A 288358-nucleotide genomic window follows, 5' to 3' on the forward strand; every position below is an offset into this window, starting at 1 on the left:
ATGTTCCTGATATCATCTCTCACTTCCACGGTTAAGGGTATGCTCTAAAAATTTGGTTGTATACAAAATAATCAGTAGGAATTCATTCTTATGAATATTCTTCGCCACATGCCTTATATCGCAAGTTACATTGCTGAGCCATGCGCTTGACTTAAAAGCAGCCGGTTATACATTGTTGAATATCCAGAAAGCCCTTCATTAATTCATTGTGTCTGATCAAAACTGCCTATCAGAAGTACCCTCTCAGCCCTTCTTTCAGTCTACAGCTAGCAATGACTTGTACTTTTCGTAATTTTCCGACTGAATGTGAACTCTGGGTTGTCTGGATGTGGTTGAGCACAGTTGACATAGACCCGAGCGGTTGTAACTTCTATGTTAAATCTTGCTGACGTGTACCGTCTCTAAAACTGTTGCCTGATTTGGCGCCGGCCGGTGTGGCCGAGTGGTTCTAGGGGAACCGCGCGATCGCTACGGTCGCAGGTTCGAATCCTACCTCGGGCATGGATGTCCTTAGGTTAGTTAGGTTTAAGTAGTTCTAAGTTCTAGGGGACTGATGACCTCAGATGTTAAGTCCCATAGTGCTCAGAGCCATTTGAACCTGATTTGGGGAGTCTGACCACAGTAAACTGATTTGAACCATTCATAAACTTAGTGAAGTTAACTGCAGTGCTGACTGTTCCAATTCAGCTTGCGCTATTGCCAGTTTAAATCTGACCAATTTCCTCCCAAGCAAGTTACTTTAGAGGATCCTACGGGAATAATAAATACTCAAACTTAACACAACCGATCATTTTTTACTTTCACAAGAATGTACTGTGGGTAGAAAGAATTTAAAAATTAACTATTTAATAAAAAACACAATTAAACAGGCTTTAAGGTGTTTTATTACAAGCCAAATCAGACTGATTTCTACAGTCGTATCACAGCGCGGTCTCAAGTAGCTTCGGTGTTAATGGAATAATCGGCGAGTAATTAGGATCAGGGTGTTCACAATGAAGAAAGTAATCACGCAGAGTTGAATCTATGCCCGTGGGCAGCTGCCTCTTGTCCGCATTCTTCTTCAGATGCAGAAATCTTCTCACGGTCTCGCAAACAGGTGCGAGTCTTAGCTTCATTCGAATGATGAACCCTGGTCTGTCTGCCAAACCGTGGTTCCGCCGGTAATCTCTCTTGTTTCGATACAGGTCGACTAGAGTCTCCACTAGATGCCCAATGCATGTTGAACGTGGCGGGTTCTCCTGCGAACGACAAGAAGAATTATTTTTATTAATCTGCTTGCCTGAGCAGTACTATATCTAGCGCTTAAGGTATTACAGCCTACAAACGACGTCTGACAATGAGGTGACAATGTTTTGCAAGTAATGAAAAAAATAGAGATATAACATGGACACAGATTTAGTTGAATTTTCATTGTGACGATATCACCTGTATTGCGTTTGCTTCACGATTATCGTCTCATCCCACATCATAATATTATAGTGTTTTATTGAGTTTGGATGTGGGTGTAGATTTAAATTAATCTTACATTTACATTCATTACAAGTGTCTGATGTAGAAAAATTAGTAAAATAAATCTACATTTCTATTTCTAATCTCATGCTGAGCATTTAACATACCATTGCTTGGATGTGAGCTCTTAGATGTGCCATCGCAGTCTGCACTTCCTGCGACGGTGGCTCTCGGATAATCTTCCGTCTGCGCGGTCTGTTGGCAAACATCTGCAGCCGACTGGGTGGAACTGGAACTCCAGGAGGATAGTAAGAGCCAGAGACTTCCTCCTCTTCATCTTCAACGTCAGACAAGTCAAAATGGACAATTCTTGCTCTCGGACCAAACTGTGAAAAGAAAAAGTCATGTCAATAAATATGTCTGCATAACATTGTTGGAATTAATTTCTTTATTCTTAGAACACTCTGACAGTAATTTTTGTCTAATGGTTTACAAACAGGCTCCTGCTGCTTACATGTGTTGGTCGAAGCTGTGGTTTATCAGCGGCGGCCTCTTCGCAGTCGGTGGTGGTGGACTCCACCTTCTTCTCATCCGGCTTTGGTCGAGGTGGCCGAAGGCGGCGAAGAGGCGCAGGTGTTGGCGGCTCGTCGGCCAGCCTGGGGTTCCCCTGGTTGGTAGCTGGGGAGCTGAGCAGCGGCTTCACTCGCGAAAACATCTGGAAACGTGAAACAAACAGTCTTTAGTTAGCTAGAGTGTTTCGTGAGACGAAAACAGTCATGTGAAATCTGCTTTACTGGCAAGCAGATTTGGCCTAAAGAAATAATTCGGTCTCATACGCCACATTGCACCACGTGTAACAAACGCCAGCCCTTATCTCAAACATAAAAAAATTAATATTGCGTGGTACTGTATTTCACATTGATACACCAATTAATCAGAACAAAAAACTGATTGTTCATGGAAAACAAATATTTGTAGGATGCAAACAATTATTGAGGATAATGGAGTTACTAAATAGCTTAACGATACACTACAATGTTAATGATACACATTGGACACTGTACATTTAATTATTTTTCGTAAAAGCTTGCTATAAAGTGAAATTAAATTAGTCTGCAAAATTTTTGAAGAAATTTGTAGAAATGAGAAGTGTAGTAATGGTGATAATTGATCACATTTGAGGTTAACTGAAATTCTTCAGCCACGTTATTTCGTTTTCTATCTGCAAAATATTTATGAAACCTTCTAACTTAATGAGAACAAATCGTTTTCCACGTGTTCAGTGGATCCTTCTCCTAATTCAACTATAATTTTCTGGACTATGAGCATTGCAATGCAGCCGCTCAGCAAATAGAGAAGTTAACCAAAATATGTAGAATGTAGGGCAGAATATGCCAGTTGAGGAGTAATCTCACCTAGTGAGATAGTGAAACAGAGATATAGTGATCGCTTTTGTTGCTCAGTAACATCTTTCACCCAACATTCAAATCATCAGAACATTAGATTTAGTTATTTAATGGTTAAACTGGTGCATGAACGTTAAAAGTAATAGTAATCCAGTGTACTACTCCCGAAAGTGACCAGTCTTTGTATCTATTTCCCTAATCTCATCTACTCATACAGCGCATCAAACAAACCCATTCCAGTGCTGACATCCACGTATCAGAACATTAAATTGCTAAATATGCGAAACACAGATCGAAAAAAAATATCGAAGATGGAAATCCTCTTACCGAAATTACCGACCTGCCTATACATCATAACGTGCTATGACGCATTTTGCTCCCTACACGGTAACGCACCTTTCTGGTGCATCAGTATTTGCTCTGTTTTGTTGTGGTTGTACGAAATTCCAGATGCACTGGTACCTGCAGTTTACAGATAGCAAAAATGTATAGTGTCATGCCAGTATAGCCTGTGTTATTAGCACAAACACGAGCAACGTACATACATTTAATCTGGAACTCTATTTACTGATCGACCTTTTAAGACTTTCATGATAAAATTAATGATTTTGTTTTCCAGTTTTGCATTATTCACCGAGTTACCTTACTACCTTACAAGTTTATAGATTGTTCTATTCTCTTTTGAGCTTTATACCGTTCTGAAAGAATTGACACACTATCTGAAAAAGAAATAGTCTTTTATAGCTAGATACAGAGAGACAACGATTGATAAACGACGTGGAAGAACTGTTTGAACTGAGTTTTCTTTGTTGTTTTTAAAAGGGTAAGTTAAACGTAATTATGTAAAACGTTGCTGAATTTTCTGAAACCAGGTAGTTAACAGCAGTGATTGCTACTAGATGTCTTCACTCAAACGCTGAGCTCTGAAAAGTATTTGACTTGAGATGACGAGTTTTCGATATTTGTAGTAAGATACGCCACTTCGGCGACTTGCGCGTCGATGGGGATGAAATGATGATGATTAGGACAACACACCACCCAGTCCCTGAGCGGAGAAAATTTCCGACCCAGCAGGGAATCGGGCCCCTTAGGATTGACATGCTATAGAATGTATTTTTTGGAGGAAAATTCAGTAGGAGAACCGCATATTTCTCTCTAGATCTTCCAAAGAATGGTTAGAATGAGTTTTTCGTGGCCCCATGAGATGCACGAAAAGAAAGCGTATGTTTGTCTATATAAAACCAAACTTTGATTGGGACAAATTTGCCATTAGCCAGAAGACGACAAATTGAAACTACAGTTACGCAGCAAGCGCTTCGGAAAAAGCAAATGATTTTCTCCTCCTCGCGGCTTGCACGATTATAGTACTTCTGGAAAGTAAACGAAAAACAAAATATTTGTCTTCCAGTCTCTGATTCGCTGTCTGTAGTTGCAGAATAATTTAAAAAACGGTGATCACGTACCATCTCACTTCTTCTCAACTTCTTCTCACAGCCCGAAGGATGCGAAACAGACTTCCTAGAAAGCGCACTTCGAAATTGACTCTTTCTTCGGAAGGTTTGTCAATGAGACTGATGCTACGCAACGGTTCGGTTGGTTTTTTGCCCGAACTCATTGTTGACACTGACGTCGTGAAGACACGTATCTGTTATATTCATTGACAATAGGAGTCTATGTAAAGTGAAAAGCAGAGAGGAAAGAAGGTCAAGACGCAGTCTATGAGGGAATAACTCGGTCGCGAACTAAAGGGAGGGTCTGCCAGGGGTTCGTTATGTCTCGTTACATTCGCATATACCCGAATCGTTTCGCATGTTTGTGAGTAAATCATTTTGGATATGTAGAATAACAATTGAATCCAGCCATGTGTCACCTTTTTTCAAAAGTCTATTTTCTTGAATTCCTTTTCCGATAGGTTGATCATCTAGGAAGACATCCTTACTACGAATTTATTGAAGGAAAAAGGAATATAAGTAACAAATCCCAATAGAATGGAACAGTTCGGCACTGGAGTGAAATTTATGAATAACGTACACCAGCCAAACATCTCCATCGACATGTATATCGACACTCTGCAAACCAGTGTAAAGTGCGTGGATGGGGATACTTCCCGTGGTACCACGTGCTAGGGCTCTTCCTCGTCCCATTTACATATGGGGAGCAAGAATGACTGATTAACCGCCTCCCTGCGCAGTGTGTCCTCGCGATCCCTACGTGAACGATGCGTGTGTGTTATACTGAGCCAAATGGCTATCGGAAATCAAGAAACAGTTCATCTAGCTGAATGCGTGGTTCCTTGGCTTTCAGCGCGTCGTTTGCAGACTACTTGAGTTACACGTGATCGCTGTTTGCCCAGTCAATGAAGGTTTTCATGAGGGACGTCAATCTGTGTAAAGTATCCTATTAAATTTCAGTTGAGAACATTTAATAAGACATTATAACAACAAGACTCTGTCAGTGATATTCGACAATGGTTTTGCGGTTCACTTGTGCTGCCCTACTTGTGGAGGTGTTTGATCTGTAACTGTGTCGTATTATTTGGCACAGTTACTTGCCCGTGAGATTTTCTGTATATTATGGATAAAATAAGTGTTAACTCTGGTGGATATTCGGTATAGAATCTGATATGGATTCGATCAGGAGCTGGAGCTTTGCTTGACTTTAACGATCTCAGCTGTTTCTCAACGCCATTGACTCATCTCTGTAGTTGTACGAGTGTTAAACATTGCTCAGCCTTCCGTTGTAAACGGCTGTTTGGCAATGGAGATAAGCATTTCTGCTTTTAGTCTGATAAACTTCATAACATTTGCTGCCTCGTCCATCAGTACCAGTAACTGAATTTCTATTAGACCGATTTTTATCAGGTTTTGTGAGAGATATTTCTATAATGTTCTTCTACAGTACTCGCTGAAGACTTCCCGATTCATTCAACATCTGTCTGTTGTGTGTTTTACATGTATTACTGAGTAGTATCCTTTCATTTATTAGTTTCTATACACTAACCCTATACCATGGAGTGTCCATCCTGTTGTGAAGTCTTGTAATAGGTACCTATGTAACGAATGTATGGTCAACTATTTTTTTAAACATGAGTCATAATATGCCTACATCTACAAGCTCCCATCTTGGACTGAAAGTTTCGGGTCCTTCATACTGACAGTTTATCTAGTTTACTGAACACATAAAAATTTCTATTTGCTCTAGTTGCCCTTTGTGCTTTTGTGATCATTGTTGCTGCAACTGCCTCAGAGTCACTGACACCATTTTCAATATGGACATCCTCAAAGAGTCTTTTTTAACCATTGCCGCTAACTCCAGAAAATTCCCATCACGAGTGGGGTATCGAACTAGATGTTCTAGTTAGTTGGGACAAAGATATTCAGTAACGTTTCGCAGGATGTTTTGTTACGAGCACCACTAAGAGAATTGTAATTAGCACAATTTATTGTTGGATGATACAAGTCTTCTCCAATGATTACAGTATAATCTTGTAACTTCGTAAAGTGAAATTTATTTTCTCTAAAGTTATTGGTTACATTAGATGGTGAGTCTTGTGTAAGACGAGGAATCCGTGTTAGGCTAGTGCCCATCGGGTGTACTCTGTCTTGCCGAAACGGTGCCACATGCAGCTACAAATTGCTGTCTCGGTGGAGGTGACTTTCTTGTCTACTGCTACAATTACACTCTCTACATGTCTCATCACCCTTTCCTTTTCATTTATTCTCCAGAAAAAGTCTTAGTGCTGTCAGTTTAGTGGTTTAATCATCTTTCTGTAACTTTTATTATGCGAGATGTACTGTTATTTAGGAGCTCTTCGAACTCGGCCATAGTGTTGCGAATGACATTTGGTGTTTCTGAAATATGTAAGAACTTGTCAGTCAGGTTCACAACTAGGGCGTTGAGGCGTCGCAGCTAGGGCGCGATCGCTAATCTGTCTATTAAAGCTTGCTTATATGAATGTATGTGGTCTCCAGTGTAAGCATGCAGAATCTCATACGATCTGCAACGGGCGAGCTGTGTCCTGCAGACGTGCGTCATGACCATATCGAGTGACTGCAGCGTGTGCAAAGTAGCGGAGAGGCGCTTACAGAGTACTTACATTCTCTGGAACTATAAAAATTAATAACTGATCTAGAAATAGCCTGAGGAACTTCATATTATGTACATAACCTTCTGTTCTGCAAAGGAACAATCTGTCAAAACCTAAAGTCAATGACTGTCATAATTTGGAAGATACAAAAAAAAGAAAGAAAGAAAAGTCAGTAAAAAACGTAATTATATATATATATGTTAATAGTTCACCAACTGTGACTACTTGAAAAAATATTTGTGTTTAGATTCAAATTAAGAAAGTTCTCATTTTAGGAAACCTTTCGTGATTTTGCTGTAGTAATAACTTTAAGAATTTCAAGTAGATATTTGTGTTTTGTGTTAGGGTGAGTGTGAAAGAGATTACTTGTGTGAGTGTATGTGGGACATTCGCCAATATTAAATTTTCAGTTTGTAATTCTCTGTAGGAACTTCCAAGTGTTCCAGCTTTGTATCGTGGGAACGAATTTACCAGTGGTTTCCCTACTAGTGGATGACGGATGTCCAAGCATGTTTGAATATGTAAGAGACAGCCTGAATGTTCGCGACGATATAGTTAAATTCCAGACGTAAAGTACAGCTTAAAGTTTATTTCATTTTATTTGTTTAACACGAGAGTTTTGAGTTGTTTATTTTAATGACGTCAATGAGCTGACAGCAGTGGTTGGTTCTTGCTAGATTTTGATGCGAGCCGCGCCCTGAAAGTCACTTCTGATTGGCCGTAATTCTGTACAGCCAATAAGAAGTGAGACGTTTAGCCATTAACGCATGAGATAGAGGTGCTTGTAGAGGCAGAGAGAAGAAGGAAGTGGTGGACTAGCTTTCGAAGGAGCCGGTCATGCTGAAAGTATCCGAAAGCATTATGTGTAAAATGAAGTGATATTGTGACTTTCACGTTTCGGTACAGTGATAAAGGTAGCTGGTGTTTACCATTACCTATTTGTGAAATTTTAAGAGTCGAGAGATGTTTTGTTGTGGAGAAAATCGCGTGTGTTAACTTTGAACTAAAAGCGTGGCGGTACTAAGTAAATTTTTTTTACTGAGTATATATGGCGAGCAAAAACTTTATTTAAAGACAACCACTGAATGCCGAGTGCAAAAGTAAATAGCAGTTTACTGACGTGTTACTGTCGTACATGATTTCGGAATTGGATAGGAAAAGTTCTGGCTGTTTGAGTGTGACGAGGACTGTGAACAGGAACTTTAATGATTTGAACACATGTGAGCCGATGATCTTGCTTAATAGCAATAAAAAAAATCCTAATGCAAGTTTAAAAGGACCTTTGAACTTAGAAATTTGAACAGCAACCCATTTCCGGTTTATCCCCTAGAGTTCACAAGACTATTTTCAGCTTTTTGTACTTTAGCGGCCTCCGACGTGTGGTTATGAAATCTCAGTTTCTTCAACACTGCTTTTCTGAGATCTCTTAAGTAGCTGCAGTCAGGAGTTACGTGTGCAGATCTGGAGCAGTATCGAGGTAGGTGGACATTTTGTGTTGCAGAACCGCCGCCGATGTGCGAAAAATCGCGTTAAGTCGCAGCGACAATGACCATTCGGTCGTGCGTCCGTTATCATACTGACAATATTTCTGTACTATTAGTGTAAGTAAATGATGTAGTGGGAACATTAGTTTCAAGTTCATATTTTTGTTATCATTTTTTGCCAGCAGAATGTACTAAATGGTGGTAATGCCGAATTACATTATTTCCAAGTATCAAACAGACGACGTGTACGCCACAGTGATTTTACGGGCATTACTATTTTATACGCTTTTTCGAGACATACACACAGGACGGATCACACTATGCGTGTAATTTACTCAACTAGCCAGCGATTTCGCAGTTCTACTAAACGACAAGGCGTTACGTAGGCGACTATACTTCACACACGACGTCCCAAATGACCTAGTTAGCTGTTATGGAGTTCTGTCTGTAACAAGATTCACAAATATTCAGTTGTACGTTCATTAAGAATCGATGTGGTGCGAAGATTTGCATCTTGCATGTTCAGAAGTTAAAATTTTATACTTGACTGAAAGCAGAATTATACACTGAAGACCCAAATAAACTTGTACACCTGCCTCATATCGTGTAGGGCCCCCGCGAGAACGCAGTACACCGTGGCATGGACTCGACTGGTGTCTGAAGTAGTGTTGGAGGGAACTGACACTATGAATCCTGCTGGGCTGTCCATAAATCTGTTCGAGTACGAGGCTGTGGAAATCTCTTCTAAACATCACGTTGCAAGGCATCCCAGAAATGCTCAATAATGTTCATGTCTGCGCAGTTTGCTGGCAAACGTGTAAAGGGACATACTTCTGTAGTATTACTTTTGCTCAACAGTAGTTGTCGATACCAGTATTATTTTTCGAATTTTGGACAGGTCAGTTCTATCATAGCTACCTTTTGAAACCTTTCAAATAATTTTATACACATTGTGTTATATTTCAGTCTAAAATTTATGAAAAAGGAAGTACTTTTTTTCGATTTTACAGTCGATAAGTTCTAGTTCTAAATGTACTGTTAAAATTATTTTTTTTAGAAACATTTGAAATTACGAATTAGTTGGGACACTTGAAATTTCTGTTATTAATTATGCAGTCTAGTTCTGTTTACTGTGTTTATTCCTGGATTCATTTATGAAATAAAAATCGAAATTAATAGAAATCCATTTGTCAAGAAAAATTGTAAACCCTTTGGAATATGCTTATTACCGCAGAGTGAAGTAGTAGTAAGCATGCCTCTGATGTGATCGGACGTATATTTGTATTTTGGGAGAACAACGCAATTTCGGCTTTGTTAATGTCAAAATTCTGAAGACTGTATGATATAGTAAAATGTGACAAAATATTTTAACGTAACAACAAAACCTCTGCAACAACAATCTTCATATTTATTTAGATCAATTCATCAATGAGGATCTAAATTGTGATAATTTTATCTTCAAGAATCAGACCCCTAGACAAGAAGAACCGCAGCTAACTCTACACGAAGAGCCAAGTAAACTAGAAAGTTTATTCTAATCTTTGCTCCTTTCAAATGTTTCATAGAAGACTTTGCTTATCGTCCACAATAACTAGAACTGAAAAGGAGAAGGGAGATTACAAGCGGATGTCTTTAGACTCAGAAGAGAGTTCTGGAGCCACTCTGTAGCAATTCCGGACGTGTGGGGTGTCGCATTGTCCTGCCGGAATTGCCCAAGTGCGTCGGAAGGCACAATGGACATAAAGGGATGCAGGTGATCAGAGAGGATGCTTACGTACGTGTCAGCTGTAGAGTCGTATGTAGACGTCTCAGGGGTCTCATAGCACTCCAACTACGCACGCCTCACACCATTGAACAAACGTGCTGCTGACATGCAGGGTCCATGGATTCATGGGGTTGTCTCCATCCGCTAGATAAAATTTAAAATGAGACTAGCCCGACCAGGTAACATGTTTCCAGCCATCAACAGTGCAAAGTCGGTGTTGACGTGCCCGGGAGAGTCATAAAGCTGTGTGTCGCGCAGTCATCAAGGGTACACGAGTGGGCCTTCGGCTACGATAGGCCATATGAAAGATGTATCGTTGAATGGTTCGCACGCTGACACTTGTTGATGGCCCAGCATTGAAATCTGCAGCAATTTTCTGAAGGGTTGCACCTCCGTCGCATTGAAAGATTATCTTCCGACGTCGATGGCCCTGTTCTTTTCCGGCCGCAACGACGTCGGAGATTTGATTTTTTTCTGCATCTCTGATATTCACGGTACACTCGAGGAATGTTCGTACGGGAAAATCCGCACTTCATCGCTGTCTCGGAGATGCTGTGTCCCATCGCTCGTTCGCCGACTATTTACATCATGTTCGGACTCACTTAAATCTTGATAAACTGTCGTTGTAGCAGCAGTAACCGATCTAACAAACTCCGCCGGACAGTTGTTTTCTTATTTAGGCGTAGGTGACAGCAGCACCGTACTCTGTTTTCATACCTCTGTTTTTGAATATGCATGCTATCCAGTTTCACTGTAGTATCCTATCACTAGAATATCAGATAGGCAATACTTTAGCGATACAAAAAATAGAGATGTCTAGCTGTAGCAATTTGCTGGGATATGAAATGAAACGGTCACACACTTCCAAAAGCGTCTTCAGCCGTTCGTGAACTGCAAGAGCCCCGTGCGATGCGCCAGTTCTCTGCCGCAGCCACATTCCCGAGCAGCCGACTGCAGAGGATGACCTGGCCAAAAGCTGTGAAGAGAACACTACTGGCTGATATTACATTTTCACCTCTTGTTTTATTTTCTATTAATTCCTTCCTTCTTTATCGTCATCATACATTGTAAAGGTTACTTCAGAGTGAGTTTTGTAAATTTATTTCTTGAGATATTTTTTGTTTCTGTTTACGTAATGTAGCTATGATTGCCATTTTCAATTATTCTGATGTTGTATACTTTCTTCTTCGTTAACATGTTACTTGAATTCATTTTCTATAGAGAGAGTAATGTGAAACTGTGATTTTGTACAAAAGTTGCGGGTTTTCAAATAATAATAAAATGAAATGATTTGGTGTAGTGTAACCCTCAGCTACGTACCCTCAGACTTAAAGTTGAAATATTGAAAGTTTTGGCTGGTTTCGTTGTTTGCTGGGGTACGTAGTTGCCGCATTACAAGCCAAATACTGCAGAGTCTACAGTATACAATATGAATATACGCATGAATCGAATAGTCAAAGGTTCCTATCACTAGGGAAATGCGAATTTTTAATGCATCAAAGATTGCAATTAAATAAAACCTTCAGGTACTATCTTAACAACTTTAAATGATGAGTACGATAATAGAAGTACTTTTGAGAATGTGGAAAATTTCTGCAAAACACTTATTGGTGTCGATGGTCAAGCGATTAAATAAAATATAAGTTGAATAATAGGGAAACAATAGATTCCTACTTCACGTAATTAGTTATGAACAACATAGCTCGCGAAATATTCACTTCCAAACGCGTACTACGTCTTCACTGCAGAAGCCATGGAAATCTTCCAAGCGCACAAGTCGACACTACGAAATATTTCTATCCCCGAGACCACGCGCAAGACTGCTTCACTCTCCAAGTCTTTCCTGCGACCGTACGTCCGGCACTCCCCGTGTCCTCTCCTATACTGTCCCCCACGCTGCACTCTTCGGAACTCCCCCTCCATTCACTTCGGTAGTCGCCTCCCTTAGTAACGAGAGCTGTGATTGGCGATAGCGCGTCCATCATGTGTCGAAGCCAACGCACACTCACAAACATAATGCAACACATTCGAAATACTGGATTTACATTTAAATAACTTAGAATTAAATGAATATTCCTACGTCAGGACCATACACACGCTCTAACACACATTATTAAATAGATAAACAAAACAAATAAACATATATCAAAGGAATAGAACAAAAGGTAGGCCTAATGTCTCAGTAAATATTTAACCAATTTCTCCATGAATAATATGTATCGGATACAAACAAAGACATAGATGAATAAATATATTTATAAGCATGCTGCTACCGTTTTTTCGTGTAACTGTAGAGTACTTATTGCCTGACACGTTCGATAGCAACCGCCCACTTTGATCTCCAATAACTCATGTGCTACTCAAGTTACATGCCTGTAATTTATACCAATTTAGGTTTACACTAATAGCTTTCTAAAGACGTGTTGATCGGAGAGAAATCTGATGAACTGTTTAGAATTTACAAATTCGTTGCTGGGCATTATTTGTATAATTTACAGTCAGATACTACAAGTTAAACTAATAATGATATTGAAAATCGTTGTGCAAATAATGGTAATGTACATGTTTCTGTTTGAGGTATCATGATTCATCTGGCTACTATTAATTTCTATACGAACTGTGAGATGTCTGCCATGATGGTTTCACAAAGTCCGCCATCTTCGGCACTCTCGGCATACAAGTATCTTTGATTGACACAGCGTCACTAAGGAATTCCCAGCCATGTGCTCGGCCTGGACCATGCGCTGGGGCCACCCCTCTTGTCCGGCTAACGTTCGGCACCATGTGTATTCTGTTGGTCCCCGGCTTGCCGAGCAACCCGTGCGGCCCCGCCAACTCCAAATATAGAATATTTCCAGGACCTCACACACTGCAAATAGATGTTATCACTATCGTCGAAACTGTTACGTGAAGCGATATGTGTGAGTATTGTACAATCATATTGATAGGTCGAAAGAGAAGGTATCGACAGAGAGTCGGGAGCGAGAAAATGAGAGTGAGGTGATTGTCGTGCCGAGTATGTACTGGTACACATTGTGTTCGAGGCCGGTGTAAGGTATCAGTGTTTGGACAGTGCTACGTTAATGGTCTTAAGAACTAATTACTTAATGTGTGGCGTTGCTCATTTGCTGGAACTGCGTTTTGACTCATTAAGCATAATGACTTTGATTTGGAGACAGATGAGCTATGTGCACGCCGTACAGTTACTGTTTTCGATTGTAGACAGCAGAGATTGTTTAATGCATACCACGGACTCCGAATGGATCAGAAAATATGTTAACACATTCGCGAGTCGTTTATGGATACGAAGAACTTTAGCTGAGAATCTACGGTGTGCCGATCGCCACGAAATTTAAGTGATTGCGTAGGAAATTGCGCACGGAATTCACTGTTCCGTTAAAAATCACAAACGAATGCTTTACAGTAGAACCGACTTTATTTACTTTCGTAGTGCCAACAGATGTGCTGCGAAAAGTGGCGCTCCGTGATTGTACACGATAAATCTGGAAAGTGTGGCTAAAGGAAGGAACAACCATTATGACGTCAGGATACGTCACGAGTTTATGGAAAGAAGCGTGTTTTATTCTCACCGTTGTATGCAGATACGCAGAGTGGTATTAATTCTGCAAAAAGCGACCGTACCTGTTACGTTCAAAATTGGTGCTCATGATCAAGGAGATCAGCAAGACGACAGCAATTACTGAATTACGCTGTCAAGGATCATAAACTAACGACGCGAATGTCGAACGTATCGCCAGCAGCATCAGCTAAGTTGAACTGTTTTGAAGGAACGCTACCCAAGAGACACCGCGAACTACATCGTACCGATCAGTGATTTAAAAACTCTTTACATAGAAACAATAATTACGTTTCTTGCTCATTTAGTTTACGTAACTGTAAACTGTCATAGTGCTACACAGCTTTATTTGTCATAAACGGGATGTTGAACTAACCAGTTAAAAACAATGGGATTAACAGCGGCTAGTACTCTATGGAAACCTCAAAATTAACATCGCATCACCAGCAATTTCTCTGTGCTCATGAGGGAACAATTATTTGTTCTAATGTTCGAACTTTAAGCGACAAGTCGAACTTCTTTCTTCTGTATCTGTATTCATGCCAAACACCTATAGGCGCTGTAACTAATGAAAGCTTTCGTGTCTGATCGAGACGCGATAATAACATCATTCGTCATTGGTGACAGGGCATGAAGAGTCGAAGATATTGAAGTTTTCACCAGTATCAGTTAGGAAATATCGACAAGAAAATTTTTGTCTCTGCCTGAGAACCTGCCAAGAATCTACGTACTTGTTAACTAACCACGAAAAAGATTTTAAGTGACAAAGTTTGCGCATGTTTAAAGTAAAGTGCTATGATGAAAAGTTTTGTGGCGGGGACTCGAACCCAACACGTCACCACTCTGTTAACAAAAATCGAATTTTTTCACCAGCAGTGAGATGTGTAAATCTGATATGAGGATAAAATAATTTTGTCTGACGAGGAATCGAACCCGGCACCTACTGCCGTTGTTTTCTATCTACGAATGTTTTGTCCACCCAGTAGTGACATGTATGCATGTTTGACTAGAAATAACGACACAATCTTTGTGGTTATCCGGCTCTACCACATTAGGCACCCTACGGATATGTGGCTCATACCGCGGATTAAAACTGGAAATTTTTAATCACTAATAGTTCGATGTTCAAATTTCGGGGCTTGAAGAGAAGCCATGCACATTTTGGTACTGGACTTGGATTTGTACCCAAGTATGTGCCTTTCGTAAAAACCCAGAGGAGTTAGTCATTTGGGGAAAATAACGTAATTCTCGAACTGTCTTTCCGTGTGGGTTAGACACCACAAAAGACGACATCTAGATTCGAATCTCAGTCCAGCACCAAATTTTAAGCGTCTAATAGTCAAATAAAACAACACCCCTGTGACCTTAAATGACAATTGGGTCATTAAATAAAATAACGTCTGTTCGTGTGTGTTTAAAATAGATACTGGAAGCGGGAATCGAAACTATACCTTGTAACACCTGTTTTGTATGTGTATCGAAATTTCAACATCAGTTTATAATGTAGCTCATGTAGAGTGTTGTATCTGTTACGGAAATTATTTGAGTACGTATACACACTAGAGTTATGTGAACAGTTATTACCACTGTCTGACTTCTATCCTCTGTAATAGTTAAATGAAGTATAAAACATTTCCCTGTTGGAGCCTATACACTGACAGAACCATTATGTTCCGTGTTCCCAGCTCTATCACTGAAGCACAGCACTGAAAGAGCTGTTTGATACTGTACTCCTTTACGGCAATCTTGGTACCTTATTCCACATTTTATCTATTTTTCCTCTTGTGATGTCTTCAGCAACATGAAATTAACCTGTATACACATAGGTATCTCTGCAATTTCTGTCACTATCAAAAGGAATTGTATTATGTCAGGCAATCACATCTGCAAAAATATCTTTTTATTTTTCAGTTTCCTTGTATGATACCATTAGTTCATCTTTAATAGTATTGTTATATGTAGCTGTAAATTTCCTACCGTTATATTTTTTTCCATTGTCTAAACGACCTACTGTAGATCTCCGCTCAATGATGCTGATTTGTCTGTCACGCAGCCCGCATGTGGGAATTAGTAAGACAAGCAATCTCTTAAAGAAAACATTCAGTTGTAGACTGTGTTGTATGTTGGGCGATTATGTGAGGATCGATGCATCAGTCATGTATATACATGATTGGCAGAGTTGGTGGAACGAATCCCGAGGCTCTAAAGACTATAGTATTTTTTAAAGAATGACACAGTATTCGTTTTAGTGTAAGAATCATTCTCAGTGATGTTCCTGATATCATCCCTCGCTTCCAGGGTTAATGTTATGCTCTAAAAATTTGCTTGTACACAGAATAATCAGTAGGTATTCGTCCTTATTCTTCGTCACATGCCTTATATCGCAAGTTACATTTCTGAGCAATACGCTTGACTTAAAATAAGCCAGTTATAAATTGTTGAATACCCAGAAAGCCCGTCATTAATTCAGTCATTGTGTCTAATCAAAACTGCCTATCAGAAGTACGCTCTCAGATTTTCTTCCACTGTACAACTAACAATGACTTCCACTTTTCCTTATTTCTCCGACTGAATGTGAACTCTGGGTTGTCTGGACGCGGTTGTCCACAGTTTACAAGGATCTGAGCGGTTGAAACTTGTATGTTAAATCTGGCTGACCTGTAGCGTCTCTAAAACTGTTGCCTGATTTGGCGAGTTTGTCCACAGTAAACGGATTTGAGCCTTCAGAACCTCAGTGAAGTTAACTGCAGTGCCGACTGCTCCAATTCAGCTTACGTTATTGCCAGTTCAAATCTGACGAATTTCCTTCCAAGGAAGTTACTTCAGAGATTCCTACGGGAATAATACATACTCAAACTTCACACTACCCATGATTTTTCACTTTCACAAGAGTGTACTGTGCGTAGAAAGAATTTAAAAATTATGTATGCAATAAAAAACACAATTAAACATGCTTTAAGGGTTTTATTACAAGCCAAACCAGACTGGCTACATACAGTAGCGTCACAGCGCGGTCTCAAGTAGCTGTGGTGTTAATGGAATAACCGGCGGGTAATTAGGGTCAGGGTGCTCACAACGAAGAAAGTAATCACGCAGAGTTGAATCTACGCCTGTGGGCAGCTGCCTCTTGTCCGCATTCTTCTTCAGATGCAGAAATCTTCTCACTGTCTCGCGAACAGGTGCGAGTCTTCCCTTCATTCGAGTGACGAACCCTGGTCTCTCTGCCAAACCATGGTTCCGCCGGTAATCTCTCTTGATTCGGTACAGGTCGACTAGACTCTCCAGTAGATGCCCAAACCATGTTGAAGGTGGCGGGTTCTCCTGCGAACGACAAAAAGAATTATTTTTATTAAGCTGCTTGCTTAAGCATCATTATATCTAGCACTTGAGGTATTGCAGCCTACAAACGTCTGACAATGGGGTGACTATGTTTTGCAAGTAACGAAAAAAAGCAAAAAAAAAAAGAAACAGAGATATTACATGGACACTGATTTAGCTGATTTTTCGTATTGGCGATATGACCTGTCCAAAACCATTCCATTCAATGAATTAGCACAAGTGTTACAACGTAAAGACCTGTTCTAATTCAAATACAGGCTCATTCTTTTTTAGATCAATCGAAGACGATCTTTTCTCGTTTCCACCTATCCTCAAACGATGTATTTACATTCATTACAAGCGTCTGACGCAGAAAAATTAAAAAAGGAATCTATGTTTGTATTTATAATGTCATGCTGAGCATTCAACATACCATTGCTTGGATGTCAGCTCTTAGATGTGCCATCGCAGTCTGCACTTCCTGCGACGGTGGCTCTCGGATAATCTTCCGTCTGCGCGGTCTGTTGGCAAAGATCTGCAGGCGACTGGGTGGAACTGGGACTCCAGGAGGATAGTAAGAGCCAGAGACTTCCTCCTCTTCATCTTCAACGTCAGACAAGTCAAAATGGACAATTCTTGCTCTCGGACCAAACTGTGAAAGAAAAAGTCATGTCAATAAATATGTCTGCATAACATTGTTGGAATTAATTTCTTTGTTCTTAGAACACTCTGACAGTAATTATTGTGTAATGGTTTACAAACAGGCTCCTGCTGCTTACATGTATTGGTCGAAGCTGTGGTTTATCAGCGGCGGCCTCTTCGCAGTCGGTGGTGGTGGACTCCACCTTCTTCTCATCCGGCTTTGGTCGAGGTGGCCGAAGGCGGCGAAGAGGCGCAGGTGTTGGCGGCTCATCGGCCAGCCTGGGGTTCCCCTGGTTGGTAGCTGGGGAGCTGAGCAGCGACTTCACTCGCGAAAACATCTGGAAACGTAAAACAAGCAGGCTTTAGTAACCACAGTGTTCACTGAGACTAAAATACTCATGTGATATCTGCCTTACTGACAAGGAGATTTGGCCTGAAGAAACAATTCAGTCTCATATGGTACACTGCACCATATGTAACATACGCCAGCCCTTATCACAATCATAAGAATGTTAATATTGAGATTGAAACACCAATTAATGTGAACAAAATCTGATTGTTAAAAGAAAACTAAATATTGGTAGGAAGCAAATAATTATTGAGAATAATGGAGTTACTAAAAAGATACACTACAAAGTTAACGATGCACTGTGGACACTGTAAATTTAATTATTTTTCGTGAAAGGTTGCTACCAAGTCAAATCAATTTAATCTGCAAAGTTTTTGAAGAATGTTGGAGAATTGCTAAGTGTCTTAATGGTGATGATTGATCAGGTTTAAGGTCAAATTAAATTTTTGAGCCACGTTTTTTTGTTTTCTATCTTCAAAATATTTATGAAACCTATTCCCTTGTTCAGTAAATTGTACTCCTCATTCGGCAGTAATATTCTGGACTATGAGCAGTGCAATGCTGCCGCTCAGCAAATAGAGGATTTCATCAAAATATGTAGAATTTAGGGCAGAATATGCCAATTGATGTTGATGATGATGATGTTCGGCTTATTTTTCACTCAACTGCGCGGTCATCGGCTCCCGTACAAAGTCCCAATTTTTACACAGTCCAACTTTTTTTACACAAACAATTCTAGCTACTGTCACAAATGATGATGATGATAATGATGAAATTATGAGGACAACACAAGCACCCAGTCTCCGGGCAGAGAAAATCCTCAACCTGGCAGGGAATCGAACCTGGGATCCTGGGATCCAGAGGATATACCAGTTGAGGAATAATCCCACCTACTGACAGTGAAACAAAGATACTGGCAGAAGTGAAGCTGTGAAGAAGGGGCGTGAGTCGAGCTTGGCTAGCTCAGATGGTAGAACTCTTGCCCGTGAAAGGCAAAGGTCCCGAGTTCGAGTCTCAGTCCGGCACACAATTTTAATCTGCCAGGTAGTTTCATATCAGCGCACACTCCGCAGCAGAATGAAAATCTCATTCAGGAGTCTTTGTATCTATTTCCCTAATCTCATCTATTCATACAGCACATCAAACAAAACCATTCCAGTGCTGACATCCACATATAAGAACATTACATTACTAATTATCGGAATCAAAAATCGAAAAAAAAATAAAGAATGAAAAGTACCACATCCAAGTAACGCTTTAGAGACATGTATCTGGGAACGCTTTCATAAAAATGGTGTCGCATTTAGTGTCCAGTTATATCGTGCATGAAAAAATCTATAGGAAAATTAACAGTAATGTTAGAGTCATAAGATCAAGTGTTCATGTACAATCTTAAGTAAAACAAGAGCTAGACTTTTTGTTCATGAATGGCATCACTGCAGCCCAAATTAACAAAGCCTAGATATCCAGAATGAGAGTTTCACTCTGCAGCGGAGTGAGCGCTGATATGAAACTTCCTGGCAGATTAAAACTGTGTGCCCGACCGAGACTCGAACTCGGGACCTTTGCCTTTCGCGGGCAATTGCTCTACCAACCGAGTTCGAGTCTCGGTCGGGCACACAGTTTTAATCTGCCAGGAAGTTTCAAAGCCTAGATATGTTTGTTGTACATCTGATGTTTCTTCTGTATTGTCAATGAAACTTAGAAGAATTGCACCAAATCTGCTCATCCAATATGTTCCACACTCTGCAAAACCATCCATACTTCCAAACTGAAGATACACAAAACATTATTTCGGAACAACAGCTCGAGTTACTAAGCGAGTGGTACTTGTACAGATGCAAATCCTCTATCGAAATTACCGACATGCCTACACATCATAACATGCTTTGTCGCATTTTGCTCCCAACACGGTAACGCATGTTTGTAGTGCATCAGTATCTGCTCTGTTTTGTTCTGTTCATACGAAATGTCACATGCACTGGTAACTATAGTTGCCAGATGCCAAAAATTTATAGTGTGGTGCCAGTACGCCTGCGTTATTAGCACAAACACGGCAATGTACATACATTTAATCTGGAATTCTATTTGCTGATAGACCATAGAAGACTTTCACAACAAAATTAATAATTTATTTTCCCGTTTTGTATTATTCACCGAGCTACGTACTATCTTAGAATTTATAGATTCCTCTGTTATGTTTTGAGGTTTACACCGTTCTGGAAGAATTTACACAATATCTGAAAAAGTAATAGTCTTTTATAGCTAGATTCAGAGAGACAACGATTGATAAACGACATGGAAGAAAAGTTAATGACCTGAAATTTGTTTTTTGTTTTTAAAAGGACAAGTTAATTTAACGTAATTACGTAAAACGTTGCTGAATTTGCGGAAACCAGTTACTTAACGGTAGTGATTGCTACTAGATGTCTTCACTCACATGTTGAACACTGAAAAGTATTTGACTTGAGACCCGTTTCCGAAATTTGTAGTAAGTAAGAAATGGCTACGGATTTGTATTGTACGTCAAGGGCAAAATTCAGATTTTTCTGTGAAGCATAGTTTTGGCAATCGCAGGCTAAGTTATGAAATGTCGAGACAAATAGTCTTCATTTGCTGTAGAATGTATTTTTTGGAGGAAAATTCAATAGCAGAACCACATATTTCTCTCTAGATCTTCCAAAGAATGGTTAGAATGATTTTTTCCCGGCCTCGTGAGATGCACGAAAAGCAAACGTATGTTTGTCTAAATAAAACCTAACTTCTGTCACGAGCCAGAAGACGACAAATTGAAACTACAGTTACGTAGAAAGTGCTTCGGAAAAAGAAAATGAATTTCTGCTCCTCTCGGCTTCCACGATTATAGTGCTTCGCGAAAGTAGACAAAAGACAAAATATTTGTCGTCCAGTCTCTGATCCACTGTCTGCAGCTGCAGAATAATTTAAAAGACGGTGATCACCTACCTCCTCACTTCTTCTCACAGCCCGAAGGATGCGAAACAGACTTCCTAGAAAGCGCACTTCGAAATCGACTCTTTCTTCGGAAGGTTTGTCAATGAGACTGATGCTACGCAACGGTTCGGTTGGTTTTGTGCCCGAACTCATTGTTGACACTGACGTCATGAAGACACGTATCTGTTATATTCATTGACAATCGGAGTCTACGTAAAGTGAAAAGCAGAGAGGAACGAAGGTCAAGACGCAGTGTATGAGGGAATAACTCGGTTGCGAACTAAAGGGAGGGTCTGACAGGGGTTCGTTATGTCTCGTTACATTCGCATATACCCGAATCGTTTCGCATGCTTATGAGTAAATCATTTTGGATTTGTGGATTAACAATTGAATCCAACCATGTGTCTCCTTTTTTCGAAAGTCTATTTTCTTCAATCCCTTTTCCGATAGGTTGACCATCTAGGAATACATCCTTACTACGAGTTTATTGAACGAAAGAGGAATATAAGTAACAAATCCCAATAGAATGGAACCGATCGACATTAGAGTGAAATTAATGAGTAACGGAGTCAGCTATACATCTCCATCGACATGTATATCTACACTCTGCAAACCACTGGAAAGTGTATGGAAGGGGATGCTTCCTGTCGTACCACATACTGGCGCTCTTCCTCGTCCCATTTACATATGGGGAGCAAGAATGATTGATTAACCGCCTCCCTGCGCGGTGTGTCCTCGCGATCCCTACGAGAACGATGCGTGTGTGTTGGACTGAGTCAAATGGCTATCGGAAATCAAGAAACACTTCGTCTAGCTGAATGCGTGGTTCCATGGCTTTCAGCTCGTCGTTTGCAGGCTATTTGTGTAGCACGTGACCGCTGTTTACTCAGTCAATGAAGGTTTTCGTGAAGGACGTCAATCTGTTCAGAGTACCCTACTAAATTTAAGTTGAGACTATTTAATAAGACTTTATAACAACGAGATTCTCTCAGTGATGTTGGACAGTGGTTTTGCGGTTCGATTGTGCTGCCCTTCTTGTGGAGGTGTCTGATCTGTACTTGCGTCCTATCATTTGGCACAGTTACTTGTCCGTGAGAGCTTCTGTATATTATGGATGAAAGAGGTGTTAACTCTGCCGGATATTCGGTATAGAATCTGATACGAATTCCATCAGGCACTGGAGCTTTGCTTGACTTTAGTCTGCTTGCGTTTAGCCTCATAAACTCAATAACATCTCCTGTCTCGTCCATCAGCGACAGTTACAGCCTTTCTATAAGACCGATATTTTATCAGGTTTTGTGAGAGATATTTCGATAATGTTCTTCTACAGTACTCGCTGAAGGCCTCCAGTGTCTTTTCACAGCCTAACCCGATTCATTCAACATCTGTCTAGAACTCTGTTCTGTGTTGTACATGTATTATTGAGTAGTGTATTTTGCTTTATTAGTTTCTGTACAGTAGCCGTATACTGTGAAGTGTCCATCCTGTCGTAAAGTCCTTCAATAAGGACCTATCAAACGAATGCATGGTCAGCTATTCTTTTAAACATGAATAGTAGTATGCCTACAGCTACATGCTACATGAACTGAAAGTTTCGAGTCCTTCGTTGAAATAGGAGGATACTGACTGTTTATCAAGTTTACTGAACATATAAAAATGTCTTTTTGCTGTAGTTGCCCTTTTGTGCTTTTGTGATCATTGTTGCTGCAACTACCTCAGTCACTGATACGATTTTCAATGTGGACTTCCCCAAAGAGTCTTTCTAATCGTTGAAGTTAAATCCAGAATATTTCCATCATGGGTGGAGCATCAAACTATCTGTTCTAGGTAGGTGCCACATAGGTATTCAGTAACGTTTCGCAGGATGTTTTGTTACTTGGAGCACTGAGAGAATTGTAATTATAACGATTTATTGTCGGATGATACAAGTCTCCTCCGATGATTACAGTATAACCTTGGAAACCCGAGGCCGCTGTTGGATCACCTGCTGCACTAGCTGCGCGTTGCCCTCTGTGGTTGCCGTACGCGGTCGCCCTACCTTTCCAGCACGTTCATCCGTCACGTTCCCAGTCCGTTGAAATGTTTCAAACAGATCCTTTATTGTATCGCTTTCCGGTCCTTTGGTTACATTAAACCTCCGTTGAAAACTTCGTCTTGTTGCAGCAACACTGTGTTCTAGGCGGTGGAATTCCAACACCAGAAAAATCCTCTGTTCTAAGGAATAAACCATGTTGTCCACAGCACACTTGCACGTTGTGAACAGTACACGCTTACAGCAGAAAGACGACGTACAGAATGGCGCACCCACAGACTGCGTTGTCTTCTATATCTTTCACATCACTTGCAGCGCCATCTGTTGTTGAAAATTGTAACTACTGTAATTTCGAAAGTTTGTCCGCCTGAAAATGTACTGTTGTCCAAAGCATATTGCAACAAACGGTGTATTTCTATCGCTGCTCGTTTAGTTTTTATTGCCGTTTCAAATATACCGGTCATATTTGAAACACCCTGTACATCCCGGAGCAACCGATTGCAGAAGCTGAGCTGGCCAAAAGGTGTGAAGAGAACACTACTGGCTGATGTACGATTTTTCCCCTCTTGCTTTATTTTCTATTACTTCCTTCCTTTTTAATCTTCTTCATACATTGAAAAGGTTACTTCAGAGTGAGTTCTGAAAATTTTATTTCTTGATATATTTTTTGTTTCTGTTTACGTAATATACGAATGTGATTGCCACTTTTAATTATTCTGATGTTGTATACTTTTTTCTTTGTTAACATGTTATTTGTGATTTTATACAAAACTGTAAATCAGTGTAATCAGAATCACCGAAATTGTTACGTGAAGCGAGGTGTATGATCGATGTAGAATAATATTGATAGGCGGAAAGAGAAGGTATCAACAGAGAGTCGGGAGCGAGAAGACGAGGGTGAGGTGATTGTCGTGCCGCGTATGTACTGCCGCACATTGTGTTCGTGGCCGGTGTAAGACAGTGCTACATTAATGATCTTAAGAACTAGTGACTTTACGTGTCGCGTTGTCCATTTTCCGGAACTGCGTTTTGACTCATAGCGCGTAGGACTCTGATGTTGAGACCGGTAAGCTAAGCGCGTACAGGTACTGTTTTCGATCGTAGACAACACAGACTGTTTAGTGCATAGCACACGGACTCTGAATGGATCAGAAAATATGTTAACACTATGACGTGTCATAAATGGATACGAAGAACTTTAACTGTGAATCTACGGTGTGCTGATCGTCACGAAAATGAAGTGATTGTGTAGAAAATTGCAGACGGCATTTACTGTTCTGTTAAAATCACGGCGGATGGTCCCGGCGGAGGTTCGAGTCTTCCCTCAGGCATGGGTGTGTGTGTTTGTCCTTAGGATAATTTAGGTTAAGTAGTGTGTAAGCTTAGAGACTGATGACCTTACCAGTTAAGCCCAGTACGTTTTCACACATATTTGAACATTTCTTAAAATCACGGACTAATGATTTACAGTGCAATAGACTTGATTTACTTTCGTAGTGCGAACGGATGTACTGTGAAAAGTGCTGCGCTTCGATTGTACATCATATATCTGGAAACTGTGGCTAAAGGGTGCAATAAACATCATGACGTCACGATACGTCACGAGTTTATGAAAAGAAACGTGTTTTACTTTCATCGATTGTATGCAGATACACAGAGTGGAATTAATCGTGCAAACACCAAGCATACCTGTTACAGTCACAATTGGCGCTCATGATCAAGATCAGCAAGACGACAGCAATTACTGAATTACGCGGTCAAGGATCGTAGACTAACGACGCGAATGTGGAACGACTCGCCAGCAGCATCAGCTAAGTTTGAACTGTTTTGAAGGAACGTTGGCTAAGAGACACGGCGAACTACATCGTTCTAAACAGTGGTGTAAAACCTCTTTACATAGAAACAACTATAACTTTTGTTGGTCATTCACTTTACATAACTGTAAACTGTTATACTATAATACTACTCAGCTTTATTTGCCATACACTGGATATTGAACTAACCAGTTAAAAACAGTGGATTAACAGCGGCTAGTGCTCTATGGAAACCTCAAAATTAACATGGTATCACCAGTAATTTCTCTGTGCTTATGATGGAACAATTATTTGTGCTCGTGTTCTAACTTTAAACGACAAGTCGAACTTTTTTGTTGTGTATCTGTATTCAAGCCAAACACCTATAGGCACTATAACTAATGAAAGCTTTCGTGTCTGACCGAGACTCGATAATAACAACATTCGTCATTTGAGACGAGGGATGAGGAGTCGAAGATATCGAAGTTTTTACCAGTGTTAGTTAGGATATATGGACTTGAAAATTTTTGTTTCTGCTTGGAAACCTGTCAAGAACCTATGTCCCTTTTAACTAACCACGAAAATGGTTTCAAGTGACAAAGTATGTACGTGTTTAAAGTGAAGTGATATGATGAAACGTTTTGTGGCGGTAACTCGAACCCAAGACGTAACCATACTGTTGACAAATATCGAACTTTTTCACCAGCAGCGAGACATATGAATTTGAAATGAGGATAAAATTTTTTTGCCCGAACGGGAATCGAACCCGGCGTTGTTTTCTATCTACGTATTTTTTGTTCACTCAGTATTGACATGAGTGCATGTTGGACTAGAAACAACGGCACTATCGTTATGGTTAACCGACTCTACCACATTAGCATCTTACGGATATAATGCTTATAACGCGGATTAAAACTGGAAATTTTTTATCACTAATATTTTCATGTGCAAATGGTAGGGCTTCAAGAGAAACCGTGGATCTCTTTCTGTTGGATTAGTTCGAAGCCACGTATGTGCCTTTTGTAGAGACCCAGTGGAGCTAGCTATTTGGGGAAAATAAAAAACATTGATCGAACTATGTCGTTCCGTGTTTGTCAGACACCTCGAAAGAGGACATGTGTTTTCGAATCTCACTCCAGCACCAAATTTTAAGCGTCTTATAATCAAATAAAATAAGAGCCCTGGGACCTTAAATGGCCATTTGCTCTTTAAATAATATAACGTCTGTTTGCGTGTCTTTAAAATAGATACTAGAAGTGGGAATCGAACATATACCTTGTAACACCTATTTTCGAGCTATTTTGTACCTGTATGGATATTTCTACGTCAATTTATGCTGTTGCTTATGTAGAGTGTTGTATCTGTCATGGAAATTCTTTGATTATGTATACATATTTAAGTTAAGTGAACCTTTTGAACGATGTTGTTTAACTGGGCTTGTGGATTCCAATAACTATTGGAATGATTGTTGTATATTTAGTGCAGGATCATAAGGGCGTAAGGGACTTTTGGGTCATTTTTGGTTTGTTAAATGACATTGATAAGGAAAACACAAGCTTTAGTGTGGTATGAAAGGCTTATGTCAGGGTGCAATAAAAGGCATAGTGAAGATATCGATTTCTTTCAAAGGCGATTGGACATGAGGCGTTTACAAATTAATTCTTAACGTGTTTACATAACAAGGAGAAAAAATATTAAAGAGTAATCAGATAGTCCGTATTCTAATCCAATTCATGCTATAATTATGACAGGTCTATCACATCACGTAGTAAATGATACAGGGCCGTAAGCCACGTTCTTCTACCTTAGAGAGACCAATCGAAAATCTTGAAAGCTTACTACTACACTTTAAATACGTCAAGTTCGTAGTAACTCTTGACAGAAATAGCAGCGAAGGATATTAGAAGTCAATGAAGACAACACGAAGGCTACTAAATTGCTATACAGTGAACAATTAAACCAGTTCAATAGAATGTCTTTTGAGTCTCACGAGTTACCGGTAGAATTGCTGCTAGTACTGGACAGAGTTCTGCAGAATCCAGAATGTTGAATACAACTTTCGTAATGAGGTGGACGATAAACTGAACAACTGACCACTACAGGAACATGAGAGAAACATCATGCGTCATATTATGGATGCATTTGTTTTAAAACCCAATAGTTAGAATATTAATATGCATCATCAGCGAGAGTATGGCGCGTTTCTCTGAACGCATTCGTGCATGTCGTAAGTCGATTAATTATGCGTTTGACAGCCGTGACACATTTAATTATACTGTGTCGGAAGCCACAGTGAAATTTCAGTTGTGGTTCAAAACTATTGATCTGTTATTCATCCTATGATTTGTTTTATACATTTCGGCAACTACCTGGGCAGTCAAATCTCCGCTGCACTCATTGTTGTGCTGTTTATTAGCATGTACTGCAGCTGGAAACTATGTGTATGTGTTACCATTGTCATCACCAAGCAACACTGCCGTATTTTGGCGTGTGTGAGTAAGGGGGTGCAAGCGACAGACTGCACACACCAAGATCGCGGTCAACGTCTCAGCACGACGTCACTTCTCTTTGCGGATTGGTTGGTACGCCGACTGACGGGGGTCACGAGGTCGATTCCTGACAACCATGGGCTACTGACCTCGCTGAAACTGCGGACTTGTCAGCAGCCATTTTGCCACGTCCCCATCCTTGGTGAAATGAAAGTTCTCCAATATGCTTCCTCTTACGAAATATAATGTAATCATTACATTTGTAATAATTGCATGTCATTAAGAGTTCCTCAGTTGTGAAGTTATTAAATGAAGGGCAAATATATTTTTCAAATTCCAAAGTCATCTGAGGTTTCCTGTATCTGCTCATCTACCACCTTCCGTATGTCTGTCTCATCGTTTTGTCTGTTTACTATGAACCTGGAAGAACTTTGAAAATTTATTCACTCAAGTAATTTACACATTTGAAAGCCTGTACTTGTTACGTACTCCTGAGGTCTTGTTCCGCTATACACTATGTGATCAAAAGTATCCGGACACCTGACTGAGAATGACTTACATGTTCTTGGCGCCCTACATCTGTAATGCTGGAATTCAATGAGGCTTGATGACAGCTTCCAGTCTCGCACGCATACGTACAATCAGATGCTGGAGGGTTTCTTGCGGAGGGACAGCCCATTCTTCACGGAGTGCCGCACTGAGGAAGGTACCGATGACGGTCGGTGAGGCTTGGCACGAAGTCGGCGTTCCAAAACGTCCCAAAGGTGTTGTATGCGATTTAGGTCAGGGCTCTGTGCAGGCCAGTCCATGACGGAGGTATTATTGTCGTGTAGCCACTCCGCCACAGGCCGTGCATTATGAACAGGTGCTCGATCGTGGTGAAAGATGCAATCGCCATTCCCGAATCGCTCTTCAACAGTGGGAAGCAAGAAGGTGCTTAAAACATAAATGTCGGCCTGTGCTGTGATAGTGCCACTCAAAGCAACAAGGGGTGCTAGCCCGCTCCATGAAAAATACGACCACACCATTACACGACCGCCTCCAAATTTTACTGTTGGCACTATACACGATGGCAGATGACGTTCACCGGGCATTCACCATATCCACACACTGCCATCGGATCGCCAGAATGTGTAACGTGATTCGTCACATCACACAACGTTTTTCCACAGTTCAAACGTCCAATGTTTACGCTCCTTACATCAAGCGAGGCGTTGTTTGGCATTTACCGGTGTGATGTGTGGCTTATCAGCAGCCGCTCGTCCACGAAATCCAAGTTTTCTTACCTCTCGCCCAACTGTAATAGTACTTGCACTGGATCCTGATGCAGTGTGGAATTCCTGTGTGATGTCTGGATAAATGTCTGCCTATTACACATTACGACCCTCTTCAACTGTCGCCGGTCTCTGTCAGTCATCAGACGAGGTCGGCCTGTGTGCTTTTGTGGTGTACGTGTCCCTTCACGTTTCGACTTCACTATCACATCGGAAACATTGGGCCTAGGGATGTTTAGTACTGTGGAAATCTCACGTACAGACGTATGACACAAATGACACCCAATCACCTGACCACGTTCGAAGTCCGTGACTTCAGCCGAGAGCCCCATTCTTTACTCTCACGATGTCTGATGACTACTGAGGACGCTGATATGGAGTACCTGGCAATAGGTGGTAGTTAAATGCACCTAATGTGAAAAACGTGTGTTTTTTGGGGGTGCCTGGATACTTTTCATCACGTAGTGTATGTGTTGTTTAAAAATGTTTACTTGTCATATGATATTTTCATGTTTCATATACTGTAATTAGAGCTTTATATAGACTAATCAAGTAGTGTAAATCAATTGGGATCTTGACTGTTTATCGACCCACCTGGGTGGGTGAGAATGTTAACGCGCCGCATCTAGGATTCAGGGAGCCAACCTGCCACATACCGAATACGCCTGACAATTTAAAGATTAGAGTGGTGAGCCGGCCAGTCTCATAAAGTAACGCCGAACCCGTAGAGAAACTGGAAAAGGCAAAAGAAGGAGGAGAAGAAGATCGTAGGTGTTTATTAACTGCCTTCCTGAAAGTTATGATTAGCTGTCCAAAAACGAATTTCTCGGCTCGATTTCAACAGACAATAATTTTATGCTACATAGATAAAGCTCACTCTGAACGTATGAAATCGTTAGGCGACGTTTTAATGGTTTAGACTTTTGGAAGTGTGTTATGCATTCAACAACATGATCTGAAATCCTCAATTTAAAGGTTTCACGTAGGACATATTTCGTATGTACTCTGTCATTACTTAATAGATTTCTTGTAGACATCATTGTTCCTGTACCTCCTAGTGACTTGGTTTAAGAATCATGAAAGAAGGTTGTATACATGGAAGAACCCTGGAAATACTTTAAGGTATCAGATAGATTATATAATGGTAATACAGTGATTTAGGAACCAGGTTTTAAATTGTAAGACATTTCCAGGGGCAGATGTGGACTCTGACCACGATCTATTGGTTATGACCTGTAGATTAAAACTGAAAAAACTGCAAAAAGGTGGGAATTTAAGGAGATGGGACCTGGATAAACTGAAAGAACCAGAGGTTGTACAGAGTTTCAGGGAGAGCATAAGGGAACAATTGACAGGAATGGGGGAAAGAAATACGGTAGAAGAAGAATGGGTAGCTTTGAGGGATGAAGTAGTGAAGGCAGCAGAGGATCAAGTAGGTAAAAAGACGAGGGCTAGTAGAAATCCTTGGGTAACAGAAGAAATATTGAATTTAATTGATGAAAGGAGAAAATATTAAAATGCAGTAAATGAATCAGGCAAAAAGGAATACAAACGTCTCAAAAATGAGATCGACAGGAAGTGCAAAATGGCTAAGCAGGGATGGCTAGAGGACAAATGTGAGGATATAGAGGCTTATCTCACTAGGGGTAAGATAGATACTGCCTACTGGAAAATTAAAGAGACCTTTGGAGAAAAGAGAACCACTTGTATCAGAACAATCAGTTTAATAAGCCACAGGTGCAAAATACTAACACGAATTCTTTACAGACGAATGGAAAACTGGTAGAAGCCGACCTCGGGGAAGATCAGTTTGGATTCCGTCGAAATACTGGAACACGTGAGGCAATACTGACCTTACGACTTATCTTAGAAGAAAGATTAAGGAAAGGCAAACCTACGTTTCTAGCATTTGTAGACTTAGAGAAAGCTTATAACAATGTTGACTGGAACACTCTCTTTCAAATTCTGAAGGTGGCAGGAGTAAAATACAGGGAGCGACAGGCTATTTACAATTTGTACAGAAACCAGATGGCAGATATAAGAATCGAGGGACATGAAAGGGAAGCAGTGGTTAGGAAGGGAGTGAGACAGGGTTGTAGCCTCTCCCCGATGTTATTCAATCTGTATATTGAGCAAGCAGTAAACGAAACAAAAGAAAAATTCGGAGTAGGTATTAAAATCCATGGTGAAGAAATAAAAACTTTGAGGTTCGCCGATGACATTATAATTCTGTCAGAGACAGCAAAGGACCTGGAAGAGCAGTTGAATGGAATGGACAGTGTCTTGAAAGGAGGATATAAGGTGAACATCAACAAAGGCAAAACTAGGATAATGGAATGTAGTCGAATTAAGTCGGGTGATGCTGAGGGAATTAGATTAGGAAATGAGACACTTAAAGTAGTAAAGGAGTCTTGCTATTTGGGGAGCAAAATAACTGATGAAGATCGAAGTAGAGAGGATATAAAATGTAGACTTGCAATGGCAAGGAAAGCGTTTCTGAAGAAGAAAAAAATGGTTCAAATGGCTCTGAGCACTATGGGACTTAACTATTGTGGTCATCAGTCCCCTAGAACTTAGAACTACTTAAACCTAACTAACCTAAGGACATCACACACGTCCATTCCCGAGGCAGGATTCGAACCTGCGACCGTAGCGGTCACGCGGTTCCGGACTGCTCGCCTAGAACCGCTAGACCACCGCGGCCGGCTTCTGAAGAAGAGAAATTTGTTTACATCGAGTATAGATTTAAGTGTCAGGAAGTCGTTTCTGAAAGTATTTGTATGGAGTGTAGCGATGTATGGAAGTGAAACATGGACGATAAATAGTTTGGACAAGAAGAGAATAGAAGCTTTTGAAAAGTGGTGCTACAGAAGAATGCTGAAGATTAGATGGGTAGATCACATAACTAATGAGGAAGTATTGAATAGGATTGGGGAGAAGAGAAGTTTGTGGCACAACTTGACCAGAAGAAGGGATCGGTTGGCAGGACATGTCCTGAGGCATCAAGGGATCACAAATTTAGCATTGGAGGGCAGCGTAGAGAATAAAACTCGTAGAGGGAGGCCGAGAGATGAATACACTAAGCAGATTCAGAAGGATTTAGGTTGCAGTAGGTACTGGGAGATGAAGAAACTTGGACAGGATAGAGTAGCATGGCGAGCTGCAGCAAACCAGTCTCAGGACTGAAGACCACAACAACAACAACAACTAGTGACTGACCATGGGTTCATGTTGTATCAAAGTGTGATACCAATTACAATAGCGTCACAAAAACCGTGAAACAACGAGATGCACGTAGACAGTTGGCGATGGTATGTACACAAGGTATAAGAGGCATTGCACTGTAGGTGCTGTCACTAATTTTGTACTCAGCTGAGTCACGTCAATAGGCTATCGACGAGATTGTAGTCTCACCACGGGAATTAACAGACTTTTAACGCAGAATGTTAGTTGGAACTAGATCATTTCGGAAACCGTTAAGGAATTCAGTATTTCGACATCGACAGTACCAAGAGTCTGCCGAGAACACCAAATTTGAGACATTACCTCTCACCACGGACAACATAGTGGCAGACGGCAATCATTGTGGGACGTACGACGAACGTATCCGTTAGGACAGAGCAGGGAAGTGTGGTGTTGATGGGCTGTGGCTGCATACGAGAGACGTGGGTGCCTTTTCTAACAGTAGGACATCGCCTGAACTGTCTCTCCTAGGCTCAGTACCATTATTGGTTGGACTTTAGAGAACTGGAAAACCGTGGCCTCGTCAGATCAGTCCCGATTTCAGTTGGTAAGAGCTGGTTGTAGGGGTCGTGTGTGCCGCAGACCCCACGTAGACGTCGACACAAGTTGTCAACAAGGCAATATCCGAGCTGGTGGTGGCTGGGTAATGGTGTGGACTGCGTTTGCATGGAAAGGACTGGATTCTCTGGTCCAGTTGAACCAATTATTGACTGTAAATGGTTATGTTCGGGTACTTGGTGACTTTTGCAGCCATTCATGGACTTCGTCTTCCCAAACAACGAAGTAGTTTTTATAGACGACGAAGGGCCGTGGCATCTGGTCTGAATTGTTCACGATTATTTTGAACAACATTCTGGACAACGTGAGCAAACGATTTAGCCGGTGAGATCTCCGGGCGTCAGTCATATTGAACATTTATAGGCCACAGTAGAGAGGTCAGTTCAGGCACAAAATCCTGCACAGGACAGAGTTTCGCTATTGTAGTTAGCTATAGCGGCAGCATAGCTCCATGTTTCCGCAGCGGACTTCCAGCGAACTGTGAGTCAACTCCACGTGTAGTTGCTGCACTACGTCGGGAAACGCAGTCCGACACGATGTTCGGAGGTATCGCATGACTTTTGTCGCCGTACAGTATAGCCGAGGTTCCTTTTTCTATGATCACTATTCTTACACACTCGTGACAGCCGTAACATATTGCGCCTTCAGCTGATGTAAGCTAATAGTCTGATTATCAAGAATTTGTATTTTTGTGTTTGGAAGTAACTGTTCATAATATGCTCTTCCGGCTGTGTTTTGAGAAGGTCTTACATCTCGTTTTGTCAAGCTTGCAATCACTGTTTTAAGTCTTTGTTGGTATCCCTGGCTACAAATTTTTCATTCCGGCTGGTGGAACAACAGTTAGAACAGAAACGCATTTGCTTTCTTTGAGAACGCCTCTAGATAACCGAGTGTCTCGCGTTTCATCATGTTGCGTGTCGCACACTTGTAACACTGAAACATCTGCCACCATTCGCTGCCTTTGCGTTAACTTTATATGTACATTAAAATTAACTGCTTTCTTACTGTCACTCAGAATTATGTTACGGTTGTTGTATTGGTTCTGAAAGGCTTATAAACCGTCGTTGTTAGCACCTGAGTCTGCACCCTTAAGAAAACCCGTTCTGCTATATGTCAATAAGCAAAGGAGAATATGGTTTTACTAATTGTGGTACGCTTACAATACCTTGAAACTATAAACTTGAAGTTCCGTGTAGTGAGCGTCCATTGACTACCACTTCTTGTATCTCTAAGCAATTTTGGAATAACGAAATGTAAGTGTTTGAAACATATGGTGTTAATGCTTCACTGTGAACTAATTGCAAGCCGGTTACGTTTGCTTTTGGACACTCAGCGCTACACTTGCGTCATCAGAACGCATCACAGGTTTTTGGAAAGGCATTAATTTTCGTGAAAAATGTTTTATGGTCAAGGTCAGGAGAAGCTAAGCAATGCATCTTGTGTGATACCACATTTAATGATTCCCCTCTCTGAATTTCGTTTGACAGATGTCGTATCATTTGCCACTCTGGCACCATTTTTTAATGCAGTTATGGTATGACACTGTCTGGACAAGTAGATTGTGTTCAACTCCAAACCATTATAGTTTGGCTAGTAGGATATCTTGATCCACACAATCGAAGACGTTAGCAGGATCAAAGAAAGAGCCAAAAGGATAACTCCTCGTTTGCTTGGCAGTACTAGGTGTGCATTTCTTATAAGAGAAAGTGATTCCTTTATTAAGAGGGCCAACTGACCTGTTGTTAAAAGATGACATTCAGAGTGGATGTCACGGTTTCTAACAAGAAGTCACAGTCTTTTCTGCACTATTTCAAATTAGCATTACAGCTACATGTATCAGTCTTCCAGGGAGTATACATCATTGACTCATTTCAAATTTTATCAAGGGTGGCATATAGAGGTAAGTACCTAACTGTAGTCATTTATTCGAAATATCATTATAATTAGGTGAGTTACAGATTGAGTAACCTAGGGTTCAAATGGTTCAAATGGCTCTGAGCACTATGCGATTTAACATCTGAGGTCATCAGTCCCCTAAAACGTAGACCAACTTAAACCTAACTAACCTAAGGACATCACACACATTCATGCACGAGGCAGGATTCGAACCTGCGACCGTAGCTGTCACGCGGTTCCGGACTGAAGCGCCTAGAACCGCTCGGTCACAGCGGTCGGCGTAACCTAGGGATTTTGTTTGTTAGTATAGTCTGTTATTTCTAAATAAATCTAATGGATTTGCGTTCGTAAATCATTTGTTCTCGTATGGTTTTTAGGCGATATTAGAAAATCTTTGGATTTATTGGTAAATAATTTGAATTTAATATAACCTGTTCAAACTTAGTGTCTTTTTAGCGCTGAATATCATCTACCTAAACAAGTTTAGTCACTCAATACCAACCGAGCGAGGTGGCGCAGTGGTTAGACACTGGACTCGCATTCGGGAGAACGACGGTTCAATCCCACGTCCGGCCATTCTGATTTAGGTTTACCATGATTTCCCTAAATCACTCCAGGCAAATGCCGGGATGGTTCCTCTGAAAGGGCACGGCCGACTTCCTTCCCCATCCTTCCCTAATCCGATGAGACCGATGACCACCCTGTCTGGTCTCCTTCCCCAAACCAACAAACCTCACTCAATGCCAAATGAGTCTCGTAAAGGCCTTTGCTTTCTTTCTGGAAGTTTGCAGTTCTTGTATACGGCGAATGGTTTTTGACTGTATGAAGATGTTGAGAATAGATGTGAAGTATTATTTGCAGCTTAGGTCCAGTCTCGGCTGTGCTAGCTGTGTGTAGTACGTATTTGCGGCAGTTTGTAACACGAGATCCCTGTGGCAGTTTCTGAGCTCTAGTAAAGCAAAACTATATTGAAACTGGTCTTACTTAAATAAATCTGACTAATGTGAAATATTTATTGCTGTCGTTTGTCATTAATGGTTAGGTCAATCAGTTATTAGAGAGCTCACTTTTTTTCGTAAAGGACAGAGAAATTTAGAAACCATTTATTAGTAACAGTATCCTTCTACGAGTCCTAGGAACGCCACAGTGGGAACATTCCAAAACTTGTCGTCATTGTCTCCAGTTGCCATCAGTCTTCTCTGCCCTACGTTAAATAAATATCGAAATCCTCGGATATTTGCGTGACTTAGTACTTATTACCACTGTCTGAGTTGTATCCTGTGTAATAGATAACTGAAGTGTAAAACATTTCCCTGTTGAGGCCTATACACTGACAAAACCATTACGTTCTGTGTTCCCAGCTCTATCACTGAAGCACAGCACTGAATGAACCGTTTAATACTCTACTCTTTTACATCAATCTTGGCATCTACTTCCACATTTTATCTGTCTTTCCTCTTTCCTCAGCAACATGAAATTAACCTATATCCACACAGGTGTGTCTACAGTTTCTGTCACCACCAAAAGGTATTGTATTATCTTAGCCAAACACACCTGCAGGAACGTCTTTCGATTTTTCAGTTTCCTTGTGTGATACGAGTAGTTCATCTTTAATAGTACTGTTATGTGTAGGTGTAAATTCCCTAACGTTCTATTTTCTCTAGTATGCAAACACCCTATTTTTCGGAAGTATTTATCATTTACTGAAATTATTGGAAATCACTGAGATTAGCTGACATAATTCTGTCACGCAGACTATATCTGGGAATTAGTAACGCAAGTAATCTCTTAGTGAAAACATTCAGTTCTTGCCCAATTCGTATGTTGGGCGAGTATGTGAGGTGCGACGCATCAATCACGCATATACGTGATTGGCACAGTTGGCTGAACGAATCCCGAGGCTGTAAGGGCTCTTGTATTATTAAAGAATGATACAGTATTAGCCCTAGTGATGTTGCTGATATCATCCGTCAATTCCAGGGTTAAGGTTATGCTCCAAAAATATGTTTGTAAACAAAATAATCAGTATGTATTCGTCTGTACGGATATTCTTCGCCACATGCCATACATTACAAGTTACATTCCTAAGCAATACGCTTGACTTAAAAGCAGTCGGTTATAAATTGTTGAATAGCCAGAAAGTCCGTCATTAATTCAGACATTGTGTTAAATCAAAACTGCCTATTAGAAGTACCCTCTCAGCCTTTCTCTCACTCCACAACTAAGAATGACTTGCACTTTTCCTTATTTCATCGACTGAATGTGAACTCTGGGTTGTCTGGATGCGGTTGTCCACAGTTTACAAACATCTGAGCTGTTGAAACTTCTATGTTCAATCTGGCTGACCTGTAGCGTATCCAAATCTGTTGCCTGATTTAGCGAGTTTGACCAATGCAAACTGATTTGACCTATTCACAAACTTAGTTAAGTTAACTGAAGTGCCAAGTGTTTCAATTCAGCTTACGCTATTGCCAGTTTAAATCTGATGAATTTTCTTCCAAGCAAGTGACTTCAGTGTTTCTACGCGAAAAATACATACTCAGTCTTCACACCACCGATTTTTCAATTTCACAAGAGTATTCTGTGTGTAGAAAGAATTTAAAAATTAACTATGTAATAAAAGCAGAATTAAACAGGCTCTGAGGTGTTTTATTTCAAGCCAAACCAGTCGTGTCACAGCGCGGTTTCAAGTAGCTGTGGTTTTAATGGAATAATCGGCGGGTAATTAGGTTCAGGGTGTTCACAATGAAGAACGTAATCACGCAGACTTGAATCTATGCCTGTGGGCAGCTGCCTCTTGTCCGCATTCTTCTTCAGATGCAGAAATCTTCTCATAGTCTCGCGAACAGGTGCAAGTCTTCCCTTGATTCGAATGATGAACCCTGGTCTCTCTGCCAATCCATGGTTCCGCCGGAAATCTCTCTTCTTTCGATACAGGTCGCCTAGACTCTCCACTAGAAGCCCAATCCATGTTGAATGTGGCGGTTTCTCCTGCGAACGACAAAAAGAATTATTTTTATTAAACTGCTTGCCTGAGCAATACTATATCTAGCACTTAAGGTATTACAGCCTGCAAACGTCTGGCAATGGGGTGACTATGTTTTGAAAGTAACGAAAAACAAAACAAAAAAAGTAAACAGAGATATAACATGGACACTGATTTAGCTGAATTTTCGTATTGGCGAATTGGTGATATGACGTGTCCAAAACCATTCAATGAATTAGCACAAGTGTTACAACGTAATGTTCTAATTCAAATACAGCCTAATTCTTTTTTAGATCAATCCGAAGTCGATCTTTTTTCGTTTCCACCTATCCTCAAACGATCTATTAACATTCATTACCAGTGTCTGACGTAGAAATAGTAAAAAAGGAATCTACGTTTGTATTTATGTCATGCTGAGCATTTAACATACCATTGCTTGGATGTGAGCTCTTAGATGTGCCATCGCAGTCTGCACTTCCTGTGACGGGGGCTCTCGGATAATCTTCCGTCTGCGCGGTCTGTTGGCAAAGATCTGCAGCCGACTGGTTGGAACTGGAACTCCAGGAGGATAGTAAGAGCCAGAGACTTCCTCCTCTTCATCTTCAACGTCAGACAAGTCAAAATGGACAATTCTTGCTCTCGGACCAAACTGTCAAAAGAAAAAGTCATGTCAATAAATATGTCTGCATAACATTGTTGGAATTAATTTCTTTATTCTTAGAACACTCTGACAGTAATTACTGTCTAATAGTCTACAAACAGGCTCCTGCTGCTTACATGTATTGGTCGAAGCTCTGGTTTATCAGCAGCGGCCTCTTCGCAGTCGGTGGTGGTGGACCCCACCTTCCTCTCATCCGGCTTTGGTCGAGGTGGCCGAAGGCGGCGAAGAGGCGCAGGTGTTGGCGGCTCACCGGCCAGCCTGGGGTTCCCCTGGCTGGTAGCTGGGGAGCTGAGCAGCGACTTCACTCGCGAAGGCATCTGGAAACGTAAAACAAGAAGTGTTTAGTTGCTAGAGTGTTTCCTCAGACGAAAATAGTCATGTGATATCTGCCTTACTGACAAGGAGATTTAGCCTGAAGTAACAATTCAGTCTCATACGGTACAGTGCACCGTATGTAACATACGACAGCCCTTCTCACAATCATAAGAATGTTAATATTGAGATTGAAACACCAACTAATGTGAACAAAAAAGTGATTGATTGTTGAAAGAAAACAAATATTTGTAGGAAGCAAACAATTATTGAGAATAATGGAGTTAATAAATAGCTTAACGATACACTACAGCGTTAATGATACACTGAGGACACTGTATATTTAATTATTTTTCGGGAAAGCTTTCTACCAAGTCAAATCAATTTAATCTGCAAAGGTTTTGAAGAATGTTGGAGAATTACTAAGTGTAGTAATGGCGATGATTAATCATATTTAATTTTAACTGAAATTCTTCAGCCACGTTATTCGTTTTCTATCTGCAAATTATGTATGAAACCTTGTAATGTAATAACAGCAAATCGTTTTCCCTTGTTCAGTGAGTTGTACTCGTAATTCGACACTAATTTTCTGGACTACGAGCGGTAAAATGCAGTCGCTCAGCAAATAGAGAAGTTCATCAAAATATGTAGAATGTAGGCCAGAATACGACAGTCCATCAGTGACAGTAACAGCCTTTCTATAAGACCGATATTTTATCGGGTTTTGTGACAGACATTTCGATAATGTTCTCCTACAGTACTCGCTGAAGGCTTACAGTGCCTTTGCACAGCCTGACCCGATTCATTCAATATCTGTCTAGTACTCTGTTCTGTGTTTTACATGTATTTTTGAGTAGTGTCCTTTCCTTTATTAGTTTCTGTACAGTAGCCGTATACTATGAAGTGTCCATCCTGTCGTGAAGTCCTTCAATAGGTACCTATCAAACGAATGCATGGTTAGCTATTCTTTTATACATGAACCATAGTATGCCTACAGCTACATGCTACATGAACTGAAAGTTTCGAGTCCTTCGTTGAAATAGGACGATACTGACTGTTAACTGAACATATAAAAATTTCTTTTTGCTGTAGTTGCCCTTTTGTGCTTTTGTGATCATTGTTGCTGCAACTGCCTCATTCAGTGATACGATTTTCAATGTGGACTTCCTCAAAGAGTCTTTCTAATCATTGCCGTGAAATCCAGAATATTTCCATCATGGGTGGAGTATCAAACTATCTGTTCTAGGTAGGTACCACAGAGGTATTCAGTAACGTTTATCAGGATGTTTTGTTACGTGCAGCACTAAGATAATTGTAATTATAACGATTTATTGTTGGATGATACAAGTCTCCTCTGATGAATACAGTATAACCTTGGAACTCCGTAAAGTGAAATTTATAGGTGTTGTATTATATTATCCACTTCGCGTGTGAAAAAACGTATTTTGATTTTTCCGTTTCCTTTCTTGATACGAATAGGTCATCTTTAAGAGTATTGTTACGTGCAGCCGAAAATACCGTAAGTTCTAATTGTTTGTGGTATCTAATCACCATATTTTAGCTTTTTGCTTAACTGCTACTGCTATGTCCATAGTCAGTTGGTACTTATGTTTCTCGCAAATACTTGCCATTTACTGAAATCATTGGAAAGCACTCGGATTAACTGTCCGAGTTCGGCGTCTCGACATTACCAATGCAAGTAATCTCTTAAAACATTCAGATATAAGCTATGTCGCATGTTGTGCAACTGTGTTAGATGTGATAAATCAGTCACGCCCAAACATGACTGGCACGATTGGTTGAACGAATCCTGAGGCTCTAAGAACTACTGAGTTATTCAAAGAATAGCCAATCTTAACCTTAGTGAAAGAAGCATTGTCAATGATGTTCCTGATATCATCCACAGTTGCAGAAGTAAGGTAACGGTCTAAAAAGCTACCTGTACCCACATTAATCAGTATACATCATTCCTTATGAACACACTTCGCTGCATACGTTATACGGCAGGCTACATTACTGAGTCGTTTTTACTTAAAAGCCGTTGGCTATAGGGTGTAGACTATCCATGAAGTTCCGCGTTAATTCAGACATTATGTATTACGAAAATTGCTATCAAAAGTATCCTCTCAAACTTTCTTTCACTCTACAGTTAACCACGACTTGCACTGTTCCTTACTTTGTAACCTCCCCCTCACTTATCGACCTTAATGACAGTGAAAAATTAAACTGCGTGTACCTAATGGAAATTTGGGAAAAGCAATCGTCACCGAAGTTAATCTGTCGGTAAAGAGGGAGGAAAGGATTACATCTAAATGAAAAGAAAAATGCAAATGAAACTGGTGGAAATTAATTTTGAAAAGGGGTAAAGTTAATGAAGAAAGTAAATGTGCGGCCGTTACGTTAACAATTAACTAGCGGTAATTAGATATTTGAGATTTGGGGGAAATTACGGTCGCCAGTCCTAAGGACAATTACTATAGTAACTGAAAAAGAAAGGTAATTACACATATAATTAGCACTAGAAGCGTGGCAACTGAAGGTTGGCACGTGTAGTGTGAAAACTGAAAGTTTGTCAGAAGTAATAACTTTCGCTGCACTCTGACTTAATTTAGCAAAAGAATTAATAAAACCGGAAAACTGAAAGTTAATTTAGTGACTGAAATTAATAAGAAGCTTTCTTTGTTAAGCACATCGAAATTCAGTAAAATACGGTTAGTCTTGGACTACCTCAATAATCATTTCAAAAGCTACTTGAATCTAAGCTATTTAGAAATAAGAGATTTAGCTTTGACTTGAATTAAATGATTCTGAACAATTAACAATAGTAAGATTTAGTACGTACCAAGCTGAGCTGCAGTCACAGGTAAGCTAAAATACGGTAACAAAACTCGCACTCTTAATTTGTGCTTGCGTAATCTAAATATTGTAGCCAGCTATGAATACTTAAACTGAACTTTGAAATTAAAGCAGTGAAATGGAATGATTGTACTTTAATGCTGGCATCTGAATTTCAACGACACTCGGGTTGATTTCGGAAAAGGAAGGGACCCTGCTTGGTAATGCAATTGGGACAATGAGCAACAAAAGTTCATGCTAAGTTGCTGTAATTTTGCGAGGCAAATGGAACAGTTTGAAAAGCTGAGGTCTGCCATACAATTCTGAAACTTTACGTGCTTCCAGTCTTCCTTGTTGGTTGATTGAAGGTTTGAAGGCGTCGATCGAGGAGGTGGCGACAGTCACTTATTGTCGGCCGTCGCTGTTGCAGAAGCTGGATGTTGGTGCGCCTTCTTCTCGACACGGTCACCAGACGAAACGGGCTCTTGATGTGCGCCAAAATCATTAAAATTCGTAACACTATGAGAAATGGAATACTATTTGCAAAATTAATTAGAGTGCATGGTCATAAAAACAGGTAGATCAAAATACGCAAATAAATAATTAAATAGACTACACGTTTTATATAACCTTTTCATAATTAATATTCTCGTCACGAGAATCTATTTAACGCTAAACAAGAAAATAATGTACAGCAGATCGACAAAAACATAAATATTAACAGCAGAATTCTTTCAGCTGTCCGGGAAGAAAAACAACTCCGCCTTCCGTACGCGCAAGTACTTAGAATGCCGACCGGCACAAGAGCCGACAGCGGCTCCGCCTCGCCAGTATTGTTGCGCCCGCCTGTGCGGCACGCTTGATCTCACTCGCCCTTGTGACGGCGTTTCCAGAACGTCCGTTTCACTGAATTCTTTCGGAAAAACTCACTCCCGAGTAATCTCAAGGAGTCCATAAACACTATCACAGTGGATAACTCAACACTGTCCATCATCACACGCATGTACTAGCCTGAAACTTAAAACAGCGTCTAAGTACATCGGCAATGACTAATAAAACACACATTCATTAAATCTTACAGCAAGTTACAAAATCATATTTACATTCCTTAATCTACTGTGACTCAGCTGAAAACTTAAACTAGCAGCTTGGTTTTAAAATTGATTAATATTCAGTAACTCTTAAATCATTTAATCAACATTAATTACTTATTAATTACAACGTCTTTAATGACCTCTAGGTCAGGCAAAAGCATCGCAACATGGCACATCCTTAAATCTTACACTCTATATTTACATACTGTACAAATTACCCTTTCTGTGGTATTAATCAATCCTTGGTTGGTACAATTTCAGGTCTACAATGTTCCGTATACCTAATAGCTTTCCAGAGCTTGGATACTCTAAGCAATAAGCATTTGTGTGAGGTATACCAATGACTTTATATGGTCCATTATAAACAAACTTAAATTTAGAGATTTCATGGTCTAACTCGCTCGATTTCTCATGAGCTTTTACAAGTACTAAGTCTCCGATTGCAAACTTAGCAAAACGCGCTTTAGCGTCATGACGACGTATGCGAGCATCGGCTTTTAGCTTCATTACTTCTCGCAAACGATCCTTTTTCGCACCAATACTAATGTCAATCCGTGGAGGGAATTTGATTATCTCTTCCACTAAACTTTTACTTCTGTCATCCAACAGGATTTCCTCTGGAGAAAATCCCGTAGATTCATGTCTCAAGGTGTTCATAATTCTCTCAAATACTGCTACATATTTGCCCCATGCCCTATGGTTGTGATGGCAATAGGTACGGCAAAGTCGGCCTAGCTCGCGCATATACCTCTCAGCGGGATTCCCAGCCGGACAATAAGCTGAAATATGGATCACCTCGACCCCATTACTTTCCATGCCTTCATTCCACAACTTAGAAGTAAATTGTGCCCCATTGTCTGATAGAATCGCCTTGGGCTTACCAATATGAACAAAATAATCGTTCACAAGCTTGCTATAGACCGTTTTGGCTGTAGCTTTCCTAATCGGGTATAGTTTGATGAACTTGGAAAAAGCTTCTAGCACTACTAAAATGTAGGCAAAGGTCCGTACAAGTCCACGCACAGTAACTCAAAGGTGTCGTTGGGCCTTATACTTTGCATAGGACCACGACTCGTACAGTTGGTAACCTTCACCTTCTGACATAAATCGCAAGTTTTCACTCTGTAAGTAACTCAAATATTTTCCCAGATACAGCACTCAATTCTGCACCGGTGTCAATCAACACGTTTAGTTGTAGGTCGTGCATATTAACAGACACTACTATCTGACTACACTTGTCCTCGACTGTTTCATTATTTTCCCACAGTAAATCCTCGTCTATATCCGGGTCATTCCAGAAAAAAACCATCCGGCTTTGATCCTAAATCCGGTTTATCTGGCGGCTTTTTCAGCCTCTGTTCACTTACAGTTTTAATTTCAACACGTCTGTCCCGAGGCTTAGTCTGTAGCTTCGCCTCCAATACCGAAACCTTTTCCTGTAACTCGTCAACTAGTGAGTGTTGCTTTGCTATCAATTCACTAATTGTCACCTTCGTTGATTCCTCTTCAGTCAGATTGATCTCATCTGCCAATCTACCTGAAGAAATATGCCCAGTAGTATCTGCAATTACTTCCTCTAGATCTGCGCAACCCACACTGCTATCGTCTGACCGTATAATGTCAGCTCTAACCTCATACACGCTGTAATCTATGTGCTTTTCTACCAATTGTGTCCGGTTATCACTAAAATTTTCGTTATCTTTCTCCTTAATACTCTCGCAATGTTTAAACTGGAGGTTTGCGTCGGATGGGTCGGCTACTTCTACCACTATAACTTTCGGTAAAGTCTGCCGGTTAGGGCCAGAGCTTTCCGCTACTACTTCAACATCTAACTCCTGCGGGACGAAACACGACGAATCTTGCTCGTACTCCCCATCAACATCAACTATTTCTGGTAAAGTCTGCCGGTTAGGGCCAGAACTTTCCATCACTTCACAAATACTATCTTCCTGTGGGACGAGACGCTGAAAATCCTGCACGTACTCCCCATAAACACTTCTCCCATACAGGCCCCTATAATCTCTTAGTTCGTCGTATAAGCGACCGAACTGCCTTAACCAGACCTCATCCCTCTCTGCATCCCCTCGCTCGATGGCGGACGTTTTATCCGACATCTGATCTTCTCTCAACACTTGCGAATCATTCTTAAACTCAATCTCCAGTTCCGCTGTGGGTATTACAGCTGCCACTTTATAATCGATTTCCGGAACACTACTTAAATTGTTCTCATTGACAGTGAATGTATTTTCTACTGCCGTGTCTACAGCTGATCTACTACTTGTGGGCGCACTCCTTTCTCTTAACACTGGCACACTCTCCCGCCGTTGATTATTCCATACGGAATTTTCATAACGACGACACCTGAGTTTTCTCCTGTTATTGGGCCACCAAAATTTCTCCACGCCCGGTCGGCCCCTCACCGGCGCGGCTAATGGTTTCCCTGTCTCGTCCCAGCAGATACGCTCCTCGGATGCTGCTGAGGCGGCTGATCACACCCTCTGGCGTTATTACTATTCTGTGAAGCCCGTATCACGTTAGTATGATACTGGTTTCCGTCATTCCTGTTATTATTTGCATTGTACCGATTGTTATTACGGTCCTAACCATTATTGTTATTGCTGCCATGGTTGCGGTATGCATTATTCCCATGGTTATCGTTGTTGTGGTTGCTGTGGTACCCGTTGTTGTTACCACGGCCTCTACCACTGTCGTAATTATTGCGCCAATTGTCCTCGTCCTCCACTCTTTCCACGAAATCATTTATTGTCCTGTAATTGCTTCGTACGTAGCGTTTTGTATCATCTGGAAGCTTTTTGTAGAGTTCCCAGACTATTTCGGATTCCGTGCGGCGATCACGCAAGTATTCCAACTTGCGGATCCAGCTCTCACAAAACTCCTTCATCGAGCCGCGCGAATTCGCATCGAAAGGCCTCGATACGACAAATTCGCGCCAGACACCTTGCTGTTTTTGCTCTGACCAGTATTCAGCCAGAAACAAATTTTTAAATTCGTCAAAAGTCAGGTTCGTAATGTTGAGGTTTAAGCCCCAACGCTTGGCATCACCAGCCAACACATCAATAATCGCATTAATTTTTCTCTCATCAGTCCATGATCTGGGTAAAACTCTTTCACAATTCTTAATGAAATCCGTCGCGTGTATACCGCCTTTTTTCAAGGGGTCGAACCGCTCCTCTTTCGTCAACAATTCCGAACTATGTGCATAGATTGGCAGATAGCTCTGTTTTTCGTCAAGTTTCTTTTCTAATTCCGACACTCTCGTAATTACTTGGCAAGTGGTTGTCGCAAGCGTTTCCACTTCCCTCTTTTTCTCTTCGCAGGTATTAGCCTGCTTCGTCACTTTGGTATCTACTTCGGATACTAAAGCCTTTAAAGTTTCCACCTTCTTTTGATCCTCTTTTTTCACTAATTGAATTTGTTCCGTCACCTTATTCTCGATGATCGGAGCAACTGATTCTCCTAAACTTTTCTCGATTCTGCTAATTTCGGAATTAAAACGAGTATTTATGCTCGCAATTTCCGCCTGAACGCCTATCATTTCCTGTTTAAGATTACCGATTTCGGTATTAATTACAACAATATCTTCTTTGATTTTATCAACTTTTGTGTTAACAACTCCAACATTGTTGATAACAACGTTAATAGATTTGTTCTGATTGTCTAGCATCCGTTCAAATTTTTCAGACTGAGCTTCTTGCTTGGCAGCCCGAGCTTCTTGCTTGGCAGCCTGAGCTTCTTGTTTGGCAGCCTGATCTTCTTGCTTGGCCGATTGACTCTTGATTTCGTTAATCAAAACATTCAATAAATCAGTTAAATTCCCGGAAACTACCGGTTTTACTTCCGTAGCGGCTTCCTCTTTAATTGTCCCCCCGTATTCGTCATCAAGGGCTTCAGATTTGATTTTCACATCCGATTGCGAAACATTTTCTAAAGTTTGGAATTCCATTTCTGCTCTTTGTTGCGTCTCGGCGGTCGCATCTTTCATGCTAGCCGCCTGCCCCTGAACAATGGGTACCGCGGTGTGCGTTTCCCACTGTTCGACCGATTGTTCCGTATCCAAGTCTACCAAATTTTGGCAATTGTTGCCTTCACTCATTTTAATAATTTTCAATATAAATGCCAAATCTCAAATATAATTAGGATTACTCCCACCACCTATTCTCGCTGACGTAACGGCCTGTACGTAACCAGTACTTCGTTACGAGATTTGCACCATACAAAATTCGTGTCCAGAACAACCTCAGAACTGAAGATTGTCCTGTCACCAGGTCGCCACGTGCAACCTCCCCCTCACTTACCGACCTTAATGACAGTGAAAAATTAAACCGCGTGTACCTAATGGAAATTTGGGAAAAGCAATCGTCACCGAAGTTAATCTGTCGGTAAAGAGGGAGGAAAGGGTTACATCTAAATGAAAGGAAAAATGCAAATGAAACTGGTGGAAATTAATTTTGAAAAGGGGTAAAGTTAATGAAGAAAGTAAATGTGCGGCCGTTACGTTAACAATTAACTAGCGGTAATTAGATATTTGAGATTTGGGGGAAATTACGGTCGCCAGTCCTAAGGACAATTACTATAGTAACTGAAAAAGAAAGGTAATTACACATATAATTAGCACTAGAAGCGTGGCAACTGAAGGTTGGCACGTGTAGTGTGAAAACTGAAAGTTTGTCAGAAGTAATAACTTTCGCTGCACTCTGACTTAATTTAGCAAAAGAATTAATAAAACCGGAAAACTGAAAGTTAATTTAGTGACTGAAATTAATAAGAAGCTTTCTTTGTTAAGCACATCGAAATTCAGTAAAATACGGTTAGTCTTGGACTACCTCAATAATCATTTCAAAAGCTACTTGAATCTAAGCTATTTAGAAATAAGAGATTTAGCTTTGACTTGAATTAAATGATTCTGAACAATTAACAATAGTAAGATTTAGTGCGTACCAAGCTGAGCTGCAGTCACAGGTAAGCTAAAATACGGTAACAAAACTCGCACTCTTAATTTGTGCTTGCGTAATCTAAATATTGTAGCCAGCTATGAATACTTAAACTGAACTTTGAAATTAAAGCAGTGAAATGGAATGATTGTACTTTAATGCTGGCATCTGAATTTCAACGACACTCGGGTTGATTTCGGAAAAGGAAGGGACCCTGCTTGGTAATGCAATTGGGACAATGAGCAACAAAAGTTCATGCTAAGTTGCTGTAATTTTGCGAGGCAAATGGAACAGTTTGAAAAGCTGAGGTCTGCCATACAATTCTGAAACTTTACGTGCTTCCAGTCTTCCTTGTTGGTTGATTGAAGGTTTGAAGGCGTCGATCGAGGAGGTGGCGACAGTCACTTATTGTCGGCCGTCGCTGTTGCAGAAGCTGGATGTTGGTGCGCCTTCTTCTCGACACGGTCACCAGACGAAACGGGCTCTTGATGTGCGCCAGCTAATGCTTCCTGTCCGCTACACCATGTCAGAAACTATCATTGCAAGTCGAGCGCAATTACATGCTGCCAAACCCCGAAAGCGCGGGAACTCGCGGGAGCTTCACACAACACACCTGCTCCACTCGCTACTCCCGCCAGACTCTCTCTTCCCGCGCTCCACGCGGCAGAGTTAACACTACCAAAGATCCTACACACTTTGATTCTTCACACGACCCATCGATGTAATCGTTCGATAGCAGTTTTCCCTAGGCAAGACCCAGCGTAAAAATACAAATAATGTTTACGAAACAAACCAATTATACATCGACATAAATGCATAAATATATATATACAAATAGTAAAACAATTACAATATGTAAAGACACAGAAATATCATATATTCAGGTAGCAAAAATAAGGAAAACAAATTATAGTACAATAGATGGAAATAGGAGGATATGCATTTCCGACGTTACAACTTGTCCGACTGTATCTGAACTCTGGGCTGTTTGGACGCGTTCGTCTACAGTTGACGAAGCTCTGAGGCGGTTGGAAACTCCTAAATTAAATCTGCCCGACCTGTATCCTCTCTGAACGCAGTTGCCTGATTTGGCAAGTTTGACCTCAGTAAATTGATTTAACTCCTTCATAAACTTTGTGAAGTTAACTGCAGCGCCAGCTGCTCCAATTCAGCTTACGCTATTGCCAGTTTAAATCTGATGTATTTTCTTCCAAGCAAGTTACTTCAGAGATTCCTACGGGAAAATACATACTCAGTCGTCACACTACCGATCATGTTTCAATTTCACAAAAGTTTACTGTGTGTAGAAGGAATTTAAAAATTAACTGTGCAATAAAAAGACAATTTAACTAGTTTTAAGGTGTTTTGTTTCAAGTTCAACCAGACTGGCTTCCGACTGTCACTTCACAGTGCAGTTTCAAGTAGGTGTAGTGTTAACGGAATAACCGGAGGTAATTAGGACCAGGGTGTTTACAATGAAGAAAGTTACCACACAGAGTTGAATCTATTCCCGTCGGCAGCCGCCTCTTGCCCTGATTCTTTTTCAGATACAGAAATCTTCTCAATGCCTCGCGAACACGTGCGAGTCTTCCCTTCATTCGAATGACGAACCATGATCTCTCTGTCAATCCAGGGTTCCATCGACTGAATTCTCCATTAGAAGCCCTATCCATGTTGTAGGTGCCGTGTTCTCCTGAGGATGACAAAAATAATTATTTTAATAAGATGCTACTCTGAGCAACACTATAGCTAGCACTACAGCCTACAAACGTTCTGTAAAAATGGGGTGCCTATAACTTTTGCAAGTGATGAAAAAAGTAGAGGGGGTGACATGTGAACTGATTTAACTGAATATTTGTATTGAGAGTATCATCACTCCATAAACAATCCATCCAAATGAATTAACACAAGTGTTGCAAAGTATCGTGATAATCTTATTCACGTATATGCACATTCTCTTTTTAGATCACTGTCATGATAATCTCTTTTAGTTTAAACCTGTTCTCAAACAATGTTAATTTTTCCCGGGGGCATGCAGCTTTACTGTATGGTTAAATCATGATGGGGTTCTCTTGGGAAAAATATTCCGGAGGTAAAATAGTCCCCCATTCGGATCTCCGGGCGGGGACTACTTAAGAGGACGTCGTTATCAAGAGAAAGAAAACTGGCGTTCTACGGATCGGAACGTGGAATGTCAGATCCCTTAATCGGGCAGGTAGGTTAGAAAATTTAAAAAGGGAAATTAATAGGTTAAAGTTAGATATAGTGGGAATTAGTGAAGTTCGGTGGCAGGAGGAACAAGACTTTTGGTCAGGTGAATACAGGATTAGAAATACAAAATCAAATAGGGATAATGCAGGAGTAGGTTTAACAATGAATAAAAAATTAGGAGTGCGGGTAAGCTACTACCAACAGCATAGTGAACGCCTTATTGTGGCCAAGATAGACACAAAGCCCATGCCTAGTACAGTAGTCAAAGTTTATATGCCACTAACTCTGCAGATGATGAAGAAATTAAAGAAATTAATGATTAGATAAAAGAAATTATGCAGGAAGTGAAGGGAGACGAAAATTTAATAGTCACAGGTGACTGGAATTCGAGAGTAGGAAAAGGGAGAGAAGGAAACATAGTAGGTGAATATGCATTGGGGCTAAGATATGAAAGAGGAAGCCGGCTGGTAGAATTTTGTGCAGAGCATAACTTAATCATAGCTTAATCATAGCTAACACTTGGTTCAAGAATCGTGAAAGAAGGTTGTATACATGGAAGAACCCTGGAGATACTAAAAGGTATCAGATAGATTTCGGAACCAGGTTTTAAATTGTAAGACGTTTCCAGGGGCAGAAGTGGACTCTGACCACAATCTATTGGTTATGAACTGTAGATTAAAACTGAAGAAACTGCAAAAAGGTGGGAATTTAAAGAGATGGGACCTGGATAAACTGACTAAACCAGAGGTTGTACAGAGTTTCAGGGACAGCATAAGCGAACAATTGACAGGAATGGGGGAAAGAAATACAGTAGAAGAAGAATGGGTAGCTCTGAGGGATGAAGTAGTGAAGGCAACAGAGGATGAAGTAGGTAAAAAGACGAGGGCTAGTAGAACTCCTTGGGTAACAGAAGAAATATTGAATTTAATTGATGAAAGGAGAAAATATAAAAACGCAGTAAATGAAGCAGGCAAAAAGGAATACAAACGTCTCAAAAATGAGATCGACAGGTAGTGCAAAATGGCTAAACAGGGATGGCTAGAGGACAAATGTAAGGATGTAGCGGCTTATCTCCCTAGGGGTAAGATAGATACTGGCTACAGGAAAATTAAAGAGACCTTTGGAGAAAAGAGAGCCGCTTGTATTAATATCAAGAGCTCAGATGGAAACCCAGTTCTAAGCAAAGAAGGGAAAACAGAAAGGAGGAAGGAGTATACAGAAGGTCTATACAAGGGCGATGTACTTGAGGGCAATGTTATAGAAATGGAAGAGGATGTAGATGAAGATGAAATGGGAGATACGATACTGCGTGAAGAGTCTGACAGAGCACTGAAAGTCCTGAGTCGAAACAAGAACCCGGGAGTAGACAATATTCCATTAGAACTACTGACGGCCTTGGGAGAGCCAGTCCTGACAAAACTCTACCATCTGGTGAGCAAGATGTATGAGACAGGCGAAATACCCGCAGACTTCACGACAAATATAATAATTCCAATCCCAAAGAAAGCAGGTGTTGACAGATGTGAAAATTACCGAACTATCAGTTTAATAACTCACAGCTAAAATACTAACATGAATTCTTCACAGATGAATGGAAAAACTGGTATAGAAGCCGACCTCGGGGAAGACCAGTTTGGATTCCGTAGAAATGTTGGAACACGTGAAGCAATACTGACCTTGCGACATATGTTAGAAGAAAGATTAAGGAAAGGCAAACCTGCGTTTCTAGCATTTGTAGACTTAGAGAAAGCTTTTGACAATGTTGACTGGAATACTCTCTTTCAAATTCTAAAGCTGGCAGGAGTAAAATACAGGGAGCGACAGGCTATTTACAATTTGTACAGAAACCAGATGGCAGATATAAGAATCGAGGGGCACGAAAGGGAAGCAGTGGTTGGGAAGGGAGTGAGACAGGGTTGTAGCCTCTCCTCGATGTTATTCAATCTGTATATTGAGCAAGCAGTAAAGGAAACAAAAGAAAAATTCGGAGTAGGTACTAAAATCCATGGAAAAGAAATAAAATGTTTGAGGTTCGCCGATGATATTGTAATTCTGTCAGAGACAGCAAAGGACTTGGAAGAGCAGTTGAACAGAATGGAGTGTCCTGAAAGGAGGATATAAGATGAACATCAACAAATGCAAAACGAGGATAATGGAATGTAGTCGAATTAAGTCGGGTGATGCTGCGGGAATTTTAGTAGTAAAGGAGTTTTGCTATTTAGGGAGTAAAATAACTGATGATGGTCGAAGTAGAGAGGATATAAAATGTAGACTGGCAATGGCAAGGAAATCGTTTCTGAAGAAGAGAAATTTGTTAACATCGAGTATAGATTTAAGTGTCAGGAAGTCGTTTCTGAAAGTATTTGTATGGAGTGTAGCCATGTATGGAAGTGAAACGTGGACGATAACCAGTTTGGACAAGAAGAGAATAGAAGCTTTCGAAATGTGGTGCTACAGAAGAATGCTAAAGATAAGGTGGGTAGATCACGTAACTAATGAGGAGGTATTGAATAGGATTGGGGAGAAGAGAAGTTTGTGGCACAACTTGACTAGAAGAAGGGATTGGTTGGTAGGACATGTTTTGAGGCATCAAGGGATCACAATTTTAGCATTGGAGGGCAGCGTGGAGGGTAAAAATCGTAGAGGGAGACCAAGAGATGAATACACTAAGCAGATTCAGAAGGATGTAGGTTGCAGTAGGTACTGGGAGATGAAGAAGCTTGCACAGGATAGAGTAGCATGGAGAGCTGCATCAAACCAGTCTCAGGACTGAAGACCACAACAACAACAACATTAAGTTCCAAGAATTTAACTATAATTTTCGAAAAACGACTCTCATTATTTCTCTCCTTGTAAAGTCCAATGAAAATACACAATTACCAAACGAACTGAACAGTGATTAGCAGTAGTTATCATTCACATAAATTAGCAGTCACATCCTGTTAATAATGATCATCATCTCAACCATTAATCAATTCAGCACCAAAAAGTTATCAAAGACATCACGAGACTTAGTGAAGCATGACATGAGTCCTGGTTTAACTAACACACAAACAACACAAATGCAATAAAATAACACTGCACAAACACTTTTTTATACTCTTTCTTTTATGGAAATACTTCGGATTCCTTTAGCAAAAACATTCTTATTATAGAGAACAATATAGTGGGGCCCATAAACTGTCGTTTAATCTAAGGCAAATTCTGTAACTATTTCAGAGACAAGTTGTATTACACTAATGTGAATTTGTAACCCTACTTGAATTTGTTTATACTTCAATACTATATAGCAATTTACTCAAATGTTATACTCAAATAAAACTTCATGGTAATAGTCAAGGCAAAATCAAATTTCCTGTAAGTCAAATTTGTGCCTTTTTTATTATCTGTGATGCAGGTGGTGTAACAGGCAACATTTATACACTTTAACACTGAAACTTTGGCACATTCAAATTAGAAACAATTCTATGGTAATTCAGAAACAGGATACTCGGTCTTTTGCGCGTTTAAGATAGGACCCTAAAATGGTTTCATGATCAGGACAATTTCAAAGTTCACACACATGTTTTATCACTTGAATTTTAATTGAAAAAGCACACACACAAAGATACTGGTCCATACTAAGATATGTATCTGATTTCCTGACGCTGGCAGAGCAGTGGCGCAATACTGGTGGCAAGCACGTGGCGGCTACCTGGTCTCACTTCTTGCACTTCAAGGCTCTTTTCAAATTTCTTCTTGACGACGTATTAATCATTTCAGAGCCATTCCATACTACATCCGAGGCAATTTCAACATAAATCGGCTTCCGAATGCCTCACTTGTCACCCACGGAATTGACTGTACAACTGGTGGCCACTGACTGCGCAATGTACTCTCTCTCTCACCGCCCAGATTGACCACCAAATCCACCTTTTCCCGCGTGCCATGCCCCTTCCGCAGAGGAGGGGGTTCGCTACACCTTTTCCTTTATACGATACTACTTCAAAGTATAATGTCTCTTTTACGTGCATACATATTTTATAAAGTTTCATATTTTTAAACATTATTAAACCTTCACAATATATACATCATTAACTTCCACTTTCCTTTTGACAATTCAAAGATCTTAACTAGTACAGAGCTTCACTCCATAGTTACATACATATAATAACACTGTATAAACTACTTACAATCGATGATGGTGTTACACACTGGCCGTCCATATCTTATCTTTCTCTGTCCACTCTATTGTGAACTGACTTCTCAGATTATGTATAAAATACATGGGACGTACATTCCCTTTAGGATCAAACACTATCTTATTAAAACTACCACTGTCTCTCATATGTACTGCCAGAACTGAAGCTGCGCCATTTCTATCATGTAGTGATCTCTCTATAGTCCCTGCCCCATTCTCAATCAGAGAGGTGGTCCTTTTAACTTCTTCCACTTCTATCTTAGTCTTTTGACTATGTTCCTGGAAAACTCGATCGCAATATTCCTTCACTTCTATTTTTCTTCGTTCACACTTTTCAGCTTTGGCTTCGACGTTTTTATCCAACCATTCTACTTTTCCTTTATAGCGCTCCCGAATTTCTTTCGTTTTCCATTTAATTCAAATTCTGTTTCCTTAAATGTCTCTTTAACATCATCTTTGAATCTCTCTTTAACATCATCTTTAAATTTATCAAAATGTTGATTTACCTCCACCTTGAACTCAGACAGCCTCTTTTCTAACCCATTTTCCAGCTCCCATTTAAATTCCTTCAAGTTTTGTCTGAATTTCTGATCTAGCTGTTTTCTTGACTCATCTACCTCTTGGCTAACGGTTTCTATCTGCCCACTCAGTTATTCCTTCAGTTCTTTCAGCCGTTCTTCCATGCCATCTTTCATTTCCTCCAGCCCTTCTTTCATTCCTTTCACGTCCACCAGCAGCAAGGCCAACATACTTCCTATTCCACCCTTCGCATCTACTTCTTTTTTGATTGCTAGTTCCAATGTAACGGCTGATCATTTCTCTATATTTCTATAACAGAGCCTGTATCTTTATCTAGCGCCTTTCACTTTCCATTGTCTGGAAACTAGATACACGTTTATCTTCTTTAATCGTCATTTTGTAAACCCAATGAATACAAACACATTGAGACAAATTACCCTTTCCCCTAAATTTCGAGGACCGACCGCGTTCAACTACTCGGACTGAAAATATTCCCATCCATCTCTCTTAAATTTACCGCACTTACAAAATAAAATACCGTGCTCAAGAATGTAGATTAACCGAAAAGATGATCGTCACCATTACTATACTTATCAATTCTCCAATATTCTTCAAACATTTTGCAGATTAATTTGATTTGACTTGGTTGCACGCTTTTACGAAAAACAACTGAAGATACAGAGCCAACTGCGTATCATTGACTTTGTAGTGTATCTTTAACCTGTTTAGAACCTCCGTTATCTCAGTAATTGTTAGCTTGTTCAGTTTAATTCGTGTTTTAATCTAAAATGCAGCATCTCTTAATGTTAATTTTTTTATGATTGTGATAAGGGGTAGAGTATGTTATACACTCATGCTCATAAGTTAAGGATAATTGCAGAATGTGGTGCCACACAACGTGGCACTACACAAAACTGGCGCTAATAGCATAGGCACATAGGGAACACACACGGCACAGATCTGTAACTCCACGGTATTGATGATAAGTTGAGAAAACCGTCCCGAAACACATGTGCTACAAAACGCCACTGTTTCCTGCGGAATATTTTACCCAAGAGGACGCCATCATCATTTAATCATACATTAAAGCTGCATGTCCTCGGGAAAAATTACGGCTGTAGTTTCCCCTTGCTTTCAGCCGTTCGCAGTACCAGCACAGCAAGGCCGTTTTGGTTAATGTTACAAGGCCAGATCAGTCAATCATCCAGACTGTTGCCCCTGCAACTACTGAAAAGGCTGCTGCCCCTCTTCAGGAACCACATGTTTGTCTGGCCTCTCAACAGATACCCCTCCGTTGTGGTTGCACCTACGGTACGGCCATCTGTATCGCTGAGGCACGCAAGCCTCACCACCAACGGCAAGGTCCATGGTTCATGGGGGGGAACTTAATGTTCACACATTATTATGTGCTAATTAGGCTGGCGACCGTTTATTATTTCATTCATGAAAACATTCACTACTTCCCTTATTTCCAAAATTAAAGTCTGTCTACTAATTGCCATTTATACGAAATTCATGTTGGATACACTCTGTCTATTAGGTAAACACAAGGTCAAACCTCAAAATTCCTCCCAGACGGTACTGTTATTGTATGTTAAAGTCATATTTGGCACAACATAAGCATAGGTGTTACTCGTATAAGTACCTGTTAAAAGAGAAAGTTTGAATTGGGGAGCGGATGCGCCTGATAAGTATGAAACTTTTGAAGAATTTATCTCAGTTTTTTTTGGGGAGTATTGGTCCAGAGAGAAAGAAAGCGATGTAGAAGCTTTTAAGAAACCTCCGTAGTTAGATAGAAGAAATAGGAAGAGTATGGGAGAATACTGTGAGATGTGGGTTAATGACATGAAACATTTGGATAGTGCTTGGTGTGACAGGGATACTATAGAGATACTGACGGGGATGTTACCTCCTAACAAAAGATGTGGACTGGTAGGGCATAATAGTAATATTAAAGACTTTTTGAATGGAATGAGAGATGTAGATATGAAAACCAAATTGTTCATTTCGTGAAAACAGAGACTCTGAGTTGTACCAGGAGAACAGAGAGTAGACTAACAGAGTGAAGCAAGTAAATGTGAGAGACAGAGGAGGAAGAGGTCGAGTGAGTTGTAGGGGTAATAGTAGAAGCCATGATAGAACTGGAGAATTTAAGATGGGAAACGGTACTTCACGACAGTGAAGGCCCATGCTGGGGTGCGTCAAATGTTCGGGCCTACCAATGTTACAAGTTGCTCTGGTGATACAAGAAATTTATTGTGTCAAGGTGACGTTACGTTCTGAGTGGAGACCCGATATGAATATTATTAATTACAACACCGGTAAAGTTTATGGAGCCACATCAAGAGTCTCTACGGGGAGGAGATGTTTGAACTTATAAGGAAGTTTGATAAACGTCGTAAGAAGAAGGGAAGTTGCTGAGCGCTGCCGCTTTTCTGCTGAGATGCAGTAGGCAATCTTCGAAGTTTTTGACGGATTTCTTCTCACTCTACTCACAGATGATGACACCCGCCTACATGTTGTGGTTACTCTCACAACCAAACAACTGGACAACGATACGCTGGCAGTAGTGGAAAAGAGATTAAATTTTGCTCCTACACCCAGGAATGTTTCCATTACTAAATTCATTTCCGCAGCTGAACAAGGTTTGTCCACCTTGCCCTAGGATCTAGCTGATCAAGTTATGCAAGAGGTCTCGCATACGTTGCGTCGGGTGCCCCATCTCCTCGTTTGAAAGAGTCGCGATTCGGCCCATCAGAGAAGACCGGGATTTAATAATTCTACCAGCGGACAAGGGCAAAGCAACGGTTTTTCTTTCACGACACAGACTCGGCATACCGGAGATTACAGAACAATCCAGCTGAACGTATAAAACGGAAGACAATTTCACTTTTGAGGAAGAGTTTACTATCTGACGATGTTCTTAAGAAACTTCGACCTGGTGCTGCAGTCTTGCCGAGATTATACGGTTTGCCTAACGTACAAAAGCAAAGATTTTCCTCCTCGGCCTTTCAGCAAGTTGGGTGCTCCTACATACAAATGGTTTTCTTAAAACCAACTTGATTTTGGAGATACGTCGGCGATACGTTTACGGTATGGCCCCGTGTGGGGGATGCTAGGTATCGTTTCCTAGATCATTTTAATGATTATGGATCTCAACATTAAGTTCACGACGGAAGTTGAAGAGGATGGTAAGCGAACCACTGGGATCTGTTCTTTTATCTCGCTTCCTGTACTTGGCTTCCCACTGAACTGTGTGGCACTTGTTATTGTTTTATTGTCGTATCCACTTGCGGAGAAGGTGGTGCGCAGCTCTTTCAGTTCTTGTTTGATGTAGTTTTTATCTCTGATGCGTTCGCTCGAGCTGTCGGCGTAAGTGCATGGAATACGTCTGAGTTGGATGATGATGATGATGATAATGGGATTCGGCGTGTAGGTTCCGGATGGTGTGGGTAGGTTTCCGGTAAACGTTGTGTCCCAGTTCGCCGTTAGGAGGTCTGTAGACTTTAATGTCCAGGAACGGATGTCCTTAAGCAGGCTGATAATATCCTAATAGAACTTAATATAGCTGTGCTATTCCATGAGGCCAAAAAACTAATGTATGTAGCACGTATCGCAGCCAACAGCGCGTTCGGAATTGCGAGGAGCTTGAGACAGCTTGCTCGAAGGCTAACTTAAAGATGCTTTCGGAGAGAGGGTGAATTCCATTGCCACTCCGTGCGTTTGTTCATTACTACGTCAAGTGAAACAGGTTGACGATAACGCACTACCAACTGGACCAGCGATTGTGTATGCAGACGACAGTATAGTCGAGGACACCACCAACACAATCGAACGTTGCAACGAGGTACTGAAATGTATAAATCAACGGCCGCATGGCATTGAAGACTGTAGGAAGTTGAAACATACGTTAATAGTCCTGGCAAGTGTTGAAGCTCAACACGAATTATTCGCAATCAATACTGAGCAATGTACATGTCATGATACATGTCATGGTTTCGGATGTGTAGACATTTTCAAGCATGTAGTTTAATTCGTCAAACAACCCATGAAACGGACATATTTCAGCTACTCTGTTGAGTAGTGATGGATACGGGACAGCGGCCGGTCACATACTTACGGAAGAAAAGTCACTAAACATTTTTAGAACTTCGTAGCCATCTTCAGTTCCCTGTACACTTCATGTATACATAATAGTTTATACATGGAGTGCATAGGGGCCTGAAGATGGCATTAATGAGATGCTGGAACTGGTCGTATAAATAAAGTAACAACTTCTGAAAATATGCGGCTGTTTGCTGATTTTTGTTCGGTAAATATTTTAATTACAGTCTGAACTTGGATTGATTACACATTGTTGCAACATGCTCTTACTATTGCAAACGCTATGTTACGGCACAATTATCCAAGAAACAATTTGACTTATGCACTGTCCCTATATGTCATGGAAAGCGCAGCGTAACCTCTTTGTCCGTAGCTCAGCAAATGCCCGCTTCGCTTGTCTCCAGGGGGCATGCACACGCTCTGCCGCACCGACATAACGGAGGTGCCCATCGGATTGCTCTCCGCTGTTGACCACCGATAACTGGAGGATGGCCATCCAACGCAACTGCTGGCAGTTATGTGGAACATGGAAACTATAAACAACTTCCAGAATTACGTATCAGAGCGAAAATGGGAACTGCTAATCTGTCAGTTTACGTAACTGAGAAACACATCGCTCGGATTCCGTGGAAGACGGCCTTGGCATTGCTTCTACTGTTTGGCGTGTACAGAAATCGTTGGCAAAGTGCAGTGGTTTAGCCGTATGGGCATGTCTGGTGAGCACCTAAACATGTGGGCTGTCCAAGTTGCTATTCGAAGCTATCCTCTGTACTGAAGGGTTCTCTATAGTGTGTGTTTTAGGGCTGAGTTAACCCCAGTGTTATATAACAGCAGTTCGCCAGCTGACTTAGGAAATTTGGAAATTTGTGGTAAGTTCCTACGGGACCAAACTGCTGAGGTCATCGGTCCCTAGGCTTATACACTACTTAATCTAAGTTAAACTAACTAACGCGAAGGACAACACACACACCCATGCCCGAGGTAGGACACGAACCTCCGACGGGGGCAGCCGCGCGAACTGTGGCAAGGTGCCCTAGACCACGCGGCTACAACGCATCCGGCGCAGCTGACTTTGATTCGTAATTATTTTATGTGTTTTTTATGTGTTGTGGGTGCTAAGGGTGATTCACTGTCTAAAAGGACAGTTCGTACTAATCGAGTGAAACAGAGGTAGTGCCTGGGTCTACACCAGGAGCTATTATAAGCCATCTGCTGATTAGATTAGATTAGTACTTGTTCCATAGATCATGAATACGACACTTCGTAATCATGTGTAACGTGTCAGGTTAATAAAAGGTGTCTATACAAGATATTACATTACACAAAATATTACATGACATTTAATATTTCTAAGCGGTTTTTTTTTTTTTTTTTTTGCTCGATGTTGGGGAAATTACCCACTAACTATATTCAAAAATTCATTTAATGAGTAGAAGGAGTTACCATTAAGAAATTCTTTTAATTTACTTTTAAAAGCTATATGGCTACCTGTCAGACTTGTGATGCTATTAGGTAAGTGAACAAAGACTTTTGTGGCAGCATAATTTACCCCCTTCTGAGCCAAAGTTAGATTTAACCTTGAGTAGTGAAGATCATCCTTTCTCCTAGTGTTGTAACCATGTACACTGCTTTCACTTTTGAATTCGTTCGTATTGTTAATAACAAATTTCATAAGTAAATACATATATTGTGAGGCTACAGTGAAGATCTCTAGCTCTATAAATAAGTGTCTGCAGGATGATCTCGGATGAGCTCCAGCAATTATTCTGATTACACTCTTTTGAGCAATGAACACTCTTTTACTCAATGATGAGTTACCCCAGAATATGATACCATACGAAAGCAGAGAATGAAAACAGGCGTGGTAAGCTAATTTACTGAAATGTATATCGCCAAAATTTGCAATGACCCTAATATCATAAGTAGCGGAACTCAAACGTTTCAGCAGATCCTCAGTGTGTTTTTTTCCAGTTCAACCCCTCATCAGTGCATATACCTAGAAATTTTGAATATTCTACCTTAGCTACCGATTTCTGATCGTAGTGTATATTTATTAATGGTGTCATTCCATTTACTGTGTGGAACTGTAAGTATATACACTGTTTTGTCAAAGTTTAATGAGAACCCATTTGCAGAGAATTTCTGATCGTAGTGTATATTTATTAATGGTGTCATTCCATTTACTGTGTGGAACTGTAAGTATATACACTGTTTTGTCAAAGTTTAATGAGAACCCATTTGCAGAGAACCACTTAATGATTTGCTGAAAAACATCGTTTACAATTTCATCAGTTAATTCTTGTCTGTTGGGTGTGATAGCTATACGTGTATCATCGGCAAAAAGTACCAGCTTTGCATCTTCGTGAATAAACAATGGCAAGTCATTAACATATATTAAGAACAGCAGAGGACCCAAGACCGAACCTTGTGGCACGCCATTCTCGATTGTTCCCCAGTTTGAGAAATCACCAGTTCTTTGTATATTATGTGAACTTCTTATTTCAACTTTCTGCACTCTTCCAGTTAGGTATGATTTAAACCATTTGAGCACTGTCCCATTCATACCACAGTACTTGAGCTTATCTAGAAGTATTCCATGATTTACACATTCAAAAGCCTTTGATAGATCACAAAAAGCCCCAACAGGTGACTTCCGGTTACTCAGAGCATTTAATATTTCATTAGTGAAAGTATATATGGCATTTTCTGTTGAAAAACCTTTCTGGAAACCAAACTGGCATTTTGTTAAAACTTTATTTTTGCAAAGGTGTGAAGCTACTCCACAATATATTACTTTTTCAAGAATTTTGGATAAGGCAGTCAGAAGAGAGATTGGGCGGTAGTTGTTGACATCATACGTATCCCCTTTTTTATGCAGTGGTATAACAATGGCATACTTCAGTCTATCTGGGAAAATACCCTGCTTCAGAGAGCTATTACATATGTGGCTAAGAATCACATTGATCTCTTGGGAACAAGCTTTTATTATCCTGCTGGAAATGCCATCAATTCGAAGTGAGCTTTTATTCTTGACAGAGTTTATTATCTTCCTAATTTGAGAAGGAGAGGTGGGTGGAATTTCAATTGTATCAAATGGTAAATGTGAATTGCAGAGTAATCATGTAGATGTAGATGTAGGTGGTGTAGGTAAGGCCTCTTCCATTAACTGCCTTGCTTCTTCTAATGAACATTTAGATCCTATTTTTTCTACAGCATTTAAAAAATGATTGTTCAAAATGTTTTCGACTTCTGGCTTGTTGTTTGTCAAGTTTGTAATCCATATAAACGATTTGTGAGACAACGCGAACAGGCCTCTTACAGTATTTGCAGGTGAAGTTGTCTTTTGCCGTCTGGTGAAGTCATCAAAAGATCAACACGAATTATAAAAATATGTAGACGAGACATCTGTAGGGCGCGAAAAGTGGCAATTAACCCTGAAAAATAAAAAAGTATGAGGTCCTCGATGTAACTACTGAAAATTAGCCATAAAATTCAGGTTACGCGGTAAATAATAGAAATTCAAGGGTTGTCGATCCAACTAAATACCTAGAGACTGGTATTGTGTACAACTTAAATTGGAACCATCATATAGAAATTGTATTAGGGAAGCCGAATCAGACACTGACTTTTACCGGCAGAGCACTTAGAAGATGTAACAAATCCGCTGGAGAGACTACCTATAGTACGCTTGTCCGTCCTGTGCTAGAGTGCTGCTGCATCGTATAAGACCCTTACCAGACAGGGTTGACGGAGGAGATCGAAAAAGTTCAAAGAAGGGCAGCTTGTTTTGTATTATCACGAAATAGTAGAGAGAGTGTCACGAATACGATATGCGATTTGTAGTAGCAGTCATTAAATCAAAGATGTATTTCGTTGCAGCGAGATCTTTACACAAAATTTCAATCACTACCTTTCTATTTATATTATGAAAGTTTTATGCTGACTCCAAATTACATAGGGAGAAATGATCACCTTAATGAAATAAGAGCTCCCACAGAAAAATTTGGGTGTTCATTTTTTCCATACACTTTTCCAGAGTCAACGGTCGAAAAGTAGTCTGAAACAGCTTCTGTGAACACTCTAATTTCCTAAATATTCCGAACACTTTTTGAGCCGTGTTGGCATTGAGGTAGTCAGTCGGCTGTTCTGTGTGGCGCCGCTGGCTCAGGTGGTAACACGCCCGCGTACCTTATACTGTTCGTCCTTTCGACCGTGGGCCCTGTCCACACCACGTACCTGGTAATCTTACGGCGGTCGTATTGTCCTGCTCCACACTGCTGACCGACCTGCATCAAATTATCAATTGAAATATGCAAGCGGGTTTAGGGGAGCCACTCAACGTTAAAATACAACACTGTCCTTTGTTTGGTATGATCAACTATATTCTGAGACGATTAAAGGAAACTGCAGGTTGCACTGTTTACATTCTAATTCCTAAGTGTTTATCCCAATTAATGTATCATTACCACTCCACAGGGAGTCACACCTAGTGATACGTGGCTGGCGACCACGGGGCCCCGAGCTGAGTCCTGGCATTGCTTCCACTTACTTATGCCAGGCTCCTCACTCTTATCTTTCCTATCTGGCCACCCTCGGCCAGCTCTTGTTCTTTTCCGACCCTGACGCTATTAGGTTTCGAGGGCTAGGGGTCTATCATTTTCCAACCTATACTTCTCATGCAGTTCTTCAATTTCATCACATTCCTCTTTTAGCCATTTTTTCCTAGCCTGCTCTGTTTCTCTTCGCAGTTCGTTATTTAACCTTCGGTATATCTTTCTTGCATCTTCAGTGTTCTTGTTTTTCAATTTTCTTCTCTCCTCCATCTCGGAAATCATTTCTTGTGTGACCCATGGTTTTTTTGACCTTTTCCCTTTTACATACCCTATATTTTGCTGTTCTGCTTTAATAATTCCTTCTTTCAGCATATTCCAGTACTCGTTGGCATTATCAGGTGCTTCTTTGTCTCGTAATGTGTTTAGAAAGTCCCGAGACAGCATTTCTGTAATTTGTTCTTTGTTGGACCTTAACTTCTCTAAATCCCACTTCTTCACCATTGTCGCCTTTTTCAGTTTTTTCATTGTTATTTCTATTTCTGCCATAAGTAAGTTGTGGTCACTATTAATATCTGCACCTGGTAATGTGTGCACCTTCTTGATTCCATTCCTGTATCTTTATTCTACCAGTATAAAATCGATTTGTTTTCTGTATTTATCCCCTGGTGATTTCCAAGTGTAGAGCCTCCTCTTATGGTTCTTGAACCATGTGTTTGCCGCTATCAGCTGCCTTTCCCTGCAGAAGTCAATTAACCATTAACCTCTGTCATTTCTCTTCCCAAGACCATGACTGCCCACTATGTTTCCCTCTTTCCCTTCTCCCACAATGGCGTTCCAGTCTCCCATTACTATTTTGCAGCATTTTTTATTTTCGTCCATTATTCTCTCTATTACATTGTACGTTTCTTCTACAATTTGGTCATCATGTTCTGAAGTTGGCATATACACCTGGACAATCAGTAAATCTTTTTGTGCTCCTTTCAGCCTTACACCAATAACCCGGTCATTTGCATAGTCTACGTACTCCACACATTTAGCCAATTCCTTTGTCATAATCATTCCTACTCCATTAATTCCTTTTACTTCTCCTCCTGAGTAGTAGAATACATATTCATCTGACTGCAACTCTCCATGTCCATTCCATCTTACCTCAGCAACTCCTACGAGGTCCATATGATTCTTTTCCATCTCTCTTTTAAGGTTTTCTAGTTTTCCTGATTGTAGCAGAGTTCTGACATTCCAGGTACCAATTCTCGTTTTGATTTTTTGCCTCCTTTCAAGTTGTCCCCCCCGGAGATCCGAATGGGGGACTATTTTACCTCGGGACACTGATTTAACATGAGAGGAAGCCATTTTTTGTGCATAAAATGGAGACTGCATTATGCAGGGAAGATAATCTGCGGTGGTATTCCGTTGCCTTCCGCAGTTCTGGGGGCCGCCCCTAACATGGGATACAGACGCCTTTTGCAGCCGCCCGCTCCGGGTCAGACGCTGCATGTTGTTCTATATGGCGCTGAAACATGGACTATGAGGAAAAAAGACAGAGAAAGGCTGGAGGCTTTTGAGATCTGGACATGGCGGAAGATGGAAAGAATAAGTTGGATGGACAGAGTAAAAAATGAAGAGGTACTGAGAGGAGTGGGAGAGAAAAGACAGTTACTAGATGTAATAAAGAGAAGAAAAAGAAATTGGATTGGGCATATATTAAGAAAGAATGACGGACCGATAAAAACAGTTTTTGTAGGTTATGTAGAAGGGAAAAGGAAGCGAGGAAGGAAGAGATTCCAAATACTGGATGACATGATGGACAGTACAACATACAGCAGCCTTAAGAAGAAAGCAATGGATCGCAGAAAATGGAGAGGTAAAGGACCTGCTAATATAACAGATAACTGGTGATGATGACCACTCCACAACATCACTCAGACGAGCGTTCGCGTAACCGAAACGACGCGGGAGATTGTTGATGATGCGGAAGCCGAATGATCGCACGAAAGTTCTTACGCTCGTCACACATACACAGATATTTGGTACCACTCCTCCTTGTCACTAGTAATGATATAACACTGTTCGTAAAGTTAATTTTTCAGTTCTCAGTTCTCACTTGTACGAGCGTGCGCGTAACCGTCGCGGCGCGGCTGATTGTTGATGATACGGAACGCGATGATCGAACGCACGTTCTCACCGTCGCTACAAGACACTGGCACTTGACTGAACTCTTTTATGGTAACTAATTTCTACTGATTCACATCAGTTCATTCTGGGAGACCGAACACGGCGCGGATGATTGATACTGTACCATATGACACGCAATGAGAGGGTACACAAAAATGTCATTGGTGGTACTGCTCACTTTTAATTACATCATTACGCACTTTCCTCTGAATCACTTCCATATTCCATCACTTTACTGTAATAGCAGTTGCAGCAACACTGTAACTTCCATAATAACAATGCTTCTTACATGCAGAGTTACCCACAACACAACACAACAGTTCCGTGTTCTGCGCTCGACTCTACAGACGCGGCTGCCCGCAAAGTTACTGCACAACTAAGCCAGCGATATGACAATACGCTTACAAGGTGTAGTATCCACTATCCCTCTAGCGGCCTCATTGCCAATATCTGTGAGGAAGTGTTGGTATCTGTGGGTTGTGTCCCTAGAAGGTCTTTGCTTGCCTTCCTCTCGGGTCAGCGAATCCCGTATATATATATATATATATATATATATATATATATATATATATATATACACGGGACCCGAGAGAGAGGTACGAAGTTTGGCGATTGGCGGTAGCGTCGCAGCAGGAGTTGGTCACGAGGTCCGAGAGGCCGAAGCCACGAGCTGCGCAAGGAGGGTCTGCGCAGAGCGAAGACACCGGAGTGCTTCACCGGGGTCAGCGTCGACTACAAGCAGCAGGCCGGCACCCCGTCGGTTGGTTGGTTGGCAACATTCGTGTCGGGCGATCGCTCGTGGCCTGGCTGCCCCCTTCTACGTGGCTTTCATCGGCACCACTCGGTAACCGCTGCGACGCACCGTGGATCCATGGAACTGCTTGCTGATAAAGGGGAGAAACATTCTGGAATCCTCGTGCTGATTTATGTAATTGCCTACCTGCCCTCCTTATTATTTTCTGGTTTGTACCCGACCCTCAGAGGTTTACTCGGTCGGCTCTTTGGTCGTAAAATATGGACCGTAGTATTGTGCTAAGACACTTGTTGTCGTTTGAAAATTTGTCCCGCTATTATATTGCCTTTCCTTTCTGGTTTATACCCACTCATTAATGTTCTAATTAATCACCTCTTGGTCATAAATACAGTCGGAACAATTGTACTAAAGCAAAGATTCCCGTTAAACAAAGAGGGACCTTGTGGTTAGATTCAACTGTTAACTGGTTCAGTTCTTTGATTGCAATTGCATTTCTCAGTCATCAGTTATAATCTGAACAACCTCTGGTATTAAGCTGTTCGTTTCTTTGTTTGAAAGACTGGGTCATTATTTGTGTATTTTAGCTGGATCATGTGGTCCCGTCGAGTGAGTTCTCTTGTAGTAAGTATTCACAAGTGATGTTTTAAGACGTTCCTTCTGAGCGGTCTTAATAACTGACAATTAGTTTACCCTTGAAAATATTAACAGCCAACTGTCACCAGGGCCTTAGTAAATTGTCAGAAAGGACGGGTTGGGATCCAGTCGCACCTTGGTTGCCGATTGAAGTAAAGAGGTTAGTCGCTTTCAAGTAAGCGTTATCATTGTCATATTTCCATAATGAGAATTTTCACTCTGCAGCAGAGTGTGCGCTGATATGAAACTTGCTGGCAGATTAAAACTGTGTGAAGGACCGAGACTCCAACTCGGGACCTTTGCCTTTCGCGGGCAAGTGCTCTACCATCTGAGCTACCCGAGCACGACTCACGCCCCGTCCTCACAGCTGTGAGGACGGGACGTGAGTCGTGCTTCGATCTGTGAGGAAGGGGCGTGAGTCGTGCTCGGGTAGCTCAGATGGTAGACCTCTTGCCGTCGAAAGGCAAAGGTCCCGAGTTCGAGTCACGGTCCGGCACACAGTTTTAATCTGCCAGCAACTTTCATTGTCATATTGTTTGCTAATCTGTTTAACCTTTAAGCACAGGTGCGCATCCTAACCTCAAATCTTTCGACATACAGCTTTCAGATTAAAAGTTGAGTCGTTTGTTTTGAGTAACTTAATTACTCTTGTCATCAATGGTGCTTACATAGTTTTCATGTGTTGCAGAAGGGCATTTAATGAGACAGACTGTGACCAGCGCCGTAGTAAACACTGCTGATTCACCCGACAGCGGGCGGGCTGCAGGTCCGCCCATCTTGTATCCTTGTCATATTGTTTGCTGTTTTGCAATACAGCACTTCTGATTTCTTTTGCAAAGATTTAAAGCTTACTCTACTTAAGATTTAAGGTCAAAAGAATTTTGCAGATTTATTAAAGAAAATTTTATGGTTAAATGATTCGATTATCTGTAAAACGGAGTTTATATATTGTTAAATAAACAGGTTGTGTGAAAAGAAAGTTATATTGGTGGGTCCTCCCATCCACGTTTTCCTTAATTCCAGTAACTGTCACTTATCACTTTTTGCGTCGCACAACACAAAATCATAAACACTAAGTTTAGTGTATCAAAATGATAAGCATCAGCCTTAGACTACGTACTTACAGATATCGACCGTGAGAATTGTAAAGTATATATAAAAGATCTTGGCTGTTCTAGTAGTTACTAACCGATAATAAATTTAAAGACAGGCTCGCTACAATCCACAAACCTGCAGGCCTAGGAAAGGATATTCTTGGACGAGAAGTAGATACCTTTCTTTAGGCTATTTGCAAATCAAATCAGGGATGAAGTGTACGTGGAAAACGGTGCGCAGGCTATGTTCTCTAAATTCTCCACACGGCGTATATTAATTTTGAGGAGACGCTTTCAGAAGTAGCCACTTCAACAGCAACAGCTAAGCAAAATAATGGATAATTGCGGGTATTAGGTAGTCCTTCCAGACACTACAATTTCCCATTCCTTTTCAAATGCATTACACTAATCAACAGTTCTTAGATTAAGATAACTCCTACAAGAAGATGTACAGGGGGCACCGCTTAGTGCGAAAAAACTATTCGATGACAAAATAATATACACACATCAAAAAAAATTTTGCATCACCTCTGTTCCTAAAGTTCCGGAACATGTACAGAAAATTGGAATAGAGATCAACATAAACATCACTTCCGCCCTTTTTATTGCATGTTGTACCACCATACAGCGAGAACTTCAGAGGTGGTGGTCCAGATTGCTGTACACACCAGTACCTCCAGTACCCAGTAGCACTTCCTCTTGCACTGATGCATGCCTGTATTCGTCGTGGCGTACTATCCACAAGTTCATCAAGGTACTGTTGGTCCAGATGGTCCCACTCCTCACCGGCGATTCGGCGTAGATCCCTCAGAGTGGTTGGTGGGTCACGTCGTCCATAAACAGCCCTTTTCAATATATCCCAGGCTTGTTCGATAGGGTTCATGTCAGGAGAACATGTTGACCACCCTAGTCGAGCGATGTCGTTATCCTGAAGGAAATCATTCACAAGATGTGCACGATAGGTGTGCGAACTGTCGCCCATGAAGACAAATGCCTCGCCAATATGCTGCCGATATGGTTGCACTATCGGTCGGAGGATGGGATTCACGTATCGTACAGCTGTTACGGCGCCTTCCATGACCACCAGCGGCGTACGTCGGCCCCACATAATGCCACCCCAAAACAGCAGGGAACCTCCACTTTGCTGCACTCGCCGCACAGTGTGTCTAAGGCGTTCAGCCTGATCAGATTGCCTTCAAACGTGTCTCCGACGATTGTCTGGTTGAAGGCATATGCGACACTCATCGGTGAAGAGAATGTGATGCCAATCCTGAGGGCTCCGGGTCTATTCGTCATGTTGTTGGTCCAGTCTGTACCGCGTTGCAAGGTGTGGTGGTTGAGAAGATGGGCTTCTCCACGGACGTCAGGAGCGAAGTTGCGCATCATGCAGCCTATTGCTCACAGTTTGAGTCGTAACACGACGTCCTGTGGCTGCACGAAAAGCATTATTCAACATGGTGGCATTGCTGTCAAGGTTCCTCTGAGCCATAATCCGTAGGTAGCGGTCATCCACTGCAGTAGTAGCTGTTGGGCGGCCTGAGAGAGGCATGTAATCGACAGTTCCTGTCTCTCTGTATCTCCTCCATGTCCGAACAACATCGCTTTGGTTCACTCCGAGACGTCTGGACACTTCCCTTGTTGAGAGCCCTTCCTGGCACAAAGTAACAATGCGGATGCGATCGAACCACGGTATTGACCGTCTAGGCATGGTTGAACACGACCCGTGTACCTCCTTCCTGATGGAATGACTGGAACTAATCGGCTGACGGACCCCCTCCGTCTAGTAGGCGCTGCTCATGCATGGTTGCTTACGTCTTGGGGGGGGGGGGGGGTTAGTGACATCTCTTAACAGTCAAAGGGAATGTGTCTGTGATACAGTACCCACAGTCAACGTCTATCTTCAAGAGTTCTGGGAACCGGGGTGAAGCAAAACTTTTTTTATGTGTGTATAAGGTGTCTCTTCTAAGAGTCGTCAGGCGCGTAATCTCTGGTGTTTTAGCAGATATTTGCAGTTTCGCTGTCGCTGGAGTCAGCCCAAACGAATGGTGCTCATCACGTGCTTCATGCGACACCCATTGTCGCCGGAACTAGTTGGTTTGTTTCCCGTTACAGACGAAATTATTTTTAAAATGGAATTTTAGTGTGGTCCCATATAATTCTAGTCCAATATTCGCTTTACCGATATGTACTAACAGGGACAGTGAAACACGTAGAACAACCAGAACAGCAGCAGCGATTGCACCGTCCCGGTCCGCTCTGACTGCTACTGCCAAGTGTCCAGCGCTACTGAATGCAAAAATCGATAAAACGAGTATCGGACTAGACTAATTTGGAAGTGCTCTATCGAATGGGCACGTAAAATTTCGATTTAAAAATAATTTTGTTTGTAATGGGAGTTACAAACCGACGCTTTCTGTTGTCGCTGGGCGTCGCATGAAAGACATAACGAGCACTGTCTGACTACAGCTAAGCAATGGAAAAACTAAATCGCAAATATCTGCTGAAACGTGGGATCAAATGCACGTGACGATTCTTAGAAGAGACACCCGGTATAATACTGAAAATAAAAGCAAAGGTGTAGGAGATGTCATTAAACATGAAACTGGGAAATATAGTCGCAGGTATAACAAACAGCTCAAAGATGTGGATGGAGTAGTAGAAAACTTCCAGGATTTCTCAGATATTGCTGAGATGTTGCAGCGAAGTTTTCGTTAGAAGTTCGTAGCGCACACAACGAATTACACAGCAGTCACAATGACGTTGTTTCCCACGAAAAAACTTGGTCAGAAAGACAGTTCATAAATTAAGAAAGAAGCGAGTAGGCATAGGCGAGGTTCCAGCCGCTGTTACGAAGGCGCGCGTCGATAGCAAACAGATCCCAATGACAGACATAATAAATGAGTGCTTTAGATCAGGTATTATTGCAGAGTGTTTAAAGTACACAGTGACGCTACTAAAGGACGGTAATGCGGAGAGGTCGCTTTCACGGCAGTCAGCGTTCACAAAAGCAATTGAATCAAGCATGACAGATATGCTAGTGAGTCACATGAATACATGCTACCTTTTTAACGAAGCACAGTTTCATTTCTGAAATGGAAAAAGTACAATAGCGGCCATTACTGAGTACGCAGCGGTGGTACTTGACAATCTTGACTAGGATGACTGTGTTACAGACATATTCTTAGACTTGTCAAAAGCTTTTGACACTGTTTGCCCTGAAATACTACTGAAAGAGATATAAGAGAAAGACGAAACAAATGATTCAAGTCTTACTTTAAAAACAGGGTGCGAAAGGTAGAGATAGTTACGCATCTGCTGATGACAAACTGTTAGTAAAACAATGGTAAGACACACACAACCATAGGTGTGCCTCAGGGTGGTGAATTAGGTCCAGTTCTCTCCTTAATATATATCAATGACTTTCCAGGTGGTAGCAGAGACGTAGAAAAATTTGCCTTTGCCGTTGACAGCAATGATAAAACACCAGAGCTCCTGTTAGAGAAAGCAAATGAAACTCTCAGGGATGTTTACAGTTAGACAGTAATAACAGTGAACACAGAGAAAACAAATAGCATGAACTTCAGCATAAAGACAGAAAACAACTTCGTCACATTAAGCATAGGTGGTAAGTCTGTAGGATGTGTAACAAACAGAAAGATTTTCAGGATGAATATTGATTGCCATCCAACATGGAGTGAAAACACAAAGTTAATATCGAAAAGAATATCATCACCATGTTATGTTCTCACTGTTCGATCATCAGTATGTGACAGTCAGTGTCTAGTGTCAACATACTGTTCCCATGCACGTTTGTTTCTTAGCTATAAGATTCTTCTGTGAGGTTCATAGGGACGAAAGATGCACACAGTTTTCAGACAACATAAGAATAATAACTAAAAGTATTAACTGAACTCATTGTAAAGAGCTACTCGAAAGATTCGGTATTTCGTGCACCGAGTGAGTCTGTGCACACCACGCGGAACATTACTATTTCACTAATAGGAGCAAGACCCTTTTGGGACTTATTTACCGAGGAAAACAAACATAAAACGCAAAACCGCGTTTTCTATCAGAGAATAAAAACTACATAATAAATTGTCCAAGGAATGCAATTTAACCCTAAAATACGTCTGTTTGAAAAGACAGTTCAGTGATGCCTACTACACAAATAAAGAAGGCTAAGTGGACTCAGAGTAGTGTTTAAGAATGTTCTGGGACAACTTCAATATCCAGTCACATTTGCACTAAATGATCAAACTGTAATGCTTTTACGAGATTATCATGTGCCAGGATGTATAGCACACGACAGTAATGTCTTGTCATTCTGCTGAGCTCTCTGCCTTACAGTGCCGGATGCTGATTCATTATTCGTATGGAGGGAGGACATAAAGACGTGCACGGGACATAGTTACATGTTTATGGTCGTGACGTGTTTTCCAAGCAGACTGGAGGGAGTGTTTGTGACCCAAAAGTCACCGGCGGATGTCCACAGTCCGTGCAGTGGTAAACTATTTTACATGTAGTAAATTATATGGTGCAGGTTGTGTATCAATAAAAGAATATTGTACATTAAGGACCAACTGAATGAGGCAGTGCTGCTGTTAAGATACTGACCTCATCTCCTGGGGGATGGCGTTTGCTCTGTCTGGCTATCCTGATTTAGGTTATCCATGGTTTCCTTAAATCAGTCCAGGCAAAGGTGGGACGGTGCCTATACCAAGGCTACCGTCGATCACCTGTCCTATTCTCATAGAAACATACTCACATATTTTACACTGACGGAAAAATGTCACAACACCCAAAAATAATTACAGTAGAGTAACGAAATTTGGGTAGTATATTTGTCTAAGTAACACATGTAAGTGATTAAGGTTGCAAGATCACAGTTTAATGTAAGCCCGAGACATATCATTGGAAATGTGAAATCGTGGTACATTAACAACCAGTGTAACTGCCAGAATGTTGAAATCAAGAATACAAACGTGCATGCATTGCGTCGTATAGGTGCCGGATGTCTACATCTACATCTACGTTTATACTCCGCAAGTCACCCAACGGTGTGTGGCGGAGGGCACTTTACGTGCCACTGTCATTACCTCCCTTTCCTGTTCCAGTCGCGTATGGTTCGCGGGAAGAAAGACTGTCTGAAAGCCTCCGTGCGCGCTCTAATCTCTCTAATTTTACATTCGTGATCTCCTCGGGAGGTATAAGTAGGGGGAAGCAATATATTCGATACCTCATCCAGAAACGCACCCTCTCGAAACCTGGCGAGCAAGCTACACCGCGATGCAGAGCGCCTCTCTTGCAGAGTCTGCCACTTGAGTTCGTTAAACATCTCCGTAACGCTATCACGGTTACCAAATAACCCTGTGACGAAACGCGCCGCTCTTCTTTGGATCTTGTCTATCTCCTCCGTCAACCCGATCTGGTACGGATCCCACACTGATGAGCAATACTCAAGTATAGGTCGAACGAGTGTTTTGTAAGCCACCTCCTTTGTTGATGGTCTACATTTTCTAAGGACTCTCCCAATGAATCTCAACGTGGTACCCGCCTTACCAACAATTAATTTTATATGATCATTCCACTTCAAATCGTTCCGCACGCATACTCCCAGATATTTTACAGAAGTAACTGCTACCAGTGTTTGTTCCGCTATCATATAATCATACAATAAAGGATCCTTCTTTCTATGTATTCGCAATACATTACATTTGTCTATGTTAAGGGTCAGTTGCCACTCCCTGCACCAAGTGCCTATCCGCTGCAGATCTTCCTGCATTTCGCTACAAGTTTCTAATGTCAGTTTGTGGGATGGAGTTACACGCCTGTCACACATGCCCGGCTGTTCGTGGCTGACACTGCAGTTGTCATCCGATGACGTCCCACATGTACTCGATTGGAGACAGATCTATTGATAGAGCATGCCAAGGCAACATATCGACACTTTGTAGAGCATAATGGGTTACAACATTGGTATGTGGGCCCGCGTTATCCTGTTGGAAAACACCCCTTGGAGTGCTATTCATAAATGGCAGCACAACAGGTTGAATCACCAGACGGACGTACAGATTTGCAGTCAAGGTGCGTGGGATGACCATGATATTTCTCCTGCTGTCACACAAAATCGCACCCCAGAACATAACTCCAGGTGCAGATCGAGTGTGTCTAGCTTGCAGAAGGTTAGTTGCACGCCCTCAACTGCCCTCCTCTTAACCAACACACGGCCATCACTGGCACCGAGGCGGAACCAGCTTTCGTCATAAAACACAACAGACCTCCACCCTGTCCTCCAATGAGCTCTCGCTTCACACCACTGAAGACGCAAATACATGGCCATCACTGGCACCGAGGCGGAACCAGCTTTCTACGGAAAACACTACAGATGTCCACTCTGTCCCCGAATGAGCTTTCACCTGATACCATTGAAGTCACACACGGCGGTGGTTTGGGATCAGTGGAATGCACGCTACAGAGCGTCTGGGTCGGAGCTGTCGTTGAAGTAACCGATTTGCAGCAGTTCGTTATATCCCTATAGTCCCAGTTGTTGCTCAGATTGCAGTAGGATGCGCCAGAGCCGTACGCCGAACATGATGGTCTTCCCTCTCGGTAGTGCAAAGTGGCCGTCCGGAACCTGGTCTTCTAGCGATCGTACATTCTCGTGATCACAGCCTCCAGCAGTCAGGTACAGTGGCTACATTCCTGTCAAGTCTTTCTGCAGTATCGCCGAAGGAACATCCAGCTTCTCGTACTCCTGTTACACGACCTCGTTCAAACTCAGTGATGTGTTGATAATGGTGTCATTGTCACCTTAGACTAAAATCACATCACCGATTCCAGTCTCAAAGGTAACGAACGCTCACGACCGTTATCACGTGTATTTAAAGCAAACCTGATTTGAATCCTCCTAGTCGACTGACGCGAAATTTGAATAGACATAATTTTTCAGACGTGGAAACACGCCTACCAACTTTCATTTATGTCACAGAGCTCCTTGGTGATGCGATTTTTTTCCGTCACTGTCTCTAAATGTGTATTTTAACTCACGTGTTTTTGCTGTTTTATGACGACAAATCCTATTTCGTTGTTAGACGACCCCTGGATGAATAAGCAGATAAATGAGTAAACTAATAACATCACTGGCACCCGACATAAAATCTTCCCGTCTCTTCGTATGCACTCATAATTAATAATTGATATTCGAGGGCTGTCCAAAAAGTAAGTTACGATTGATCGCGAAATGAAAATCACAGTGAAAATCAGAAATGTTTCATTTGTAACAGTTAGCTACACCTTTCAGCTACTTCTCTACGTAGTCGCCGTTCTGACTCAGACATTCGTCGTAGCTTTGTACCAACTTTCCAATACCCTCATCATAGAAGGCAGCCACCAGTTCTCTACGGTGGCCTAAAGCTCGTTGTCTGTGCCAAAATGTTGTCTTCATAGCCAGCGGTTCGTTTGAGCACAGATGAAACTCAGTGGGAGACAATTACGGGCTGTATTGTGGGTAACCAAACATTTCCAATTGAAACGATACAGGAACATCTTCATTGCCCCTGCAGAATGAGGCTGAGAATTGCCTTGAAGAAGAAACCACACGACAGTTATGTAATGTTGGTTGCATAGCTTCAGGGGAAAATTCTCACCAGGCCCTCGTACTTGGCGGGAGACACTATTTTCTATAACATCTTTACGCGCTCACTAAGAGCTCAGGAATGAAAAGAGCGACATAATTCTACCTAGAGTCATACTAGAGACACTGCCCAACACATCTTTGCAAAGTTTTATCGGATTTTCATAGTCGTTTCCATTTCGCGACCGATCGTAACTTACTTTCTGGACAGCCCTCGTAGTAGTATATTTAGTAGTTTTAGGTGTGCTGCCGAAACGTGTCGTGCCAATAAATACTGGAATATAATCGTGACTGAAGCTGAGCAACTTTTTTATGCAGTTCATGTTACTGTCATCGATCACAGCGAACTCCATGTAACAGGCAAATTTAAGGAAAATACTGTTTCGAATGGCATGTGAGGAGCAGATACTTTTAGAAGCAAAACGCCCATTACTGCTTATTAGCGCAGAGCAGCTGAGCCGCCCTCCGTTAATAGCCAGACAGCCGGGCCTGGGACGCTGCAACCCCCGTCTGTTAGCGCCGCAGATTTCCGGCGCAGTGCGCATGCGCGCCACCCTGCACTAGAACGGTGCAGTCTGCGAGAGCCGGCGCCCCTGGCATATAGGCAGCAGGCGCGCCCGCCACGCGCCAGTGTCGTTTGGGACGTCGCACCTGTAGGGGCGGCGCGACTGGACACGGCGTCGCATTGTGGTGTGGATCCCACACCGGAGAGACCGACCGGTGCTGATGCGAGTGTACGCTACGAGTACTTGTGCTCGCTAAAGCCGGCTTCTGCCGCGATGTCAAGCTCTGAATCACCGGTCCTGTCTCCACAGGGGCTGCATTAAGTGAGGTCGGGATCCGCTAACATTGAAGGGGATATACTGTGTCGCGCATGCTGTCGGCAGCGAGGAAACGCGCCATAAGCATGTCCGATCACGTTCGCTGGCGGGAGAGCCGGGGCTGAACGGCTCTTCTTGACGAGGGTACGTAGTCAGAGCTCCAAAAACTATCTTTTTTTGTTCCTTAGATGAATCTCGATTATGGAGTGTTCAGCTGTAAATTACTCGTATTTTGTTTTGGAGCAAACAAGCAGTTTCCATAATAATGTCCCACTCACTTTTGTTTGTTGTTTAGTTTATTTGCAACCAATTTTAAAACCCTTTATGTCTTCATAGTCAGCCAAATAGCCACACTTGCCGAAGCGAAATACACTCGCTACTTTATTTTTGCTGCACCGCAACACTCTCTTCTGTAGTAAATAGAAGACTGTAATATTTACTACATTGGAGGATGCTGTGGTATAGTAACACTGTACACGTTCTAATGCATTTCATTTCGATTGCTGACCTAAGTGTCATAAAACACTTCGAAACTGATTGCAGATAAACTAAAGAACAAACGCAAGTGAGTGGAAAATTAGTATCGAAACTGCCTGTGTGCTCCAAGACAAAATGTGTTTACTTTATAGGAGTTATCCTGATCTGCTACTATTCTGCAATCTGTCTGAGCAAACGATTGTATAAGGGGCAGTGCAATAAAAAAGAAACAGATGGAAAGAAGCAAGTAAACCGTTTATTATTTCGAAAGTAATGGCCATAACTGTTAATAAAGTTATCCAACAATGAAACAAGAGGGTCAGTGCTTGATGAAAAAATGTTTGCGGTATCATGATTGTACCCAAGCACCTTTTCATTCTAAGCAAACCAACGGCCAAGAATGTCTTTCTTCAGGGCTCCAAAAAATGGAAATCGCATGGGATGTGTACGGAGAATGAGGAAGAGCTGCCAGCTACGATAAACTCACGGTGACTTTTTCTATGACTGCAAGGGAGAGCTGGTCATTCACTTTTTGGAATAAGGGGCCACAATTAACGAACAACAGTACGTGCACGTTTTGAAAAAACTAAAGCGCGGCATCAAATGCAGGTACCCAGGAATGTTAACGACGGCGTCATTCTGTTACAGAATAATAACCGCTCGCATGTTGCCTACGTTATTTCGACTGCTCTGCAGACGTTTCACTGGGATGCCGTTACACATGCTGCATACATTCCCGATCTTACTCCATGCGAATTTCATTAGACGTTAGTGGCCGTTGGTTGCTTCGGAAGGTTTGCTTGCCTCAGTACAATCTTGGTTTCGTGGGCAACCGCAAACATTGTTCCAGAAAGATGCCAATCGTCTTGTGTCACAGCAGGATAAAAGTATTGGCGGTTATGGCGATTACTTTTGAAATAATGAATAGTTTCATTTTTTTCCATCTGTCTCATCTTGATTTCACTATCCCTTATAGCTTTCATGTCGTTGCAATCGTATGGTTCCATCATCCACAGTTTCCTTGCCACTACAAATCATCTGCAATCTGATTTGCATGTAATAGTGTTTGTCTTCCTCTACTATTTTCCCTCTCTACTGGTCCTTCCAGCGCCGAGTTTTCTATTGCTGGATACAGTAGCAGACGTCCCACTAAACTCTCTGGTATGGATGTTCCACAGACTTCTCTCTTCATCTATTCCTTTTTGTATTTCTTCAGTTTTGTATTTTATCCATTCATTTATTTTTTTCAATATTCTTCGACAGCAGCACATTTAAAATGCTTCCCATATCTTCCGGGAGTTCCGACTGTATACATTTCATTTATATTTGCTGATTTGTTTCAGACGTACACTCCCAGAAATTTCTTCCTCATTTCCGTACCTACGAGTATATCTAATACCAGTAGAGATATTTCCTTGAAGAAAAGTCCTTCGTCCGTGGCAGTCGATTTTTGCTTCGACCACCCTGTGAAATCATGTTTCCTACACAGGAGAACCACTTTACTTCTTCCATTGCTGTATCATTCCCAATGCTGGAATTAAACTAGTTGTTGTCCTCTTTTCTGCTACTGTTTGTTACCTTTATCTTTACTGTTTATCCTTAAGCCAAATTCTGTGCTGACTATGCTGTCCATCTCTCTCAGCAGCTCCTCTGAGTCTTCTTTACATTCGGACAGAAAGACCAAGTCGTCTGCCAGCCGTAGTGCGGACACTTTCGTTCACGTTGCGAAATTTTCTTTGACGTACAACTAGAGAAACAGTGACGGCAAGCTGCGATCGAGCATTACTCTCTTCTTGAGGCTAACTTGTCTCTCTTGAGCTTCTACTCTCATTTCAGTTTTCTAGATGTCATAGATTATTCGTCAGACTATATACTTTAGCCCATGTCTGCTAAGAACTGCGAACATACGAGGGATGTCTAGAAAGTATGTTCCGATCGATCGCGAAATGGAAACGACTATGAAAATCCGATAAAGCTTTGCACAGATGTATTAGGCAGTGTCTCTAGTATGACCCTAGATAGCATCACGTCGCTCTTCTCATTTTTGAGCTCACAGTGAGCGTTTAAAGATGTCTAGAAAATAATGCCTCCCGCCAAGTACGAGGGCCTGCTGACAAATTTCGCCTCATGTGATGCAGCCAGCATTACATAACTGTCGTGCGGTTTCTTCTTCAAGACAATTCTCAGCCGCATTCTGCAGGATCAATGAAAATGCTCCTGCATCGTTTTCAATTGGAAGTGTTTGATTACCCACAATACAGCCCGTGATTGTCTCCCTCTGAGTTTCACCTCAGCTCACATGAACCGCTGGCTATGAAGACAACATTCTGACACAGGCACGAGCTATAGGCCAGCGCGGAGAATTGGCGGAAAGCACTGGCGGCTGTCTTCTATGATGAGGGTATTGGGAAGTTGATACAACGTCACGTCAAATGTCTAAGTCAGAACGGCGACTACGTAGAGAAGTATCTGGAATGTGTAGCTAACTGTTACAAACAAAACATTTCTGATTTTCACTGTTTTCCATTTCGCGATCAATCGGAACTTACTTTCTGGGCAGCCCTCGTATTATTCCACCTTACATTTTGCAAGGTATTCTCCAGGGCCATAAAATGCTTCGTCAGTACCCTGATTTTTCTTCAGCTTACCTGCTGTTAAGAAATCACTGCTTCTGTAGTAGCTTTCACCTTTTTGAAACTAACTTTACCTTGCTACCGTACGTCCTCAATTTTGTTTCTGTTCCCCTGTATATCACTTGACCTAGCAACCATCTTGCAGTTGGTTTTCTTACTTTTAACATTTCAAAGTTATAAAATATTTTAACCGACGATTAGCAACAAAGTTAGATAAATGTGCCTAGTTACAAATTTTCACATGAAATGTTCATCTTAAAGAGTGAATGAGTTGAAGAATACGACGAAGCACACAATGGGGCATAAATCGATAAAATACTTTCACGCGCTGTGTGTATTGCCATATGGACTATAATGTTTCTTGTTGTTCCTTCTTTATTCTTTTTATTATTTACGAATAAGCGAATGAGGACGAAGCGAGATGTGGGCATTTGCTTTCCTTTGCGCCCACGTTTCTTTAATCCCTTCCCGCTAACTTCCTTCTGCCCTTGCGACAACATTGTTCCACTGTTCTTTTATTTTTCCTCCTGCTCAACTCGTAATTTGTGAATTTTTTACATGGAGATTTCGTGGTTTCGGACATCTATTGGAGTGATTCCAGACGATTTCAGATCACTTTTGATCTCGCCAACCCACTTTATCTCGTCAGTTTTGCTTTATTCTTGTTGACAAAGAATTCGATACTCCAAATAATTTACGTGAATGCAGCCGGGTGACTTCTTCACCAACGCCCGGTATTTACACAGGTGCACACCCAGCCATTTTCAAGGAACAAATGCCGTTAGAAAGGACTATGCAACGAAATTTAAAACCTCGCGGTATGAAAAGCATACCCGAAAAGATGCACAAATACTCTGTATTCGCTAGCGACCAGACACAACTAAAAATGACCTTCATCAGAAGTTATCGATAGTAGGTATTAACAACCAATGTGTGAGGCAGCATTAATTCTGTCCCTCTGTTTTTTTTGAGAAGGAAGAGAGGATAGGATTCCAGGCAGAATTTAAGCAACAACACCTATCTATATTTGCAAGGTTACCTGCAGATTTAATTTTAACTGTTTCCGTAATAGCCCTATCCGAAAAGCTGTATGTGCATGCCAGAATCTCCGAGTTGTTATGTTGCATAAGATGACCGGTGCCAAGACAATGTTCTGCAATAGTGATTTCCTCGGTTGTTGGTGACACCTACGCATTATCATCAATCACCTCGTGTACAGTTGGTCGGTAGCACAAAGTACGAGGGTTATTCCAAAAGCAAGGTCCGATTGATTGCCAAATTGAAACCACAGTGAACATCAGAAATGTTTTACTTGTAACAATTAGCTAAACCTTTCAGCTACTTCTCTACGTAGTCGCCGTTCTGACTTAGACTTTTGTCATAGCGTTGTACCAACTTTTCAGTAGCCTCATCATAGAAGGCAGCCGCCAGTGCTTTCCGCCAATTCTCCACGCTGGCCTACACCTCATTGTCTGTGTCAAAATGTTGTCTTCAAAGACAGCGGTTCATGTGACCAGAGATGAAACTCAGGGGGAGACAATTGCGGACTGTATTGTGGGTAATCTAACATTTCCATTTGGAAACGATGCAGGAGCATCTTCATTGCCCCTGCAGAATGCGGCTGAGAATTGTCGTGAAGACGAAACAGCACGACAGTTATGTAATGTTGGCTGCATAGCTTCAGGCGAAATTTCTCACCAGGCCCTCGTACTTGGCGGCAGACACTATTTTCTAGACATCTTTACGCACTCACTGCGAGCTCAGAAATGAGAAGAGCGACGTGATGCTAACTGGGGTTATACTAGAGACACTACCCAACACATCTGTGCAAAGCTTTATCGGATTTTCATAGTCGTTTCCATTTCGCGACCGATCGGACCTTACTTTTGGAATAACCCTCGTACGTCTGATCTGTCTTTCACTATAACCATTTTTACGAAAGTTCACCTCGAGATGGGCTAATTGTGCTGACAAACTTCCAGGATCAAAGATGACGTGGACCCTGTGAACCAAGGTAGGAAGTACCCCTACACCATGAGCCGGAAAGTAACAACTGTCAGCCTGCAGACAAAGGTCTGTGTAAGTTGGCTTCCTATAAATGGCTCGTCCTCTGCGTACCATCAACCACTCTCTGAGCAACGCGCGATGCAACAGACAGCAGCTGTCCTTTTCCACCTCCGTCGTGAAGCAAATATTCGGGTGGCTTGAATTCAAACGTTCCCAGACGCCGTTCAGATCCTCACTATCATGAAGCCAAACACCACAGTCTGGTCTTCATGTCAGGAAAAAAACAAAAAAAACACGCAGCTTTCAAAATCGCCGACTCCAAGGCACAAACCTCGAAGTCTTCTGTAAACAAATTGGCAGCAATAGGTGATAATGGGCTTCCCGTCGTAACTCCATCCGTCTGTTCATAATACTGGTCACTGAATAAAAAGTAAGTAGAAGTCAACACATGTCGAAAATACTTCGTTAATTCAACGCCTAACCTAATCGTAACGAATCAGACAGAGGAACGCGAGTGAAGAGAGAGACTACATCAAAACTTACTCAGACATCAATAGTTCCAAAGTAACCTTCTGATCGATGGAAGATATCAACCGCGTTCTGTAGGGCTCAACAGAGCATCAAGATGTTCTGCTACACGATATGTCGGAGTACCAATGTGACTCATTATCGGACGAAGGGGAACCTCGTGCTTGTGGACCTTAGCGAGACCAAACTACTAGCGGGAACAGCACAGTCAGAATTGAGACCTTTGATAGGAGGAGGCTGTCAGTCTTTCTCTCAACACTTTTTGTGGGGTCAGCACTGATCCTGAGATATGGTGAAGCCGGCCGCTGTGGCCGAGCGGTTATAGGTGCTTCAGTCCGGAACCGTGCTGCTGCTACGGTCACAGGTTCGAATCCTACCTCGGGCATGGATGTGTGTGAAGTCCTTAGGTTAGTTAGGTTTACGTAGTTCTATGTCTAGGGGACTGATGACCTTAGATGTTCAGTCCCTTGGTGCTTAGAGCCATCTGAACCATCTGATATGCTGAATCAGGCAGTAAAGACTAAATCTGTTGAACGTAATCCTGGTTGTGCAAAACAACTGTCGCATTGCCTTTGTCCGCAGATAAAATAACAATATCCGGATCAACTGTAAGTCCGGAGTGGGCGAGCGGTTCTAGGCGCTTCAGTCTGGAACCGCGCGACCGCTACGGTCGCAGGTTCGACTCCTACCTCGGGCATGGATGTGTGTGATGTCCTTAGGTTAGTTAGGTTTAAGTCGTTCTAAGTTCTAGGGGACTGATCACCTCAGGTGTTAAGTCCCATAGTGCTCAGAGCCATTTGAACCATTCAACTGTAATTGAGCGTCAAGTGGCCCGCTCAGCTGCTGTGGTACTAGTCTTGGATAGACGTGCCCCTCAAAATTCTGCCATCTCTCTCCACATCCACCACTGCTGGCGGCTCACCTCCAACTGGCCAACTGATTACATGCGACCTGTTTTACTTGCTAGTAGATGTCGGATGTTAATTGGCTCTTAATCATATCTGTAGGTTCCCAAAGCTTAAATCTGGGGTGAATTGTTAAACGTCACATTACTGATCTTACTAATATCTGTGTTAAGGCTTATTTGCGAAATTTTTTCTTAACATTTGTTTGTTAAAATTTTTTTCTTAAATGTTATTTTGGAGGTTTCGTAAATTCTACTACCAGTCCTTGCTTCCAAAACAAGAAGTTACTTGTAACTTAAATTCTGCTGGTTGACTAGTTCCCGACATTTTTTATGTGTATTTAATGTGATTTAATTATTGAATGAAAGAATAAATGTGGTAAGCTTCTATGAGACCAAACTGCTGAGGTCATCAGTCCCTAGGCTTACACATTACTTAATCTAACTTAGGCTAAGGACGATACACACACCCATGACTCATGCTCGAGGGAGGACTCGAACCTCCGACGGAGGGAGCAGCGCGAACCGTGGCAATGCGCCTTTAACCGCGTGGCTTTAATTACTAATAAATTTATTAATAAAATCATGGCTCGCTATCCTGTCACTCAACACCGTCTCCCTGCTGCTTTTCCAAAACCATCTATTAAATCTCTGTCCCCGTTTAAGGCTGTAGAACTTGTGCTTTTGGCTTGAATCAGCGTGGTTGATAACAGAAGGGTTAATTTCTCGAGGGATGACAGGATACCCTTCCTGTCGCCACCCCGTCAAATAAGGCCAATGTTTGATCCTAGTAGACTTCTCTTGGTCAGTAATGCCTTTTTTGGCTATGCTAGTTTGCTTCTGGTATCCTTCTTGTTCCGTCCGTCATAGGCTATTTGGATGCCTAGGTAGCAGAATTCCTTAACTGCATCTACTTCATGATCACAAAACCTGATGTTAAGTTTCTCGCTGTTGTCATTTCTGCTACTTTTCATTATTTTCGTCTTTCTTCAATTTACTCTCAGTCCATATTGTGTAATCACTGGACTGTTCGTTCCATTCAGGAGATCCTGCAACTCTTGTTCACTTTCATTGAGGATATCAATGTCAACAGCGAATATTATCATTGGTATACTTTCACCTTGAACTTTAATTTCACTCTTGAACCTCTCTTTTATTTCCGTCATTGCTTCTTTGGTGTGAAGATTGAACATTAGGAATGAAAGACTACATCCCTGCCATGCACCCTTTTTAATCCGAGAACTTCATTCTTGTTCTTCCACTCTTATTATTCCCTCTTCGCTCTTGTACTCGTACATATCGCATATTATTCGTCTCCCTCTATGACTTACCCAAATTTTTCTCGGGCTTTAAGACATCTTGCATCATTTGACATTATCGAACGCTTTTCTCAGGTCGACATATCCTATGAACATGTCTTGATTTTTCTCTAGTCTTGCTTTGATTATCAACCACAACGTCAGAACTATCTCTCTGGTGCACTGCTTTTTCTAACGCCAAAATGATCGTCATGTAACACATCCTCAAACTTCTTTCCCTTTCTTCTCTATATTATTGTTGAGTGCACGTTGGATTCATGAGCTGTTAATCTGATTGGGCGATAATTCTCCCACTTGTCGGCTTTTGCAATCGTCGGCATCGTGTGGATGATGCTTTTCCGAAAGTCAGATGGTCTACCACCAGACTCACATACGTACTCTACACGGCAACGTGAATTGTAGTTGTGGTGCCACTTCTCCCAATGATTTTAGAAATTCTGATGAACATCTGATGTTATCTGTCCCATCTGCCTTTTTTTGTGAGTCACCTGTCTTTTGACTGGTTTGATGCGGCCCACCACGAATTCCTCTCTTGTGCCAACCTCTTCATCTCAGAGTGGCACTTGCTCCCTATGTCTTCAGTTATTGTCTGGATGTATTCCAATCTGTCTTCCTCTGCACCTTTTACCCTCTACAGCTCCCTCTAGTACCATGGAAGTCATTCTCTGATGTCCTAACAAATGTCCTGTCGTCCTCTCGCTTATTCTTGTCAGTGTTTTCCGTATATTCTTTTCCTCGCCGATTGTCCGGAGAACCTTAGAATTTCTTACGTTATTACTCCACCTAATTTTCAACATTCTTCTGTAGCACCGCGTAAAAATTGTTCGTTTTTCTTCTGTTCCGGTTTTCCCACAGTCTATATTTCACTACCACGCAGTTCTGTGCTCCAAACGTACGCTGTCAGTAATTCCTTTCTCAAGTTAAGACTAACATTTGATACTAGTAGACTTCTTTTGGCCAAGAATACCCTTTTTGCCAGTGCTAGTCTGCTTTTTATTTCCTCCTAGCTCCGTCCGTCATGGATTATTTTGCCGCGTAGATAGCAGAATTCCTTAACTTCATCTGCTTCGTGATCAATCCTGATGTAAGTCCCTTGCTGTTCTCATTTCTTCTACTTCTCATTACTTTCGTCTTTTTTCGATGTACTCTCGTCTGTTTGGCCGTAAACGTCTCTGCAGTCGTCGTTCACCCCTGTCATGTGTTTTCAGTAGCACACCACTGTTGCCTCAACACTGGTTTCGGACGGCGCCATTTTCCCGCACACAATATACTTTACCCACCACGGCACGTGATCAGTTTATAACCTTAGCCGTTTCGAAAATGCTTCTAGCCTTGGCCCAAAGGCCAATGGTCATGTAAGTCAGATAAATCTCTCCGTTTTCACATTACGACAGCGACTCTGCTGTTGTCCGCGTCCCTACGACAGGCTTTATATACCCTCCGCTTCCAGTGCTGCCAACTGTCATCTGCGAGTGGTTATTGCACGTCGACGTCGAACATAGGCGGCGGTCGGATTACTGTGACTGGGCCGGGTACAATCAGAAATACACACATCAAGAAAAGTTTTGCATGACCTCGGTTCTAGGCGCTACAGTCTGGAACCGCACGACCGCTACGGTCGAAGGTTCGAATCCTGCCTCGGGCATGGATGTGTGTGATGTCCTTAGGTTAGTTAGGTTTAAGTAGTTCTACGTTCTGGAGGACTGATGACCTCAGAAGTTAAATCCCATAGTGCTCAGAGCCAGTTGAACAAGTTGACCTCGGTTCCGAGAGATCCGGAACCTGTACAGAAAATTGGAGTAGAGATCAACATAAACATCACTTTATTGCTCATGAAAACCACACGTTGCACGTTGTACCACCATACAGCGAGACCTTCAGAGGTGGTGGTCCAGATTGGTGTGCACACAGGTACCTCTAGTACCAAGTAGCACGTCCTCTGCATTGATGCATGCCTATATTCGTCGTGGAATACTATCCACAAGTTCATCAAAGCACTGTTGGTCCAGATTGTCCCACTTCTCAACGGCGATTCGGCGTAGATCCTTCAGAGTGGCTGGTGGGTCACGTCTTCCGGAAACAGCCCTTTTCAATCTACCCCAGGCATGTTCGATAGGGTTCATGTGTGGAGAATATGCTGGCCACTCTAGTCAAGCTATGTTGTTATCCTGAAGGAAGTCATTCACAAGATATGGGGACGTGAAATGTTGTCCATGAAGACGAATGCCTCGCCAATATGCTGCCGATATGGTTGCAATATCGGTCGGAGGATGGCATTCACGTATCGTACAGCCGTTACGGCGCCTCCCATGACCACCAGCGGCGTACGTCGGCCCCACATTATGGCACCCCAAAACAGCAGGGAACCTCCACTTTCTTGCACTCGCTGGACAGTGTGTCTAACGCGTTCAGCCTGACCGCGTTGCCTTCAAACACGTGCCCCGCAATTGTCTGGTTGAAGGCATATGCGACATTCTTCGGTGAAGAGATTTTGATGCCAATCCTGAGCGGTCCATTCTGCATGCTGTTGGGCCCATCTGTACCGCTCTGCATGGTGTCATGGTTGCAAAGATGGACCTCGCCGGGGACGTCGGGAATGAAGTTGCGCATCGTGCAGCCTATTGCAGACAGTTCGAGTCGTAACGCGACCTCCTGTGGCTGCACGAAAAGCATTATTCAACTTGGCGGCATTGCTGTCAGGGTTCCTCCGAGCCATAATCCTTATGTAGCGGTCATACACTGCAGTAGCAGCCCTAGGGCGGCCTCAGCGAGGCATGTCATCGACAGGTCCTGTCTCTCTGTATCTCCTCCATGTTTCAACAATATCGCTTTGGTTCACTCCGAGACGCCTAAACACTTCTCTTGTTCAAATGGTTCAAATGGCTCTGAGCACTATGGGACTTAACATCTGAGGTCATCAGTCCCCTAAAACTTAGAACTACTTAAACCTAACTAACCTAAGGACATCACACACATGCATGCCCGAGGCAGGGTTCGAACCTACGACCGTAGCAGTCGCACGGTTCCGGACTGAAGCGCCTAGAACCGCTCAGCCACAGCTGCCGGCTACTTCTCTTGTTGAGAGCCTTTCCTGACACAAAGTAACAATGCGGACGCGATCGAACCGCGGTATTGCCCGCCTAGGCATGGTTAAGTAGAATCAACACGAGCCTTCCTGGTGGAATGACTGCAACGGATCGGCTGTCGGACCACCTCCGTCTAACAGATGCTGCTCATCCGTGGTTGTTTACATCTTTGGACTGACATCTCTGAGCAGTCAAAAAGACTGTGTCTGCGATGCAATATCCACAGTCAACGTCTATCTTCAGGAGTTCTGGGAACCGGCGTGATACAAAACTTTTTTTGATGTGTGTATATTAAAACCAGAAGATTAAATAGAGGTAAGGTTATTGAATAGACAAACGTCAAACGTCAACAAATTTGACGTTTCTCTCTGTATTAGCCATAACTATTTTTAATCTTACCGTTTTAATGGATTTTAGTCATATTATCTGTATGTGACTTCAGTGCCTCAATCCCTGATTGTTTTACGTAATGCACTCCAAGTAACTGCTTGTTCTTCTGAAGAAGATACCCTTAAAGGATTCTAAACCTGGTTGAAGTCTAAAAATAAAAAAAAGTCGGCAACTGATTGGCTGTGTACTGTTTTAACTGGTTACTTCAGTTTCCTATAGCTAGATGTTACGTTGATTACAGACTCGTACAATAATCTACATGTTCTTACAGGTTCATTAGGTAATCAGCATTGAACGCTGTTTGGAAACTGGTGGTAGAGTTGTAACTATTTTAACGTGGTCCACATTCCTAATACGTAAAGGTGTGGCACTAAGATTGATTCTGTGGTTTGTGTGTGTGTGTGTGTGTGTGTGTGTGTGTGTGTGTGTGTGTGTGTGTGTTCGGTCTTCTGACTAGTTTGATGTGTGCTGACCTCTACATCCCAGAGTAGCACTTACACCGAACGCCCTCGACTGTTTGTCGGATGTATTCCAATCTTTGTCTTTCCCTACAGGTTTCACCTTCCCCAGCTCCCTCTACGAACGTTAAAGTAAGTCCTTGATCTCTTAACGCATCCTGTCATCCTACCCTTCGTTAGGGTCAGTGGTTTATCCGTATGTTCCTCTCATCGCCAGTTCTGCGGAGAACGTTTTTATTTCTTATCTCACGCACTTCATTTTCAGGATCCTTCTATAGCATTACATCTCAAGCGCTTGAAGCCTTTCGTTTTTGGGTTTTGCACAGTCCATAATTCTCTACGATACAATGCTGCACTCCAGATGTACATTATAAGAAATTGCTTTCTCTAATGAAGGTCTTCGTTTGAAATATCAAACTTCGTCGAGAAATGATCTCGTTGCCTTTTATTCGTAAATATTGGTCGTTACTTGTAACTTCCACTTGGCAACGGTTTCTTATCCGAACAAATTGTGAAAAGTAAACTAAAATTACAATAGACGTCGGAAATGATGACAGTTCAGAAATAAAATTTTATTAGATTTGTCGTGATGTTAGACAATTTAAAAATTTAATTAACAGTCAGATCAAAAAGAAAATTACTTGGTGATGGCTTAAGTGTCTTTTCTCGCCAGAGAACATGACAAGCAGCACAGCTAACAGGATATTTGGAAACGATAACAACAGTTTAAACTGAAGGCCACTTGTCATTTAGGCAAGCAGCCGGCTCAGAAGACTAGAGAAGGCGTCACGACACTGAGAGGACAAGGTCAAATAAGACGGAGGAGATATTCCACTGACACACGTAATGTATGACAGCAGAACCGATCTAACATTAAGGGAGTCACATGTGGATGGACATCTCGCAAAGAGATAGTCCGATAGGGCAACACAGCATCGGTGCACGTGATGGAAAACGTGTTGGTGAATTAAACAAGACAGGATTGAGGTCACACGAGAAGGCCGCATTCAATCACATCAATTATGACAGATATAAAAGAGGCCGTTATCAGATTCCCCAAACAGTTACAGAATGGAGCAGTGACCATACGGAGTGGCAAATCCGCCATAGTAGCAGATGAAGACTTAGTTTCTTCAGTCGGCGGAAAGCCAGTGGAAAGACTCTGGGGACACATAACAACTTCGACATAAGTAATTAGTAATTTCTTGGAATTATTGAAGTATTATTCTGAACGAGTAATACTTCAGCATTTCAGTAAATGACAGTGTGATGACCTTAAACCACAGGAAAAATAATTATCAAAATCTGAACTGTGAAGTCATCCAAAATTCTAGTTGGAATACCACACTCCTTGTTACACTTCTCAATTGGTCACGATTCCATTTTGTTTATGAACTGAAAACTCTAATATTCACAAGAAACTGCTCTGAAATTAACCTGAATCGACAAAATTGTGTGTATATTCTCTGAAACTTCAAAGGCATCTGAGACAATATCTGAAAGGAATTAGAAAAAGTGAAAAAATTTCGTGAATCACACACGATACTGTTAATAATTGCATGAACGCTGGGGGGTTCACCATAAATCTACCCACTTTTGAGTATAACCAGTGTCTCTTAATACTACGACTCGTAACAATACAATATCAAAAACTTTTATTAATGGGTAAACAGTCCCTACGTGATTTGACAGCTGACATTTATAATTCACGCTCACGTCAGGAAATGCACCAATACGGGAATAGCAGCTTTTACGTTATTGGTCAGAACGCAAGCAATTATGGCGGTCGCCGTAATTTTCGCACGACGCCATATTTCGCGACAAAACGTTCTTATTAGTCACTGTCAAAGGTCTAGTCTCTTAACAATACATAAAACTACATAAAATAACTACAATAATTTTGACATGCAAGCAGAATTAGTTCTAATGAGAGGAAGTAGTTTATATTTATTGGTGTTTCAACAATGACTACCAGGCAACTTTTAATTCACTGATTACAATTTTATTTTCGTTAGCAGAAAGCAAATATAAACTAAACAAAGAATTTATTTGAATAGAGTCTGTAATTCTTATACTTTTGATAGAGAAAGAAAGTTTCTAGGTCAGGGGATAGCGTTCGGCGAAATCTCTTAACTTTTTGTTGCATACGAAGCGTTGAGTTGGGCAGCACGATGTCGGCGGGTTACGACGATGAGAGCAGGATACAGGCAGTTCCGCTGGTTAATCTTCTCCGGCGAAACGCAAATAAAGTCCCGGCACAGCTGTACCATTAACCCCGTGGTGATTAACAAACCACAAGACGCCAGTATACGAACGTTGTTGACATGTCCTCTCTTTCAAAGTACATTACGTAGACATCGCTCGTTTTTACACTTTATGCACTGTCCGTGACGCTATTGTCCATAATTACACGGTTCGTCACATTCATATAGTCTTAGCCACAAATACACAGTTCAAAGAATTGTTCTTGTGTGTGAAGCACACCGTAAACAATGTCCACTCTGTTCTCGCATTTCAAACTTCGACAACGTCACTGAAAGCCATTTATATTGCACAGTTAATTAGTCTTCACTTTCATGGCTTGATAGAATGTGATAGACAACAGTTCCACCACCCAAAACCAATACCAGCAAAGTTCATTCGCATAAAAGCACTGTTCGTGTCGGCCACAACACAGTATTGTTAGCGGCACTTTCACAGTCCGGTTTATTTGTTCTTAAAATTCGCTGGCGATGGCATTACATACCGCAGTGCTAAGAGAATTAACAATCTGATAGTTCGGTATCACTGTCCATACAATTACATATGCTTTTCATAAAACACAGTACTATTTTTCCGCGCACGCTTCACAGACACACCATCCACCATCCCCTCTACTACACAACAACCTTTCGACTATCGATATCACTATCGCTGTCCTCTGTCTATAGATGTTATATCGTTATCGTAAATTACATAAATCTTTATAAATGTTATTGACTGCAGTTTTCACACTTAATAATATTCCAAAAGAGAACTTTACAAACTTTTTCACAGGTACAGAGCAAGAAACATATTTATCCATTGGCAAACGAAATAGTCGCAATTACATCTTTACATTTAAAAACCACCGTAGAATGTTACGTAATCACAATTAGAAATGCCCATATGAACAAAATAAAAAGAATAGAAATCTAAAGCAAATCACGAAAAAAATTTTATATGCATAATTAGCAATGCCTTCACAACAGGACCAAGTTATAGCTGACGACTTGTCTCCTGTACCGCAAAGCTAAGTGTCCATATAGTAATAGTGAAACAGGCCCAGGGGACCAGCAGTTAGCAGAACGTGTGTGGCTAAGAGCACTCGTCTCTATTTAAATTAGATAGCTGACTGACTGTATAATAAAGGGTAGTAGATCTGATACCTCACCTACTCTAATTCTTTATAATCTCACCTGTATCTAACAGCTAAATTAAAGTGTTACATCAAAGTAATAACGTACAACTCCTGTAGAATCTATGCGCAACATTACTCCTTTGTAGTCGACAATACTGATATTACCAAACTCCCAATCTTCCTCTCATCTCCGCTACAAAGGTTATGAAGGTTGAATCCTGTTTCAGGAAAACATCCCGATGTCGCCTACGTGCTGATAGCGCCACGCAGATCTCACCAACTCTATATTGGTGAAAGGCACCACGTGTGCCGGGACAGACGTTATCGTCACATATTACACGGAAGTAAAAGAGCATGTCTCTAAAATACACTACTGGCCATTAAAATGATGACGTGTTACAGACGCGTAATTTAACCAACAGGAAGAAGATGCTGTGATATGCAAATGATTAGCTTTTCAGAGTATTCACACAAGGTTGGCGCCGGTGGCGACACCTACAACGCGCTGACGTGAGAAAAGTTTCCAACCCATTTCTCATACAGAAACAGCAGTTGACCGGCGTTGCCTGGTGAAACGTTGTTGTGATGCCTCGTGTAAGGAGGAGAAATGCGTACCATCACGTTTCCGACTTTGATAAAGGTCAGATTATAGCCTATCGCGATTGCGGTTTATCGTATCGCTACATTGCTGCTCGCGTTGGTCGAGATGCAATGACTGTTAGCAGAATATGGAATCGGTGGGTTCAGGAGGGTAATACGGAACGCCGTGCTGGATCGCAACGGCCTCATATCACTACCAGTCGAGATGACAGGCATCTTATCCGCATGGCTGTAAAGGATCGTGCAGCCACGTCTCGATCCCAGAGTCAACAGATGGGGGCGTTTGCAAGACAACAACCATCTGCACGAACAGTTCGACGACGTTAGCAGCAGCATGGACTATCAGCTCGGAGACCACGGCTGAGGTTACCCTTGACGCTGCATCAGAGACAGGAGCGCCTGCGCTGGTTTACTCAACGACGAACCTGGGTGCACGAATGGCAAAACGTCATTTTTTCGGATGAATCCAGGTACTGTTTACACCATCATGATGCTCGCATCCGTGTTTGGCGACATCGCGGTGAACGCACATTGGACGCGTGTATTTGTCATCGCCATACTGGCTTATCACCCGGCGTGATGGTATGGGGTGCCAATGGTTACACGTCTCGGTCACCTCTTGTTCGCATTAACGGCACTTTTAACAGTGGACGTTACATTTCAGATGTGTTGCGACCCGTGGCTCTACCATTTATTCGATCCCTGCAAATCCCGACATTGCAGCAGCATAATGCCCGGCCGCATGTTGCAGGTCCTGTAAGGGCCTTTCAGGATACAGAAAATGATCGACTGCTGCCCTGGTCAGCACATTCTCCATATCTCTCACCAATTGAAAACGTCTGGTCACTGGTGGCCGAGCAACTGGCTCGTCACAATACGCCGGTCTCTACTCTTGATGAACTGTGGTATCGCGGTGAAGCTGCATGGGCAGCTGTACCTGTACACGTCATCCGAGCTCTGTTTGACTCAATGCCCAGGCGTATCAAGGCCGTTATTACGGTCAGAGGTGGTTGTTGCGGGTGCTGATTTCTCAGGATCTATGCACCCAAATTGCGTGAAAATGTAATCACATGTCAGTTCTAGTATAATATACTCGTGCAATGAATACCCGTTTATCATCTGCATTTCTTCTTGGTGTAGCAATTTTAACGGCCAGTAGTCGAAGTACACATTTCTGATTGGGCCCTGAGCGACCTTAAAGCGGCTTTGATGCAGATCTGTACCAACAAACAAAGATGTAATTACCTAACTTGCTTTTATCGTGGTGGTAATTAATTACGACTGCCGCTTGTTACTCTAGCTTTGGGTCGGAGGACTTCTCCACAGCTGTTGAGGAAGTCCCCAAGATTCACACGGTCCGCACGCGTGAGTGGTGTCCTTTACGGAGCGAGGCCGTCGTCGCAGTAGGATCAGGGGAGCACTAAGTGCGGAGTGCAGGGCACGAGTCCACAACACGCGGCCCCACAGCTGCCTGCTTGGGGGAGAGTGTGAGAGGGAGAGAGGGAGAGGCCACAGAACCGAGCTAATGGGCGCCTCTATCGATTCCCAGCGCTTTCGCTGCTCTCCCCCTGTGGACAAACCGAGAGCCGAGCTGTGGCCAGAGGCAGGGCTGAGCCAGCACCACCTGTTCCGCAGTGGTGGGCGCGGGGAAGGAGTGGGGGGTGGGGGTGAGGAGACGCTGCCACAACCAGGGGGGGGGGAGGGGCTGACTGCTGGCGCCCAGTCAGCTGCAGTGTGCAGGCGTAGTGCGGTTGTCGTGGCGATACGTCCCGCATCGGACGACATGTCTTTAATAATAATCAGCTCACAGTACAAAATGTCAGTCACTCCCTTACCAGAGTAGGCTGTTCGTTTGGAGAGCTGTACATGATGTGCAGTTGGTATCAGGCGGTCATGTGACCCTCAGGTGTTGAAGTTAAGTCATGGCAGTGAAGTGCCAGCCGGCTGTACAGAATCAGCACGGTAAAACTGGTCGACATGGTGACGTCACATATCGGCAGAACAGAGCTACCGTGTTCGGACCCACTCATGACCACTCTGTGAATGAAGTGGGCAGATTTCTTAATTTGTATTAAGGCGGGGTTCGTCGTCGTGTCTACAAGAAACCCTGTACCACTCGCAGGCATTTTAATCTTATTACTTTTATTACACACGTGTTGTTTCGGAGTGTGGGAAGTCCCACCGCCACACCTTCACCCGCCTACGTTAGGCAAAATTTTTGCGCGTGAGTCATGCAGCACCATCACCGTCAGAGGGTGGTACGGGACCACAAGTCCCACCGCCACACCTCCAAAGTGAATTGCAGTGACGCAGTCACTGCCCTGTGGAAATCCACCGCCTCACCAACACAGGCAGACCGCAATAGAGCGGTGATGCAGTATTGTAACATATCACCCGTAGGAAGATGGAAGGAGTATATGGAGAATTTATACAAGGGCGATGTTCTTGAGGACAATATTATACAAATGGAAGAGAATGTAGATGAAGATGAAATAGGAGATATAATACTGCGTGAAGAGTTTGACAGAGCACTGAAAGACCTAAGTCGAAACAAGGCCCCGGGAGTAGACAACATTCCATTACAACCACTGATAGCCTTGGTGAGCCAGGCCTAACAAAACTCTACCATCTGGTGAGCAAGATGTATGAGACAATCGAAATACCCTCAGACTTCAAGAAGAATACAATAATTCAAATCCCAAAGAAAGCAGGTTTTGACAGATGTGAAAATTACCGAACTACCAGTTTAATAAGCCACTGCTGCAAAATACTAACACAAATTCTTTACAGACAAATGGAAAAACTGATAGAAGCCGACCTCGGGGAAGATCAGTTTGGATTCCGTAGAAATGTTGGAACACGTGAGGCAATACTGACCCTACGACTTATCTTAGAAAATACATTAAGGAAAGGAAACCTATGTTTCTAGCATTTGTAGAGTTAGAGAAAGGTTTTGGCAATGTTGACAGGAATACTCTCTTTCAAATTCTGAAGGTGGCAGGCGTAAAATACAGGGAACGAAAGGCTATTTACAATTTGTACAGAAACCAGATGGCAGTTATAAGATTTGAGGGGCATGAAAGGGAAGCAGTGGTTGGGAAGGGAATGAGACAGGGTTGTAGCCTCTCCCCGATGTTATTCAATCTGTATATTGAACAAGCAGTAAAGAAAAGAAAAGAAAAATTTGGAGAAGGAATAAAAATTCATGGAGAAGAAATAAAAGCTTTGAGGTTCGCCGATGACATTGTAATTCTGTCAGAGACAGCAAAGGACTTGGAAGAGCAGCTGAACCGAATGGACAGGGTCTTGAAAGGAGGATATATTATGAACATAAACAAAAGCAAAACGAGAATAATGGAAAGTAATCGAATTAAATCGGGTGATGCTGCAGGAATTAGATTAGGAAATGAGACGCTAAAAGTAATAAATGAGGATTGCTATTTGGGGAGCAAAATAACTGATGATGAACGAAGTAGAGAGGATATAAAATGTAGACTGTCAATGGCAAGGAAAGAATTTCTGAAGAAGAGAAATTTGTTAACATCGAGTATTGATTTAAGTGTCAGGAAGTCGTTTCTGAACGTATTTGTGTGGGGTTTAGCCACGTATGGAAGTGAAACCCGGACGATAAATAGTTTGGACAAGAAGAGAATGGAAGCTTTCAAAATGTGGTGCTACAGAAGAATGCTGAAAATTAGATGGGTAGATCACGTAACTAATGATTAGGTATTCAATAGAATTGGAGAGAAGAGAAATTTGTGGCACAACGTGACTAGAAGAAGGGATCGGTTGGTAGGGCATATTCTGAGGCATCAAGGGATCACCAATTTAGTATTGGAGGGTACATATCGTAGAGGGAGACCAAGAGATGAATACACTAAGCAGATTCAGAAGGATGTAGGTTGCAGTAGGTACTGGGAGATGAAGAAGCTTGCACAGGATAGAGTAGCATGGAGAGGAGAGCTGCATCAAACGAGTCTCTGGACTATAGACCACATCAACAACATTCAACAATAGATCACACTAATCTGATTAATTTTTTGTAGGAGCATCCAGACAGAGTAGAAGGAGTAAGAGCTTCCAAAAAGAAGTAGAAGGACTGGGCCGCAAGAAAATTCCTAATTTTAGAGTTGAAAGTGCGTGTATTATCGCTGAGATTCTTTAATTTTTGTGATAGCTTATTGAAAATGGATGCAGCGGAGTACTGCACAAGAGTCAAGATGGTGCGATCCAAATGCAGACTGATTTCTACAAAGCATTAAATTACCGAAAGCTGCCACTTTTTGGAAATAAGCTCATATTGTCAACAACAAACGACGCTAAGCAAAATATGTGTTGAGAGGCCAATGCCATAATTCCCAGGCTCCTGAACAGGCATTCGTGAACTTAACAACATACATTGTTCGAACTGCCCTCTTCTAAGAGAAAAATACCCTATGTGAATGGAAAGAGTTATTCCGGAATGTAATGCTGTATGCCGCAAACGAATGAAAATAAGCAAAGTAACCCTATTTCCTCGCTGGGCTAACACATATTGTAGGTAATGTTATAATGCCAAATGCAGTAGCATTCAGTTTTTGAAAAAGTTCCTGGAGATGTGCTTTCTATGACAGGCTAATATCTGCCTGAGTTCCTAGGAATATGTATTGTTCAGTTCACTAATCATGTACCAGTTCTTTGTAATGAAAATGTCAGTTTTGGTTGAAATATATTTTAAAAACTGTAAAAACGGAGTCTTAATGTGATTTAGCATAAAATTATTTCCTACTTGCGCCTTGAACTGCAGAATTTGATACACTGCCTATGTTCCACTCAATGTCCTTCAGCACCACGCTAGTGTCATCAGCAAAGAGAGCTAATTTAGAAACATCTGTCATATTAGGAGCTATGTCACTTTTATACAGGGTGTTAGTTTTAACTTGAGACAACTAAATATCTTGAAAACGACTCATCATACGAAAGAAATTCCTAGGTTAAAAGTTGGTATTAGTAAACGGGACATCTATCTGTGGGAAAATTGGCACTTCGTAACCACCCCTCCTGCGTGGAAGAGGTGAACTTTGTATTTTCGAATGGGAACTCTTCTCCCCCCACTTGTATTGCATATTGGAATTGTACGCCAAAAAATACGTACTGTTCACTAGAATCGTTGTTTTCAAATCGTGTAGCTGACACTATAATTGACAAATATCAAGTGTGCCTGTTTTTGCAATGAAGAACCGATGCATTTGATTCTACACTTCATTTACCAGGTAAATGTAAACCATTGTATTGTAACGGTTGATATTTATGTTCGAAATTTACTTCATCATCATCATCATCATCAGTGCCAAAAGGCAGGTTTCACATGGTAGTGCGCTAGGCTGTCCGGTCTTGTGCCATCACGTCTGCACAATTTCCTCTTCCCTTTATGTCGTCTATCATCTTGTATCTCTTTCATCCTCTTAGTCTTCTCCCACAAACTAATCCTTCCAAAGCGTCTGCTAGCAAGCACTCCCTTCTCAATGAATGTCCCAACCAGTTCTTTTTCCTTTCTATTATAACCTTCTGCAGACATCTTCTCTTACCAGCCCTTTCCAATACTCTTTCATTACTCGCTCTTTCCAGCCAGCTTATTCTCTCCATTCTCCTCCACATCCACATCTCAAATGCTTCTAACCTTTTTTCATCCTCTCGTCTCAGCGTCCATGTTTCTGCCCCATATAGTGCCACACTCCAGACAAAACATTTGCCAGGCGTTTTCCTTAGACCTTTATCTAATTTGCCACATAAGAGTCTCCTTTTTCTGTTGAATGCCCCCTTCGCTATGGCAATTCGAGTTTTCACCTCTTGGTGACATCTCAAGTCTTCAGTTATTGTGCTTCCGAGATATTTAAAGGCACTTACTTGGCTAATGGTAGGTTGTCCTATTTCAATATTAGACAGTCTGCGTCCTATACTGTTGACCATACTCCTTGTTTTTGCTGTGTTTATTTGCATCCCATTGTGTGGAATATGGGATGAAATTTACTTGAGTGTAGCAAATTTTATTGTACAATGTAATGTGGTTAGTCGTTTCGATGTTCGGTTCGAATCTGCGTGTTGCGTGATCGAGGAACAACAACGTCCATGTAATAGCATTCTGATGGTTTGCACTCACAGCTGTCAATCCCATAGGGAACAGAAAAGCACGTTACCATATAAGCAGCTTATTTGCCAGAAATGTCAATTTCTAGCCATATTGTCTGTACTTCACAATCACGTTTGCTACTCTCAAGTAACGTTTGAACATCAGTATCAACCGTTAGATCAAAAAGGTTTACATTCACAATGTAAATGAAATGTAGAATCAAATGTGTCTGTTCTTAATTACAAAAACAGCCACATTAGGTATTCGTCGATTACACCGCAGACTACTACGATTGGCAAACAATGGTTTGTTATAACTGTACGTATATTTTGGCACAGAATCCAAATATTCAGTAAAAATGAGGGGTTCCCATTTGAAAATCAAGCATTCCAATAATGAGGGGCAAGGGGACTTACCTTTATCAAGCATCCTGATGGGAAGATCTATACATATAAAAACGAAAAAGCAAGACTGTAAACGAACAGCGACATTATGAAAGGGAAATGTTGAAATACTTGCACCCAGTGCTTCATCATAAGATGTGTCGGAACGCAGAGTCCCTAGTGTTGTCATACAATCCAAGGTAATGTGTAAAAAACTAATCTACGGGAGTATAAGGGAACAGAGCAAGACAAAGGACGCTTTCTAGAGTAAAAGCTGTAAGATCATTTCGTATTCTTTGTGTCTTTTCATATGCACAATAAATTATGTAAAACGGGGTAAAAAGTGAGAGATAAATACATTCCAACTGCAGCTTCCGACAAAATGGGCAGAGAAATGTGAGGGAACAAAAGGGGCAGTCGGTGTTATTCTGAAATTACTGAAGATAAAGCGGCTATTTGGCCCGGCAAAGGCGCAGCGGATTTTCAAACTGTCGTAGGATGGTTTATTACGAGAGCACATTCAGCAGACGCGCCAGGGCTTGGCAAGCATAAACTTTAAATTAATGTCTCTCCTTACTACTGTTAGAAATAAATTGTGTACTAGTGGCTGAGAAATAAGTGACAAATCATTGTATGATACTTTAGTACTTTACAACCTAATTAGAGGATGCGGCATTTAGACACTTCCCATACCATTATCAGTTTATCTGGAACATTCAATGTCTAAAGATGAAAGGTCTGCACTTGCCAACGTCGAAATTTTTGCCATCAGTCCAAGAAATTGTGCCAATGGAGGGAATTACAGCCAGTGTGGAAGCAGGCATTCGTAGTGTCGGCAGGATAACAGCTGAAAAAATCCATACAGATGCAGCAAGAGTATTAGAGAGCGTGAAACCTTCAAACCGTAAAGTAACTATGGGTGATAGGAATACTATAAAACACTGAAAGCCTGCTGACAAGGGCAGTGCAACAGCAGTCAGAATGGGGCTGACATCCACAGACATCCTAAGTAAGCATGCGACTATCATGGTTGATAAAAAAAAAAGACTCCTCAGTCGATCAGAATTGTCTGTTCACTTCAACTTTGCCACCATAGGAACTTCATGGGTTGCTGAAAATTCACAATGAAAACATTCTGCTGAAACATACAGCAAGTGCCGTTGGTTCACTCACCTATTCATCACCAAGATCTTGATAAAACTATTTCAACTGCATTCGTTACGTGGATGACACATTCTTTGCGCTATGGAGACTTGGCAGGGAGGGAATAAGTCGTTTTCATGAACATCCCGAAGAGATTAATCCGAAGATTCAGCCTACTACGGAGGAGGAGGTGGATGACATTTTCCTGATGTGCTAGTTTTGAAGAAAGAAGAAATGGGCTACACGGTATAACGAAAACCCACAAACACGAACCATTATCTAAAGCATTCTTAATAACACCCACAACAAAAGCGAACTTTTGTAAAAAACTTAGCGGATCGACCGAGCGACATCGGCAAACCGGATCTGCTCGATGTGGTATTAGAATATCTCACATGTGCTTTGCTGAAGAATGAATATTTGTCCATTGAGATAAAAAGAGCGCTAAGACAGATCATAGCAATGTACAGATATCTGTGAAATTTAAAGTCTTTCCTGCCCTTCATTCAAGACGTTACTGATCACATAGGAAATATCTTGGCGAAATGGAATATTGCTGTAATTTGCAAAAGCATCTGGAAGATATAGGAAGATCTAAAGCTGCCAAAGATGTTCACAAACCGCTGGAAAAAGCAGGAATTTGCGGGACAGCGGGTAGCTGTGAAGGCGTGTACGTGGGTATTACTAAAATAACGGCCGAAAATCGACTAGGGGAACAGAATGGAGCTGTAAAACGCGAGAAACTCACAGATCGATCTCATGGAACATAATTTGTTGTCAGGAGACCGCCGGATTCTATTTGATATGACTCAGGAACTGGAAGTCACAAGCGGATGCTATGAAAGGCTAGAGAGAGAGACCTTAGGAGGAGTGTGTGAAAATGAATGGTATCCGGATTCCTGCGCTGAAGAAGACGTGCGCCAGACTTTTTCTACTATGGAGAGAGAGCAATAATGGACAACAACAACTGAAAATGGCCAAATGCGTTCGAGCTTTCGAAACGCGTGACGTCACGCCTCATCGTGGGAGCACGCGGAAATGGAATTTCACTTCACTAAGTGGCGAGCCAGCGTGTGCATTAGACCTTCGAAAAAGCTACTACACTCATGAAGATGTCCTTCGCAGATGGAGACGAAATGTTGGGTTTTATAAGAAATTCATCCGACCACGGCATAATAGCAGCGAATATTTCAGTAAGTGTGTTCTACACATAAGACATGTCTATGTTACGTCTCTGTAAGCTGGGTTTCCACGAGAAATGACTGAACATCACATAGTGAATGCAAATGTGCAGAATAAACTAGTTTGTTACTCTTAATCGACAGCAGAAGTAATCGTGCCGTCTTCAGATATCTTGAGGAACTTCGTAAGTTATGAGGTGTGGGTTTTCCACACACGTTCGTAAACTGTCTTTAACTCCATTATTTCACTGACTGGACTATTTTAGTACCTTGTGTAATTGTATGAGAAGCTCGTAAACTGTATGTACTGATTCTCATCAAAATGCGACGATGATCCGTATGTTGATGTTACTTGTAACATACAGCAAGAACAGTTTGACCCGCCACTAGAAGTCAGCATACGATACCTGGATTAGTCGATATTCCCCATGATGAAACTATTCCACTTGTTCTGTAAGATGTATGAGACAGGCGAAATATCCTCAGACTTCACGAAGAAAGTAATAATTTCAATTCCGAAGCAGGCAGATACTGATAGGTGTGAAAGAGTACTTGTACGTCCTTGTGTTCCTTTTCTTGTGTTGTTGCTGTTGTGATGGTGGTGGTGGTTTGAAGCAGCTCTCCAAGCAAGCCTATCTTTGGCAAGCCTCTTCATCTTTGCATAAGTACTGCCACTTACATACGTATGAATTTGATAACTGTAGCCAACTCTTGAGCTCCCTCTACAAATTTTACCCCTTCACTTCTCGCCATTACTAAAGTGCCGATGTCTCAGATGCAATCTTTTAAGTGATCTCTTCTTTTAGTCAATTTCTGTCATAAATTTATTTGCTCCTCTATCCGATCTAATATCTCTTCATTAGTTGTTTGATTCATCAATCCTACCTTCAGCATTCTTCTGGAGCACCAAATAAAAAAAAAGTTCTACTCTCTTCCTGTTTGAACTGTTTATTGTAAACGTTACAGTTCCATACAAGGCTACGCTCCAGACAAATACATTCAGATACTAAGTCTTCCTAACAGATTTCTTTTCGATTTTACTTTCCTTCAGAAACGCTTTTATTGTTGTCCCCAGAATGCATAATAAATGCATTTTACTTCTGCCATCATCAGTTTTTTATTACGCAAATAGCAAAACTCATCTATTAGTGTCTCATTTCATTATGCAATCCACTTAGTACTGGCGGATTTGATTACTCTGCATTCAAATACACTGGTTTTACTTTCACTGATTTTCATCTTATAATCTGTTTTCAAGACAGTATCCATTCTGTTCAGCTTATCTTTTAAGTTGTTTTCCATGTATGACAGAGTTAAAATGTCATCAACAAGCCCCAAAATTTTTATTTCTTATCCTTGACTATTAATTCTCTTTTAAAACTTATGCCCGATTTTCTTCCTGAGTCTACATGTTGGATAAAATGAGGGTTAGGCTACACTCTCTCCTCAGTAGTTACGTCTCTTTAATGATATTTGACTCAACCGCAGTCTGGTTCCTGTACAAGTTGTATACAGAATCTCAGTACGTGTATTACAGTCAAAATTTTCAAATGTGTGATCAACATTTTCAAATGCTTTAGCTTTAGCTAGATTTGCCTTTCTTCAATCTGACTTAAATGGCGGTATCTGGTGGCTGCTCCCTTCTGCTGCAGGGCTGTGTGTGGGAGCAGTTCACGTCAAAAGGTCAGTATTGCAATGCACGTTCCTACATTTATTCAGAACCCAACCTGAACTTCCCTCAGATCGCTTCCACTAGCGTTTCCATTCTTCTGTAAATAATGCGTGTCAATATTTTGCATCCACGATTTATTAAACTGATGATAATAATGATAATGAGCGTATGGCATTGGTGACCGGGAGAACCCTCGCGGGGCGGTTCGGCCGCCGCTCCACAAGTTCTTTAACGCCACTACGGCGACTTGCGAGGGAATGAGGATGAACTGATGATGAAAGACACACAACACCCAGTCATCTGGAGGCAGAGAAAAATCCCTGACCCCCCGGGACCCCGTGCGCGCTAAGCAAGAAAGCTACCGCAAGACCACGAGCCGCGGACGTTAAAGTGATGGTGCACTAATATTCACACCAGATACTGGAATTGGAATTATTACATTCTTCGTGAAGTCTGAGGATATTTCGCCTGTCTCATACGTCTTACAGAACAAGTGGAATAGTTTTGTCATGAGGAATATCGACTAATCCAGATACCTTATGCTGACTTCTTGTACTGAGGTCAAGCTATTCTAGCTGTGTCATGTATTCTGTACTTCTGTACAACTGCAAAACCGGATATATTTTCATCTTGTTGCAATGCAAGTTGCAGATCATTTATGTAAATCCTAAACAACAGAGGACCTAAAATAGAACCCTGTGGTATAATATTTCTGACTTCAGATTGTGTCTGAAAGATATGCCAAGTATCTTTCAAACATAATCTTGGCGCTAATTTTTTTATTATTTTCGTTGATGCTAGTTGTTGCATAGCTGATGTGCTTCATGACACCGTTTGTCAATATTTTCTGACTTCTGGTAGATTTTTTTGAAGCCACAGGGATATTAGGAACCAGTGTCTTCCGTGACCTACAAAGATTTGTGTGGAGGCAGTCACCATGACAGGGAAGTGCAAGGGGACCTTGACACGTGCATCATCTAATACACTGTCTCTCTATTCCATCAGTCTAGCAAGTTCTGAGGCAGCTGACATGGGAAACAGAATTGGTAAATTGTCGCTTGTGGAGCAGTCAACGGCGCTGCTTGCTGACTTTGAGCTGCATGACCAAGATTAATTTGTATTTGACATAACTGCTGCAGCAAACAGGTTAACGGGGCCAGCGTTCTACGCACGGCTTTTGTGTTTTAGGGGCTGGACCGCAGAGGCTGGAATGGCGGTATCTGGAGGCCGGCACCCAGCAGAGGGCTGCCTCCTGCTGTAGGGCCTTCTGTGGGAGCAGTACACGGTAAGGCACTCACTTGTAGATCCAACGTAATAAATTTATAAAAAGCTGTATATTCTCTCCATTAAGCAGCTATTTTCTTCGAGAATTACGATATATGTATCTCATTCAATAAACATTTTATGTGGCTACTCACAGGATCTTCTTGTTTCATCAGTTTCCATGATTGTGGCGTAGTGATCAAACAGAGAATGCATGTTAGGAAGTATCTGCGTTCAGTTAACTGCGCCGGCCGTGGTGGCCAAGCGGTTAAAGGCGCTACAGTCTGGAACCGCGCGGCCGCTACGGTCGCAGGTTCGAATCCTGCCTCGGGCATGGATGTGTGTGATGTCCTTAGGTTAGTTAGGTTTAAGTAGTTCTAAGTTCTAGGGGACTGATGACCTTAGAAGTTAAGTCCCATAGTGCTCAGAGCCATTTTTGAGTTAACTGCGTGGGCTCTTCTCATTTTAATTTTCGATGAGGAGTGCCACGCATTCAATCGAAGAGTTGACACACTGTAACGTATGTGCTTCTGAATTTAGGCCCATTCAGCCGCTTGTTACTCGCTGGTTGACGTACTCTTCACAGAAGAGCGCCAGTGAAGCTGCGGGCAGGGCTAGGTACAGAGAGCTACAGTCTGTGAGATTTTGGGAAGAGGTGGCGAGCTTATGCAGGTGTATTCACACAGGGCCTCGGGACGTCCAGCCGGTTGTAGAGTGGTGGTTGCTGCCTAGCTGGGACCTCCTGCCAACTGCCGCATACGAGTTGCTGAATGTTGACTACAAAACTGATTTACATGTTCCCGACGACCCACGTCAAAGCTCGCAAACTCTTTGTGGGGGCGAGGTATCTTCAGACGCCAGTACGAGGTGCATTCAAGTTCTAAGGCCTCCGATTTTTTTTCTAATTAACTACTCACCCGAAATCGATGAAACTGGCGTTACTTCTCGACGTAATCGCCCTGCCGACGTACACATTTTTCACAACGCAGACGCCATGATTCCATGGCAGCGTCGAAGCCTTCTTTAGGAGTCTGTTTTGACCACTGGAGAATCGCTGAGGCAATAGCAGCACGGCTGGTGAATGTGCGGCCACGGAGAGTGTCTTTCATTGTTGGAAAAAGCCAAAAGTCACTAGGAGCCAGGTCAGGTGAGTAGGGAGCATGAGGAATCACTTCAAAGTTGTTATCACGAAGAAACTGTAGCGTAACGTTAGCTCGATGTCCGGGTGCGTTGTCTTGGTGAAACAGCACACGCCCAGCCCTTCCCAGACGTTTTTGTTGTAGTGCAGGAAGGAATTTGTTCTTCAAAACATTTTCGTAGGATGCACCAATTACCGTAGTGCCCTTTGGAACGCAATGGGTAAGGATTACGCCCTCGCTGTCCCAGAACATGGACACCATCATTTTTTCAGCACTGGCGGTTACCCGAAATTTTTTTGGTGGCGGTGAATCTGTGTGCTTTCATTGAGCTGACTGGCGCTTTGTTTCTGGATTGAAAAATGGCATCCACGTCTCATCCATTGTCACAACCGACGAAAAGAAAGTCCCATTCGTGCTGTCGTTGCGCATCAACATTGCTTGGCAACATGCCACACGGGCAGCCATGTGGTCGTCCGTCAGCATTCGTGGCATCAACCTGGATGACACTTTTCGCATTTTCCTGTCGTCATGCAGAATTGTGTGCACAGAACCCACAGAAATGCCAACTCTGGAGGCGATCTGTTCAAGAGTCATTCGGCGATCCCCCAAAACAATTCTCTCCAGTTTCTCAATCATGTCGTCAGACCGGCTTGTGCGAGCCCAAGGTTGTTTTCCTTCAGCAGTCGATGAATTTCAATCGGTTTCACACCACGCAAATTCAGAAAACGAATGATTGCATGCTGTTCAAGTAAGGAAAACGTCGCCATTTTAAGTATTTAAAACAGTTCTCATTCTCGCCACTGGCGGTAAAATTCCATCTGCCGTACAGTGCTGCCATCTCTGGGACGTATTGACAATGAACGCGGCCTCATTTTAAAACAATGCGCATGTTTCTATCTCTTTCCAGTCCGGAGAAAAAAAATCGGAGGCCTTAGAACTTGAATGCACCTCGTATTGTGATACTGGACTGTATATGTGATTCCCAAAATTACGCAAAAAGACAAACTATTACTGTGCTCAAACCAAGTGTGGCTATATGTTCTCTTCATAATTACATAGTTTTGTTCCTACTTTGTGGTTATGCTATATAGTAAATAAAATAAGTTGGTGATGGGGTACAGCAGCAAGCAGATAATTATTCACCGGACACCTCTGATGATTTCATCATTATACAGTTTCGTTTGAGCACAAAACAAATTTCCAATGTGCGCCATGGGTTTTGACTCACTTAGCTGTACTACAATAAAGACAAGACGTTGTTTAACGTTGTTACAAAGAATCTCGACAAGTTATCTACCGATTTGCTTCAAATTTTTACATGATGCTGTAATAAAGACTCGGATGGAGGTGTTTTTTTAAAAATATATATAATATATACAAACATATGTATAATATGCATAAATATATAAACATATGTAATATATAAAGCGGAAATGTTGTTAGCAAAATTCTCGGAAGCTTTTTGACTGATTTACTTCAAATTTTTGCATGTTACTCTAATAAACATTGTCACAGATATAGGATATGTATTTTAAACATTCTTGACCGATTTGATTCATATTTTTACACGATACTCTAATAAATATTCAGGTGGACTAGAGCATATTTTTTTAAAACAACCGTTACTTGTTTTCTGTTAAAACGGACAGCCAGAAAGAAAACGCTGTGCTGTGCTCTGGTGTGCTGTGAAAATATGGTTTAATTTTCTTTCTCACAGTCAGATTTACGAAAGCGGGGCTTTTAATCTATTTGACTTTGTTTCAGCTTGTGATATATTCAAATCAGTTTCCTTCTCCCAGTCGGTTTTGAGGGAAATAACATTTGTGATTTATATGTGTTTCATTAGAATACTATTAAGAAGTTCAAGCTCTCTAAATCTATGTAATGCTGCCAGATACGTCCCTCTCACACCAATGATACCAGCCGATTTACCCACTCATTTTAAGGGACTTCAGTTCCCACTCTATGAATTGTTTACAGTTAAATTATACAGGCCTGAAGGTCACAGAGAGGGAGGATGGGAGAAGCGGATAGAGTGATGGGAAGGAGGGGATGGACAGATAGAGAAAGGAGTCAGATAGAGAGTCTGGAGGGACAGAGGGGGGAGAAAGAGATGGACAGAGTGAGGGGGAAGGAGGAGTGATGGATATAGAGATGCAGATTAGAGCGTATATCCAATTAAAACACCTATTTAGGAATTGCAAAGCTTTGCCGAGTATTCTAGTAAAGAATACAGAAAGGTTACAAAGAATATAAGTGTCAATTAAATTCAATATTTCTTCTGTTACCCAAGGATTTCTGCTAGCCCTCGTATTTTTATTTACTTGATCCTCTGCTGCCTTCACTATTTCATCCCTCAGAGCTACACATTCTTCTTCTACTGTACTTCTTTCCCCCATTCCTGTCAAGTGTTCCCTTGTGTTCTCCCTGAAACTCTCTACAACCTCTGGTTTTGTCAGTTTATCCAGGTACCATCTCCTTAAAATCCCACATTTTTGCAGTTTCTTCAGTTTTAATCTTCAGTTCATAACCAATAGATTGTGGTCAGAGTCCACATGTGCCCCTGGAAATGTCTTACAATTTAAAACCTGGTTCCTAAATCTCTGTCTTACCATTATATGATCTATCTGATACCTTCTAGTATCTCCAGGATTCTTTCATGTATATAACCCCCTTTCATGATTCTTGAACCAAGTGTTCTTATAGAAAAATTTAATACATATTCTCTGATATTAAATTTTTCGTGAGACATTTGAGTCTCATCCTGATCTAAGATAATTATAGAAGTTGAAGGAATGAGGTTACATTTATGCCACTGTCAGGGCTTGAATCCGGTCTCCTTGGTTACTATGCACCGCCGCGGCAGTATACCTACCACACCTGTCGATCTAAAAATTGGAAAATAAGCTAAAGACGTGAATTGAAGTATCTGTAATGGAGGACATTGCACTAGGGTAGTCCATGCAGCTATGTTGGCTATACAACTGCAGTGGTTTAATGGCTAACATACCTGACTAGTTAGCAAGGAGACCGGGGCTTAAGTCCTGGTTTAGCACAAATTTCAATTCATTTATTCAGTTTCGATCTTTATCGAACAAAATCTCTGATCCATTTGTGAACAAAATATATAATCTGTGATATTATCAAAACAACCACAGCCTTTCTGACACCTGCCAACAAACTAAATATCCAGTGGAACTAACACTGTTCATATACTTTTCAGATATGTTCACCAACGCAACAACGAAAAAAATCGCGCTAATGGAGCTAATGAAATACACGAGACTACAATATTCTCTGCACCTGTGGTGTTGGGATAGCGTCTTTGACTAGTAATCAAAACGTCATGGGATTAAACCTACCCACTACTTAAGGTTTGAATAAAAATCATCAGTAATGGTGGCCGAAGACTTCCGTCATAAGTAGTCGTCCTCCTTCTGCCAATGGCCTTGTCAAAGAGGGCAGAGGAGCAGACAGGGGTTCAAGACCATCTGTACCCTTTAGGGTGGGATACTGTCCCCAATAGGCAGAAGTATCAGCAATGACGAAAGGGCAAAGGAAGCCACTGCATCAAAGACACATAATCTGTATCCACAGAACATGTGACTTAATTTAAAAAGTGTCATGACGATCTCTACACTTACAAAACATTCTTTACTAGTCCCCATTCTGATGTGATGGAGGGTATTCCCAAGGAGGAGGTGACTACGAGAAAAAGATTGAATAACTAACGAAAGGATAACGTTCTACGAGTCGAGGAGTAAAATGTCAGAAGTTTGATCCTCGTACGAAAGTTAGAAAATCGGAAATGAGAAATGTTAAACCTCAGTCTAGATATAGTGGGGGTAAATGAAGTGAAATGAAAAGAAGACAAGGGTTTCTTGTCAGACAAACATATTGCAATATCAACAGCAGTGGTCAATGTTGTAATGGCAGTAGGATTCGTTACGAATAGGAAGGTCGGGCCGAGAGTGAGTTATTGTGAATAGTTCAGTGATTGAATTGTTCTCATTAGAATCGACAGCAAACCATCACCAGCAACAATAGTTCACGTATACATACCGACGTCACAAGCAGAAAATGAAGAGACAAAGTATATCAGGATACTGAATGAGTATTTCAGTATGAAAAAAGAGATCAAAATCTAATAGTCATGGGAATGGAATGTGGTTGTAGAGGAGGGAGTAGAAGAAAGGATTATGAGAGACTACGGGCTTGGTAGCAGGAACGGGAGAGAAGAAAGGCTCCCTGAGTTCAGTAATAAATATCAATTAGTAACAGCGATTACCTTGTTCAAGAATTGGAACAGGAAGAGGTATACCTGGAAAAGGCTAGGATATACGTGAAGATTCCAGTTAGATGACATCATTGTCAGGCACAGATTTCGAAATCATATGTTGATTTAATGCGTACCCAGGAGCAGATACAGACTCAGATCACAGTTCAGTAGTGATGACGAGTGGGCTGAAGTTTAAGAGAGTTGTCAGGAAGAATCAGTGCCCAGAGAAGTGGGACACAGAAGTAATAAGGAATAAACAGACACGCTTGAAAGTCTCTGAGGCTACAGATACTGCGATAATGAATAGATCAGTAGACAGTTCAGCTGAAGAGAAATGGGCACCTTTAAAAAGTCGATAACAGTAATTGGAAAGGAAAATGTAGGTATACGGAAAGTTACTTCGAAGAAACCGGGGATAGGAGAAGAAATACATCACTTGATCGACGAAAGAAGTATGTACAAAAATGTGCAGGAAAATGCAGGAATACAGAAATGCAAGTCACTTAGGAACGAAGTAAATAGGAGTTGCAAGGAAGTGAAGGTTAAATGGCTGCATGAAAAATATGAAGACGTCGGAAAAGAAATGATTGTCGGAAGGACTGCTGCGGCATACAGAAAATTGAAAACAGTTTACGATGAAATTAAAAACAAGAGTGGTGTCATTAAGACTCCAAAGGGAATTCCACTCTTGAACGTAGATGAGAGAGCGGATGGTTGGAAAGAGTACAATGAAGACCTCTTTATGAGGGCGAAGATTTATCTGATGTGATAGAAGAAAAAACAGGAGTCAATAGAGAAGTGCTTTGGAAGACTTAAAATCAAATAAGGAAGAAGGGATAGATAACATTCCATTGGAATTTCTGAAACCATTGGGGAAAGTGGCAACAAAGCGACTATTCACGTTGGTGTCAAGAATGTATGAGACTGGCGGTATACCATCAGACTTTCGGACAAAACGTTATCAACACAATTCCGAAGATAAGAGCACCCCACAAGTGCGAGAATTACAGTACAATCTGCTCAACAGCTCGTGCATCCAAGTTGCTGACAAGAATAATATACAGAACAATGCAAAAGGAAGTAGAGGATCTGTTAGATGACAATCAGTTTGTTCAAAAATGGTTCAAATGGCTCTGAGCACTATGGGACTTAACATCTGAGGTCATCAGTTCCCTAGAACTTAAAACTACTTAAACCTAACTAACCTAAGGACATCACACACATCCATGCCTGGAGCAGGATTCAAACCTGCGACCGTAGCGGTAGCGCTGTTCCAGACTGGAGCGCCTAGAGCCGCTCGGTCACAACGATCGGCCAATCAGTTTGTCTTCAGGAAATGGTAATGGCACCAGAGAGGCAGTTGTGAAGTTGCGGTTGATAGTGGAAGCAAGACTGAAGAAAAATCAAGACACGTTTATATGATTTGTCGACACAGAAGAAGCATTCGACAAAATAAAATAGTGCTAGATATTGGAACTTCTGTGAAAAATAGGGGTAAACTTTAGAGGCTAATGTACAAGAATCAAGAGGGAACAGTAAGACTGGAAGGCCACGAACAAAGTGTTCGGATTAAAAAGGCTGCAATGCAGGGATGTAGTCTTTCGCCACAACTGTTTAATTTATGCATCGAAGAAGTAATCATGGAAATAAAAGGAAGGTTCAAGAGTATTATTAGAATTCAGGGGGAAAGGTCACCAGTGATAAGATTCGCTGATGACATTGCTAGCCTCAGTGAAAGTGAGAAAGAACTGCAGGATCTTTTGGATGGAATGAACAGCGTAATGAGTAAAGAATGTGGACTGAGAAAGGCCAAATTAATAAGAAGTAGCAGAAATAAGAACAGAGAAAAAAGTCACCAACTTAGGCGAAATTAAGTAATTCTGCTACCTCGGCAACAAGGGCATTCCTGGCCAAGAGAAGTCTACTAATATCAAACGTAAGTCTTGATTTGAGGAAGAAAGTTCTCAGAATGTATCTTTGGAGGACAGCATTGTATGGGAGTGAAACAAGGATTGTTTAAAACCGGAACAGAAGAGAATCCAAGCATTTGAGATGTGGTGTTACAGAATAAGGTTGAAAATTAAGTGGACTAATGAGGTAAGGATTGAGAAAGTTCACCAGAGAATCGGCGAGGATAGGAATATACGTAAAACACTGATAACAATAAGCGAGAGGATGATAGTACATCTGTTAAGTTATCAGAAGAATAATTTCCATTCTAATGGAGAGGGCTGTAGAGGATAAAATTCCAAGAACAAAGTGTTCGGATTAAAAAGACTGCAATGCAGGAATGTGGGCTTTCTGCAGGTCAACTAACAAATCTCATAATTTTGTAAGTTCCTACCACAGTTAATAATTTTCATGGCACAAAATATTAATAAATTTTAATGGCGTGCCATCAGCACTGTCCAATAGCACATGAGTATTTTACATTCCTTTTATTTCTCTTTATTTAATGCCCTGTGTTATTTAAAATAAGTTTTCAATTTAGTAAAAAAGTAATACTCGCCTCCTTTTCCAAAAAGGCCGTATCTTCGTGAAGTATCGCTGAATTAGAGAGCTTTACTGGCAGAAGTAAAGCTGTGAGGACCGGGCGTGAGTCGTGCTTCGGTAGCTCAGATGGTAGAGCACTTGCCTGCGGTAGGCAAAGGTCCCGAGTTCGAGTCTCGGTCGGGAACACAGTTTTAATCTGCCAGGAAGTTTCCTGTTCCAAGATGGCCGCCGAGTAAGTGACGCCAGAAACTATTCCCAGAAAGTTAAGTGATTTAGACAGGAATATAATTTAGTTTAACACCGACAACAAATTAAATACGTGCATTAGTGTATCGTTTAGCCTTGCCGTTAAGGGTTTCATTTATCTTTGCGTATTTTTTCAGAAAACAGGAAAAGATCGTAACTTCGCGAAGTCGCGTTTAGGCTTAAATTTTATAGACGTGTTTGTTTCTTGTTTCACGGAAATTTGACTAGTTTCTCGATAACAAATAAGTAAACTACCGTAAATAGCGTATAACTTCATTGTTTTAATATAGATTTCAGAAAAACAGCGTAACTTTATATCAGAAACTTGCTTATATACATTTGTTTATAGGCCTAATTCTCGTAACGTTTTTGGAGGATAAAACTTAAAGTATCTCGTTTAATTGTCCTTTTTTCATTCCATCGAGTGAAATATATAATAAATAGCGTATACCTTCATTGTTTTAATACAGATCTCAGAAAAACAGCGGAATTTTAAATCAGAAACTTGCTTATATACATTTGTGAATAGGCTTAATTCTTGTAACGTCTTTTTTGATTTTCGGTAATTTAATTGATTTAGTCTAGCTAAAGTATTATTTTTGCCATGAGAGAGAAGTGGCTGACTTGCCGTAGAATTGTTAGTTCCGGGGTTTGGTGTGATGGATGCAGTAGTTTTTTTCATTGGGGGCCTGCAGTGGCGTGGGTGTCGGGAAAGTGGATCAGGCTCCTCAGTGGTTATGTAGGATTTGCAACAGAGATAGGAAGATAGTGGAACAGGAGGGGAAAATTGCTGCCCTTCAGGCTGAGCTAGATCAGGCTAGGGAAGATCTGGACAGGTTAAGGAGGGAGAAGGGCAAAGAGAGGTGGGAAGTGGCAACAGGTAGCAGAAGGAACAGGCCTAGAACTAAGTTTGACAGTTTTGTGGTGAATGTCAAAAATAAGTTTGACCTGTTGCTTCAGTTAGAAACTGATGAGCCTCAAGCAGAGGTAGGTGTAGACAGGACACGGCAAACTTTCAATAGTAAATTCAGAAAGAATGTAGGAAAGTCATTGAAAAGGAAGAAAGTTTTGTTGTTAGGCAGTTCTCATGCCAGAGGTGTAGGCCAACTTCTGCAGGAGGAATTAGGACCAGAATACCAGGTCACAATTTTTTCAAACCAAGTGCTAGTCTGGATCAGGTGACAGAGGATTTAGGTTCACTCTGTAAAGGATTTACCAGGGAAGACACCGTGGTTATTGTGGGAGGGCCAGGGAACAGTATCGACAGAGATCCTGGGTACAGTATAGACTGTGACCTGGTAAAGATTGCGTCGGCATCGAGACACACCAATGTTGAATTTGTATCTGTCCTGAGACGCCATGACCGGCCTCATTTTAACTCTTCTGTTGGGAGAGTTAATTTGGAGTTGGAACGGCTGCTTGGGTCGGGTATGGGGGCTCATATTGGTGTGGTTCCTGTTGATTCTCTCAGTAGGTGGGACTATACCAGGCACGTCCTACATCTCAACAGGAAAGGGAAGGGGAAACTGGCTGGGGTAATAGCAGGAAATTTATGGGGGGGAGGCACTGCCATGAATGGTAAAATACCAGTGGTTACAGGTGTTGGAGCAGCACCTTTTTTAGGATAGGTAAGACAGAAAGATGTCAAGTTCTACGAGAGGTCAGGATTGAAACAAATCTTCAGTTTAGGAAAGAAATTAAACAGCACAATTCTAGCACATTGGATCACCAATCACAGTTATCAGTTATAAATTTTCACCAATCACGAGAAATTTTATCTCCACCAAGTTGTATCTCAGTCCTAGGTAATTGCATTGATGAATTAAAGTCACCCAACCCAGTTGACATAATCTGCCTCTCTGAACACCATGTGACCACTGGCATAAGAATTAGGCCTAAGCACAATGAGAAACTCAGACAGGAGAGTACTGCAAATGTTAGAGTAAGGAAAGGCTCTCATAAAAGTGTAATTAAAAATAATGTAAGTATATTTCATCAAAATATTGGGAGATTAAAGAATAAAATAGATGAGCTTCTGGTTTGTTTAGAAGATTTAGAAGCTGAGGATGAAATAGATATACTATGCCTGTCTGAGCACCACATTGTTACTGATATGAATAAGGTAAATGTAAGTGGATATAAGCTCTCTGCACATATAATGAGAGAAAATATGGAGAAAGGAGGAGTTGCCATATATGTCAAAAGTTATCATTGTGCAAAAAGTATAGAAACGAAAAAGTTTTGTGTAGAGAAACCATGGACCTGTGAGCTTAAATTAAATAAAGGCACATTTATAATTGTAACTGTATATAGGTCCCCATCAGGAAATTTTCATCTATTTCTGAAAAATTTGGAATCCTTGTTGTGCTATCTGTCAGACAGGGGGAAGCAAATTATTATTTGTGGGGACTTCAATGTAGATTCTCTGAAAGAGGGTAATAGGAAAAATGACCTTGAAGTATTACTCGGTTCTTTCAATTTTACACCCGTTATTGATTTTCCTACTCGGGTGGTGAAGGATAGCAGCTCACTGATAGATAACTTCTTTATAGACCAAGATAAGTTTAACCAGATAAATGCTCAGCCAGTTGAGAATGGACTTTCTGATCATGGTGCATAGCTAGTTACAATATATGACATAGCTCCATTCAGCAATAGTAAACAGTCCTCCAAAGTAGTACGTTCAGTCAACGATTTAACAATTGCAAATTTCAGGGAAAGCCTACAGCAGTTAGACTGGGATGAGGTGTAAAGTGAACCTGGTGCCAATTTAAAATATAATTTATTTCATGACATTTTTGTAAATGCATTTGAAAACGGTTTCCCCAAGAAAATAGTTAAATATACTCGTAAGAAACCTTTTAACAAACCATGGCTTACTAAGGGTGTAAAAATATCTTGTAACCGGAAAAGGGAGATGTATCTGACAGCAAGAAAGAGTAGTGACCCAGAAACTATCAAACATTATAAAAACTACTGTGTTATATTAAGAAAAGTTATTAAAAAATCCAGAAGTATGTGTATCATGTCTGAAATCAGCAACTCTGATAATAAAATTAAAACAGTTTGGAATATTATTAAAAGAGAAACAGGTCAAACAAGAGCACAGGAAGACAGTATTACCATCAAATTGAATGAAAACTTTACGAACAAAAAGTCAGAAGTTGAAAATATTTTTAATAATCATTTTTTAAATGTTGTGGATATAGTAGGATCCAGGTGTTCATTAGAAGATGCTAGGCTGTTAATGGAAGAGGCCATACCTATGCAATTTGATAGAATTGAAATCTCACCCACTTCTGAAATTAGGAAAATAATAAGCTTGCTTAAAAGCAAAAAGTCACATGGAATTGATGGAATTTCAAGGCAAAATACTAAAAGCTTGTTCTCAACAGATAAGTAAGATTCTCAGCCACCTGTGTAATAGCTCTCTGGAACAGGGCATTTTCCCTGATAGACTGAAATATGCTATTGTTATACCTTTGCATAAAAAAGGGGATAGATCTGATGTCAACAATTACCGTCCAATCTCCCTTCTAACAGCTTTATCCAAAACTTTTGAGAAAGTAATGTATTCAAGAGTAGCTTCACATATCTGTAAAAATGAAGTACTAACAAAATGTCAGTTTGGTTTCCAGAAAGGTTTTTCAACAGAAAATGCCATATATGCTTTCACCAATCAAATTTTGAATGATCTGAATAACCGAACACCACCCACTGGGATTTTTTGTGATCTCTCAAAGGCTTTTGATTGTGTAAATCATGAAATTCTGCTAGACAAGCTCAAGTATTGTGGCATGAGTGGGACAGTGCACAAATGGTTTAAATCGTACCTAACTGGAAGAGTGCAGAAAGTTGAAACAAGCAGTTCTCATAATATGCAAAGATCAGCACATTCCTCAAACTGGGGAACTATCAAGAATGGGGTTCCACAAGGGTCAGTCTTGGGCTGTTTGTTGTTCTTAATATATATTAATGACTTACCATTCTATATTCATGAAGAGGCATAGTTAGTTCTCTTTGCTGATGATACAAGTATAGTAATCACACCTGACAAACAAGAATTAACTGATGAAATTGTCAATAATGTCTTTCAGAAAATTACTAAGTGGTTCCTTGTAAACGGACTCTCACTGAATTTTGATAAGACACAGTACATACAGTTCCGTACAGTAAATGGTATGATGGCATTAATAAATATAGACCTTAATCAGAAGCATATAGCAAAAGTAGAATATTCAAAAATTTTAGATGTGGCCACTGATGAGAGATTAAATTGGAAGAAACACAGTGATGATCTGCTGAAACGTTTGAGTTCAGCTACTTATGCAATAAGGGTCATTGCAAATTTTGGTGATAAACATCTTAGTAAATTAGCTTACTACGCCTATTTTCACTCATTGTTTGCATATGGCATCATATTTTGGGGTAATTCATCACTGAGGAATAAAGTATTTATTGCACAAAAGCGTGTAATCAGAATAAAAGCTGGAGTACACCAAAGATAATCCTGCAGACATATATACTCTCTTATGAAATTTGTTATTAACAATCAAACTCAATTAAAATGTAATAGCAGTTTGCATAACTACAATACTAGGAGAAAGGATGATCTTCACTATTCAAGATTAAATCTAACTCTGGCACAGAAAGGGGTGAATTATACTGCCACTAAAGTCTTTGGTCACTTACCAAATAGTATCAAAAATCTGACAGATAACCAACAAGTATCGAAGCATAAATTAAAAGAATTTCTGAATGACAACTCCTTCTACTTCATAGAGGAATTTTTAGATATAAATTAAGAAAAAAAGAAAAACCCACCAAAAAATTAAAAAAAATAAAAAAAAACAAAAAATAAAAAAGTTGTTATATTAACTTAATTATGTTGTTAAATTAACTTAATTTTGTCATGTATTGCAAAATTTGACTCGTTCCACATCTAATGTAATCTAATCTAAAAGCAAGGCCCCGGGTGTAGACAACATTCCATTAGAACTACTGACGGCCTTGGGAGAGCCAGTCCTGACAAAACTTTACCATCTGGTGAGTAAGATGTATGAGACAGGCGAAAATCCCTCAGACTTCAAGAAGGATATAATAATTCCAATCCCAAAGAAAGCAGGTGTTGACAGACTTGAAACTTACCGAACTATCAGTTTAATACGTCACAGCTACTAACACGAATTCTTTACAGATGAATGGAAAACGTGGTAGAAGCCGACCTCGGGGAAGATCAGTTTAGATTCCGTAGAAATATTGGAACACGTGAGGCAATGCTGACCCTACGACTTATCTTAGAAAATAGATTAAGAAAAGGCAAACCTACGTTTCTAGCATTTGTAGACTTAGAGAAAGCTTTTGAAAATGTTGACTGGAATACTCTCTTTAAAATTCTAAAGGTGGCAGGGGTAAAATACAGGGAGCGAAAGGCAATTTACAATTTGTACAGAAACCAAATGGCAGTTATGAGAGTCGAGGGGCATAAAAGGGAAGCAGTGGTTGGGAAGGGGGTGAGACAGGGTTGTAGCCTCTCCCCGATGTTATTCAATCTGTATATTGAGCAAGCAGTGAAGGAAACAAAAGAAAAATTCGGAGTAGGTATTAAAATCCGTGGAGAAGAAATAAAAACTTTGAGGTTCGCCGCTGACATTTTAGTTCTATCAGAGACAGCAAAGGACTTGGAAGAGCAGTTGAACGGAATGGACAGTTTCTTGAAAGGAGGATATAAGATGAACATCAACAAAAGCTAAACGAGGATAATGGAATGTAGTCGAATTAAGTTGGGTGATGCTGAGGGAATTAGATTAGGAAATGGGACACTTAAAGTAGTAAAGGAGTTTTGCTATTCGGGGAGCAAAATAACTGATGATAGTCGAAGTAGAGAATATATAAAATGTAGCCTGGCAATGGCAAGGAAAGCGTTTCTGAAGAATAGTAATTTGTTAACATCGAGTATAAATTTAAGTGTCAGGAAGTCGTTTCTGAAAGTATTTGTATGGAGTGTAGCCATGTATGGAAGTGAAACATGGACGATTAATAGTTTGGACAAGAAGAGAATAGAAGCTTTCGAAATGTGGTGCTACAGAAGAATGCTGGAGATCAGATGGGTAGATCACATATCTAATGATGAAGTATTGAATAGAATTGGAGAGAAGAGGAGTTTGTGGCACAACGTGACAAGAAGAAAGGACCGGTTAGTGGGACATGTTCTGAGGCATTAAGGGATCACAAATTTAGCATTGGAGGGCAGCGTAGAGGGTAAAAATCATAGAGGGAGACAAAGAGATGAATACACTAAGCAGATTCAGAAGGATGTAGGTTGCAGTAAGTACTAGGAGATGAAGAAGCTAGCACAGGATAGGGTAGCATGGAGATCTGCATCAAACCAGTCTCAGGACTGTAGAGCACAACAACAACATAAGAACAAAATGTCTCCTGTTCATTTTAATGACTCCAGTGTAGAAAAAATAATTTTATTGAAATATGTTTTAATAAGCTGCCCTCTGAAATTCTTAGCAGTGGAGCAATGTACACGGCTATTACAAATGATTGAAGCGATTTCATAAATTCACTGTAACTCCATTCATTGACATATGGTCACGACACACTATAGATACGTAGAAAAACTCATAAAGTTTTGTGCGGCTGAAGCCGCACTTCAGGTTTCTGCCGCCAGAGCGCTCGAGAGCGCAGTGAGACAATATGGCGACAGGAGCCGAGAAAGCGTATGTCGTGCTTGAAATGCACTCACATCAGTCAGTCATAACAGTGCAACGACACTTCAGGACGAAGTTCAACAAAGATCCACCAACTGCTAACTCCATTAGGCGATGGTATGCGCAGTTTAAAGCTTCTGGATGTCTCTGTAAGGAAAAATCAACGGGTCGGCCTGCAGTGAGCGAAGAAACGGTTGAACGCGTGCGGGCAAGTTTCACGCATAGTGATGTGAAAGAATCAGTGTTTAAACCTCCTCTACCAACAAGCGTGCCAGAACTGCGAGCTCGCATCAACAGTGCTTTCGAACTCATTGATGGGGACATGCTGCGCCGAGTGTGGGAGGAACTTGATTATCGGCTTGATGTCTGCCGAATCACTAAAGGGGCACATATCGAACATTTGTGAATGCCTAAAAAAACTTTTTGAGTTTTTGTATGTGTGTGCAAAGCATTGTGAAAATATCTCAAATAATAAAGTTATTGTAGAGCTGTGAAATCGCTTCAATCATTTGTAATAACCCTGTACATATTTTCAATCTCTGTTCGAGAAATTTCCTTCCTCTCTGTGGAGGTTCGGACGTTATTAGAGACTAGTTTTGGTTACTTATTCGTAGTAGATTGACGCTTCGTATAATAAGCTCAGCTGCAGTTTTGCGGAAGCATAATATTATTTGTTATTACCGCGGTTTCTAACGTATTTAGCACATAAATGTAGCGTATATCAGTGCATGTTGGCAATCGACAATCTACAGTGCTCCAAAGAAAAATATAGCAAAGATATATAAAGATTTCTCTTTATCATTGATAGTACTTACTGACCCTTCAGAATGCAATGTTCCCAGAATAAACTGCTGCACAGTGACAACGTTGTGGAGAAAGCAAATTTCTCTCGTACATCGTAATTTCGACAGTCACAGCAATAATAATAAGCCAAAGGAACTTTCATTTGAACATAATATTCATTATTAAATTTCAAATGTTATATTTAACGATGGTAGAGAAACGATATGGATACATCATCAACTGAAGCAACTGTAAAAAGAGTGAAATAAATGATTATGAACGATCGCTGTGCCACAAACGGAGAAACTGGTGATAATATTGGCATATAGACCGACTCAAGACATATTCTCTCGGATGACTTTGGATTGAAACATGTGGCAGCAAGGCTAGTGCCAAAACTGCAGAATTTCGAATAAAAAAGCGCCAAAAGCACGTTGCGTAGGAGTCATCAACGATGCAGAACTACTGGAACACATCGTAACAAGTGATGAAGTGATCACAAGTGATGAAAGCTCAGTGGTTCCACTGAAAGCATTATGGATCGCCAGGACCAAAACACGTTCGCCAAGTGCAGTCAAATGAGAAGGTTATGCCCCCTCTGTTCTTTGATTTTAACGGGATAGTGCACCGTAAGTTCTCGCTGCTACGTCAAGCCATCAGTAAAGCATACTTTGAAGCTAAAGTTTTGATATAAATTGAGGAGTAGAAGTTAAAGTAGCACTCGTCAATCACATACATTGAACCTACAATTTCAGCACCATTTGAGTGAAGCAACTGAAACAAACCGATACGTTTGTGGCGAAAAAATTCAAGACTTTGCATCACGATAATGCAGTTACTTAGAAATTGTTGTATATTAGTGAAGTTTCGGCCAAAAAGAATACTGTAATTGTGCTGCAGCCTCCAAATACACCAGACATGACTCCATGTAGCTTTCTGTTCCCAACAACAATGAAAACAATAGAATGTCGTCATTTTACTAAAGCAGACGAGAGCTAAAAGCCAACTCAAGGATGAAGTTCGAGAAGTGTTTCGGATATAGAAAAAAAGCTGGGATATGGAATGAAGACTTATTTATTTTTAATTTTTGCTGCTACACACTTTTTTATTTTTTGTTTTATGTTCAATCTAACAAAATACAATGCGTTTCGAACATGTCCTGTTTATCTTCAGGTCTTTAGACATACATACATACAGAGAAATGTTAGCTGAAAATAAACTGTCTTAAACTAGATTCAGATAGAACTTTTTGTCCATTGAATGGAGGCAATTTGAAGGAAATAACATTGATGTAGATGAATAAGTAAAATCTTTTAAAAAAGCAATAGATGCCTATACTTTTGAATACTCATCATACGTTGTTTATCAGCTGTCGGTGGAGGAGCAGCTTCTACATGTGTTTTGACCGCTGACCCTGCTGACGTCAAGAGTGAGTGCTGATGGCTGCAGGGATGGAGACCGTCTGGTGGCCGAGCAGCTGCTGGTGCGGGTGCGACTCTTGCACATGTTTTGATTGCTGATCCTGCTGACTGCTGCAGAGACGGAGCACGCATGGTGCCGACGCGGCTGGTGGTGGGGATGCGCCTGCTGCACGTGTTTTGACTGCTGACTCTGCTGACTGCTGCAGAGACAGAGCCCGCATGGTGCCGACGCGGCTGCTGGTGGGGGTACGACTCCTGCACGTGTTTTGACTGCTGACTCTGTTGACTGCTGCAGAGACGGAGCCCGCATGGTGCCGACGCGGCTGCTGGTGGGGGTGCGCCTGCTGCACGTGTTTTGACTGCTGACTCTGCTGACTGCTGCAGAGAGGGAGCCCGCATGGTGCCGACGCGGCTGCTGGTGGGGGTACGACTCCTGCACATGTTTTGACTGCTGACTCTGTTGACTGCTGCAGAGACGGAGCCCGCATGGTGCCGACGCGGCTGCTGGTGGGGGTGCGCCTGCTGGACGTGGTTTGACTGCTGACTCTGCTGACTGCTGCAGAGACGGAGCCTGCATGGTGCCGACGCGGCTGCTGGAGGGCGTACGACTCCTGCACGTGTTTTGACTGCTGACCCTGCTGACTGCTGCAGAGACGGAGCCCGCATGGTGCCGGCGCGGCTGCTGGTGGGGGTGCGCCTGCTGCACGTGTTTTGACTGCTGACTCTGCTGACTGCTGCAGAGAGGGAGCCCGCATGGTGCTGACGCGGCTGCTGGTGGGGGTACGACTCCTGCACGTGTTTTGACTGCTGACTCTGTTGACTGCTGCAGAGACGGAGCCCACATGGTGCCGACGCTGCTACTGGTGGGGGTACGACTCCTGCACGTGTTTTGACTGCTGACCCTGCTGACTGCTGCAGAGACGGAGCCGCATGGTGCCGACGCGGCTGCTGGTGGGGGGTGCACCTGCTGCACGTGTTTTGACTGCTGACTCTGCTGACTGCTGCAGAGACGGAGCCTGCATGGTGCCGACACGGCTGCTGGTGGGGGTACGACTCCTGCACGTGTTTTGACTGCTGACTCTGTTGACTGCTGCAGAGACGGAGCCCGCATGGTGCCGACGCGGCTGCTGGTGGGGATGCGCCTGCTGCACGTGTTTTGACTGCTGACTCTGCTGACTGCTGCAGAGACAGAGCCCGCATGGTGCCGACGCGGCTGCTGGTGGGGTACGACTCCTGCACGTGTTTTGACTGCTGACTCTGTTGACTGCTGCAGAGACGGAGCCCGCATGGTGCCGACGCGGCTGCTGGTGGGGGTGCGCCTGCTGCACGTGTTTTGACTGCTGACTCTGCTGACTGCTGCAGAGAGGGAGCCCGCATGGTGCCGACGCGGCTGCTGGTGGGGGTACGACTCCTGCACGTGTTTTGACTGCTGACTCTGTTGACTGCTGCAGAGACGGAACCCGCATGGTGCCGACGCGGCTGCTGGTGGGGGTGCGCCTGCTGCACGTGTTTTGACTGCTGACTCTGCTGACTGCTGCAGAGAGGGAGCCCGCATGGTGCCGACGCGGCTGCTGGTGGGGGTACGACTCCTACACGTGTTTTGACTGCTGACTCTGTTGACTGCTGCAGAGACGGAGCCCGCATGGTGCCGACGCGGCTGCTGGTGGGGGTGCGCCTGCTGCACGTGTTTTGACTGCTGACTCTGCTGACTGCTGCAGAGACGGAGCCTGCATGGTGCCGACGCGGCTGCTGGTGGGGGTACGACTCGTGCACGTGTTTTGACTGCTGACCCTGCTGACTGCTGCAGAGACGGAGCCCGCATGGTGCCGGCGTGGCTGCTGGTGGGGGTGCGCCTGCTGCACGTGTTTTGACTGCTGACTCTGCTGACTGCTGCAGAGAGGGAGCCCGCATGGTGCTGACGCGGCTGCTGGTGGGGGTACGACTCCTGCACGTGTTTTGACTGCTGACTCTGTTGACTGCTGCAGAGACGGAGCCCGCATGGTGCCAACGCTGCTGCTGGTGGGGGTACAACTCCTGCACGTGTTTTGACTGCTGACCCTGCTGACTGCTGCAGAGACGGAACCCGCATGGTGCCGACGCGGCTGCTGGTGGGGGGTGCGCTTGCTGCACGTGTTTTGACTGCTGACTCTGCTGACTGCTGCAGAGACGGAGCCTGCATGGTGCCAACGCGGCTGCTGGTGGGGGTACGACTCTGTTGACTGCTGCAGAGACAGAGCCCGCATGGTGCCGACGCGGCTGCTGGTGGGGGTATGACTCCTGCACATGTTTTGACTGCTGAGCCTGCTGACTGCTGCAGTGACGGAGCCCGCATGGTGCCGACGCGGCTGCTGGTGGGGGTTGACTCCTGCACATGTTTTGACTGCTGACTCTGTTGACTGCTGCAGAGACGGAGCCCGCATGGTGCTAACGCGGCTGCTGGTGGGGGTGCGCCTGCTGCACGTGTTTTGACTGCTGACTCTGCTGACTGCTGCAGACGGAGCCCGCATGGTGCCGATGCGGCTGCTGGTGGGGGTATGACTCCTGCACGTGTTTTGACTGCTGACTCTGCTGACTGCTGCAGAGACGGAGCCCGCATGGTGCCGACGCGGCTGCTGGTGGGGGCACGACTCCTGCACGCGTTTTGACTGCTGACTCTGCTGACTGCTGCAGAGACCGAGCCCGCATGGTGCCGACGCGGCTGCTGGTGGGGGTATGACTCCTGCACGTGTTTTGACTGCTGACTCTGTTGACTGCTGCAGAGACGGAGCCCGCATGGTGCCAACGCGGCTGCTGGTGGGGGTGCGCCTGCTGCTGGTGGTGTGCTCCATCTCCCTGCTGACGCTGCTGCTGCTGCTGGGCCGCTGCAGCGTGGAGTCACAGTCCGAGGCCGCACTCACAGATGTCTCCACAGGTGAGCTGCCAGTCTAGCTGAGATTGTTGCCGTGCTGAGCACCTGCCTGCATCTTTGGGTATGGGGATGACGACTATTGGCTTAGCCTATACTGCACAAAGTGTCCGAAACATTTAGCTTCAAAACTGCACACATATTAGAGGATTGAGAATTAATTTGATGTGGACATGACTGCTTTTTCCAGTATCCCCTTTTCTCAATATATTTGTAAGTACAAGGGCATGTTGAATAGTAATGCCTCCGAATTTTGTATGTGAAATCCCTTAAAACTTTCAAATAAGAAATATGTATTTGACATTGTACATATTTACTCTTCATGTCTACATATTTGTTTCTCAAGGTTGTTGAACTGCCCCTGCCCTCTCTCCTCACTGAATAATTTTAAGACTTCCTTGAGACTAAGGTCCGTATCTCTATCAATGCAGCATTAAACTTCAGTCAACTAAAACACTGCATAAGGGCACTCATACAGGTGACAATTATTGAACTACATGAAATAAAATCGTTATAATTTCTTCGTTAGGACATTCAAACTGCACGATTGGATTAGAATCCGCTGTTCTACATCTATATCTTTATGGATACTCTGCAAATCGCATTTAAATGCGTGGCAGAGGGTTCGTTGGACCACCTTCACTATTCTCTATTATTCCAATCTCGTATAGCGCGCAGAAAAGAATGAGCACGTATATCTTTCCGTACGAGCTCTGATTTCCCTTACTTTATCGTGGTGATCGTTCCTCGCAATGTAGGTCTGTGTCAACAAAATATTTTCGCAATAGGAGGAGAAAGTTGGTGATTGGAATTTCGTGAAAAGATTCCGTCGCAACGAAAAACGCCTTTCTTTTAATGATTTCCAGCCCAAATCCTGCATCATTTCTGTGACACTCTCTCCCATATTTCGCCATAATACAAAACGTTCTGCCTTTCTTTGAACTTTTTCGATGTACTCCGTCAGTCGTACCTGGTAAGGATCCCACACCGCTCAGCAGTATTCTAAAAGAGGACGGATCAACTCCTTAGTAGGTCTATTACATTTTCTAAGTGTCCTGCCAATAAAACGCAGCCTTTGGTTAGCCTTCCCCACAACATTTTCTATGTGTTTTTTTTCCAATTTAAGTTGTTTCTAATTGTAATACCTAGGTATTACGTTGAACTTACGGCTTTTAGATTATACTGATTTATCGTGTAACCGAAGTTGGTTTGGTTTAGGGACAAAGGCAAGTATCATTTGGGTGGGTTCATCAATAAGCAAAACTGGCGCATTTGGGGGACTGAAAATCCGCATTTCGCTATCGAGAAGTGTCTTCACCCTGAATGGGTGACAGTGTGGTGTGGAATGTCCAGTCACGTAATAATCGGTGCGATATTCCCTGATGTAACTGTGACTACCGAACGGAATGTGAAGGTTTTGGAAGATGATTTCACCCTCATTATCCAAAGTGACTCTGATTTTCGAGCCGGCCGGGGTGGCTGAGCGGTTCTAGGCGCTACAGTCTGGAACCGCGCGACCGCTACTGTCGCAGGTTCGAATCCTGCTTCGGGCATGGATGTGTGTGATGTAGTTGTAAGTTCTAGCGGACTGATGACCTCAGACGTTAAGTCCCATAGCGCTCAGAGCCATTTGAACCAACCTGATTTCGACAAGATACGGTTCAAGCAAGATGGAGCTCTACCTCATGGAAGCAGGAGAGTGTTTGATGTCCTGGAGGATCCCTTTGGGGACCACATTCTGGCTCTGGAGTACCCATTATCATCGGTTGGTCGCCCTGTGATCCGGATCTGGACACATGCCACTCCTTTTTGTGGGGCTATATTAAGGACAAGGTGTTCAGAAACAACCCCAAAACCATTGATAAGCTGAGAACAGCCACTCAGGAGGTCATCGACAGCATCAATGATCCGACACTTCATCGGGTCATGCCGAACTTCGCTATTTGTCTGCGCCACATCATCGCCAATGATGGTTACCACATCGAACATGTCATAACCTAAATCCGCAAATCTGTAGTGACGTTTACATGTTGAGTAAAGTGTGTGCACGCAGTAGTTTGTTACAAATTTACATTTTTTTCATATAGTTCAAGAATAGTCTCCCTGTAAGCACAAGAGAAAGGATAAACTATGTTCAATCTCGGAAGTACTAGGACAGTAACTTAAGGGCTACAAACTTTTAAATTTCGCAGCACTTCATTACAAAGTTTTTACATTAAATAAACAAGTTGCAAAATGGTTCAAATGGCTCTGAGCACTATGAGACTTAAGTTCTGAGGTCATCAGTCCCCTAGAACTTAGAACTACTTAAACCTAACTAACCTAAGGACATCACACAAATCCATGCCCGAGGCACGATTCGAACCTGCGACCGTAGCGGTCGCGCGGTTCCAGACTGTAGCGCCTGGAACCGTTCGGCCACTCTGGCCGGCCAACTGTTGCAAATTGGAAATTTGTGGTATGATCGTACGGGACCAAACTGCTAAGGTCATTGGTCCCTAAGCTTACACACTACTGAATCTAACTGAAACTAACTTACACTAAGGACAACACACACACACACGTGCCCGAGGGAGGACTCGAACCTCCGACGGGGGGAGCCGCGCTGGCCGTGGAAAGGCGCCTGAGACCGCGCGACTACCCAGCGCTGCACAACTGTTGCTAAAAACATCATCAACTACAACGCAGTTCAACCATCTGTTACAAGAGACGGGCGCAACACCCCAGCATGATCCATGTTATGCCGACAGTGGCCATCTGCAATAACATCAAGTCTGCTTACAGGGAGGTGCAGGTGGCTTCTAAAACAAGAAAAGCGCATGTCTACACTGATCAGCCAGAACATTATGACCACCCATCCAATAGCCGGTATGTCCACCTTTGGCGTGGGTAACGCTGGTGACGGGTCACGGCACGGAAGCAATGAGGCCTTGGTAGGTCGCTGGAGGAAGTTAGCACCTCATCTGCACACTAAATACCGTAATTTTCGGAGAAGAGCACAACGAGCTCTGATGCCACGTGCAGTCACATCCCAGATGTGTTCGGTCGGATTCAGATCTGGCGAGCTGCGGGTCCAGCACATCAATTGGAACACTCGTGGTCTTGTGACATGGCGCGCTATCTTTTCGAAAAATGCCACTGCTGTCGTGAAACATGATCGTCATGAAGGTCTGTACGTGGTCTGCAACCTGTGCAAGACACGCGTTGGCCGTCATGGTGCCTTCCACGAGCTCCCATAGATCCATGCTTTCTAGAGCATAATGAAGCCGCCGCCAACTTGTCTCTGTCCCCCGGAAGACGGTGGATTCGCGCCCTCCCATCGTCATGATGAAGAAGGTATCGGGATTCATGAGACAGTGCAACGCTCTGTCACTGCGCCCTACGTCTATACGAATTTAACATGAAATTAAATTTTGAATAACGAAATTCCAATAAAATATCTTCCCGTACAGTTTGTGGTAACTCCAACTGATAAACATCCAAGGCATTTTGAAGACTTCCACAAAAGGCAATTTGTACAAAGTTTCCATTACACAGAAATGTACTTACTATTTCCGGCAGCTCGTCAGAGACAATAGACGTTCTCGCAGTGGATTCAGAGGACATACTGTGAAGACAACAATTTCATGCCGCCTTATATACTGGATTGGTTGCTAAGCAATTTCAGTTATCAATACTCACGTGTCTGTCACTCCAAAAAGACAACTTTTACACGCGCCAACCTTTTGCTGGCGTGGGTGCTTCCCCAGATAATTGTCCTAAAAGGACAAATTATCTCAGCGGGACATGGACAGCCGCCATCTCGACCTTGGGACCCCGCGGGGCCCCTTTTTTTTATCAGTTACTGACCCTCATGAATCGAAACATGGCTGCGTCGCGTCGTTTCATGATTAGAGGGTCAACAACTGAGGCGAGGTGCCTATTTCAGTCATAGTTGTCGATGCCGTGTTGCTAACACGGGCACATGCATGGGTCGTCGCTGCGGAGGCCCATCGTTAGGAGTGTTCGCTGCACTGCATGTTCAGACACGCTTGTACTTCGCCCAGCATTAAAGTCTGATGTTAGTTCCGCCACAAAATGGTTCAAATGGCTTTGATCGCTATGGGACTTAACTACTGATGTCATCAATCCCCTAGAACTTAGAGCTACTTAAACCTAACTAACATAAGGATATCACACACATCTATGACCGAGGCAGGATTCGAACCTGCGACCGTAGCGGTCGCGCGGTTCGAGACTGTAGCCCCTAGAAGCGCTCCGCCACACCGGCCGGCAGTTCCGCCAAAGTTCACCCCCTGTCTGCCCAGCCTACCACGTCCGACATCTTGAATGAGAGGTCACCGCCAATTCCCACAACGTCTGGACGTGGTTTCCCTTTGGCTTCGCCACATGTTGAAGACACTCAACACAGCACACCTCGAACACCCGGCAGGTCGTACAGTTTCCGAATTGCTCGTGCCGAGCCACCGGGCAGTCACAATCTGCCCTCGGTCAGACTCAGGTAAATCGCGCGCCTTCCCCATTCTCCGCACGGACAGCACGCTCACTCATACTACACGCACCGTGGAGTGTGTCTGACTAGCAGTCGTTCCTCTCCAGGTGACGCTGCTATCGCCTGTACCGGTTTATATCAATAGCAGATCGGTGGCCATAATGTTCTGTCTGCTCTGCGTATAGCGACTAATACACAAATATTTTAAACCCCACATTATCAAGCATTAAAAAGCGCCCCGAGCTCGGGACTCAGAATGAACAAATAGTGGACATAAATTCTTACTAAAACGTTGTGTTCTGCCTTTCGGCAGGTCTTGTCGTGGGGGAAGCCTGGTCAGAGAGGTCCACCGCGTGAGCGTCTAGGGAAGTGATTGAAGTGGTGGTTTCCCGTTGCCATCCACTGTTGATGATGAAATGACAATGAGGACAACACAACACCCAGTTCCTGAGCGGAGAAAATCTCCAACCCAGTCGGGAATCGAAACCGTGCCCCTTGCCGTGACAGATCACCGTGCTGACCACTCAGCTATCGGGGCGGACGGACATAAATTATAGCAGCTGTTATTTAAAGAATATCTTGTGCACAACAAGAAGCTTTACATTTCTTCAAAACAAAGCTTTAAATTAAAATGTACGGCATCTACTAATTGTATTGCAATAACGACTCAGCTGTGAATTTACGTCTACCGATAACCGTCCAGTAACGAAACAGTTTACAAACGACCACTGGCATAAATTAGGAAGCTGATTACTCCAACTTTAATTGACCACGGTACCGCTTAAAACACTGTAAAATCTAAACCACTAAAAGCCAATTTAAAAGCATTTTAAAAACAACACGCAACAGCAAAGCCCTGTTTTTAAATGCTGTCAGAACATCGGCTAATAAACAGAACATACGAGAAAAGATATTAACGTAAACCTAATGAATTTCCGGGCGGGAAGGAGCGCCTGGTCCCCGGCACGAATCCGGTCGGCGGATTTGTGTCGAGGTTCGGTGAGGCGGCCAGTCTGTGGATGGTTTTTAGGCGGTTTTCCATCTGCCTCGGCGAATGCGGGCTGGTTGCCCTTATTCCGCCTCAGTTACACTATGTCGGCGATTGCTGCGCAAACAAGTTCTCCACGTACGCGTACACCACCATTACTCTACCACGCAAACACAGGGGTTACACTCGTCTGGTGTGAGACGTTCCCTGGAGGGTCCACTGGGGGCCGAACCGCACAATAACCCAGGGTTTGGTGTGGGGCGGCGGAGGGGTGAAGTGGACTGCGGTAGTCGGGGTGGGGTTGTGGACCACTGCGGCTGCGGCGGGGACGGAGCCTCTCCGCCGTTTCTAGGTTCGCGGTTAATATACAATACAGTACAATACAAAACCTAATGAAGATCATTTCAGTAGGGCACAGGACGAGAACTCGCTCAAACTCCTGGCAGGGAACACAGTTTATTTTACAGACTTGCAGATGCTCACCCTTACAGTTACGTAGTGAAGTTTGCCTTTGTCTAATCTCATATAATAACTTTCAACCAGACAAAACACCTTTCATCATGAAGCCAATTAAAAGCGCATAGCATTCACGGTACACCATATTTTGCGACTCACACAATGATACCAGCCAGTGCGGTTACAACGGCCAACTAAAATCGATGCAAAGCGGAGCTCACTTCCACACGGGGCGGCGTATCCCAAAATAAGCCCGTACAAGACGGGTAAGTAACACTTCACTCTGAAATAAGAACGTTTCCGCTGATATATATTCCGGACATCACACGGCCAACACAGCCGTCGCTACATATGCATCCGTGCACACTGTTCTACCTCGACTGCTGTCTCCCACGATCATCAGGGATCAATTCCGCGCCACGTCATCTAGTGCCCGCCAATAAACTCATAACCGAGCCGAGCACAGCAAGCCATTCGGTCTCCTAACCGGGATATTCGCTTGCCCTTCCAGAACTGCGCTCTTCCCGCACGGTCTGTGTTTTCTGCATTCTTGCTTGCGGCCCTCAATGCCCATCAGACAGTGGCGAGCAGTACATCGCGCGAGGGAAGCAAGACAGTCTGTGGAATCGATTACAGACCGTCTCACACCTCCACGCTAAAATGCCTCACAAGGAGCTCAATCTGACTGACGTGCATCCGCGTTCGTTTCCTTGTTTAGGCGTGCTATATCCACAAAGAGACAGGGGAAATCTTTTGTACTATTTTGCGTGGATCTGCAAATAGAGGGAGCGTCTTCTGGACAATACCCTGACCGGTTTCATTTTGAGCCCAGAAACTACGCGCATAAACCAAATTCCCAACACAGGTATTACGTTCTTGATTATACAACGTGGCCTGCTTCTGATGCGCACAAGCAATATTTCGATGGCCATATTGCACTTGGACTTAATATCCGAAGGATCAATTCTCTCCGGAAGCAGGTCTACAAGTTTGAATGGGGTGAGTTCATCGAATGGCCCAGCATCAACCGGGAAGGTGTGGTTCTATGTACTTGATGAATTGCAGCGTTAGAGTCTAACCACAACAACCGTACCGAGCTCTCCCAGCGCGAATGACACTTAGCGAGATATATAATCAACGCTATCTTTAAATTCCTGTTAATCTGCTCGGCGAAGGATGGCTGCAGATAGCAGGGGATGGTCGTCACGTGCTCGATGGCATAGTCCATGCAACACATCTTAAATGGCGCTGCAAGAATAGCAGCCATATTATCTGAATGGTTCAAATGGCTCTAAGCACTCTGGGACTTAACAGCTGAGGTCATCAGTCCCCTAGAACTACTTAAACTTAACTAACCTAAGGACATCACACACATCCATCCCCGAGGCAGGATTCGAACATGCGACCCTAGCGGTCTCACGGTTCCTGACTGAAGCGCCTAGAACCGCTCGGCCACCACGGCCAGCCATATTATCTGAGACAATTATCTTAGGAGGGACAAAACTGGTAAAGATACTAGTGAAATGGTGAATCTTGGCCACCATCATAACCGATTTGCTCGAAATAAGCGACAGAAACCATATGCCCGGGTTCCCGGGTTCGATTCCCGGCGGGTTCAAGGATTTTCTCTGCCTCGTGATGGCTGGGTGTTGTGTGCTGTCCTTAGGTTAGTTAGGTTTAAGTAGTTCTAAGTTCTAGGGGACTGATGACCATAGCTGTTAAGCCCCATAGTGCTCAGAGCCTTCGAGAAACCATATGAATCCGTAAACGGACGCAAAACTCTAATAATAACGCTCCTCTGTGCATGGAGACATAGCACATGAAACTCTTTTCAACTCATGGTGTGGATGGTACAGCAACCAGTAACAAACATTCTTGATTGCAGGATTATAATTATTATTTATTTACCAATGACGAATTTCACCTGATTCACGCATCTTGAGATTCTACTATTAGCGTTGCTCGAAGGTGGGCAACTACACTTCCAACACGCCGACATTCTGACAGATCTATGTAGGTCTGATCCTGTTTTGTATTCATTAGACAACGTCACATGCCACAACAAAGACACCAAGCAGTGTTTTCGAATATTTCACGAGAGCAGTTATTTGCTGTGATGTGTTATATGCTCTATATCCCATGTGCCTAACACCATCTAATATCTACCTACCTGCAGATGCCCGAATGGGGCGAAACTCGTCATTAAATAAATAATAATCACAGCCCTGCAACCAAGAATGATTTTTGATAGTCGATAGAGATTTTGTCCTCTGGGCTGTCCTCATGGAAGGAACAAAACAGATCCTGCGAGTATTCAAGTCAGGTTTCGCCATCTTTCACAACTCACATTGTGCCACTAACCTTTTAACAGCTCTCACTGTAAATTAAAAGCAGAAATTCGCACCGCCCTGCACGCAATACTTCCAATACGCCTGGTTTTGCGTAGTCTAGAAAGCACCCAGCTGAGTGCTTGGTTGTCCCTCTCCAGACAGAAAGGCTTGTGTTCCAGATGGAAGAGGAACTTTTCTAACACTTCCAACTCATAAACTGAGTACTAGTTTTCAGCCTCGGACAAACACATTCCTTGCCCTGAAGAAGGACCGCAGCTACACCCAAATGAGAGGCAACGGTGTGGACAATAATGTCCTGATTAAAATCAGGGATTACCAGAACCAGCAAGTTATCGAGAACCTTCTTCAACGTATTGAAGGCCGCTTGCTGGGCCAGCGTCCAACAAAACCACTTGTTCTTTTCATGGAGCAGATTGAGGGGGTCAATTAGTTAGGCAAAATTTGGAATAGCTTCGAAAAAAATTGATCATCCCTATAAAACGCCCAATCCCTTTCTTGTCGCTTGGTGGCTACAAATCATAAAGGGACTGAGTCCAACACTGCTCAATGGCCATGTCAGCACTCGACGCAACGAGTCCCAAAAAGAAAATCTGGCTGCGAACAAGATTCACTTTCGATGGCTTGACAGTAGCTCCCGCGTTCTTAACCCTGTCAAAACCTGGAACAAAACATCCAGCTGCTCCTCAAAGGTTTGACTATGTATCACTCTGTCATCTAAGTAATTGTACACGCAGCTGAACTTGAGTTCCCCCTGCATCGAATCTAGCAACCTTGATAACAATGCCGCTCCTGCAGCCAGATGAAAGGGAACTCGACTGAACTCATACAAGTCGTAATCGGTGCAAAAGGTGTTAACACTTGGATTCCTCGGCTAACGGGATGACGTAGTCTGGTCTAAGTCAAGATGCTAACGGACTCGATGGCAGAGAAGCAAGAAAATCAATGATGTAAGTTGGGCATGGGGACCAAATCAGGTACAACTTTCTAATTTTGAGCCCCATAATCGACAAATCGACAACTGGTCGATATCCTGCTCCCTGGCAGTTAGGTAAAAAAAAAAAAAAAATAAGCCGAGACGTAAGTTGACACCGAAGGTCTAATAAACTCATCCTGCAACAGATGAATTACAATACAACGTAGCTCCCTTATTTCCCTTCATCTTAGGAGGTGACAATTTATAGAGAGCCTGCCTCACAAGCACCAAATCAGTCAACTGCATGTGACACTGAATGCAATTAGTAAACCCCAATCTGTCTCTGAGCACTTCAGGGAACTGCTGCAAAACTTTAAGCTCATGGCCCCTCCCAGATCAAAGAGACCATCCCGCTACTAACTGCATAAGCTCCACAATGAGATCCATGAAGGCAGAAAGGGAATTTAATACACTCTTTAAACTTAAAGAAACATTGTCTATCCATATAATTAATAATACAGGGAGGTCTTAGCCAGAGAAAGAATCGCATCCCAAAATCACAGGGGTAGTAAGCCCCTTAAAAATCAGAAAATGAAATGGGCAAGAGAAACTGTTTATTTTAAGTTTGAAGTGACATGAAACAAGTATAGAAAAAGCATTGCCATTAGTGGCCATATGTTTATTATTGGCATGTGTCATCGTGCTAAACCCTTCAATGCCCTGCTAGCGATGATAGTATTTTCCAATCTAGCAAGGATGCCTAGTACCTTGAATGCAGTAGAGCACACAAAGGTTCAGTACTTGAACTAACAAAAATAAAAGGCAATGAATTAGGCTTCATACCTTGCTTGCTATGAATACGATGTGGTGGTCCACGGCTAAGTCTATTACATTCCACTGCACTGTTGCGCAATTGTTTTCCTCGCGTCTGCCTACTTTTTCAGACCAGATGACCTGGCTGATGACACCGGAAACACACTATCTCCTGGCGGTTCCTCTGACATATCTGAGAGGGCCCCTGAACTTCACTCGAGGCCAGTTGGTTGGGTTGGGTTGTTTGGGGGAAGAGACTAAACAGCGAGGTCATCGGTCTCATCGGATTAGGGAAGGAAGTCGGCCGTGCCCTTTCAAAGCAACCATCTCGGCATTTGCTTAGAGCGATTTAGGGAAATCACGGAAAACCTAAATCATGATGGCCGGACCCGGGATTGAACCGTCGTCCTCCCGAATGCGAATCCAGTTGCCTAGCTGCCATAGAAACTTCACGTTCACTATCCACAAATTTAATACCTTTTTTCTGTGGAAATAACAGCAAAAAACTTTGCAATGGAATTCAGCCTACCGCAAAGCACTAAACAACTGCGATTTGTGGTAGCATTTCATCTAAAATGGCACATACCACCTCGCCCTCCAGCAAATTCAGAGCAATCCAGGAAATGCGAATCTGTAAGGTAGAACTTATCAGTCTACGTAGTTCATGAGTGGGGCCAAAGATGCAGCATTACTCATTACAAAAATCTATACAGAAGTATCTAGTGTGTAATGCTGCAAGATGTAGGTGCAGAAAAAATATTTTTGTTTGGAATCATCAGTGGTTGGACACGTTTCATGCTGTTCGACTCAATATCCTCTCCTGGCCAAAATCTTCGTCCCAGTGTAGCACTTGCTCCCTATTGTAACAACTATAACGGCTTCTGACACAAATGTAACAGTTGTGTTACTAAATGTGACAGTTCTGTCACTCAATGTAACTGGGTTTTCTCTTTTGATGCTGTCAATTGTCAGGATGAGCATTCTAAAGCATTCTGTCAGGGTGAAAATATTAAATAAATTAACTTTTATCTCTTACAACATGTGGGCAGGGTGGGTTCTCCCTTGGCTCGGGTATGAGGTCGAATGAAACATCATTTTTACATAAGATAACTTTTATTGAAGATTTGTACAACTGTATCTTACTGGGACGTTCTGGTTCGGAGAGCGGCAGCCGTGTCGTTTGCGTTGCCCTCTGCTGCGACAGCGGCGGCGGCGGCGGCGGCGGCGGCGGCGTCTGATTACGCGTAGCGGTGTGTATCTCGTGTCGCCGTCTCGCCCAGCTGACCTGGAGACGCGCAGCGCGAGGTGGCCCGTTTAATTATTGCGAGCGACGTCGTGCATCGGATGATACCTTGGGTGTGGCGTCCCAGTGTTTCTCTTCTCTAAGCGGCCGCGTGTGTTGTGAGTCGACCAGCGGAGCGGCGCGGCGGGGCAAGGCCAGTGTCCCGAACTCGAACCACGGACTCCCGCTTGCCAGTCTTCGGTTGTCAGGTCTTTATCCCAGCTCACAGGTGACTGCTGAGGTGAGGCCGTCTCCTTCCCGTCCTCACGAGTCACCCGGGTATGTAAAAACCAGACTTCAAATACCTTTTAACTTCTGTCTTCTGGCGCCGCGGCTGCTGCTTGCTATTCCATTACAGCGGCGGACTTGGTGCGTCTGTGCATGATGTAGTCTCTTCTTGCATGACGGTCTTCAGCACCGAAACTGACTGAAAACTACTGCTACTCTTCTTTCTTCCTTCGTCTCTCGTCTTCGTCTCCGTTCCCGTCTTCGTCCCCGTCTTCATCTGTCTTCCTCTGTCTTCATCTGTCTTCATCTGTCTTCATCTGTCGGGTCCACCGCGTCTCGCGTATTTATTCACTTCAGTTCACTGGAGGTGAACGACTTCACGGCCATTGCCTCTTCTGTCACGTTGAAAAGCTTCTCGAAGAATCTTCTTGACCTCAGTCATTGGCTCTTGGAATGTAGGCGGGGGCCTCTGATCGCATGTGACGACTGAGAAACACGAGAGCCGGTCATTGCCTCTTCCGTCACGTTGAAAAGCTTCTCGAAGAATCTTCTTAATGTCGGTCATTGGCTCTTGGAATGTAGGCGAGGGCCTTTGCTCACATGCGACAACTGAGAAACACGTGAGCCGGTCGGGCGATGCCCTGACGGCTGAATCGACAGCGCCCGCTTATGTGGAACTCGCTGACTTCACGGTCATTGTGTCTTCCGTTCTGCTGTTCTGCCCACTGAATGCGAGTATGTAACTCTCTAAACTAAACCAAGTTTTCCATTTATATTCTAATTTCTAGTTCACTTTGATTTCACTAATTTATTTACTTAAGTAACACTCAACATTCCTCCACCCTTCGGAGAAATTCGCCCTCGAATTTACCACTCAACATTCCTCCACTCTTCACACGGAAAAAGCACAAACACTGAAAACTCTCGACTTAGAAGATTACACACGCTTCTCATTAAGTATGTCGAAAATACCTTATCACTTTACAAAAGCACTGTACGGTCATGAATCACATAGTTCTTACATAAATGGTTGTAATAAGTGTAACAAATCTTGATGACAATGAATAAACAAAAAATAGATTTTGCACTTAGAAAATTACATAGCAACAGCTGTTTAATCTACCCTATACTAATGCAAGAATATCTATTCTACAGTATTGTTTATGTTAACAAGAGACTATTTAATAAAGAATGAAGTACAATAAACAAAATTAATACACTAATGCTCAAAAGTAACTGCTGAAGTACACCAGTTAAGAGTGTGGTATCCAGTTAACAGGGATTTGATGAAGTGGTATATTATTATTTGGCTTATTTTTTCGTTGTAACTAAAAGAAAACTGTACAAAGCAGAAACACCAACACAAAGGTTCCAGATATACCCGTTTCTAGCATTATAATTTTAGTTTTGTTCACCTTTTAATTGTAAGACATGTTGCATCATAACATTGGCATCAATTTTGCCTTGCTGCGAGTTTATGAACATATCTAATGACTTCAGAAGGGAACTGTCAAGGGAGTAATTGAGGTAGGATAGGTTTTATGTAGGAAATGCTTGCATGGCGTTTTCTGAAAAAAGCAAACAACATGGTTATGAACCTACCAACCTAGTAAAAACAAAAATAAAGAAAAGAGGAAATACATTGTTAACTACAAGATCTACATGTTTCTACGTTCAACTTTTCTTTCTTAAAAAATAAACCATTATAATTTATTAATTATTTACATTTGTATACTGTCCACAGTCTACTAAGATTCAACTACGACATTCGCACCCTTGAACGAAGATTGTATGGTGCCATGTCTGTATGTTGTGCTGGCGTGGCCACTCTTTTTCCTTTACGGGAACTTCCTCCACCCTTCGGAAAAGCAGACACTATTGTTGAAGGAATTACATCTGGAGCGCCCTTAAAAGGTTTTAAACGACTTGCATGGACAATGGTAGTTCGGGTGGGCAGTTGCAATTTAACGTTGACTGGTGACGTGATCTCAATAATTTGGTAAGGACCTCTGTAATTTGTTACAAATTTCTTCGTTTTTCCTTTCGCTATGTAAGGAGTTGAAAGCATAACCCACTGACCGATTTTGTAATTTGGATATTTAGCTTGGGTATTACCTAATCTTTCCTGTCGTTCCAAAGCCTTTGTATTAGATTTTTGAACCTTTTTCCATACATCCTTCATCATTCGACTGAAATCTCTTACTGTTTCTCCGACTTTTCCGTTTTTCTGCCTGATTACATCAAAAGGGGACGGCATTTTTTTCCCATAGACCACTTCATAAGGTGACATGCCAGTTGCTTCATGCGTTTTGGCGTTGTATACCGACACGATTATTGGTAAATACGTATCCCAATTAGAATGTTGTTCGTTAATATAATAACTAAGCATCTTGCCAATTGTCCGATGAACTCTTTCTGTGCGCCCGTTGCACTGAGGGTGTAACGGAGTTGTGCGTAATTTGCGTATTTTTAATAAGAGGCATAGCTGTTTCATTAATTCAGACATAAAATTAGATCCCTGATCTGTGATAATAACTTCAGGTACTCCAAATTTAAGTATCCAGTTGTTAACTAAAGCTTGGGCAACTGTATTTGCTTGCTGATCTGGGAGACTCACCATAGCTAGATAGCGTGAAAAGTGATCGATAATTGTAAGAACATACTTATTACCAGCAGGTGTTTTATGAAATGGCCCGTAGAGATCCAGTCCGCAGATTTGAAATGGACATGAAGCCTCGGGGAGCCTCTGTAAGGGTATTTTTGAACGAGAAAGTTCAGCTCGTTGTGCGCACGCAACGCAATTACGAACGTACTGCGCAACATCCTGCTTTCTGGTTTGCCACCAAAATCGCTCTGCTACTCGTCTTTCGGTTGTCCGCTGTCCACCGTGTCCTGCAAGGATATGATCGTGGGCCTCTGCCATTATTTCTTGTCTAAGGTGTTGAGGAACAACAATTCGCGGTCCAAGTTTTGTTTTACTGCATAATACACCATCTTCAAAGCAAAATTGTTTTTGAGTTGCGTATTTTTTACATTCTGTATCCTCATCTTGTGCCTTTCTCCAGTCCTCAGTATCTCGGCCTGTTGCTTCCAAAAGTGCTATTTTCCGACTTAGGCAATCTGCATTCGTGTGTTTTTTGCCTGGTTTATGGATAACTTCGAAATCCATTTCGGAAAGACATAGGGCCCAACGGGTAAGACGACTAGATGGATCCTTTAATCCAAGCAACCATTTTAAAGCTGCGTGGTCTGTGATGACCTTGAATTTCCTACCATACAAGTAGCATTTAAAGTATTTGATACCATAAATAACACTTAACAATTCTTTCTCCGTTGTGGAATAATTTCTTTCTGCCGTTGTTAGTTGTCTCGAAGCATAGGCTATGGGGTGTTCCGCGCCATTAATATTCTGACTCAAAACAACTCCTACTGAATGACCACTTGCGTCACAGGATAAAATAAATTCTTTATTATAATCTGGGTAGGCTAATACAGGACTGTGTGTTAACTTATCTTTAAGGGTTTGAAATGCTGATTCACAATCTTCAGACCAATGAAATTTTGCACCCTTTTTCAATAATTGGGTTAAGGGGCGGGCAATTTCAGCAAAATTTTGAACATATTTTCGGTAATACGATGCGAGACCAATGAAACTTTGTACCTCCTTAACGCGTTGTGGTGTTGGGAAGTCCTTAACTGCCGAAATTAATCGAGGATCTGTTTTAATTCCTTTTTCACTAATGACATGCCCTAGGTATGTAACCTCTGTCAATGCAAAACTACATTTTTCCATATTTAATGTTAATTTAGCTTTTCTAAGTCTCTGAAAAACATTACGCAGACGCACAGCATGTTCATTAATGTCTCTGGAGAATACAATAATATCGTCTAGATATACACAACATTGCTGAGTTTTGAGTCCTCGCAATACTCCATCGAGTAGTCTTTGAAAAGTTGCTGGTGCATTTTTCAAACCGAAAGGCATTCTTTTAAATTGCCAGTGGCCTCCAGGGGTAGAAAATGCTGTTTTATGCCTATCTTCAGGAGCAACTTCCAATTGATGGTATCCACTACGTAGATCGATTGTTGAAAAGTATTTACTGTTACCCAAACTGTCAATGATATCTGTAATGTTTGGAAGAGGATAAACATCTGAGATTTTTTATTTATTTATTTATTTATTTATTGTTCCGTGGGACCACATTTAGGAGAAGTCTCCATGGTCATGGAACGAGTCAATACATGAAATTATAACACGATTGTAGAAACAGATAAAATGAAACAAGTCGTTAGTTTAAATAAAGAAAATCAAGAATGTAACACTGGAATTTGCTTAATTTTTTATCTCTTCCAGGAGCTCCTCGACAGAATAGAAGGAGTGAGCCATGAGGAAACTCTTCAGTTTAGACTTAAAAGTGTTTGGGCTACTGCTAAGATTTTTGAGTTCTTGTGGTAGCTTATTGAAAATGGATGCAGCAGAATACTGCACTCCTTTCTGCACAAGAGTCAAGGAAGTGCATTCCACATGCAGATTTGATTTCTGCCTAGTATTAACTGAGTGAAAGCTGCTAACTCTTGGGAATAAGCTAATATTGCTAACAACAAACGACATTAAAGAAAATACATACTGTGAGGGCAATGTCAAAATTCCCAGACTATTGAATAGGGGTCGACAAGAGGTTTTCGAACTTACACCATACATAGCTCGAACAGCCCGTTTTTGAGCCAAAAATACCCTTTTTGAATCAGAAGAATTACCCCAAAAAATAATACCATATGACATAAGCGTATGAAAATATGCGAAGTATACTACTTTTCGTGTTGAAATGTCACTTATTTCAGATACTGTTCTAATGGTAAATAAAGCGGCATTTAGTTTCTGAACAAGATCCTGAACATGGGCTTTCCACAACAGCTTACTATCTATCCGTACGCCTAGGAACTTGAACTGTTCCGTCTCGCTTATAACATGCCCATTCTGTCTGATTAAAATGTCAGTTCTTGTTGAATTGTGGGTTAGAAACTGTAAAAACTGAGTCTTACTGTGATTTAGCATCAAATTATTTTCCACAAGCCATGAACTTACTTCATGAACTACATTATTTGATAATGTTTCAATATTACACACAAGATCCTTCACTACCAAGGTGGTGTCATCAGCAAACAGAAATATTTTTGAATCACCTGTAATACTAGAAGGCATATCATTTACATAAATAAGGAACAGCAGTGGCCCCAGCACCGACCCTTGGGGAACGCCCCATTTAACAGTGCCCCATTGGGACTGAACATCATTACCACTCTCAATATTGCGGAGGATTACCTTCTGCTTTCTGTTCTTAAAGTAGGAGGCGAACCAATTGTAAGCTACTCCCCTTACTCCATAATGGTCCAACTTCTGCAGTAATATTTTGTGGTCAACACAGTCAAAAGCCTTCGTTAAATCAAAGAAAACACCTAACGTTCTCAACCTTTTATTTAATCCGTCCAAAACCTCACAGAGAAAAGAGAATATAGCATTTTCAGTTGTTAAGCCATTTCTAAAACCAAACTGTACATTTGACAGCAAATTATGTGAATTTAAATGCTGCAGTAACCTTGTATATACAAGCCTCTCAATAACCTTAGCAAACACCGATGGCATAGAAATAGGTCTATAATTGTCAACATTATCCCTGTCTCCCTTTTTATAAAGTGGCTTCACTACCGAGTACTTTAATCGGTCAGGAAACCGACCACTGCTAAAGGAAAAGTTACAGATATGGCTAAGTACTGAGCTAATATACGTGGAACAATACTTCAGTATTCTGCTAGATACCCCGTCATATCCATGAGAGTTCTTGGTCTTTAGTGATTTAATTATTAACTCAATCTCCCTCTTGTCAGTATCATGGAGGAGCATTTCAGGTAACAGTCTCGGAACACTTTTTTCTAAGAGCGCTATATGATTCCCTGTTGGGACTAGGTTTCTATTTAGTTCACCTGCTATATTCAGAAAGTGATTATTAAGTACTGTACATATATGCGACTTATCAGCAACACGGACATCCCCACTACGCACTGATTCTATATCCTCGACCTGTCTCTGCAGACCAGCCACTTCCTTTACGAGTGACCATATGGTTTTAATTTTATCCTGAGACTTAGCTATTCTATCTGCATACCACATACTTTTTGCCTTCCTAATAACTTTTTTAAGCACCTTACAATACTGTTTGTAATGGGCTGCTGCATTTAGATTTTGACTGTTTCTAACGTTTTGATATAATTGCCACTTTGTTCTACAAGATATTCTTATCCCTTTAGTCAGCCACCCAGGCTGCCTGTTTGTGCTAGTACCCTGTTTTAAACGTTCTAACGGAAAGCAACTTTCAAAGAGCACGAGAAAAGTCTTGAGGAAAGCATTATATTTATCGTCTACTGTATCAGCACTATAAACATCTTGCCAATCTTGTTCCTTGATAAGGTTTACAAAAGTCTGTACAGCAACTGGATCAGATTTCCTAAAAAGTTGGTAACTATATTTAACATGTGTTGAAGCACAAAAATCTTTTAGACTTAAAATTTGTGCATCATGATCTGAAAGGCCATTCACCTTTTTGCTAACAGAATGCCCTTCTAATAATGACGAATGAACAAAAATATTGTCTATTGTTGTTCTACTGTTCCCTTGCACTCTCGTTGGAAAGAATACGGTTTGCATAAGATTATATGAATTAAGGAGGTCTACCAGCATCCTTTTCCTTGCACAATCACTTATACAATTAATATTGAAGTCACCACATATAACTAACTTTTTGTATTTCCTATAAAGTGAACCAAGAACCTCCTCTAGCTTTAGCAAAAATGTTGTGAAATCGGAGTCTGGGGATCTATAAATAACAACAGTAAGAAGTTTAGCTCCACTAAATTTAACCACACCTGCACAACATTCAAACACCTTTTCAGTGCAGTACTTTGAAACATCAATTGACTCAAATGGGATACCGTTTTTCACATACATGGCTACTCCCCCACACCGCAAAGAGCTCCTAGAAAAGCTGCCAGCCAACCTGTATCCTGGTAAAGGAAGCCTCTGAATTATCTCCTTATTTAAGAAGTGTTCAGATATACCAATAATTTCAGAGTCAACATCTATAAGCAGTTCACTAACTTTATCTCGAATACCTTGTATATTTTGATGAAATATACTAATTCCCTCATTAATCGGATACCCAAGCTTTGTAGAAAGTGGTTTCTTTGTTAGAGAGACTTCCCTTAAGCAGGAATACCTATCAGCTGACTTCAATCTAAAAAAGGTACAGCTCTAACACCCACAACTACCGGAATTTTCCCATGAGTGATCCCACCACCCCCACCTATGCTGTCACCTATAAGTTTTGCCAACCTCCCCTTCCCATACCTGTTGAGGTGCAGGCCATGTCTAGTGAAACCCGTCCTACTGATAGACTCCACCGACACCACTGAAATGTGACTCATGCCTTCTGTCACCAGCGCACCCCCAAGTCTCATGTTATTACGCCTGACGGCTATATTAAGATGAGGCCGATCGTGACGCTGAAACAGTTCCACGAAATGCACATTCGTTTGTTAAGGTGACTGTAGTCACAACAAAATCTATATCGTTTCGTACCGTCGGGAGACTTCTTTAGAATAATTACGATATTTGAATTATAAGGCGAATCAGAATATTCTATAATTCCATTTTTTAGATGCTGTTCTATAAATTCATCCAGTACTGGCTTTAAGTGATGCGCAACTCTATAAGGCTTCCTATAAACTGGGGGGCTATTTCCTGTTGGGATCCTATGCTGTGTGATGTCTGTTGCTGGCAATGGACCTTCTGCATTAAATAAATCTTGGAACTCAACTAAAACTGCTTCTATCGTGTCTCTATCCTTTTCTTTCAAATGCTCAATCTTCTGGCGCAATGCGGTTTTATAGGCGTCTGGTTTCTGACCATCATTAATATCTGACCAAATGAAATCTTCTTCTTCAAAAGTACTGACTGTAGCCACTAATATTCCCTTGTGCAACTCTTTGTCCTCCACTCCGAAATTGTCAATATGTACCGGTACTTTTCTTTCTCCCTCAACGTCTTGAACCCGTACAACACTCCTACGTACAAAACAATGTGATACATCTAATTCCTCATTTTCCTCTAAAGGCTCTATTAGACACACTGTATCTGTAGGTACTTCGTGGTCAACGGTCATCCAGAGAAGTTTTCCTGAGACAGATGGTATCTGATCCCGCGAATCAAACTTCAAGTACGTTGCACGCAGTATAGTTGATTTCGCCTTCCCGTTAGGGAAATCTTGCGGCAGCGGGCCCTTTGCAGCGGTGTCACCTAGCTGAAACACTATTCCGCTAAGTTCTACAGTTTGCTGTCTGAGGTCGATTTTAGCGTGATGTTTATTCAGGAAATCCAACCCTAGGATCGCGTCGTACCCGTCAGTTACCTTTGTTACCACTTCTACATCTTCTTGAAATTGTACACCGTGAATATAGAAAATCAATGATGTACATCCTAATGACTTCACTCTACCTCTTCCTACTCCACTCAATCTATACCTTGGAGGGTCATATTTCTTTTCTCAAATACATTCATTACTTACTATTGATACGTTTGCGCCTGTATCCACCAGTATCCTTGCCTCTTTATCCTGTATGGTAGCAGACAACCAGCATTCCACCATCACATTCGCCTTAATGGCGTGAAATTTTATTGGGAAATTTTATTGGGCTCCGACATTCCCGTTGGAGTTTAACTGATTTCTATTTCCAAAAACTTTCTTAGACCTCCATTCCTTGAATGTGTGACCTATTCTTTGACAATTAGTGCATTGAGGTTGTCTGCAGTTTTTTGCTATATGTCCGTGTAGATCGCACCTAAAACATCGTACTCCTGCTGAAAATATATTTCGCTTCTCCTTGCATCTGGTGGCAATGTCTATTTCTTCGAAAGCCGTCGCCACAGATACAGCTTCTGCTAAATTTTTAGGAAACTCTGCCCTGACACGACGGGACGTTTCAGGAGGCAACCCACGTAAAAATGTATCCAGAGCTCTATTTTCTGCCTCTTGTAAAATAACTTTATTTGTTTCATCACTAGTTGTCAACTGATAGGTGTTAATATTAACTTTTCTAATCCTATCTACAAAGCTTTCTAACGACTCGTTTTGCCTCTGAGTGATAGTGTTTAATTGTTCCCTATAAAATCTACAGCTGTTCTGTTTTTGAAAACGTTTAAGTAATCCTTTCTTCAATTCCACAAATGTTGGAGCATTCCGTAATTCTTCATGGTATAAGACGTGTGCTTTAGCCTCTCCTGTCAATCTTAACTTCGTCATTTGTAAGAGCTGTTCATCTGACCATGATCCTAACTTTGCAGCTGCTACTAAATCATAAAAAAGGCTGTTATGTCCTCGCCATGTTTACCTGAAAAAGGAGTTACTAAGGCTGCTGCTGAGGAATCTAGGGTGGGAGGGATTGAACTGGTTTGCCTAACCTCACTCAACTGTTTAAATAATGCATTATTATCATTTTTAAGCTGTGCTATTTGATTAACTAAGATCTGAATAGCTTCCTCAGTAGAAACCGCTTGTGGTGCTGACTCTGACTTTGTACGATTTCGTGTCATCATTTTACAAACTGTTAGTTACACAATCTTACCACACTGAATGAAAAGGATGTTTAAATATATCCGACAAACTCTTAAAATTATGAGAGAGAACAAAATCCTAAATAAAGAAAATATTACGACTGATATGCAAACCCCTATCCTTTCACACATTAAACAATACTAACTGTGGACCTTTAGTGACTGTCATTCACACCTCATATTGAGCCAAGGGTTTTTTCTCTGACACCAAATGTAACAACTATAACGGCTTCTGACACAAATGTAACAGTTGTGTTACTAAATGTGACAGTTCTGTCACTCAATGTAACTGGGTTTTCTCTTTTGATGCTGTCAATTGTCAGGATGAGCATTCTAAAGCATTCTGTCAGGGTGAAAATATTAAATAAATTAACTTTTATCTCTTACAACATGTGGGCAGGGTGGGTTCTCCCTTGGCTCGGGTATGAGGTCGAATGAAACATCATTTTTACATAAGATAACTTTTATTGAAGATTTGTACAACTGTATCTTACTGGGACGTTCTGGTTCGGAGAGCGGCAGCCGTGTCGTTTGCGTAGCCTTCTGCTGCGACAGCGGCGGCGGCGGCGTCGGCGGCGTCTGATTACGCGTAGCGGTGTGTATCTCGTGTCGCCGTCTCGCCCAGCTGACAGGAGACGCGCAGCGCGAGGTGGCCCGTTTAATTATTGCGAGCGACGTCGTGCATCGGATGATACCTTGGGTGTGGCGTCCCAGTGTTTCTCTTCTCTAAGCGGCCGCGTGTGTTGTGAGTCGACCAGCGGAGCGGCGCGGCGGGGCAAGGCCAGTGTCCCGAACTCGAACCACGGACTCCCGCTTGCCAGTCTTCGGTTGTCAGGTCTTTATCCCAGCTCACAGGTGATTGCTGAGGTGAGGCCGTCTCCTTCCCGTCCTCACGAGTCACCCGGGTATGTAAAAACCAGACTTCAAATACCTTTTAACTTCTGTCTTCTGGCGCCGCGGCTGCTGCTTGCTATTCCATTACAGCGGCGGACTTGGTGCGTCTGTGCATGATGTAGTCTCTTCTTGCATGACGGTCTTCAGCACCGAAACTGACTGCAAACTACTGCTACTCTTCTTTCTTCCTTCGTCTCTCGTCTTCGTCTCCATTCCCGTCTTCGTCCCCGTCTTCATCTGTCTTCCTCTGTCTTCATCTGTCTTCATCTGTCTTCATCTGTCGGGCCCACCGCGTCTCGCGTATTTATTCACTTCAGTTCACTGGAGGTGAACGACTTCACGGCCATTGCCTCTTCTGTCACGTTGAAAAGCTTCTCGAAGAATCTTCTTGACCTCGGTCGTTGGCTCTTGGAATGTAGGTGGGGGCCTCTGATCGCATGTGACGACTGAGAAACACGAGAGCCGGTCATTGCCTCTTCCGTCACGTTGAAAAGCTTCTCGAAGAATCTTCTTAACGTCGGTCATTGGCTCTTGGAATGCAGGCGAGGGCCTTTGCCCACATGCGACAACTGAGAAACACGTGAGCCGGTCGGGCGATGCCCTGACGGCTGAATCGACAGCGCCCGCTTATGTGGAACTCGCTGACTTCACGGTCATTGTGTCTTCCGTTCTGCTGTTCTGCCCACTGAATGCGACTATGTAACTCTCTAAACTAAACCAAGTTTTCCATTTATATTCTAATTTCTAGTTCACTTTGATTTCACTAATTTATTTACTTAAGTAACACTCAACACTATGTCCTCAACTACTTGTTTGCTGTATTTCAGTCTCTGTCTTCCCCTACAGTTTTTACCGTCTACAGCTCCCTCTAGTACCATGGAAGTTTCCACAGATATAATATATGTCCTATCATCCTGTCCCTTCATCTTGTCAGTGTTTTTCATACGTTACTTGCTTGGCAGATATTGCGGAGAACCTCCTCATTGATTATGGAAGGGGCGTTCAAATAGTTTCCGTTTGAGGAAGATGCTGCAGAGTGTATGTATCCCAGTACGACTCCTTTGCCTGTATATAAGCACCGGCATGTAGGCAAGAGGTTAGTCTGGCCGTCGAACAGTCCATGTAATTTACAATGTCCTTCCGCAGCACCACATCCCAAACTCTTCGGTTCTCTACTACGTAAGCGGGACTATCCTGCAGTTCACATATGGGCAACGTAACATTTATTGCAGTGAATGCATGTCAATTTATGATTTCCTGCATTGCTCAGTTGCTGACTGAAATGTTATACAACAATTTCTTTCTTAAGTTGTCTGTGATGGCTATAGTGATTCTGACATCCATATTATTAAACCGTTTGGCTATTCTGTATTAAATGAGCTCTTGTTGTTGTCGTTGGTGGCCATGTCTGTTTCCTTTTGTTTTCTGTTATGTGTCGTGAAAGGACGTGTATTTGATGTTCATGATAGACATTGTCACATGCAATTGCTTTGGTTGTGTTATTTGTGTCTAATCGTGTGCAGCACTGAGAGAGAATTCATGTGGTCTGCATAGGAAAATTCTGAACACATTTTTAACATGGAATTGATAGTCTCCCTTATTATATATATACCGTTGAGCAACATCTGAGATACGTCACCAAGGTATTCAGGGGACATTACAAGTGACAGACAACAACAGGATCGACACTCATCGTTAGTTAAATCAAAACAAGTTTTGTTTTGACTGTCATCTTGTTTCTGCTGTATGGTAGAGTTGACATGTTGCATGTGTCCTTTGCAAATTTATTAAGTGTATTAACAGGATCCAAGGACACATAGCAATGAATGTAATTTAACATGCCAAAAGATATGAACAAAATGAGTGATTGTTAGAAAATTTTTATTATGGGGACACCAGACCGACAGACGATCATATTATGCTATTTTTCTTTTTCTCCAGATAATGGTCACAGCACATGTGATTACTGTAAATAACAACGTCAATATTTATATGTACTTATGTTCAATGTCTTATATCGCCATTGTAGCCTGAAGATGAAGTCTGTACTTCGAAACATGTTTCTTTATTATAATACTTGCCTTTCCCCCACAACTTAACCTGCATATACTTTCAACACAAATATTGTACACATCTTCTCCTCCCCCTCTCTGCGTCTACTGTTTCCTCCCCCCCCCCTGCTTCTCTGTCCACTTCATCCTCCAATTTCTGTCAATCTCCTCCTCCCCATTCTTTCTGTCTTGCCATCTCCTCCTCTCCCTCCCTCTGTCCATCTCTCCTCCTCCCTCTGTGAACCTGCCCCACTCATGCCCATCTGCAGGTGTAGCCGCAGCAAAAAAGATCGATGAAGCAAGCCAATACTACGTCAACTAAACTCGCCTTTGGCGCAGCGCTGCTTACGTCTCAGGGGCTGGGAACCCGTTCTTACGCCTGACGTATAGGCTGCCTCCAAAGCAGACCGATAACGCAGACCAGTACTATTCTCACATACTACATTTGTTGTGCAGAGAAGCCTATATGGCAGAGGTTGGAAAAAAACGCGGTCTTGTTCTTATCTCTGCTGCTATTGGCGCTATAAGGTTATAAGCCCCAGAGCGCTGATACTCTTGTAGTTTGAAGATTCGGTTGACAGCGACCCAGGGATTTAGGAGTTCCTGGACATACATAAATACATACTGCTTTATAGGTACGTAGATTTATTTGCTAAATTGTTTTACACATACAGAAACTGTCGATATTCAGCACAGAATCAAGACTCAATATGAATATTGACGAAGTATTCACAAAATACAGGAGAAAAATTACTTATAATCATTAATGACATGATGTGTTGATGAGTGGCTGAAAAGTTCTCCCTAAAACACTAAATCATATTCTCAGTATTGGCAGTAAGGGGACCACACTCTGCCTATTTAACCCATGTTAATTTAGGCAAGTATTTGATCCTTTTCTGAAAAAACTATTTGATGCAGGACCTTAATATTTGTACTATATGTTACATGATGCTAATAGAGTCAACAGTACTAAAATCTGCTTTATCCATTTTATAGTTTGAAGAAATATTTTTTAAATTTATTAACAAAAATATTAAATTTGTTGTGCACAAAATATTTTTTTGTGGACTTCTTAATGGGGGAATATTAATGAATGTAGTACCAGAGGTGGATTTTTATGTTATGCCGAGTCTCTGAAAATTTCATTCATTGATCTATGATGGTTTATGATATAATGGGGCGTATGTACTGAAAATTTTAGTTTGTGGTAAATTGACTTTACAGAAAAAACTCTTGAAATTTTTTACTTACAGTTAATTAAAACTGTCCTGCTGCACATGATGGCCTTTTTTGGACTCTAGCAAGCCTACAAATACAGTTTTAGGAAGGTGGTTCCAAATATTGCTGTTGAAACATTTATTTGGGTTCTGTGTCTGCCCATGCAGACATTTCCTTAGAAGGTCAGGATGAGCCAAATCTCTGAAAATAGGTTTAATTGCTGTAATAATAGCAGCAGGAGGAGAATGCTGGTGACAATAAGATTCTCCAGTTGCCTGAACCCTATTGTATTTGCACCACGAATTTTCTCCTTATGGACACAATCCATGACATGGCTTACCATCAGTAGAGGACTTGGCCCAAACATCTCTCTTCATTGCCTCCAGATTTTCTTTATTTATCCTAATTGCTGCCCTTAGTAGACTTGCAAGTTTTCTGTTTCAGTTTTAGTTAACCGACTCTCTCAGGTCAACCATTTTCCAATTTCTAATTTTTTTTCCTCTCATATCAACAGTTAGTTTTCTCAGCTTTGTTCCCAAACGTTTTTGAACATGGCCTACACATTCTATTTTGCTAATAATTGCATCTCCATGTGGCTTAGAGTTCACCACATTGTTGTATGCCTTAATTACAATTAGAAACATCGTTGCCAGGTGACATAACCTCTTGTACAGAAGGCTTTCTAAACTTGTTTCCTCTAAATTGTCGTTTCTTGAAAATGCCTTTACGTTTCGTCTTCTTCAATAAGCACAACAAAACACACGTAAATAAGCACTGCAAACTTAAGTATAACGACTACTCACAATCACACTTGAACAAAACTAACCACATGTTTCAAAGCGTGTTGTTTACAAACTGCAGAAACAAAAGAGTACCGACCGTTGCATTCCAAGGACAGCCAACACACTCGGGAGGTAAAAAAAATCCCTACCGTGCAACGCAGGCGATATAAAAATCTAAAATATACGCAGAAAAGTGGGTGACAGAAAAGTGGGCATGGCACATAAACACATGTGGTAGGGAAATGCCCTTTAAATGCTCGAAAAAAAAAATTCAACAAAATCCTTTTCAGAGTACTTAAATAAAACCTTAATCTATCGATATATGATTGAAAACGAAAATCGATTTTTTTCGCCCCCAACCACGGTGTGGTCCCCTTAAGACTTCTTGCATAGGAATAAAAAAGTTGATCCACATTAAGAGAAGATGTTCAGTTCTGATGAAGATGAAGTCGGCAGGCGACTTTTACCTTCTGGCGTGCTCTGTTGTGCAGGTGCTTGGTCGCCCCCTCAGCGGCAGCAGCAGCAGTCGCAGCTGGCGCCCCCTGCAGACAGAGGGGGGCGGGCGGAGGCGGAAGGAGAGGTGCGGCGGCTGACGGCGCAGGTGCGGGACCTCGAGAGGCGCCTGCATGCGCTCACAGGTGAGCAGAACTCTCCTACATAACACCTGCAGACCGGTCTAATATTGACTGTGCGGCTTCTGTTGCGAGGGGACTCCAAAAAGTAAGTTACGTATGTCGCCTCACTCTAAGACCACTTCGCAAAAAAGAGAATCTCGTTATCAAAAGAGAGCACACATTCTGGTTTTCCCACAGACACCTGCTGGGCATCGCAGTGTGCGAGTGAAATGGCGCGGCTCTGTAAACATGCAATCCCTGACACAGTACTCGTTAAAGCCTGTGCTATGGTGGCAGGGGTAAAATATAGGGAGCGAAAGGCTATTTACAATTTGAATAGAAACCAAATGGCAGTTATAAGAGTTGAGGCGCATGAAAGGGAAGCAGTGGTTGGGAAGGGAGTGAGACAGGGTTGTAGCTTCTCCCTGATGTTATTCAATCTGTATATTGAGCAAGCAGTGAAGGAAACAAAAGAAAAATTCAGAGCCGGTATTAAAATCCATGGAGAAGAAATAAAAACTTTGAGGTTCGCCGATGACATTGTAATTCCGTCAGAGACAGCAAAGGACTTGGAAGAGCAGTTGAATGGAATGGATAGTGTCTTGAAAGGAGGGTATAAGATGAACATCAACAAAAGCAAAACGAGGATAATGGAATGTAGTCGAATTAAGTCGGGTGATGCTGAGGATATTAGATTAGGAAATGAGACACTTAAAGTAGTAAAGCAGTTTTGCTCTTTGGGGAGCAAAATAACTGATGATGGTCGAAGTAGAGAGGATATAAAATGTAGACTGGCAATGGCAAGGAAAGCGTTTCCGAAGAAGAGAAATTTGTTAACATCGAGAATAGATTTAAGTGTCAGGAAGTCATTTCTGAAAGTATTTGTATGGAGTGAAACATGGACGATAAATAGTTTAGACAAGAAGAGCATAGAAGCTTTAGAAATGTGGTGCTACAGAAGAATGCTGAAGATTACATGGGTAAATCACATAACTATTGAGGAGGTTTTGAATAGGATTGGGGAGAAGAGAAGTTTGTGGCACAACTTGACTAGAAGAAGAGATCGGTTGGTAGGACATGTTCTGACGCATCAAGGGATCACCAATTCAGTATTGGAGGGCAGCGTGGAGGGTAAAAATCGTAGAGGGAGACCAAGAGACGAATACACCAGGCAGATTCAGAAGGATGTTGGTTGCAGTGGATACTGGGAGATGAAGAAGCTTGCACAGGATAGAGTAGCATGGAGAGCTGCATGAAACCAGTCTCAGGACTGAAGACCACAACAACAACATGGCGTGTGAGTGGGATTCACCTTATGACAAAGGATTTTCGCGTAGATACCGACCGCGTGTACCTGAAGGGTGGCAAATCAGACTTATATCCACTCTGTAATAACAATGATCCGTCAAGAAAGTTCGAAATGCAATCACACGTCAGGATGGGTCAAAAGCAAACCAGAAGGTTCTACCAATGTGATAATAATACGGTCGCCAGCCTAATTAGTCATTAACTGAGTTTCTTCCCTGTACAAGTTGGTATATATTCATGCAAAACAACAACTTGTAACACTGCATAATATAGCAGAATTTTAGAACCAGAAAATCTATTGAACTCATAGTTTCACGTTCAGTACTGATATGGAAAATCATAAATTCATAACACTACACTATAATGTTTACTACAAAACTTTATACTGTCTATTAATCTGATTAAAATCGGGCATAGGTTACCCTAGAAATTGTACTTTCATGCCACACACAAAATGTCAATTTTGGTAAAGATAAAACTGATAAATTTTGACTTTTATACTGAATTTAACTTTTTCTGGTCAAAGCAATTTAGAACACTTCAGAATTCAAATGAATGAAGGGTGGACCCTGAAACTGTTATGATCGACGTATTTAAAAAAAATTGATTACTGAATTTATTATTCATTCAAGATTTCCAGTATATAAGTTACTACTCTTTTCATCTTATTTACTGCTCATTTAAATGCCTTTAAATCTGTCTCGAAATGATAAACTTCATTACTATATCAATACTAAAGTTATCTTTCGACTTCGTTAGGCCTTCGCTATTCATTTACTGGTTCATTAACAAAACATTTCTTTAAACACCAGTCTAATATAGCTAGTTCTGCAAATAATTATTGTTAACACAATTTTTAATTTTCATTTCGGGACATTCGGATTGTACGACGTTTGGAAAGGTCCCTGTCTAGGTTAGTTGTGAGGATAATTAAATGATGGAAAAGTTCTGGTAAAATTTAAGTTATTACTGCACCAAACAAACACAGTTCACTCTCTGATCCATACGAATACAGTACTAAAAGTTTCAACCTGCTAGTATCGATGCGGCGGTTGGCCGGCGGCAAGATGGCGAGGCACAGAGCACACATATAACCACAGCTATGGCTCTTGACGTATCGGCACTTTAATTCTTCTTAGCGTAGCAATACTTTTCCATTTAGTGCCTATGGAATTTTGCCATGCTGTGTGGGCATTGGAACGGCAAACCCGAGGCTCAGTGAAGCTGTGTCTTCCAGGAGAGCCTCCTCGCTCCAGAAGGTGTTGCTCAAACCAGTGCCAAACTCTTAACTACTACTGTGCCCGTTGTGCCGTGCCGCGCCCGTGCACATTTTCCCGTTCTCGCCTGCCATCCACCTTTTACCGCTCCCTGACAGACCGGGTATTCACCCGAGGTTTTGAATTCTACATATGCTAACACATTTCCTACGTATGAACCAGACGCACAATTACAATTTTAAACATCTTACAACAGTTTTAACATTTGTTACATTTCAATTCTATTACAATATTACTTGACATTTGACATAAACATTAATATTCACATTGAAACTTATTTACAGTTTTCTTAACATAATGGCATGAAACAAAAAGAAATGAAATCAGAACATCAATTACACAAGTTTATCGTAAAATCAGATGAAAAGAATTACTTATATGTACAATAGTACAGAGTCGTTGTTGTTACAAACGTACCCCAATGTTGAAGTACACGAGGCAGTATGATTATTCTGAGCAAAGCGTCTAAATCGAACGGATATTTACTGCGGAATTCTGGTGGCGTATGGACTAAATGTCGAGTCCAACCGTGATGAAACAACGTGACCAAATTCACCAGACGTGGGTAATGCTAATCGGAAAGGAAGGACACCGACATCGAAAATAGACAACAATATCCCGACAGTCGAGGAACTGATTCGCACCAATTCCATGTTTTACTACGATGAGGAATTCATACAGTGGTTCTCGAATGGCCCCGTAGCGAGAACTGTATTTCTATCGTCGAGGAATTGAACAAACGGTAGAACGTTGCTATCGTTGTTTGCACAAACCTAGCTACTGTATTGAAAATTACTATCACGCATCTTTGTCACTATGAAGCGTAATGCAAGTTACTTGACCTGTCAATAGCAATGTGTAAGTTCTTTTTGAAGTCGCATCGTCCCCCTTGCTTATGCAAGTCTTTGTAGCCTATATACGGTAATGATTTTAGGTGACTGTCCTGATTTTTATTCGAGTTAATCCGTCTTACAGGAAAATCATTTAAATATTTATGTAACTTAGATTGTAATTTTACTAGAAATATGTCTTATTCGACAGCACCGAGTTTATTAATTGGAAAGTCTTGACTTTAACTTTAATATCAGTTTACTAATGGAATAACTGCCTGCAACTGAAAACCTTTATTATCGGACCTGTGTGCAATGCACATTCTGTGCTTTGTCTCGTCTGTACTTCGTGGAATCATACATCGACGAATGTACCTACAAGAAAACGTTTCCATGTACCTGTGTGTGCAATGTGTACGTTTTAGTCTGTTACAAAGAGATGAGAAGAGATTGTGACTATGGCAAAGATAGGATGAAGATTACGGGAGAGTCTACAGAGGGTGTGCGAAATCTGTAAGCATAGTTTTTAGAAAATTTTTAATGATATAAAGAAGCCAAAAAAATTAGGTATCCAATCAGATGTTGATCGTAGCCAATAGGTGAAAGCACATAATGGATGACCAAGGGTAACTGAGGATACAACCCTCGTAAACTCATTATGTTCACCAATTACAAGTCCGCATCTCGTGGTCTCGCTTCCCACGGCCGGGTTCCCGGGTTCGATTCCCGGCGGGGTTAGGGATTTTCTCTGCCTCGTGATGACTGGGTATTGTGTGATGTCCTTAGGTTAGTTAGGTTTAAGTAGTTCTAAGTTCTAGGGGACTGATGACCATAGATGTTAAGTCCCATAGTGCTCAGAGCCGTTTGAACCAATTACAAAAGGAACTGAGCAAAACACACCGAGAGAGTATAATATGCTATAAAGAAAGAACAAGGGAAGTAACGACGTCCTTGTGCACCAGAAAAAGGACTGAATTGTCAACTGGCTGTTGTACACGTTAAGCCTCAAGTCCGGGACCAAATTCCACGGCCATAATACAGGCAAACTGCGGCTTTAATCTTGACTATAATTAACAGAAGTTATAGCGGCGATTAAGGAGGATACTGCGCCTGCATAATGTGTAGTAGTTCCACAACATAGCCCCACATGGTTGCCGTGAAGTGGGTTACGACACGTATGTAGCTATAATAAGATCGTATCGGCAGAAAACTCGCCATTTACTCACTCCTACTACGTAAGAGGTAGACTTTAGGCCTGTCGGAACATGCACAAAAATACTGAAGTTTTTCGTTACTAACTCTACAGCTCACAGTGCAGCCGATGTAATGCATCCGAAATAGGTTTTTTATGATACGCAATCATGAGACAATTGCTTGTTTACACACAAAGACCGTTTCCAGTGACGGAGCAGATATCTCATCCGTGAACAACCTCATCAGAGAAAAACAAAAGTAGCATACGTCTCCTGGGCCCCAAGCGATTCCTGCTTGAGGTGTCGTATACTATAAGACACACTTTTTCTTCGAAAAATTGACTCCTAAATTCAGGTGCGTCTTATACTCGAAATTAATATAGAAATGACATGTGTTTCATTTAAAATTCCCGTTGTTGTTGTTGTGGTCTTCAGTCCTGAGACTGGTTTGATGCAGCTCTCCATGCTACTCTATCCTGTGCAAGCTTCTTCATCTCCCAGTACCTACTGCAACCTACATCCTTCTGAATCTGCTTAGTGTATTCATCTCTTGGTCTCCCTCTACGATTTTTACCCTCCACACTGCCCTCCAATGCTAAATTTGTGATCCCTTGATGCCTCAGAACATGTCCTACCAACCGGTCCCTTCTTCTAGTCAAGTCGTGCCACAAACTCCTCTTCTCCCCAATTCTATTCAGTACCTCCTCATTAGTTATGTGATCTATCCATCTAATCTTCAGCATTCTTCTGTAGTACCACATTTCTAAAGCTTCTATTCTCTTCTTGTCTAAACTATTTATCGTCCACGTTTCACTTCCATACATGGCTACACTGCATACAAATACTTTCAGAAACGACTTCCTGACACTTAAACCTATACTCGATGTTAACAAATTTCTCTTCTTCAGAAACGCTTGCCAGTCTACATTTTATATCCTCTCTACTTCGACCATCATCAGTTATTTTGCTCCCCAAATAGCAAAACTCCTTTACTACTTTAAGTGTCTCATTTCCTAATCTAATACCCTCAGCATCACCCGACTTAATGCGACTACATTCCATTATCCTCGTTTTGCTTTTGTTGATGTTCATCTTACAGCCTCCTCTCAAGGCACTGTCCACTCCGTTCAACTGCTCTTCTAAGTCCTTCCCGCCAGTCTTAAAAATGGCTATATATTCGATGCTGCACGGAAACTTATCTCTATCCGGCAACACTGGATTAAACTGGCAGAAGCAGTGCATAGATGGGACGAACATGAGTTGCGGGGATTCACAAGCCTGCTACCATTGTCTCCCTCCCACCCCTCCAGCACAACCCCAGAACACTGTTTATTTATGATACGTCATTGCAGTCTACGGTACCAACGAGGTTGAATTTAAAGTGATTTGTTACTAGATAGTTCGTAATGGAAAAAAAATAAAAGGTATTCATATGATGCGGGCTATAAATTGAAAGTAATAGCATATGCAGAAGGATATGGAAACAGAGCAGCTGGGCGGCATTTCGGCCCTCGACCAACAAAAAACTCATTTGAGATTTGGGAGCTAGTAAAGAAAAGCTGAAAAAATGAGGAAGACTAAATGCGCAAATAGGAGACTGAATGGAAAACGGCGAAAACTATAAGATGACATATTGAAATGGATTCAAGGACACGCCAAAATGGCAATGAAATTAATACAAAAACGATTCAAATACACGCTCATAAACGAGCACTGCAGTGGAACTTAACAGACTAAGTTTGATGTCGGTTGCTGCTACAGGTTTATGAGGCATCACGGTCTTAGCATGCGAACCAAAACGAAAATATCAGAATTGGCACAAGAGCATGAAGAGAAAACATGTTTCCATCGCTTTATTATTCAACATCGAAAGGAAACAAGTGTGGAACTACACCAAATGGCGAATATGGGCGAAACTCCTCTGACATTTGATGTATCGAGTAACAGAACTCTTGCCATAAAAGGTGCCAAAACTGTAACTATAAAAACAAGTGGACGTGAAAAAAGTCACTATACTATTGTCCTTTTATGTTGTGATGACGGTAATAACTTAGTCGAATGATCATTTTCAAGAGCAAAACAATGCAAAACATTCTGAAATATCACCACGTGTTATTTTTCACGTACATAACAAGGATTGGATGGACGAGGCTGGTATGAAATTAACAATGAACAGTGTGTGGTTGAGAAGGAAAGGTACTTTATTGAACAACAGCTCTCTTCTTGCGCTAGATCAGCTTAGTAGTCATTTGAAGATTTCTGTGAAAGAGAAATTGAGACAGGGGAATACAGAGCTCGCTGTTATTCCGGGAGGACTTACTTCACATTTGCAACCTCCTGACGTCTCAAATAGATAAACCATGCAAAGTGCATGTGAGAGAGGAACGGAACAAAAGGATAATGGATGAAACCCAACATGAATCCAGGCCAAAGGGAGCTTTAGAGCGACCTACAATCAAACAGCTGTAAAGTGCGTAAACCAGTCGTGGTCTAGAGTGAGAGAAGACATTTTTGTTAAACCTTTCAAGAAATGCGGCATAAATAACGCTCTCGATGGCAGTGAAGACCGTCTTATATAAGAGGAGGACAGCGAAGAAGACGAAGAGAAAGAAGAAGAAGAAGAAAAAGGAAGTTCAGATGATATTTTTCAGGGATTTTAAAGGTCACTTTGGTTTTATGAACTAAGATTTATTTAGTCTGTTGTTGTTGTTGTCTTCAGTCCTGAGACTGCTTTGATGCAGCTCTCCACGCTACTCTATCCTGTGCAAGCTTCTTCATCTCCCAGTACCTACTGCAACCTACATCCTTCTGAATCTGCTTAGTGTACTCATCTCTTGGTCTCCCTCTACGATTTTTACCCTCCACGCTGCCCTCCAACGCTAAATTTGTGATCCCTTGATGCCTCAGAACATGTTAAACTATTTATCGTCCATGTTTCACTTCCATACATGGCTACACTCCATACAAATACTTTCAGAAACGACTTCCTGACGTTTAAATCTATACTCGATGTTAACAAATTTCTCTTCTTCAGAAACGCTTTCCTTGCCATTGCCAGTCTACATTTTATATCCTCTCTACTTCGACCATCATTAGTTATTTTGCTCCCCAAATAGCAAAACTCTTTCCCTAGTTTAAGTGTCTCATTTCCTAATCTAATTCCCCCAACATCACCCGACTTAATTCGACTACATTCCATTATCCTCGTTTTGCTTTTGTTGATGTTCATCTTATACCCTCCTTTCAAGACACTATCCATTCCATTCAAATGCTCTTCCAAGTCCTTTGCTGTCTCTGACAGAATTACAATGTCATCAGCGAACCTCAACGTTTTTATTTCTTCTCCATGGACTTTAATACCTACTCTGAAATTTTCATTTGTTTTGTTTACTGCTTGCTCAATATACAGATTGAATAACATCGGGGAGAGGCTACAACCCTGTCTCACTCCCCTCCCAACCACTGCTTCCCTTTCATGCCCTTCGACTCTTATAACTGCCATCTGGTTTCTGTACAAATTGTAAATAGCCTTTCGCTCCCTGTGTTTTACCCCTGCCACCTTCAGAATTTGAAAGAGATTATTCCAGTCAACATTGTCAAACGCTTTCTCTAAGTCTACAAATGCTAGAAATGTAGGTTTACCTTTCCTTAATCTATTTTCCAGGATAAGTAGTAGGGTTAGTATTGCCTCACGTGTTCCAACATTTCTGCGGAATCCTAACTGATCCTCGCCGAGGTCGACTTCTAGTAGTTTTTCCATTCGTGTGTAAAGAATTCGCGTTAGTATTTTGCAGCTGTGACTTTTTAAACTGATAGTTCGGTAATTTTCACATCTGTCAACACTTGCTTTCTTTGGCATGGGAATTATTATATTCTTCTTGAAGTCTGAGGGTATTTCACCTGTCTCATACATCTTGCTCACCAGATGGTAGAGTTTTGTCAGGACTGGCTCTCCCAAGGCCGTCAGTAGTTCCAATGGAATGTTGTCTACACCCGGTGCCTTGTTTCGAATCAGGTCTTTCAGTCTAGATTTGCAATATAATAATAAAAATAGTAAAATAGTTTTTTTTTTAAAACTGCTTAAAAATTAAGATGCGTGTTATAGTCCCTGGCGTCTTATACGAGGGTTGGAACTTAAATAGTGGCAACTATTTGTTTACAACCGATACAGAAGAGTTACATGTATGCACTTGTTACTGTCCTTCAAAGAAGTCAACAGCGTCGTGTAAAGCCCGTTGCCAGCGATGTGGAAGGCGTAGTATACCGTTAGCAGAGCCTGTTCTGTTGATGGTGCGAATGAAGCGGTCTACTGCCTGTCGAATCTCTGTAACAGTTCTGAAGCGAATCAAATCAAAGTCACAAGGACTTACGTCCGGGGAGTATGGTGGATGGTACAGTACTTCCCAGTCCCATCGACCGAACAGAGCAGCCACAGCTTGTGCTGTATGCGCCCGTGCATTGTCGTGCAGAATGATGGGTGGGTTGCGCAGAAAGTGTCGTCGCTTCTTTCGCAAAGCTGGTCGCAGGCGCTGCTCCAAAAACGAACACTAATTCTGTGCATTGACGGTCTGCCGTGGAGGAACGTAATGCGTTAGGATAACACCATCACAGATGTACGCGAGAATCACCATAACTTTAGCCCTCTCCTTTCGCACCATCAACAGAACAGGCTCCGAATGGAAGGTAACCTGAAGAACAGGCTTTGCTAACGGTGTAGTACGCCTTCCACATCGTTGGCAGCGGGTTCTACATAACGCTGGTGACTGCTTTGAAGGACGGTAACAGGCGAAAACATGTACCTCTTTTGTATCGGTTGTGAATAAATAGTTGCCACCATTTAAGTTCCGACCCTCGTAGTTCGTAAAATACGGCACTATATCTGAACAGAAGTGTCCGGACAATCCTATGTTATGCGAAATTGACCACTAGATGTCGCGAGATACGAAGCCACCAGTATAAAAGGAGGCGTGGAGTGTTGTGTCGTCAGTAGAGAAGCAGTGACAGCAGAATTGGTCAATTAGGTGAACTCAGTGACTCGTTTCTGGCTGTCATGAATAACAAATCAGTCAGGGGCACTTCAACCCTCCTATAACTGCCCACGTTGACTATTGGTGATATGGCTGTGCAAAGGAAACATGAAGGAACAGTCATACCCAAACTAAGAGCAAGGTGACTTCATGTACTGATGGACAGGGACCGACGAACATGTGAGAGGGTGGTTGTAAAAAAATAGCATGAAATCAGCAGAAGAATTCACTTGTGAGTTGCTAAGATCAACCAGCACCCGAGATAGCACACTGGCTTTGCGCACAGACTGAATCGGGTGCATCGTAAGTCATAAATTTCTGTAGTCAGTGGAATGCGATGCTTGAGGTGATGTACAGAACGACGCAACGGGACAGTCTATGACTGGAAAGGAGTGCTTTGGAGTGCTGAATCACGCTATAGCCTGTGGCAATTCGATGGAAATGTTTAGGGTTGAAAATGCTTGGAGACCGTTTCCAGCCGTCATGTGTAGTTCCATCAGTGAAGTATGGAGGAGGTGGTGTTTACAGTATGTTTTTCTTCGTGTGGTCCCCTTATTGTGTTAAAGAAAGGACATGAATACATTTCGCAGTATTGTGTACCTTGTACAGTAGAGTAAAAGTTGGGAGTCGGTAACTGTTTGTTTCAGAATGAAGTGCACCCTGTCACAAAGCAGCGTTTGTGAGGCAGTGGTTTGTTGACAGTAACATTTCTGAAATGGACTGGTCTGCACAGGGTCCCGACCTGAACCCACTGGAACGTCTTTGGGATGGGTTACAACGTCGACTCTGCTCCAGACACTAGGGTTCAACGTCACTCTGATTCTGGCTTTTGAGGAAGGATGTGTTGTGACCAGGCGAAACTACTTTCGTCTCGCCACAGTGTGGGTTCTTTGATTGCTCTGGGGTGGAGGAGGGGGGGGGGGGGGGGGGGAAGGCTCGTCACACTACAGCATCTGAGATGTTGGTTCACTTTATTACACAAATGAATAAAAGATTCAGTTAACTTTGAGTCACGTCTTTGCCACAGGAGTCCTGGATGATTTACATCTGTCATGGACCAGCAAAGCATCACCTGATGCACTAATTAACAAACTGTTCTCTTTACGTACAATGTTCAGCATTAGCAACACTACAAGTTTATCTCAAGTTTTATCTATCACATTGGTCCTTTACTATGATGCTGACTCCTTCAGATGAGGTCACCAACTGGGCGAGCTCTGGCATCTTCGAAACTACACACACCAAAAAAGGTTTTTTTGATGTCTGTGTATTGACTCCAACGTAAGGGTGCTGCAGAGCTGATAGGCAAGGCGTGGTCTTCAGGAGTGCCTCCCATACGTCGTTGCAGATTGCAGCGAGCCCTCGCTAATGTCTGTGATATCGATTCACGTTGTCAATTTTGGTCTGGCAACGCCATCTTTGTACGATACCAAAGAATTGGTTACCATTCCCCACAGGCATTCAGACACCTCACTGAAGTGTCCTCAAAAGAGTTGAAGCAATAATAAAGCGAAGGGTTGACACACTTTATTTAATATCCACTAATAGGTGTCCGAACATATTTGATCAGATACTGTGAATCGGTAGTATTAGGGCATATTTGTTTTAACAGATATTTCCTCTGCTGAAGTTTGAAGTCGTACCAATAGTGGGATGAAAATTGTGGTATAAAAGTTGATTATCGTATATGCAGCCAACTGAGCCAGCTTTCAGTATGAAAATATACACTACTGACCATTAAAATTGCTACACCTAGAAGAAATGCGGATGATGAACGGGTATTCATTGGACAAATATATTATACTAGAACTGACATGTGATTTCATTCTCACGCAATTTGGGTGCATGGATCCTGAGAAATCAGTACCCACAACAACCACCTCTGGCCGTAATAACGGCCTTGATACGCCTGGGGATTGCGTCAAACAGAGCTTGGATGGCGTCTACAGGTACAGCTGCCCATTCAGCTTCAACACGATACAACAGTTCATCAAATGGTTCAAATGGCTCTGAGCACTATGGGACTTAACATCTGTGGTCATCAGTCCCCTAGAACTTAGAACTACTTAAACCTAACTAACCTAAGGACATCACACACATCCATGCCCGAGGCAGGATTCGAACCTGCGACCGTAGCGGTCATGCGGTTCCAGACTGAAGCGCCTTTAAGCGCACGGCCACACCGGCCGGCTAACAGTTCATCAAGAGTAGTGATTGGCGTATTGTGACGAGCCAGTTGCTCGGCCACCATTGACCAGACTTTTCAGTTGATGAGAGATCTGGAGAATGTGCTGGCCAGGGCAGCAGTAGAACATTTTCTGTATCCAGAAAGGCCCGTACAGGACCTGCAACATGCGGTCGTGTATTATCCTGCTGAAATGTAGGGTTTCGCAGGGATCGAATGTAGGGTAGAGTCACGGGTCGTAACACATCTGAAATGTAACGTCCATTGCTCAAAGTGCCGTCAGTGCGAACAATAGGTGACCGAGACGTGTAACCAATGGCAGCCCATACGATCACGGTGGGTGATACGACAGTATGGCGATGACGAATACACGCTTCCAATGTGCGTTCACCGCGATGTCGCCAAACACGGATGCGACCACCATGATACTGTAAAGAGAACCTGGATTCATCGGAAAAAATCACGTTTTGCTATTCGTGCACCCTGGTTCGTCGTTGAGTACACCATCGCAGGCGCTCCTGTCTGTGATGTAGCGTCAATGGTAACCGCAGCCATTGTCTCGGAGCTGATAGTCCATGCTGCTGCAAACGTCGTCGAACTGTTCGTGCAGATGATTGTTGTCTTGCAAACGTCCCCATCTGTTGACTCAGGGATCGAGACGTGGCTGCACGATGCGTTACAGCCATGCGGATAAGCTGGCTGTTATCTCGACTGCTAGTGATACAAGGCCGTTGGGATCCAGCACGGCGTTCCGTATTACCCTCCTGAACCCACCGATTCCATATTCTGCTAACAGTCATTGTATCTCGGCCAACGCGAGCAGCAGTGTCGCAATACCATAAACTGCAGTCGCGATAGGCTACAGTCCGACCTTTATCAAAGTCGGAAACGTGATAGTATGCATTTCTCCTCCTTACACGAGGCATCACAACAACGTTTCACCAGGCAACGCCGGTCAACTGATGGTTGTGTATGCGAAATCGGTTGTAAACTTTCCTCATGTCAGCACGTTGTAGGTGTCACCACCGGCGCCAACCTTGCGTGAATGCTCTGGAAAGCTAATCATTTGCATATCACAGCATCTTCTTCCTGTCAGTTAAATTTCGCGTCTGTAGCACGTCATCTTCGTGGTGTAGCAATTTTAATGGCCAATCGTGTATTAAGGCCCTGTGCCGGAGCGAGGCTGAACTCGGAAAATTGCCTTTCAGGAGCAATGTCCTTACTGACGGCGTCATCCAGGTGCAGCTCACATCCCGTCCTCACAGCCTCGCTCCTGGTGGTACCTCTACTCAATTTCCAAATTTCACACAAGGTGTCATATTCGATTTGCGGATATAGTACTTCTGAAATAGGGGGTATGACGGCGAAATGGTTTAGTCACAGTCTAGAGGGTTGCTTCCGGAATGAATCATTCAGTACGTAGTGGAATATGAGCTGTTTTCGAAGCTGTGAGATAGGATGGCGAGTCGTATGTGGGTAGCCTAGCCGGGTTGGGCACTGCCTGAGAAACTAATGGTTTTGATTACTTTTTCGAGTTTGAATTTCGCAGTCATGTTAATTTTTTGAAGAACATTATCTTCGTCTCTGACTTTCGACGGGACAGGAACTCCCTACTAAAAATGACAATGCTCTTTTAATTAAATGTTGAGGAAACATGATAATTCTCTAATGAAATATACCCAAGATCTCATGTATGTAAATTTTGGAGCAGCTAAAACTAAGAAAATTCAGTTGTTTCGAGAATTAATTAAATATTACTCTCATTCGGACTGAATTTGTTGTTAATATTTACCAAACGAGTAAGAAAGACCTTGCAATGGCTGACAGTACCATAGCATAACGAATATTGATATATAAACAAATACAATGCAATACCATTGTCAGATTCAAATTTTTCCCACGATCTAAATACCTCACTAATGCAAGCACATTCACTGTTTAGTGGTTGGCTGTAGCCATCTGACCTAACGGCGGACGCTGTACAGTGCGTGTAGTTCGCTAACAGCTCCATTAAAAAAGGAGAAATTTGAACTTTTAATTTAAAAAAGTATACAGAATGCAGGAGGAACACTCAAAAACACAGCAAATTCACATTTATACGCAGTAAAAACGGAAAAAAATAAAGACTTAAAAGTTTTGCATTGACAGTACACATGAAGGCAATATCTAAAGATAAAGTATTTGCAAAAATCAGTATTTGGTATGGAAAACTACATAAAAAATTAAATTATTCCGTGTTAAGGCTTTTATAACTATGGGAAGTGATTAAAAAAATCGAGTTCGCCTACGTGAAGAAATAGGAACGATGAGAAAACCAAAAGCAATTTAAGTACAAAAGACAATTTTACCACAAAAATTTTTCTAACATTTTTCCGCGAGATGAAACTGGGATGCCGACGTCCCGTGCTGCGGTCTGTACTCGATGAACGTAATCCTCGTTATATTTGCAGCCGTAATTGTCCTCTTGACAATGACCGCTAATTTGCGGATGCAGCATGAAAATGTGATGTTTACACTAACCTCTTGATTAAAGTGTCTGCAGTCGGCTATGTAGACCAGACGTGCTTCGCTCAGCAAACATGTGGCGTTTTCCAACGTCATAGCTCTTGTCATTAATTTATACGAGGGGCGCTCAGTAAATAATAGAACACACTTTTTTTTCTGAAAGCAGGTTCGTTCTATGCAAGATTTCAATGCACGATGTTATTCCCCACTCTTTTGGCTACGAAACCATATTTTTCACCATAATGTCCGTTCAATGTTACTGCCTTACACAAACTTACTGGGGAGGCCTGTATGCCCGCATGGTACCATTCTATTGGCCACGTCGGAGCCAATCCCTTGCTGCATCAATAACTTCCCTATCACCCACGTACTGCTACTCATTGAGGGCATCCTTTACTGGGCCAAACAGATGGATGTCGGAACGTGGGACGCTGAAGTCGTTTCTTCGATTTCCTGAGGGTAAAGAATAACCCCTTCAGAGTCCCAGAAGACCGTCACGTGACTTTACAGGCTGTGGGTATGGTTTTGAACTTTTTCTCGGAAGGAAGGTGGTGTGGATTGCCGTTTTGTACAAAGTGATGAACCCATGCCTGTCACAGTGTTCGACAAAAAGTTTACGATCAGCCTTGTAAAGCGCAAGTAATTCCGCAAAAATCGTCCTTCGTTGCTCTTTGTGCTCTTCTGTTAGATGGCAAGGATCCCAGTGGCCGCACACGTTGCAGTATCCCGACCGGTGGAGGAGTGAGTCATCACTAGCGGCGGAAGCGTCCAGCCGTGCACCGAAGTGTTGGTTCGTCGACTACTTTGAATGAGAGTGTCCGCACGTTCCAACATTGCGGGAGTCACAGCCCTGTACGGCCGGCCGACACGCGGGACGTCTGACAGGTTTGCGCGACCTTGCTGTGGTGAGGACAGACGCCTCACACAACGACTCGTCATGCTTTTGTTCACTGGCATGTTTCCGCAGACATTCTGCGAATGGCTATGTGTATCTGTGGCGCTCTGGTTTTTCGCCAGAAGACGCTCAATGACAGCTCTCTGCTTCGAACGCAACTCCGTTACAGATGCCATTTTGAAAACTACGTACCGTGCCGCCACCTGTCGGTACTTTATAAAACTATATGGGTTGAAGGAGGAATATTCCACGATGTCCAACAAGAAATTCCGCAATCTCCAAACCGAAACTGACAAGGGGAGGCCGCCAATTGCGAAATTCAGATTCGATTCATACTGCGCATAATAAAAGCTCATGGCCAGAGCTGTAATGTAGCAAAGCACGAAGTTGCACTTCTGAGCCGTTGTCGAGAAAATCGACAGTTAAAAGTAACCGTTGCGGTGAAATACTCTCTACGATTAGTAATTCTCTACAGCGTCGTGGCGCAGCGGTAAGCGCTCTCGTTCGTAATCCGAAGGTCGCCGGATCGAATCACGCGCTATGCAACTTTTTTTTTTTTAGTATTTGTTTTTTATAATTCAAATATATATATATATATATATATATATATATATATATATATATATATATATATATTCCCGGCAATCAGTTGCAAAAATTATGCATATAATAAGTTGTTGAAAGTCGTTTGTCGTGGAAAAACTGGCGACTTCGAACATCATTATGTTTTCCGCAAACAAAGTTGTATTTCACAAATGTTATTAATTTTCTTCATAATGTTAACCACGCATAGTTAACGGAAGACGTAGAAACGATATTCCGAAACGAATACGTATAGCGTAAGTCAAACGTTCGAATTAGAATAAGAGACCCCACGAACACAAATTTGCTGCGGCAGGTATGAAATATAGTCTCCGTTATTCGCTTGTTACACTTGATGGACAGATGTTGAATGGGCCGAAATGAGCCGCCGCATAACAGCGTAGTTGCCTGCTAACTTCGAAAGAAGGTAGATGCGGTCCCTAGCGCAACTTATAACATTGTCGAAAATCAGTGCGGACGGGAGAGCTTTGGTACACCCTGTTAAAAAAACGGGAAAATGGAGGCGGTACAATTGGAGAGCGATCCGCCTTCACCAACATGCATAAGCAATTCATTAATACTTTATATATATATTTGAATTACAAAAAACTAATAATAAAAAAAAATTGCATGGCGCGAGATTCGATCCGGCGACCTTTGGATTACGAACCCGAGCGCTTACCGCTGCGCCACGACGCTGTAGAAAATTGCTAATCGTCGAGAGTATTTCACCGCAACGGTTTCTTTTAACTGTCGATTTTCTCGACAACGGCTGAGAAGTGCATCTTGGTGCTTTGCCACATTACAGCTCTGGCCATGAGCTTTTATTATGAGCAGTATGAATCGAATCTGAATTTCACAATTGGCGGCCTCCCCTTGTGAGCGAGAATAAAGTGTGTTGAATTACTTACTGAACGCTCCGCTCCTCAAAGCCACAATTCGAATTTTGTAGTTTTATATCAGATTACGGCTAGAAGCACTTCATATATCACAATCCGTCATGTGGCTCAGGAACCGTACACTTGTTAGACACGTTGCTTCACAGTCCCGATATTATAGCGTTCTGTTTTTACTTCACAAGTTAACGGAATTACCATAAAGTCACAGTCCGAACTGTTCATAGGAAGCATTCAACTCGGTATAATTGTCTGCATATCGTATTTTCAAGTTTAATCTTCGGTATGTCTTTCCACGACCTGCATTGCGTCTGTTTTAGCTTCATCGCTCGCGGTAGGCACCGGAACTGTAGGCGTGACGCCGATTTAAGGCATAGTATCAAAATGGTGGCCACGAACACACCCCTCTCACGCCCACGCCCGCGACGCAACAATCAGTCTTTCACTCGCTCGCCAGAAACCTTTCTTAGCGTTTCATCTATCGTTCTCTCGCTACCTTCCTAAAGAACAACTATTCTTTCAATGTGCTATACAATTACAATGTTCAAACTCTTTTGTGTGAAAGCATAATTTTACATTTACATACAACTTAATGTACGAAGAGTGATCAAAAACACCCTTAATAATTTTATTAGGAACAAAGTGAAAAAGATTATATGGAATTTGATTTAACCTCTTTCGAAGTACGGTCCGTGGCTCGTAATGTAGTCATCCCAACGCTGAAGCCATGAGTGGAATCACTTCCGGAAGGCTTCTTTGGCACGGGCGTTCAGCTGCTCTGTCATGGTCTTCTCAGTGTCGGGAATGGTGTCAAAATGTGGTCTTTTAAGCACGGTTTTAATTCTTGGGAAGAGCTAGTCTGGTGCGTAACGTGGATGTGGAGAACCAGGAGAACTTCTGCAGGCCAAAAACATGCGAATCAAAGGCGATGTGTGTGACAGCACGTTGTCGTGGCCATTTCTGGTCTCTTCCCGCATACGACGTTTCACAAACGTTGCCGTGCGCCCTTTTAAGATTCGCCATTTAGAGATGTTCCCTTGGAAAGAATTCTGATCACACTCTGCTCTCAATATCGAAAAAGAGAGCGTGACTTTGCTATTCGATTTTGTGTGAGTGCCTAAAAGGGCGAGTAGATTCACTTATTTTCCAATGAGAAATCTGAATTTTCCTGTCGTTGTCGTACCTGTAGACCCAAGTTTCATCTCAATTTACTGTTCTAGACATGAGGTCTTGGACTGAATGAAGACAATCCTTCAACTCCGTGCAAACTGACACTTGATTTTCTACCGTTCATCACTCATAAATCTGGAAACTAATGTTGTACTCATTCATCTCATTTGCAAATTATCGTTTAGAATGCTTTGCATGGAACTGTACGAGATGCTAAGTTCTTCTGTAAGCACTCGAACAGTTATTCACCCGTTTGAACGAACGATTTTTGCCGTATTTGCACGTTTTCTTCTCTTTTTGAGATTAAAGGACGTCCCGAACGTTGCTCTTTTTCTACCGACTCATTTTCGCTTTTAAATTGGTCATACCACTTGCAAAACAGTCTTCACAGTTACAGTATTATCGCCGTACGCCAATAACTTCAAAATTCCGTGAGTTTCTTTGGCACTTTTTGCAACTTTAAACAGAATGTAATATTTGAAATCTTCGATGCACGACAGATGCGGCAAACGCAACCTCACTGTGCGTCCCTGGGCGCTGACTAACAAGTCAGGACGTATTCCAACTTGACGCTGCCTGTCCCAACGGATCAGGCTATCGGACAAACTACATCAGCGTCAGCATCTGCCGCTAAAAAATGCGTTCATGGTATTTTTTGATGTCATAAGAGGAGAAAACAACAAACAGAAATTCCAAAAACTGTAAATTACAAAACGTGTACAAAAGAAACTCAAATCCTCAGTTACTGTAGATCTCTCCTAAGTGCCAAGAAAAGACAAAGAAAAAGAAGGAAAAAGAAGAAAAATCGTATCGCACAGTAATGGTATGTTTACACGCTATAAAACTATTTGTTCATAAAATTCACAGTTGAAATGTAGGTCCTGTGGCCATTATCAATTGGTGTTCCGCGAAAATTGTGCTTTAGTACACAAGACCAGCCCCTACCTGATCTGCATACAGTTCTCATTGCTGCTGGGTTGTCGGTGTGCTGTATCTCTTGCTGCATTTGATAAGAGGCAAAATCCTCAAAATAGTGACTTGTCAGACGAAATTGCACGCTTCCACTCAGATACTGTCCAGTTTCCGTGTTGTTTGGCCCGCAGAAGAAGTGTAACTTACGTGCTACTATTACGTAATGACCTTTTGCGAAGTAGCCATCTCCAAATATCCATTTGATGCCGTTTCCATCGCAGTGTTCGCTTGGAAAATGTTTCAGATGAAGCTGCATTCACTGACAGCAGCAATACCTGTAGAGTCTGAAACTGATTGTCACCGATAAAGCGTGTCAATCGTGTGTGGCCCTCCTGGGTAAAGATCTTTCTGCGGCCACTGTTCGTACTTCTTGTTATGTGGCTGTTTCTTGTTGTTCTTGAATCAACCTGGATTGTCCAAATCAGCGTTCATTCATTAACAAATAGGGCCACTCACGGTTTGATCGTTGGCACGTTGTAGTATTTATGAGAGTGATTGGGGAAATGAGAAATGAAGTGATTAATACCTTCACTGTTCGTACTATCAGCTGCCTCGCGCTGAACTCGAATTTTGGCCCTCATAAGCTACACAGTGTATTCCTGAATGCTGCACTTCCCACCAGAAAGATGTGCCAGGATCAAAAAACACGGTGGATTTCAGTAAGTAATGTCCGCGGGTAAAATCTTCTCAGGTATTGTGGAAAGGAAAGTGCGAGTATTAGTTGAGGACAAATTGGATGAAAATCAGTGTGCGTTTAGGCCTCTTAGAGTTTGTCAGGACCAGATCTTTAGCTTACGGCAAATAATGGAGAAGTGTTACGAGTGGAACAGGGAATTGTACCTATGCTTTATAGATCTAGAAAAGGCATATGACCGGGTTCCTAGGAGGAAGTTATTGTCTGTTCTACGAGATTATGGAATAGGAGGCAAACTTTTGCAAGCAATTAAAGGTCTTTACATAGATGGTCAGGCAGCAGTTAGAGTTGACGGTAAATTGAGTTCATGGTTCAGAGTAGTCTCAGGGGTAAGACAAGGTTGCAACCTGTCTCCACTGTTGTTCATTTTATTTATGGAGCATATGTTGAAAACAATAGACTGGCTGGGTGAGATTAAGATATGTGAACACAAAATAAGCAGTCTCGCATATGCGGATGACTTAGTTGTGGTGGCAGACTCGATTGAAAGTTTGCAAAGTAATATTTCAGAACTGGATCAGAAATGTAAGGACTATGGTATGAAGATTAGCATCTCCAAAACGAAAGTAATGTCAGTGGGAAAGAGATATAAACGGATTGAGTGCCAAATAGGAGGAACAAAGAACAGGTGGACGGTTTCAAGTACTTAGGATGCATATTCTCACAGGATGGCAGCATAGTGAAAGAACTGGAAGCGAGGTGTAGCAAAGCTAATGTAGTGAGCGCTCAGCTACGATCTACTCTCTTCTGCAAGAAGGAAGTCAGTACCAAGACTAAGTTATCTGTGCACCGTTCTATCTTACGACCAACTTTGTTGTATGGGAGCGAAAGCTGGGTGGATTTAGGTTACCTTATCAATAAGGTTGAGGTTACGGATATGAAAGTAGCTAGGATGATTGCAGGTACTAGTAGATGGGAACAATGGCAGGAGGGTGTCCACAATGAGGAAATCAAAGAAAAACTGGGAATGAACTCTGTAGATGTAGCAGTCAGGTTGAACTGGCTTAGATGGTGGGGTCACGATACACGCATGGGACAAGCAAGGTTACCCAAGAGACTCATGGGTTCAGCAGTAGAGGGTAGGAGGAGTCGGGGTAGACCAAGGGGAAGGTACGTGGTTTTGGTTAAGAATGATTTTGAAGTAATAGGTTTAACATCAGAAGAGGCTTCAATGTTAGCACAGAATAGGGGATCATGGAGGAATTTTATAAGAGGGACTATGCTCCAGACTGAACGCTGAAAGGCATAATCAGTCTTAATGATGATGATGATGATGATGTCGGCGCTCACTTTGCCCAGCACACCTGGAGGCAGTTTTCAGCCATCTTCCCGACTGGTTTCTTCTCCGATGGCGGCAGGCTTCAGCGTGCATGCTGTAAGCTCGGCATAATGGAGTGACAAATTGGGAAGGATTCAGTGCTATTAAAAATCAAATTACAGAAAATTGGGATACCACATGATTTTTATTTTTTTCCATGGAATCACAAAATGAAAAAATAAAAGTCAAGAGAATGATTCTGAGAGTCAGTCTACTACCAGTATCGATGACAAAGTTATTTCTAGAGCACCGCAAAAGTCACATCAAACAGTTTTACACGATCTCACAGTTCTCATGGGATCATACGCAGATGTATTCTTACACAGCTTTTACCGATTCCATTCGTCTTTTTGCGAAATCTTACTCGATACATTACAGTACGTGTTGCCTTCCCGGAAACCGATCGTAGACACATCGTCAGCTATCTTAACGGTTTGGCGCGTGCTCGCTTAGGCGCGCCATTGACTGGTCCGTAGTTTTCACCAATGACTATCAGCATTAGCGGAAGTTTGTATTTAGTTTTTATGTGTGGGCTGAAAAGTAATAAGCTATCAATGCAATCAACGCGAGAAGCACGGTTGCAGATGGGTATTAATATTTAAGCAGCAAATTAAGTGATGTAATTTATGTTCCCTCACGCCAAGCCTCGCAGGTGCTGTCTATACAGGTTCTAGCACGATACTGTTCTTACTCGTACCCTGTTCAGACCATCTGTCTCATGATGTGACGTGTAAGCTTCTCGCTACATTACAGCGACGTGACTCTTCGTGAACTGGATGTTAAAACGTAGCACTACAAAAATGTAGGCGGTGATGTGGCATAAACGCCACAACGTCGGAACACAAGAGCTCGTTTCAGACGTTCTGTCACGTTTCTACGACCATCCATCTTCCTACTCTGATTTCATACTAAAGACTGGCATGTGCCCTCCACTTCACTGCCATGTCTTAGGTCAGCAGTGGAGGGTAACATGACCACCTCGCACGAATTACACACAACATGCTGTTGTGTTGGCAGAAGAGCCAACACCGTGTTACGAGAGGAGGCCGAAATGCACGCGTGTTAGCTCACGCAGGCTGGCGTGAGGAGGGAAGGACTATACTGACGTGAGGTCTGGAACATGACAAGGAATTAGAATTCAGAAAGCGGACGTAATTAGTTTGATACTTAACTTTAATCCATTAATGACCCACGTCGCTCTTGACGGTACAGGAATCACAATGTTATCTGTTCAGAATACATTCGTAGCAACTGAATATGGCGCCTTGCTAGGTCGTAGCAAATGACGTAGCTGAAGGCTATGCCAAACTGTCGTCTCTGCAAATGAGAGCGTATGTAGTCTGAACCATCGCTAGCAAAGCCGGCTGTACAACTGGGGCGAGTGCTAGGGAGTCTCTGTAGACTAGACCTGCCGTGTGGCGGCGCTCGGTCTGCAATCACTGATAGTGGCGACACGCGGGTCCGACGTACACTAACGGACCGCGGCCGATTTAAAGGCTACCACCTAGCAAGTGTGGTGTCTGGCGGTGACACCACACGAGCAACACTCAAAAGAGACCAGTCTTCTCCTTTAAGTGAGGAATTTGTTTAGCGAACGACCAACAAGTGTGGAAAAGTTCAGATTTTTAATATTTTTTTTTCTTGTACCCGTTCACATAAAGCATATGAGCGCTACCGTAGGACTGTCTCATTGTAGGCGTTCAGTTTCAGTTAGTTTCAGTTCAACCTTGAATGTCTTTCGCAGCGCAACTTAGAGTTGTTGATATTCGGCGAAAAACGTGGCTGAGGGCGGGACGGCTCGCCGCTGCTGCCCCACATGTAGTGCAAATAGTTGCAGAGGCCAGATGCGCCGCCGGCCGCTTGTCCGGCAGAGGGAGGGGCGCGTAATGAGCAAAGTTGAGCAGTGCAGTCGGGCTGTGTTTCGGCCCAGTGGTGGGCGGAATCATCAGGATAGTCTGCGAGCCCTCCCACGCATTGTGTCCCTGGCTTACTGCCCACCCCGCCAGCACTAAGCGGATAGAATTTCCAATCGTGCTGTAGCAGTAGGAGGTGATTACGGCAGGCAGACTCAGTCACTGTTTGGGACAGTGAAAGATACTCCCACGAATCATTACTCACACTTAAAATATCGATAACTATTAGCAACGCAAAGAAACGAACTCAGAGTAGCGTAAGGTATAAGCGTCTATCTGGGAATTGCCTAAATAGACTGAAATTTCATGAAACACAGGGTGAGAATCGCATAACGTCACATGCCGTGTTTAACGCAAATTTTGGCAGTCACCGTTTGTATACTCTTTCATTTTCTCACTTGGCTGTTTATATATTTGATGCAAGAACTTAAACTGTTAGTTTACGGAATCAAAAAGTAAACAGTAAACGACAAACTTTCCGTCAACACGTAATATAAGGATACAGGATCCCCACAGCCACGTTCCTTTATATTTCTATCTATTGGAAGCATTACTGATAGTAAAACAGTAAATTGGCTATTTATTCCTTCCTCTACGTTAATAAGCACAGTAATTTGTGTTACCGAGACACCTACAACTTTAGAAAAACGTGTTTAGCAAGCACTACGCAAGAGACTGCCAGCAGCTAGTCCGGCGGTGTGGATTGCCATTCGGTACACAAAACGACGGCTGCGGCTAACATAGCTGATAAGTTGCACACCAGGAATTACGTGTCTGTTATAGCTTGTGGCTGTACCCGCCCTTCCAAGTCTCCCTGATAATGTATTTCAACAATGTAACACAAGATATTTAATTACGAAGAAAGTATGAAAACTGTAACCTGTTATTCACTAATTAATAAATTTCTAGTTACTTCATTACTTATTATTACATTAATAATTACTGAATTACCACATACTACATTACTACTTACCAAATAATGCACAAAAATTTCATCCATTCTGGACTGTTAATCTGAATTAAAAGTATAGAAGATCTGTGTCAGTCGCAAGTATCTTAGTGGTTACACTATCATCTTTGGGTGAAAAGCTTTTTACAATTGAGTTTTTTGTGAAGAGCAATGGCTGCAAACAAAAATCGGTACTACTTTGGAGAAAGAAAATTAACCTAAGAAATTGAAGTAAGCGTTAAGACAGATTGTGGATGAAATAAACTATTGTGACAGACACACATATTGTAAACTTCCGTTCAAATAAAACCATCCTAATACAAGGAAGATTTTACAAATTTCCTTTCACTCCAGTCATTAGGGACGTTATAAACATTTTAATCTGTATGAAAATACATTGTTTTGAAATCAATAATCAATAATAGTGGCTTAATAATTAAGTGTACGCTTCTCACTACCTTACACCGATGTAACTCCTCCTATACTGAAAGTTAAAACGTAGCCCTAAACATGTAAGAAGATGTAGGCGGTGATGTGGCATAAACGTCACAACATCTACACACGAAAGCTTCTTTCATTTCTACGGCCATCCATCTTATAATCTTACATAGTATTATATTCCACTACACTCAATAAATAAGGTTCAATTTTTTTTAATGATATAAAGAAAATTCTCTATCATTCGATATGAAATAAGCATCAACTCTCTTTAATATACAACAGTAATAATTTTAAAGTTAAACCAAATGTGAGCATTTACTCTAACTTCAGTTTGCTCAAGCCATTAGTTGGTAAATACCCTGCAACCGTATACTGATAGGAAATAAGAGTTATGTCTTAGTAATAATTTTTACCTCTTTAACCACACTGTGTAACCAGAGCTGAATATAAAGAATGAAATAAGAAATATATGACGAAAAGAAATTTTTGGTAATATACTGGGCCATAATCTTACTAACAAATTTAATTAAAAGTAAACCACTTTATTTCTAGATCAAAAAGACGAAAAAAAAAAAATTCAGCAACTACCAGCAGAATTTAATTTACTAGTGCCTTTTTCTTTTGGAAACAAGGCAAATGGTGGTAGAATTGACAAAACATCTATAATAACTTTAAAAGAACTGAAAACAGACTCCCAGGAAAATTTTCTGAAATGCTGACATTAAATCCAAGCCTTAAAACAGTTGTTTAAAGATCATCAATGTGATGTTTAACAATACCTTACAGATTTAAGCTTTAGAAGCCTACAAAGTGATTAACAGGTGATTAACATCTGACATCCACTGCAAAGTAAAATACATAACATGTAAAGCATAAAATATAATCAGTTTGTCGAACAGACAAGGCGCCCATTTGGCCTAAAAGAACTTTCTTTTGTTTATGAACAGCACTCAACCTGGTTGGCCTGCTGACTTTTAGGCTCTTGCTTTAGCACGGTTAACAGCAAGAGCAACCACTTTACGATTAATCATTTTTTTTTACTCAAGACCCTTTTAGTGGGACTCACAATATAATCCTCATGTTTACTCAAGCTATTGTGTAACATATAAATTATTAGTTAACAAGTTTAAAAAACATTACAACACCAAAAGACGCTGAAGAAAATTTGTAAGCTCGTTGTGTACTGCTTAATTTAGGTAACCCCAGTTAGCGCGGCCAAACCCTGGTGAGAGGCTTCTACACCACTAGTTTAATAGTCCAAAACACACAGTAAAATGGCTTAAATGGGATCACCTCAAAGGTTCACAAAAAATGCTTTACAGATGACAGTGGATAATCAGAATGGTAGGGAAGAGAATAGCATTTTCACACAAAGAGTATAGCGACTGGGACTGTAACTGAAAGCTCACCATAATTTCCAGCAAGTAGGAACATAGTCAACCGCCCGATCAATGGCTCCAATTGGTTGAGCACATCCACTGGCCGCCCGTGTGTTCAGTCCTTTGGAACTGACTGACAGGAAACCAACACGACACTGCAGTGAACACAGGCATCTTCTGAATTATCCAAATACAAATAGGTGCCCAAGTAACACACTGAAACAACTTCTACATTGGGTAATGTGGAGGACACAAGTCATCTCGTAAACCGATCTGACTAACATACCACATGCAGCAGCGAACCAAGGATCTGATTGGCTACCAAGTCACGGCGGTAATTACATGCCGACGCCACACAAACGGTTTGGCACCCGATCACTGACAGAGAGAGAGAGAGAGATACTCTTGCCACGTTAACTCTTAAATCGAGAAGAGAGATCAACTGATATCCAATTGCGCCGCGATGTATCCACACGGTACAGTCACCTTGTCGCTGAGATATGTATGTTGTTGGAATTGATCAAATCCGAAATGTAATTCTTATATCTCACACATTTCTAATAATCTAATTATCTCCGTAAAAGTTTGAAGCTAGTATTGCTATTAAGTACCGAGTGCAGTGACCTCTTTCTCTGTTTGACACTTCCTTAATGACAGCTTCCTTACACTTACAACGTCAAAAATTCAGAGTTCATACGGAGTTAGAAATGTGTTGTTGTTGTTGTGGTCTTCAGTCCAGAGACTCGTTTCATGCAGCTCTCCATGCTACTCTATCCCGTGCAAGCTTCTTCATCTCCGAGTAACTACTGCGACCTACATCCTTCTGAATCTGCTTAGTGTATTCATCTCTTGGTCTCCCTCTACGATTTTTACCCTCCACTCTGCCCTCCAATGCTAAACTGGTGATACCTTGATGCCTCAACACATGTCCTACCAACCGATCCCTTCGTCTAGTCAAGTTGTGCCACAAATATCTCCGCTCCCCCTAATTCTATTCAATACCTCCTCATTAGTTACGTGATCTGCGCATATATTCTTCAGCATTCTTCTGTAGCACCACATTTAGAAAGCTTCTATTCTCTTCTTGTCCAAACTATTTATCGTCCATGTTTCAAATCCATATATGGGTACACTCCTTACAAATACTTTCAGAAACGACTTCCTGACACTTAAGTCTATACTCGATGTTAACAAATTTCTCTTCTTCAGAAACGCTTTCCTTGCCATTGCCAGTCTACATTTTATATCCTCTTTACTTCGACCATCATCAGTTATTTTGCTCTGAAACGTCCCCTTTGAACAATTTATACAAGACTGTGCTTAAACTGATACACAATATTTTTGTTAGCGCAACGCAATCTGACTTTCAAAATTCCCTGCAAAAGAATGGCCCTGACTAACATTAAACTATGCCTTTCACAAATCACTTACCTCACAAAAATCTTCGCTCCTCAAGCTACTGCAATACAGCGAGCGCCACTACTGCCAGCTAAATAAAAGATTCAAACTATGGAAGGCACTAACTACTGATAGGGATAGTTAGCAAATGAAAGATATTAATAGAGAACAAACAATGTATTTACCTTGATATCATCATATATAAATATAGCAGTTCATGACAAATTACAAATCTCCGCCATCTCTCTCCCCACATCCACCACTGCTGGCGGCTCACCTCCAACTGCGCAACGCTACGCGCTGTTCACAGCCAGCTGCCTAACACTACAATGGCGAGTATTACAACAATGCAAAGCAGACACAGACTGCCCACAGCACAGCCAGTGATTTTCATACAGAGGTGGCGTTACCAATAAAAAAACCTAAACAGCCTACTTACATAGAGAAAACATAAACAGCCTACTTACATAGAGAAAACATAAACAGCCTACTTGCATAGAGAAAACATAAACAGCCTACTTACAGCTCCCCAAATAGCAGAACTCCTTGACTACTTTAAATGTCTCATTTCCTAATCTAATTCCCTCAGGATCACCCGTCTTAATTCGACTGCATTCCATTATCCTTGTTTTGCTTTTGTTGATGTTCATCTTATATCCTCCTTTCAAGACACTATCCATTCCGTTCAACTGCTCTTCCAAGTCGTTTGCTGTCTCTGACAGAATTACAATGTCATCGGCGAACCTTAAAGTTTTTATTTCTTCTCCATGGATTTTAATACCTACTCCGAATTTTTCTTTTGTTTCCTTTACTGCTTGCTCAATATAAAGATTGAACAACATCGGGGAGAAGCTACAACCCTGTCTCACTCCCTTCCCAACAACTGCTTTCCTTTCATGCCCCTCGACTCTTATAACTGCCATCTGCTTTCTGTACAAATTGTCAATAACCATCATTGGCTTTCGTGTCAAGGGTGGAGGTATCTCCGAAATGGCTAAGTCTTTAAATAGTTCTTGCGCCGCGGTGGTTAAAGCATATCGTGTGTGACAAAATGGCGCTATTCCAAATGGAAGTGGAGGCCATTGTGGTGCACCACAGACCGTGGATTAAAGGGTTGAACGACGGCTCCGGTAGTGGGTACGGGCGATGAAAGTGCAATCGCCGAGCAACTGTCCACCCAGATCAACCAAGGGGTTGTCAACAGTGGCTTCTCAATGACCGTTCTCCGAACGTTTCTGCGTGTGGGCTTTCGTACCAGGCTCCTAGTTCACGCACCCATACTGACTTTCGTTCGAAGGTGGTGAAGGCTGGATTTTGCAGCCCCATTCCGTTAACTGGACATCCACTGAGCAGCAAAAGGTGTTTTTAGGCGACTCATATTTTATGCACCATCGGAGAGATTGGCGCTGGCTTGTACAGCGTGTAACGACTGAAAAAAAACACCCTGCAACAATCGCTGGAAGTGACATGTCCGGAGGAGGGAGCGTTATGGTCTGGGGAATGTTTACGTGGCATTCCGTGGGTGAGCTCGTCGTTCTGAAAGACACAGTGGATCATCACAGGTACGCATCTATCCTAGGCGACCATGTCCTCACCTACATGCAGTTTTTTTCTCGACACGGTGGCATCTTCCAGCAGGACAAAACATTGTGTCAAACAGCTCGCAGTTCACTTGCGTGGTTTGAAGAGCACCAGTATGAGTTTATTTTACTCCACCGGTCACCAAACTGCCCGGATTTAAGCGAGACGGAGAATCCGTGAGATCACCTCGATCGGGCTGTACGTGCCATACGTGCCCAACCGAGAAACCTGGCTCAGCTGGAGACGACCCTGGAGTCGGCAGGGTTCCACGTCGCTGCCGGTACCCTCCAGCACCTCGCTGACCTTCTTCCTGCACGACACGCAGCGCAGCATGTCGCGCTGCAAGATGTGACTATTCAGGCTTTTGACACGTGGTCACTTTAATGTGACTGGACACTGTAAAACCACGCTTTGTACATACTGTAAAACACGGAGATTTTGATATTTTAACTCTGTTGCAAACAAGTATTCAGTGGTAGCCTCTTTAATCAGATTTTCCGCTGTGTAGCAGTGTCAATAGTCAATGCTATAATTAGGCCGAGTCACCACAGTACGTTGTATACCCATTTAGTTGTACTGTGAGAAAATAAATTAATACAATGCTTGGTGTTCATTTAGAAGTTGCTCATGAATACAGATCCATTTTTTACAAATCACGTACTCTTTTTAAGCATTCTCCTTCTTGGGATAGAACGTCATGTGCAATTCCTTTTCTAACAGTTGCATGTGATGTATCGTCGACCTGAAGCTTGTAATTATACACTCCTGGAAATTGAAATAAGAACACCGTGAATTCATTGTCCCAGGAAGGGGAAACTTTATTGACACATTCCTGGGGTCAGATACATCACATGATCACACTGACAGAACCACAGGCACATAGACACAGGCAACAGAGCATGCACAATGTCGGCACTAGTACAGTGTATATCCACCTTTCGCAGCAATGCAGGTTGCTATTTTCCCATGGAGACGATCGTAGAGATGCTGGATGTAGTCCTGTGGAACGGCTTGCCATGCCATTTCCACCTGGCGCCTCAGTTGGACCAGCGTTCGTGCTGGACGTGCAGACCGCGTGAGACGACGCTTCATCCAGTCCCAAACATGCTTAATGGGGGACAGATCCGGAGATCTTGCTGGCCAGGGTAGTTGACTTACACCTTCTAGAGCACGTTGGGTGGCACGGGATACATGCGGACGTGCATTGTCCTGTTGGAACAGCAAGTTCCCTTGCCGGTCTAGGAATGGGAGAACGATGGGTCGATGACGGTTTGGATGTACCGTGCACTATTCAGTGTCCCCTCGACGATCACCAGTGGTGTACGGCCAGTGTAGGAGATCGCTCCCCACCCCATGATGCCGGGTGTTGGCCCTGTGTGCCTCGGTCGTATGCAGTCCTGATTGTGGCGCTCACCTGCACGGCGCCAAACACGCATACGACCATCATTGGCACCAAGGCAGAAGCGACTCTCATCGCTGAAGACGACACGTCTCCATTCGTCCCTCCATTCACGCCTGTCGCGACACCACTGGAGGCGGGCTGCACGATGTTGGGGCGTGAGCGGAAGACGGCCTAACGGTGTGCGGGACCGTAGCCCAGCTTCATGGAGACGGTTGCGAATGGTCCTCGCCGATACCCCAGGAGCAACAGTGTCCCTAATTTGCTGGGAAGTGGCGGTGTGGTCCCCTACGGCACTGCGTAGGATCCTACGGTCTTGGCGTGCATCCGTGCGTCGCTGCGGTCTGGTCCCAGGTCGACGGGCACGTGCACCTTCCGCCGACCACTGGCGACAGCATCGATGTACTGTGGAGACCTCACGCCCCACGTGTTGAGCAATTCGGCGGTACGTCCACCCGGCCTCCCGCATGCCCACTATACGCCCTCGCTCAAAGTCCGTCAACTGCACATACGGTTCACGTCCACGCTGTCGCGGCATGCTACCAGTGCTAAAGACTGCGATGGAGCTCCGTATGCCACGGCAAACTGGCTGACACTGACGGCGGCGGTGCACAAATGCTGCGCAGCTAGCGCCATTCGACGGCCAACACCGCGGTTCCTGGTGTGTCCGCTGTGCCGTGCGTGTGATCATTGCTTGTACAGCCCTCTCGCAGTGTCCGGAGCAAGTATGGTGGGTCTGACACACCGGTGTCAATGTGTTCTTTTTTCCATTTCCAGGAGTGTATTTTACAGCAGATCTGCCTCCGTTATTCTCCTCACCTCCTATCTCCAAAAGCCGCACACATATACAGAACTTACGACACTGTCCATTCGATCAGTATGAATCACTTTTTAACAATAATATTACACACAGAGTACTGTTCATTATTTCACTACATGCATACTACTTTCTGCTACATACTAACATATCAGCAGAAATAACTGATGCAAACCATTTCTCATACTAGTATTTCGTGAGAACCTGCTTACCACTCGCTGTGTGTCTACCGACTGATTGATAAGCTGTTTTTGGTGGGGGCGATAACTTCCCGCTCGTTTGCATGTCACCGGTACATCCGATCCAAAGATATGTAACTTTCAACTCTACTCGAGTGAGATTTTATACAATAGTGTACAATATCGATTTGTCTTATGTGTTATTACATAACTCTGCTGTTACTTGAAATAAAACGAAAAAAGTTACATTACAATCATAAAATGTCTCGAATACTATAGCTTTAGTAAGTTTTTAAAAATTTACGTAAATATAGATGTGAGAAAAAGTACTACTGTGCTTTGCTTATAGTTGTATTTAGTGTAGATATGTTACAGTGCCTATTATAATTGGTGTATATGGCGACTGATCAATATTATTAACAATTGGTATGCCTGACAGACCGTTCTTATGAATAAATAATAAAAAAGAGTTCTCACAATGACTACTATTACTAAGTCTCTTCGCTCTACATTCTGCAGGGCCTTTACTCAAAGTGCAGATAATTACACAGCGTTCAAGTGGCACTTTGAAGCTGAAGCTATCGATACATATCAGCATATATTTTTGTATTTTTTTACAAATGGTAATCAAAGACCGTCTTCTTTTTTTCGTTACCTGTGGCAGCAGCACGTATTACTAATTAACTAATAAAGAGAATGCGCTCACATGGACTGTCCTGAGTCACAGGCCGACGTATCCACGCGTTTATATGCGGACCTCCACGTCCAACAGATCGCTCGCCTCATGTCACTCAACAATGTGATTGCACCTGCGACTGACCGGTCGCCATTGCTAGGATGAAGTGCACCGCCAAGTCTCAGGAGTAGATAAGCACGTGTCTGTGACTATCAGGCAGCGCGGAGAGTCTGCAGCCAGTCTGTTTCGTGTCCCCAGGTTCAAATTGTTCAAATGGCTCTGAGCACTATGCGGCTTAACTTTTGAGGTCATCAGCCGCCTAGAACTTAGAACTAATTAAACCTAACTAACCTATGGACAGCACACACGTCCATGCCCGAGACAGGATTCGAACCTGCGACCGTAGCGGTCACGCGGTTCCAGACTGTAGCTCCTAGAACCGGACGGCCACTCCGGCCGGTCGTGTCCCCAGGAAGAGTGACGACCTCCACTCGGCCGGCCTCTGTTTGGTGAGCGGTGCCTGGACGATGTTTGCTACCAAGTGTCTCAAGTGGATGATCATTGTGTGTACGGTGTGTTGCAAGCAGCCTGGCGTGGTTGTCTGGCGGCTCTCTGCTTCTTTCTGTCTTGGTGTCCTCTAGCAACCTATGCTTTGGTGCTGTACGTGCCACTGACTAGAGAGTGATGCATGGATCCAGTGTGCTGCCATGTTTCACAAGCAGAAGTATGTTGCAGGTAGCCTGGAGGGGCTGTCCAGCGGCTCTCCACAATCTGATAGCTTGATGTCCTCTAGCAATGTGATTGCCTCCGCTACGGCATGGCATGTACTACTGAGTGGTGAGAGGTGTATGGACCCAGTGTGACAAGTGGGTGACCATAGGTCCATTCCACGCTTTGAAAGCAGCCTGAAGTGGCTGTCCAGCAACTCCCTACAGTCTACCGGCTTGCTGCCCTCTGGGAACGCAACCGCCTCTGCTGCGCCATTACACGAGTTGCTCACTGGCGAGTGGCACATAGACCCAGTGTGCCGCCTCATGCTTGTGCCACCACAGGTCACAAGTGGATAACTGTGGGTCTGTTCTACGTGTTGTAGGTGGCCTAGAGTTATTGGCAGCTGTCGATGGTTTGCCACCTCCGTTGCACCACTGCACATGCTACTGACTTGCGTGGGCTCGGTGTGCCAGTACATGTGACAAGTGGATGACTGTGTGTCTCTTCCACATGTTCCAGGCAGTTTGGAGTGGCTGTCTAGTGGCTTTCTACCATCTGCCAGCTATATGGCGTCTAGCAACACGACCACCTTGTAGCCTCCCCCTCACTTATCGACCTTAATGACAGTAAAAATTAAACAACGTGTACCTAATGGAAATTTGGGATAAGCAATCGTCACCGAAGTTAATCTGTCGTAAAGAGGGAGGAAAGCGTTACATCTAAATGAAAGGAAAAATGCAAATGAAACTGGTGGAAATTAATTTTGAGAAAGGGTAAAGTTAATAAAGAAAGTAAATGTGGGGTCGTTACGTTAACAATTGACTGGCGGTAATTAGATATTTGAGATTTGGGGAAAATTACGGTCGCCAGTCCTATGGACAACTACTATAATAACTGAAAATGAAAGGTTATGACACATACACTCCTGGAAATGGAAAAAAGAACACATTGACACCGGTGTGTCAGACCCACCATACTTGCTCCGGACACTGCGAGAGGGCTGTACATGCAATGATCACACGCACGACACAGCGGACACACCAGGAACCGCGGTGTTGGCCGTCGAATGGCGCTAGCTGCGCAGCATTTTTGCACCGCCGCCGTCAGTGTCAGCCAGTTTGCCGTGGCATACGGAGCTCCATCGCAGTCTTTAACACTGGTAGCATGCCGCGACAGCGTGGACGTGAACCGTATGTGCAGTTGACGGACTTTGAGCGAGGGCGTATAGTGGGCATGCGGGAGGCCGGGTGGACGTACCGCCGAATTGCTCAACACGTGGGGCGTGAGGTCTCCACAGTACATCGATGTTGTCGCCAGTGGTCGGCGGAAGGTGCACGTGCCCGTCGACCAGGGACCGGACCGCAGCGACGCACGGATGCACGCCAAGACCGTAGGATCCTACGCAGTGCCGTAGGGGACCGCACCGCCACTTCCCAGCAAATTAGGGACACTGTTTCTCCTGGAGTATCGGCGAGGACCATTCGCAACCGTCTCCATGAAGCTGGGCTACGGTCCCGCACACCGTTAGGCCGTGTTCCGCTCACGCCCCAACATCGTGCAGCCCGCCTCCAGTGGTGTCGCGACAGGCGTGAATGGAGGGACGAATGGAGACGTGTCGTCTTCAGCGATGAGAGTCACTTCTGCCTTGGTGCCAATGATGGTCGTATGCGTGTTTGGCGCCGTGCAGGTGAGCACCAGAATCAAGACTGCATACGACCGAGGCACACAGGGCCAACACCCGGCATCATGGTGTGGGGAGCGATCTCCTACACTGGCCGTACACCACTGGTGATCGTCGAGGGGACACTGAATAGTGCACGGTACATCCAAACCGTCATCGAACCCATCGTTCTACCATTCCTAGACCGGCAAGGGAACTTGCTGTTCCAACAGGACAATGCACGTCCGCATGTATCCCGTGCCACCCAACGTGCTCTAGAAGGTGTCAGTCAACTACCCTGGCCAGCAAGATCTCCGGATCTGTCCCCCATTGAGCATGTTTGGGACTGGATGAAGCGTCGTCTCACGCGGTCTGCACGTCCAGCACGAACGCTGGTCCAACTGAGGCGCCAGGTGGAAATGGCATGGCAAGCCGTTCCACAGGACTACATCCAGCATCTCTACGATCGTCTCCATGGGAGAATAGCAGCCTGCATTGCTGCGAGAGGTGGATATACACTGTACTAGTGCCGACATTATGCATGCTCTGTTGCCTGTGTCTATGTGCCTGTGGTTCTGTCAGTGTGATCATGTGATGTATCTGATCCCAGGAATGTGTCAATAAAGTTTCCCCTTCCTGGGACAATGAATTCACGGTGTTCTTATTTCAATTTCCAGGAGTGTATAATTAGCACTAAAAGCGTGGCATTTGAGGGTTGAGACGTGTTGTGTGAAAACTGAATGTTTGTCAGAAGTAATACGTTTCACTACAATCTGACTTAATTTAGCAAAAAATTAATAAAACCGGAAAATTGAAAGTTAATTTCGTGACTGAAATTAATAGTGAACTTTGTTATTGTAGCCAGCTATGAATAACTTAACTGAACTTTAAAATTAAAGCAGTGAAATCGAATGATATTACTTTAATGCTGGCGTTTGAATTTCAACGACACTCGAGTTCATTCCGGAAAAGGAAGGGATCCTGCTTGGTAATGCAGTTGGGACAATGAGCTACAAAGGTTCATGCTAAGTTGCTGTAATTTTGAGAGGAAAATGGGACAATTTTAAAAGCTGAGGTCTGCCATACAGTCTAAAACTTTACCTGCTTCCAGTCTTCCTTGTTGGTTGATTGAAGGTTTGAAGTCGTCGGTCGAGGAGGTGGCGACAATCACTCATTGTCGGCCGTAGCTGTTGCAGAAGCTGGATGTTGGCGCGCCTTCTTCTCGACACGGTCTCCAGCCGAAACGGGCTCTTGATATGCACCAGCTAATGCTTCCCGTCCGCGACACCGTGTCAGAAACTATCATAGAAAGTCGTGCGCAATTACATGCTGCCAAACCGCGAAAGCGCGGCAACTCGTGGGAGCGTCACTCGACACATCTGCTCCACCGCCCTACTCCAGCCAGACTCTGCTCTCCCCGGGCTCCACGCGGTAGAGTTGACACTACCAAAGATTCTAAACACTTTGGTTCTCCACACGACCTATCGATGTTATCGTTCGATAGCATAGAATTCCCTAGGCAAGACCCAGCGTAAAAATACAAATAGTAAAACAGTTACGATACATAAAGATGCGGAAGTGTCATATCTTCAGGTAAACAAAATAAGGAAAAAAATTTATAGTACAATAGATGGAAAAAGGAGGATATGCACTTTCGCCGTTACAACCTCTGCTGCGCTGCTTCATGACTGGCTTATGAGGCCTGAACCACGCGTATCACAATGTGTCAGAAGTGGACGTCAGTGTTTCTATTTCGTATGTTGCAGGCGGCCTGGAATGGCTGTCCCCGCTGCCTGCTGGCAACCACCTTTACTTGGCCGCTTCATGTGCGGTGTCTGGACTATGTGCATCAGCAAGTGCCACAGGAGAACGACCTCGCCTGTGTTCCGTGTGTTGCAGGCAGCCTGGAGTGGCTGTCCAGCGGCTCCCCGCGGCCTCTCAGCCCGCTGGCCCCCGGCAACACGACGGCCGCCACTGCGGCGCCGCTGCACGTGCCGCTGACTGCCGAGCAGTGCGTGGAGCAGGCGCGCCGCCACGTGTCGCAGGCCGAGCTGCTGGACAGGGGGCGCCCGCTGGCCAGCGAGTTCGAGATGGTGGCCTTCTCGCACTTCACGCTGAGCCGCGTCTACCCCGTCGAGCTGGCGCTCGGGAAGCGCGTCGTCGAGAAGCCCATCGGCTTCCGCAAGCTGGACCTCCTGGAGGCTCTTATGCAGGTCAGCGTGCTAGAGATCAGAAGTGAGCTCCGTGTACTCGCCTTAAATTCGCCCGAGAGTCCTGTAACGTCATCACCGAACTTGTCGTCTCCGTGTTTCCGTAGACTCGACCCGCGCGTCTCCGCTCCAGCCCACTCGTCACCTTAGTGTGTTGTCGGGCCTAGGTGGACACGACTCGCTCAGAAATGAGTGCGAAAACACGAGTCCGCGGAGTCGCGGCATTCCCGCTACATTCGCAACCGTTTTGAAAGACATTTCCGCCATTAAACTGCAAATTATAATTCTTTTACTTCACACAACAATCATGATTTCGGCCGGCCGCAGTGGCCGAGCGGTTCTAGGCTCTTCAGTCCGGAACTGCGCGACCACTACGGTCGCAGGTTCGAATCGTGCCTCGGGCATGCCTGTGTATGATGTCCTTAGGTTTAAGTAGTTCTAAGTCTAGGGGACTGATGACCGCAGATGTTAAGTCCCATAGTGCTCAGAGCCATTTGAACCAATCATGATTTCGACTTTATAGCCATTCTCAAAAGTAAATTAAAGTGTCAGAAAATGGCCCATTTCTTCTTAGAATAGCACTTGCAAACTACGTCATCAGTTATTTGATGGAAGCAAGTTATATACCAGTATAACGACTGATCGATTCACAGTGCATACCGTTCTGTTTAGACGTACCAATATGTATATAAAACCTTTTGGAAGACTGCTTTAAATTTATTTTAATATCTATTCAGAGAATGTCTAACAATTACGTTGACATGCGTACACTTCCCTGGCGTTACCGAGTTTGTAATGACAGCACTAGCAAACATGAAATGAGGATGTGGTCAAGCAGTAATCATCATTAATTATTGAACTACATTACAGAAATGAGTCATAAACTACACAACTTGCTTGTAGCATATAAACGCAAGTTGCAATGACCAAATGAAAACCGAAATAAAGCCCTTTTGTGCCACGGGGATTTAACAGTGCCGTTACTCTCCGTTTTCGTTTGATGCAACACGTTTTCTAATGGTGAAGCTGGAATAAACAAGAATACGACAATTTTATCTGCGCTGAACGAAATTTGTGTATTTTTCGTCTGAAGCGTGGACTCTACCGTGAAACGTATTCCAGATATCACGCCTCCTCTAATGGAATACATTTGCAATTGTGTACTGTGCATCAATTAATTTTCATCTTACACCCTCCACAGTCTCGCAAAATACAGCTTCGTTAAAGGCCACCTGATCCAAACAATCGGACATTTCGCCTTGTCACTTTGCTTCTTTGCAGACGCAAGACTGCGTGCGCATATTTCGCACTAACAATAAAGCACGACTATCCCTACACTCCTTGCACGGTTCAGTAAGAGGGAACGAGTCAACGAGTACGAAGCGACTGCAGCGCCATCGTTGTCACACGCGTCATACTCGTGGAACTACAGCGGGTACGAAAGAAACTCCTTAGCACTGTTGTAACAGTGGTGTCTTTATTTGTGAATTACGCAACCCGAGCATTAGATCCGTACTCTCCTCGTTCCTGTTCCCTACAGCATGCCTCTGCCCTCGTGGTATAGTTCTGCTGTCTCCTAGAGATGCAATGGCCAATCAGATTATCGTGACCATCTGAGTCCAGGGTAATAATTGTTTACAGCGTAGACAGCGGTTGGAAGAGTGGGGAAAGATGCAAGGCAGCGGACGACATTTCGCACTCGTAACCATATCGATCGAACCATATTGTAACAGTGTTAACCACAGCTGTTCAAGAGTGAGTGGCAGAGTGTTGATACAATGAGCATGGCAGTTCAAGTGGGCCCACACATCCTTCAGTTGTGTTACAATCAATCCAGTTTAGTGCCAAAGAAGTTTGTAGTCTTCGTCATAACGCTCAAGCGATATTTGTATACGTTTAGTTGTATGGAAATATGTATTATCCTGTCAAAGGGTTCCACTTTGCTGAGACGAAAATAATTTGCATGGTTGAGCTCGTAACCGTATTGATCAACAGTACCACATCGATTAATTGTCTCAGATAATCACACAAAACCATTTTCTAGAGCAACACGCAGCCTACGACGGTCTGGTTTCTTCACAAAACTGATTGTATAGTATCTGATCTCCGACTTGTTTTTGACAGGATACAGTACGCTAACATCAATCCATTTTGAGAAACAGAAAACAAGACTCACAGGTGAAAGTTAGCTGTCATCCACTGACAAGAGATACGGTTCAGTACTATCCAAGAGAGTCATTTTTTCAATCGATATGACGTTACTAGCACACTGACAGCGTCAGTCTGCTTTTGTGTCCTGTAAAAAAGAAAAAAATGAAAGGACGTTCAAGTTGTAGCACGCTGTTGCCTATAAGCTCATTAGACGCAGTACACTAACTGTCACAGGACAAGTACGAGGAGGTAATCGACTGTTTCGTTGACAAGGAACATTTCTGTCATAGAATTTAATCTATTTAGGGAAACGTAAATGTTGGTAAAAGGCTGGGATTCTGACATCGCTCCCCGCAGCTCGTGGTCGTGTGGTAGTGTTCTCGCTTCCTGCGCCCGGGATCCCGGGTTCGATTCCCGGCGGGGTCAGGGATTTTCTCTGCCTCGTGATGACTGGGTGTTGTGTGATGTCCTTAGGTTAGTTAGGTTTAAGCAGTTCTAAGTTCTAGGGCACTGATGACCATAGATGTTAAGTCCCATAGTGCTCAGAGCCATTTGAACCATTCTGACATCGCTCCTCCTAAATGTGCCATAATCTTGGCTCGATCTGGAATATTATACAGGGTGTCCCAAACATGCAGAGCCAAAACTAAAAGGAACCCTGAACCGGTTATTTTGAGATAAGAACCAATGGTCACAAACGAAAATCTCAGGTTGCATTAAGTCTTAAAACAGCTGTCTGTCTGAGACTTGTGTTTGTAATAAACGATACTAATGTGCGCTGCGTTGACATTGCTTGCACTAGCTAGAAAGCATACACAATCGTTTGTTGTGGGTCCATGGCAGAGTGTGTTAATTCCACGATTCTTTGTGGAAAATGGAACATTACTAGTCATAGGAACTCGCAGATAAGGATTTAACAGTTCTCAAAAAGTTCCTCGTGACAAGTAGCGGACGTGTTCATGTACTTTTACTGACCTACTTTTAGCTGAAGTTCACAAAAATTAAAAGTATGCCAGGTCTACATGACTTTAACACAACATCAACTCACTCTCCACAGACGCTCGGCGTGTAGAAAAGAAATGCGTTAAATAGCACACCTCTTGCCACTACTTAAAGGGATGTGACGTCACAAAACACAGTACAAAAATGTGTTTAAGAAGAGAGTTAATCTACCTGAAGATTAGCACTATTTTAATTTGTACTAGTATTAACTTATAAGAGATTTACTGCTCCTTATTAAATTTATGTGAATGAGTATTAATGTGGTAGCGACCGTATTTGAATCCACGATTATTTCCACAAAAATGTCTGCCATTTTAGGAAAATAAAACAAGTTTCTGTGAAATTTAATACGATTAAGAATTTGCACCTAAAGTGTTTCATCCCAGAAGAATATTCGTGATGATTCCCACACTGGTTGTAGATGTTGCGAGTCTGTAATATTTCCCAATTCATGGAGAATTTCATATTATGACTTACATTTTTGTTATATTATTGCAGTTGTTGTGTTTGGATTACAGTTACATCAGTAAAATATTTACTTCTGCCGTCCAGCAGCTGCTAAAGTAAATGTTACTTTTCGAAACAATCTTTTGATTGAATTTGAATATTGTGCAACAGCTTTGTCAATATTTGATTCAGTTTTGGAATCAGTTAAATGATTTGGTCTCCCATGAAACCTATGGTCATATTATGGTAGCAAAATATGAGGTAACATATTAAAGCGATTTAAACATTCGAAATATGGTTTTCTTACAGAATCATAAAAAAATCGAAAATATTGGATTTGTAGCAATCAGCAATATTGTTGTTGTTGTTGTGGTCTTCAGTCCTGAGGCTGGTTTGATGCAGCTCTCCATGCTACTCTATCCTGTGCAAGCTTCTTCATCTCCCAGTACCTACTGCAACCTACATCCTTCTGAATATGTTTAGTGTATTCATCTCTTGGTCTGCCTCTACGATTTTTACGATCCACGCTGCCCTCCAATACTAAATTGGTGATTCCTTGATGCCTCAGAACGTGTCCTACCAACCGGTCCCTTCTTCTTGTCAAGTTGTACCACAAACTCCTCTTCTCCCCAATCCTATTCAATACCTCCTCATTAGTTATGTGATCTACCCATCTAATCTTCAGCATTCTTCTGTAGCACCACATTTCGAAAGCTTCTATTCTCTTCTTGTCCAAACTATTCATTGTCCATGTTTCACATCCATACATGGCTACACTCCATACAAATACTTACAGAAACGACTTCCAGACACTTAAACCTATACTCGATGTTAACAGATTCCTCTTCTTCAGAAACTCTTTCCTTGCCATTGCCAGTCTACATGTTATATCCTCTCTACTTCGACCATCATCAGTTATTTTGCTCCCGAAATAGAAAATTCCTTTACTACTTTAAGTGTCTCATTTCCTAATCTAATTCCCTCAGCATCACCCGACATAATTCGACTACATTCCGTTATCCTTGTTTTGCTTTTGTTGATGTTCATCTTATGTCCTTCTTTCAAGACACTGTCCATTCCGTTCAACTGCTCTTCCAAGTCGTTTGCTGTCTCTGACAGAAGTACAATGTCATCGGAGAACCTCAAAGTTTTTATTTCTTCTCCATGGATTTTAATACCTACTCCGAATTTTTCTTTTGTTTCCTTTACTGCTTGCTCAATATACAGATTGAATAACATCGGGGAGAGGCTACAACCCTGTCTCACTCCCTTCCCAACCACTGCTTCCCTTTCATGCCCCTCGACTCTTATAAGTGCCATCTGCTTTCTGTACAAATTGTAAATAACATTTCGGTAGAGCATACTAGAGATCAGAAATGAGCTCCGTGTACTCTCCTTAAATTTGCTAGAGAGTCCTGTGTCGTCAGTACTGAACTCGCGTCTCCGCGTGCCCATAGATTCGACTCCCAAGTCTTCGCTTCAGCCCACTCGTCTGCTCTTGGATCCAAGTGGACACGAATCGTTCAGAAAGGAGAGCGAGTACACGAGTCCGCGAACTCGCGGCGCTCTCGCTAAATACCCAACCGTTGGCAAAAAATTTCCGTCATTAAATTGCAAATTATTGTTCATTTATTTCGGCTTATCAGCCATTCTCAAGAGCAAGCTGAAATGTCGCGAAAGTATTTTCTCTTCTGAGAGTAGCTCTTGCAATTAAAGTTCTCAATTACTTGCTGGAAGCAAATTATGTACCAGTATGACGACTGATCCGTTAACAGCCAATACCGCGCTGTTTACACATACATTTATGTAGGTAAAACTTTTTCGAAAACTGCGGTAAATTCATGTTTTAACTAAAGCTCAGTCTTGATCACAATACTTATGTCCCAATAACATAGGTGACCGGTTTCGGTTATATTTATATAACCATCTTCAGACCCATGGCTTCCTTGGAGGATGGTAGGCGGAGCTCTCCTCAGCTGCTACGAAGTCACCTGACTTGATCACTGTATTCCAAAAATGTTTCCCAAAATTGCGGTAAATTTATTTTAATATTTAATATCTATTCACAGAATGTCTAACAAGTACGTTGACAGATACACACTTTCGAGGCGTTACCGAATCTGTAACGACAGCACCAGAAATCATCACATGAGGTTGAAGTTCAATACCTAAATGGTGATTTATTTATGTAAAACCTTCTCGGTATTCTTGCCGCGTCACTTCTGGATAAAATCTCGAGCTTTCGACGATTACCTCCATCTTCATCGTCAGGAGCAACTGACTGTCTTCACTGCTACTGTGGTAGCCTCTATATAGCCCGTGGACGGCTTCTGATTGGTCGGCTTCTGATTGGTCGGCGATTACGTACTGCTGTCACAGACAATGTCACTGTATGCGCCGGTGGCGCCACCGCTTCCGTTGGAACGTAAACCTTGGAATGAACGTCTCTGCTGCTTCTCTGCCTCGAGCGCTCGTTCCCACGCACAGCTCTGATGGTATCCGCTATCGCGGTTAAGGTTCTTTTGGCTCATTCTTATTTCAACAGCCTCCTTAATAACAGAATCCCTGTACGTGGAGGCATCGGACAGAATTGTTGTTTCACCGAACAATATTTTATGTTTGTTCGTGAGGCTAGGCTCCGCAGTTGCCGCAATTGGTGATTTATTATTAAACTAAAGTACACAAATGAACGATAAGCTACACAACTCGCTTGTAGCCCATAAACGCAAGTTGCCATAATCGAATGAATATAGAAATAAAGCCTCTTCTTTCCCGGGGATATAACAGGGACGTTACTCTCAGTTTTCGTTTGACGCAACACATGTTTTCTCATGGTGGAAGTGGAATAAACAAGGAAACAGCAATTTTTTTGGAGTTGAACGAATTCTCTGTATTTATCGTCTGAAGCGTGGACTATAGCGTGAAACTTATTCCAGATATCACGCCTCCTCTAATGGCACACAATTCAAATTGTTTATTTTGCGTCAGCTGAGTTTACTCCTACACCCGCCACAGTCTAACAAATCACAGCTTCGGAAATGGCCACCTGATCCAAACAATCGGTCATTTCTCCTTGTCACTTTGCTACTTTACTCGTACAGCAGCAGGATCGTGTGCGCAGCTTCCATACTAACGACAAAGCACGACTAACCTTACACTCCCGGCACGGTTCAATAAGAGGGAACGAGTCGACGAGTACGAAGCGACCGCAGCGCCATCGCTGTCACACACGTCATACTAGCGAAACTACAGCAGGACGAAGGTAACCTCTCAGCACTGACGTAACAGCGGCGCCTTTATTTGTGAATTACGCAACCCGAGCGTTAGAACCGTACTCTCTTCGTTTCTGATCTCTACAGCAAACCTCCGGGCTCCTATTATGGCGCTGCTGCCTCCCAGAGATACACTGACTAGTCAAATTATCCTGAGCATCTGCTAGAGTCCAGGGTAATCAATGTTTACAGCATAGACAGCGGCTGGAAGGCTTAGAAAAGATCCAGGCAGCGGCTGACAGGTCGGACTCTTAAACATATTCATCGAGCCTCGTTGTAACAGTGCTCACCACAGCTGTTCAGGAGTCAGTGGCAGACTGTTGATACAATGAGCTTGACAGTTGAAATAGGTCCACAGATATTCAGTCGTGTTGCAATCAAGGCAATTCAGAGCCAAAAAAGTTTGAAGTCTCTATCATAACCCTCAAGTGATATTTGTCTACGTTTAGATGTATGGAAATATGTATTGTCTTGTCGAAGGGTTCCACTTTGTTGAGACAAAAATAATTCGCATGGTCAGACTCGCAGCCCTATTGACCAACAGTATCACATCGACTAATTGTCTCAGAAAATTACACAGAACCCTTTTCTAGAGCAACAGACAATCTACGATAGCACGTTTTCTTCCCAAAATTGTTTGTATAGCATTTGATCTCTGACTCAATTTTGGCAGGATACAGTACTCTAACATCAGTCCATTTTGAGAAACAGAAATCAAGAGTCGCTGGTGAAAGTTAAGCGTCATCAACTGACGACAGCTACGATTAGTAGTATCCAACAGATTCGTTTTCTTAAATCGATATCACATTACTACCATACTCACTCTGCTTTTGAGTCCTGTGAAAAAGAAAGAAAGGACGTTCAAGTTGTAGCGTTCTGTTGACTATAAGTTGAGTATAAGAGCACCAACTTTCACAGGACAAGTGCACGTAGATAATCGACTGTTTCGTTGACGAGGAACCGTTCTACCATAGGACTTGATCCATTTAGGGAAACCTAAATGTAGGTGAACAGGCTGTGATTCTGACATCGCTCCTCTCGAATGTATATTAACTCTGGCTCGGCCTGGAACATTATGCAGGGTGTTCCAAACACGTAGAGTCAAAATTACACAGAAGCCTAAACTGGTTATTTTGAGATAAGATACCTATGGTCTCAAACGAATACCTCATTGTGTCACGAAGTCTTAAAATAGCATTCCGTGAGAGATTTGTGTTTGTAATTAACTATACTACTGTCTGCTGCATTGACGTCGCATTCACTAGCTCGAGAAAGCATACACAATCGTTTGTTTGTTATCTGTCCGTGGCAGAGTGTGTTGATTTCATAATTTTTTGTGGAAAATGGAGCATTACTTGTCACAGGAATTTGCAGACAATGATTAAACACTTCTCAAAGAGACGCTCGTGGTAGGCACCAGACTTATTTATACACTGTTGCTAACATACTTTAGCTGACGTTCACAAAAATTAAAAGTTTTCGCTTCTAAATGAATTTATCACAACATCAACTCATTCTCTAGTGACGCTCTGTGTATAGGAATGCATTAAATAGCACGTCTTCACCAACAGTTGAAGAGATATGATGTCACAAACAAAGTATAAAAACGTGTTTAATAACAGAGTCAAGCTGTCTGAAGGCTAATGCTATTTTAATTTATATTAGTATTAACTTATAACAGTTTCGCTGTTCCACATTAAATTTGTGTCACTGATTGTTAATGTAGTAGTAACCATACCTGAGTCCACTGTTATTTCCACAAAAATATTCGCCATCTTAGAAAAATAAAACAAGTTTCTACGAAATTTAATGCGATTAAGAATTTCAATCTGAAGTTTTTCATCTCAGAGGAATATTCGTAATGACTCCGAAACTGGCCGCAGATCTTGTGAGTCTGTTATATTTCCCAAGTCGAAAATGGTTCAAATGGCTCTCAGCACTATGGGACTTAACATCTATGGTCATCAGTCCCCTAGAACTTAGAACTACTTAAACGTAACTAACCTGAGGACATCACACACATCCATGCCCGAGGCAGGATTCGAACCTGCGTCCGTAGTGGTCGCGCGGTTCCAGACTGAAGCGCCTAGAACCTCCCGGCCACACCAGCCGACTTTCCCAGGTCATAGAGAATTTTTGTAATATTATTTCAGCTGTTGCGTTTGGATTACAGTTGCATCAGTAAAATAAGTGCGTCTGTCCGCAGCAGATGCTGAATAAATGTTACTTCTCGAAACATCTTTTGAGTGAATTATGTGGAACAGTTTTGTTTGTTAATATTTGATTCAATTTCGGAATTAGCTAAATGACTTAGTCTCCTTTGACACCTATGGTCATATTATGCTCCTTAGTTGTTTTTGGCTCTTAATTCATGGTAGCAAAGTATGAGGTAACATATTAAACTGGTTTCAACAGCCGGCCGCGGTAGTCTAGCGGTTCTAGGCGCTCAGTCCGGAACCGCGCGACTGCTACGATCGCGGGTTCGAATCCTGCCTCGGGCATGGATGTGTGTGATGTCCTTAGGTTAGTTAGGTTTAAGTAGTTCTAAGTTCTAGGGGACTGATGACCACAGATGTTAAGTCCCATAGTGCTCAGAGCCATTTGAACCATTTTTTTTTTTTTTTTTGGTTTCAACATTCGAAATTTGATTTTCTTACAGGAATCCTAAAATGCGGGTAAAGTTTCGAAAATATTGTATGTGTAGCAATGAGAAATATTATGTTCTTGTCTTATAATCTTATTGACAAAATACAGACTGGATCCACTTGACATAAATTTTGGTTTGGGTCAAACAGTTTGTTGTTAAGTGTCATGATCAACAAACCTACAAAATAGCTATTAGTTGCTGCAATCACCTCCTTGTTTGAATAAAATCTTTGTCCCACCAGCCATTTCTTCAAATTGGGGAACAAATAGTAGTCCAGGGGAGCCAAGTGTGGAGAATAGGGGATATGTGAAACGAGTTGGAATCCTATTTCCAATAATTTTGCTACCACAACTGCTGAGGTGTGTGCTGGTGCACCGTCGTTGCAGCTCGATTTTCAGACGGTCCAATAACGATGATTAATATGCACCTGTAATAGTTCTACCCTTTTCTAGATAGTCGATGAGGATTATCCCTTGCGAATCCCAAAAGACAGTCGCCATAACCTTTCCGGCCGAAGGAATGGTCTTCGCCTTTTTTGGTGCAGATTCTCCCTTGGTAACCCATTGTTTAGATTGTTGTTTGGTGCCAGGGGTATAGTACTGATTCCATGTTTCATCTACAGTGACGAAACGACGCTGAAAGTCCTGCGGATTCTTCCTGGACAGCTGCAAACAATCCTTTCAAGACCTCACACGATTCCGTTTCTGGTCAAGCGTGAGCAATCGCGGAAGCCATCTTGCGGATAGCTTTGTCGTGTCCAAATGTTTATGCAAAATATTATGTACCCGTTCATTCGAGATGCCCACAGCACTAGCAACCTCACACACCTTAACTCTTCTGTCATCCATTACCACATCATGGATTTTATCAATGATTTCTAGAGTTGTTACCTCCACAGAGCGTCCAGAAAGTTCAGCATCACTTGTGCCCATATGGCCACTCCGAAAATTTTGAAACCACTTATAAACTGTTCTAACTGAAGGTGCAAAGTCACCGTAATGTTTATCAAGCTTCCCTTTAGTCTCCTGAGGCGTTTTGACCTTTATAAAGTTATGTTTAATCACCGCACGAAATTCTTTTTCGTCCATTTTTTGGCAATCACTCGACTTCCTTGATTCACACCAATGCTAAACACAAAGAAATAGACCAATATAGCTGAAACTTGATGTGCGTTCTTTCCAAAGATGATACTAACTAAACATGACCTCGGTAAGCACCGCCGGTGCCAACTCTCGGACTTTGCACGGGCTTTTCAAACTACCCTCGTATTTTCATGGTCCTCACGCGAAATGTCCAAAATGGTTCAAATGGCTCTGAGCACTATGCGACTTAACTTCTGAGGTCATCAGTCGCCTAGAACTTAGAACTAATTAAACTTAACTAACCTAAGGACATCACACACATCCATGCCCGAGGCAGGATTCGAACCTGCGACCGTAGCGGTCACGCGGTTCCAGACTGAAGCGCCTTTAACCGCACGGCCACCAGCCGGGCGCGAAATGTTCGTTGGCGGCAGTAGATCGTTCTGCAGTCAGCCGCAAATGCCGCTTTTCTAAATTTTCTCGATAGTGCACCTCGAAAAGAACGTCGCTGTCTTTCCAGTGATTGCCATTTTAATTCCCGAAGCATCTCCGTAATACTTGCGTATTACACTGGTTACAGATGTAGCAGCCCGCTTCTGAATTGCTTCGACGTCTTCCTTTAATTCGACCTGTTGCGGACTCCAAACACTCGCACAACACTCAACAATGGCTCGTACTAGTGTCCCATACGCGGTCTCTTTCACAGTGAACCATCCCTGCTACAATCCTTACATGCTCATTTCGTTTCGTATTCCTTAGCAGCGTTACGCGTAGACATTAAATCGATGTGACTCGGTCAAGCACTACATTACTAATGGTGTATCTGAGCATTACAGGTTTGTTTTTCCTACTCATCCGCATTAACTTACATTTTCCCACATTTAGAGCTAGGCGCCATTCATGACGCCAACTAGAAATTTTGTATAAGTCGTCTTGTATCCCGCTACAGTCACTCAACGACGACTGCTTGCCATACACCACAGCATCACCAACAAAAATCCACAGACTGCTGCGCATCTTTTCCGCCAGACCATTTATGTATATGGAAAATCTGTCCTACCACACTTCCCTGAAGTCTGGCGTTACCCTTGTCTCTAATGAATGTTCGCCGTCGATGGCAACATAGGGGTTCCGTTAGATAAGAGGTCCGATATATTTCACTCTCTGTCGGCCCCACAGTTTTTATCCTCTACAGCTTCCTGTAGTACCACTGAAGTTATTTCCTAACTCCGTAACATATGACCTGTTTTTTGTCCTTTCTACTTGCCTGTGTTTTCTATGTGTTCCTTTCTTCTCTGATTTTATGAAGAACCTCTCATTCATTCCTTCATCAGTCTCCCAAATTTTCAACGTCCTTATGGAGAACCACAGTTCAGACCCTTCGATTCTCTTGTTTTCCGGTTTTTTCACTAACCATGATTCACTATTACAATGATGTCCTCCAAACTTACATTATCAGAAATTCCTTCCTCAATTTAAGATCTACCTTGGTTGCTACTACAGAAATGCATTGTTTATCTGCGTTATTCTACATCTACGTCCATACTCCGCAAACCAGCTGACGGTGTGTGGCGGAGGATACCTTGAGTACTTCTACCGGTTCTCCCTTCTATTCCAGTCTCGTATTGTTCGTGGAAAGAAAGATTGTCAGTATGCCTCTGTGTGGGCTCTAATCTCTCTGGTTTTATCCTCATGGTCTCTTCGCTATATATACGTAGGAGGAAGCAATATACTGCTTGACTCCTCGATGAAGGTATGTTCGCGAAACTTCAACAAAAGCCCGTACCGAGCTACTGAGCGTCTCTCTTGCAGAGTCTTCCACTGGAGTTTATCTGTCAACTCCGTAACGCTTTCGCGATTACTAAATGATCCTGTAACAAAGCGCGCTGCTCTCCGTTGGATCTTCTCTATCTCATGTATCAACCCTATCTGGTACGGATCCCACACTGCTGAGCAGTATTCAAGCAGTGGGCGAACAAGCGTACTGTAAACTACTTCCTTTGTTTTCGGATTGCATTTCCTTAGGATTCTTCCAATGAATCTCAGTCTGGCATCTGCTTTACCGACGATCAAATTTATATGATCATTCCATTTTAAATCACTCCTAATGCGTACTCCTAGATAATTTATGGAATTAACTAATTCCAGTTGCTGACCTGCTATATTGTAGCTAAATGATAAGGGATCTTTCTTTCTATGTATTCGCAGCACATTACACTTGTCTACATTGAGATTCAATTGCCATTCCCTGCAGATCCTCCTGCATTTCAGTACCATTTTCCATTGTTACAACCTCTCGATATACCACAGCATCATCCACAAAAAGCCTCAGCGAACTTCCGAAGTCATCCACAAGGTCATTTATGTATATTGTGAATAGCAACGGTCCTATGACACTCCCCTACGCCACACCTGATATCACTCTTACTTCGGAAGACTTCTCTCCATTGAGAATTACGTGCTGCGTTCTGTTATCTAGGAACTCTTCAATCCAATCACACAATTAGTCTGATAGTCCATATGCTCTTACTTTGTTCATTAAACGACTGTGGGGAACTGTATCGAACGCCTTGCGGAAGTCAAGAAACACGGCATCTATCTGGGAAGCCGTGTCTATGGCCCTCTGAGTCTCGTGGACGAATAGCGCGAGCTGGGTTTCACTCGATCGTCTTTTTCGAAACCCATGCTGATTCCTACAGAGTAGATTTGTAGTCTGCAGAAAAGTCATTATACTCGAACATAATACGTGTTCCAAAATTCTACAACTGATCGACGTTAGAGATATAGGTCTATAGTTCTGCACATCTGTTCGACGTCCCTTCCTGAAAACGGGGATGACCTGTGTCCTTTTCCAATCCTTTGGAACGCTACGCTCTTCTAGAGACCTACGGTACACCGCTGCAAGAAGGGGGGCAAGTTCCTTCGCGTACTCTGTGTAAAATCGAACTGGTATCCCATCAGGTCCAGCGGCCTTTCCTCTTTTGAGCGATTTTAATTGTTTCTCTTTCCCTCTGTCGTCTATTTCGATATCTACCATTTTGTCATCTGTGCGACCATCTGGAGAAGGAACTAAAGTGCAGTCTTCCTCTGTGAAACAGCTTTGGAAAAAGACAGTTAGTATTTCGGCCTTTAGTCTGTGATACTCTGTTTCAGTACCACTTTGGTCAGAGATTGTCTGGACATTTTGTTTTGATCCACCTACCACTTTCACATAAGACCAAAATTTCTTAGGATTTTCTGGCAAGTCAGTACATAGAACTTTACTTTCGAATTCGTTGAACACCTCTCGCATAGCCCTCCTCACACTACATTTCGCATCGCGTAATTTTTGTTTGTCTGCAGGGCTTTGGCTATGTTTATGTTTGCTGTGAAGTTCCCTTTGCTTCCCCAGCAGTTTTCTAACTCGGTTGTTGTACCACGGTGGCTCTTTTTCATCTCTTGAGTTCTTGCTTGGCACATACTCAGCTAACGCATATTGTACAATGGTTTTGAAGTGTAGAGGGACGCCACACCTGTTGCAGGCCCTGGAGACTCTGAACAGCAGCAGCGGCGGCGGTGGCGGCGGTGGGGAGCGCTTCTCGCTGTCGGACTTCAGCGAGGGCGTGTACCGCACCGAGCCCACGACGGGCACGCAGTACGAGCTGGTGTTCCGCGGCCCCGGCGGCGGAGGCGGGAGGCGCGTGACGCTGGCGCGGCCGCTGCTGGCGCCGCTGGTGGTGGGGGTGGAGCGGCTGGCGGCCCCCCGGGGGCGGCCCACGGTGCACGTGCTGCTGCCGCTGGCCCCGGGGCCCGCCGCGCACTTCCGCGCCTTCATGGACAAGTTCGTGCGCATCGCGCTCAAGAACGACCGCAGGTCAGTCGCTGCACCTACCACCGGGGCGGGCTGCCTTTTAGTAAGACCTTAACTCCTTCCAGTATTCCCTGTGAGCAGACTCAAAAATGGCTCTGAGCACTATGGGACTTAACATCTGAGGTCATCAGTCCCCTAGAACTTAGAGCTACTTAAACCTAACTAACCTAAGGACATCACACACATCCGTGCCCGAGGCAGGATTCGAACCTGCGACCGTAGTGGCAGCGCGGTTCCAGGCTGAAGCGCCTAGAACCGCTCGGCCACAACGGCCGGCTGAGCAGACTCTTTTGCATTCTCTGCACATATTCACCAAAAAATTACGTGTTGTAACTAATTCCAGTCATATTTTCACCCTCAATCATACCGGCTGAGCAGACTCTTTTGCATTCTCTGCACATATTCACCAAAAAATTACGTGTTGTAAGTAATTCCAGTTATATTTTCACCATCAATCGTACCTAAATTCGTACCATCCGTCCATCCTCGCACTCATCCTCAGGAGTGCCCCAGTATCAATCTTGTTTCCTCTCCTCTATCTCCTATACACAGCTGATGTGTCCCAGCCACCTAAGGACATGAAAACTCTGTTGTTTTCATTAGTTGGCCTTGCACCTAAGCATCACACTGTATTCCATATGCAACAAATCGTATTGGTGTTATTATTATTTCTAAATAAAATACATGTCACTATTACTATGCATCAGTGCGAAAGACGATATTCTTCTAAATCGAATTATGAAAACATTTTTATCTGTGATGACAGAAGTATTCTTGGAATTAATTTCAAGTAAGGTTGTCAAGGCTCGATAATAACATAAAGCATGTGGTACGTAATTTTTGCATTCGTCTTTATCAGACCGACAGAGTTTAGAGTATGAGATATGATGCATACCCTTGGAGGAGGGGGAGACGTCCGGTTGGTGTGTGACCAGAACTATGACAACTTCGAGATTGTTCCAGAACATTTCGAGTAGATGGACTTCCAGTCTGCAGACTATTAAGATGCAGTAAACCTTTGAAGACATACGTCAATCAGGAGAATGAAGTCTTCCAACCCTCTTGGGCGAAGCTGAAAGGCAAAATATTGCTGAAGAAGATTGTAGTTTTATCAATAGTTGAATCAGATGAAACGCTATATGTTATATTATACTAAGATGTCACTAAATGTTGAAATACAACAAACAGACCATGCAGTATGTAAATGTTTAAAAGAAGCTACGTTGCCTGGATTTTTTAATTTCCCGACATTTTTATATTCGAGTGACGTCATAGTAGGAACACTCTTGGCAGATTTAAATGACAACTCCTGCAGGCAGCCATGAAGAACAACCGTCATGCAATGTGACATCACTCAGGCTCTCATATGGCACTTGAGGGAAATCTGGGAGCCATGCAGGCTGCGCCAGTGTTCTCTGCCCCTAGGGTAACTGACCATGCATTTCCCACCAATAGGACAAGAGGCCTAGAGGGATGGGGAAGAGGGAGAGTGGGATGAGGAGAAGGTGGCAGGGGACTATGTCAGGGGGAGTGAGTTGGGGAGATCTGTTAACAAGGCAGGCTGATCCGCACATAAAATATCATCATACTTCGAAGTGTTCACACCATTTGTCAGCAGAAATTTTGCGGCATTTCACCTTCTATAGTAAATAGTCTTAAACTATATTTCGTACTTTTCTTGCTGGTAGGCATAAAAATGTCCTTTTCTGGCATAAACCCTCTTTAGCAATTCAGCGTAGCGCTACCTCGTTAAGCAGAAAGCAGATTCTTGGGGGACATTCCTTTGGTAAGGTGGGCAAGTAGGTTTGCACGAAGGCGGACAGCAGAGCAGAGGGCGTTAAATATTCATTACCACTAATAATATTCCAGACAAGTGCCAGGAGCCCCCATCCGTGTGCCCCTGTTTCCAACGACATCGTCTTCCTTGCTCTCAATCAAAGCCTTCAAGCCTCCCAACGGTCGGTCCACATCGATCTCAGTAACTTCTCCTCCTGGCATGAATACTGACAGTAAAGTTTAAGTCGATGCAAAATTTGGGCAGTAATCATAAGAGGCACTATCTGACTTTCATTTCACTGCACATAGTTGTAAACACAGTAACATCTTGCTCATTTTATAAGTAGCCCACTCTTAATGATTTTGGAAAAATTATGACAATCAATACGTGAAGTTTGGCCCTTCACGACTCGTAAGAAATTGTTTTAGCATCACGTTAAGCTAATCATCTTACACTGAGTTCAACTGCGGCTAGTGTTTCGTAATTATATAACTTCTTCAATTCCAGGATGTGCGATTAATTGTCCTTACCTGGATGTTGTCTTGACTCGTCACATTGCGCACGTCATTATCGCTTAGCTGTACTCAATTGGTTTTCGTTACGCAAAGCGCTCTGCATACCGCGTATTATGATATCTGACTTTTCATTCTGGCAATACTTTTCCACACTGTTCAAAATGTAATACTTTTGATGTTATAGAGCTTTGCAGCACAACAACAATTTTTAATTACAGTTTCGACACTCATATTTTTATAGTTAAGCAGTAGTACCGATACTGAATACATAAGTACCGTGATGGTAAAATTACTACCTTCAAATTCGATACGATCTAGCAATTTAGTATGCACCTCAACCTTCCATAGTTCTGTCCTCCCATCAAATTGTTCTCAAGCGTTGTATTGCATTTTTGAGTTCCGTTGGAAAAGAAATTAACGCATAACAGCGATGTTAATAATGAAATAGCACTACTCTCGCTTTTAATGACATATTCATTCGTTTCCCGCATTTACACTGTATTTTTTAATCACAACACAAAAATGTTCAAAGCACAGATCTCTGGCACCAGCTACTTGTTAGAAACTGTGCACTTTGACGCAGTGAACAAAGCACGTTACCAATGTCGAACCTATTAAACAACTGTTTTACTCACTGCACTGCACAAGAGTTCGCGCACGGGAAATAAGCGACAGTGGTGGGGCGGAGCGAGTGAAAAAGCGGTGATGGCGCGTGTTTAGAATCTGTCCTTTCAGGTTGAGGTCAAAGTTGATGATGTTTCCTTGTTAGCTTACTAAGAACACTGTGACAATAAATAATGAGGGTAATATTTTGTCAAGCCAGTTTGTCGGCTTTCCTCCCAGCTTCTGTGAGGTTGGTGTTGAACTGTAGTCCCCGTACACTGAATGCACAGAACCGAGTGTAGTTGATAATAAACTGAATTCTGATTTTGTAAGTATGAAGTGGTTTCAGACCCGTGGCCGGTCATACAAATACAGCTTTTCTTTTCTTCCCCCGTGCAAGTGCTATGACAAGTCCTTCGAAAAGGAAACGCCATTCTGTTTATTGCAAGCTTATTCATCTCAAAAGACCTCACGTCGTTAGTACCACATTGAAGCCCAGTCTCCCTTGCTTCCTTAAATACCTTGAAAAGCAGACACTCATTCTTAGTACTCTGAATAGCTTCCAACCCAAATTTTTTACTATGGATCAGCTCCTTAACTTCATCCACTTCCTATCCCAGCAAATGAAGAAAACCTACTCTCCCAGAAATCAAGTAAAGTGATCCGAACTCTCACAATTGCATTGCGATTCTAACCAAAGAACAGTAAAGATAGAAACGCAATACATGGTCTGCTTCATGTGACACCAGCTGGTCTCTATCCAGAGAACCAAACTAAATGATATGCAGTGTGTTCTCTATATACATAAATGATTTTTTTGGACATAATGGGCAGCAATCTCCGGGTGTTTGATGACGATGCTCTGGTATACAGTAAAGTGTTGAAGTTGAGTAACTGTAGGAAGATACAAGACAACTTGGACAAAATTTCTAGTTGGTGTGATGAATGTCAGCTACCTATAAATGTGGAATGTGGAAGAATGTGGAAGAATCTTAAGTCAATGCGTATGAATAGGAAGAACAAACCTGTTATGTTCGGTCACAGAATTACTTGTGTCCTGCTTGACGCAGTCAAGACACTTAAATTTCTGGGCGTGACGCTGCAAAGCGATATGAAATGAAACGAGCATGTGAGAAATGTGTACGGAGGGCTAGTGGTCAACTTCGGTGTATTGGGAGAATTTTGGGAAAGAGTTGTTCACCTGTGAAGGAGACGGCAAATAGGACGCCGGTGCAACCTGTTCTCGAGTACCGCTCGAGTGTTTGGTATCCATACCAGGTCGGATTGAAGGAAGACATCGAAGCAGTTCAGAGGAGGCCTGCTAGATTTGTTACAGGTAGGATTACGTCAAGGATGTAGCATCTCACCTACATTGTATAAAATATATACAGAAGTAACTTTACAGAATTGGAAGAAAAAATGTCACGCTATGGGAATACCAATAAATGATAGAACAATATACTCGTTACAATTTGCAGATGACCAACTGATTATAGCCCAAGACTGTGAGGACATAGAGTATATGACCAGAAAATTGATTCAAGAATATAAAAAATCAGGTCTAAATGTAAACATGAATAAAACAAAGTACATGGTAATTGGTGGAGTGAATGGAGACTTAATATTACAAGAAGGGATGGGAACAATAACAGCTACTGAGGAATATAAATATTTAGGTGTGAAAATTACAAATGATGGGAAACAGGACAAAGAAATTAGATCAAGAATAAATTCTGGAAAGACGACAATCTCTTTATTGAATGGATTTCTCTGGGACAAACACATAACAACTGATAACAAAAATAAGGATTTTTAAAACAATAGTTAGGAGCATTATTACATATGTTTCAGAAGTGTGGACAACAAAATGACAACTGAAATCAAAATTATTAGCCACAGAAATGGATTTCTGGAGACGTTCAGCAAGAATATCAAGACGAGAAAGAATAAGAAATGAAGTAATCAGAGACAAGATGAAATGTAAAAATTCAATTATTGATTTCATCGAGCACAAACAACTTAAATGGTATGGACACATCAGACGAATGGAACAGGAAAGGCTACCAAAATGCATAATCGACTGGGTACCAATTGGAAGAAGAGAAAGGGGACGACCACCTGATACATGGATACAGGGAGTTCAGACAGCAGTGAGGAAGAACAACATTCCTGAAGATTTACGGACAAATAGAGAAGAGTGGAGAACAATAATTAGTGACTTACTGTAATCTAGAATAGGTGCTGGAAAAATGTACTCACATTGTAAATCCAGAATAATAATAATAATAGGTCCGAACAACACATAAGTGTTACGGAGATGCGTCGGAAACTCAAGTGGGAATCCCTGGAGGGAAGGTGATGTTCTTTTCGGGAAACGCTATAGGTAAAGTTTAGGGAACTGATATTTGAAACGAACTGCCTAACGATTCTACTGCCGCCAACATACACTGCGTGTAAGGACCACGAAGAGAAGATTCGAGAAATTAAGACCCACACGGAGACATATAGACAGTAGTTTTTCCCTTGCTGAATTTACGAGTGGAACAGGAAAGGTTCCCTTCCACCACGCATGGTACGATGGCTTGCGGGGAATCGATGTAGACGCAGATGAAAGAATGAACGCTATTGACGATCCGCAGTTGAACGAAATTATTTGAAATGAAATCCCTGAATGCGAATTCCTTGACATTAGCTGTATGAGGTACAGATCTACTATCCAGTAGCGACATATGAAAATTTGTGCCGACGGGACTCGAACCCGGGTTTTCGACTTACCACAAGCGGTCGGTTTAACCATTGCTGCTATCCATTCACGCTCCCCGGACCGAACCGAACTTCCATATGTAATTCTGTCTGCATCCACTGAATTTATCACCTGGTGCTCCCAACATAACTTGGATTCCCGCACCAGGGAGAACAACGCATTGAGGAACCGAGATCAATGTTATTATCGTCTTTTGCTCGTAATACTTACATTCATGTCTGAAGAACAGACATGAATGTAAGTACGAAGTAATTCGAAATTACTTCGCTGAACGCCATTCCCTTGACCTCAGCTGAGTTAGGTATAGATCTACTACGCAATAGCGACATATGATTTGTATCCGACTGCGACTCGAACCAGGACTTCCTGCTTATCGTGAGTGGTCGCCTTAACCAGTTCGGCTATCTGCGCAAGCTCCCTGGACAAACCTAAACCTCCATATATCACCTTGTCTACGTCTTTATGGCATAGTCCACTGCTTCATCCCGTAATGCTCGCCGGCATTATTAACTGGACTTCGGAATTGGGGAGGAGGAGGAAGTGAGGAATGGAGATCAGTGTTGTTACCGTCAACAGTGTCTGTTCTTTCAGAGATGCATTTATTACAAGCCTACACAGGCACATGACGATAAGAACACTGGTCTTGATTCCTTGTAGCCTCATCCTCCCTGATGTGGAATCCAAGTAACACGGCGAGCATAGGGTGATGAATTCAGTGGACTGTGAGATAAGGATGCAGACAGTGTGACATGTGGAGGTTTTGGTCGGTCCGGGGAACGAGTGCAGACGGTGGAAGTGGCTAAAGCGACCGCGCGTGGTAAGCCGAAAATCGGGATTTGAGTCTCGGTCCGGCACATATTCTTCATATGACACTATCCGGTAGTAGATTTATATCTAATGCAACTTATGTCAAGGAACTCTACTCACAGAGGTCCAGTGTAGGCAGCAATTATCGTGATCTGGTAGACATTGTGATACATGACTGCGGAACAGATTTACGCTCGAAAAAAATAGTTCCAGTTTTGGCCACCGGGTGCAAATGTGGCGCTGTGAATGCAAGAAAGACGTATCGAAATGTTTCCATAAGCAATGGGTTAGGAACAGGACTCGGGCAGAAGCGTCAAATGAGCGAGATGGACGTAGTGATGATGTTGCTATCAACCGCCTCTTCCACAGTTTTTTTTTTTCACTATGAGATCTGGAGACGCGGACGAGATGATGTACAGCGCCAGATTTGCACGTGGTGGCCAAAATTGGAACTAATTTTTTTCCAGCGCAAATCTGTTCTGCTTTAATGCCTTAGAATATCTAGGAACGCTACGGTCGCAGGTTCGAATCCTGCCTCGGGCATGGATGTTTGTGATGTCCTTAGGTTAGTTAGGTTTAACTAGTTCTAAGTTCTAGGGGACTAATGACCTCAGCAGTTGAGTCCCATAGTGCTCAGAGCCATTTGAACCAATATCTAGGAAGTTCCTCTGCCATGCAATAATTACAGTCCACGCTGGACCTCTTTGAATTGCTGCTCTTTAATTGCAGCCAACCGGTACGTGATAACAGGTGGCAGGTGACTGAGGTGTTGTTCATAGAGTGTTTCCCAGGCATACAGTCCAGCGGGTTCTCCGCACTGCAGTCTCCTTAGTGTCACACTGCCTGCCACTCTCTGGTCTGCAGCGTCCAGTGTACAGCCGCTTGTGGTGTGTTGGTGCTCAGGGTGCAGCTGACGGTGGTGTTCTTCGGCGAGGAGGGTCTGGCCGATGCGCGGTCGGCCATGTCTCGCGCGCTGTCGCTCTCCCCCCGCGGCGGGCCGCCAGACCAGCTGCGGCTGCTGGCGCTCAACGAGTCCTTCTCCAGGAGCCGCGGGCTGCGCGTCGCCGCCGACAGGGCCGCCGCCGCGCCCGGGGACGCGCTGCTCTTCCTCTGCGACGTCCACCTCGTCTTCAGCGCCAGGTTCCTCGACCGCTGCCGCTGGAACGCCCAGCCGGGCAAGAAGGTACGGCGAGGCTCTCTTGGTGCTGCTTGCTCCGTATCCTGGAAACTGAGCGAGATCCAGCCTACAGTTTAAATAATGGTGCATGTAAACCACGTTCACAATAAATTAAATTCTTTTCAGCACCCTGCTGGTCTGAATCGCGTAGTTTTCATGTTATGGTGACTGGTAAGGAATAATTGGTTGGTTTATTTTTATTTTTTGTTGTTAACCTTTCCATTGTGAGATACTGGTTTTCTGTGACCACCTTCTAAGCATTTTGCAGCCAGTTCCTTTAAGAATTATTATTTCCCTTGGACACATTATTTACTGTCATGGAGCAAGTTGGAAATCACTTCCTTCTTTACCTCTTTTTTTTTTTTTTAGCCTCGGACATGGTCCACAGCCACCTCCCGGTACATGAAATGCTAGAAATTATTGTGAGAAACATTTTGGTAAATAAGACATATGTAGCGCACCCTTTCCATCCGCCCCTCCCCCACATAGATACAAAGACCTACGACTCCAGTGCCATGGGTAAGATAGAATATTTACATTAGTTCGTGAATGTATAAATTTAATCAGTCGTTAAAAAGTTATATAAAGGTTGAAGCAGAACTCCACGAAAAACCTTGAGTATTAGTAATATGAAGGAACACAAGAAAAAAGCGTCCAGTAAAGAAAGACTCTAAAATGCATACCTTAAAGAGTTATGAGCACTTTTTGAGTATAAGACATTTGTTTCACAGTAGAGAAGATGAACAAGTAAGTGTTCATTGGTCTGAAGGTATGCACTTCATGCTCATTACACTGAAGGTACCCATTTTAGATGTCAGCTTTACTAAACTTTTTATCTTGGTTTGTACTACTACCTCTGAAACTTTCTCGGTGTATATGCTTATGTAGTGAAACATCATCCTCAGTAAGTAGTGTCTTTATTTTCGTGGTACTAAACAGGTTGTTGCGTGATATGTCAGTGGGCAGCCGATAATGGTACTCTCGAGGGGTTCACCGCACCACAACCGTATGGGAGTGAGTCGATCAGTTTCAACCGATAGAGGTGCAGTCGAAAAGGTCCATGGTTAAAGCGGAGGCGAAAAATGGTGACCAGAAACGTTCCTTGTTAGAAACGTGAACGTGAACAGTTAGAAGCGTGAACATGAACGTAGTGAGTCGGCCTTATTTCTTTTCCGACTGGCCATTGCTGCCTGCAAGGCAGTGCAAGGAGCGATCTATGCATGTGATGCTGGGTTGTATAGCTGCACAACGTTTTTCTCTAGATTGTTACAGTGGGCACCACGTTGTCCCAAGAGGAGTTCCTAGATAACAGAACGCAGCATGTCATTCTCAATGGAGAGAAGTCTTCCGAAGTAAGAGTGATTTCAGGTGTGCCGCAGGGGAGTGTCATGGGACCGTTGCTGTTCACAATATACAAAAATGACCTGGTGGATGACACCGGAAGTTCACTGAGGCTTTTTGCAGATGATGCTGTGGTGTATCGAGAGGTTGTAACAATGGAAAATTGTACTGAAATGCAGGAGGATCTGCAGCGAATTGACGCATGGTGCAAGGAATGGCAACTGAATCTCAATGTAGACAAGTGTAATGTGCTGCGAATACATAGAAAGATAGATCCCTTATCATTTAGCTACAAAATAGCAGGTCAGCAACTGGAAGCAGTTAATTCCATACATTATCTGGGAGTACGCATTAGGAGTGATTTAAAATGGAATGATCATATAAAGTTGACTGAGATTCATTGGAAGAATCCTAAGGAAATGCAATCCGAAAACAAAGGAAGTAGGTTACAGTACGCTTGTTCGCCCACTGCTTGAATACTGCTCAGCGGTGTGGGATCCGTACCAGATGGGGTTGATACAAGAGATAGAGAAGATCCAACGAAGAGCAGCGCGCTTCGTTACAGGATCATTTAGTAATCGCGAAAGCGTTACGGAGATGACAGATAAACTCCAGTGGAAGACTCTGCAGGAGAGACGCTCAGTAGCTCGGTACAGGATTTTGTTAAAGTTTCGAGAACATACCTTCACCGAAGAGTCCAGCAGTATATTGCTCCCTCCTACGTATATATCGCGAAGAGATCATGAGGATAAAATCAGAGAGATTAGAGCCCACACAGAAGCATACAGACAACCCTTCTTTCCACGAACAATACGAGACTGGAATAGAAGGGAGAACCGATAGAGGTACTCAGGGTACCCTCCGCCACACACCGTCAGGTGGCTTGCAGAGTGTGGATGTAGATGGAGATGTAGAGGTTCCGGTCTGCTGCTGCATATGTTCAAAAAGGTCTGTGTAAAGAACATGTTTGTACGTCTTTGTCCCATTTTGGCTCAAATGGCTCTGAGCACTATGCGACTTAACTTCTGAGGTCATCAGTCGCCTAGAACTTAGAACTAATTAAACCTAACCAACCTAAGGACATCACACACATCCATGCCCGAGGCAGGATTCGAACCTGCGACCGTAGCGGTCACACAGTTCGAGACTGAAGCGCCTATAACCGCACGGCCACACCGGCCGGCTGTCCCATTTTGTATGACACTCTTAGAGAGAGCGTCGACAACTTCATTGCTGCTGATGTCAGGGTGCCCCTTTACCCATAGTGATGCGATTTTCTTGTTACAGAACTGTGGTTCTGCAATGCGGTCCATAAACTGGTACACCAAAAAGTAGGACATTTGGAAGGACGACGTCGATTTTGATCTGATGATGGCATGTCCCGCCTGGGGGATAGTAGGTGTACTGATAACAGATTCGACGTCGTCCGCCAACAGATTTCGTAAGTAGCATAGCTACCTGAGCGCCATCGACGTTGACCCTTTAATACAGATGCTCAGCGTACAAAGTTCAGTGTGGTGCAAACGTGTGAAGCAACCCGGCAAACGTGCCACAGAAACGCACTTTGCCATCCGAATGGCGGTATGGTCCTTGCGCAGAACTGCTACACAAATTGGACGTGGTCCGTCATTGTGGAACGATGCTGGCATCAGTGGTCACATGAACATTCTCACACTCGTAGAAGAAGTTCTGGGCGTTCATGCAGCACCGACGCCCTTCTGGATCCTTATAATGTAAGGGCTGGAGTGGCAGATCGTAGACCTACCGCTGGTGTGTTCAGACGTGTCGACGCTAACTGTTGGGAAACGGTTATTAGCTTTGGGACTACGGGCACGCACACCTCTAGACGAACTTCTACTCACGCAACAGCATCGACGTGCAGGGCTCGACTGATGCCGTCAGATGATCACTTGGAAGATGGACTGGCGCGGCCTGGTCTTCAGCGATTCTGCCTGCTCACAAGTGATGGTCGTTTGCGCGTACGACGCAGACCTGTTGCGCCCTGTCTCGTAGAGTGCATCCGTCCACGATACACTACCCCACTCCAAGCCTTATAGTGGGTGGTGCGAAAAGCTGCAACTCTTTGCTGTTTCTGGAGGGGACGCTAACCAGTACTCGGTACGCGCAGAATGTTGTCAGACCCTTGCTTTTGCCGTTCTTGGTGATGTGTTGTAACAACAGATAAACGCTCGACCACACACTGCCCGTGAAACTCTACGTGGAGGACAAGTGACACGCGCGACTCATCAACCAAGAGCTCTTAGAGAACTACGTGAACACGTCGAGCAGGCGTGGAATAACGTATCTCAGGACAGTACTCACCATCTGTACGATCGAGTGGATGCCACAGTCAGCACCTGTGTTACAACCTGTGGAGGCTACACCACGTACTAATGTGGGCTTCCATCACGGATCGCTACTCCTTACCTTCAGTAAAATGGAAACCTCTAGAAGGATGTACTAATTTTTTCCCAGTAGTGTAATTGCTGGAATTATTGACAACACGATTACGTATGAACAGAAATTCAGACTGCGAATAATCTGTTAGCATAATTATTGTTTCTTTATCTAAGTCGTCAGCGTACTGAAATCCCTTTAGTATTACAGTAAACTTTGATGTAGGTACCGAGGTTTCCGGAATTGGAACTGGAATTATCGTATAAAACTCCGTACCCGGGCCTTTGCAGGCCCAACCTTATCGACCGATACCCGTGTCATCGTCTGCCAATGCGTGAACGGATGCGTTATGAAGGGGCGTCGTGTCAACACACCGCTCTCCCGGTTGTCAGTTTTCGTGACCTGGAGCCGCTACTGCCTGGTCATGCAGCTCCTCAGTTGTCTTCATGTTGCTGAGCGTACCTTCCACCGAGGAAAAATTCCTGGCGGTACCGGGAATCGGACCCGTATCCTCCACATGGCAGACAACTGCGGAGGAGGACGGCATGGGCTGTGTGTTACATCAGCTGCTGAAGCCATCTACGTACGTAATCCATGTGTGTGTAGAGACGGTCTGCAAGTTCCCATCCGGTTAAAAAGTACTTTAACAGTTACAGGTTCATATTAGATTCCATGTATGCTGTATCTGTGCGAATGTACTAATGACGCATTTCTCAGCCAACATCAAAATCCTCGTCCGCCCCCGGTAGCTGAGTGGTGGCGGACAGATTAACATACAGACTGCCACAGGGGAATGCCGCGACTTAATTGCGATAGCGGCGGCCTGCAGGCTCCGGGTAGCGGTCGTCGCTATAGACTTCGACAGCGCCTTCGATAAAGTGCGTCATCGTTTCCTGTTTTTGGTGGCAGCCCGAATGGGCATCCCCCCTCCGTTTCTCGACGTCATCCGGCGTCTTTACGACAGTGCCAGTTCACGTGTCCAAGTCAATGGACGTATAGCAGGGCCGGTCCCTATCTGCCGTTCGATACGGCAGGGGTGCCCCCTTTCTACCCTCCTGTATGCTATTGCCCTTGAGCCCCTTATTGGGGGCTTGACGACCAAGCTCTCTGGCCTCACCCTACGCCAACACACTTTTCGCTGTCGGGCATATGCTGATGACCTCCTCCTCCTCATTCGCTCCGGCTCTGAGATTCGGGATGTCCTCGAATTGATTACCCGTTATGGGGCTGCCGCTGGCAGTGCCATGAATGTCGCCAAATCTTCTGCAATGCACATTGGACGAGGCCTCCAGGAGGGTGAAGTGGCACCACTGCCGCTTGTGCGGACTTTCCGGTACCTGGGCATTACCTTTACCCCCACGGTCACACGCACGGCGGTGACGAATTTCCGTCGCCTGTTACACGTCATCCGCAACGACGTCCGCCAGAACCTCTTGCGCCGCCAGGACACACTTCAACGGGTTGCGGTTATTAATCTTTATGTGGCATCAAAATTGGTTCACATCGCGCAAGTTCTCCCTCTGCCAACTGCAATTGGGCGCAACATTCAGGCGGCTTTTGGCTATTATCTCACGGCTGGTTCAATGTTTAAAGTCCGTTATGAGACACTTACCCTGCCCACACGGTATGGTGGCGTCGGGCTCGTCAATGCCCGTATGCGAGCTGCAGCCTTGTACATGAGTACCATGAGAAAACAGTGGATGGGCCAGGGTACATCTCTAACACGCAGCTTGCTTGAGATCCTCCTACCTGCTTCCACCTCACCACCAGTGTCTGTCGGCCATATCGTGCCTCATTTGTCCCATATTTCGACCTTTTTTCGTCGACTACGGTTACATACATACCAGTCTCCCAGATACACGCCCACCTAGGACTAAGGATTTTTACAGCCTGTTGCTGCGCTGTGTTCCCCGGAATGTGATGGAGACCAAACACCCCTCCATCCAGTGGCCCATAGTGTGGACTACCGTCCACCAGCCCTTCCTCCCTACGAACGTCCGGGCACTGTGGTACCACATAGTCAACAGGAAATTTGCCACGAAGCAACGCCTGCACAACATTGGCTTGTCAGAATCCCCTCTTTGTCTCCTTTGCCAGCAACTGGGCACTGATGAACACCGTCTGACATGCGCCTCATCGCAAGATGTATGGCGCTTCGTGCAGCAAATCATTGCCTGCTATCTCCGGGTGCCACCAGACACAGTCGAGCCTCGAATGTTTCTATACCCGGAGGACCGACATTTTCCCGCCGCCAAATGTCACGCTATTACGTGGGTCAAAGGGTGGGCGGTCGCTTATCTCTTTAATGAGGGACCTAAATCCCGGCTCGACTTCTGGACCTATTTACGAACAGACCATGCAGCTCTCGAAAACACGCCACGTTACCGAACATTATTTGCTAATTATCTTCGAGCGGTCTTTGTTAGACCTCCACTGAGTTGGGGGGTGCCTGGCACAGAGGGCACCCACCCCTCCTCCCCCGGCGGTGTCTGAGTTTCAACCGCCTACGATCTATTCTACTTCTGACCTCCGCGGATGGGAGAGCGCGTCGCAGATTGAGCGGATTTTATTTCTTTTTGCTTTTCCTTTTTCCTTTCTTTTTCTTTACCCAGAATTTATATTTCTTTTCTCTTTCGCATATGTGTTCCCATAATTTCATGCTATTAGTGAATATTACAAAAACACATGCAACTAAATAAATAACAACGCCTTCCACTACTGTTGATTCCTGTATCTCCCACTTCCCTAAGCACCACAGGCTCGGTGGTGGTGAGGGGGACACGGTGGCCAGGCCTCAGGTTTCGACCCCTGCCCACTTTGCCCCCCGAGCCCCCACCAGTCCACTACAAAAAAAAAAAAAAAAAAAAAAAAAAAATAAATAAAATAAAATAAATAAATAAATTTAAAAAAAGTGGTCAGCGCGACAGACTGTCAATCAAAAGAGCCCGGGTTCGATTCCCAGCTGGATCGGAGATTTTTCCCCGCTCAGGGACTGGGTATTGTGTTGTACTAATCATCATCATGTCATCCCCATCGACGCGCAAGTCGCCGCCGTGGCGTCAAATCGAAAGACTTGCACCAGGCGAGCGGTCTACCCGACGGGAGGCCCTCGTCACACGGCATTATTATTATTATCAAAATCCTCGAAAACGAAGGGTCTTGCCCAAATTGTGGGCGTTTGAATAGATATTTGGAGTGAGTGTGTTACCTCTGAATTAGAGCGGAGGCTGTTTGGCCTCGACGTGAAGAAGAATGTAGGGGTTGACCTCAAAGCACCCAGGCAGCGCCTGACCGTTTTGTACTAGCAACTGCCAAGAGTTTATAGGGCAGAACCAGTGGCCGAGCCATAGCAAATGCCTTTGCTATGGCTCGACCACTGGTTCTGCCCTATAAACTCTTGGCAGTTGCTAGTACAAAACGCTCAGACTCTAGCTCGACCAAGGATAGCTTCAAAGCTAGTAAGTTTTCTTTCTTTTGTGTGTGCCTATCGACAACTCAACGCTGCTGCTTTATCGGTGAGTGGTGTCCCTTAATCCAGAAGTATTTACAGTCTACGAGAACTTATCTGCAAGATTTTCACACAGTAATACAAAGTCTAGGATCGGCAACCCATGAACCATGTGGACGGTTCTCACTGCCCGTGATCTGCATACTACGCGTGTGCTGTCATTTTGCTAAGTTCGTTCACGCACATATTCAGTTCTCATTTTTACAGCCCTGAAAGTGACACTTGCAACTGCCACGTGGCTTCTATAGTTTCAAAACAGAGTATGCACTCCGCCTAAAGTTAGATTCAGTGCCACCTAGCGCCTGAGCGGTGAGGAATGCATGGGGAGTGAACAAAAAAATGGGAACACCAAAAACCAAACACATCAACACTACGGTATAGGGAAACGGTTCTCATTCAAAACAGCTTCATAGTTGTATCGGAATGGATAAATACAAGTCCTACTCGATAGTAAATGGAATCTTATACCATTCTTCCAGTAAACTAATGGCACGTTCAGGCAACAATAATAGATATGAAGCTGGTATCTCTACAGATATCATTGGTGATCTTGCAGCTCTCGAAGAATGAAGTTATAATGAAATCTTGACCTTTCGGTGCTTACAGGCGTTGTAAATATCAACGTAGACAGTTGAAAAATGTGTGCCCCAACCGGGACTGGAACCCAAGACCTCCGACTTACAAAGCATACGCTCTGTCCGACTTTCTTTTTTTTTTTTTTTTCTTTTTTAGATCTCATTTTGTTCTATAGTGTTCGTTGAATTTGTTCGCGGGGGGGGGGGGGGGGGTGACGTCCAATGACACCCGTTCAGGTTCTTTGTTGATCCGTTGACTCAGTTTTATCATACAGAGGGCTGCTAACCCTCTGACCGAGCACGCTGAGCTACCGTGCCGGCGTCTGAGCCACCGAGGACACAGACGCTAGTGCGACTGAAGGGCCTTATCTCTGTCACGCTCCCCGTGAGACCTACACTTTCCACACACTACATTTGTAGTGTCCCTGCCCACTATACTCGTGTAAACAGGAGACCCAGATTCGAGTCCCGGTCTTGGTACAAATTTTCGGTCTCCGCTTCAGTCTGTTCACGTAAAATCATAACTGTATACACCAGTCACGTTTCTGGAGCTATATCATTTCATTTCTATAAGTACCTACACCTAGATTTCAGGCTGGATCCCCCATTTACGTTCGATTCTGAGGTGCTGTTCCAGAACATGGAGAGCCTCAGCAATTCTGTTCGTGTGTAAGGGGGAGTTTTGATCGAGAGGGGAGGCGTGCCAGGGCGCTCCGCCCAGCTGTGTGAGCCGCTGTGCTGGGGTGGCTCAGTGGCAGTCTGCTTTCCGCAGTCGTCCGGCTCGGACGTCTCTTTACGTCCCTGCCGCGGTGCTTAGCGCGTACGCAGTTGTTGACTTCGTGTTAGCCTTCGCTAGTACTTGCACTTTCGAACTAAAATGACTCATTCGTACCGACAATCTACTATCAAGATCAGCTTTAATAATAAATTTGCACGAGAGAAGGCATTTGAAATAGAACGAATTATACGCGAAGAAAGTAAAATTGAACCACAGGATATGATTGCCATCCACTTCTCTATAACAAGCAGTGTGGTCTACGTGAAACTGATCAACGACAAGGTGTGTGACAAGATCGTACTGGACCATAGAAAAAAGGCACTCCGTCTTCAGGCCACAAGTGGCCCATCGGGACCATCCGACCGCCGTGTCATCCTCAGTTGAGGATGCGGATAGGAGGGGCGTGTGGTCAGCACACCGCTCTCCCGGTCGTTATGATGGATTTCTTTGACCGGAGCCACTACTATTCGGTCGAGTAGCTCCTCAATTGGCATCACGAGGCTGAGTGCACCCCGAAAAATGGCAACAGCACATGGCGGCTGCATGGTCACCCATCCAAGTGCCAGCCACGCCCGACAGCGCTTAACTTCGGTGATCTCACGGGAACCGGTGTATCCACTACGGCAAGCCCGTTGCCACTGGACCATAAAAATGGACTTAAATTTAAACATTCAGACGACCATGTCGGAATGGTAGAAATTGATCATGCGGGACTTGGATTGAGAACTGTCAGAGTATTTGAGGTACCGTTTGAGATTCCGGCTGAGATCGTGGTTAACGCGCTACAACCCTATGGACGGGTACTAAGTCACACAGCAAAACAATGGACAACCTTTATCACGTGTCCGTACCTTACAACTGGAGGCTGCAGAGCGATAATCATTTACGACGGTCAGCGGAAAACTTGCTCAGGTTGTGGTCAAGAAGGCCACGTTCGCTTGTCTCCATCGAAGAACTGTACAAATACAGACATGTGAAGCTGTAGCAACATGTCTGGCGACGTCTCTCCCTCTCACTTATGCAAATGTGTTCCGCAAGGAGTCCTCACCGCCGGCCAGAGTGGCCGTGAGGTTCTAGGCGCTACAGTATGGAGTCGCGTGACCGCTACGGTCGCAGGTTCGAATCCTGCCTCGGGCATGCATGTGTGTGATGTCCTTAGGTTAGTTAGGTTTAAGTAGTTCTAAGTTCTAGGGGACTGGTGACCTCAGAAGTTAAGTCCCATAGTGCTCAGAGCCATTTGAACCCTTTTTGAGACCTCACCGAACAGTGACAGCGCTAAACAGCTGGAGAAGCCAGTCGAAACGCCGACGACTTCTGATGACGATATGAGGATGGGGACGGCGGCGACGCCCCCACCGAGCAGCGCCCACCGATACCACCTGTACAGACATCAGTTGAGCAAATGCTCGAATACTGCCAACGGCTGCCTTCGTGTCCGACTGCAGTGGTGACAGACTCACCCACATTCGGATGCGGAAACGCACTCGCGTAAATAACGGTCTCTGAAGCGGCGCAAGAAACGACGTCTAACCCCGTCGGACGCCTCCTTAATACGTATGCAGGGCGACGATCAAGAAACGACCGAGGAAGACGGCCACCTCACAATGGGTGCCGAGACTCTTCATCCAGAACGCCACCGTCTCGACAGCAGCAAACGCCAAGACCGACCTGAAGAACTTGACAACGCACGGCTACCAGCAGTCCACTGCCACTCCCAGGTAGTAGGAGAGGAGCCACAGAGAGACAGGGCTGGCGAGCCCCGGCCCACGGAAAACTTGTCCCAAGGAGACTGGGCTGTTGATTGTGGAGCAGACACACCGACAGTCGCAACTGGCGACACGGCGGAGGCGGCGCCCCTCTAAAGTTCAACTAATAACCAACGACGGCGGGCAGGACGGGGTCACGTAACGTGCCAGCACAACAGCAGGCGGCGTAGGCTCCCAAGGCCGATATACATGCGACGGACGGAAGACAAGCATATCGGCTTGCTTCTATCAATATCAATAATATACGGTCGCAGATTAAGATGTCCTTACTCAAAGACATGCTACAAGCAGCAGACAACGACGTCGTCCTCCTACAAGAAGTATACGTCGATGAATTTCCTGTCGTGTACGGGTACGTATCCTACATACCACACGCCTCCGAAACTGGCAGCGGCATAGCAATCCTTCTTAAAGAAGGCATCACTACAGATGATGTACTGTACCTACCGTCGGCAATGACAGTACGGCTCGTCAACATCTATGCACCGTCCGGTACACACAGGAGGCGAGAACGTTCCCGCTTCTTCCCCCACGAAACTGTCCCGCTATTCCAAGGTCGACACGACCGATTAATCCTACACGACGATTTTAATTGTGTACTTGCATCGAAAGACCAATTTCCTCGATACACCCCGTGTCCAGAGTTACGAAGGCTGGTGCAGAGTATGCACCTGGTTGACATCTGGGAGCATGAAACTTCCTGGCACATTAAAACTGTGTGCCGGACCGAGACTCGAACTCGGGACCTATGCCTTTCGCGGGCAAGGGCTCTACGCGAAAGGCAAAGGTCCCGAGTACGAGTCTCGGTCCGGCACACAGTTTTAATCTGCCAGGAAGTTTCATATCAGCGCACACTCCGCTGTAGAGTGAAAATTTCACTCTATGTGGGAGCATGTCCATGGCCTCCGTCATGGATACACCCATACAACAAATCATTCCGCTAGCCGTCTCGACCGTTTATATGTCACACGCAATCTTAACGTTGACGTCCTGGAAGCAGAGCTGTGCCCTGCAGCCTATACCGACCATACAGCATTAATATGTACAATCTCCCTCCGGCGACAGCAAGTGTGGCGTAGCCGCGGTCCTTGGAAAATGAACGTCGCCCACCTGCGGGGCCCAGCTTGTTGAGGCATCATTGAAGATGTTTGCAGATCTCGCGAACGACGTCTTCGGTCGTTTTGCACGACCCTAAGTTGGTGGATGGGTTGCGTCAAACCGGCGCTGCGCAGTGCTATGATGACATATGGTCGTGAGAATGCAGTTTGGCGACGTCAGTCGGTGGACTTCTATTTCACGGTGCTACCGGAGTGCACCGAACAAATGCCTTCTCCGGAGCGGCAAGAGGCGGTACAGCGAGCAAAGGCCAAAATTATATCCAACATGCGACGCCACCTCGAAGGTACGGTGGTCCGGGTGCAGGCACTAGACCAGGTTGCAGGAGAACGGCCATCGATGTATCACATCATCAACGAAAACGAAAGACGACGAAGAGCCCTAGTACATGCTGTGGACACGCATTGTGGCAGACACCTAACATCGTAACAAGAAATAGGCAACGTCTTCGTAGAACATTACACTCAACCTTACGCCGCAGTGGATTCCGATATCACGGCCATTAACGCAGTTACACATATGATTTTCGCCACCATTGATTCAGAGGCGGCAGCACAACTGCTGGAGGAGATTACAGAGGAGAAAGTGATGGAGACCATTGGTAATGGAGCGCTGAACAAATCGCCGGGACCACATGGCGTTCCTCTGGAACTCTACAGAACCTTTAGCTCTGTGACCGCACCACGATGGGCTACTACCTGCCGCGAATTAATGTGTGTCCTGACGTGCCCTTACCGCCGGCTTTTGTGGAGGGGCTGATAATCCCGATACACAAACCCTCGGATGGTACACGGATACGGGAGTGACGCTCCTTAACTGCAAATTTAAAATATTCAACAGATTATTAGCAACACGCGTCCGAAAGAGTATTTTTTTTTTTTTTTTTTTTTTTTTTTTTTTTTTTCTTCACTTGCCGCCCTGATTTTACGACCCACCACCTAAGTGCTTAAGGTGGGTCTATTTTGACCACTTGGCCGCTACGACCGGTGTGCGGACTCTGATGTAGTTGATGAAACTCACACCAGTTCCCGCATCCGGTCGCACCGTTGCCCGTGTCCCGCCACGTGGAGGCGGGTCTGTGCTTTTTTTTTTTTTTTTTTTCTTTTTTTTCTTTACTTTGGCAGCTTTCCCAAAACCGATTTAACAAAAATTTTACAAAAATTAATTTTGAATTGGAAGAAGGAAATACAAGGAATAGTTTAGTCTGAAGAGGAGAAAAGACGATAGGAAAGGAAGAGATGATAGTCCCACCACCGTAGGGGACTGAGGATGAGCGTCTTGGGATTTATCTTCAAGCCTCTGATCCTCAGTCCCCTAACCTTAGCCTAGGAAGTTCTATTCTATTCTAGTTGTGGCGTTTGATATCTCTATTTATGTTCTATCTGGTTACTTGTATACAGGTTTAGAGTGCCGTGGTAGCTGATGGCAATTGCGACGGTGCGCCGACACTGTTTATGTCTAATTTTATACATTAATCTATTGTCAGTTTTAGGTCTACTTATGTAAGTCTATTGCATGTCAGTTGTTTTATATTGAGACTTAGTTTAGTTCTTCCACACTATGGTGTCTGTCTGGGTGCTGCATATAGGTTTATTGTCTGTGTGGTCTTCTGTTCCTGTATTCTTTGTGGCATTCGTCAGAAATTTTGTCTGTTAGTGCGTTCAGTATGTCCCAAAGTTCAGGTGTTCTGATCGCGTCGTATATGTGTTCCTCTGTCTGTAAGTGTTGTATCCCAGGTGTGTTCCTGTGCTGTCTGTATTTCCCGCAGAATAGGATTGTGTGTTCGGGGGTTCCCATACCTCCACATGTACACGTTGATGTGTCTCTAAGACTCACGCGATTTAAGTGCGTGGGATAAGGTCCGTGGCCAGTCAAGAAATGCACCATGCCGCGGCTAGGATCGGCATGTTTCATTCTTAATCTTTCCGTTATGTTCGGAAAAAATGTATAGACTCTCCGTCCCTTATCACTTGTGCCCCATTCCTGTTGCCATGTGTCGATTTTCCATTTTTTGAGGTCCCGCTTATTGTTCAGCGGGGAACCAGTCAATATGTTGACCTGGTCTAGTCTACCCATCTTTAACCAGTACAGAGCGGCCCGATATTTGATTGTGATATCTATCGGGAAGATTCCTAGCACGACACACAGTGCTTCAACTGATGTAGTGCCGAAGGCTCCCGATAGTCGCAGAAGGACGCTTCTCTGCCCTCGCCTAACCGCTGTTCTGTTTGTGACGAGGTTGAGTCTGTGCGCCCATGTACTGGCCGCAAAGCTTAGCACTGATTCGAAGAGTGCGCAGTGGTAAGTTCGTGTGACTGACAGAGGAAGTCTGTATTGTCCTGAATTAATCCTTGCCAGTTTATGTAGTAATTTTTCTGCCTTGTTTGTTGTTATTCTGATATGTTCATGGAAGTTCAGCTTCTCATCTATGTATACGCCCAAGTAGCGGGTTACCGTCATTCTCTTTATGTTGTTGTTCTGTATTTTAATAGATGGATTGCGTCTGAGTTGCCCTTTGAGCAGTGTGTATGTTGTTTTGTTGCCCGCTATCTTGAGTTTGTTTGTGTTGCACCATTGTGTTATTGTCTGCAGTGTGCCACTCGCCTTCTCCTCTAGCTGGGCTCTTGTATTTGCTGAGATGACCACCAGTAGGTCATCTGCATAGGCGACAGCACCGTCTGTCCTCATATCCTCCTCCAGCAGTTGCAGGAGAGGTTCAAAAATTATGTCCCAGAAGATGGGTCCACAGATCGATCCCTGCGGACATCCCTTGGTAATTTTCCTTATTACCTTCCGGTTGCCCACGCGCCATTCCACTATTCTGTCTCTGCAGTAGTCTAAAAGACTGTTGTATAGGGCTGCGGGTACTTCCATCTGGCGTAACCTCAGAAACAGTGCTGGCCACCACAGGTTGTCAAATGCTCCTGCGATGTCTATCATGATTGCCAAAGAGTATGTTTTATCTGTGTTTTGTGTGATTTCTAAAGCTCTGTTTATTGCATCATCGATGCTTTTCCCTTTCCGAAATCCAAACTGGTGGGGATTCATTCCAAGTAGGGTTCTGTGAGCCTGCAAGCGGTCACACAGTAGCCTCTCTTGGATTTTTGCCATGGTGTTTATGAGGCATATTGGTCTGTAGGATTTCGGATCTGATTGGTCTCTGTCTGATGATTTTCGTATGATGACTGCATTTGAGGTTTTCCAGACTGTCGGTACACGGCCTAGCCTTAAGGCGTCGTTTAGTAGTTCTGTTAAGTATGGGGTGATCTGTGGTGCTAGCCTCTTAAGCACTTCTGCATGGATCCTGTCGGGTCCAGGTGCTTTTTTATTCTTTAGCTCTCTTATCGCTACCGCAACTTCCTCGTGCGCAAAGGGACAGGTGACGGCGTCGGTGTTATACTGTTCATGAAGTTCTTGTCTGAGTGTGATCTGTTCCTGTGTGTCTGAGTCTGTGGCATCTTCCGGGAGGAGTTTGTTCAGCAGATATTGTGCTGTGTTTCTCCATCCCACTGTCATTGTGCCGTCTTCCTGCCGTAGCGTGCTTAATGCCAATGGGGTCTTTATTTTTTCTGTCAGGATCTTGTATTGTTCCCCCCAGATATTCTGTTGTGTGTGTGTGGTCAAGTAGCTCTCCCAATGTTGTTTCCTGGTCTGAAATAATGTCTTTTTGAAGAGTTCTTTGGCTTCCCTATATGCAGCTAGTCTCAGTAGTTTGTCTCTTTGTATCCATGTCCTCTGGTATAGTTTTCGTTTCCTTGTCATGTCACGTTTGAGTCTGGTTAATTCGTCTGACCATGGTGTTTCCCGTTGTTTGCTGTGTGTGTGCGTAGGTATTGCTGTTTCTTGTGCTGTTTGGATGATTTGTGTCAGTTTGTGTGCTCTGTAGTCCACGCTTCCGAAAGAGTATTGCAGCAAGTACTCTCACTCGATCAAACTTCGCTCGGCGGAGATAACAACATCCATACGGCGCTTATTGAATATCGTGATTTGATCGCCGTAGCAAAGACATGCCGCCTCCGTGCAGCACAAGCGTCAATAGATTTTGATCAAGCCTTTGATAGAGTTAGCCATAACTATCTTGCAAAAGTCCTGACACACATGCGGCTTCCACGTCCATTTAACGCTGTCGTGGTGCGGCTGCTCAGTAATGCCTCCTCCAAAGTGCTCGTCAATGGACGTACAACAAAATCTCTAGTCGTAGCAAGATGGGTCAGACAAGGATGTCCCTTATATGCACTGGCTCTCGATCCGTTACTTTGCGGCCTACAACGCCGCTTGATAGGACTCACTTGGAGAATACACATTTACGTGCAAGTCATGCGGATGGCCTGGTGTTGATAGTACGGAATGAAAACGACATGAGTGCTGGAAGTACGGAATGAAAACGATATGAGTGTGGCTTTAGATTGTATACGTAAATATGGAACGGCCACTCCCAGCCGTATAAATATGGACAAGTCGGTAGCGATGAATATTGGTATTGGACTAACGGAAGAATGTGTAGCACCTTTACGGCTCACGGATACCTTGAAATGCCTAGGTATTGTTTTTACCAATGACAGATGTCACACAGCAGCGTACGACTGTAAGAGACTACTACAGTCAGTCCGGACCGGTGTTAGAGGGAACATCGCACGGGTATTAGACATGATCCAGCGGGTCACGTATGTTAGCACCTACCTGATGTCACGAATTCCGCATTTTGCACAAGTACTCCCAATACCGGTGACGATAGCAGGACGAATAGTGGCGCCGTTCGGTTCCTTTGTGAGTGTAGGTCTACTGTTTAAAGTAAGATACGACGCCCTCACCCTCCCTCTTAGCAGGCGTGGACGTGGTCTTGCGCATGTTCGTGATCGAGCGGTGGCGCTATGTATCATGAGACAGAAGAACTGGCACCAGTTTCTCCAATGGCGCCAGTGGCGGTACAGCACATTTCCCCGTCGCTCCAGCATATATGCACGTTTTTTTGTTGTAGAGTGCAGCTACGTTCAGAAGGCTCAGTCGGAAACCAGACCTGCAACGGCGCGTGACATATATCGGATACTAACGACCGGACGACACAGCAGTCCTATTGAGAGGAAGCATCCACGTATCAATTAGCAAGTAGTATGGCGATCAATACATCATGTTCCCTTAGACACACAGACACGTGCAACGTGGTACCTAACAGTTAATGGTAAAAATGTCACCCGATCCAGGCTCCATGCGATTCATATGACAGATGCACCATTGTGCCCTCTGTGCCAAACTCTTGACAACGATGAACACCGCCTCATATGCGGCCCCTCGACAGAAGTGTGGCGTTTGGCGACACGAATGATCGTTTTCTTTCTCCGAATGGGACAACACAACATTGAACCAGGGATTATATCCTTCCCGGACGGGACGTACTACTCACGCACCACAACGAATGCCGTAACGTGGCTTCGAGACCAGAAGGTGCTGTATTTGTTCAGACATGGCTGAAAGAATATAGTGGACTTTTGGAAATTTCTACAGGAACGACATCTAAAGATCGTGAACAATCCGAGGTACCGACAGTATTTCTCTAACTTCCTGTGGAGTGCGTTTCAAGAGGCCCCGCTTAGCTGGAACGGCCAAGGTAGGAGAATTTAAATTATCGATGCAAAGAAAGCATGAACGGAAGATAAAAATCGGTGATACATTGTACTTACGAGATGACGTACTCGGTTGAAAGAACAGCGGGGAAGGGGTGGGGGGCGACTGGAAATACGATTCTCCATTGCCATGTGTGTTTCTTTCTTTACGTAATGTGAGAATAATGTTTAGTTTACTAGCTTTCAAGCAATACAGAAATATTATTTGTGGTATGACAATGCAGCGGTTGTTACCGAAATTTAACTTCACTTACATGTTATATGTGAACCAGGATTTGCTTTCATTTGTGAAATATATCCATTGAAATTTGAAGCATGGTTGGAGAAGTATTTCTTTGTAACGTAATTTTACTGTGCTTTTTTTTTATTTCTGGCGTTTGATTACCTTCCAAAGCTTACTACTTATCACAATGTTAATTTTACGTCAGTCTGGTTTATAGTTATTCTTTCAGCTTATATATGTACATATATAAAGAAATTGTTAATCTCATTTTGTAATACCAACAAAAAGGTACTTTCTTTGTTTTATATTGATCCTGTTTAAATATAACAAACAAAATAAACAAAAAATAAAATGATAAAAAATAAAAATAAAGCAAAAACTGGCTAGGACACCAGGCTCTCAAAAAAAAAAAAAAAAAAAAAAAAACACGGTGTAGCGCCTTTGATTATTAATCAAAATGTCCTTGCCTGCTGTTCGAAGCTCGCTGCCGCTTAAATTTTGTGTTAAAGAAAAAAAAGTGGCTAACGCATCTGCCTAGTAAGCAGGAGAGCCGGGTTCAATTCCCGCCCTTGGTAAAATTTTTTACTCGTCGCTTCAGTTTATATGCGTAAAATGACAAAGTGTTGCACGTCCACACCTTATAGCGTGTTGCCCGGAGACTTGCGCGTTCTGTGAAGCATAATAGGCGGCGATCTATGGCAAATGAGAATTTGTGGCAGATCTAACTAAACAGAAAATTGCTGGTGCATGCATAAGTGTTTCAAAGTACACCGTTCATCCCACAATGTTGAACATGGTGCTCCGCAGTAGAGAATTATATTGTGTTTTCATACTGACTCAACGAAATGGATCATTGGAAAAGTGTCGGTTGGTCGGAAGAATCACGCTTCACAGCTAGACGATCGTATCCGAATACGCCATAATAAAGGCATGAGGCAGCTCGAAACGTGCGCAGTGCCACCGACGTAACGCGTTGGGAGCAGTTTTACGCTATGGGGGACATCTACCTGGTCTTTCATGGACCCTGTGGTGGTAGTCTAAGGCACCATGACAGCACAGCCGTGCGCTCCGTGACCTTTACTGCGGACCACCTGCATCCGTTCATGCCTGAAGTCTCTCGTGACCACCGTAGCATCTTTCAGCAGGATAACTATCCACATCACACGGTCAGAATCGTGCTACAGTGGTTTCAGGAGCACGACGGAGAACTCACGTTGATGTCTCGGCTATCAAATTCGCCCGATCTGAACCCGACGGAACACATATGGGACACCATGGGACACCGTCTCGATGACCACAGATCAGCAGTCCTTAATTCGCAGAAACAGCATAACCCGCCATGGATGTTTCGAATCCGTGACATGCAGAATCTCAGTATTGTGTTGCAAAGGTGGACCAACACCCTGTCAGTCAGGTGGTCATGATGTTTTGGTTTTCAGTGGATGTAGGTGCACAGTTAGCGGTCTGGCAGGTTGCAGCGCTGTGCCACTAAGCCGGCTGCCCCCTGGTTCGCAGGTGTACTACCCGATCGTGTTCAGCCTGTACAACCCGCACGTGGTGTACACCCTGCAGGGCCGGCCGCTGCCCCCGGAGGCCGAGCAGCTCGTCATCTCCAGAGACACCGGCTTCTGGCAGGACGCAGACTTCGCCACCTCCTGCCAGTACAGGTGAGGCGCTAGCAGCCGCTCTCGCATTTTGTCTTATTTCCATCTGGTGTACAACAGCGTAGGGGGACCCACTAGGCTGATGATATCTCGTGTGTTACCTCTGGTAGAAGCTGAGCTCGGGGAAGATCAGTGTGGATTCCGTAGAAATGATGGAACACGTGAGGCAATACGGACCCTACGACTCATCTTAGAAGAAAGATTAAGGAAACGCAAACGTACGTTTCAAGCATTTGTAGACTTTGATAAAGCTTTTGACAATATGTTGACTGGAATACTCTCTTTCAAATTCTGGAGGTGGCAGGGGTAAAATACAGGGAGCGAAACGCTATTAACAATTTGTGCGGAAACCAGATGGCAGTTATAAGAGTTAAGGGGCATGAAAGGGAAGCAGTGGTTGGGAAGGGAGTGAGACAGGGTTGTAGCCTCTCCCCGATGTTATTCAATCTCTATATTGAGCAAGCAGTAAAGGAAACAAAAGAAAAGTTCGGAGTAGGTATTAAAATCCATGGAGAAGAAATAAAAGCTTTGAGGTTCGCCGATGACATTGTAATTCTGTCAGAGACAGCAAAGGACTTGGAAGAGCAGTTGAACGGAATGGACAGTGTCTTGAAAGGAGGGTATAAGATGAACATCAACAAAAGCAAAACGAGGGTAATGGAATGTAGTCGAATTAAGTCGGGTGATGCTGAGGGAATTAGATTAGGAAATGAGACACTTTAAGTAGTAAAGGAGTTTTGCTATTTGGGGAGCAAAATAACTGATGATGGTCGAAGTAGAGAAGATATAAAATGTAGACTGGCAATGGCAAGGAAAGCTCTTGATATTCATACAAGTGGTTCTCTTCAAAGGTCTCTTTAATTTTCCTGTAGGCAGTATCTGTCTTACCCCTAGTGAGATAAGCCCCTACATCCTTACATTTGTACTCTAGCCATCCCTGCTTAGCAGTTTTGCACTTCTTGTCGATCTCATTTTTGAGACGTTTGTATTTCTTTTTGCCTGCTTCATTTACTGCATTTTTATATTTTCTCCTTTCGTCAATTAAGTTCAATATTTCTACTGTTACCCAAGGAGTTCTACTAGCCCTCGTCTTTTTACCTACTTGATCCTCTGCTGCCTTCACTACTTCATCCCTCAGAGCTACCCATTCTTCTTCTACTGTACTTCAGTCCACCATTCCTGTCTATTGTTCCCTTATGCTCTCCCTGAAACTCTGTACAACCTCTGGTTCTTTCAGTTTATCCAGGTCCCATCTCCTTAAATTCGCACTTTTTTGCAGTTTCTTCAGTTTTAATCTACAGTTCATAACCAATATATTGTGGTCAGAGTCCACATCTGCCCCTGGAAATGTCTTACAATTTAAAACCTGGTTCCTAAATCTCTGTCTTACCATTATATAATCTATCTGATACCTTCTAGTATCTACAGGGTTCTTCCATGTATACAACCTTCTTTCATGATTCTTGAACCAAGTGATCGCTATGATTAAGTTATGCTCTGTGCAAAACTCTACCAGGCGGCTTCATCTTTCATTTCTTAGCCCCAATCCATATTCACCTACTATGTTTCCTTCTCTCCCTTTTCCTACTCTCGAATTCCAGTCATCCATGACTATTAAATTTTCGTCTCCCTTCAGTACCTGAACAATTTCTTCTATCTCATCATACATTTCTTCAATTTCTTCATTATCTGCAGAGCTAGTTGGCATATAAACTTGTACTACTGTAGTAGGCGTGGGCTTCGTGTCTATCTTGGCCACAATAATGCGTTCACTATGCTGTTTTGTAGTAGCTTACACGCACTCCTATTTTTTATTCGTTATTAAACCTACTCCTGCATTACCCCTATTTGATTTTGTATTTATAACCCTTTATTCACATGACCAAAAGTCTTGTTCCTCCTGCCACGGAACTTCACTAATTACCACTATATCTAACTTTAACCTATCCATTTCCCTTTTTAAATTTTCTAACCTACCTGCCCGATTAAGGGATCTGACATACCACGCTCCGATCCGTAGTACGCCAGTTTTCTTTCTCCTGATAACGACGTCCTCTTGAGTAGTCCCCGCCTGGAGATCCGAATGGGGGACTATTTTAGCTCCGGAATATTTTACCCGAGAGGACGCCATCATCATTTATCTATACAGTAAAGCTGCATGCCCTCGGGAAAAATTACGGCTGTAGTTTCCCCTTGTTTTCAGCCGTTCGCAGTACCAGCACAGCAAAGCCGTTTTGGTTAATGTTGCAAGGCCTGGTCAGTCAATCATCCAGACTGTTGCCCCTGCAACTACTGAAAAGGCTGCTGCCCCTCTTCAGGAACCACACGTTTGTCTGGCCTCTCAACAGATACCCCTCCGTTGTGGTTGCACCTACGGTACGGCCATCTGTATCGCTGAGGCACGCAAGCCTCCCCACCAACGGCAAGGTCCATGGTTCATGGGGAAGGACTCTGTGTGATTAGAAATAAAGAAAACTTGCCTTTTCATAAGGTGCGGCCCTCCGCTAACCTCGGTGTCTATAATGTGGCCCCCGAGTCAAAACAATTGCCCACCCCTGCTGTGGATCGATCGCATTTAGTACTTTGCGGTTTTATGTAAACAGTGCATAACATCAGGCAAAGCAACATCAAAATTTAATTTATCTATTGCAGTGTAATTATTACAAAAATGTATCTACGATACGAATTTTGAATGCATGTTTAGTTTTCGGTGCCGTTATTCGTTATATTAGAGGAAATAAATTGATGTTACTCCCTCAGTTATACTCCAAACTACAAGAAATGTGGTGTAAAATGTTTCTATGGGTGTTGACAAAAACCTGCCGCAGTTTGAGTGGCATTGCATGGACGATGCTCTAGCTAACGAATCCAAAGTCGAAACGTTACTACAATATTCATCCCACAGAAAATTATGGTAATAAACTAGCTTCTTCTTCTTCTTATTATTGTTCTTCTTTCCCTTTTGTCATTTCCTGTTTCGCTACGAGGTCGGCATTGTTATACGTCGGTTTTCGCAGTGTTAGTGACATCTGTTGGTCGGACGTCCTCCCTGAATGCGCCGCACTCCCTGGGAAGGAATCTGTGTACACCATCTGTTTGCATCTAGTGCAGATCTCGTGTTTAAGTATGGGAACGTTTTCTAAGTGTTTCGGTAGCGCTGCATCTGAGGAGAAGCGTGGGTACCAACTCGGTATTTACCTATTTGGATGTGGGAAACGCCGGCCGGCTTGGCCGAGCGGTTCTAGGCGCTACAGTCTGGAACCGCGCGACCGCTACGGTAACAGGTTCGAATCCTGCCTCGGGCATGGATGTGTGTGATGTCCTTAGGTTAGTTAGGTTTAAGTAGCTCTAAGTTCTAGGGGACTGATGACTTTAGAAGTTAAGTCCCATAATGCTCAGAGCCATTTGAACCATTTGATGTGGGAAGCCGCCTAACAACCACATCCAGGGTGGCCGGTTCACTAGCCCTCATCGTTAATCCACGAGGCGGATTCGATCCGAAACTGGTTCGCCTCCCAGCGTCCCGGAAGCATGGGCATTACTGCTCTTGGCTGGCTGAGCGCGTCGTAATGATTAAACTATTACAGAAAAATAGATATAATTTCAAATTCTCCTTTACCTAATTTTATGAAGTCTTGACAACAGCCGTAACGTACATCGCTCAAGAATAACATGTTTTCAAAGTATGCGGTGAAAATGCTACCTTTACATGTATAGGTTTCCCTAACAACGCTCGTAGTTGATGTAGAGTACAAGCAGTGTTACTAAAGTGCGCGTCATTTACGACGGCGGCCGAGTTTAGGTTCGTTCTGCGCATCTGACGTCACAAAACACAGTCAGCCAATGAACAGAGAACGACGTTGCAAGAGCTCGACTGCAGTTCAAATGGTTCAAATGGCTCTGAGCACTATGGGACTTAACATCTGTGGTCATCAATCCCCTAGCACTTAGAACTACTTAAACCTAAATAACCTGAGGACATCACACACATCCATGCCCGAGGCAGGATTCGAACCTGCGACCGTAGCAGTCGCGCGGTTCCGGACTGAATCGCCTAGAACCGCTCGGTCACAGCGGCCGGCCGGAGGATTAGAACCGGCGACCGTAGTGGTCGCGCGGTTCCAGACTGTAGTGCCTAGAGCCGCTCGGCCACTTCGGCCGACGACGGCGAGCATTGATCAGAGACAAGGGTACCGCCAGGAGTGCCCCAGGGAAGTGGGACAGGACAGATTTCCTATAGGTATAGATAAATGATGTGGCGGGAAGGATAAGCAGCAGTCTGCGGATTTTTGTTGGTGATGCTGTGGTGTGTGGCAAGCAGTCGTCGTTGAGCGACTGTAGGAGGATACAAGATGACTTAGACAAAATTTGTAGTTGGCGTCATGAATGCGGATGAGTAGGAAAAACAAACCTGTAATGCTCAGATACAGCATTAGTAATGAAGTGCTTGACCGAGTCACATCGATTTAATGTCTAGGCGTAACGCTGCCAAGGAATATGAAACGAAATGAGCATGTAAGGATTGTAGCAGGGATGGTTCACTGTGAAGGAGACCGCGTATGGGACACTAGTACGAGCCATTGTTGAGTGTTGTGCGAGTGTTTGGAGTCCGCAACAGGTCGAATTAAAGGAAGACGTCGAAGGAATTCAGAAGCGGGCTGCTAGATATGTTACCAGCGTAATACGCAAGTATTACGGAGATGCTTCGGGAATTAAAATGGGAATCACTGGAAGGAAGACGACGTTCTTCTCGAGGTGCACTATCGATAAAAATTAGAAAAGCGGCATTTGAGGCTGACTGCAGAACGATTCTACTACCGCCAACGTACATTTCGCGTGAGGACCATGAAAATACGAGGGTTGTTTGAAAAGTCCGTGCAAAGTTCGAGAGTTGGCACCACCGGTGCGTATCGAGGTCATTTTTAGTTAGTAGCATCTTTGGAAAGAGAGAACACCAAGTTTCAGCCATATTGGTCTATTTCCTTGTGTCTGGCATTCGAGTGAATCAAGGAAGTCGAGTGATTGTCAAAAAATGGACGAAAAAGAATTTCGTGTGGTGATTAAACATTACTTTATGAAATTCAGAACGCCGCAGGAGACTAAAGAGAAGCTTGATAAACATTACGGTGACTCTGCACCTTTGATTATAACAGTTTATAAGTGGTTTAAACATTTTCGAAGTGGCCATATGGGTACAAGTGATGCTGAACGTTCTGGGCGCCCTGTGGAGGTTACGACTCAGAAATCATTGATAAAATCCATGATATGGTGAGTTAAGGTGCGTGAGATTTCTAGTGCTGTGGGAATCTCGAATTAACGGGTACATAATATCTTGCATAAACATTTGGACACGAGAAAGCTATCCGCAAGATGGGTTCCGCGATTGCTCACGCTTGACCAAAAACGGAATCGTGTGAAGTGTTGCAAGGATGGTTTGCAGCTGTTCAGGAAGAATGCACAGGACTTTAAGCGTCCTTTCGGCACTTTGGATGAAACATGGATACATTACTATACATCAGAGACCAAACAGCAATCTAAACAATGGGCTACCAAGGGAGAATCTGCACCAAAAAAGGCGAAGACCATTGCTTCGGCCGGAAAGGTTATATGACTGTCTTTTGGTATTCGCAAGGGATAATCCTCATCGACTATGTGGAAAAGCGTAAAACTATTACAGGTGTATATTATTCATCGTTATTGGGCGTATGAAAACTGAGCTGCAAGAGAAACGCCGGCGACTGGACAGCAAAAAAGTCCTTTTCCATCACGATAATGCACCAGCACACAACTCAGCAGTTGTGGTTCTCAAAATTAATGGAAACAGGATTCCAATTTGTTTCACATCCCCCCAATTCTTCAGACTTGGCTCCCTCGGAATACTATTTGTTCCCCAATTTGAAGAAATGGCTAACGGGACGAAGATTAGGAAGACATTTGAGGAATTCGGAGACATGCTGCTAGACCTGTTCCCGGCAGGTTCGATCAACTTTCTAATAATATAGAACTGCTGCGTGAAATCAAATGCGTTTCCATGGAGAGAGTGATAAGTTCTTCTCGCAAAGCACTGTTGAGAATGCTTTGAGAACCAGAATTTTTGACAGATTTCATAACGGTTCTGCTGTCGCCATCGTAGAGTTCGCAGAAAGACCGCGAAGACGGGATAAGAGAAACCAGCTCTCGTGTAGCAGCATACAAGCAGTCGTTTTTCTCTCGCTCCAGTTGCGAGTGGTACAGGAGAGCGAATTGTTAACAGTGCTCCAAGGTACCTTCCATTGTACACCGTATGGGGTCTTGCGTAGAATGTATGCAGATGTAAATGGCGCTAAGTGGCCAATTAATAACCGGGTAAGTGTATAATTTATTTACGTAACCATACTATCCGAGTACACTAAGATTGTACACTACTGGCCATTAAAATTGCTACACCACGAAGATGACGTGCTACAGACGCGAAACTTAACCGACAGGAAGAAGATGCTGTGATATGCAAATGATTAGCTTTTCAGAGCATTCACACAAGGCTGGCGCCGGTGGCGACACCTACACCGTGCTGACATGAGGAAAGTTTCCAACAGATTTCCAGTACACAAACAGCAGTTGACCGGTGTCGCCTGGTGAAACGTTGTTGTAACGCCTCGTGTAAGGAGGAGAAATGCGTACCATCACGTTTCCGACTTTGATAAAGGTCGGATTGTAGCCTATCGCGATTGCGGTTTATCGTATCACGACATTGCTGCTCGCGTTGGTCGAGATCTCATGACTCTTAGCAGAATATGGAATCGGTGTGTTCAGGAGGGTAATACGGAACGCCGTGATGGATCCCAACTAGCAGACGGGATGACCGGCATCTTATCCGCATGGCTGTAACGGATCGTGCAGCCACGTCTCGATCCCTGAGTCAACAGATGAGGACATTTGCAAGACAACAACCATCTCCACGAACAGTTCGACGACGTTTGCAGCAGCATTGACTAACAGCTCGGAGACCATGGTTGCAGTTACCCTTGACGCTGCATCACAGACAGCAGCACCTGTGATGGTGTACTCAACGACGAACCTGGGTGCACGAATGGCAAAACGTCATTTTTCTCGGATGAATCCAGGTTCTGTTTACAGCATCATGATGGTCGCATCTGTGTTTGACGACATCGCGGTGAACGCACATTGGAAGCGTGTATTCGTCATCGCCATACTGGCGTATCACCCGGCGTGATGGTATGGTGTGCCATTGGCTACACGTCTCGGTCACCTCTTGTTCGCACTGACGGCACTTTGAACAGTGGACGTTACATTTCAAATGTGCTACGACCCTTGGCTCTACCCTTCATTCGATACCTGTGAAACCCTACATTTCAGCAGGATAATGCACGACCGCATGTTGCAGGTCCTATACGGGCCTTTCTGGATACAGAAAATGTTCGACTGCTGCCCTGGCCAGCACATTCTCCAGACCTCTCACCAATTGAAAGCGTCTGGTCAATGGTGGCCGAGTAACTGGCTCGTCACAATACGTCAGTCACTACTCTTGATGAACTGTGGTATCGTGTTGAAGCTGTATGGGCAGCTGTACCTGTACACGACATCCAAGCTCTGTTTGACTCAATGCCCAGGCATATGAAGGCCGCTATTACGGCCAGAGGCGGTTATTCTGCGTACTCATTTCTTAGGACCTGTGCACCCAAATTACGTGACAATTTAATCACATGTCAGTTCTAGTGTAATATATTTATCCAATGAATACCCGTTTATCATCTGCATTTCTTCTTGGTGTAGAAATTTTAATGGCCAGTAGTGTATTACTCTTACTGAGTTCATTGCATTTACTACGTAATGGATTTTATTACAGATATAAAAAAAGTAACGTTGGCTGCCCTGAGAAAGCGTCGGCTATGTGATGCTGATGTTGAGGATGAAAATTATAAAACCGAGAATCAGTGAACAAAGTGAAATTCGTTTGGTGAAATCGAGCTTAACTACAACTGGGAACTCAATGATGGTTAGCGGCTGTCACATTCGTCAAGTGTGCCTGTGCCAGTTTGCCAGCGGCAGCATAATGTGTGGATTTGTTACAGACGTGATTACAGGCAGGGGTATGTTTTACAGGTCTGACTTTCTGAAGGCGTCCACCCCGGCGGAGGACCCACCCGGCTGGGGTGGGGAGGGCGTGTCGCTGTACCGCCGCCACGTGCGATCGCCCGTCAAGGTGGTGCGCGCCACAGACCCCGGCATCTTCCGCCTGTGGCACCCCAAGGTGAGCGGCGGCTGTCACTGCTTGCTGACGTCAGCCATATTCATTATCTGCAGCATTCGCTATAGCTTCATGTGGAGCACCAGACATTCAAAATGAAAAGTATTGATAGCGGTCTAGAGTGGTATGGAGTCAAGCGAGAGACAAGGTACTTCCTGCCGGTAAAAGCCGACTAGGATGGCGATGACGTATGGAGTCACTAGACAACCATCCAGATATCTTCATAATATTCCGCAAACACTGATGAGACAAAACGTTATGACCAACCTTTTAGTAGTTTGTTGGTCCACCTTTGGAGCGATATACAGCAGCGATTTAATGCGGCACGTAGATGCGACAAGTCCTTCGTTGGTTTCCCGAGACATGTGGCACCAGACGCCTTCGTGCATGTCATACACTTCTCGTAAGCTATGGACCGATGGGTTGTGGACGCTGATCGAGCACGCAAGCTTCCCAGATGTGTTGCGTCAGGTACAGATTACGCGAATTCGGTGGGCAAGACATCAACGTGAGCTCACTACCAGTCCTCTCAAACCAGTGTAGCACGATCCTAGCCTTGTGATATGGAGAGTTATCCTCCTGAAATATAACATCGCCGTCAGGGAAGATTGGATTGTTTGGGGGGAGGAGACCAAACTGCGAGGTCATCGGTCTCATCGGATTAGGGAAGGACGGGAAGGAAGGCGGCCGTGCTCTTTCAAAGAAACCATCCCGGCATTTGCCTGGAGCGATTTAGGGAAATCACGGAAATCATAAATCAGGATGGCCGGACGCGGGATTGAACCGTCATCCTCCCTTCAGGGATGACATCAAGCATTAAGGGATGGACGTGGTCCGCAGTAATGTTCATGCAGCCCAAAGCTGTTATGCTGCCTTCGATTACTGCCAAATGTCCCTTGAAAGCCCACAACATTGCATTTACAGGAAAGCACCTGCAGTGCAGTGCATGTTTTGATCAACCTGAATGATGGCGTTTCTAGACATGGTTATCCATAATATGCAACAAGAAATGTCATACATCCGACTATGCGACAAGTTCCCATTGATCCACGGTCCACTCTCGATGACTGCATGACCACTCCAGTAGTAACTGACGATGTCGTTGAGATACCATGGAAAGACGGGGAGGAGGGGGGCGCCTTTTGCTGCATAGGCCGATGCTCAATCAAGTGCGCTGAATGGAGTGCTCTGAAACACTTGTGCCTCCCACTGCACTGTACTCTGTCAGACGACAGATTGCCGGCTATATTTCCTTACAGAGCAAGCAAGCCGTCAGCCTACACGTTGTTTAATAAGGTGTGGACGCTCGACTGCTTGTAGCATGAAACTTCCTGGCAGATTAAAACTATGTGCCCGACCGAGACTCGAACTCGGGACCTTTGCTTTTCGCGGGCAAGTGCTCTACCATCTGAGCTACCGAAGCACGACTCACGCCCGGTACTCACAGCTTTACTTCTGCCAGTACCTCGTCTCCTACCTTCCAAACTTTACAGAAGCTCTCCTGCGAACCTTGCAGGGGCAATAAAGATGCTCCTGTAGCGTTTTCGATGGGAAGTGTTTGCCCACCCACAATACAGCCTGTCACTGGATGCCCCTGAGTTTCATCTCTGCTCACACGATCTGCTAACTTTGAAGACAACTTCTTGTCACAGTCAACGAGCTGTAGACAAGCGCAGACAATTGGCGCGAAGTACAGGCGGCTGCCTTCTATGACGAGGGTAGTGGAAAGGTGGTACAACGCTAGGTCACATGTGTAAGTCGGAGCGGCGACTATGTAGAGAAGTAGCTGGAAGGTGTAGGTAACTGTAGCAAATAAAATATTTTTGAAACTTCCTGGCAGATTAAAACTGTGTGCCCGACCGAGACTCGAACTCGGGACCTTTGCCTTTCGCGGGCAAGTGCTCTACCACAGAGCACTTGCCCGCGAAAGGTAAAGGTCCCGAGTTCGAGTCTCGATCGGGCACACAGTTTTAATCTGCCAGGAAGTTTCATATCAGCGCACACTCCGCTGCAGAGTGAAAATCTCATTCTGGAAACATCCCCCAGGCTGTGGCTAAGCCATGTGTCCCCATATCCTTTCTTTCAGGAGTGCTAGTTCTGCAAGGTTCGCAGGAGAGCTTCTGTAAAGTTTGGAAGGTAGGAGACGAGGTACTGGCAGAAGTAAAGCTGTGAGTACCGGGCGTGAGTCGTGCTTCGGTAGCTCAGTGGTAGAGCACTTGCCCACGAAAGGCAAAGGTCCCGAGTTCGAGTCTCGGTCGGGCACACAGTTTTAATCTGGCAGGAAGTTTCATATCAGCGCACACTCCGCTGCAGAGTGAAAATCTTATTATGAAAATATTTTTGGTTCTCACGGTGGCTTCCATTTCCGAACGGACCTTACTTTTGGAATAGTCCCCGTAATATGTATAATTGCCCGAGTAAATGTGTACCTCTTTGACTTCCTGAATAAACCTTTTCCTTGAATTTCGAACCACCTTCGTATGTGTAGGTGTCAGAAAGACGTTGGCATCTTTGCAGGAGTGCAGTCGGCGGCTGCCAGCGGAACAGCTGCGAGCCTGCCTGAGGATGCGCGCCCTCAGCGAAGCGTCGCACGCGCAGCTGGGACTGCTCGCCTTCCGCGACGAGTCGCGCCACGCCTGACGATGGAATACGTCTAGTGGACGAAACGTCGCCTACCTAAGAACGGGCCATCTCACTGAAGCGTTGTATACCCAGCTGGGGCCACTCGTGCTCCAAACCTGATGGTGGACTACCCCTACTACTACGGCAAAACCCTCTTCCCGTGGAAGTGCGCCTTCGCCGAAGCAGAACGTTCGCAGCTCCGGCTGCTTGCCTTCCTCGACTTCAGCAATGCTTGACGATGTAGTACGTCCCGCGGCCTGAAGTACGGCGACCTTACAGAAACGACACATGCACAACTGGCCAAATGATGCCTCCCCTGACGATGAAGTCCGGTTTGCAGTATAAATGTTGCCTGTTTCTGGATGTGTACTCTAATCAAAACGTCTTATATTGCTGGCACTGCTGAAAGTTGTGCTACAGCTGACGTTGGACTCACATTTCACGGCCGAAAAGTCTCCTGCCTTGGGGCGAATGCCCTCAGCAAAACATCACAAGTGCCGCTGAAGCAGCTCCAATTATACCATGGGATGTGCCAAAACGTCGGCTGGCGGATGATGCTCACCCACACACACGTGTCACGTTGTGCTTTAAAGTGAGATCCGTCGCATGGTCAAAACGTCTCCATAGAATGGCAGTGGTACAGTCACAGAGCTTCAGACCTGCGAATCAATGGTACTAAGTAGACTGACTGTGGCTCACCTCACAAACGAGTCTTGGACTGTGTACGAAACTGTGTAGAGTAGCAAGGAATAAATATTTTGTACTTAATCTGAGTCTGTAAAATAAAGTATATAATTCCGACCACATAACATAACATAGTAACATGCATTCATTCCACATTTAATCTTTTTATAAGCACGGAGAAGTATTTTGTGAAGAACATAACAACAAAACTGTGAGAATGCAGTTCATTTATATAAAAATTCTGTCTTCAGTTAGAAATGGTTATTAATACACAAAGTATTTCAGTTTTGTGGATTTTTCGCCATATCCTAATGTGCAGTACGGCGCACTACATCGGCAGTACTTCAAAGGTTCACAACTGTAGACACAGCAATATCTCTGAGAATGCAGGCTTTCTCCGCGAATCTTCGCCTGAAGATGGCATGTAAGAAACTTGCTGAAACGTTGCTGGAGAACAACGCGCTGACTCGGCTGTCAACCCGAGAAGATTTTATCACAGCAACATCTCCTTGTGAGCTTGGTCGTTTTAATAATAATTTTCATTGACGATCAATACTACAAATGTATTCTACGAAGTAATATACATATTGGAACTCACTGTTGGAATTTTTAGACTTTCTGTAACTTATAATTAAAGAAAATTTCTTGTTCCATCTCCAACTGGGGATTCTTTTTGGCATTTTAGACTATTTCAAGCTGACTAGCACTATGGCGGACCTTATCTAACTCGTCCCTTCGTTCAGCTAGGTAAGAGCTCTAGGTTAGCAGACAATGAAAAACACTCAAGAATCGGTCAGAAGAGGATTCGGTAAGCGACCTTCTTTTTAGAAACCTACCTGCACGTCTTCAATTATTTACTGTATGTATTCCAATCTCTGTCTTCCCCTACAGTCTTTGCCATCTACAGCTCCCTCTGCTACCATCAAACTTATTCCCTGGTATCTCACCACATGTCCCACCATCTTGTCACTCCTTATTGTTGAGCATCTTCTCCGATACTGCGGAGCACCTTCTCGTTCCTAGCCTTACCAGTCCACTTAGTTTTCAACATCCTTCTGCAGCACCACATCTAAAACGCTTCGATTCTCTTCTGTTCCGTTTTTTTCACAAACTGTGATTCACTGGCATACAATGCTGTGCTCCAGACGTACATTATCAGACATTTCTTCCCCAAATTAGGGCCTATGTTTGATAAGAGCAGATTTCTCTTGATTTCCGTCGTCCGTCATGACTTATTTTGCTTCCAAGGTTGCAGAATTCCTTAACTTCATCTACTTCGTGATCACCAACTTTCATGCTTTGCTCTCATTTCCCCTACTTCGTATTTTTTCGATTTACTCTCAATCCATATTTTTTACTCGTTAGAATAGTCCATTTAACAGATCCTCAAATTATCTTGTCTTTCAATGAGAACAGCAACGCGTCAGCGCATCTTATCATGGACATCCTTTAGTCCTAAATTTAACACCGTTGTTGAAGATCTTTTTCGTTTTTGTCATTGATTCTCTGATATATAGATTGATAGTGACGGATGACTGCATCTCTCTCTCTTACATGGTTTTTGATCCTAGCACTTCAGTCTTGGTCTTCCAATCTTACTATCCTCTCTTGGCTCTTGTACATGTTAAATTACCCCTCCCTCCCTACAGCTCATCTATATTTTCCTTAGATTTTCAAACATATTACACCATATTACATTTTCAAATGCTTTTCCAGGTCGACAAATCCTATGAACGTGTCTTGATTTTTCTCTAGTCTTGCTTTCAATGTCAGAATTGCTTCTCTGGTGCTTTTACATTTCCTCAATTTTTCCGTAAAATATTCTTCTCGGCAACTGAATCGTGAGATGTCAAGCTGATCGTGCGGTAGATTTCGCGCTTATCTGCCCTTTCTATCATCGGAATTTTGTGGATGACATTTTCGTGCATTAGTATGTCGCCAGTGTCACAGATTTTACATACCAGTTTCAATAGTCGTTTGTTACCTCACCCATTAATTATTTTCGAAATTCTCATGGAATTTTATCTATCCCTTCTGCGTCGTTTCACATAAAGTCTTCCGAAGTGTTTATAAATTCTATTGCTGGATCCTCTACCTATCCCATATTGATTCCAATTTCTTCTTCCATCACGTCATCAGTGTGCTCGTTCTACCTATCCACTCTCTCCTCTGCGTTTAAAAACGGAATTCCCGTTGACCTATTAATGTTACCGGCCCTATTTTTATATCACCATACGTTGTTTTTACTTTTCTATGTGCTGTGTCAGTCCTTCTGATGGTTATTTCTCTTTCAGTTTCTGTACGTTTTCCCTGTAGCCATTTAGCCTTCGCTTCTCTCACTTCCTATTTATTTCATTCCTAAGTGGCTTATATGGCTTATTCCTGTCTTTTCCTAAAAATTTTTATACTTTCTTTTCTCATCGATCAATTGCGGTATTTCATCTGTTACCCAAGGTTTCTTCGCAATTAACTTATTAGCACCTATATTTAAGTGTCCAACATTTGTGATTGCTCTTTTATAGATGTCTGTTCCTCTTCCATTGAATGCCTTATCACAGTATTCACGCTTTTAGCGACTCGTTATTCCTCAGTTCTTCGATAACCCATTTCCTTCCAGACTTATTCTTCCGGGCGATACTCGTAAACCTCAGTCTATCTTTCATCGTTACTAAATTGTGATCTGTTTTTTTATCTGATCATGTGTACGCCTTACAGTCCTATATGATTTCGGAATATGTCTCACCAAGGTGCAATCCTGCTGGAATATTCCCGTGTCTCCGAGCCTCTTCCTCTTGTGATTCTTGAACAGAGTATTCGCTACTACTAGCTGAAATTTATTGCAGAACTTAATTAACTTTTCTTCTCTTTCATTCCTACTATCAATCCCATGCTCTCCCGTAATTCTTTTTTTTTTTTTTTACTTTTCCCTCTACGAACACATTGCAATCGCCATGGCTGTTTCATTTTCATCTTCTTTTAAATACTGAATTACCCTCTCAATATCCTCTCATGCTTTCTCTATCTCGTCATCTTCTACTTGCGACATCGGTATGTCTACCTGAACTATCGTTGTTTGTGTCGGTTTGCTATCGATTCTGATGAGAACAACCCTATCACTGTACTGTTCACAGTAATTCACTCTCTGCTCTACCTTCCTATTCATAAAGAATTCTACTCGCGCTATACCATTTTCTGTTGTTTCCGATATTACCATGTACTCATCTCTTATCTTCTTTCCATTTCACTCCACCGGCCCCCGCTATAACTGCGTTGAGTATTTGGATTTCCCTTTTCAGAATACTTATCATCTGTATCACGTTCAAACTTCTGACATTCCATGCTCCGACGCATAGACTGTACCCTTTTGTTGGTTTTTCAACCGTTTTCTCATGTTCAGCTACCCCTGGGCAGTCTCTTCCGGAAAATCTGAATTTGGGCCTAATTCGGAATCTTTTTCCAGCGGAGAGATAATCATGACACTGTTTCAATTACAGGCCACGTATCCTCTGGATAACATCATGTGCTTCCAATTCAGTGGTCTCCATTGCTTTTTGCATTCTCACTTCGTTTATCATTGCTGATTCTCATGCCTTTCAAGAGCAGTTTCCACTGTCTCTCCTGCATTAACTTACGCGTCTCAGAGCATCACTCAAACCCTACGACCTCGATTATTTGTTACAATCTCTGGCTTCCCCTACGGTTATTAACCTCTACGACTTCTTCAAGTTCAAGGTGTCTTAGAAAACTCCCATCATGATGTCCTTTCTTCCTGTCAATGTTATGCACATATTCGTCTTCTTTTCGACTCTACAGAAGACATTTCTTACTTTACCAGTACATCTAACTCAAAGGCACTTATCCTTTCCATTTCCAGCTTTCCCATAGTCCATGGTTCACTTGCATACAATGATGTCCTTCAGGCGAACATTCTCAAAAACTTCTTTCTTAAATTAAGGCCGATTTTTGCTATTAGTAGCCTTTTTTGGCCAGGAAAGCCCTTTTAGCCTCTACTCATTTGCTTGTAATGCTCTCCTTGCTTCGTCCATGATGTGTTATTTTGGTTAGAAATTCTCTGAGTTTGTCTATTTCGGGGCCCCCAATTAGATTTTAAATTTATCGCTAATCTCGTTTCTGTAATAATATTCCCCTATACAGTACGTTAGCTACCAGCCTTACACACACACACACACCACACACACACACACACACATATATATATATATATATATATATTATTATTATTATTATTATTCACGTTTGGGCCCTACTGGACCACGCGAAGTACAATCACAGGGCATTCAGTTATTTTCTTTTAGACTTTCTCTCTGCCCAAATTGTTTTCATTCTCTCGGAATGAGCTCTTTTCCTTTCATCAGACCATGTGGTTCCAGTTTTCTTTGGTTTTTCAGCTTGACCAACTACCCAGTCATGAATTTTTTGCCTAAATAATTTTCTGTCTTGAATTTCATCTTGTTTTATATCTGCCTCTTTCATGTCCTCTTTTATAGCAGCAATCCATTTTATTGTCTCAAATTTAGCTTTACTTCGATTTTCGTAGAATTCCACTACTTGTTTAGTTAGTCTGGTAGCATCCATTCTTTTAATATGCCCATAAAATTTTAATCTGCGTTTTTTCATATCCGAATATATGCTGGTGTATTGTTGAATTTCACTATTTGCTCTTAGCCTGTATGTTCCTTCTTCAGTATATTTTGGACCTAGAATTTTTCTGATTACTTTTCTTTCTCTTTTTTGGATTTCTTGAATGGCCTTTTTTCTGTTTAAAATTAGCGTTTCAGCCCCATAAAGGCACTCTGGTTTTATGACCGTGTTGTAATGTCTCAATTTCGAGTACCTCGAGAGACATTTTTTGTTGTAGATGTCTTTTGTAAGTCTAAAAGCTGTCTCCATCTTTTGACAACGAATTTCATTTCCAATTTTTTCTAGACCAGTCTCTGAGATTGTGTCACCTAAATATTTGAATTGCGAAACTCTTTTGATTTTTCCATACTTAGTTTCCAAAAGTATGGGTGCCAGTTTGTTGCTAGTCATATACTGTGTTTTTTCAAATGAGATTTGGAGACCTACTCTTTCTGCTGTTTCTTTAAGAATTTCTATTTGTTTCTGAGCAATTTGGATGTCCTGCGTTAGAATAACCAAGTCGTCTGCAAAGGCCAAACAGTCTGTTCGAAAATTGTTCGTCCTAATTTCACTGGTTGGTCAATTTTGAACTCCAATTTTCGTTCGCGCCACTCTTGTATTACTTTTTCTAGAACGCAGTTAAATAGCAACGGAGAGAGTCCATCACCTTGCCTCACGCCTGTTTTTATTTCAAAGGATTCTGAAATTTCTCCTCTGAACTTTACTTTTGATTTTGTACCAGTTAGCGTGTCTCTGATAATTGCCGTGGTTTTAGGATCCAGGCCTTGTTCTTTCACAATTTGGAAAAGAGATTCACGATCCACTGAGTCATAAGCCTTTCTAAAATCTACAAAGGTACAAACTAGTTTTTTATTGTAAATTTTTTGATGTCTGAGAATTAGTTTGAGGACTAAAATCTGTTCTGGGCAAGATCTATTTGGCCTGAAACCTGCTTGATATTCGCCAATTTTCCATTCAAGTTGTTGTTGTGCTCGGTTCAGAAGACATTGAGAGAGGATTTTGTATGTGACTGGAAGAAGAGAAATTCCTCTGTAATTATTAACATCAGTTTTGTCTCCCTTCTTATGAAGTGGGTGAATCAAGGCGGTTTTCCATTCATCAGGAATTTTTTCAGTTTGCCAAATGTTTTGCATGATTGAAGTAATTTCTTTAACGGTTTTTGGACCAACTGCCTTTAAAAGTTCTTCAACAATTCCATCTTCACCAGATGCTTTGTTGTTTTTCAACCTATGAATTTCTTTAATGATTTCCTCTTCATTTGGTGCAAGTGAAACTGGATTGCATTGTTGGGGAATTTTTGGTGGAAATCTTTCTGTGGGCTCGGGGCAATTTAGAAGATTCTTAAAATATTTAGAAAGTTCTTTGCAATTTTCTTGGTTGTTAAGAGCCAACTGTCCATTTTCCTTCTTGAAGCAAAGATTCTGGGGTTGGTACCCCTTTATTTTGGTTTTAAAAGTTTTATAAAAATTTCTGGTATTGTATTTCTGAAAATCTTCTTCAATTTCTAAGAGTTGACTATTCTCATATTGTCTTTTTGTTTGTCTAATTAGTTTTGAAGTGTCTTTTCTAGTTGTCAGGAATGTATCATATGTGTCTTCTGTCTTGTTGCTATTCCATGCTTTAAATGTCTCTTGTCTGGCTTTGATTGCATGATCACAGTTTTCATTCCACCAAGCATGTTTCTTGTGTTTTCGTAAAGGAATTTGATCTTGAGCTGTTTTGATAATCTTGTGTTTGAGTTGTTCCCAATTTTGTGCACTTGTTTTGTCAAATTCGTCTGCTAATAATGATGGTTGGATTTTACTGGTGTCAAATTTGGGGATTAATGGTGTCCTTTTGTTGAAATTTTGGGGTTTTAGCTTTAGTTTCACACGGGTTAAGTAATGGTCTGAGTCAATATTGGCGCCTTTACGAACTTGAACATTTAAAATTTCTTTGTGACATGGATACGAGATTGCAATATGGTCAATTTGGATTTCACCTATGTCCTTGTTAGGTGATCGCCATGTCTTTTGTTTTGAAGGTTTTTTCTTAAAATGACTTGACATAATTTTGAGACTGAAATTTCTGCAAAATTCTACCAGCCTCTTTCCATTTTGATTGGTCCATTTATGTGCAGGGAATTCACCGACCGTTTTTCTAAATTTTCTCTCTTTCCCTAACTGTGCATTAAAATCACCCATTAAAATCTTTACATAATTTTGAGGAATTTTGGAGACTGTATTCTCTAACACTTCCCATGACTCATTTACTTTTTCTGGATTTGTTTTATTCTCCTGGTTGATGGGCATGTGTGCGTTAATTAAACAGTACATTTTATTTGCACATTTCATGGAAATTGTCATTAGTCTGTTGTTTACTGGATTTACTTCGATTACGGAGCCAAGAATGTCTTGCGAAATTGCGAATGCAACACCCAGATGCGGAGTGTTTTTAAGAATTCTTTTGTCGGTTTTACTTTTAAACAATCGGTAGTTTCCAAAATCCATGGTATTCTCATCAGGCAACCTTGTTTCTTGCAGGGCTAAAATTTTGATATTTTGTTCTTTTAGTGTGTCTCCTAATTTATAGAGTTTTCCTGGTGTCAAGAGAGAGTTAATATTGATAGTTCCAAAAAATGTTTCGACCTTGGGCATGAGTCGGTCAAAAGACTTCGATTTCCTCTGGTTTGGGATATAGCGTTTCAGCCTAGTCTCCCCAGAATCCGATAGACTAGTTGCGCCACTGATGGCGGAGGATTTGTTACCACCTGGGGTAATTTTTTAATTACTAAAACGCTCCATAATAGTACTTAGAATCAAAGGGTTGAGCTCAGAAAAGCTCAGTGGTTAAGACTGGAGTGGTTAGTTCCAGCATTTGTATTACGGCCGCACCTCTGGTGAACAGACGCCGACCACAGTGCCGCTTGTTACAAGTCAGACGCAGGGTGGATTTATTGTATTATGTGCCTCTTCCGCTAGTTCCACCGTACCGAGATTCGTTCTCTCCGCCTTCACTACCGTTGAGGTCTTCGCTGTAACCCTAGCAAAGGGGCCCTGACAGAGTACTATCACCCGGGCCAGGTGAACTCTGGTTTTATAAACGAGGTTGTTACTCCTCCCCCTCCTCCTTCCTCATCACTTGCATAATGAGGCCCCGGGCTTGGGACCGGTACAGCGGAGTTATATATATATATATATATATATATATATATATATATATATATATAGGACAGGTATATATATATATATAATAGAGGGAAACATTCCACATAGGAAAAATGATTGTGTCTGTGTATGTGCGGTTGGATATGGGTGTGTGTGCGAGTGTATACCTGTCCTTTTTTCCCCCTAAGGTAAGTCTTTCCGCTCCCGGGATTGGAATGACTCCCTACCCTCTCCCTTAAAACCCACATCCTTTCGTCTTTCCCTCTCCTTCCCTCTTTCCTGATGAAGCAACCGTTGGCTGCGAAAGCTTGAATTTTGTGTGTACGTTTGTGTTTGTTTGTGTCTCTATCGACCTGCCAGCGCTTTCGTTTGGTAAGTCATATCATCTTTGTTTGTATATATATATATATATATATATATATATATATATATATATATATAATTGTTATTTTCAGTCTGATTATTATTATTGTTATCATTTATTGTTATTATGAACCATGGACCTTGCCGTTGGTGGGGAGGCTTGCGTGCCTCAGCGATACAGATGGCCGTACTGTAGGTGCAACCACAACGGAGGGGTATCTGTTGAGAGGCCAGACAAACGTGTGGTTCCTGACGAGGGGCAGCAGCCTTTTCAGTAGTTGTAGGGGCAACAGTCTGGATGATTGACTGATCTGGCCTTGTAACAATAACCAAAACGGCCTTGCTGTGCTGGTACAGTGAACGGCTGATAGCAAGTGGAAACTACAGCCGTAATTTTTCCAGAGGGCATGCAGCTTTACTGTATGGTTAAATGATGATGGCGTCCTCTTGGGTAAAATATTCCTGAGGTAAAATAGTCCCCCATTCGGATCTCCGGGCTGGGACTACTCAAGAGGACGTCTTTATCAGGAGAAATAAAACTGGCGTACTACGAATCGGAGCGTGGCATGTCAGATCCCTTAATCGGGCAGGTAGGTTAGAAAATTTAAAAAGGGAAATGGGTAGGTTAAAGTTAGATATAGCGGGAATTAGTGAAGTTCCGTGGCAGGAGGAACAAGACTTTTGGTCATGTGAATAAAGGGTTATAAATACAAAATCAAATAGGGGTAATGCAGGAGTAGGTTTAATAATGAATAAAAAAATAGGAGTGCGGGTGAGCTACTACAAACAGCATAGTGAACGCATTATTGTGGCCAAGATAGACACGAAACCCATGCTTACTACTGTAGTACAAGTTTGTATGCCAACTAGCTCTGCAGATGAGGAAATTGATTAAATGTATGATGAGATAAAAGAAGTTATTCAGATAGTGAAGGGAGACGAAAATTTAGTAGTCATGGGTGACTGGAATACGATAGTAGGAAAAGGGAGAGAAGGAAACATAGTAGGTGAGTATGGATTGGGGGTAAGAAATGAAAGAGGAAGCCGTCTGGTAGAATTTTGCACAGAGCATAATATAAGCATAGCTAACCCTTGATTCAAGAATCATAAAAGAAGGTTGTATACATAGAAGAACCCTGGAGATACTGGAAGGTTTCAGATAGACTATATAATGGTAAGACAGAGATTCAGGAATCAGGTTTTAAATTGTAAGACACTTCCAGGGGCAGATGTGGACTCTGACCACAATCTATTGGTTATGAACTGTAGATTAAAACTGAAGAAACTGCAAAAAGGTGGGAATTTAAAGAGATGGGACCTGGATAAACTGAAAGAACCAGAGGTTGTACAGAGTTTCAGGGACAGCGTAAGGGAACAATTGGCAGCAATGGGTGAAAGAAATACAGTAGAAGAAGAATGGGTGGCTCTGAGGGATGAAGTAGTGAAGGCAGCAGAATCAAGTAGGTAAAAAGACGAGGGCTAGTAGAAATCCTTGGGTAACAGAAGAAATATTGAGTTAAATTGATGAAAGGAGAAAATATAACAAATGCAGTAAATGAAGCAGGCACAACGGAATACAAACGTCTCAAAAACGAGATCGACAGGAAGTGCAAAATGGCTAAGCAGGGATGGCTAGAGGACAAATGTAAGGATGTAGAGTCTTATCTCACTACGGGTAGGATAGATACTGCCTACCGGAAAAATGAGGAGACCTTTGGGGAAGAGAGAGCCACTTGTGTGAATATCAAGAGCTCAGATGGAAACCCAGTTCTAAGCAAAGAAGGGAAAGCAGACAGGTGGAAGGTGTACATAGAGGGTCTATACCAGGGCGATGTACTTGAGGACAATATTATGGAAATGGAACAGAATGTAGATGAAGATGAAATAGGAGATATGATACTGCGTGAAGAGTTTGACGGAGCACTGAAAGACCTGGGTCGAAACAAGGCCCCCGGAGTAGACAACATTCAACTAGAACTACTGACGGCCTTGGGAGAGCCAGTCCCGACAAAACTCTACCATCTGGTGAGCAAGACGTATGAGACAGGCGAGATACCCTCAGACTTCAAGAAGAATATAATAATTCCAATCCCAAAGAAAGCAAGTGTTGACAGATTTGAAATTTAGTGAACTATCAGTTTAATAAGTCACAGCGCAAAATACTAACGCGAATTCTTTACAGACGAATGGTAGAACTGGTAGACGCCGACCTCGGGGAAGATCAGTTTGGCTTCCGTAGAAATGTTGGAACACGTGAGGCAATACTGACCTTACGACTTATCTTAGAAGAAAGATCAAGGAAAGACGAACCTACTTTTCTAGCATTTGTATACTTAGAATAAACTTTTGACAATGTTGACTGGAATACTCTCTTTCAAATTATGAAGGTGGCAAGGATAAAATACAGGGAGCGAAAGGCTATTTACAATTCCTACAGAAACCAGACGGCAGTTATAAGAGTTGAGGGGCATGAAAGGAAAGCAGTGGTTGGGAAGGGAGTGAGACAGGGTTGTAGCCTCTCCCCGATGTTATTCAATCTGTATATTGAGCAAGCAGTAAAGGAAACAAAAGAAAAATTCGGAGTAGGTATTAGAGTCCATGGAGAAGAAATAAAGACTTTGAGGTTCGCCGATGACACTGTAATTCTGTCAGAGACAGCAAAGGAGTTGGAAAAGCAGTGAACGGAATGGACAGTGTCTTGAAAGGAGGATATAAGATGAATATCAACAAAGGAAAACGAGGATAATGGAATGTAGTCGATTTAAGTCGGGTGATGGTGAGGGAACTAGATTAGGAAGTGAGACACTTAAAGTAGTAAAGGTGTTTTGCTATTTGGGGAGCAAAATAACGGATGATGGTCGAAGTAGAGAGGATATAAAATGTAGACTGGCAATGGCAAGGAAAGCGTTTCTGAAGAGGAGAAATTTGTTAACATCGAGTATAGATTTAAGTGTCAGGAAGTCGTTTCTGAAAGTATTTGTATGGAGTGTAGCCATGTATGGAAGAGAAACATGGACGATAAATAGTTTGGACAAGAAGAGAATAGAAGCTTTCGAAATGTGGTGCTACAGAAGAATGCTGAAGATTAGATGGGTAGATCACATAATTAATGGGGAGGTATTGAATAGAATTGGGGAGAAGAGGAGTTTGTGGCACAACTTGACAAGAAGAAGGGACCGGTTGGTAGGACGTGTTCTGAGGCATCAAGGGATCACAAATTTAGTATTGGAGGGCAGCGTGGAGGGTAAAAGTCGTAGAGGGAGACCAATAGATGAATAAACTAAGCAGATTCAAAAGGATGTAGGTTGCAGTAGGTACTGGGAGATGAAGAAGCTTGTACAGGATAGAGTAGCATGGAGAGCTGCATCAAACCAGTCTCAGGACTGAAGACCACAACAACAACAACAATGAAGTTTGTTATTCGTATTATTTTGCTGACATGTAACTTTTTGAGCAATCGAAGCTCTTAACAACTTCAAAAAATGTTGAAACACGACCTGTTTGTTGAACGACGTTTACGTGGAACAGCCACAGTACAGCGTTCATCGTCGCTGCATGGCGGTCTGCTCCCCGACACTCTCTCCAGCCGTCATCGTGGAGTTATAATGGTCTGATGATGATCGTACCACGACCACAACCAGTCACCTGATTAACAAATCTTAACTTTTGCAAACTTAAATGCTATCTTAGACTCTATTATTTAAAAATTTTTATTCCAAATTTTGATAGCTGTTTGCCAGGAACACTGTTCCTAAAGGTGCTTATTTACTTCTTGTTTTTATTTCTTTCCCAGCTCGTAAGAGGCAAGGTGGATTGCTGTAAGACGTCCTTTTCAGTCCAAATTCCCAACAGTTTGGGACTGTGACAGAGGAACTCCAAATAGAGAATGTTTTGGAGGGCATTTCTAGTTCCAGCATTCGTCTCGTAACCAGGGCAAAACTCCCGAAACGTTGCTCGTATTGGAATCGTAGAACGATTTTACTCTTTTTCTTGATCAGTGTTCTCCATTGTCCTAACCAAAAATTAAAATTCTGTGTAAGTGTGTATACTTTTCTCCGCAACTGTCATTACGTGCCCATGAAAGTTGAACTGTTCTAGAACAAGACCGCGTTATTTAAAGCGAAAAATGACAATTGGCTGGTAGTGCTGTAGAGCGACTCTGAAATGAGAACATTGTTGAACGCAGTTAATTAATTGTTGGGCAAGGTAAGCAAGAGTTAGAGAGAGTGGGAAGGTCGGATAGCCCAGAAACCAAATTTAAAATTGTCATAAGATATTGGCTTTAATGCACAGACGTGTTGCTATGTCCGCATGCTTAGGTGAGTGGATACGTGCTTGCCCACGATGCAGCGGGCCCGGGGTCGATTCCCGACCGGATTGGAGATTTTCTCCTCCCGTGGAGTCGGTAATGTGTTGTCCCCATCGTCACCGACGCGGAAGCCGCCCATTGTGGCGTCACATGAAATAACACTTACAACCCCGCGGGGAGGCCGTACTCCCCCGGAAGAGGCCTTCCGGCCAACAATGCCACACGGTAATGCTTATTTTTTGGCATGTTATAACAACCAAATAGTGCATCAGATAAAATTATATGCACTTTTTGTAAAATAAAAAAGGGGTGTACAATAAGTTAACTGTTATTTACACCAAATCTGACCTGGTAGCGCAATAAACCTTGCAGGAAAAATGCCTCAATTCTTGTAACTTATCTTGAATCTGAGTTGAATCAAAATTTATACCAACTCATTTAAAATGCAAAAAATAATTTTACTGAATCGAAAGAGTCACGTAACGTGTAGATAAAACAAGTTGTTTCCTTCCTTCTTTTTCTGGACAAAGATTACAGCTAATAATCTGACGTCTGATTAATGTAAGATAGATATTTTACAACATGGAAATTCTGCGAGAGATATTTTTCAAGTGAAAGTAACTGTAGGCAAATCACTCTTGACAGAACTGACACAAATAGATTCTCCTGACACCACACGAACCGCCGAAACACACTACAGGAAATAGCATTGTGACACTTATAAACAGTAGTGAGAACTGTTCTTGATCCCAGAACACACCAATTACGTTAATAAATATGCAGTCAAATTCTCAGTAATACAGCAATTGAGAACAATTATTAACAACATCAGCTGAAACACTGCAGTTAGTACAATTCGGTGAGGTCTAAAGCGAAATTAAAAAAAAAAAAAAAAAAAAAAAAAAAGAAAAAAAAAGTTGCTTCAACGGACAACAGTAAACATAAATAGGCTACATAAGCTTGAGTTTGTTTAAGATCAATAAATAATACCAACAGCTCACACAGAACGCAAACGATGTGTGGATATAATCAGAACACGACCAGGGGCGAACTAGATATCAGTGGACACAGTGTTGAATGTTTCCAAACGCAAATCCTCACCAGTAACAATGTCCAGCGCGCATTCGCTCTGATGCAGTTGTGGTGCTAACGTTTAACACGGTCTTCATGCTAGTAAAGAATCAGGGGCATGTATAGAAGGAAACAAAATTTATTCTCGAGTGCACACCCGTGTAATGCCCCACTACCGACAGTCACTAACTGCGCATGCGTTGCTGTGTCTAGCCGTACTGACTGTCAGGTCCTGCTCCTGCCGGCCATCCTGATTTAGATTTTCGGTGGTTTCCCTAAATTGCTCCAGGCAAATGTCGGGATGGTTCCTTTGAAAGGGCACGGCCAACTTCCTCCCCGGTCCTTCCCCAGTCCAATGGGGCCGATGACCTCGCTGTTTGATCCCCTCCCCCGAATGAACCAACCAACCACCCTGCTCCTGGCGGGAGGCTGACGCACGACTCCCATAACCCAACACCGACTCAGAGGAAGGCCTCGGCGCTTGTTGGTGACGTCACGTCAGCTAGGCACGGCCAACGCCAGGTCTGTTGCACGCAAGCCCGCATCTCGTGGTCGTGCGGTAGCGTTCTCGCTTCCCACGCCCGGGTTCCCGGGTTCGATTCCCGGCGGGGTCAGGGATTTTCTCTGCCTCGTGATGGCTGGGTGTTGTGTGCTGTCCTTAGGATAGTTAGGTTTAAGTAGTTCTAAGTTCTAGGGGACTTATGACCACAGCAGTTGAGTCCCATAGTGCTCAGAGCCATTTGAACCATTTGTTGCACGCATACTCATAATGGTGGTGTCTCCCTCTCTGACACAGGAAAATGTGAAACTATTGGCGGTAGTTGACCAACACACATTGTTCTGAGAGATTTCTGCAATCAATTAATTGTGCAATTCATTAGACTTCTTAACAAATAGTGTACTCCTGAACTTAAGTTTCCACCTGTTTTAAGGATTGACATACAAAAGCAACTTCATGGTCCAGCAGCAACAGAATTCGTGCTTCTTTACCTTATTTGTAAATCTGAGGAAGTTACGTTTGTACTGGGTTGCTTTTACAAGAAACTATAAACATATTGGTGCTCTTCTTTAGGTATCTTGGTTGACTATGCGGTGAGGAGCACTGAATGTTAATGAAATATCGTGCGATTGGTCACGTTGGGGGAGGGAGTGGGGGACAGAAGAAGAGGCGAAAGAGAGATACTTGTTTTATCAAATAAAATTTTTATATCTGATAAAGTTTCTCGTTTCAGTTCCAAGAGGGGAATATTTATCTTTTGTAACGTGCATGTTTAAAAAAGTTTAAGCTCAGCAGTATTTTCGATGTATGAAGCTATTTTTTTTCTTGTTTAGAATTCCTTTCGTTGAAAAGAACTGTAATCTAATGACTGGCCACAGTTGGACTTTCACACATGTAAATTAGTTCACTTTTCCAGTGACGATGTCAAACGAAAATAAATAAAAGAAATGAGTTCATTGTAAGGCGGTTGGGGTAAGTTTCGTTTTTTCACGTGCCGCCGCGGGACAGACATTCTACCATTATTTAGCGTGGCGTTTGATGAACATTATCATCAAATTATGGCGAGCATTCACTTAAACCTTTAATTTGAACAGTTATAGTTGCATCAGTGCATTAGACTCTGAACTGCTCTGGTAGTTGGATTGTGTGGATTCTTTTTTGGTCTGTGTCTTTCAGAATATAGTGACCATTTTAGAGAGAATCGTTTTTGATTATGAGTCCCAGACAATCTCCTAATTCCTCAGAGCTATAAGCTGTAGCTATAAGTGTATTTCTCAGATGAAGTGGGTACTAGGAATTCTAATTACAGGCTTCACGTTTTGCTAATTACTTTCTGGTTGCCAATATTGTAGTTAGGGAGCCAATGTTGAGAACGGCAAACAACAACATTAAATAAATAATAGGAGCATTTTATACAACAATAATTCCACCCGCCGCCCCACAGGGTGTTCGCTTGTTATTAAATACTCACTAGATAAAATGTCAACTATGAAGCTATTCATTCTTAAGTGAGCTCTGAGACGCGAGTCTGTTACAAACTCATTCTGTACCAGGTCAGCGATTGCTTAATGTCTTCGACTAGTCGCGTGCAGTCATGTCTGCTAAGCCAGGGAGCCAGTATGTACGGCCTAAACACGTCGCTTTTTTTGTGAGCCCTATTGAATGGTGAACAAAACATTCTGGTTCGGTTTATTTTCTTGGTTTTTGGTTCGTCCCGCCGCTTCCACGTTTTGCTACGGACGAATGGTGCGGCAGCTAGGTTATGAATGTCGGGTATTTGGACTGTGGCTGCTTTCTGGTGACCAGTCTCATGCAACGAGCTACAAGAAGTACGATGAGGGGGCGGCTTTCACCTGTGGCGTTGCGTAATGTTTGGTTTGCAGCATTTTCAGGTCTTCAAATATAACTTAATTTCTGTTCAAAATTAACTTCCGCTGCTAAAAGAAGTAGATCGTGGTCTGTGCACGTGGTACAGTATCGGTCTTTCTTTGGCATCAGTATGGTAAGCTGTCTTGCTACATAGCATTCCCGTAATTTAACTGTGTTCAGGATCAGTTGATGTGTCTAAAAATTTTCTTTGGTTACTTTTTCTTGTATCGTGACCTGCGTACCTTGAAGACAACACACAAGGAAAGTGTAATTTTTCATTTGGTATAGATTTTGAAATGAGTTTCAGTAATCAGAAGTTTACCTAATGTACCTACGATTTATTTTCCTTCCACGTCACTCAATGAACCACATGCTGAAAATGCGATTACATACACGCTTTGGTATTCACTCTCCAATCTGTATTTAGTGTAAGGACGAAATTTAATGCGAAAACTGCCTTCATCGGTACGAAGCCGAACTCCAGTTAGCAGAAGTCTGCAGCAATTATCTGCACGCCTTTGTAGTAGAGAAGATAAGCTGTGCTCCAGAGACTCCGAGTCTACTTGCTGTTTACTACGTTATGTTCGATGAGATTGTTATGTTTCTTGTTCTTGTGTTGGGAGGCTATGAAACTTCGAGAACTAATAGTGATGTTCAGTTCACTCAGATATTCATCCAGGCCCCAATGTAAGCAGCTCCTGATCTTAAATACACTCCTGGAAATGGAAAAAAAACACATTGACACCGGTGTGTCAGACCCACCATACTTGCTCCGGACACTGCGAGAGGGCTGTACAAGCAATGATCACACGCACGGCACAGCGGACACAGCAGGAACCGCGGTGTTGGCCGTCGAATGGCGCTAGCTGCGCAGCATTTGTGCACCGCCGCCGTCAGTGTCAGCCAGTTCGCCGTGGCATATGGAGCTCCATCGCAGTCTTTAACACTGGTAGCATGCCGCGACAGCGTGGACGTGAACCGTATGTGCAGTTGACGGACTTTGAGCGAGGGCGTATAGTGGGCATGCGGGAGGCCGGGTGGACGTACCGCCGAATTGCTCAACACGTGGGGCGTGAGGTCTCCACAGTACATCGATGTTGTCGCCAGTGGTCGGCGGAAGGTGCACGTGCCCGTCGATCTGGGACCGGACCGCAGCGACGCACGGATGCACGCCAAGACCGAAGGATCCTACGCAGTGCCGTAGGGGACCGCACCACTTCCCAGCAAATTAGGGACACTGTTGCTCCTGGGGTATCGGCGAGGACCATTCGCAACCGTCTCCATGACGCTGGGCTACGGTCCCGCACACCGTTAGGCCGTCTTCCGCTCACGCCCCAACATCGTGCAGCCCGCCTCCAGTGGTGTCGCGACAGGCGTGAATGGAGGGACGAATGGAGACGTGTCGTCTTCAGCGATGAGAGTCGCTTCTGCCTTGGTGCCAATGATGGTCGTATGCGTGTTTGGCGCCGTGCAGGTGAGCGCCACAATCAGGACTGCATACGACCGAGGCACACAGGGCCAACACCCGGCATCATGGTGTGGGGAGCGATCTCCTACACTGGCCGTACACCACTGGTGATCGTCGAGGGGACACTGAATAGTGCACGGTACATCCAAACCGTCATCGAACCCATCGTTCTACCATTCCTAGACCGGCAAGGGAACTTGCTGTTCCAACAGGACAATGCACGTCCGCATGTATCCCGTGCCACCCAACGTGCTCTAGAAGGTGTAAGTCAACTACCCTGGCCAGCAAGATCTCCGGATCTGTCCCCCATTGAGCATGTTTGGGACTGGATGAAGCGTCGTCTCACGCGGTCTGCACGTCCAGCACGAACGCTGGTCCAACTGAGGCGCCAGGTGGAAATGGCATGGTAAGCCGTTCCACAGGACTACATCCAGCATCTCTACGATCGTCTCCATGGGAGAATAGCAGCCTGCATTGCTGCGAAAGGTGGATATACACTGTACTAGTGCCGACATTGTGCATGCTCTGTTGCCTGTGTCTATGTGCCTGTGGTTCTGTCAGTGTGATCATGTGATGTATCTGACCCCAGGAATGTGTCAATAAAGTTTCCCCTTCCTGGGACAATGAATTCACGGTGTTCTTATTTCAATTTCCAGGAGTGTATGTTTATGAAACAGCAGTCCGATAGCGTTATAGATTATTTATTGTACAAAAATTTCGTATGAAAAGTGTACACGTTCAGGGTGTTTTAATGAAATCGCATGTTCACATGTAGTTAGTGTGAGACGTCGGTTGAGCTGTTTAGCGTAGCCACAAGACGATCCGATCCCATGTGACCCACAGGGAAGGCGAGCTGTCCATCAGATGATGTAAATTTAACAGAAACGGTGTCGCACAGTGGAGAACTTCTTATTAAATGAGATTACCTAGCCTTCGCCCGACTAAGCACGACTGTATGGCTGCTACAACTCACATAGATAGATTAATGAAGGGATTCAAAGGGGTCTCAGCACTATGGAACTTAACATCTGAGGTCATCAGTCCCCTAGACTTAGAACTACTTAAACCTAACTAACCTAAGGACATCACACACATCCATGCCCGAGGCAGGATTCGAACCTGCGATCGTAGCAGCAGCGCGGTTCCAGACTGAAGCGCCTAGAACCGCTCGGCCAGAACGGCCGGCGAAGGGATTCATCAAACTACAAAAGGAAACTGGCGATGGCTGTAACAACCTGCTTTATTGGCATAATACATGAAGCAAAATGATTTACTCACTTAGTCAAGCATATGAACATTTAATAAGTGGATAAAACCAAACAATGGAAACTCCAGACTGGAATCTACATCTACATCTACATGGATACTCTGCAAATCACATTTAAGTGCCTCGCAGAGGATGCATCGAACTACCTTCACAATTCTCTATTATTCCAATCTCGTATAGCGCGCGGAAAAAATGAACACCTATATCTTTCCGTACGAGCTCTGATTTCCCTAATTTTATCACGGTGATCGTTCCTCCCTATGTAGGAAGGTGTCAACAAAATATTTTCGCATTCGGAGGAGAAAGTTGGTGATTGGAATTTCGCGAGAAGATTCCCTTGCAAACGAAAAACGCCTTTGTTTTAACGATTTCCATCCCAAGTCCTGTATCATTTCTGTGACACTCTCTCCCATATTTCGCGATAATGCAAAACGTGATGCCTTTCTTTGAACTTTTTCGATGTACTCCGTCAGTCCTATCTCGAAAGGATCCCACACCGCGCAGCAGTATTCTAAAAGAGGACGCAGAAGCGTAGTGTAGGCAGCCTCCTTAGTAGATCCGTTACATTTTCTAAGTGTTCTTCCAATAAAACGCAGTCTTTGGTTAGCCTTCCCCACAACATTTTCTATGCTTTCCTTCCGATTTAAGTTGTTCGTAATTGCAATACCTAGGTATTTAGTTGAATTTACGGCTTTTAGATTGGACTGATTTATCGTGTAACCGAAGTTTAACGAATTCCTTTTAGTACTCATGTGGATGACCTCACACTTTTCGTTATTCTGGGTCAACAGCAACTTTTCGCACCATTCAGATATTTCTTCTAAATCGTTTTTCAGTTTGTTTTGATCTTCTGATGACTATATTAGTCGATAAACGGCAGTGTCATCTGAAAACAACCGAAGGCGGCTGCTCAGATTGTCTCCCAAATCGTTTATATAGATAAGGAACAGAAAAGGGCCTATAACACTACCTTGGGGAACGCCAGAAATCACTTCTGTTTTACTCGATGATTTTCCGTCAGTTACTACGAACTGTGACCTCTCTGACACGAAATCACAAATCCAGTCACATACCTGAGACGATATTCTATACGCACGCAAATTTCAATACGAGCAGCTTGTATGGTACAGTGTCAAAAGCCTTCCGGAAATCCAGAAGTACGGAATCGATCTAAAATCCCTTGTCAATAGCACTCGGCACTTCATGTGAATAAAGACCTACTTGTGTTTCACAGGAACGATATTTTCTAAGCCCATGTTAACTGTGTGTCAATATACCGTTTCCTTCGAGGTAATTCATAATGTTCGAACACAATATATGTTCTAAAATCCTGCTGCATATCATCGTTAACGATATGGGCTTGTAATTTAGTGGATTACTCCTGCTACCTTTCTTGAATACTGGTGTGAGCTGTGCAACTTTCCAGTCTTTGGGTACGGATCTTTCGTCGAGCGAACGGTTGTATATGACTGTTAAGTATGGAGCTAATGCATCAGCATACTCTGAAAGGAACCTAATTGGTATACAGTCTGGACCAGAAGACTTGCTTTTATTAAATGATTTAAGTTGCTTCACTACTCCGAGGATATTCTACGTTACTCATGTTGGCAGCTGTTCTGTAGGCAAAAATAGACTGTCGTAAATAAGACACGTTGACTTATAGACAGGCACAACCAAAAGACTTTACATAAAACTTTCGGCCACAGGTTACATCAGCAAAAGAGAAACAGACACCATTCATACACAAAAGCAAGCACACCGGAATGGACAGATGACGGCGCGAGATGCTCGAACTGGTCCTCATGTGTGCATGAAGTGTGCTTGAATTCCGTCCCGAGATGCTGGAGTTGGCCGTCACGTGTGCATGTCGTGTGCTTGCTTATGTGTGTTTCTCTTTTTCTGATGAAGCCTGTGGCCGAAAGCTTTGTGTGTCTTTTATTTGTGCCTGTCTCCAGCTTAAACTGTCTTCTTTACGGTGAGTGGCAAACTGTCTTTTCCTACATTCTTAATAAGACGATAAGATAGTGAAACTACGAACACGCAATATGTCTTGAACACACAAGAAATATCAAGCGTCACAAACAATACCATTCTTCAAATCCTCATAGTACAACTGTCTCAAAATTTCGTCACAACCAGTAAGAGGTATTCAACAACAGAACACCAGGCGCGAATGTGCTGTCACCGTGGAATCCTCCCACATTCGCCAGCAGTACCAAGCTGACCGCCGGATACAAACAGATCCTTGTCGACGAGCTGCTCAGAAGGATTCGTCCACCTGGCAGCTGCTGTGCCGTCCAACTTGCACACCAGACACGGCGGTAACGGCGCGTGTCCTTTGCCATTGGCATAGTGCATGGACAACCGCAACCTCTGTGTGGCCCATCGGTGCCTCTCTGGGACTCTCACCGGGACACTGAAATCCATGTCGACACCCTACAGTAACACACAGATGCAAAGAGGTGCAAAACAATGAGACAACGTCCTAACAGAAGATGTGCACTACTGGCCATTAAAATTGCTACACCACGAAGATGACGTGCTACAGACGCGAAATTTAACCGACAGGAAGAAGATGCTGTGATACGCAAATGATTAGCTTTTCAGAGCATTCACACAAGGTTGGCGCCGGTGGCGACATCTACAACGTGCTGACATGAGGAAAGTTTCCAACCGATTTCTCATACACAAACACCAGTTGACCAGCGTTACCTGGTGAAACGTTGTTGTGATGCCTCGTGTAAGGAGGAGAAATGCATACCATCACGTTTCCTACTTTGATAAAGGTCGGATTGTAGCCTATCGCGACTGCGGTTTATCGTATCGCGACATTGCTGCTCGCGTTGGTCGAGATCCAATGACTGTTAGCAGAATATGGATTCTCTGGGTCCAGGAGGGTAATACGGAACGCCGTGCTGCATCCCAACGGCCTCGTATCACTAGCAGTCGAGATGACAGGCATCTTATCCGCATGGCTGTAACGGATCATGCAGCCACGTCTACATCTCTGAGTCAACAGATGGGGACGTTTGCAAGACAACCATCTGCACGAACAGTTCGACGAAGTTTGTAGCAGCATGGACTATCAGCTCGGAGACCATGGCTGCGGTTACCCTTGACGCTGCATCACAGACAGGAGCGCCTTCGATGATGTACTCAACGACGAACCTGGGTGCACGTATGGCAAAACGTCATTTTTTCGGATGAATCCAGGTTCTGTTTACAGCATCATGATGGTAGCATCCGTGTTTGGTGACATCGCGGTGAACGCACATTGGAAGAGTGTATTCGTCGTCGCCATACTGGCGTATCACCCGGCGTGATGGTATGGGGTGCCATTGGTTACACGTCTCGGTCACCTCTTGTTCGCGTTGACGGCACTTTGAACAGTGGGCGTTACATTTCAGATGTGTTACGAGCCGTGGCTCTACCCTCCATTCGATCCCTGCGAAACCCTACAATTCAGCAGGATAATGCACGACCGCATGTTGCAGGTCCTGTACGGGATCCATTCTGGATACAGAAAATGTTCGACTGCTACCCTGGCCAGCACATTCTACAGATTTCTCACCAATGGAAAACATCTAGTCAATGGTGGCCGACCAACTGGCTCGTCACAATACGCCAGTCACTACCCTTGATGAACTGTTGTATCGCGTTGAAGCTGCATGGGTAGCTCCAGGGCGTATCAATGCCGGTATTACGGCCAGAGAAGGTTGTTCTGGGTACTGATTCCTCAGGATCTATGCACCCAAATTGCGTGAAAATGTAATCACATGTCAGTTCTAGTATAATATATTTGTCCAATGCATACCCGTTTATCATCTGCATTTCTTCTTCGTGTAGTAATTTTAATGGCCAGTAGTGTACGTCTGCATATATACTCTGTGTATCACTGTGATACGCATGCGAGAGGGTATTTGCCATGAAAGCAAATGTTACGGGTATATTCTTGTTGAGGTTGCGTATGGAACGCGGGAAGAATCAATGCATAAATTCTTTCCCAGTCCCCAAGGAACCGATACGTAGAGGGATGAAAATATGTTTAAATTCTTCGCTTAACATCGGTTCCTTCGTGGGATAATTTACGTCTGTCTTCAAGAGTCTGCCAATTCACATTTATTAGCACTTCCGCGATACCCTCTCGCTAGCCAAACAAATCTGTCAACATTAGTGCGGCCCTTACGTTATAGTCCCCTATTAGCACTATTTGGTTACGGGCCTCACAAACGTGACCATTGTTCTGAGATGAAACACACAGGTGTTCTGTAGACCGAACGCAGTTTCGCAGCGTCCTGTCTCTGAACAGGAACCTGCCACATCCCGTACCTACGACTGAGCCCGTGTGATCGTTCCATTTCATACAAACTGTGATATCGAGGAATTCTGTTGGTTGGTTCATTCTAACTGCAAATCTTCGATGTTGTAGCCCTAGGCTACCACGATTTTTCGTTTTGACAGGAGCAAAATTTTTTACTTCTGTACATTTAAAAAAATTTCTCAATCGTTGCAACAATATATGTGTCCAACTTTCCAGACAGTACGCCAGTCTGTGTCACCTGCCAAAGTCTGAGATTGCTATTAATATTGATTGGCAGGGCATTCATACAAAACATGAACAGCACTTCCCTGGGGCACGCCTGAACTTACTCCCGTCGACGACTCTCCATCTACGATAATATGCTACGTCCTCCCTACAGACAAGCATTCAGTACAGTCACGAATTAAGTTTGGTAACCTACGTAATCATCTGTTAACAATTGTGTGTGTAGCACTGAGTAAAGAGCTTTTCGTAAGTATAGAACTGACTGCCTTGGTGCAAGCCTTTCTTGGTGCCGTATGAACCAAAGTTCAAGCTGTCTTTCATATGATCGATGTTTTCAGAATTCATGCTGATCGCCATGGAGGAGATCATTCTGTTCGAGATACCTCTTTATGTTTTGTTGTGTACTAGCTTAAGAGAGAATCCTACACAATTAAGTTCAAATGGTTCACATGGCTCTGAGCACTATGGGACTTAACATCTGAGGTCATCAGTCCCCTAGAAATTAACACAACTTAAACCTAAGTAACCTAAGGACATCACACACATCCATGCCCGAGGCAGGATTCGAACTTGCGACCGTAGAAGTCGCGCGGTTCCGGACTGAAGCGCCTAGAACCGCTCGCCAACAGCGGCCGGCCACAATTAAATAAAGCACAAACACTTAACTAACTGAAGAACAACTTTGATGGATCGCCCCTGCTGCGGCAGTTTACAATAGTCTATGGTTACTGGGTACTTGGTAGCCGAAGTATGTATCAGCCAAATAACAACTACCCTGCGAGGTAACTGTGGTCTAAGAAGTTCACCCCACTGCTGCCGATGAATAGGTACGCAGTACTTACAGGGTGTTTCAAAAATGACGGGTATATTTGAAACGGCAATAAAAACTAAACGAGCAGCGATAGAAATACACCGTTTGTTGCAATATGCTTGGGACAACAGTACATTTTCAGGCGGACAAACTTTCGAAATTACAGTAGTTACAATTTTCAACAACAGATGGCGCTGCAAGTGATGTGAAAGATATAGAAGACAACGCAGTCTGTGGGTGCGCCATTCTGTACGTCGTCTTTCTGCTGTAAGCGTGTGCTGTTCACAACGTCCAAGTGTGCTGTAGACAACATGGTTTATTCCTTAGAACAGAGGATTTTTCTGGTGTTGGAATTCCACCGCCTAGAACACAGTGTTGTTGCAACAAGACGAAGTTTTCAACGGAGGTTTAATGTAACCGAAAAGCGATACAATAAAGGATCTGTTTGAAAAATTTCAACGGACTGGGAACGTGACGGATGAACGTGCTGGAAAGGTAGGGCGACCGCGTACGGCAACCACAGAGGGCAACGCGCAGCTAGTGCAGCAGGTGATCCAACAGCGGCCTCGGGTTTCCGTTCGCCGTGTTGTGGCTGCGGTCCAAATGACGCCAACGTCCACGTATCGTCTCATGCGCCAGAGTTTACACCTCTATCCATACAAAATTCAAATGCGGCAACCCCTCAGGGCCGCTACCATTGCTGCACGAGAGACATTCGCTAACGATATAGTGCACAGGATTGATGACGGCGATATGCATGTGGGCAGCATTTGGTTTACTGACGAAGCTTATTTTTACCTGGATGGCTTCGTCAATAAACAGAACTGGCGCATATGGGGAACCGAAAAGCCCCATGTTGCAGTCCCATCGTCCCTGCATCCTCAAAAAGTACTGGTCTGGGCCGCCATTTCTTCCAAAGGAATCATTGGCCCATTTTTCAGATCCGAAACGATTACTGCATCACGCTATCTGGACATTCTTCGTGAATTTGTGGCGGTACAAACTGCCTTAGACGACACTGCGAACACCTCGTGGTTTATGCAAGATGGTGCCCGGCCACATCGCACGGCCGACGTCTTTAATTTCCTGAATGAATATTTCGATGATCGTGTGATTGCTTTGGGCTATCCGAAACATACAGGAGGCGGCGTGGATTGGCCTCCCTATTCGCCAGACATGAACCCCTGTGACTTCTTTCTGTGGGGACACTTGAAAGACCAGGTGTACCGCCAGAATCCAGAAACAATTGAACAGCTGAAGCAGTACATCTCATCTGCATGTGAAGCCATTCCGCCAGACCCGTTGTCAAAGGTTTCGGGTAATTTCATTCAGAGACTACGCCATATTATTGCTACGCATGGTGGATATGTGGAAAATATCGTACTATAGAGTTTCCCAGACCGCAGCGCCATCTGTTGTTGAAAATTGTCACTACTGTAATTTCGAAAGTTTGTCTGCCTGAAAATGTACTGTTGTCCCAAGCATATAGCAAAAAACGGTGTATTTCTATCGCTGCTCGTTTAGTTTTTATTGCCGTTTCAAATATACCGGTCATTTTTGAAACACCCTGTAAATGTACAGGAGTATAGCTGACATTTCTAAGACCTGAATGTTGGTGAACAACAGAACTGTTCTACTTGTCAGCCTGTCAAGAACACTGGCTGCCTCGAAGACGGTAAACGATGAGACACACTGTAGTGTCGGGTGCACAGTTGTAGCCAGCCGACTCCCGGTGTACATAAGGACCGCTTGTCTGCTGAAGCTGTTCTTATGATAAGGCTGCGCAGCCTCATTCAGACGCATTCCTTGTAATCGAAATAAGAAATCCGCCGAATTCTTAATGTTGCGCTCACGGCGAACTACTACAGGTAACAACAGAGTAGAAACTTGTTTTGCTACACGACATGTCGGAGCACCAATGTTACTCACACTCGGACGAAGAGGAACCCGTTCCTCGTGCACCTTAGGAAGACACAACAAGAAGACAGAGTTTGCTTGATAGGTTCCCGGGAATTACGCCGGGTAATATTGTAAAAACTACATCTACATCTACATCTACATTTATACTCCGCAAGCCACCCAACGGTGTGTGGCGGAGTGTACTTTACGTGCCACTGTCATTACCTCCCTTTCCTGTTCCAGTCGCGTATGGTTCGCGGGAAGAACGACTGTCTGAAAGCCTCCGTGCGCGCTCTAATCTCTCTAATTTTACATTCGTGATCTCCTCGGGAGGTATAAGTAGGGGGAAGCAATATATTCGATACCTCATCCAGAAACGCACACTCTCGAAACCTGGCGAGCAAGCTACACCGCGATGCAGAGCGCCTCTCTTGCAGAGTCTGCCACTTGAGTTTATTAAACATCTCCGTAACGCTATCACGGTTAACAAATAACCCTGTGACCAAACGCGTCGCTCTTCTTTGGATCTTCTCTATCTCCTCCGTCAGACCGATCTGGTACGGATCCCACACTGATGAGCAATACACAAGTATAGGTCGAACGAGTGTTTTGTAAGCCACCTCCTTTGTTGATGGACTACATTTTCTAAGCACTCTCCCAATGAATCTCAACCTGGTACCCGCCTTACCAACAATTAATTTTATATGATCATTCCACTTCAAATCGTTCCGCACGCATACTCCCAGATATTTTACAGAAGTAACTGCTACCAGTGTTTGTTCCGCTATCATATAATCATACAATAAAGGATCCTTCTTTCTATGTATTCGCAATACATTACAATATTTCAGCGAGACAACTTCCCGCCATCTTCATGTGCTACTGTCGCGTCGCCGAGAAGCTCGCCAATTTATATGCTGGCTTTCTAGAATAGCGCAGGCGCCAGCCGGGCACAACGTCATCGAAGACCAATTGTGGACAGCGTCGAAAATCAGAGCCCTCTGCTGGAGAAACGGGTCGCGGTCTGCGGAAGCGCGCCGCGGCGCGGGAAATGCGGCCGGGAGCGACGGACCCCGCTCGCGAGCGGGATTTAAGCATCTGCGGTAAGGCTTCCCATCTGCGTTGACTCGGTGCGGTTGCTAATCTGCGGCTGCGCCAAGGCTGGCTCCGAGGCTCTGCTCAGGTGAAACCCCGTGTCTCCGTTTATTAGGTCACTGCTTATACGTATTTCGACCGCCTCTTTGATTATGGAGACGCAGTACGTGGAAGCATGCGAGAGGATCTTGGTTTCTTCATAATTCATGCCGTGTCCCGTGTCAAGGCAGTGTTCAGCAACCACCGATTTCTCTGGATGACCCAACCTCGTGTGACGTTTGTGTTCGTCGCATCTGTCTTTGACCGTACGACACGTCTGCCCAATATAAGACTTCCCACATTGGCACGGGATTTTGTATATTCCTGGACAGAGTTTGTCAGCTGAGTTAGCCAATCTCGAAGTTAGCTTTCGTAAGAATGGCTATAGTGAAAGACAGATCATACGTGCGACGCCCTTTCGACCAGCTATGCACCGGTAAGAGATGCTAGTACCGAGGTGGCAGCAAAGTCTATGAGAATTTTGTCTTAGCAGGGAGTATTTCGAATAGGATTGGTGATATCTTCCGGAAATATGATGTGAAGTGTGTTTTTCGAAAACCATCTAAGATCAGGGACCTTTAAGTTTCCATAAAGGATAATCTTGGTTTGCGTAAGGCGGATGTATACCGTATTTCTAGCAGTTATGGCGTATCATATATTGGTCAGACTATCAGGACCGTGCAGGACCGTTGTACTGAGCATAAGCGTCACCCACGCTTACAACAGCCGAGCAAACCCACCACTGCAAAACATTATCTCGGCACCGGTCATCCCATGGACTGTAACAACACAGAGAGTCTGGCATGCTCTTCCAGCTATACGGAGGGTGTTATTAAGGAAGCTGTTGAAATTAAGTGGGTAAGTAACCTTATAAATAGAAGTGGTGGTTTATGTTTAAATTCTGCATGGAATCCTGCTCTCTTCCTTTTCAATAAAACAGAGGTACAGAGTTTATGCTACCTCACCCGTTCATTATTAATTTCATAACTTCTGATCTCGGTCGTCTTTGGTTTGTGATGACGCTAGTGTTTACTGTGTGTGTGTGTGTGTGTGTGTGTGTGTGTGTGTGTGTGTGTGTGTGTGACCGTTGTCTTTCCGGAGTTTCTCTGAAAACCGGAGTTTCAAATTCCCTTGCACAGCGCTTTCTCGCTTCAGTTTTGCCTTGAAAACGGCGGAGAGTGCTCCTGTCGAAGTATCAGCGGCTAACGACGATGTCATCCGGCTGCATTCTCGTAATTTATTTGAACATTGTACATGCCAGGTGATTCTCATGTCTCACATTCTTCTGAGAGCATTGAGTATCATATGAGCCTTCTCGTATTTCCACTGACCTGTTATCAACAGGGAATTTTGATCTCAACAACATACACTACTGGCCATTAAAATTGCTACACCAAGAAGAAATGCGGATGATAAACGTGTATTCATTGGACAAATATATTATACTAGAACTGACATGTGATTACATTTTCACGCAGTTTGGGTGCATAGATCCTGAAAAATCAGTACCCAGAACAACCACCTCTGGCCGTAATAACGGCCTTGATACGCCTGGGCATTGAGTCAAACAGAGCTTGGATGGCGTGTACAGGTACAGCTGCCCATGCAGCTTCAAAACGATACCACAGTTCATCAAGAGTAGGGACTGCCGGATTGTGACGAGCCAGTTGCTCAGCCGCCATTGACCAGACGTTTCAATTGGTGAGAGATCTGGAGAATGTGCTTGCCAGGGCAGAAGGCGAACGTTTTCTGTATTCAGAAATGCGCGTACAGGACCTGCAACATGCGGTCGTGCAATATCCTGCTGAAATGTAGGGTTTCGGAGGGATCGAATGAAGGGTAGAGCCACGGTTCGTAACACATCTGAAATGTAACGTCCACCGTTCAAAGTGCCGTCAATGCGAACAAGAGGTGACCGAGACGTGTAACCAATGACACCCCATACCATCACGCCGGGTGATACGCCAGGATGGCGATGACGAATACACGCTTCCAATGTGCGTTCACCGCGATGTCGCCAAACACGTATGCTACCATCATGATGCTGTAAAGAGAACCTGGATTCATCTGAAAAAAATGTTTTTCCATTCGTGCACCCAGGTCCATCGTTGAGTACACCATCGCAGGGGCTCCTGTCTGTGATGCAGTGTCAAGGGTAACCGCAACCACGGTCTCCGAGCTGATAGTCCATGCTGGTGCAAACGTCGTCGAACTGTTGGTGCAGATGATGGTTGTCTTGCAAACGTCCCCATCTGTTGACTCAGGGATCGAGACGTGGCTGCACAATGCGTTACAGCCATGCGGATAAGCTGGCTGTTATCTCGACTGCTAGTGATACGAGGGCGTTGGGATCCAGCACGGCGTTCCGTATTACCCTCCTGAACCCACCGATTCCATATTCTGCTAACAGTCATTGGATCTCGACCAACGCGAGCAGCAGTGTCGCGATACCATAAACCGCAGTCGCGATAGCCTACAATCCCACCTTTATCAAAGTGTAAGGAGGAGAAATGCATACCATCGCGTTTCCGACTTTGGTAAAGGTCGGATTGTAGCCTATCGCGATTGCGGTTTATCGTATCGCGATATTGCTGCTCGCGTTGGTCTAGATCCAATGACTGTTAGCAGAATATGGAATCGGTGGGTTCAGGAGGGTAATACGGAACTAGCAGTCGAGATGACAGGCATCGTATTCGCCTGTCTGTAACGGATCGTGCAGCCACGTCTCGATCCCTGAGTCAACAGATGGGGACGTTCCCAAGACAACAACCATCTGCACGAACTGTTCGACGACGTTTCCAGCAGCATGGAGTATCAGCTCGGAGACCATGGCTGCGGTTACCCTTGACGCTGCATCACAAACAGGAGCGCCTGCGATGGTGTACTCAACGACGAACCTGGGTGCACGAATGGCAAAACGTCATTTTTTTCGGATGAATCCAGGTTCCGTTTACAGTATCATGATGGTCGCATCCCTGTTTGGCGACATCGCGGTGAACGCACATTGGAAGCGTGTATTTGTCACCGCCATACTGGCGTACCACTCGGAGTGATGGTATGGGGAGCCATTGTATACACGTCTCGGTCACCTCTTGTTCGCATTGACGGCACTTTGAACAGTGGACGTTACATTTCAGATGTGTTACGACCCGTAGCTCTACCCTTGATTCAATCCCTACGAAACCCTACATTTCAGCAGGATAATGCACGACCGCATGTTGCAGGTCCTGTACGGGTCTTTCTGGATACAGAAAACGATCGACTGCTGCCCTGGCCAGCACATTCTCAAGGTCTCTCACCAATTGAAAACGTCTGGTGAATGGTGGCCGAGCAACTGGCTCGTCACAATACGCCAGTCACTACTCTTAATGAACTGTGGTATCGTGTTGAAGCTGCATGGGCAGCTGTACCTGTACACGCCATCCACGCTCTGTTTGACTCAATGCCCAGGCGTATCAAGGCTGTTATTAAGGCCAGAGGTGGTTGTTCTGGGTACTGATTTCTCAGGATCTATGCACCCAAACTGCGTGAAAATGTAATCACATGTCAGTTGTAGGATAAGATATTTGTGCAATGAATACCCGTTTATCATCTGCATTTCTTCTTGGTGTAGCAATTTTAATGGCCAGTAGTGTACGTCTGCATACATACTCTGCGAATCACTGTGATGCTAATGCAGGAGGTACGGGGGGGGGGGGGGGGCTTGAAGAACAGAGATCCGTTTTGAAACTTCTATAAGTGTAGTACACTCTAGACATTGAGATGACGTAGCCAGCAACACTGCCCCGTACTGTCCTCATCAACGGACACAAAGCAGCTCACGTGGTCGGGCTGTTACAATCGGTGTCCTTGCAGCGACACATACGTAATATGCGGTGTGCTCCATATTAGGGCACCAGCTATGCGTTCTGGTGGTGACCCCGGGGCTGTGCTCTTGGCAGTCGGCGTGTAATTACGGGCGCAGGTGACGGAGCGGGATGGGCGCGTAATTGGTGCCAGTTGGAGGGAGGGTGGGTGGGAGCAGTGTTGGTGAGGGGGGCGGGGGAGGGGGGGAGGAGGGTAGCGTTGATGGAGCTGCACCGCAGCCCCAGGCGTCAAGAGGCGCAGCCTCGTCCACGGTTCTCCACCGAGGCAGCACACGGTGTCGGGCGCTGAGACAATGAAGCGTCTTCTTGTTTACGTCCGTCACTTAAATGTTTGCTCGCTTCAGCGGGGACCACTGCTTTGAATGAGAGAATGTCACATTTCTCCCTAATCTTTTCTTGCTGCAAAGCAGGCGGGCGCAAAGGTTCAGTACAGAATACCACACATGGTTGTAATAATATGGAATACAGACACCACCGGTAACTCAGGACAACAATTAACAGGTGTAGTGGATACCTTTTTGCGGTGCATGCTGTAACATCCACGAGATAAATTTTAGCTACAGTGCGACGAGAGGAAATTATGCCTCCAACAATTATAAACATTATCTATTCAACATACGAAAAAACAGTGAAAACGATGATAAGTATTAATTATTTATGTAATATTTTATGATGTAATTGGACATATCGATGTGTGTCATACAAATACAATGACAATTGTAAATTTTTTTTATGATCTGCGTTTGTCTTCCTTTGTTTTTACATTTTGTTGGATCGCTTTTGCAGGTTGCGGACGCATATCAAACTGAGGTCCGTTAAGAAATTGTAATTATTTGTTAATTATTACTTTAGAATAGAGTTCATTATTATTATAAATATGAGTGAATAATTATTTGTAACTCAGTAAGCATTATCTGTGTTAATTATTTCTTTCTGCTGGAAGGAGCGCAGCCACTGACGATAGCGATTTGTATCGCGTTTTTGTCTGTGTTTTCCTTAGAAAAAAATCAAATGTTTGCTTTATGAAGTCTAAGTAGTGCACAATACGAAAGTAAAGTTTAATAAGCATTTCAAATACTTATCCTATTTGCTCTAACAATAGAAAGTCTCTATCAATTGTCTGCCGCCATCTTAACGATCTCAGCGGAAAATTCAAATTACGCAACTCTGCAGACATAAATGCCGTAGGTAATACAAATGTGTAAAAATAAATGTGTACCGGTGGTCCCGAACTCATTTTAATGAAAATAATTCGAATCAGATTGGTTCTTTAAGAACAGTGTTCTTAGCACGATCCTTATAACAAACTTTTCTAGCTGATGTATGGAGCCGAAATTAATTACGCACGAGTTGCGAGGAATATTGTTTCAGGTAACATACGTCAGTGTTGTGCGCGGCTGATATTCGGTGGTTTTAATGATCATTTTGCTGCAGATAACTGCTTCCAACATAATCAATAGTTGTATAGAATCTGTTGTATGAACTGTGATTTAGTGACACTTACACAACTTACCGACAACACTTCAACACGACGTTAACTTGGAGTTCTTTAGCAACTTGACCAAATCTATAGCCGGGAGAAAAATTATTTATTAATTACTCAGTGTAATAAAATAAGATTATCATTTTCATTTACAAATTAGTTAAATACCAAACCATTGAATAAAACAGCGAACGCCACAATGCTGGGCTCACCAGCACCTTACAAAAGAACAGTGGTCACTTTGCGTCCCTGCAGATACCGGGCTCCAACGCCGACTTAACTCGACTCAGTGAATGTGTGTGTACGTCCTAGTCGTCTGTATGGAACCAATGTAGTTCGTCGTCATAGAGACGGGACAGAGTGGCAGAGGCGTGCTCTCGTGGCTGGGCATGCCGTGACCGCACCGTGAACAAAGTTGCGTGATTACTCGCTGTATTAGCCTGGACTGTCCAACAAGTGTACAAGGAATGGAGTACTGCTCTCGGCAGGGCTATGTCAACTACTTTCCGAGCAGACATGGCGAAGAGAATTGCATGCAGTGTACATTTAGAGTCAACCACTTCACAAAAGGCCATTACTCATAGCATCACAAAGCTGCACATCTTCAGTTGAACAGAAAAGTAGCTGACCGTGGGGGGGGATGTAATGTGTCTAACGAGACGCGCAATTTCGCTGTTTTTCTAATACTGGAAGGTGTCAAGTGCACTAACGGTCTCTCAATACGTTTAACTCACAGTGTATGAAGGGCGTAGTCCAGGCCGGAGATGGTTCAGTAATGTTTTGGGAGCTTTTTCTATATCATGACTTCGGACCACTCCTTCAGGATATTATGAACATCAATCCGAGTAATTATTTCAACATTTCCGGTGATCAAGTGTTGCTCTTTCTTCAGCACTGTCATGATGAGTAAGCTGTAGATACTAATGTTTCTTTAAAATGACAACAGCCGAATTCAAAGTGCTGTATGCGTACATCCCTGGTTTGGTGAGCACTCTGGCACCTGTTCACAGCAATGTGTGCATACATTCTTGGTTTGACGAACGCTAAGGAACCTGTCATAGGGCTGTATAAATACATCCCTGGTTACATGAACATATACATCTACATACATACTCCGCAATCCACCAGACGTTGCGTGGCGGAGGGTACCTCGTACCACAACTAACATCTTCTCTCCCTGTTACACTCCCAAACAGAACGATAGAAAAATGGCTGCCTATATGCCTCTGTACGAGCCCTAATCTCTCTTATCTTATCTTTGTGGTCTTTCCGCGAAATATAAGTTGGCGGCAGTAAAATTGTACTGCAGTCAGCCTCAAATGCTGGTTCTCTAAATTTCTTCAGTAGTGATTTACGAAAACAACGCCTCCTTTCCTCTAGGCACTCCGACCTGAGTTCCTAAAGCATTTCCGTAACACTCGCATGATGATCAGACCTACCAGTAACAAATCTAGCAGCCCGGCTCTGAATTGCTTCTATGTCCTCCCTCAATCCGAGCTGATAGGCGTCCCAAATGCTCGAGTAGTACTCAAGAATAGGTCGTATTAGTGTTTGATAAGCGGTCTCCTCTACAGATGAACCACATCTTCCCAAAATTGTACCAATGAACCGAAGACGACTATCCGCCTTACCCACAACTGCCATTACATGCTTGTCCCACGTCATATAGCTCTGCAATGTTACGCCAAAATATTTAATCGACGTGACTGTGTCAAGCGCTACACTACTAATGGAGTATTCAAACATTACGGGATTCTGTTTCCTATTCATCTGCATTAATTTACATTTATCTATATTTAGAGTTAGCTGCCATTCCTTACACCAATCACAAATCCTGTCCAAGTCATCTTGTATCCTCCTACAGTCACTCAACGACGACACCTTCCCGTACACCACAGCATCATCAGCAAACAGCCGCACATTGCTATCCACCCTATCCAAAAGATAATTTATGTAGATAGAAAACAACAGCGAACCTACCACACTTGCCTGGGGCACTCCAGATGATACCCTCACCTCCGATGAACACTCACCATCGAGGACAACGTACTGGGTTCTATTACATAAGAAGTCTTCGAGTCACTCACATATTTGGGAACCAGTCCCATATGCCCGTACCTTAGCTAGGAGTCTGCAGTGGGGCACCGAGTCAAACACTTTCCGGAAGTCAAGGAATATGGCATCCGTCTGATACCCTTCATCCATGGTTCGCAAGATATCATGTGAAAAAAGGGCGAGTTGCGTTTCGCAGGAGCGATGCTTTCTAAAGCCGTGCTGATGCATCGACAGCAACTTCTCTGTCTCAAGGAAATTCATTATATTCGAACTGAGAATATGTTCGAGAACCCTGCAACAAACCGATGTTAAGGATATTGGCTTGTAATTTTGAGGATCCGTCCTTCTACCCTTCTTATATACAGGCGTCACCTGCGCTTTTTTCCAGTCGCTCGGGACTTTATGTTGGGCAAGAGATTCGCGATAAATGTACCCTATCACAGGGCCGTATACATATATCCCTGGTTTACAGAACGCTCAGGCACTCTATCACAAGTACTGAACGCTTATCTCACTGGTTTGATGAACACTCAGATACACTACCACAGAGTTGTATACGTGCCTCACTGGTCTGGGGGACACTCAGTTGCTCTATCACAAGGACTGAATGTTTACATCACTGGTTTGATGAACACTCATGCACGCTATCACAGGGCTATATACAACACATCCGCGGTTTGGGGAACACTCGAACACGCTGCCACAAGGAGTGAATACGTATGTCACAGGTTTGACAAACACTCAGGCACCCTTTCACATAGCTGTACATACACCCCTGGTTTGACAAATACTCAAGCACCCTATCACACGGCTGTATGCATGCATCCCTGGTTTGACAAAAACTCAGGCGCTGTATCACAGGGCTGTATGTGTACATCATCAGTTTGGGGAATACTGAGGCACCCAATCACGAAGAGCGAATTTGTATGTCACTGATTTGACAAAACTCGGCACCTTTCACAGGGCTGTATGCATACATTCCTGGTTTAACGATCACTCAGGCGCCGTATAACAGTGCTCTGTGCGTACGTCACTGGTTTGGGGAACACTTAGATACCCTGTCATACTGTCGTACCTGGACTGGCCTGAGAAATTACATGATAGCCAAGGTGCGAATTATACTCGCGTATGAGGTCAGTGACCACGATGCAAACTCGAGGAATCTTACGCTACTGCTGAATATCTTGCTAGAAAAATCTGACCACTCGCTGTACAATTGAAGCGTTTTGGTCACAATCCATCATGAGAATATCTGCCAAAGAAAAGTGTATGCCCATAAACACAACCGTAATTGACCACCAAGAACACATTTTCAAAGAATATTAAAAAGAGTATTCCAGTGGATGGATTGTCAAAAAGTGAAAGTTCCATACAAAGTATGGAGTCACAGCCGTTAGCTGTCTTCATTAGTAGCCAACTAATAGGGAGGCGGAGTTACAAAACGTAACTAGCAGCAATTGCCACCAAGGGCCCAAAATATATTAGTCAGCAGCGCCACTTACGCCCAAGGAAATAGCTGAATAACTTGACAGTAAAAGAAAAAAAAATCATAAACTTAAATACATTACAAAAGCAAAATTATACAGATCAGTGCATGAAAGCATACAAGGTTCAACTAGTGGCTTTAAAAATCTTAAATACCACAGACTGTTGCCAGGCAGCGAGAGTGGATTGCTACTGTGACGCTATTTACGATCACAAAACAAATAAACACTCGAAAATGAAACTAAAGTAATGCAGAAACACGAACAGTGACCTAAGTGTAAACCTAAATATACATAATAAAAGCAAGAGTATAACAACAATGCATCAACCATACATACTGCGCTGGTAGGGAGAGGGAAGAAAGAATAACATGAGAGAAAAATACGGGCAGGAACCAAAACAATGGCAGAATTACAAATCGCTCAAAATACAGTATTCATACAGAACCCCAACGTCTTCGTTTACTCTCCGGCTTTTGTATGAATATTGTATTTCTGTGGGCATAAGTAGCGCCTCCTGGTGGCAATTTCTGTTCATTATGTTTTATGACGATGTCTCTCTATCGCTTGACTACTGAAGCTGAGGGCTAACAGATGTGACTTCATACTCTGTATGAAGCTGTTTCTTTTTGGAATGTCCACCATGGGGACATTTTTTTGTAATACCCTTTGGAAATTTACTCCCACTGATCCTTGTCAATTACGCTAGTGTTTATGGCTATACAGCTCTTTTGCAGATGTTCTGAGGATGTGCTGTGCTCGAAATGTGTCAATGAAAATGAATTTTTGAACGGCAAGTGATCATTTTGCTCTAACGACATATTCAGAATTGGCATGAGATTCCTCAAGTTCACGTGATACTAATCCCGCACAAAATATATGGGACTGTCGGGAACAGCAGATGAAACACAGCAATCAACATCCTCCCAACGATTCGGTAGCTCTACAGCATCCGTCATCAATGAATGGCTTCAGCTATCAATGACATAGCTGAAGAAACTTGTGTTTTCTCGTCCTCACCGGCAAAGCCATAATCAAAATAATAAGTGATTTTATAACGTATGAGCGCGCTGTATCCTAGCAGTGACTAACTTTTAGCTGAGTGCGCTTATGTAATAGCTACTTTTCTGGGCTCCGTGTTGATAAACAACAATATATTCACCTTCCTGTCCTATCAGCCATTATAAAAGTTGCTGGCTCCTAAAGTAGTGAAGGTAAACAAAAAAAACCATCATATTTCATAGCCGGGAACAGATTACATGAAGGAAAGACGCCAAACACACATTAAAACAAAAAATACGTTATTAATTTGCAGTTTCCAAGAAACAAGGAAGCTAAACAGTAGCCCAGTGCATCTCAGAGACGCTTGGCCTGGGCGGCTGTGAAATCGTACAGTAATTATTCCGTACGCCCTCTGGATGAAATTGCATTGTGTTTTACACACTTGCGTCCAACAGCTCAGTGAATAGATTCTCCAGATGACAAGTAACAGCTTCTTGGAGGTCTGCCGACCAGCCTGAAGTTTCAGCTGGTCACTTTGCCTGCCTCGCTGAGGGCTTGAACGCAGTATACAGTGGCCAATATGGTTGCTTCTACTTAAGGGCTCAGTGTAGTAAATACAAACTGCCAAATGGCTGTCTTTTGGTGAAGACAATTGCTGATGAGACACGTTTGTGGCAGAAGAATCTTCAGTTCAACTAAGACTGACATCAGGTGTATCATAATACTAAGACCACTTCTTGTGTGTGCAACCACTTTCAATTGTTCAGCATCCATTCTTGAATACACTATGAAGAACCAGTTTTCTACATTTACATATATACTCCGCTAGCCACCAGGCGGTGTGTGGTGGAGGGCACAATTAGCGCCAAAGTCTTATTCCCTCCCCTCTGTTCCACTCGCAGATCTCGCGAGGGAAAAACGACTGTCTGAACGCCTCAGTACGAGCTCTTCGAGTGGTGATCATTGCGCGATTTGAAAGTTGATGGTAATAATATATGCTCTACATCCGCGGTGAAGATCGGATTTCGGAATTTAGTGAGCAGCCCCTTCCGTTTAGCACGCCGTCTGTCTGCAAGTGTGTCCCACTTCAAACTTTCTATGAGATTTGTAACGCTCTCACGATGGCTAAATGTACCAGTCACGAATCTTGCCGCTCTTCTTTGGACCTTCTCAATCTCTTGAATCAGACCCAACTGATAAAGGTCCCATACAGACGAACAATACTCTAAGACTGGACGAACTAACGCATTGTAAGCTATTTCCTTTGTTGCAGGACTGTATCGCTTCAGGATTCCACCAGTAAACCGCATCTAGAGTTCGCCTTGCCCGTTACTTGTGTAATCTGATCATTCCATTCGAGATCATTTCGAATAGTCACACCCAGATAGTTGACGGATGTTACCGCTTCCAAAGACTGATCATTTATTTTGTACTCGTACATTAATGTGGATTTTCGCCTTGTTATACCCAGCAGGTTACACTTACTAATACTGAGAAATAACTGCCAGCCATTACACCACGCATTTATTTTCTGGAAATCCTCATTGATTTGTTCACAACTTTCGTGTGGTACTACTTTCCTGTAGTCTACAGCATCATCGGAAAACAGTCTAATGCCGCTGTCAATACCATCAACCAGATCGTTTATGTAAATCGTAAAAAGCAGCGGACCCATTACGCTGCCCTGGGCCACACCTGAAGTTACGCTTGTTTCTGTCATTGGTCAGAAGTAGTAATTTATTTCGGCGCTGGTGGCGGCTTGTCACTGCTGTTTTGAAACTTTTACTGCACCCAGTGTATTGGCGTTCTTCTTCTGCCCCCCACAGTTGGGGGGGCTGGTTCAGCTTATTCCCCCTCAGCTACACTGTGTAGGCGATTGCTGCGCAAGCAAGCTCTCCACGTACGCATACACCACCATCACTCTACCACGCAAACATAGGAGTTACACTCGTCTGGTGTGAGACGTTCCTTGGGCGTGGGGGGGGGGGGGGGGGGCGTGGGAGGAGGGGGTCCACCGGGGGTAGAGCCGCACAATAACCCTGGGTTCGGCGTGGGGCGGCGGAGGGGTGAAGTGGACTGCGGTAGTCGTCGTGGGGTTGTGGACCACTGCGGCTGCGGCGGGGACGGAGCCTGTCCGTCGTTTCTTGGCTCTCGGTTAACATACAATATAGTGAAATGGGAGGAAATTGAGGACTTTTGATCAACTGGATATTGAGTAATATCAGCAGTAACAGAAAACAGTATAACGCGAACAGTGTTCGTTGTATTTAGGAACGTAGGACAAAAGTGAATTACTACGAACAGTTGAGTGATACAATCATTCTCATCAGAGTCGACATCAAACCAACGACAACAGCAGCATCGGTATACTTGTTGACAGCATAAGCATCTGACGAAAAGGTAGAGTATCTGAGAACAATGAACGAAAGAAATAAATCTATAAAATCACTGGGGACTGGAACGCTGTAGTATGGGAAGGAACAGAAGACAGAATTCCGTAAAAATAGTGTCTCTGTAGTAGGACTCAGAGAAGAAAGACTCCTTCTGCAACAGATTGGAGCCTTTAGTAACAAATACGACGTTGGACAACCAGAAGAGAAGGGGGTATACAAAAAAAAAGTCTGGAGACGCAAAAAGAAAGGCAGTGTGTCCAAAATCAGATACTTGGTTGTAAGACAGACCCGGCAACAGATACAAATAAGAAATGAAGTTTAGTAATGAAGAAGGACAGGCAAAAGTGTATGAGAATCATCAAGAAGAATCATCATACAGGACTTAGATTACTGAAGTGCTGAGGATAAAAATATGCTTCTGAAGCTCTCTGAGGCTGTAGACATTGTGGCAAAGAGTAACGCTGTAGGCAGTTCAGTTGAAGAAGAATGAACGTCTCTTAAAAGGTCAGTCACAAAATTTCAACAGGGAAATGTAGGTACAGGGAAGCTAACTACGAAAAAAGCCTGGGCGATGGAAGAAATACTGCAATTGATCAACGAAAGAAGGAAATATAAAAGATGTGTAGGCAAACGGATACAGCAATATATGGATTAAAATCAGCAGGAAGCGCCGGGAATCTAAAGCAAACACCTGCAAGAACAAAGCGTGAAGTAATCGAAAACGAACGTACATGTTTTGTAGAAAATTTAAAATTCCTACAATGAAATTAAAAGCAAGGTCGTCAACATTAAGACTGCAAAAGTCATTCCACTGATAAAGCCAGAGGAGAGGCCATATAGGTGGAAAGCTTGTACTGATGGCTTCTAAGAGGGCGAGTAACTGTGTACTGACGTGAGGAAAGACTAAATGAAAGTCGAATTTGCGATAAGTAGAGGATCCCTTATTGTAGTTTCACAGAGCTTTGGAAGACTTAATAATGAGATAAGGCAGAGGCCATAGATAACATTCCTTTGGAGTTTATAAAGTAGTCGGGATAAGTGGCAAACAAACGATTATTTAAGTGAATATGCAGAATCTGTGCGGTCAAAGGAATACCATAGGAATAGCATCCGAACAATCTCGGAGATGCTAAAGGAAGCTATATGAGAGAATTATAGCAGAATAAGCTTTAAAGCTTATGCAGCAAAATCCTTCATAATTTTAACACACAGAAAAATGCAATAGAAACCTAAGGATGTCATATGACCATTAGTTTTACTTCAGTAAAGAAAGAAATACCAAAGAGATATTTCTAATGTAACACTTGACAATGCAAACAATACTCAAAGACAATCAAGACACTTTCACTCCATTTGCCAATGTAGAAAATGTGGTGGGAAATGTAAATTGTAGCTACATCTTTGAAACACTCAGGAAAATATAATCAGTATACAATATGGTTTGAGAGTAATCCAAACAAATAGGAAACGAATGGGAAAAGGCAAAAACGACATTATTAATGCACTTAACATATAAATAATGAAGCACATAGTAAGTGAACTAAAGGAATTCTGCTACCTTAGAAGCAAAATAACATGTAAAAGGAGAAATAAGAAGGATATCACAAGCAGACTAGCACAGGCAAAGGGGAAGTATTCTAATGTCAGACACAGACTAAATTGAGGAAGAAATTTCTAAGAATGTTTATCTCAAGCGTAGATATATGGAAGTGAATCGCGGAGTTTGGGAAACCAAGGAAAGAAGAAAATCGAAGGGTTTAAGATGTGGAACTACAGAAGAATATTAAAAATTAAGTGGGCTGAAAAGTCAAGAGCTGGAAGTTATGCACAGAATCGGCGAGGAAGTTGCATGTGAAAAACTCTAGCTATGAGATGAGACTGGGTGATACCACACGCCGTACGGTATGGTGGAATAACGTCCATACAACTGGCGTCACAGGTGGCAAAAATATTAGGAAAAGGCACAAATTAGAATTACAGGGTGTATCTGAAATAAGAGTAGAAAATGAGAGGGATAGTAGAGTGGGTGATTACAAGCATATTTCTTATGGCAACCCATGTCCGCATCTCTTAGCGTATGGCTTAGGTGTCGTTGAACAGTATAGAGCGCCGCCTACAGGGTAGGCACACAACATACCATCCGAGCCGCCATGGTAGCAGATCTGCAGGACAACGATTCCAATGTATTTGTGACACCAAAGTAAAACAGACGCGGGTTGAAGTTTTATGGCCTTTATTTGTGAACGTTGTAGTCGACATGGTTGCTGATATTCCAGGCGAGACAACACTACAGGTTGTGCACCAGCTATGCAGTACAAGAACAGTATATGAACCTCTAAGGATGAGAATTGGAAGAGAGGAGCTGGAAGTGATAGAGGAATTTACTTACCTGGGAAGCAAAATCACAAGGGATGGTGAAGCTGGAAAGACATTGCGAGTAGAATACAAAAGGCTAAAATTGCATTTAATCGGAGAAGGAACTTAGTCACCAGCAAGAACATCAGTCTGAAAATAAAGAAACGTATCATGAAAGGTTTCGTTTGGAGTGTGGCCATATGCGGATGTGAAACTTGGACAACTCGAAGGAAAGAAAGAAGACGGCTAGAGGCCCTGGAGATGTGGTGCTATAGAATGATGATGAAGATCAGCTGGAGAGGCAAAGTAACAAATGAAGAGGTGCTTAGAAGAGTACAGGAAACTAGATCTCTGTGGAGGCACATCCAAACAAGAAGAGACAAACTTGTAGGGCATATCCTACGACACAACAACATCATTGGAACAATAGCAAAAGCAGCTACTGAGGGAAGGAATCGGCGGGGGCGACCAAGGATATCATATATGCAACACATCATGAACGACGTTGGATGCAGCACATACGTGGAAATGAAGAGGAAGGCAGACAGAAGAGAGGAATGGTGCTCTGCTGCAAACCAACCGCAGGGTTGAACACTAAAAGAAGAAGAGAAGACTGGGGCGTGAACGCGTTGCTTTTGGCTGTGAAATGCCTGTGTGATAGGTACTGCAGAGAGGGCAGGACCTGTGCATGCTGCGGTGTCTGTTTCGCCCTGCGCCAGTTTGTCATCAAACCGAGAAACCCTTGCGTTGCTTACTGTGTGGAGCGGACATGAAATGGAGCGCTACTCTTCGGGAGGAAACAGCAGACATGTAGTGTGCTTAGGGGGCGGCGGTGGAAACGCTCGCCGGCCACGGTGGCCGTGCGGTTCTAGGCGCTACAGTCTGAAACCGCGTGACCGCTACGGTCGCAGGTTCGAATCCTGCCTCGGGCATGGATGTTTGTGATGTCCTTAGGTTAGTTAGGTTTAACTAGTTCTAAGTTCTAGGGGACTGATGACCTCAGCAGTTGAGTCCCATAGTGCTCAGAGCCATTTTTTTGGAAACGCTCACGTCGCCCAACGAGTGTATGTTCGGCGGTTTCTGAATCGTCGAGTGCCAGATCCACGTACATTTACTGCCCTCCACAGGTTCTTACGAGAGGCAGATGCACTTGAGGTACGTTGTAGTAAAGGCATATGTGACTTTAAGGCCTTCTTCGAAAGCCAGGGTATTCATTTTTCGTTACAGTTGCGAAAGTCTGAAGGTCGTAGTTTTCAACGAACAGCGCGTACTCCAGGGCTTGAAAAGCAGGCGTTAGCACTGTTGGAAAAAATACCCTCAACAATCTCGCAGCGTGTTGCTCGAAAATGGATGTAAGTCACTCCAAAATTTGGCGTATGTGACATGGAGGTGATTTAAACCCCTACCGCTTTCACAAGTTTCACGCCTTTAGCCCAGACGATCTTTAACGCCAAGCTGAATTCTGTCAGTGGTTTTTACAAAAGTGTGCCATTGAAACTGACTTTCCTAACAGTATACTATTTACGGATATGGCATCCTTTAGACGACAGGGTCTGTTCAGCAGCCACAATCAACACATGTGGGCACGAGAAAATCCTCGCGCCGCCATAGTTCGTGGTCTCCAAGATGGCTTCGCTCTCAACGTTTGGTCCGACTCGATAAGCGATCATCTGGTCGGTCCATGCTTGTTCCCCCTGACGACTGAACGCAAACAGATACATAACCTTTTTACGGGAAACACTGCCAGAGTTACTGGAGAGTGTGGCAGCGAATGTAGTACCAACAGCTTGGTAAACCTGCACACTTGGCACAAGCAGTGCGAATGCATTCGGATGAAACGTGTGGTGAGAACTGTTAGTGAGCGGTGGGCCGGTGGCATGGCCCGCACTTTCCCCCGACTTGACGCCCACAGATTTTTTTTTTTTGGCACCACCTGAAATATGTTGTCTATGAAACACTCATTGAGACTAATGAACAGCTGATAGCGCGCATTAAGGCAGCTTCCAATGCAATTTCCACTTAGCCAGGAGTGTCCCAACACGGAGTACGTTTAAGCGGATGGGCGTAATTTCGAATACTTTTTGTAACTGTTTTCAATTAAAGGTAATAAAACTTCGCCACGACTTCTTATTTACCGCGCGGCTCCGCCGTCGGAGGTTCGAGTCTTCCCTGGGGCATGGTTGTGTGTGTGTGTGTGTGTGTGTGTGTGTGTGTGTGTGTGTGTGTGTGTGTGTGTGTGTGGTACTTAGAGTAAGTTACTTTATGTTAGATTAAGTAATGTGTAAGCCTAAGAACCGATGACCTCAGCAGTTTGGTCCTATAGGATTTTACCACAAATTTCCAAATATTTTTGTCATTTACCTCGAAGCCACAAATACACTGCAAACGTTACCCTACAGACCTGCTACTATGACCGCTCGTATGGCGTGTTGTGCGCCTGCCCTCTTGGCACACGACGCTATTCAAGGACGCCTTGAGCCGTACGTTAAGGCTGCGAACATGGGTTGCTACGTGAAATATGTTTCTTTATGATCCACTCTTCCAGCCCTCTCATTTTCTACATTCATTTCAGATGCACCCTATATAAGAGAAGTGATTGGGGTGGATGCGTGCTAGTGATTGAGATTAAGAGAGGGGGACGAGAGTCGAAGTCGTGCCGGGTCACGTCAAATGTCTCAAGAATGGAAGAATGATAACCTCTTTTTCTTTTTTTTTTTTTTAAAGAAAAGGCTATTGCAAGATTTTCTACACACTACAGCTCAGCACACTCGAAATAAAACATTTGTAGGTCCTTACTCATTGGCCTCTTGTCAGCTGTACACTATTGCGTTGAAACCTTGATATGGCTTAGTATGGATGGATCACATCCAGAGCCGAGACAGCAAGAGGGGCGCGACTGCACCGGTAGCGCGATCAATATGATCTCGGGTCTTGCCCTTATGTACCAATACCGCATCGTCGGTGGCATTCTACATTACAAAATAAATGCCATCAATTAAGTTTGATATCAGTTAATAATGAAATTAATAAATTATATGTCTCAGCATTCTTCACCATACACTTCCGTGTAATAAATAAACGTATCATTTTCAAAAAGATATTTCCGTCATTTGATTGTGTATAATGAGTTTTAGTTAATATGTAGATTTCGGCCTTAGGCAATTTTCAAGTGTTACAGCGTCAAAAGTCGTCGAAAAATACATATCAGGTTATATAAACCAGTTAAGTGTGATAATGTGTTGAATTTCATAAAAGTTGGACAATTTTCTTTTGACGTTGTAGCATTTGAAAATAGGTTCCGTAAAAAGAAGAAAAAGTAATAAACGTATCAGTAGCTCAGAATTTCTGAAAGCAACAGAAAAGGTAGGAATGATAAAAAAAGGAGGTATGTGGTAAGAAGGCACGGGTACACGTACATGAGAAGTGCACACTAATTGAAGGAAGTTATATGGTCAGCACATGTTAAAACCATCACTGTTTAAGCTGTTAGTTACAGGGTGGCCGACGGGAACGAATGTCTTTAGTGTGGCTAATACACCAATTTCAGTGGTTAGATAGAGGCCATACAGTTTCATTCACTTCGCGACGTCCACAGTTTAAGTGATAATGGTGTCTGCCTCAGCACCTGCGCGGTCAGCGCGACAGACTGAAACCGAAGAGACTCGGGTTCGACTGCTGGCCGGCTCGGAGATTTTTCTTTGCCCTAGGGCTGGGTGTTGTGCTGTCCTCATGTTCGTATTGTCGTAATTGACATCCCAACACTGAAACGGCTGTAAGGGCACATCCCAAAAACCAGTAAAGTTTTTTTCTTTTTTCTAAAAAAGGTAGCAAGCATCGCGATTTAGTGTCTGGATACCATTGCCCTAAATCCTGGGTCTGCGGCAGTGACACACGGGATGTTTGGTTGTCATTTTAATCGCACACCTCCAAGACACAGTACAGTCCTACACTGCAGAGCCAAAGAAACTGGTTCACCTGCGTAATATCCTGTAGCTCCCCCGTGAGCACGCAGAGGCGTCCCATCACGACGTGCTTTGGACTCGACTAATGTCTGAAGCAGTGCTGGAAGGAAGTTGCAAGACATCCCAGATATGCTCAATAAAGTTCATGAGTGGGGAGTTTCGTGGCCAGCGGAAGTGTTTAATCTCAGAAGAGAGGTTCTGGAGCCACTCTGTAGCAATTTTGGGGGTGTAGGATGTCGCATTGTCCTGTTGGAATTTCCCAAGTCCGTCGGAAGCTACAATTTACATGAATGATCAGACAGGATGCCTACGTACGTGTCACCCGTCTGAGTCCTACCTGGACATATCAAGGGTCGCATATGACTGCAACTGCATACGCACCACACCATGACAGAGCCTGAACCAGCTTCAACAGTCTCCTGCTGACAGGCAGGGTCCATGGGTTCTTGAGATTGTCTCCATAGCCGTACAGGTCCATCCGCTCGATAGAATTTTAAACGAGACTCGTCCGAGCAGGCAACATGTTTCCCGCCATCAACAGTCCAATGTCGGCGTTGACGAGCCCGGGCGAAGCGTAAAGCATTGTGTAGTGCGGTCATCAAGGGAAAACGAATGGGCCTTCGGCTCCGAAAGCCCACTACATCAATCATGTTTCGTTGAATGTTTCGCACGCTGACACTTGTTGGTGGCCCAGCATTGATATCTGCAGCATTGTGCGGAAGCGTTACACTTCAGTCACTTTGAATGATTATCTTCAGTTGTTGTTGTTCCCGTTCTTGCAGGATCTTTTTCCGGTAGCAGCGATGTCGGAGATTTGATGTTATACCGGATTCCTGACATTCACGGTACACTCTTGAAATGGTCGTACGGGAAAATCGCCACTTCATCCTCGGAGACGCTGTGTCCCGATGCTCATACACCTACTGTAACACCACGTTCAGACTCACTTAAATCTTGATAACCTGCCATTGTAGCAGCATTAGCCGATCTAACAACTGCGCCACACACTTTGTCTTATATAGATATCGCCGACCGCAGAGTCGCATTCTGCCTGTTTACGGATCTCTGTATTTGAATACGTATGTCCATTCCACTTTCTTTGGGGCTAGAGTGTACATTGAGTTACAATTTTCAGGATAACGTGAAACGTTCTTAAGAAGAAACCGCCGGTTCCTGATAAAGAAGCAACAAGTAAAAATATCGCCACTGTGAGAAAGGCAATCATCACGAGAGCCAGAGACGATGCACTTGTTGTCAACATGGATAATATCTGCGCATGGCCGCGAATCTGTAAGAAAAGTATTGCGTTTCAATTTGAAACTCCACCTTTATAAAATACGAATTGTTCAGCAGATCGTAGATAGAAACTTGTAATAACGATGAGACTTCACTGTTGTTATGCAAGTTACTTTTGCAGACGACCCAAATGTAAGGAGCGATGAAGCTCATTTCCATTTAAATGGCGCAGTTAACAGAGTAATTGTTTGTGGGTCTCTGAACTTTTCGTAACCCATGAAAGACTTCTTCGCTCACCAAATGCGACTGTGTAATTAATGGGGACTTATCATTATTTTTAAAATTCTATTTAGGGGACCGTGCAATGGTGACACTTAACTCCAAACGTTACCTACACATATATGAAGGTATGTGATGGGCAAACATCTGCAAGGCACACTACGAATGTAGTGGTGTGGATATGTTGGGAATGTGGATCTCACGGGGAACGTGCAAAGGATAAGTCCCTGCAGGCGCACTATCCTCTGTGCCCTCGGTGGCTCAGATGGATAGAGAGTCTGCCATGTAAGCAGGAGATCCCGGGTTCGAGTCCCAGTCGGGGCACACATTTTCAACATGTCCCCAGTGATTTATATCAACGCCTGTTTGCAGCTAGAGCGTCGATTTAATTATCATTTCGTAACCTACACACTCCGAACACTTTCGCTCAGCTAGAATTGCAGAGACGATGAAGGTGGACACGAGCAGTGTTTATTTCCAACAGGAAACAGGGCAGATCCACCAGTAGCAGTTAGTGAAAAATATACGATCTTACAGAACATCAGACTAGGTTAGCTGCTAGATTCAAGACTTCCTTACAGAAGTCGACAGATTAAAGGTAATTTCCGGAGTACCCCGAGGGAGTGTGCCAGGACCTTTACTGTTTACAATGTACATTAATGATCAAGTAGAGAGCTTCGGAGTTCTGTAACACTGTTTGCACGTGATGCGATTCTGTATAATAAAGTGGTAGCGGTGGGTGTCAGTTTGCAGAATGACCTATCAGGGTTGATGAAGGGAGCAGGTTCTGGCAGTTGATTGTGTACGTCAATAAATGTAACAAATTGCACATAAATAGGAAATGATATCCGCTACCGTACAACTACACTTCTGATGTCAAATAGATGGAAACAGTACCTGCTGTAAAATTCCCCGTCCAGTCACATTAATGTGACCAACGCCTACGTTCGACATCAACGGGCAAGAAACCATCGCAGTCGCAGGTGGCAGCACAAACAGTGGGGATATTACATACACTGATCAGCCGGAACATTATGGCCACCCACCTGCTATCGATACAAACTCGGCTAGGTGATAGCAGCGTCACCTGGCGGGGATTGACTGGTAGTCAGACAACCGCACAGTCCGTGTAGTATTGGTGAGCGTGCTTTTCGATGCGTAGAATGGGGAAGGTGCGCGGTCTATCTGAGTCTGACCGAGGGCAGACTGTGATGGCCCAAAGGAAACTGATCGACTTGTCGGTTGTTCGAGGAGTGCTGTGATGGTTGTCTTCAGCACGTGGCGAAGCCAAAGCGGAACCACGTCCAGATGTGGGGTTGGGGGTCACCCCTCATCACAGATGTCGAACGTCGTAGCCTGCCCAGACTGGTGAAACGGAACAGGCGGCAAACTGTGGCGGAACTGATATCAGACTTTAAGGGGGGGGGGGGGGGCAGAATACAAGCATGTCAGAACACACAATGCACCGAACACTGCTAACGAGTGGCTTCCGCAGGCGACGACCAATGCATGCGCCAATGTTGACGTCAAGACATGGCCAACTACGACTGAAGTGGGAACGTGACCATCACCACTGGACGTCGACGCAGCGGTAGAGCGTTACATGGTCTGATGAATCCCGATAGTCTCTTCATCATGGCGACGGGAGGGCGCGCATACGTCCTCTTTTAGGGAACAGCTCATTGACACCCACACTGCGGGATGGAGACAAGCTGGCGGCGGCTCCATTATCCTCTGGCGAACATTCACGTTGGTATCCACGGGTGCAGTGGAGCTCATGCAAGGCCAGCAGTGTGATGGAGTGGTTAGAGGAACACAGTGGCAAGTTCCAGTTGCGGCGGCGCGGTTCTTTCCGTCCCTTTACGACGGACCTGCACCTACCTGTGAACATTGTCTCAGCATATCATCAGTAGGGAAGCCGAGCGAAACCTACTGTACTTCGACGTGAACCAGGCTGCAATTAAAGTCACTAATCTACGTTTCGGGAGAAAGTTTTCACACGAAATGAAAGGTTGGAAATTTTGTTCTCAAATAATATATTCTGAAACTTAGGTGAACAAGTATCACTGCCAAGCCCGTGCTAACCTTAACACATTCACTCACAATCCCTGTCACTCACGTTAGCAAGTCTATGGTGTTGCATTTCCCGAAAACGTTATAGCTACAAAAATACTGACTGTTTTTGATTGAGAATGCTCACCAAATATTAAGTCAGTCGGTACTAAATGCGGTCACAGCTTTTAGCCACCGACCTGCTCAATACGCCACGCGGAATATATGCCTTTTCTCGTCACAAAATT

General features: G+C 43.3%; 3 protein-coding genes across 3 annotated transcripts; 1 reads left to right on the plus strand and 2 right to left on the minus strand.

Annotated features, from left to right (window-relative positions):
- Nucleotides 1-38044: 38044 nt before the first annotated feature.
- LOC126456888 (serine/arginine repetitive matrix protein 1-like) lies at nucleotides 38045-121998 on the minus strand. The gene is made up of 2 exons (XM_050092722.1): nucleotides 120436-121998; nucleotides 38045-38278 (listed from the first exon to the last, which is right to left on the minus strand). The coding sequence occupies exons 1-2, from the start codon at nucleotides 121996-121998 to the stop codon at nucleotides 38045-38047; spliced, it is 1797 nt and encodes a 598-aa protein (XP_049948679.1).
- LOC126459917 (chondroitin sulfate N-acetylgalactosaminyltransferase 2-like) lies at nucleotides 75660-238953 on the plus strand. Its single transcript, XM_050095890.1, has 10 exons — nucleotides 75660-75975; nucleotides 103289-103385; nucleotides 123203-123354; nucleotides 149975-150121; nucleotides 185952-186265; nucleotides 200385-200716; nucleotides 208083-208362; nucleotides 227197-227348; nucleotides 235449-235596; nucleotides 238111-238953. Exons 3-10 carry the CDS (start codon nucleotides 123216-123218, stop codon nucleotides 238231-238233), a joined length of 1635 nt encoding a protein of 544 aa, XP_049951847.1. The 5' UTR covers nucleotides 75660-75975; nucleotides 103289-103385; nucleotides 123203-123215; the 3' UTR covers nucleotides 238234-238953.
- LOC126456894 (uncharacterized) lies at nucleotides 122033-123217 on the minus strand. Its single transcript, XM_050092735.1, has one exon. The coding sequence runs from the start codon at nucleotides 123215-123217 to the stop codon at nucleotides 122033-122035; it is 1185 nt and encodes a 394-aa protein (XP_049948692.1).
- Nucleotides 238954-288358: the final 49405 nt, after the last annotated feature.

The sequence above is a fragment of the Schistocerca serialis genome, chromosome 1 (genome assembly GCF_023864345.2).
Source record: "Schistocerca serialis cubense isolate TAMUIC-IGC-003099 chromosome 1, iqSchSeri2.2, whole genome shotgun sequence".
NCBI classification, from domain to species: Eukaryota; Metazoa; Arthropoda; class Insecta; order Orthoptera; family Acrididae; genus Schistocerca; species Schistocerca serialis.

What these genes read in the sequence shown, in the direction of transcription:
- LOC126456888 (XM_050092722.1), bottom strand. Translation starts at nt 121,998, where the DNA reads ATGCGGGCTCCCTCTCTGCAGCAGTCAGCAGAGTCAGCAGTCAAAACA. An exon ending in TCACTCTTGACGTCAGCAGG is followed by an intron (nt 38,279 to 120,435) that starts GTCAGCGGTCAA and finishes TTACGTTTCCAG; the next exon opens with ATGCCTTCGCGAGTGAAGTC.
- LOC126459917 (XM_050095890.1), top strand. Translation starts at nt 123,216, where the DNA reads ATGGTGCCAACGCGGCTGCTGGTGGGGGTGCGCCTGCTGCTGGTGGTG. An exon ending in GCGCCTGCATGCGCTCACAG is followed by an intron (nt 150,122 to 185,951) that starts GTGAGCAGAACT and finishes CGTGTGTTGCAG; the next exon opens with GCAGCCTGGAGTGGCTGTCC. An exon ending in GCGCTCAAGAACGACCGCAG is followed by an intron (nt 200,717 to 208,082) that starts GTCAGTCGCTGC and finishes GTTGGTGCTCAG; the next exon opens with GGTGCAGCTGACGGTGGTGT.
- LOC126456894 (XM_050092735.1), bottom strand. Translation starts at nt 123,217, where the DNA reads ATGCGGGCTCCGTCTCTGCAGCAGTCAACAGAGTCAGCAGTCAAAACA.